The following is a 247,901-nucleotide window of genomic DNA, read 5'->3' on the forward strand; positions in this document are numbered from 1 at the left end:
CCTGCCCTCAAAGAGCTTACATTAATTCTACTTGGAACCTATCTGAGCTCCCATTAAGGGAACAGGAAATAGACTTAGGTAGAAGTCACAAATAAATAAATTTGGATATAAAGTCTAAATTGCTAATAATCAAGGTTGTTTGGCAAGTGGAATGTGTTTCCTGAGGAGTCAGAGGGTTTCCCTTCACTTATGGTTTTCAAGCAAAGGATGGAAAGTCACTTTCCAGGTATCTTGCAGTAGAATTTCTTTGGGTGGGGGGGAAGGAAGGGGATGGGTTGAATTTGCTAATCAATGAGATCTCTCCCAAATCTGAAGTGCTGGATTCTATGATTTCTCTTTCTTTGGGGTGATCCACCCTGTGTACTTACTAGTAAGCTAGTAAGTATCTGAAATAGGATTTGAACTCAGGTCTTGTAGACGGCTCGTCTAGCAATTTGTTCATGCCCTCTGAGGAGCAATAGAAGGAACTCAGAATGTCTGGGGATGTTCCTTTTTCCAGCTATCCACTTTTTCCAGTGATCAGGAGAAATGAGAGTAAAACTGGTAACCTTGACCTTCTTCACTTCATGTTCCTAACAACTCAGGGCTCCCCCTGGAGGGCAGACTTACTTAATATTTATTTATTTTGTGCATGGGTTCATCTCCATTTTGTAGGCAAACCCTTAAGTGTTCAGGGTGACAACAAAAGGATGCTTTAATGCGAGCCCAGTTTGACTCCAACGTCCCCAGAGTGAAAACATAGCAAAACATGTTAAATGCATGTAAAAGCAAACATCGGGTTCTCTTTCTATCAGGGCCCTGTATGCTGGCTCACCTTGGAGATTCTCCTTGTTTTGGTGACTTTCATTGGCTAAATCCTTATGTTCCTCCAAAGCTAGATCATAAAACAACCTTCCAATTCCCACAAATAGGACCTCCTGACCACTGGCCTGACTCTCCCCAATTGTATCCCCATTCTGCAGAATCTCCTGGCTCCTCTACTCTCACCCACACCATTTTACAAGGTTCTAGAAAGAATAGGGGACTAAAAGCCCAAGCCCAAGAGGTAGTTAGGTGGTACAGTGGATAGAGCCTTGGGCCTGGAATCAAGAAGTTCTTAATTCAAATGTGGCCTCATATATTCACTAGATGTGCAACTCTGGATAAGTCATTAAACTTCTGTCTGCCTCAATTTCTTCAACTGTAAAATGGAAATTATAATAGTATCTACTTCCCATGGTTGTAAAGCTCCGATGATAATATGTATAATAATATTTACATAATATATATGTAAATATTGTTAGTAATAATATATACAAAGCACTTCACAGACCTTCAAGTGATACATAAATGCCAGCGGCTATTATTAATAATAATGAGTCTAATTTTCCATGTGACAGCACTTTATGTATTTAAAGACAAGAACCATGTCCTCTCCTCCCACTCTCCTTCTCTTTCTCTGATTAAATACCCCCAGTTCCAATATCTAGAGGAATTCTGGTTGTCTTTCTGAGGGAAAAAGACCCAGCAGAAGAAAACCTAACCCAAACCGGATAAAAGACTTTATGAGATAATGCGTTAGCAAGCCTCTTGAAATCCATGTCAGTTCTCATATAAAGGTAATTTCTTGCTTGGAACAGTGAGAAATTAGACACAATCTGTTTTGATTCCTTTCCCATTTTTAGCCACGCTTTTGTACTTTATCTGTACAAACAAGACAACAGTTCTTCATCTATATGCTGGGTTGGTGTATCTCTCTGAAGGAGATGTGACTAGCTGCCCTAACATGGAAATCTGCTCTAGGAAATGGGGGCAGGTTGGGTGATTATTCCCTTTCAGTTGGGGTACAGAATAGGCTAAAATGGGTCATGGGTGAGTCCACCATTAGTAGGATGGAAGGGTAGACTTTGTGAATTAACTAGTTGGGTTCAATTGTGAACAATAATACTAATATTGTATGATGATCAACATGTAAATAACTTAGCTATTCTCAGCAATGCAGTGATTCAAGATCATTCTAAAGGATTTTAGGACAGAAAAGGCTAGCCATCTTCAGAGAAAGAATTGGAGACTGAATGCAGATCAAAACATACTTTTTCTTTATTTTTCTTGGGGATTTTTTTCTCTGTGTTCTCTTTCACAACATAACTTACATAGAAATATGTTTTGCATGACTGCACATGTACAACCTATGTCAAATTGCCTGCTTTCTCATTGAAGAAGGTAGGGCAGGGAGAAAGGGAAAGAATTTGGAACTTAAAATCTGAAAAGCAAAATTTTATTTATATTCGAGGAGAAATGAAATATTTTTTTTTTAAAAAAGACAATTGGGTTCATCGGTTTTCCATGGTCAAGACAAGCCTGCAGTATTGGGTACTGTTTGGGTGAGAAAGGACATTGAAAATCTAATATTTCTAAAGGAAATCTTCCAGGACATTGAAGAGCATCAAGTCCGGGTCTTAAAAGATCATAATTTTAAATCAATCAAGGCAAGGAACTTTGGAGACTACCAAGTTCAATATTAATATTTTACAGATAGAGAAATTGAGGTTGAAAGAAAACAAGTGACTTGTCCTGCATCACAGAGCTAGTGTCTGAAATAGGATTTGAACTCAGTTGTTCTAGACTTCACATCTAGCACTTTGTTCATGCCCTTTGAAGAGCAATAGAAAAAAAAACTCAAAATAAAGATGAGATCAAATGATTAAATAAGTCAAATAATTCCACCTTATCTAAAGTAATAAAAGCCGTCTCCTATCTTAAGCAGAGATAGGGGGAGGGGGAGAAAGAGAGCAATCTAGATCAAATCAGATGAGGCAAAGACAAGTAAATATGAAAAACTCAACTGATTTTGATATCTCCGATGAGCCATTAAATGAATTCAAGTGAATTGCCCAGGAAAAGTATTCAGCTTGACTAAAAAAATCTGGTTGTACTCCATTGGTTTTCCATAAAATAATGGACCAGTTTAACACTAAGAAAAGAATTTTACTGAGGGGAATGAGGAGAAAAGATTGCTAGCTGAACCTCCTGAAAAGGAGTTACATGACAGGGCGAAATGGGATGGAGGGAGGACACTTTGGGTCTTAGTCTCACACTAGGCTTTCTCTTTTTCAATCTCCCACTTCACCACTGATGAAAGAAATTTCAATCTTTCCATCAGTGTTAGGACACTAGCAGGCTCCCTGAAGAGCTGACAACTGTTCACAGACCCATCTCTCTACTGAGAGCCCACCAGAAATGCTACAAATTACCTAAAGGGAATGGCTTGAAGACTCATGCAAAAGGATTTCCAAAAGTTTTGAATTACTCTTTGGTAGAACACTCCTTAAGCTTGAGCCCACTTTTCCTTCAGGCTTTGTATGTCCTAGAGGGAGAAAAAGTCACAGGCCTTTTTTGGAGGGGGGAAGGGAGGGAGGAAGGTTTTTGTACCAATTCTTCTTGTTATATCACTTTAGTTATATCCATCAGCTAATGAACCTAATTGGTTAATTGATATTCAACTGAGTAGGAAGCATTTCTATAGGGATTTGACTGCTAAAAACACTAGAAAAGACTCCACTTCATGATCACCCCAGAGCTATGAGGGGATTGAGTAGTGATTCTCTGGGAACCTGACTCATCAGAGGGAGGGAAAATTGGGTAGAAGCCCCAAGTATATTCTATATTTAAACAGAAGAGAAAGAGATATGAGGGGTTCAAGGTTGTGAAGGGTTAACATATGGAAAATAGACTAGATTTCTACTGCCTGACAGCAGAGGTCAGAAGAAAAAGGTCAATTGAGGCATAATATTTGGGAAATTGTCCAATAATAAGCTGTCCAAAAGTGGAATGCTCAGGGATCCTTCCTTAAGGTCTCTAAACAGAGGGTAGGTAATTATTTGTTGAGGGTCCTATATATGGAACTCTTCTTTGGAGACAACTAGGTAATTCAATAGAGCATTAGAATTAGGAAAATGAGAGGTCAAGTCTGGCTTCACTTACTGGTGGTGTGACCCTGGGCAAGTGACTTAACTATTTATCTCAGTTTCTTCATCTGTAAAATAAACTCAAAGAAGAATTGGTAAAGCATCCAGTATCTTTGCCAAAGAAACCTCAATGGGGTCAACAAAGAGTTATACCTGACTGAACAACAATGATGGGTGTTTAATAAATGCTTAACCTACTGTTGATCCTGGACAAGTCACTTCACCTACCTCAATTTTCTCAACTATAAAATGTCCTCCAAATCCCTAAATATTTTAAGTAAATACTTGCTTCCTTCCTTTTCTTTGGTTTTTCTTCCTTCTTTCATTTCTTCTGATGTGGGTTGGATTTACAGACATAGATAGGGATGGAGCACATATTTATGCAGACATACAATGCTCAGGTCTATATATCCCATGCACTTTGATGGTTAAATAAAATGATCTCTGAAGTCCCTTAATGCTCTGACTTTCTATTTTGTCTGTTCTAAAGACCCCTCCTAGCTCAAACATTTTATGGCTTCCTGCCTATTTTCTGGGTCCAATAAGGGGCTTAGTTAGCAATAGCCCCTGGGGGTGTTCAACCCAATTCACTAATTACACTAATGAGGTTGGTTTCTTTCCCTTCTTCCACTCTGTCACCACCTGCCTGGGTTTTTATCATCATTTTCCAGGGCAGAGCAAAGTCCCCTGTTTATGCCTCTTTCTTCATATAGCATGTCGCCCACAGCAGAGCCAATTAAGCAAATCATTCATTTCTCTACACCCTACCCCTTTAATTAGAATGGAGCCAAGGGTTTGGATAATAATGGGGTGGAGGGGGAAGGATGGATTTATCTACCCCGGGACATAAACAAGATTTTCAAAAATATCCAACCACCCTCAGCTCTCTGGGGAATTTTAATTTACTGACCTTTGTTGATGAATCTCTGTCCTTTTCCTGTGATTATATAAACATGAACATTCCACTGGTGAAGATTATTTGTTAACAAGCTTTCATCATCTCCCTTGCTTTTCTCTTCTTCACCAGACATAAAACACCACCTCAGAACTCTTGCTCCAAGCACAGGTTAAGACAATTAAGTTGTTGAAAAGCATAATCTTTCATCCTCCTGCTAAAATAAGGCTGGCAAGATTTAAGGGTGGGACCAGGAAGAAGCACACAGAATAGTTGCCCTGTGTTCACCATCAGTTTCTTCATCTGTAAAATGAGCTGAAGAAGAAAATGGCAAACCACTCCAGTATCTTTGCCAAGAAAACCCCAAATGGGGTCACGAAGAGTTGGACAGAATTAAAACAACTGAACAACAACAAACAATGAGTAGGTGTCTGAGGCTGTGAATAAATGTCTGAGGCTGTATAGGAGAGGCTTAACAAATACTTGTTGGTTGATTGATTGACTGATTGAAGTATTAACTCAGTGTCTACTACTGTCAATGGTAAAATGGAAAAGTTATGAATTTGTAATCACAAGACCGATTTCATTGATAAAGAGGTAACCTCAAATAGAAGGCTTAGATTCAAATCCTGCTTCAGATACTAATAAGTGACCCTTGGAAAGTTGCTTACCCTCTGTCTGACTCAGTTTCTTCATCTGTAAAATCGAGATTATAATAGCACATACCTCTCAAAGTTGTTGTAAGAATCAAAGGAGATAATATATGTAAATGCTTTGCAAATTTTAAGGTTCTGTATAAATGCTAACTATCATCATTTATCTTCATCCAATGGCCAAAGCACCATAATTATTCCAAGTTATTTGAAAATTTATTTACACTTTTGATTGACTGATTCAACTGAATTTTCTGGGACTTTGGGTTGTCATCCTTCAATCTGCCAAAAGGAATCTCTTTTCAGCTCTTTTCAAAGTTGGGCTTTCCATTTCTCAAGGTAAAACTCAACATTGTGACCCTATGAAAGTCAATTAAACTCGATCAGGCTCATTTTCTCCAATTTTATAAAATGAGGAGGTCAATTTTGTATTCTTCCCAAAGCCTCTTCCATATATAAAGTTCCAACTCCATTCAAAAATTAATATGAAAAAAATCTTGAAAGGTGAAAAAGAAAAAAAAAAGAGAGAGAACATTAAGAGGGGAAGTAGAAAGGGACAACTGTGCTAATTCCTTGCTTTACTGTTATACATCAGTACATACCTATCCACTCCAACCTTGTGGGTAATGCTAGATAAAAGTGAATATTACACAATGCCCTTTAAATGTACTTTTAAAGGAATTTATTTGAGAGAAAATGGATAATTTATGATAGAGGGAGCATCACTGAGGTGCAAAAAAAATGGGGGAGAGGGATAAAGAAAGACAGTTCCCACCAAACGAACAAAAGTAGAACATATATTGGATCCCTGGTGGTAGAGAAAAGATTGTGCCTCCCTGAAACTGCCCTTGAGAAATCAAAAAATAGACATAAAAGGACAAAACAAAAAGATCCAGGGGAGGGCTATAGTTTTCATGAGTGAAATGATGCCATGAAATTGAAAAATGATGGCAAAGTGGCCACACTTTCTCAATGATGATGCCAGGGGAGAAGATAAGAGCATAATTTGCAAGAGCTCTAAAAATTGCCACCCAAATGGTAAGTTGAATTGTAAGTTCAAAATTGTAAGTTGGGAGAGAAATTATAGGGGGGAAATATGAGAAAGGAAGAAGAAAGAAAAAAAAAAAAAGAACAATAGCAGAGAAATAAATTCCTACCTGTCTTTTTCAGAATGGCCCCAACAGTGTGAGTTGACAATGAATCGATGTGGAAGAAATGCATTTTGGGGCTGGATAAACACGGGCATAGAAATTTCAACCTTGTCTTTGTAACAGATACTGATCTTGTCAAACAACTTTAGCCATAATTCTAGGCTTTCTGGGGAAAGAGGCTGCTGTCCATGGTATGCCCCGACAAGGAAAAAGCCTCCGTTCCATTTTCTCTAAAAAGGACAAGACATTTTCTCTGACTGCTGGGAGGAAATAGTGCATTTGCATGTCCAATAGGTTAACAGAAGCCTTCAAACGAGAGGAGCAGAAAAACTCTCTGACATATTGTAAGAGACTGATGGGATGTGCCATTTGGTTTTGCTCATTCTGGAAAGGAAAAATTAAGGTATGGTGAAGAGCATCCTGGCCTAGAAGGTAAGATATTTCTATTTTAATCCTACCATTACAACCAATTGAATGTTTGGATTGGAGTAGGACAGTTTGCCTTTCTTGGACTTTAAAAAAAAATCTTCTATTACTAAATAGACTGTAAGCTCTTTGAGAGCAGGGAATGTCTTTTCATTTCTTTATCTCCGACATCTAGCATAGTGTCTGAGACATAAAAGATTCTAATTAATTCTCATCAGTTGAGTAAGTGATTAATTGGAGAAAATAACTCTTTTCCTTGACATTTAAAGCCCTATACAACTTGACTGCATCTCTTAGCTTGTGTCATATTCTTCACAAATGACAATTTCAAACCAAACCAGAGTAGTTGTTTATTTCCCCTAACTTAGAATCCTTGTGACACTGTGCCTGAAATCTACTGTCTTCTCTACTGCTTAGAATAATGACCAGTTTCTTTCAGTAGTCAGCTCCTATGGGAAATCTTTCCTGACCCCTCCTAGTTGTTAATGGGAAATATCACAGGATTGCACTTATAGAACTGGAAAAGATTACAGACATCACTGAATCCAGCACTTCCCTTTTACAAATGAGGAAACTGAGTCTTGGTATGATAAAAATAACTGAGATTTTACACAAGTATGGCAGATCCTCTGGCTCCAAATCCAGAATTCTACTTCTTTCTTCTGCCCCTTTTCAATCAAATTACCCATTAGAATCCTTGGATAGAATGTAGTTTATTAAGGGTAATCACTTTTTTCTCAGGATCCTATCACCTACCACAGTGCCTGGCACATAGTAGGTACTTAGCTAATGTATTGCAATGGTCTTTAAGGTATCTCCCACTATACCTCCATCCATCACTAATATACTTGTGACTAGAATGATATGTCTACAAATACAGAGACAACTGGTGGCACTGTGAATAAAGCACTTAGATCCAATCTCACATACTTATTGTTTTACCCAGGGCAATTGAATTAAGTTCTTTTTGCCTCAGTTTACTCAGCTGGGGGGGAGGGAATAATAGCAACTACCTCATGGGATTGGTATGAAACTTAAATGAGATAATTTTTTAAAGCACTGAGCACAGTGCTTGCTACATAGTAGATACTCTACAAATGCTTATTCCCCTCTTTTCCTCTTTATACTAACAAAGCAATCCAGAAAAGTGGACTCGCCATGGATAATTTTAATCAATTGTCATTGTCAGAAAGAGGAATTTAAAACTTTTATTTAAGTCTTTCTCTTTGCATGGCCTAATCCAAGTGTCTGACACGTGGGATGAGATGCATTGTTTGTTGACTTGAATTAGCATAAATGTGAAGTGTGGGGAAAGCATTGGGCACAGAGGATCCTCAAAGGCCTAAGTTGGAACCATAGCTCTGCTGATCACTGGTTGTCTCTTCGGTTCTCTCCACGTTATTTCTGTCCACCAGAAGATGCCTGCGATGGAATAACCAATCTTCAAGTCCCTGCCAGTCTTGACAGGCTCTGAATTAGTAAGGATTTTGTCATAATCTCTCCAGATTTAAAGAAGAGAAAGACAGTTTGTGCTTATGGGGAACTTACCTAGCTCTGATTAACTGATATTGAAACAAAGTATATGGTAAATCTCTGTGTCAGACAGTTTGTGGCAGCAGACACTGGAGAACCCTTTGTCCTGATCTGTATATACCATGAGAAACACGAGGCACACAGAAGCTGCCCATAGCTTCCAGGACTTCCCACTGACCTGTAGGAAGTATATGCTTCTGGAGGGTATAGGATCTGAACCTGATTCATTGTATAGGGGATCCTCTACTCATGCAGACTGGGACCTTCTGTCCAATGTATCAGTAGAAGATTTATAATTGACAGACAGACGAGAGATAGGCAGAAAAATAGAGAGAGATAGGCAGATGAATAGATAGACAAATAGACAAGTACATAGATGGATAGATAGATGGATGGATGGATGGATGGCTGAAGGAATACATGGATAAGTAGATAGGTAGAAAAATAGATGAGTACATGGAAGATAGACAGAGAGGCAGATAAATGAATTCAAAGATATAGAGCCAGACAGGCAGATAGAGAGATATGCAGATAGATAGATGAATAGATAGATAGACAGATGAATTTGTAGATAGACAGATAGATGAATTCATAGATAGCCAAATAGAGAGACAAATAGATGAATTTAAAGATAGACAGACAGACAGATAGATGAGTAGATAGATAAACAGATATATGACAAATACATAGACAGATAAATAGATGAGTACATAGACAGACAGGCAGATTGATATAAAGACAGAATTTTTATTAAGTACTTACCATGTCCCAGGACTGGGCTAAGATATGAGGATACAGATAAATGAGAAAGTACTCAAAGGGTCTTTTATTCAATAGGGAAGATAATATATAATAGGAAGCCAGAACAGGGTTAAGAAGAAAAGTTATTATAAGAAAGTGGAAAAGTTTGGCAATTGAATCAAGAGATGAGTGAAATGAGCATAATTGAGAATTCTCCTAAAATGGTGGTATAGTAAGAGTAGAGTAAAACTAAATTTTAAAGGCAGGTTCAATTTTTATGGAGGAAGACAATGGGACTCCATTCTGTGAATGAATGACAGATACCTCTGTTTAGTGCAAAATGGAGAGAAAGGAGAGTAAAGTGGGGCTAAAAAATGAACTTTCTTTTCTATGATAAAGGTTACACATAGGACTTGACCATTGAAAAAAGACAAGGGTGAATGAGAAGTGCATTCAAATCACACGGGGATAGCCTATACAAAAACTTGGATACAAAGGTCAGGGAAACAATCACTAATTGAGGAACAGGAGCTAATGGCAGGTAGTGTGTCATTGTGGACAAAGATCTGGTCTCAGACCCAACATGACTTGAGTTCAAATCTATCTCTCATACATATAGACTTGGGTGATCCAAAGTAAGTCATTAATTTTCCAATGTTTTAGGCAGCTCTCTAAGACTAGGCTACAGATAACTTGCATTGGCAGAAGGAGTTTCCCCATCTGGGAGTCCCCTCTACCAATCAGTTCAGCAATTCAATCCCTATACATATCCTTATAGATGAGGTATGAAGGGCAATTATTTTTTTAGCTCAAAATGAGACTAATTGAAAACTGCTGAAATGCTCTAAATTTCAGTTCTCTCAGGCAGATCCCCTGTCATGCCTTCGTTACAACTCTGCCCCTCCATATAAAATAGTTATGTGGTACTGTAGGGCAGTCTATGCTAAGAGAGAAAATGATGGATAAATACAATACATACAGAAGAGCAACATGATCCATGAGAAGGTTCTGGACTTTAAATGCTTGAGTTCAAATCTTGGGACTACCAGGCTCCATGAGCCTCTACCTTTCTGACCCTATTTCCTCATCTGCAAAATAGTGATAATAATATCTAGATTACAGGGATCCTCAATCTACAGCCTGTGGGCCAGATATGGCAGCTGAGGACGATTATCCCCCTCACCCAGGGCTATGAAGTTTCTTTATTTAAAGGCCCACAAAACTCAGTTTTTGTTTTTGCTATAGTCCAGCCCTCCAACAGTCTGAGGGACTGTGAACTGGCCCCCTATTTAAAAAGTTTGAGGACCCCTGAGAATATCTAGAGATTGTAGTGAGAATTGATTCAGATTATGCATATGCATATAAATAGTCTGCCCATCTATAAAATAAATCTATAAATAAAATAAATCTATAAAATAAAATAAAATCTATAAAATAAAATCAAATCTATAAATCTATTTTAAAAATCTATAAAATGAGGATAATAAAAGGACCTACTTCCCAGAATTATTATGAGGATTGAATGAAATTGTGTCAACCAGTCAATAAGCATTTATTAGACACCTACTATGGAGCAAGCATTATGCTAAATTCTTAATATACAAAGAAAGGCAAAAGATAGTCCCTCTTCTCATGTACTTCCCATTCTATTGAGGAAGACAACAAGTAAACAAGTTGTAGACAGAATAAATTGGAGATAAACCACAGAAGGAAAGCATTTACATTAAAGGGGCTCAGAAGAGGTTTCCTGTAAGAGATGGGATCTCAGGACTGGAAGGAAGCCAGGAACACTAAGAGATGCAGATGAGGAGAGGTTTAACTCTGAGTATGAGGAAGAAAGAATAAAAATTCCATGAAGCATAAGGCAAAAGCATCTCGTTTGAGGGACATGGAAGCCAGTGCCACTGGATCAAAGAATGTGTTGGAATTAAGGTGTCAAAAAGTGGGCAGATAGGAAAGGGTTAAATTATTAAAGACTTTAAAAAACCAAACAGAGGATTTTTCAATTTGATCCTGAAGGCCATAGGGAACCACTGGAGTTTATTGATTGGGAAAGTGCATGATATATTCAGATTATTTTAGGAAGATTCTTTTGATGGTTTAATGGAGGGTGGATTATAATGGGGAGAGACTTGAGACACGCAGACCCACTAGCAGTTATTGCCATGGTCCAAGTATGATGGGATGAGGATCTGCACCAAGGGGATGACAGTGTCAGAAGAGAATAAAAAGCTTATAGGAGAGATGTTACAAAGGTTAAAAGGATTCAACTTGAGAAGAGTTTAGCTATGGAGTGGGGAATGAAGGGAATGATAAATCAAGGAAGATATTTAGACTGTCAGCCTGGGACAATGAGAAGATGGTGTTCTCTCAACAATAATAGGGAAGTTATGAAGGAGAGAAGATTTGAGGGGAAAGATTATTAGTTCAATTTCATATTTGATGAAAATAAGGTGTCTACTCAAACTGGGACACTTAATTTGAGATGCCCAGTAGGCAATTGGAGATGTGAGAATGGAGGTTAGGAGAGAGGTTAGGAAACTGAAAGTCATCTACATTAAGATGATAATTGAAACCATGGAGGCTGATGAGATTGCCAAATGAAATAGTCTGGAGGGAGAAGAGAGGAGGATTTGGGACAGAGCCTCGGGGGATCCTCAGATTATGGACAGTAATGTGGAAAAAGATAAAGCAAAAGGAACAAGAGGAACAGTCACACTGATAGAAATTGAATGAGGAGAGAGAGTGTCATGAAGAACTAGTGAGGGGATGAGGGTGATCAAGAGTGTCAAAAACTGAAAATTGATCAAGACAGATGAGAACTGAGAGGGGAAAAACTCATTAAACCTGGCAATTAAGAAATCATTAGTGACTCTGGGAAAAATTATTTCAGTTACATGATGAAGTCAGAAGCTGGACTGCAAAGAGTTAAAGAAGAGACAGATGTATTGCAAAGGATGGAAGGTTCAAATGAGGAATTTTTAAACATGGGATAGGTTTGTAGATGCTAGGGAAGTAGCTTGAAAATTAGTTTTTGAAAATTAGTGAGAGTGGGAATGATAGAGGGAGTGATCTGCTGGAAAAGATGGGGTGAAATAGGATTATTTGTGCTTGTGGAGGGGTTAGCCTTGGCAAGTAGAAGGGACAGTTCTTCATGTGAAGCAGGAATGAAGGAGGAGATAATGGCAAAAAAAACCCTGAGTAATTCAAGATGAGGAGGGAGAAGAGAAGGACTTCTCAGTGGATGACCTCAGTTGTTTTCACTGAAATAGAAGTAAAGTTCTCAGCTGAAAAAGTGAGGTAGGAGGAATCATGGGAGGTCTGAGGAGGAATAAAAAGATTTGAAAAGTCAATATGAGTGGGATAATGGAGTCAGGGAAATGTAAAAGGATTGATTTATTCCAATGAGGACTCAGTGAGATTATGCAGCACATTGCTTGTGGATCCAAATGCATGGTTTTCTCTGGCTTCTTCAACAGCAGGTAGTAGGAAAGATCCAAGAATCAAGTGGAATTTGAATTGGAGGCTACTAATGGTAGCAATAATGATGATGGTATTTATATTAAATTTTTTCCCATTTAATATTTAAAAGCACCTGGTCAGGTACATACTGTTATTATCCCCATTTTATAGGCAAAGAAACTCAGATTTGAGTTTAAATGACTTATTCAAAGTCACACAGCTAGTAAATATCCAAAAAGGCATTTGAACTCAAGTCCTAACCCCAAGATCACCGCACTATCCATTATACCATGGGTACTCTGCGATGACCCACTAGCAATAAGATTTTTCCCAGGAGAAAAGGAGTGGAAAGAGGAGCCATACCTAGAATATCTTCTGATCAGCACAACATTTGAAAGTTGGTATTATTATTCCACAGTTGAAGTTATTGAATCTGGCTCCTTACTGCTTCCAGATTTTTTTTTTTACATCACCCTCATTTATTTGTTTATGTCACAGTCAAATTAGATGAGTAGCTGTTTCTTAGACTCAGCCTGGAACATAGTAGGTGTTCTATAAATGCTAATCATCATCATTGTTATTACCAATACAAATTGGCACCTGTTTACAATTCTAATTTTAGAGTTGCCTGAAACAATAAGAATTAAAATGACCTGACCAGAGTCACATAGCAAGTATGTGTCAGAAGCCCCTATGCCAAACTGACAATAATAATAATCATAACAACCAACATTGATATTGCACCTGTTCTAGTTGTTCATTCAGTTGTGTCCAACTCTTTCTGACCCGATGGACTATAGGATGCCAGGCTTTTCTGTCCTCCATGATCTCTCAAAGTCTATCCAAGTTCATGTTCATCGTTTCCATGACATTCTCAACTGAAAGTGATGAAATAGCTCATCCTCTGTCATCCCTTTTCCTTTTGCCTTTAGTCTTTCCTAACATCAGAGTTTTTTTTTTCCAATGAGCCCCATCTTCTTGTTATGTTGCCAAAAGATTTTACTCCAATGCCAAGTGACTCCCTTAGTCAAGAAAATCGGTATTCAAATCACTCACCTCTCCCCAGTGTCCCCAGATAACACTCAAGGACTCTAAGTTACAATGGGAATACTTTGGAAAGAAGCTGTCATACTGTGAGGTCCCACATCAAGGAAACCACAAATCCAAACCGAAAAGAATAAAATATCCCACTTTATAGGATCACATCTAGGCAAGCAAGATGAAGTAAATAACTGAGAAACTAGGTCTTTTCTAACAGCACATGCAGCCCAGTAATTGTAGCAAAAAATAAAATAGATTTGAGCTCAATAGAGGAGAGCTGAATTAATCAATGCTTTCTCTTTATAGACAAATGGAGATGTTTAACATGTGACTCCCTTGGTCAAAGACTGTTGCAAGATTTACAGATCTGAAAGGTGACTTTTAAAGAAAACTGCCTTCAAATCATAAGGTCTGTCTTCTAGACCCAGCTTGGACCCCACTAGCCGAGGGCCTTCAGGCCAGTCATTCTCTCCTCTCTATATCCTATTTTTCAGGTATACAAAATCAAGTTTTAGATTAAATGATCTCAAAAGACCAGTCTAGCTCTGAATGAACCCAGTGACTCCATCTGTACTGTGGCATTGAGAAGCAACCAAAAGGAGCTTCAGGTGCCTCACCTCCAATTTCTTATCTGCTTACAACCCTCACTGACCTCTCTCTGATACACTGTTTCCTTATCTACAAAATGTGGATTAAAAAACTTAATTGGGAAGATATTTTTAACTGCCTATTATTTTCTAGGGACTGTGCTTAGAAAGTGTAAAAATGAAGCTCTCTACCTTCAAGACATTAACTTTCTATTTGGGGATGGGGGAGGAGTACAACATATATGCATATTAGTAACTGCAAAATAACTTGAAGAGAAAACAGTAATACTTGGGAGGGAAGGAGAATCAGAGAAGTTTACCCAGAGATCACAGCACCTGAGCCTAGCACCTTGAAGGATTCTAAGGATTCCAAGGCAAAGATGAAGATGCATTTCAGGCATAGAAAGCAGTCAGAGAAGCAGAGAATGGAAGCCAGTCAGTTTCATTTTCGTAATAATCTCTGCTCCCATAGGATCATTATGAATCTTCTTGAGGACAAAGACTATTTTTCATTTTATCTTTTTAACTCTATTGCCTATCAAGGTGCCTTCAATCAATCAATCAATCAACAATCACTAATGAATCATTTACAATGTGGAGGTTACAAATGCAAATGTTGAAACAATCCCTATTCTCTTTTTTTTTTTCTTTTTTTTTTTTTTATTATAGTAACTTTTTATTGACAGAATCCATGCCAGGGTAATTTTTTACAACATTATCCCTTGCACTCACTTCTGTTCCAATTTTTCCCTCCCACCCTCCACCCCCTCCCCTAGATGGCAAGCAGTCCTATATATGTTGAATATGTCCTGGTATATCCTAGATACAATGTATGCGTGCAGATCCAAACAGTTCTCTTGTTGCACAGGGAGAATTGGATTCTGAAGGTAAAAATAACCCGGTAAGAAAAACAAAAATGCAAACAGTTTACATTCATTTCCCAGTGTTTTTTCTTTGGGTGTAGCTGCTTCTTTCCATCATTGATCAATTGAAACTGAATTAGGTCTCTTTGTCAAAGAAATCCACTTCCATCAGATTACATCTTCATCCAGTATCGTTGTTGACGTATATAATGATCTCTTGGTTCTGCTCATTTCACTTAGCATCAGTTCATGTAATTCTCTCCAAGCCTCTCTGTATTCATCCTGCTGGTCATTTCTTACAGAACAATTATATTCCATAACATTCATATACCACAATTTACCCAACCATTCTCCAACTCAGTTTCTAGCTTCTAGCCACTACAAACAGGGCTGCCACAAACATTTTGGCACATATTGGTCCCTTTCCCTTCTTTAGTATCTCCTTGGGGTATAAGCCCAGTAGAAACACTGCTGGATCAAAGGGTATGCACAGTTTGATAACTTTTTGGGCATAACTCCAGATTGCTCTCCAGAATGGTTGGATTCGTTCACAACTCCACCAACAATGTATCAGTGTCCCAGTTTTCCCGCATCCTCTCCAACAATCATCATTATTTTTTCCTGTCATCTTAGCCAATCTGACAGGTATGTAGTGGTATCTCAGAGTTGTCTTAATTTGCATTTCTCTGATTAATAATGATTTGGAACACTCTTTCATATGAGTGGTAATAATTTCAATTTCATCGTCTGAAAATTGTCTGTTCATATCCTTTGACCATTTATCAATTGGAGAATGGCTTGGTTTCTTATAAATTAGAGTCAATTCTCTATATATTTTGGAAATGAGGCCTTTATCAGAACCTTTAACTGTGAAGATGTTTTCCCAGTTTGTTGCTTCCCTTCTAATCTTGTTTACATTAGTTTTGTTTGTACAGAAGCTTTTTAATTTGATGTAATCAAAATTTTCTATTTTGTGATCAATAATGGTCTCTAGTTCATCTTTAGTCACAAATTTTTCCTCCTCCACAAGTCTGAGAGATAAACTATCCTGTGTTCCTCCAATTTGTTTATAATCTCACTCTTTATGTCTAAATAATGGACCCATTTTGATCTTATCTTGGTATACGGTGTTAAGTGTGGGTCCATGCCTAATTTCTGCCATACTAATTTCCAGTTATCCCAGCAGTTTTTGTCAAATAATGAATTCTTATCCCAAAAGTTAGGATCTTTGTGTTTGTCAAACACTAAATTGCTATAGTTGACTATTCTGTCTTGTGAGCCTAACCTGTTCCACTGATCAACTAATCTATTTCTTAGCCAATACCAAATGGTTTTGGTGACTGCTGCTTTATAATATAGTTTTAGATGAGGTACAGCTAGGCCACCTTCGTTTGATTTTTTTTTCATTAATTCTTTTGAGATTCTTGACCTTTTATTATTCCATATGAATTTTGTTATTTTTTATAGATCATTAAAATATTTTCTTGGAAGTCTGATTGGTAGAGCATTAAATAAATAGATTAGTTTAGGGAGTATTGTCATCTTTATTATATTCGCTCACCCTATCCAGGAGCACTTAATATTTTTCCAATTGTTTAAGTCTGACTTTATTTGTGTGGAAAGTTTTTTGTAATTTTGCTCATATAATTCCTGACTTTCCTTTGGTAGATAGATTCCCAAATATTTTATGCTGTCGACAGTTATTCTGAATGGAATTTCTCTTTGTATCTCTTGCTGTTGGATTTTGTTGGTGATGTATAAAAATGCTGAGGATTTATGGGGAACAATCCCTATTCTCAAGGAACTTACATTCTAACAGAGAGCCAATAAATCATCAGATAGATTGGATGGATGGATGGATGGATGGGCAGACGGATGGATAGCTGAAAGAGAGAGAAGAATGGATAGATGACTAGGTAGAGAGAGAGGCAGATGGATAGATGGAGCCTAGATGAATAGATAGGTAGAAAGGTAAATGGATGATAGATTTAGAAATAAAAATACCTAGATAGATTTACATATATGTATAGGTCTATATACCTATACAGATGTTCATGTGTCTGTTATATGTGACATTAAACATATATAAGCTGTGAAGACCGTGTATTTTAAAATCAGCCGGAGTCAGGAATTCAGGTTAGGGGAAAATCATCAATCTTTATTCTTAGTGAAGAAAGATCGAAGGTGGAAGGGAATGGATAATAGCAATGTGTGCAGCTGAGTCAAGAAGCTAGCTAGACCAGAAGCCACACTACCAGCAGCTACGAGCATGGAACCCTGGCTCAATCTCTCCCAGCCTCTCTTCCTGTCTCTCTCTGCCTCCACCCACCAAAATGGTCATTTCCTATACAACACATCAGGACTTGCACGGAGAGTAGGCGGGGGCCATTCTTTATCCAAGCATGTATATTAATAGAGTATAGTCCAATTACTATTTAGCCTCACGTGCTTGGGACCTCAGTGTATCAGCTCAAGCCTCAGCCCATTACAATAAGCATATTTTAATATATGATATATGTAGATAAAATGTAAATGAATATGAGCCTTCCTGATTCCAAGCCCCATGCTCTATCCACTACTCCAATTAGGATCAAATGAGACAATATTTGTAAAGCACTTTGCAAACGTTAAAGTGGTATATGAATGTTAGCTTTTAACATTATTTATTGTTATTGTTAACTATTCACTTTAGATAATAGATATGAAAGTCTTGGAAGAAACTCTACCAAATAAGTTGTGATCATTATCACCATCACTCAGGCAGACTGAGGGGACTGGGCATCCTCACAGCCTATGGCCTGCAGGACATTTGCACAGCAGAATCCAGCCTTTAATCCTTTTACAACCGGTAATCCTTTTAGGTGGTGAAAATGTCCATTATCCAATGGTATTTCTTACTGGCAGGGATCCATGTAGAGATTGCCAACTGTTTGATATCAAGGGAGTCCCAAGTTTGAGCCTTGCCTTGGGCCCTGTAATTTATAAAGCCCAAACTGGCATTTCCGTAAAATCCACCAGACGGAAATCTCTGGGTTCAAGATGCAACGAGGCAAAGTATATTATGGGACTTCTGAAAATAATGTCTTTCCGATAGGTTTTTAATGCTTAACATATGTACCATTGACTGAATTGGTTGTGTTTACCAGATTTCTAAATCTCACTTCAGCTATCCCAGCTGGTGTCCAATATATTCCAAAAATATTTTTCAACTTGATAGGTTTATTTTTAATTCCTTCTGATGCTTTATTTAAGCAAATGTAAAAGGGGAAGGAGGGGAATAGTTTGTATTTCCACTTCCCAGGCTTCAAACTTTACACAAATAAACTAAGATTTTTGAGTCCTAACATTGAGCCTTAGGCTGGGAATCAAGAGACCAAAATTCTAATTTTAGCTCTGCCACTAAACCAATGGATGCTTTTGGGCAAGTAACATCTCTTCCCTGTACCTCATTTTCCTCCTCTTTTTAATATGAGAGTGATAAATCCACCATCGTCCCCTCCCCCAATAAGTACTACAAGAACTTTGTAATAGATCAAAATATAGATACAAATATACATGTGTATAGTTACATAAAATATTTATATATCACACATAAGGTTTGCAAAGTAACATTCTCATTTTTCAGATAAGGAAACTGAGGCAGAGGATAAGTGACTTGCCAGGGTCACACAACCTATAAGTGTCTGAAGTCAAATTTGAACTCAGATCTATCTATTAAGCAGTTTATCATTGCCCCACCTAGCAGGATAAATAATCAATTAATGTCTTAGAATTGATAATAGACTGTACACTTGCCTAAATGGTTAGAAAGCATTTTATTTAGCTGTTTGTCAGTAGTTATTAAGCACCGAGGATTCAAATAAAAACAAAAATGCCCTTACCCTCAAGAAGTTCCCAGTGTAATGAGAGGAACCAACATGCAAACAGTTCTACACCAACAAAATAGATCGCAAATAATCTTAGAAGGAAAGTCTAACAAAAAGGGAGATGAGGAAAGTGAGCCTTTGGCTGAGATTTGGAGGAAGCCAGAGAAACTAGGTAGCAGAGGAGGAGGGACAGAATTCCAGAGAAAATACTTGGAGTCAAGACTTGTAGTGTCTTATACAAGAATAGCAAGGAGGCTTAAAAATCTAAGTAGTGAGGAGGATTATATGGATGAAGATTCTGGCTTCAGAGAAACAAAGTGACTTGCCCAAGATCATTCAGAGATTTAGATGGTACAGGTTTTCTCACTCCCAATCTAAGATTGTGTGTTGGATATAATTTAATTGTCCACATTGTGGGGAATAGAGATAAGGTGAAGAACTTACAGGAATGTATGAATTCTTTTTCTGTATTTTATTATTTCTGTGTTTCCCCTATGACCTGTATAATATGTGCAGGCTCATATTTACTTGAGCCTTGGCCAGCTAGAAACATATTTACTTACCCTGAGCTGATGACATTTATCGGTATTTGACATTTATCGATATTTAGTCTATTAGCTGGATCACTGTCTGCTTGATTAAGCCTGAAGGCCTGATTTTCTGTTTCCTAGAAATCAGGAGATTTCGGGAAACAGAGACCTTCCCTTCCAAGCTCCCCAAATAGCGACAACCAATTAAATGCCTCCCCCTCCCTTCTCCATGCTCTCTTACTTGTGATGTAATCTCTTATATAAAAGCTATGTATCTTTACTACTTCTTTAGCCCTCCTACAGCGACTTTTCTCTTTCTTATCTCTTGATGGGGCGGCTCATCCTCTGCAGGTTTTCAATAAACAACTTTTCTGCCTTCTACTGAGTGATCTCTGAGTAGCCATTTTGGGTAAGGGTCTTCTTCATCCCTCACCACCTGATGACATGAATTTGATTTTAGGAGGACAAAATGAGTAGATTAAATTTGTTCTGCTTGGTCCTGAAGGACAAAGGCAAATCTTAACATCAGAGCTGTCCAACAAAGGAGACCTTCCTATTCCTATTATATCCGGTGGTGTTTCTAAACCAGAATTCCGAAGTCCTGGTTACAAATCGAGCCTCCAACATTTGCCAAGTGTGTGATCTCGGACAAAGTCCCTCACCTTCATTGAATCTCATTCCTTGTGGGGACAGTCCAGTTAATAATAACATCTATATGTGGGATTGTCCCACACATGGGATTAGCAAAGGAAAGCACTTTGCAAACCTTGAATTGTTACATATGTATGTATTACACACACACACACACACACACACACTTATAGGTGCTAATTTTATTCAAATGGAGAATAGATAATCGGGTGTTTCTAAACCCGAATTCTGAAGTCCTGGTTACAAATCGAGCCTCCAACATTCGCCAGGTGTGCGATTTCAGACACAGTCCCTTATCTTCATTGAATCTCATTCCTTGTGTGGACAATCCGGCTAATAATAGCATCTGTCTCTGTCACAGAGACACACGTGGGATTAACAAGGGAAAGCGCTTTGCAAACCTTGAAGTGTTATGTGTGCTATGGAGGTATTATACACACTCATACATACACACACACATACATAGGTGCTATTTTTATTCAAGCAGAGATTGGACAATTGGGTATTTTAGGTGAGATTTTTTTTTAACCTTGGTCAGATTCCTCCTCTCACTCCTCGAGTGATTTTGCCTCACTTTCCCACTCTGTAAAAGAAGGCTTCGCTGGTCTGTGGGGTCTCCTCTAGCTCTAGGATCTGAGATTCTGCAATTTGCCCTTTCTCCGTAGCCAGCAAGGTCCAGGGAGCAACATCCGCCCTGGCTTCCTCGGGAAAGCCATGGGAGACTCAGGAAAAAAAAAAAAAAAAAAAAAAAAGAGTTCTGTAGCCCCTCCAACATCCTCTCCCCTCCCCTTTCCTTTCCCTTTCTCTCCTCTCCCCTCCCCCCTTTAATAGTGGACCCCTCCACCCTCCCTCCTGCGTGGCCGGCGCTGCTCCCTACCCCCGGCCAATGAGGAAGCCTCACATGGCGTTGCCGTTGCCCGGAGCAACCAAGGTGCACTCCGGCAGAAGCCGCGGCCTCCGCTATCAGGCTGCGTGGTTCCCAGAGGGGAAGACGAAGGTTTGGGGTAGGGGTAAACGTTCCAAATGTCCAATTTCGGGAAGGGCCTTCATCCTTCTGGGTAGTGATCCAAGGGGATCTGACGCAGGAACTCCCTCAGATCAGCGGAGTTTTTAATTAGCTAACAACCCCCCCTTCCCCTTTCTTTGTTTAAGCTCTTATCTCCAACTTTCCCCCTCTTTCTCTTTTATTTTTCTTTTTAAATGAAAGAAAAAACATCCCTTGAGAAGAGAGACCAGGAATTCCTTGTTATATTTCTACTTAATGCCAACTTCAACTGTTTTTATTTTCTAAGAACTTATATGTATAGATATTATATGTATAGAGATATTTCTCATCCTCTCACCTCACTCTTGCTGGTTACCAACTGGTCTGGGATTCAAGAGACTATGAACTGAAAGAGAGAGAGCAAAGAAAGTGGACTATCCCCCCCACCCCAAGATTTCCTCCCAGTCATTGGCTGGCCCCTATCTCCAGAGGACTTAAAGACTTCTGCCTCACTCTGAAGTACCAGGAAGAGGATAGCCTGAAATTGTATTAAGATGCCAGTCAACAAAAGCTTATATTCCCATCTCAGCGAAGGTCTAAAGCCCTATCGGGGGTCTAGGCAGCTGTCTCAGGTAGGTGTCTTTTCTTTTGATCATATCGGGAGGGAGGGGACACCGAGTGTAATACAAATGAACATATGAATAGACTAACCCAGGAGGGTAAGACTGGGAGGGAGGGGAGAAGAAAGCCATGTTGTAATTAAATTGTAGAGACACATCCCTATAGATATAAATGGTTGGTTTCGTCTGAAGAATGAAGGCATCAGCCGGAACGGTGCGCCAGGCCATCATATTAGCCAATAATTCTGAGATGATGGAATGAATCAGCAGTGACACAGTCGAACATCAGAAAAATTAAGATAAATTGTAGTTTTGCCATGGCAGAAATTATTTCCAGAGATCCACTGTATAGACGCGGCCAGGGTACCCGGCTTGGGTCTGTCTTTGGGTTGGAAAGGCAATGGCCATCGTTCCCTTTTTCTTAGTGTCTGGGTGAAGAGGCTTGGATTTTGTGGAGGACCTGGGTTCAGACACTGACTCTGCCACTTCTCCTTTCTGAGATCTGAGACAAGTCACCTTAGTTTTAGAGGCCTCAGTTTCCCCTGTAAAATGAGGAGGTTGGACTAGATAAGTTCTAAGTTCCCTTTTAGTTCCGGGTCTTCACTCCCCTTGAGATCTTTTCAGATTTACTGGGACAGGCAATGGAAAAGAAAAGGGATCTTAGACTGGAAAGGGGCTTTGTGGTTTAGGGTCTGGGTAAGGGGATATTACTCAGGAATAATGACTTTTTTTCCTTGTATTTTTCCAATGGTCAGTGCAGCATCTTAGCATATATTAGGTGCTTAATAAATGAATATCTCACTATTTCACTGACTTGGAACCCCACCTGAAGTTTACCTGACTTTTGACTTGGGGCTGCTCTTTCAGAGTTATAGAGACTGATTTACTTGCTCTCTTCACTCCCATGCACTGTATTATTTCATTTTATTTTAAATAAGGGGCAGAAAATTCAGCCAACTTTCATCTCCTGATAGCATACTCTGCAAACACCTGATTCCAATATGGAGGGGACCATGATTCCCAAGTAAAGATGATGCTCATGACAGATCCAATCAGCAGAGGTTTGGCATTCAGATCCCCCTTCATAGATGAGAGGATAATAGGATCATAATTTTACAGATAAAGAAACTGAGGGCCAAGGAGGTTAAATGACTTGCTTGAAGTCACCCAGGCAGTTAAGGTCAGGAAAGATTAGAACCCACCATCTCTTATTTCAAATCTTATCACTCTTTCCATTGTATCATGAGGTTCAGCAACAGTTTGGCCACACAAGAAAATGATAGTTGGCCACCATAAATCTCAGACATAACATTGAGGAGGACCTGGTTGTGATTATATAGCAAATCTTGTGAAAAAGATCTGGGGATTTTAGTGGACTGCAAGCTCAAATAGGACTCAACAATATGATAGTTCATAGAGTGTTAGGACTCATTAAAAAGAGAATAGCATACAAACTAGCGTAGTGATAGCTTCTCTTTGTCTTCTGCCTTGGTCAGGCCGCATTTAAAGCACCATGTCCAGTTATAGCAGGATTATGTTAAAGAGGACCCAGAGAAAGTCCACTCAAATGGTAAATTTGATAGCTGTCTTCAAGCATCCAAAGGGCCACCTGAGCCTGGACTAGACTTGTTCCATTTGGCAAAGGAGGCCATTGGTAAGAATAGTGGACAGAAGTTACAGAGGCAGGTTGATATGAGGAAAATACCACAATTAGAACTGTCCAAAAGTAGATTGGACTGGAGAGTAAGGGAATTACTGTGGGCCTTCAAGCCAAGGTTAAATGACCTCATATAGGGTATGTCACAAAGAAAATTCTTCCTCAGCAACTGATTGGATGAGTCAGATATTATGAGTCTGTCTCTGTGAGCCAATGAAATTGTAATCAAAAACTTTTTCTAAAGCATGATAGGGGACAGAGGGTGCTAGAACACCATCCATGCTGAGTGAATCCGAGATTCTTGAAAGGTGGAAGCATAAATGATATTGATGATATTTGGATAAGGAAAGAAAAACATATTACTTGAACAGAAAGGGCTTATAGGCTCATAAAATTAGAGCTACAAACGACCTTGGAGGCTGAGGGACTTCTTTCATATTTTTCATAGGTCATTCTGATGATTAACATATGTCATTGGTCTATATCTTTATAAAGATTCATAATGGATCTGATTGATTTGTATTTGAAACTGATGGTATGTCATCATTATCCTGTTGGGATGATAGGAGTAAGAGTGTGTGTGTGTGTGTGTGTGTGTGTGTGTGAGAGAGAGAGAGAGAGAGAGAGAGAGAGAGAGGAGAGAGATGGGAAGATGCACATTTATGCACCTCTATTTTATTCTCCCCCTTCTTGCTGATTCATTTAGGGATCAAGGCAACTCTTTCCCAACTTGCCACTCTGGTAACCAGAGCCCTTTTTCTTGTTACATTATAATGCTGGAAGAAAGCAACCTTAAAAATAGTTGGATACTTCGACTTACAAATTGGAAGTAAGTACACCGGGAAGATTTTAAAACTCATTGGCCCTTTATATTGTAGTCATAAGTGTTCCCTTGTCTATCTCTTCTGAGTATTAATGCATGCTTTTGTCCACCTCATTGCCCAGCCTTGCAAACAAGAGCACTTTGGGGTATTTTGTGTATTCACAGCCACCCATTCTTCCTTAAATACTTAGCAGGAGTTTTAGGCACTGAAAGTCTGGCTCATCTTTGGAGTAAAAAGCAAAGATTCCCAGCCCAATAAATGGGCCATAGGAGAATATTTGGAAGGCCTCAATGATTTATCATGTTTATCAAACTAGAACTAATGACAGAAAGCTTAGCTCCATCAATCAATAAGCATTTATTAGCCACCTACTATATGCCAGGCAATATACTGGAATGGAAATGGTAGATGCTTATTTGTTAGACTGGATTGATGACATAATAAAGACCAGAGAATAGAAAGAGGCAATCTTTACAAGGTACCACATTTGGAGGGTGTCTGGGCATGTCAGATTTCATGCTGTCTAGATCTACAACTAGGATTATGTAAGATATGAAGCATCCTTAGGGCATAATATATTGTCATGGAAGAAATGTTTTCATATTTTTAAATAAATGCATAGAATTTTAAAATTTTATCAGTATCATTTATTATTTTACATGTCATACATTTCCCAATACATCTTCCACTCCCAAAAAGTGATCCCTTATAACAATGGAGTATATGCACAGATGTATACATCTATACATAATAAAACACACACACACACACAAACATACATATACAAAAAAAAAAACCAAGTTCAATAAAACTAACATATCAACCAAATGTGGCCAGGCCTGCCTATAATCCCAGATGCTAAGGAGGCTGAAGCTATTATGTACTGGAGTTTTCAGCTACCTTAAGTCCCTGAGATGGAGGGGGCAGAAGAAGAGAGGAACAAAGTAACCCAGGTTGAAGATGGAAGTAAATCATAAACTCCCATGGCAATTAGTAAAAGGCTATGGGTAAGCTGGGGCATATTCAGCCTGGGTAATACCCAATTAAAAGAATCTTTTTTGATAATATGTATAGAGTTACATTCTCATTCTTCTACCCTTCTTAAAAAATTAGGATGACAGTGCTTACTCATATCTCTTCTTTGGGGCCATGATTGATCATTAATTATAATTCCATAGCATTTGGTTTCTAGTGTTTTTTTACAAATTGTTCTTTCTTTTTACATTGTTATAATCATTGTATCTATTGGCTTCCTGGTTCTATTTATTTTATTCTGCATCAGTTCAGAGAACCTTCTCCATGTTCTGTATTTATCACATTCAATATTTTTTAGTTATGTTTCATTGCATTTTGTGCCCTAGCTTGTTTAACCATTCCCCAATCTATGGACATCTTCTTTACTTCCAGTTCTAAAATAAATATTTTTATGCATTTGGGACTTTTTTTATAACTGACTTCCTGGAGACATATACCTAGAAATGGCTTCCCTGAAGTAAAAAGTCTGGATATTTCAATCACTTTCTTTTCACAATTCCAAATTATTTTTCATAAATGAGTGACTCAATCCATAGCACCACCAATAATGCATATGTGTATCAATCTTTCTACAATCCCTCCTACAATGAATATCCCTCTTTTTTGGTCAGATTTTCCAATTTATAATTTTGATATCATAGATGTCTCTGAATAAGATGGTGTTCCTGGATTTGAAAGATAAGAAAGATGGCTTACTTGTCTGTCTTCACTGCTTTGTCCAAGGTTGACAAATATTTCATATTATAGGCATTTGATTTAGTTAAATTAGTTGATTGATTTTTTGGCTGCATCAAAAGGATGCAGATACTATAATTTGAGGGTTTTGTTTCACTTTTTTAGGCAACTGGGGTTAAGTGATTTTTCTGGGTCACACAACTAGTTAGTGTTAAGCTTCTGAGGCAAGATTTGAACTCAAGTTCTCCTGACTTCAGGGCCAGCGCTCTATCCAGGTCATCTAGCTGCTCCTTGACTTAGATACTTTGAACAAGTTCAATTTACCTCTGATACAAATGGAAAATATATTGAGTTGTTGTTGTTGTTCACTTATTTCTCAGTCAAGTCCAACTCTTTGTACCTCATTTGAGGTTTTCTAGGCAGAGATATTGGAGCGATTTGTCATTTCCTTCTCCAGCTCATTTTACAGAAACAAACAGGTGTGAAAGCTCACCTACACCCAGTGTTATCTGAAAAATCATGGAGAATGAAGGAAGTACCTAGGGATGAAGAATGGCTAACATCAGAGTTTTCAAAAAAAAGAAAAAGATAAAATCTGTGAACCATGGAGTCAATGAGCTTGACTTAGATTCCTGGCAAAATTCTCAAATAGTTGGTTAAAGGCATGGCTAAATTGCTTTTGATTAATTGATTATCAAAGACTTGGAAAAGGAAGAGGTACTCACAAAGAGCCAGCTTGGCTTTAAGCAAGCTTAGATCATGCCAGACTAGCTTGATTTTTTAAGCAAGATTGCTTAACAGGCAGCTATTGGGAGGAAGAGGAAAGGCAGCAGAAGCCTATGGATATTATTTACTTGTATTTTTTTTTGCAAGGCATTTGATGAAATTTCTTGAATTATCTTTGTGGAGTAGATGAAGAAATCTGGGAGAGATCGTTCTGGATTTAGAATTTAGAATTGGCTGAGTAGTCAGTCTCAAATAAGAATCCTTACTAATTAACCCTCAACTGGGAAAGAATAGAGTGCTCCTTGGATTCTAACTTGACCCTGTGCTCTTCAATATTTCTAGTAATAATATGACTAAAAGCTCAGAAAGACATACTTAGCTAATCTAGAGATTAAACCAAGAGGAATAGCTCCCACCCTGAAGGAGAGATTCAGGATTCCAAAAGAAAACTTCAATGAGTTAGGATTCAATGAACTAAAATATTGGGTCAAACTTAATAAGATTAATTTTAACAGATATAAATAAAAAAGTCTTATTCTTGGTCTAAAAAAATCAGTTCTCCTAATACAAGATGACTGAAACATGGTTAGGTAGAAGTTAGGGTTTTTTTTTCCCCTGGGTGGCGGAAACAATTTTGGTGAAAGCTAGACATGAGAAATTGTCAAGAAATCCAGTGTAAACATAGGTTCAATTCATAGAGATATTTTATCATAAATTCATAGATTTAGAGTTAGGCAAGAGCTAAGAAGGCATTGAAACCAACATTTCATTTTACAGATGTCAGTCAAACAATAAGTGTCTACTATGTGCTCAATGCTGTGTTAAATACTCAGAATAGAAAGAAAGGTAAAAGACAGTTTCTGTCCTCAAGGATAATAGAGCAAATCCAAATAATTATCTATGATCAAGCCATATATAGAATAAATTGGAAAGAATCACTAGAGAAGATATGAGCATTGAGGGGCATTGGGGAAAGGCTTCTTGTAGGAGATAGGCTTTTAGCTGGACCCTAAAGGAAGTCAGAAAATTCAGGAGACAGAAAAGAGAATGGGAAATATTATTAGGATGGGGGAAGCCAGAAAAAATGCCTGGAGTAGAGAGTGTCTTTTAGGAATGTTGAGGAGGATATTATCACTGAATCCCCAGAGAACGTGGGGGAGAAGGAGTGTTAGGTGTAAAAATACTGCCTCAAAGAGATCAGATTTGCTCCAAGTCATAGTAAAAATCTGAGGCAGAGTTTGAATTCAGTTCTTTCTGACTGATGGTCCAACACTTTACTGCCCTACCTAGCTGTTTGAGGTGTAGGAACCTGTAAGTACTACTGTCACACATATGGACAATACAGTGTTCAGTTCTGCATATCATATTTTAAGAAAGATGCCAATTATCTGGAGAGCATCCAGAGGGGAGCAACCAGGATGATGGAGAGCCTTCAGTTCATATCTGTGTGGAGGATAAGTTGGAAGAACTCAGTCTGTTTTTTTCTGAAAAAGAAAAAATATAAAATATATGTTTGGGCGTAATGCGATAGCTACATCCAATATTCAGTGAATTCTCTCCTGAATAAGGAATTTGATTTGTTTTGTCTTTCCAGGACAGGGCTAGAAGAAATTAGCAGGAAAAAAACTCTTAATTAGACCTTCCCTTGGGCTGCCATGGAAGTTAGTGGGCTCCCACCCAAGGTCTTCCAGCAGCAGCTAGCATTGGTCATATCTTTCATATATATTATTGACAGGTTGGATCAGTTATTTATGACGTAGGTACATTCTAACCCAAGAGATTGTAGGAATCTGTGAAGGGTTGTGTATGGTAATCTTCTTCTTTAAAATAAAAATATAATGGTTCTCTCTGGGAACAGGTTTCTTGGGGAGGTTTCTGGAGGCAGCCTTAGTTTCAATTAAGAGTAATAATCACCGAAAACGCAGCCAGGTGCTAAAAGGTCAGATCTTTTATTGTCTCCAATACAGCCCGGTTAGTTTTCTTAGAGGCCTCTCTCTCTCCTTGGTTCTAAGAGCTCTTGCAGCTTTGTCCTTTGCTTTTGCCTCTGCTTCCCCAGCCTCTAGCCAGGATCAAGGTGAATCTGTCTTGCCTCGGAGAGAGGGCTTCTGGCTCTCAATCTCCCAGAGTGCTCTGTGTCTGTCCCAGAGTGCTCCTCTCCAGCCTCTAGGAATGTTCTGAAGTAACTCCTTTTAAGCTCTAAGAGCTTCTTCTATATATATGATCTCCCAAAGGTTGACTCCTCCTGAGGGAAGGATTAAGGGAGGTGTGAATTTGGATGTCTCATATTAAACCCTGAAATCTCCCAGATGGGTGAACTCCAATGAGTACTTAAATACTTCTTGCTTATATGAGCTCTCTAAAGGTGTGAACACAAGCATTGCTTCTATCAGTTGTACTTAGTACCTTGTTTCAAGTTCTGGCCCATAACATCTCCTAGGATCAGCTCAATCATACTGAACCATGCTAAATTAGATAATTATTGTCTCTATCAACTCTAATGACTTAACACTTTGTAAAGATTCCAACAGTTGTAGATTCAACAATGATAACAATTTTCAAATCTTCAGTGATAGAGTCCTATAATTCATATCACATGCTCTGTGAAGAAAATTGATGTGAGATCACACATGGAGGAACAGTCCATTGATTACCCCACTCCCACTAAAAGAGAGATGCTACAACTTGACACATGTTTAGTCAGATATGTCAATCAATCAAATGTGAAAGATCCTTGGATTACCTAGAGTGACACCCAAAGGAAGGATGTTAATGGTGTCTGAGGAAATTTGGTCATTTGGTGTGGGTTGTCTCTAAAAGAGAAAACTGGTTCAGAAACTGGGAGACTCACTACCTGATGAATATTGGGAGTTTGATAACAGGAAGGAATAAGTAGAGATATACAGAGTTTAGTCCCAGAAAGAACTGGAAATCCAGACACAACCAACAAAGGAAGAAAGAGAAAGTAGACCTTAGTGGTGTTTAAAAAAAAGGGGGGGGGGATGTTGAGGAAGGCTATACATGCATCTTAGAATATCTTAAAACAGAAGACTCTAGTCTCACTATGACTCAAGGATTGAGGACGTTCTCAGAAATATCTGCTTTTGCCCAGGACTTTTTCCCAATGCCCATTTATCAATAGCCACAACAACATATTCTGATCTTTCTCTACCCAATCTTTTTGGGCAGCCTGAATTTTGCTTCAGTCACAAAGAGTCAGTGGTGAACTAGAGACAGATAGAAATGTAAATTTAGGAAGTGAGCCAACTCTCTGCCTCACTGTTAGGAATTTCTTTAAGTGGGAGTTCTGAGAAATTGTGATTGTGCTACTATGTCTAATATAAACTCCTTAAAATTTCAGTGGAGCTGGAGATTATTGTATTGCCTCAGGCTTAAAATTACTATAACATATTATAAATATAGCGTTTTCCTGTTCCTTCGTGGATCCAGTTTATTGCTTAGCAATAATGAGTGTGTATTAAGTACCTACTATGTGCAAAGCATTGTAGGAAATAGAAAATTAATTTCCTTTGTACCTTGCCATTCTCTCCAGTAGGTATAAGGGGCTGTGGGCTCCAATCCATAACCAAAGCCTATGAAATGGGTGCCCAAAATTGTTTTTCTCTGATTTTATAGAAAGTTATGAATGGTGGATAATGAGGCTATAAACAGACTTGATTCTCAGTACAGAAAATTTCTCATGGTGAATCTTAAATGATTAACCCACTCCTATAAATGGGAAGAATCAAAGCTGGAGCAGCTAAAGGATTGACCACAGATCATGTGATGACTCACAGGTCAGTGTAAGGGATTGAGTCCAGATTAGTTCCTGATTATTCCTGTCTCTAATCACCAAGACCCCTCCCACTTGATTGGACAACTGATTAGAGTGAAAATTGCACTAACTACCACTTGAGAGTCACATCACAAGGACCATCAGGGCAGTATTTTATTTTCATATGGCTCATTATGACAATGTCAATGATGATTCATACAAGGAACAGAGCATTCATGAAACCGACTTCCACCTCAGCTTCAACTTTTGAGTTGTCTTGTTCATATTTGAAACTCTTCTTTTGTTAAATTAAAATTTTATTGATATCTTTTGTTTTAACACCACTATTTATCATTGTGTTCTTTCCTCAACTCTTCTCAGAGAAGAAATAGGGAAAAAAAGAAGGGGGGAAAAAGAGTTCTGCAATATATTTAATTTTCAACTTCTGAGTCTTCTTATTCATATTTGCAAATCGACTTTTGTTAAACTAAAATTTTATTGATATCTTTTATTTTCATGGCCTTATATTTCTCATTGTATTCCTTCCTCACTTCTTAAGAAATGGGGAAAAAGAAAGAAAAAAGAGTTCTGCAGTGTATTTGAGTTTCAACTTCTGAGTCTTATTCATATTTGCTAGTCTTCTTTTCTTAAACTAAAATTTATTAATATCTTTCATTTTTATGTCCCATTGTATTCTTTCTTCATGTTTCCCTAGAGCTCTGTGTTATAATAAAGAAAAAAAAGAGAGAAAAAGAAAAAAAAGTTCTACAAAATTAACCGATATAGTGCAATGGTAAAATGGGCAATCATAATAGCACTATTAGGAGGAAGGACCTCCTATCTAGTCTAATTCTCACATTTTGAAGATGAGGAAACTGAAGCTTAGAGAAAGTTATCACTCAGTAAATTTGAAGAGAAGGCTTGAACCCCGTAAGCAATTTGTTGGCCTTCTCAATTGACCTCCAACTTGTTATTGTATCCAATGGCATTCCATTCCCATGCTTTTTACATGGACTATCCCCCATTTCTGGAAGGATCTTACTCTTCATCTTTCATTCTTGGAACCCCTAACTTTCCTGAAGTCTCATTCCAAGTTTTCTTCTTACAAGTTGCCTTTTATAATTACCCAGTTGTCAACACTCCTCCCCTCTCATTAATATGTATGAATTTTGCATATATTTTGTGTTTACTTATTTGCATAAATGATTCTATGAGGATCAAGTAAGCTCCTTGAGGACAGGAGGGATTTTTTGTGCTTGTATCACCTGCAACTAGCAAAGTGCTTATATGGAATCTGGCTTAATAAATTCTGGTTGAATTGATTTGAAATTGTTTTCCCAAGCCCAGATACAACACTGCATTTATTATACCAACAATTTCTTTAAAATTATATTGTTACGAACCAACTTATCTCAGTTCAATTAGCATTTATTAAAAGACTATCATGTCAGACTCTGTCTGGGGCACTGGAGATACAGAAATGAATTATATTGTCCCTGACTTGATGGAACTTGCACATTCTTCTCATCTATGGCTCTCTCAAGTTTTCAGTAAAATCCCATCTTCTATTTCTTGATACTCCTTAATGCCATTTCCTTCTTCTCTTGATCAGTTCCAGTTTATCCTATATCATTTGCACATGATTGTTTTCACATTATCTTCCCCATTGGAGTATAAGCTCCTTGAGGGCAGGGATTGGCTATTGGCTTTCTTTGTATTCTCAGTGTTTAGCACAGTACCTGGCACGTACAGAATAGATGCTTAATAAATGCTCATTTACTGACTGGAAGAAAATGAAACACGTGTAAATAAATATTTTGTTCAGCCTTCATTTTCAAAAAGGACCAATGACATCAAGGGGTGATATGTTGATTTGCACATGAATTGGATTTAAGTGAGATCATTACACAAAATCATCAGCATTATTCAAAGTCATCCAAGTGGAATGACAACATAGAAAAGTAAAGTATGTATGGAATATATACAGAAGAAACTAAAAATAGTTTTTTGGAGTAGGGAGAACACTAACCTTTGGGGAAGGAGATTTCTAATGGCATCATGGAGAAGTTGATATTTGAGCTATGTAAACCGATAGGAGTTAGGGATTCCATAAAGTAAAGGTGAAAAGGGGGAACTTTCCAAGCATCAGGAACAGCCTAGACAATGGCATGGAGGCAGAAGTTGGACCATCGTGTATGGAAACAGCCAAGAGATGCATTTGTCCTGACCATGAAGTGCATGAGGGCTAGAAATGTTCTATCAGCCTGGAAAGATAAGTGGTCGGAGCATGAGGATGGGATTTGGTCAATGTAAAAAAAGAGAAAAGTGGAAAACAACAACATATATATATATATGATCTCCCAAAGGTTTTATATATATATATATATATATATATATATATATATATATATATATATATATATATATAATATGGTGTTTGAGGGTTCACAAACTGACTTAGGAATAACTGACAGTATGATGTAAATGTGCAAAAAGTGGTCATAGAACTTCTGCCCTAGAAAGGATCTCAAAAACCATCAAGTCAAGGATGGAGGACTAGAGGAAATTGGGCTCTACAAAAGAGAGTAACTTGCCTGAGCTCATACAATTAGGGAGTATTATTAGAACAGAAGCTTTCTGCCTCTTGGGCTTCTTTCATAACACCTGGACCTCTTTTTGTCTTTGCCAGGGAAAGTCATAGGGGTCATAGGATCTAATCTATTTATTTTTAGAGATGATGGAATGGAGACCCAGAGAAGTAGGTCATGCTTGATCAATGTCATATAGTTAATGAGGAGCAGGGCCAGCAATAGAATCCAAATCCTTTGACTCCAAATCCAGAGTCCTCCCAATAAAGCTTACTATTTTGAGAAAGAACATGACTTCATTTTGTTTGCTTTTTTCTGAGTTGGCTGATTTGTTGGTTTAGAATTCCTGGGGGCTCTGGAAGAGTTTATTGGATTAGGAATGAGTACAATGGAAGCTTTTCACTGTCTAGAATCAGGGGTCCTCAAACTTTTTAAATAGGGGGCTAATTCACTGTCCCTCACACTGTTGGCAGGCAGGACTATATTAAAAACAAAAACTTTGTTTTGTGGGCCTTTAAATAAAGAAACTTCATAGCCCCGGGTGAGGGGGATAAATGTCCTCAGCTGCCGCATCTGGCCGAGGGCCATAGTTTGAGGTCCCCTGGTAGATGGTGCAATGGATAGAATGCCAGGCCTGAAGTCAGGAAGATCATCTTAGTGAGTTTGAGTTCAAATCTGACCTCAGACACTCACTCAATGAGCAAATCAGTTCATCTTGCTTGCCTCAGTTTCCTCATCTACAAAATGAGCTGGAGAAGGAAATGGCAAACTAGTCAAGTACCTCTGTCAAGAAAACCCCAAATGAGGTCACAAAGAGTAGGACACATCTGACACAACTGAATGACAGCAACATAGTGGGAATTGTATGCAGCCTGGTTGCTATATTCCCTAAATTCAGACCTTGTCATGTCTGTACTTTATTCATATAAAACTCCCACTTTCAAATTCTCTTAAGGCTTAGGTCCCACTGACAAACCTTGCTTCCTAAATGATGAAAAGGCATTCCACAGAATAGAGAATCAGTTTGATTAGTGTCCAATGGGATCTGCTAATAAGTAACAGTAATGAGCATGGTTGCCGAGAGCTAATTGAACTCAGGAAATGCTTTTCAAGGACTGTTGGGGATGGGGTGGGGGAGAAAAACAGAGCATGATTTTAACCAAAAGAGATGTTTGGCTGTTACCCTTTCAGCTGCCTCTCTCTAGAATCTGTAAGTGAGCAATATTACATTAAAATTATACTCTTGTCAAGTATTAGTATTTAAATGTTGTACCCCTTGAGAATCAGGAAGCCTTTGCTTTCTGAGTTTCCATAATAATTCTAGCAACCAGCTGCCTTGCCACTTTGCCCTACCCTCAACCTTCCCCACCAAATCTCTAAAAACATAATCAATACTGTCATTGATACTGGAAAGGGTGTGGATGACTCTATTCACCATTCCTGGAAATCCTTTTCTTTTTCTATTAAAGGTTACTTTTTATCAGTTATTAATTTTTTCTCTCTCCCAGTCTTCCTCCTCCACACTGAAAAAAGAATAAAAGAAAACCCCTGTAACAAATACGCAAAACAAATTCCCACACTGGCAATGATCACAAATGCATTTCATTCTGCATATTGGGTCCAAACGACACTGTTGATTGAACTTGAAGCCTATTAAACACCTCAGATTGATTTCAAACTATGGTCTAGCCTTAGTTTCCTCCTTTGATCTTTAAATTGAAAAAATATAACATATTCTTTTTTTGCCTTTTGTCCTTACATCACAGTCATGAATCCAGATTTGAACTATTATCTTACTGACCCAGGACCAGAACTCTGGTCAGTGCCCTGCTTAGCTGCCTCTAAGTGACTGGTCCAGGCTCATTCAGCTAATAAGTATCCTTCTGAATCCAAGTCCAGTACTCTATCCACTGAACCTTCTAATGGCCTCCAAGAAGGGAAGTGTCTCTGGTAGAAGGCAATATGAATCTAATTCCCCTTCCAGTTAAGTACTTGATTAATACTTGATTGAAGTCCTCTCCAGGTGAAACATTCCTAGTTCCTTCTTCAGATCCTCACATGTGAGTGTAGGAGCTGCCTCATTTTTTTTTGATCATTGTATCTCCAGTGTTTAACACAGTGTCTGACACATAATATATAACACAGGCTAAATAAAGATTTGATGCTTGCTTGACATGACCAGTGGTATAAGTAGAAGACTTTCATATACACAACTTTCAAAGATGCTTCTCTCCCTTTTTCTGGCTCCTTGCTGTTCAACCTTCTAACGTCTTCCTGTTCTCACCTTATCTCTAGATTATTTGTGTAACTGTTATTGAATATAACTATGTATAAAAATACCATATATAATTATAGACAAATCATTTTAACTATCCACCTGTGAGTGTATGAGGTGTTCATGGAGGAATGGCACCTCTGGTGTGAAGGCTGTTGAGCCCTTTTTAGAACTGCTCCTCCACCTTCATACAGCTCTCAACTGTGTCTCCAAGAAACTGTAGAATGCCCAGTGGCCACACCCCAGTAAAACCATCCTAGCAAATGGGCTAAACCAGATCAAGGGTGTCTTAAACCCATCAATGAGTGAGGGGGGAGTCTGCCCCAAGCATCTGAAAACTTGCCTGGAGGAGTAGACAGATATAAACATTTTATTTCAATGGGCCATGACGCAGACTCTGTGGAGCACTTAGAACTTAGTCAGTCATGGAGGATGCCAAGTTCATCCACTGTATTCCAGGCCATCCCCAGTCATCTTGACTTTTGTGTTGACATTGGATTTCAATGAATCTGGAAGAGACTGGGGGGGGGAGGGCAGCTGATTTTCTACGTCTATGTCTCACTTAAATCCAATTCATGTGAAATGCAAGACATCATCATCCACTATATTACCCCAATGTCATGATGCCATTGGTGGTCATTGAAATGAAGGACAAACAACTATACACACAAATTATTAATACACATACATTATATATGTATATATACATCAAAAAAAGATGTATGAGGAGAAAGGAAGAAGAGACAAAGCAGTGGGGAAAGAGGTAAGGAGAAAAAGGGGAGATAAAAGAGAACACTATTGTGGCTAGAGATTGACCTAAACAACTAGGAAGCTCTGGGTTCAGATCCTGCTGCTTGACATATACTAGCTGTGTGGTGTTGAACAAATCACTGAACCTCTCAGTGTCACGGGCAACTCTCTGGGACTATAGGTTGCAGAGAAAGTGCCAACCTGCATGGTAAACTGTGAGTTCCCTGTAATACTGAAATCATAGATCTAGTCTCATCTCTTATCTATCTATCTATCTATCTATCTATGCACAGTGGCCTCCCCTAATAGAAGGCATGCCTTTTGAGTGGAAGGACTGCTTAATTTTCATCTCTGTCCACAGAAAGACACAGAGTCTGGCACATAATGGGTTAATAAGCATTTTGTTGATTGACTGATTGATGGATTCAGCTGAAGCTAGGGGAAGAGCTCTGGGGGTAAAGGTTAGTCCTGAGAATGGCTCCTCCAAATGCCCTTCCACACACATTGTGATGTTTTAGCATTTTATTCTGCCCGATCTACCTCCTTGGGATTGCCAATGTCTTCACCACATGGCATCTTTCTTCCTTCCTTCGCCCTCCCCAAACCTCACTTCTCATTAGCCGAGCTCGCCCTGCTCCAGCCTGTAGCTGGCAGAGCTTATCCAAGGTTCTGACCTGGCATGAAACCGGCGCATTTCTTAGAAACGTGTGTCTCATTAGCAAATCCTTGGGAAAGCTCATCGACATACATGGGCATTATTTAGCAAGAGGACTCCAAGGACCAGGCGACTCTTTCTCAAAGCCTGTGCTTTAAGTCCACATATTTCTTTCCCAGAAAAGCTCATCGATTTGCATATTTCAGCAGGCACTCCCGAAATGCAAATGCCCTCATCTGTGGACACAGTCACATTTGAATGTGGGTTGCCCGCAGCTAAAAATGGTGCGTTTCTCTTCTTCCTTGAGACTTTTGGATATACATGTATATGTGTGTGTGTATAATATCTGTAATATTTATATATATATATATATATATATATATATTCAGAAAGAAAGACAGGGACAGAGGGTGGGAGGAAAGAAGAGGAGGGAAGGAAGGAAGGAAGGAAGGAAGGAAGGAAGGAAAGGAAGGAAGGAAGGAAGGAAGGAAGGAAGGAAGGAGGGAAAGAGGGAGGGAGGGAGGGAGGAAAGAATGTGGAGGAAGGGAAGGAAGAAGGAAAGGAAGTGGGGGAAAGTGGGGAAGGGAAGAAACAAAAGAAAAAAAGGAAAGGAGGAAGGAAGGAAGAAAGGCCCTTTCTATATGTACCCTTCTGAGAACAAACATTCTACTGGTCTGTCCTCCAGAATCAGAGCACAGGAAGAAAGAAATTTGGAAGATTTGATTCTTATCCTACAAATGAGGAATCCTAGACCCAGAAATGGGAAACAGTTTTTCTAAGGTTTGATATACAGAGTTATACCAGGTTTTCCTGACTGACTCTTAGTGTAGTAAGGAAGCAGAGAGTGTAAAATCATTGGCACATAGGTCTAGAGGCCACCTAGTCAACACCCTCTTTCCCCTCCCCCCCAATCATTTCATAGGTAAGGAAAGTTAAGTGACCAACTCAAAGTTATGCAGCTAGTAAGAAACATGATCAAGATCTGAATTCAGATCCTAAGAGTCCAAGGTCAGCATATAGCCTCCTTACAAATTTTATCTGAACTGTCATAATCTGAATATAATTTCCTTGTGAATTACCATGCTAGATGCTTGAAGGAGTAAAACCTCCCAGACAACCTGTTCCCAACAAGAGGGAGAACCATTTTATTAAGGGTTGGATGGTACCTTAGGTATCATTAAAATAGACTTAGGAGAGATTTAATTCCTGCTTCAGATACTTACTAGCTATGTGCTCCTGGGTGAGTCATTTAACATTTGTCAGCCTCAGTTTTCTTAACTATAAATGGGGATAATAATAGCACTAACCTGTCAGGATTAAAAACAAAGTAGTTTCAATCATGTCCTACTTTTTGTGACCCCATTTGGGTTTTCTTGGTAGAGATATTGAAGAAGTTTTGCTATTTCCTTCCCCAGTTCATTTTACAGATGAGGAAACTGAGGCAAATGGAGTGAAGTGACTTGCCCAGGATCACCCAGATAATTGTTTGGGGATGAATTTGAACTCAGGTCTTCCTGACTCCAGGCCTAGTATTCTATGTACTATGGCCCCACCTAGCTGGTGAATGGATAGCCAGATGGTGCCACACTGCATAGTACCTGGGGCATAGTAAGTACTTTAATAATTAATAACTTGCCAGTTAATTAAATGTGCCCAAAGTTTTGCAGCTAGATGGCTGGCCCGGGAATTGGGAAGTTTGAGTTTGAATCCTGCTTCAGATACTTATACAGGACCCTGGGCAAGTTACTTAATCTCTATCTCAGTTTGTTCAACTGTAAAATAGAGAAAACCTGTCTCATAGGGTTGTTGTGAAAATCTAGTTAATAGTTAATGAAATAGTATTGCTAAAGCTCTTAGAACAGTGCCTGGCATATAGTAGGTGCTTTCTGTAAATACTTCTTTGCTTTCTTCTCCTAAGGTGAGTTTCTCAGACCTACCTATGATCCCTAATCTCCCTTCTGACTCCAGACTTGCTTTTCTAGCTAACTATTGGCTATTTGAAACTGGGTATATTATAGTCTGTGCAAAACTGATTTCATCTTTCCCCTCAAAGCCTGCTTTATCCAAATTTCCCTATTAATGTTGAAAATGTCATCATGCTTCAGGTCATTCAGTCTCACAGCTTAGGAACTCCTCCCTTTTTTTCTCTTTCCCCACCCTTATAAGTCCAATCAGTTTCCAAGTCCCATCAATTTTACCTTTATACTACCTCTCACATATGGTCTCTTCTCTCATCTGATACTGCCCTGATACATCTCAGGTGTAGACCCTCATCACCTAATGTCTTGACTCTTACAGTAGCCTGAGGTCAGTCTTACTGAGTTATCTCACCCCACTATACTACTTACCCCACTCAGCTGTTTATTAATCTTCCTAAAATTCAGTTCTTACTATGTTACCCCATCCCTTAGTGACTGCTAGCACTTCAGGATCATATATATAATTCAATTTGGCATTCAATAATCTGGCTAACTCCCACCATTTTAGCCAGTTTTTTCCCTTCATTCAGTTCTCACACACTGTAATCCAGTGCCACTGGCTTCCTTGCTATTCCTCCAACATGATAGTCTTGACTGTGGCTCCATGTTACAACAACAAAGGTTACCATAATGAACAAGTTACACTGTCTCTTGAATAGCTCATCCTGGTTCTTTGGGGACCCAGGTCATGCTTGTGAATAGCCCTGGCATTTTCGAGAGATAGGAAGGGTGCTGGCCTTGTTTCCACAAAGACCTAAATTAAAATCCTACCAGTCACTTATTTAATAGCTGTGGTCAATCACTAACTCGCAACAGTTGAGAGGGATAATAAAATGTTGAATTTGAGATGTCTATTGACAGTTATTTTAAATGGAATTTCTCTTTGGATCTCTTGCTGCTGGACCTTTTTGGTAATATATACAAATACTGATGATTTGGGGGGAATTTATTTTGTATCCCACAACTTTGCTAAAGTGGTAAATTGTTTCTAGTAGTATTTTAGTTTGTCTTCTAGAGTTCTCTAAGTATACCATCATATCATCAGCAAAGAGTGATAATTTGGTTTCCTCATTATCTACTCTAATTCTTTTAATTTCTTTTTCTTCTCTTATTGCCAAAGGTAACATTTCTAATACTATATTGAATAGTAATGGTGATGGTGGGCAACCTTGTTTCAACCCTGATCTTATTGGGAATAGTTCTAGTTTGTCCCCATTACATATGATGGTTACTGATGGTTTTAAATAGATGCTAGTGAATATTTTAAGGAAAAGTCCATTTATTCCTATACTCTCTAGGGCTTTTTTAAAACAGGAATAGGTGTTGGATTTTGTCAAGTGTTTTTTCTATTGAGATAATCAATAGATTTTTGTTAGTTTGGTTATTGATATAATCAATTATGATAATAGTTTGCCTAATATTGAACCAGGCCTACATTCCTGATATAAATCCTACTTGGTCATGATGTATTATCCTGGGGATGATTTTCTGTAATCTCTTTGCTAATATTTTGTTTTAAGATTTTTGTATCAATATTCATTAGGGAAATTGGTATATAATTTTCTTTCTCTGTTTTCGCCCTACCTGGTTTAGGTATCAGCACTAGATCTGTGTCATAAAAGGAATTTGGTAGGGCTTCTTCTTTCCTTGTTTTTTCAAATAGTTTATATAGTATTGGAATTAATTATTTTTAAATGTTTGGTAGATGAATCTGAGATGTCATAGGATATCAGATGGAAATATCTACCAGGCAATTATTGATATAGCACTGGAGCTCAGGAGAGCTATTATGGATATGTGGATTTGGAAGTCACTCGAATAAAGATGATCATTGGACCTATAGAAGTAGATGAAAAGACCAAGACATGGTGGTGTTAGGAGACAAGATAAGGGCACAAGTGTAAGTTAGTCTAGGTTCAGAATTCACATTTGACAGGCACAGACTTAAAATGGTGTGGTACAAGTCTATTACAACTCATAACCTTGATTCAAACAAGAAATAAGGGAATAAGAAATTTATAGCATAAAAGTAGCACACAATTAACAAATACAGTAGCCACCATAACAATAAAGATACTATAACAAACACATAACATACAACATATATCATCACCACTCCAAGGAAGAAACAACAATTGAATTTCTTAGCTAGGTGAATCCCTATTCACAGTCATTCAGAGTCCTGGAGTGGAAAAAAAGCTCCCAGGCAAAGCGTTCCTTCCAGTATGAGATTTTCAAAGTCCCTTCCCTATTAAGGAGTTTTTATAGGCTGAGAACCAAGGCAGCACTATGCTAAGTATCGGCATTTAATACATAACTCTTGAGACGAAGCAGCCTTCCAGGTGCAGGATGCTTCATCTTGAAGGCCCTACCTAGGAGAATATTTGTTCATCCCTTTAGGATGACTGTGTTTACTTAGGAAACTGGCCAGATTTCCAAAGCCAACACAGCAATAAAGAAAACTTATTAATCAATGTACTTCCTATGTTTCCTGGCATTCCATTAGATAACTGTAAGCACGTTCTCATGTTCTCACGAAAAAGTTACACATGGGACATGACCAAGACTCACTAGATTTCCTACTCACTAGGATTTCTTACACCAAAACAGAGCCTTGGGGCACTGCCTACAGAGTTAGACTTGGGGGCAGGATATGGATGATGATCCAGAAAAAGAGAAAGAAAAGGGGAAAAAAACAGGAGAAAGCAATGTCATGAAGAGAATAATCAGAGAGGAGCAAATAGGGTCAAAAGTACTAAGCCATCAAGGATGGGATAAATGAATAAATTAACAGAAAAAGTACTTATTAGGTATTTACTATTTGTCAGGCACTGTGCTGAGTACTGGGGATAGATATATAAACAAGCAAAATAATTGCTGACCTAAAGGACCTTACATTCAAATGAGGGGGGGAGGATAAAGGATGATAGTTGATGGATGGATAAAATAGATAAGTAGCTAAGATAGATAGATAGAATGGAGGGAGGGAAGGGGGGAGAGAGGGAGAGGGATAGAATAGATAGACAGATAGACAGTCAGTGGATCATTGGAATGGACAATGGAATAAATGGATAGATAGGCAGGTAGGTAGGTAGATAGATAGATAGATGATCAATGGATTGATGGAATAGATGTATGGATGAATGGATGGATGTATGGATGGAATAAGAGAGAGAGAGAGATAATGTTTATTACATTACCACAAGTACAGAGGTAAGCAAAATGTACCCTGCCCTCAATGAGCCTACACTCTAATGGAAGAAAATGGCATAAAGGAAAACTAAAAGTTAGGGGAAGCACAGTTTTCATGGAGTATCATGACTGTAGATGTCTGTGTAGTGCTGCTTAGGCCCAGAATCAAGGAAAATAGGACCAAAGTCAGCCTGCCACAGTGCAAAGTGGTTCCACAAGCAAAATTCAATTTTCCAGTGGAGGGACTGAAGGTGATAACCTGAAAGAAGCCATAATTAGAAGCAGGGGTTATATCAGATAGGAAAAAAAAGAGATGAGAACTGAGAAAAGGTCAATGAATTTAACTGTTAGATGGTCACTAGTAATCTTGGGAGATCAGTTTTTAAGTAGAGTCCTATGGCAGAAGACAGATCTCAAGGGACTGAAGAATGAGTGGGTGATGAGGCAGCTCTTAAGGAACCTTGAACAAGTTAGTCACTTAACCCTTTTTTGTCTTGGTTTCCTCATCTGTAAAATGGGGTTGGCTTGGATCAGTGCTGAAGCCCTTCCAATTCTAAATCCTATGACCTAGAAACTTTTAGCTACAAAAAACCAGTCATTCTCTATGACTTCACTAATTTATGTTGTGACCTTAGGCAGCCACCATGGAGTTTGTTCCTCTGTCAAATGAAGGTATTAAGCTAAATTTTCTCTTGAAGTACCACATAGTTCTTCAAAAAATAAAAATAAACCCCCTAAACTATGATTTAATCATTATCTGTGTCACTGATATTGCCTATTCCTATACTCAAATCAGGGGTCCAGCTCAGATTAACACCAATCTCAGGTTAATTTGAAAGTATCAGCATATGGCAGACTCAGCCATATCTCAGTTCTGCTCCTCTAATTATTGTAAAATTCAGGTCATTTCAAGGTACTTCAAAGAAAAATAACTTGGTCGGTATAGAGGAGAGAATGAAGAGCTTGAAGTACAAAGACCTGGATTCAAATTTCACTTCTGTCACACACACACACACACACACACACACACACATACATATACATATATATATATATAAAATGGGTATATCATGTGTCATTTTTATCTCACACAGTTGTGAGTTTTGCAGAAAGCAGCATATGTAAAGCACTACATCCTGTTATTATCATTCTTATTATTTAAAGTTTGCCTGGGAGATGCAAAACCAAGATCATTTTCAACCCATCAAATCCAACCATAGATCAAATAAATTCTTATTGAGCTAGAAATGTTTTGCAATCAAGATTGAGGCCGAGGAAAAACAATTCTCATCAGTTTGATTTGAAAACAAGAATTTAGAACAAGGAATTCCACCATCTCGTGATGGAAAGTATCCCATTACTAGTACTTACAATTCTGAATTTAGCTGTCAGAAAGCTTTCTAGGAATAAAAAATATATGTGTGCGTTGATTCAACTCAACAAAGGCTTAATTGGTTTCTGTCAGATTTTATATGAATACTTCTTACACCTAAGCTACATGTTAACGTCTAGAAACACTGGGACTTAACAAGGTAGCGAATGTAGCAGCTTTGGGGGAATCCATTGAAAGAAAACTGGAACCCACTTGCTCCTATTCTCTTTCCATCCCCTTATTGGGGTCGTTTGCTGCTGTTCATTTTTTGTTGCTCCATACACCAGGCCCTTCTCTCCTCCACTATCTCTCCCAAGTTGTTTCTGCGTTGCTATTTGTCCATCTTATCCTCTCCTAATCCCTATTCTTTTTGCCTTATAGTCCTAATAAATTGATATACACTCTTTTCATTTGCTTATGTGACTAAAGGACCTTGGGATTTTCTAGCTTTAATTCAGATAGTTGCTTGAAAGTTCTCCATCTTCTCAAAATCTTGAAGTTTCATCATTCTCTCTGGGTGATGACATCCCTTTGAAATATTTCTCTGGCCCATGGAACCCACCTCCTTTTGGTGAGTTCCTCTTAGAGCTTCCATTTTGAGAAAAGATCCAGGTTAGACACTTTTTATCCCCTCTTCCAGGTCTATTCCTGACTCTCTGGATTTAATCCCAATGGCCCCTCAAGGATACCCCCTTTCTTCCCCACTTTCAGCTCTCCTCCCTATTCAACCTCTTGTCAACTATGCTATAGGGAGGGATCCTTTCATGACTGAATTAGGCTGGATGTCTTCTGAAGTCCCTTCCAACTGTCCAAATCTGTGATTTTGTGACACTTAGAACTGATTAAGACTGGCCACTGCAGATGAGCTGGCCCTCAGGCTGAAAGTCAGCCTCTGAGATATTCAAGAAGAATAAAAATGATTCCCTGAAACAATTCCGGGATACAATATTATAGTAAGTAAGACCCAAGTTCAAATCTGGTTTCAGATACTTAGTAGCTATGTGACCCCTGAGGATGTAATTTTTTTGAAGGCCGGAAATACCTGTCTTTTTGAATGTACTGCATTTGTATCCCTAGCATTTAGTACAGTATCTGCTATTAACTGCTTAATAAATGTTTCTTTAATTTGATAGAAATCTAGGATTCAATCCCTGGACATTGGAGTTCAAAGACTGATTAAATGCTTGTAGACTGTACTGAGATCACTGCCTGTTCTGTGTTCCAAAATAATTTGGATTCTATAGGTGTAGCTTTTTTTTTTAAAGAAGAAAGCCTTATACAGCCAAGGTTCTAGGAACAGGAAGACTCTTCTTAGCTTTCTTAACTTAGTTTTCCCTCGTATGGTATTATGTGAAGATGCTACTTTCCTCAGAAAGAGAATTTCTTTGAGATCTAAGTTAGACTTCCAATCCTTAAATGGGCAAGAGTGAGTTGGCTCTCAACTGAGAACCCCAGTTAAACCAGAAGTGTATGGAAACTCCACATGGCCCAGCAGACCATCTAGTGCCATGAAACCTGGTGATTATCTCAACAAGAAGATGATAACAATAAAATAGCTAGCATTTATACAGCATTTTCTATGTGCTAGGTATTGTGCAATGTGCTTTACAATTTTTGTCTCATTTGATCTTCACCACAATCTTAGGGAAGATAGTTGCTGTTATTATCCCCCTTTTAGGGGGATAATAGGCAGAAGTGAAGGAAGCTGCTTAAGCCCTCACAACTAGGATGTATCTAAGGCTGGATTTGAACTCAGGTCTTCCTGACTCCAGACTTAGTGAAGTTTTACAGAACACTGTCTCAGAGACCGTATTCCATGCCCACACACTTGGAAGAGATTACACCATCATCAGAGACCACACAAGACAGCATTGGGGGTACAATTATCTCTCTACTTATACTGAGCATAATAAGGGAGTGTTGGTGTCTGGGGCTAGGAAGGATTGCTGCCCTCTGCCCTAGCCAGGAAACATCTCAAGAATTACATTCATTCAGATGAAGGAAGGCACTGAAAAACTGGAGACTGTCCAGAAATGGGCGATTAGAAAGGTCAAAAATCTACCATTCCAGCTGAGGCTCTATATACGGAAATGAATTGTTTAGTTTGGAGTATAGGGAGAAAGCTGAGGGAGAATATCAAGGAATAAGATTATTGTTTGAGTAAGAGATGATGAGGGCATGAACTGGCAAGGCGGCTATGTAAGTAAAGAGAGACCGAAGCAGGAAGTATTGTGCCTGATGGATAGGGAGGTGATAGTCATCTGGAAAAGAACTGGAAAGCTTAGTGGATAACAAATTCAATATGAGTCAACAGTGTGAGGTACTAGCCATAGAAGCTTATGAGATCATGGGCCACTTTAGGAAAATATTTCCTAGAAATAATGCATTGGATAGAGAGAACATATCACTATATCTAGGAATAAGATGATAGGAGTTCTTCTGGATCTTGCCCTGGTCATGAAACACAAGGGTAAGTTTTGGGTGAAGTTCAAATGTAGTGAAAAAACCAGCCACAGTGGTGAAGGAAGATCAATTAAATGAATTAAATGTATCTATCCTAGAAGAGGAAAAACTGAGAGGAAATGACTGATTTCAAATATTTGAAGGGCCATCATGGAAAAGAAGGATCAGATTTTTCTTTTTGGTTTGGCTTCCCAAAAGTAGACTCAAACACAATTAGATGGAAGTCACCAAGGGGAAAAATCAAGAGGACATCCTGACAAGACAAATCATCTCAAGGTGAAATGAATTACCTAAAAAGAAGAGAATTCTCCTTAGTATGTACTAGTAAAAAAAATTTAATAACTGATTCCCTAGGGAAATTATTTTAAAAGTAAACCCAGAACACTTTTAATTTTAACTTGCATTAATATTTTCTCCATCACTTTCTTAAGCATAGACATCAACCAAACAATGAATCAGTCCCTGAGGCTTAGCATCTCCTGATTTCAGATGTACAATGTTCCTACAAAAAATGTATCTAATACGAACTGGTTCCATCATACATATCGTTTTCCCCTCACTGGAGGTCTTTAAGCAGAGATTCTCCATACTTTCTGGATTTATTCAGTAGGCATTCTTTTCAAAGTCTCAGTTGGATCCCATGGCCTCTGAGTTTCTTCCCATCTCTGAAATTTCTCAATTCTATGATCCTGCGACTTCTTGGGGAATTTAGGGAACCAGTAGAAAAAGAATTAAGCCCAATTCTTCAGTCCCCTAGATTTTGGTCTTGTACTCCCTCCTCCCCCCAATCAAGTTACTTTTATTCTCAGGCCATGCTCCTTTGGGAAACAAACTACAAAGAGAAGCAGCCGCCATTATCTCCTGACTCTTAAGGAACAGATCAGCCTCTCACACATGAAATAGCTTGATTTGATTTAGGGCATCAGGGTGTTTGAAATGAGAAATTCATGGGGAAAGATGGTCAGAGGTCAGTTATTTGTCAAGCAGTTAGCTCAGATTCATAAAAAGTCGGAAAAAAGTCACTTCCCAGACAGTCTTTTTTACTTCAGTTGCCAGCTAGACGAGAAAAGCCTTTGTCTAATTCGTTGGTGGCCCAAAGACATTAGTCAGCATGTTCCCATTGCTTCCTTTTCCTCTTCCTTAATTAGTGTGACAAATTCATTTGTAAAACCTAAAGATTGCCCCGGTGACTTTTCTATGAAAGGAAGATGCCCTTTGTGGACAGATGGTGAAACAATCCAATTCCCCAGAATTTGTGGCATCGTTAATGGGCCTGTCTGCTCAGCTCCTGTAATGAGAGGATGGTCTGTAATCGAGAGCCTCAGGTAAATAAGCTGTTGGAGAAGATTGATCATGGGTAATGAACAGGTAGTATTTTGGACTGAAAAGGGAAAAGAAAACTGAGCATCTTTCTCAGGCAATAAGTAACAACGGTGAAATTCACATGGCTACAGCTAAGGATTTAACAAGACTTTCCACTATAAATCAAAAGCTTGAAGTTTCACTTTCTTGGAACTTCTTGAAACTAAGGAACCATCTCCCTGAACATCCCTGACAATGCAAGCACCTCCACCAGGGCCTTCAGCCAAACTTACTCATTAAACCATGCATGGTGTTGAGGAGGGTGGAGAGACAGACCCCCTTTTGTAGACTAAGATAATTACAAGGAAGAACCACAAGCCCAGAACTACAAAACTATCTCAGCATTGTGGCTGGACAATGACCATCCATCATCTTTAGCTGGAAAATATCCAGAGAGGGGATATTAAGAGAAACCTAGATCTAGACTCAGTCTCTGTTGAAATACACGGGAGCCGCCTGACAGTGGCTGCTGGAGATCCAACCCAGAATGGATCTCCTCTTGTGAAAGGATGATACAAGGACACTGAGAGGCAGTTGCTGTTCTCTGACCTCTCTGACTGAGAGACCGTTGCATTGTCTAACCTCTCTCCTCTTCCCTCTGCCTCCCAATTTATCTCATTCCTAGTCCACAACACCTGTGTCAGTAAAGGTTGCCTTGCAGCCCTTCAGATGTTATGATCCACAGCTGTGGAGGCTCTCGGAGAATTGACCTGTCCCTTAACAAGCCTCTGTCTACCTCCCTGATCTTTCTGTGAAATCTACAGGCACCAAAAAGTCACTTACTAAATTGAGTATTGGATGTTGGTTTAGTACATCTGTGAGCTCATCAGATGTCTTATTTAAATATAAATAACCATATTTGCCTAGTGTATCAGCTGGCCCATTTCTCCTTCAATTGCCCACCCAGACCATTTGACAATTGCTATGAACTCACACCTATTCTTCTCCCTTAGAGAGTCCTTTCTAGATCTTGCTCTAAACACAATAAGCAAACATAATAATCAAAATCATCCCTTTGAAAAGGGGAATCTAATAACTGGTCTCTGGAGCAAACTCACCATCCTTATGACTCCTTAAACCAAAATTCTCTCCCTAAAAGATACTCTCTTAGATGTGGTAATTTCCTCCTTTTAGAATTAAATTTTATTGAGGGAAGAAATTATATATCTTTTGTATTTGTATTGTCCATTGCTTAGAACAGTGCCTAGAACATGATGCTTAATAAATGTAATTTCATTTTTGTTATTGTTGTTGAGTCATTTCAGTCATGCCCAACTCTCCATGACTCCTTTTGGTGGGGGGAGCCTTGGTCTTGGCAAAGATACCAATCTTTGGTTTGCCAAAAAATTGGTTTGCCATTTCCTTCTCTAGCTCATTTTACATATGAGAAAACTGAGGCAAAACAGGATTAAAGTCACTTACTGAGGGTCACAGCTAGTAAGCATTTAGGGCCAGATTTGAACTCAGAAAGATGAGTCTTCCTGATTCCAAATCCAATGTTCTATTCACTATGGCACCAACTACCTGTACCTGCTGTTTTCTCAATTCATATTTTTATTGCAACTGCCAAATGCTTTGATTCTATAATTCTGACTCAGTTTCCTCCTCTGTAAAATGAAGGCATTGGATCAATTAGGATTTAAGGCCATTTCTTGGTTTCCATAGTCTATCATTCTGCTGCATTAGAAAGAGACAGAATAGTGTTGTATTAAATGTCTCCTCCCCAAATCTAACCTCTCATTTGTCAAGTATTCTATAGTGAGGAATCCTTTCATGTCTGAATTAGACTGAGTGTCTTCTGATCTCTTCCAACTATCAAATTCTGTGATTCTGTGACATGAACTGACCCTCAGGACTTGTGAGAGCCAGCTTAGAGATATTCAAAGAGAAGACAAAAATAGTGCCCTGAAAAAATTCTGGGATAAAGGACTGGAGTCAGAAAGATCAGAATTCAGATCTAGCTTCAGATACTATGTGATCTTGGGCAAGTCACTTCACCTCTATCTACCTCAGTTTCCTTAAATATAAAGTGTTATAATAATAATAAGAAGAAGAAGAGCTACCTCTCAGAGTTGTTATGAGGATCAAGCAAGATACTGTTAGTAAAAGCACTTAGCATAGTACGTGGCCTTCAGAACACAATAACACTGTAGGTAGTATATAAAAAAGCTCAGTTCTTTTCCCTTCCCCAATGCCAGCTTGGGAGTCCCCTCCCTCCCTACCCTAGCAAAACATCATCATTTCCCACTCATTCTTTGAATCCGAAGTATTCTATGGCTAGCAGTGGGAACCTGGGGAGAAGATCAGATAAAGACCAAAGGGAATTTACAAAATGAAGGGTAAGAGGATAGATCAGTTAACCAAAGCATGATAAATAGAATTGCCAATTAACTCCATCTTCTCAAAAGCTAGTGAGCCAAAGTGGCTTCCTGAACAAAGGAACAGCCAGCAGAGAGAGCTTGCTTATTTGGTGTCTGCATAGAACCAGCTGCTTTTGTGTAGAAAAATGTGTTATTAATAAGGTGATGTGATTAGAATTTCAGGAAGACTCACTTTGATGAGGGGGGGGAGCAGGAATAGGAAGGAACCCAACTGAAAATAAAATTAAGAGATAAGAATCACCAATCAAGGAACCATAGCTGGCCTTAAAAATTAAAAGTGAATGAGATAAGGATTAAATTTCTAGCTTGTAGGTGTTGGAAAGAACTTTATAGGCCATCTAATGTCATGCCTTAATTGCCCTAATTTTACAGATGAGGACAGTGAGGGCCCAGAGAAATAAACAGACTTGTCTAAAGTCACACAGTAAGGGCCAGTGTTCAAACTGAAGTCTTCTGATTTCAAACCCAGCTCTGTTCATATGAACATACTTTCAGTCTGGTGAAAAGACTTTGTAGCCCCTCTGGGAGAGTACCACTTGTGAGAGAGGGATCTGGGGGATTGAATGTAGAGAGAGGGTCCTAAATCCTGCTGGTCAGGAGCCTGGGACATACTAACCTCATGATATAGACAAATTAATGCATAAAATCCAGAGGAAAACCTTGTTATATACATTGTTATAGGAGAAAAAATCAAGAATGTCAGATTTGGGAGGGTGTTAGAACAGCAAATGTCAGAGCTGGGAGAGATCTTAGAACAAGGGATGTCATGACTGGAAGGGGCTTTAGAACAGGGAATGTCAGAGCTGGGAGGGGCCTTAGAACAGGGGATGTCAGAGCTAGGAGGGGCCTTAGAACAGGGGATGTCAGAGCTGGGAGGGGCCTTAGGACAGGGGATGTCAGAGCTGGGAAGGGCCTTAGAACAGGGGATGTCAGAGCTGGGAGGGGCCTTAGAACAGGGGATCTCAGGGCTGAAAGAAGCTTTAGAACAGAGGTGTCAGAGCTGGGAGAGGTCTTAGAACAGGGGATGTCAGGATTGGGAAGGATCTTAGAACATAATAATGAAAACACCAACACTGACATTTCTATAGTGCCTTAAGATTTGTAGAGGGCTTTATATATGGTTAATTATTTAAGCTTCACAGAGGCTTGGAAGTTAGGTGAACCATTTTATAATTGAGGACTCTGAGAAAGATTAGTCCAGGGTCCTATAGGTAATATGTGTCCGAGACAAGATTTGAACTCTGATCTTCCTGACTCCTGGTCCAGCTGCCTGTGCTGTCTTTGCCATTCACCATCCGTGTGATTTTGAACAAGTCCCTTCCCTACTCTCAACCACAATTACTTCTTCTGTATGTGAGACTGAGCTAGCTGTTCTCAAAGGGCCCTTCAGTTGATCTTATGATCTATCCTATGAAACCTGAATTTTCATCCTGACTATGCCCTTTCTAACTAACCATTTAACCTGTGGTTCAGTCCTTCTGTTCTCTTAATTGAGATTTGTTCAGTCATTTCGGTTGCGTCCAAATCTTCATAACCCCATTTGGGGTTTTCTGGACAGAGATGCTAGCGTACTTTGCCATTTCCTCCTTCAATTTGTTTTTCAGATGAGGAAACTGAGGCAAACTGGATTAGGTGATATGTCCAGAGTCACACAGCTAGTAAGTGTCTGAGGCCAGATTTGAACTCAGGAAGATGAGCCTTCCTGACTTCATGCCCCAAACTCTATGCAATATAGCTCCTAGCTGCCTGTGGCTGAGATTTCATCCTCTCTGATTAGACTTAGATCTATTCAATCCAACTAACATCTTAGAAATACCTTCCATTATATGCTAGCCTGCTGGGCTGAGGGGAGTAGGGGGCTGGAAAGATAAAAATGAAACAGGACCTTACACTGCCATTTTCTTGGGGGATGAAGGGAGACATCTCATTGAAGCAGACAAGTATAATATGTAGAAAATTGAGGAAGGGCAAATCATCAGCCTTGTAGTCAGTACCTGAACTAATCCTTGAAACACATCTGGATGATTCTGATACTGTGAGTGACTGGAGGGGTGATGATGCCATCAAAAGAGAACAGAAAATTTGAAGGGGCAGATTTACAGGGGAAATGAGCAGTTCTGTCATGGATGGGTTCGTTTTGATAGCCAAGAAGAGATATCCCTTTTATATTCTTTACTGTACATCCCCTTTACTCATGTCTCTGAAGAAGAAATGGTCTTTCTCTTCACTAAAGATAACTCCTGTACTTGATACCATTCCCCTTTTTTCTCCATGAGTTTTCCCATTCAAACTCTCTGCCTTTATCTTTGTCTGTCTCTGTCTCTGTCTCTATCTTTGTGTCTTTCTACGTGTCTGTGTCTCTGTCTCTGTCTCTATCTCTGTCTCTGTCTTTGTCTCTGTTTCTATCTTTGTGTCTTTCTGTGTCTGTCTCTCACTGTCTCTGTGTGTGTGTCTGTCTCATACACACACACACACACACACACACACACACACAGACACACACAGAATTTCTGTCTCTACCTGTTCACCGACTCTTTTCCTGGTCCACCCCATCCTTAAAAGACTCATTCATCTGATGATGACAAATCCCCTCAAGCTATTGTCATATATCTCCCCTCCCTCTACAAATTCCCAGAATTTTGTCTGTTCGTGCCATCTCTTCCTGACTTTTCAGTTCCTTGTAATGTGATCCCACTCATTGGAGTAGTGTGGTCTTAGTAAAGACATTGCTTCTCTGGGGGGTGTCCAGAGAAGAGCAGCCAGAATGATCGAGGGCCTTGAGTTCATATTATAAAAGGATCAGCTGAAAGAACTGGGCATGTTTAGCCTGAAGGACACCTCTGATCATCCAATATTCAAAGGGGAAATTACAGCTTTTTCCAAGTATTTGAGAGGACTTTGAGAGTATTTGAGAGGACTCTTCCCCAGAAGAGAAATAGGTCTTTTTCAGCTTGGCCACAGAGGGCAGAACCAGCAAGTTGTGAAAGTTGTGAAGGGGCCATTTTGGATTAAACCAGGTGAAAGTTCCTGCCAATGACAGCATCTTTCAGTGGAATTGTCTGCCTTTAGAGGAAAGGTGGGTTCACCCTCCTTGAAGGTCTTTCAAGAGCAACCAGATGGATCCCTTAATGGCCATGTTTCAGGAGGGATTTCTTTCACCTGTGGCCATACTGGATGCTTCAGATCCCTTCCCACTCTCAAATTCTGATTCTTTAATTCTGTAAAGTCATTTTCCCTCTAGTTTCTACCTATTTGTCTGAGTTCTGCCCTTTGGATCCATAGAAAAAAATAGGCCTAATTATCTTCCAGCTTGACGATTCTTCACGTATTTGAAATCATGCATCATGATGTCCCTTAATTTCTTTTCTTCAGGATAAACAAGCTCCCATTCATAGGATCCTGGATTTAGAGATAAGAGACCTTAGAACTCATCAAAATCAGCTTCTTCATTATACATGATGAGGAAAATAAGATCCAGGAAGGGGAAATATTTTCCCAGAATAGTGTGGCTTCCTCTATTCAGCAGCTCAGGATATGAATGGATAATGTCAATGAAGGGGCTGAACCCGGCTTGAAGCTGGCTGGGCATTAATGGAGGTAGGAAGGGAGGGACAAGTTGGGAAAAGGTAGACGCACTGTATAATTGGTTATATACAGGTTATCTGTAGTGTCGTAACCTGATAAAATATAGCATGAGGGTTAGACTGAAAAACAGAGACCACCTTACTGGTACTGGAGACTGGGATCTCCCATTCATTAGTTCTCACCCGGGTCAATGGCTTCTCCCCTCTCCTGTTAGTCCTGCTTACTCCTGATTTTCTTTGGGATGGGGCAACTGCATTTCTTTCTCAATTCACATGGAATAAAATGGCCCCTGTGCAACACACCAAGAGTTCCGAGTACCACAAGAAACATTCCGAGTGCTGTCTACATAAGAGAGGGTTAACCCAGTGCTTACTACAGAGAAACTTGACTTGATCTATATCAAGAAATGTGCCAAATATTCCTTCTCTCAGCACTGCTTCCACCGCAGATTTCCATATAGTTGAAGTAAGTCCATGAGAAAGCCCGACTTGGGTTTCCATGGAGACCTCCCTCACTTAATTAACAAGAGGCTAGGTTGGTTGGTTGTTGGGTTTGGGATTTTTTTTTTCATTTTCTGCAGTCACTAGCCGGTCTGCCTGGCTAAGCGGGACTTATTCTCCTTTTCATTTTGCCCAAACAAACCTTAAACTGTTGTAATTATTTTTGTTCCTCAGTGTTAAACTGATTACTTTGCAAGTTCCTTTTTTGCTTTTCTAATTTATTCCCCAGGAAAAAAATACTCTTTCTCTTCAGTGACAGATGAAAGCAACAGTAGAAGTTTAAACCTGTGATCATCCAAACATGGTTCAAAGCCTCCACTGATAACTAGATCAAGGATTGAGACAGAGACAGAGATGCTGAAGGAGAAAGGAGAGAGAAAGGAGAAAGAGAAGAGACCAATAGATAGACAGGGACAGAGAGACAAGACAGAAAGAGGGGGAGAGAAGGGAGAAATGAGAGACAGAAAGACAGAGGGAGAGGCAGCAACAGATGGAGACAAAGATAGATAGAGAGGAGAGAAAGAGGAAAAAGAGGAGAGAAACAGAGAGAGAGAAAATAGAGAAACACACAGAGAGAACAGAGAGGAAAAAGAGAGAACAGAGACAGAGAGAGAGAACACAGAGAGAAAAAGAGAAGAGAAGAGAGAGAGAGAGAGAGAGAGAGAGAGAGAGAGAGAGAGAGAGAGAGAGAGAGAGAGAGAGGAGAGAGAGAAACAACCATTGTGCCAGATTTTTATAGGGAGATGAAAACTACACAAGCAGAGCCTTTCATGCATCTAAGGTTAAGGAATCAAAGCTTTTCTAGCAGTCAGCTCACCATGGCAGTGGACCCAAGATAGAGATGGTGCCATATTTAGAGAGGAAGCCTTTCCATGTACATCAGAAAATGATTTACCACACTTAAATCACTAAGGTTCATCTCTGTCCCTCCTTACCTCAGTTAAAAGAAACTACTGAGAAATGGCATCCTCAAGACAGGGTTTTTGGTTCTGTGGGGATAGAAATGTTAGCACTTCTTCATTTCTACATAGATATTATGAAACCTGGAGTCCTTGATCCAAAGCTAAAATTGACCTCAGAGATAGAACTGTAGGTAGAGCAAGGTAGTACGGTAGCTAGAGCAAGAAACCTAGAGGCAGGAAAATTTGAGTTCAAATCTGATCACAAACACTTGATAGCTGTGTGACCTTGTGTCACTTCACTTCTGTTTGCCTCAGTTTCCTCAACTGTAAAATGGGGATAAAAGCACCTACTACCCACCCAGGGTAGTTGGTAGGTTTAAAGAGAATAATATTTGTAAGGCACTTAGTAAAGAATAATAAATAATAATAATATAATAACTATTTGATATATAATAACAACTAATTAATTAATATTTCCTTCTTTCCACTGATTAGCTAACAGGGGGATAGGTTCCTGGAACAAAGGCTTCAAGCCTTGAAAGGCCCTAATGGAATCTTAGATCTGGAGCTGAAAGAAACCTCAAGGACCATCTAGTCCAACTCTTTCATTTTACGGATAAGGAAATTGAGGCATGAGGATGTTTAAGGCCTGTGATCACATACATGGGTAGGTGTCAGAGAGAAAGCATTTTAACAATGGGATGCATGTATTCTGTCCTTCATAGACCATCAGTGGGGATAGGGAGGGATCTTGAGACCCAGAATGTCATAAACAATGGGGACTCTCTCAGAAATGGAAACGATTATACTATAAAGCATCAGAGATAGGAAGGACCTCAGTGAGTGTAATGTCAGAGAAGGCAGAGCTCAGGAAGAACCTTAGAATAGACGAAATGTCAAAACCTAACTTGAGATATCAGAATTGGAAGTGACCTGAAAACAGGAACGTCAGTGAAGGAAGACTCTTTGAAGATAGTTTATTAGAACAAATTAACCAAGTGAAAATGTTGGAAACACACACATAGGCTAAGCAATGTGCCAAGGATTGGAGTTGAGATAACAAAAGGAAGGCAGATCCTGAGCTCATGGAGCTTACTTTCTAATAAGGGGAGACAATATGTATGAGGAGTGTTGGCCAGGAAAGGTCTTTTGAGTCTGACAAATCACATCGTGAATGGTACCATAGGGAAAGTCAAATGTCAAGCCCAAAGCTACAAATGGTTTCAGAATGAGAAAAAAAGAAAATGTTGCAGCTAAAAAGGAAAAAAATCCCAGAACAAGAGAACATAAAGTATAAAAAGCCTTGATATTTTTTCAACACTTTGAGATTTCTAAGTCAGCATCTTCTTCATAACAATTATGTTACAGAGGGATAGCAAATATAATTACTTTCCTTTTACAGATCAGGAAAATGAGCATGAGAGAAGAGAGGCTCCCCATGGTCATATATCTGTTGTCAGTGTCAGGAGCATGATTTGAATCTAGATCTCTGGACTCTACATACAGAACTCTTTTCACTTTTAATGGGGATTGGACCAATAAGATCCCTGATCAATGTAATGAGCTTCGCCAGAGGGGAGCCTTCATTTGGAACTTTTAATTATTCATATCCCACTCCATATAGAATAAAACCCCTACTACCTTGATAAAAGGCCAGAAAGCAATTCCTGATTTTTAAAGACAAAAGCTCCCCAGAGATAAATAGAGCACTTGTTTCTAGATTCCCCTTGTTTCTTCCAAGAAATGGGTTTCAGTGTCAGTTCATGTTCCCAAAATAACTTGCTTAAATGACATTCTTGGGAGAGTGTTCTCTTGTTGAAAAGATTCTTCTCTGAGCTGACCTATGAAAGAGAGCTGACTTCTCATTCTTTCTTTTTTTAACCTTTTCCTTTGGAACTCTTAAGGGAAATAAAGCCAGAGGAAGTGAGGGAGGAGAATAAAGCCCCCAGAGGTACATGGAGGTTACACATTCTTGCCCACATGGTCCAAGCGGGGTGGGCCATACTATTTATTATTCCTGGAAGAACTCCTAGGCAGGATAATCCCAGAGAAAAGGGAAGGTCATTGGGCAATACTAGGTTGGGGGCTTTTCTGAAGAGCAATCCTAAATTCAAGAGGTCACAGCTCTGTCCTTCTAGAGAAATAAGACATCTTGAGCAGGGTGTGTCTTAGAGAAACAATAAAGGAGGTAGGAAAAGAGCAATAAAGGGACTAAACTATGATGCAGTGAACAAGGGATTGAGACCTTGCTATTCCCTTCATTAGAAGTAATTCAAACAGTGTAGGTTCAATGAGAAAGGGATTGCCTCGTAGGGGGAGCCAAAAACCACAGGATGATATTATGATTCTGATAGAGAATTTCTATAGAACCCCATGAGAGATTTTGTCAGAATGACAAGGTATCACCCCACTGACAATTCCTATTTGCTTTGTCTTCTGAAGGAACCTACCATGCTAACTTCATAAATTTTTCACATGTATTTATAAACTTCTGTAAATCCTTTGCACCTTCTAAATTTTCTGAGATTTTTGTAAAATGCTAAGCACAAACTAAGACACAAAGTAGGTGCTTAAAAAATGCTTATTCCCTTTCCTTAATACAAAAGAGAGAATCAAGTACTCAAGACAGTAGATACATAGTAGGCAGTATTTGATTCTCGTTCTCTCTCTCTCTCTTTGCTGAGGCAATTGGGTTTAAATGACTTGCCCAGGGCCACACAACTAGGAAGTGTTAAGTGTCTGAGGTCAAATTTGAACTCAGGTCCTCCTGACTTCAGGGCTGGTGCTCTATCCACTCCGTCGCCCAGCTGTCCCTGGAGTACTTGATTCTTACTATCCACATTTGTGAAAATCTAAAGAATAAACAAATTAAGAGACTTCTCAATATAAAATCTGGGTGTAGCCAAAGAGAGAATATGAACATTTTAGGGTCATCTGTGATATTGACCCCAGTCTATATAAACCCAGTATTGGCAGGGCTGGTGTATAGGTTCCATATTAACCTACATTTCCTTTATTGAAGCAAAAAGTCAGAACTGAAATATAGAACATATGGGACACGGAACATTAGAAAATATATAGAAAAGAGAACAAAGAAGAGAGACCATCAGAGCTGAGAAATACTTTTAGAATAAATGTCTGAATATTAAGAGAGAAGAAACTTACCTTCTGGGTAATAGTCGGGACTAATAGTCCTAAGATCATAGATTCTCAGAGCTGAGAGAGGGACTTCAGAGACCACCTAATACAACCTTTATTTTATGGATGGGGAAACTGAAATCTGAATTACTGAGCTCTAAATTACCCAGGGCTAGAATTTACATCTTCCAACTGTACCAATAATGGCAGTCCAATGAATATCGGTGACGTCTTATACAAATCATTTCCCTGTCTTGTTAATCAATTCCCTCTTCTATCAAGTGAGACAGGCTAGATGAGATTTCTTTTGGCTCTGAATCCTCTGATTCTCTACTTCTTTAGAAGCCCTCTCTACTCAGTATCAGCATCCCAGAATCCATTGCATCTCTTCCAACTTCTCTTCCTCCATCCCCCTCAAACAGCTCATAGTACTTCCCCACACCACTTGGGATGGAAGGCTGCTAAGCATGCCTAATGCCTCTCCAGAGCTGTAGTAGCCAAGGTCAAGTGCATGCTATGTATTCATTGTAAAACAATAGAATCAATTCTTAAAGTCCCAATGGAATCCTAATATGTGGCTTCCATAATGAATCAGGGGAAGTCTATCCAATGTCAGAATACATTGTTATTAGGGTGCGAAGGGAACTTGCCATGGGTTGGGCTGCCAGGAGCAGTGTTGCAGGTTATGCTTGCATGATCATAGCAGGGCTTGTCATTATAATGGATTGCTTTGCTCCCCTAGGGTTGGGAATGGAATATCATGGGAGGTAAGAATGAAGTGCTTTGCAAAGGTGACCCCTGGTAGTAAATTTGTAAAATATCACAAATCTACCATCAGGTTGATAAGAAATTTAATAAGAAGTGCTTTTTTTCCAAAGCTATTCATTAAAAGTTGACATTGTGAGCGACATGGACATGAGAAACTTGCACATCTTCCTCGTGGTCCTTGCCGTCTAAGTCCTAGAAGTGCAGTGACCTTTATAACAATGGCTTTAAAAACTACAACTTAAGCAAGGAAATTATGGAAATGGAACAAAAGTTATATGGTGGTGACAGGTTGGGGACATTTGAGTAATAACAGAATTTCAGAACTAGGTAGGGGTGACTTCAGTGGCCAATTATTCCAATCCATACCTAAACTAGGAATTCTCTCTAAAAACATGCTCAACAACTGGGCTTCCATTCTTTGAAGACTTCTTCCTCAGAGACAGCCCACTCTTCTTCTGATAGACATCATTGTAAAGAAGATTATTCCTAGATAAGGCTTTCCTTTAATTTAATTTAAGATTGGGGGAGTGGGGAAAGACAGACAGACAGAAACAGAGACAGAGACAGGTAGACAAAGACAGAGATGAATGGATAGGGAGGTAGATGAATAGATTGATACATATGACAGGCAGATGGATAAATGGATGGATGAGAGAGAGGAAAGAGAGAAAGAGAGAGAGAAAAGGAGAAGGGAGGAAGGGATAGAGAGAAGGGAGAGTATTTCTTCCTAAAGAACCTCCCAGCTATGACAGTACATTATCTCATTTGTTCCTTAAAACAACCCTAGAAGAAAAATTCTTCACAAACATATATGTGGTTCCCAATAAGTCAATGAAATTCTTTTTTTTAGCTTTACTGATATCTTTACTTTTATGTACCATTCATTTGCAAGTATACTCATCTCCCCTTCCCTATCCAGCAAGTCTTTCCTTCCAAGCTAATATATGTAGAGCTGAAAGAGACTTTAAAGGTCATCTAATTCAATGCTTTCTTCAGACCAAAAGTGGTGCAATGACTTGATTGTTGTTATTAATATGCTTACAATATATTGTTATAGTATTTTAATATAGTCAAAATTTATTAGCTTTATGTAGAAATGTTAGCCATGTTATCATCATTCATAGGGCTAACATTTATATGGCTTTACATATAAATGTTAGATATAAATATTAACATAGTTAACATTTAGGTAACTTTTTCAGGCTTGTGAAGCATTTTACATATACTATCTCCTTTGTTGTTTGTCCTTTGTGTTTTGAAGAGGACCAAGACATCATGGGGTGAGGTCTTGACTTGTGTGTTAATTGAATTTAAATGAGGCAGAGCTGCCCAAAGTCTTCAGCCTCACTCTCTCTTCCCGAGTTATTGAAGTCAGTGGCAAAAGTCATAATGATTGTTAATGGCCAAGATGCGGTGGATGCCCTTGGCATCTTTGTTGGCCGACCAAGCCCCTGATTCAACTTATTCTCATCTACCTATCCCTCCTTGGGGAAAGGAGTTTTCACATGCTTGGGGCAGACATCTCCCTAACTCACTGGTGGGTTTGAGACTTGTCAGTTGCCCTTAGCCTGGTTTATCCCTTCAGCCACTATGTTTTTATTAGGATGTGGACTCAATACATGGCACAGTTTCTTGAAGCCACAGGTGACTGATTATGAACACCAGAGATTGCTGAGCAGTCCTGAAAAGACCTCATCAAGTTTTTGCATTGTTGTTGTGGTGGTTTTCCATTTTTAAATCTTTATAGGTAACTAGTCTAGTATTAGGGAGAACATCAGATTTGGAGTCTGAGTTTGAATTCTGCCTCAGTTACCAAATAACTGTGGGACTCCAAGCAAATCACTTCATCTCTTTTAACTTCAGTATCTTCCTCTGTAAAATGGATATCACATAATCTGTGCGCTATTTTGTTTCACAGAGCTGTGAGGAAATTATGTTGGAAATCTTAAAATGCATCACAAAATCGCAAAACCTCTGAATTGGAAGGGATAGCCTATTTAGTCCAACCCATGCCTTAATAAAAAGTCTCTCCGCAATCTAGCTGGGAAGTTATCTAGCCTTGGCTTACGGACCCTTAACAGTGAAGGAGGAGTCATTACCTCTTTGGAATAGCTTTAATTGTTAATAAGAGTATGCCTTTATATCAGGCCTAAATTGAGTTCCCAAAGCCAGCAATTGTGTCACTTCTTCATCCAAGTCTTCTTGAGTTAAATATTCCCAGATGCTTTAGTCAACTAAGTCTTTTTCCATAGCATGGTTAAGAAGGTCATCACCATGTCCATCACGCTCTTCGCTTCATCTTCATGCAGATGGTTCTAAGATTTATTTGTCTAGGACTAACCTCTCTCCTCCCATTTTTAACTGCCCACTGGACATTTCAGACCTAAAATCCTGTAACCTCTTAAACTCAACATATCTAAAACTGAACTCATTATCTTTTCCCCAAAACACTCCCTTCTCCTAAACTTTTCCATTACTGTGTAGGGTACCATCATCTCTCCAGTCACCCAGATTTGGAACCTAGGTATCATTTTGATGTTTCACTTTCTCAATACCCACATACAATCAGTTATCATGTCCTGATCCCTTCATTTGCACTGCCTTTTTCCCCCTCATACTGCTTCCACCAGATGCAAGCCTTCATTACCTCCTGCCTGGATCATTACAATAATCTGCTGGTTTGTCTCAACACCTCATGTGTCTCCCTATTTATCTTTAAATTCCACTTAGTTATCAAACTGATCTTCTTAAAGTATGGGTCTACCACATCACTACCATTAATCAACAAAGTCCAGTAACTCCCTATTACCCCCAGGACCAAATCCTGTTTTACTTTCAAAGTCTTTCATAATCTAGCCCTTTCCTACCTCTCAATACCTTAATACCTTATCCAGCCTCTTTTTGTTCCTTGAACAAGACACTCCCTCTCCTGACTTCAGGCATTTTCATTAACTGTCCCACGGAACAGAATGCTCTTCCTCTTCATCTCCACCACTTGGCTTCTCTGATTTCCTTCATGTCTCATTTTCTGTAAGAAGTCTTTCCTTTAATCTTAATGCCTTCCCTCTGAAACTAACCCTCATTTACCCTGTATCTATTTTCCTTGTGGGGCAGCTATGTATAGAGCACCAGGCTCAAAGAGTCTGGAAGACTCATCTTCCTGAATTCAAATCTGGTCTGACACTAACTGGTGGGTGACCCTGGACAAGTCACTTCACTCTATTTGCCTTAGCTTCCTCATCTATAAAATAAGCCAGAAAAGGAAATGACAAACCATTCCAGTATCTTTCCCAAGAAAAACCCAAATGGAGTCACAAAGAGTCAGAAGTGACTGAAAACCATCTCAACAACAGTCTTTTTTTTTCTTCATTTTTTGCTGAGGCAATTGGACTTGCCTAGGGTCACACACACTTGCCTAGGAAGTATTAAGTGTCTGAGGTCAAATTTGAACTCAGGTCCTCCTAACTTCAGTGCCGGTGCTCAATTCACTGTGCCATCTAGCACACAACAAAATCTTGTTTGTGCACAGTGGTTTGCATGTTTTTTTTTCTTGTTAGATAGATAATGAGTCCTTGAAGTAAGGACTGCCTTTTGTTTTTCTTTGTATCTCTCATGCTTAGCACAATGCCTGCCAAGTAGCAGGTGCTTAATAAATGCTTCTTGTTTATTATAGCTTTTTATTTACAAAACATATGCATGGGTAACTTTTCAACATTGACCCTTGCAAAACCTTCTGTTCTATTAATAAATGCTTCTTGACTTGATTTGATAAGAAACTTTTCAGATTATCCATATCTTCTCTAAAATGAAAGTAATGATTACACTCTCAGATACTCAATATGGATATTTCCCCCACTGTTGCAGATTGCAGCCCATCCAAGCTTTCTCACCCTCTTAGCTATGTCCTCTTCAAGGAGCCCTCCCAACATGAAGCCTTCCTCATTTTCTCTTGACATTTCAAAAATACCAACAGTATTTGGAGAACACTCCAGCTCCCCATCTGTCCTTCCTTTCCTGCTCCTTTCCACAGTGAAGACCAAAACCTAAAACTGCTTTGAAAAATAGGAAGAAAACATTCTTCTGTGGTCTCAAATTGTCACTGTATCAGAGGGAAATAGTATTTTAAATAGAATGGAAAGCACCAATAAGGCAAAAGAAAATGGGCTGGAGCAGCATTAAAATTTAATGCATTACTTGTATGCATCGATAATGCAAAAAAAAAATCATCATCATCATAAAACACAGAAACAACCCCTTGAGCTGTTTTTTCCAGATGTCTAAAGTCCAAGCCACCATTTGGATGCTGTGCCCTCTTTGGGGGCTTCCAAAGTACGGTGGTACAAAAAGGGCTGCCTCATTAACTTGATTGTGGTTGACTGAAAATACCTTCCACCTTACCTCTCCTCCTGCTCAAGGAGCAGCCCGTTAATCTGATGAAAAGGTCAGATTCCTTGGAGGAATAGAGAACCACTGAATTGGGTTCCTCTCTCCTCCCCCACCTCCTCCTCTACAATTTCATATTTGTGCATTCGACACATTTGCCTTAAGCATTTCATGAATAATGAGAAGAAACCAAAGCAGTCTTAACCAAAATAAATAAATAAGGCAAAGGGAGGGAGGTGGAGAGGAACCATCTTAATGCCGCCTGGATGAAATGGAATGTTCATGATTTTATATTCTTCAGAGAGGTGAAGTCACTCCAAGCTGATCGGATGATTTTCTTTCCCTGTTGTTCTTCAGATTTTACTTTTCCCCTTTCCTTTCCAGTAATTCAATAAGCCTGAATTAAGCAGGATAATAAGCATGTATTCAATAAGCCTGAATTAAGATACTCACTCATTGTGGACAGAAAAAGTCCCCTTGTCTTCCCCTGATGGACGAGCCAGTCAGTAATTGGGTTTGAATGAATAGATTTAAGAAGAGGGGTAAACATCCCCTTGTCTTCACCTGCTGGAGAAGCCAAGCAGCATTTAGGTTAGAGTTAAGAGGACAGAAAGAGGTGAACATAGCCCCTTTGTTCTCACGGTCAAACTGGGTGGTTTCGGGGGTTTAATTCAGAGGCACAGGACACAGCATTAAGAGATGCTGATATCTATATTTTGAAATATATTGGGTCAGATGTAGCATAGGGGATAGAGAGATGGCCTCAGATCCAGATGGTCTGGGTTCAGGTCCAATGAAATAGTCTCTGCCCTCAAAGAAATTGCATTTCATAAGGGGAGATGACTTGCACATGTATAGATATTTCCAAAATACATACAGACTAGATAACAAAATGATTGCCCACAGAGCGGGTAAGAGGTTAGGGAGATTCAGCAAAGGCTTCATGTTGAAGGTAACATTTGAGATCACATTGAAAGGAAAAAGAAATTTTTCTGGGAGATGAGAGATAGGGGAGTACATCCCCGATTTAAGGAACAGCCCATACACAGATGCAAATATATGGGAAATAGTGTCCTGTCTGAAGAGTAGCAAGGAGAGCAACATATGATACGGTCAGGAAGATAAGCTTCAGCTTGGCTGCAAAGGTTTACAAATGTCAAAATGAAATTGCATTTTATCCTAAAGGAAATACAAAGGGACTAGAGTTTATTGAGGCTGAAGATAATATGGTCATGAGACCCTCTGGCTTTAGGAAAATCATTTTGTAGTTTGTGGAGGATGGATCAGAAGACCAATAACCATGAAAGAGATGGCAAGAGTCTGGACCAGGGTGGTGACTCTGTGGATAGAAAAATGGGCAGGGATGACAGAGGTATTGTGGAGAAAGAAACAACCAGATTTGTTGAATGGATAAGTGTAGTGAGTAAGAAAGAATGGGGAGTATAGTTAAAAATGGTTTGAAATAAGTTGAGAACTATTTGTTCACATCCTTGAACCATTTTTGATGAGGGTGGCCACTTAGCATTCAATCAACAAGCATTTATTAAGTACTTATGTGCCAGGCACTATTCCCTGCCTTCAAGAAACTTGCATTCAACTGAGGAAAGAAATGTGCATCATAAAAATAGAAACAAAATAGATAAAAGGTAATAGGGACAAGCATTTATTAAGTACTTATGTGCCAGGCACTATTCCCTGCCTTCAAGAAACTTGCATTCAACTGAGGAAAGAAATGTGCATCATAAAAATAGAAACAAAATAGATAAAAGGTAATAGGGACGGTACTAGTAGCTGGGGAGATTAAGAGTTGTATTTTATTCTAGAGGTGATCAGGGAACCATTGAAGTTTTTTGAATAAGGGTGATATGGCCAGACCTGCTCCTTAGGAAAATTGCTTTCACAGTTGAGTGGATGATGAATTTAAGGGGGAAGGTTTGAAGCGAGGAGACCAAATTGGATGCTATTGCAATAGTTAGGAGAGCTAAAGAGGGTCTGAATGAGGGTGATCGCAGTTAGAGTGGCAAGAAGGGGATAAATCCAAGAGATGAAGTAGGGAGTAGAAAAAGAAAAATCTGATAACCGATTAGACATATGGGATGAGAAAGATTAAAGAGTGAAGACTGAAATCAAGGTGGCAAACCTTAAGTGGTAAGATGGCAACGATGATAATAGGGAAGTTCTGAGTAGAAGTAGTCTTAGTGATTGGGTTTTATATATTTCTGTTAATTCTCTAAGCTATTATAGCCTTTTGAATCCAGCATTATTTTTCCCCTGGCACACTTGGGAGTCTCAGGATGCAGACTGTGAACCTTTCTTCCATAAAACAAGGGAAGAAACAGTGGATCTATTATAGAACATGGGTAAATTTACCTAGAAGACATCTCCCTTTAACACAGGGAGCACAATATTGAAATGGACTCCTTTGGACGAATTCACCAATATGAGAGACGAATTCACCAATATGAGATGGGCGGCATCATGAAAAAACTCGGCTGCACCTGCCAGCCACACTTGGCCAGACCTTAGCCCAGGGGCTCTGCAGAAATTAGGACGGTGATGCAGGGAGACAGGACCTGAAGAAGAGGTTTAGCAAACTCTGTAATTACCTGAATAAGAGTAAATCTAAGTAATCAGTCCCTAGCCATACCATTTGGGACAATAATCCCTGCCAGGCCCAGGAAAACACAGCAAGGTCATTTTTTTTAAAACTGTCTTTGAAAAGTAGTTCTCTCCCCATCCTGGATACACATTTCAAAGGAACAGCCAAATTCCCGCAACATGGAGAACAGTAGGTATGCAGACCAAATCTTTTCAAAGAAACTAAAAATAGTACATCTAGATGAAAGTAGACCCTCAGCTGCATGTACCAATTTCTTAGTGCTGTGTATGATAGAGCAAAATTGCTTTTTTCCTCCAAGTCACTCACAAGAGCTATTCTGTGCTAACATTTTCCATACTATCACTGAGGAAGCTTTAACTGTTTAGGGGCCTTGGAAATGGTCAGGATTGCCCAGATCTATATTCTGAGCCAGCCTCATTTATCATCAACAAAGTACTGTACTTAGTGAGGACAATGGCGCTGTCCTTGGTGCTATGCTGGGTTCTATCACTAGAATTACAAATGGCAGTCATAGAATCAGACAATGTCAATGTCACAATGGTCCCTAGAATTCATCTAGCCTCACTAAAATCACCCTGAGATGTCATTAGTCCTCTCTAAAAAACAAAAGACAAACAAGAAGTCCAACCCATCCCTTACCTGAAGTGATAATCCTTTCTCTGACTTCCTATTAGATAAGTGTCTCTGCTTGAAGACTTCCATTAATAGGGAACCCACTACCTCACAAAACCTATTCATCCCAGTGTTGGCAGTGTCTAATTGCTGAAAATTTAATTTTTTTTATTGAGAAGAAGGTTGGATCCCTGCAGCTAATGACAGGGAGAAAAACAGGGGGGTAAAAAAGAGGGCAAGTTAGCTTCTGAGATGACACTCCTCCTTTTGTCTGCTATTTTTTCCTGTATGACAGACCTTTAAGATATGCAATCAAGTCTTTAAATCACACTCCTTTTGCTCCTCTGGACCAAACACCATCAATCTCAGGATGTTTATAAGAACAACTAGCATTTATATAGTATTTTAAGGCAATATATACTAGGTCACAATAATCCTGTGAAGTAAGTGCTTCATTTTACAGATGAGGAAACTGAGGCTGAGAGGTTAAGAGACTTGCCCATGGTTACACAGTTAAGTGTCTGAGGCAAGATTTGAACTCGTCTTCCAATTCCAAGTCCCATACTTTATCTATAGCACCAGCTGATGATTTCACATGGGAAGCTTTTTGTGACTGTCTGATAGAATCAAACCATCCTTGGGGCCCATATATTAAAACAGAAATTAGACAAGCATCTAGCTTATTATACCAGCTAACTTCCTCTAAAACGGATGAACATAATTCTTAATGCTTTAATTGATCTAAAGATCTCCTAGTGCTAGAGTTGGATTGAGCCTCATGATTCACCTTGTCAAATCATCTTATTTAACGTATGGGGAAATCGAGACCCATAAATGTTAAGGTTACAGAGCAGTAACCACCAAGGTGGGATTTGAATCCAGGTCCTGACTCCAAAACCAGTTGTCTGCTTTGTTGATCACATCTATCCTTTCTTATCTTCCTTTTCATCTATTCCTCACACATAGCACTCCATGTCTAAGCATTTGTCCTCCGTGACTGGAATATATTTTTATCTCAGAGGATCCCTCACTTCCTTCAAAACTGAGCTCAATCATACCTTTTACATGAAGTCTTTCCATCTCCACCCCAATCACCTGTTCTTTCTCTCTTTAATTACCTTCTTTTATTTTGTATTAGTTTATGTTTATTTAATTTATGCATGTGGATGCACATGCTGTCTTCTCTAATAGGCTGGAGAGCAGGGATGATTTTATTTTCTTAATCCTTTTATCTCCAGTACCTAGCATAACACCTGGTGCATAGTTGGCTCTTAACCAATGCTTATGTATTGATTGGTTGACTGACTGACTGATCCTGTGACACCTTAGTCTATACTATCTCATGGATTTTTCCACAGAGGAATACTGATGTGCTAAGGACTTTCTACTAGGACCAGGGTTCTTAATATGAGACCTGTGAACTTGTCTTTTTAATATTTTGATAAGTGCATTTGAATAAAATGACTTCCTTTGTAATTTGATGCATTTTACCTTATATACTTAATTTTTTTTTCAAAAGAGGGGTCCCTGTGCATCACCAGATTGCTCATAATATGGCATGACAAAGTTCAGTTGATCTAAGATTCTATCTCCTACTATCATAGGATATGGTCTAGGTCTTTTTATATTTTGTGGGTAAAAATAAGGTCTATCTTCATCCTTAATTATCCTACCTCACCCCACTTGTATTTTTCTATTTCTATTTTATTTGGAGATAATTGGGGTTAAGTGACTTGCTTACAGTCACACAGCAAGTAAGTATTAAGTAGTCTGAGACCAAATTTGAATGGTCATCCTTAATTATCCTGCCTCACCCCACTTCTATTTTTCTATTTCTATTTTATTTGGAGGTAATTGGGGTTAAGTGACTTGCTTAGGGTCACACAACAAGTAAGTATTAAGTGTCTGAGACCAGATCTGAATGATGTGTTACCCACTGTGCCATCTAGCTGCCCTGCATCCCCTCACTTCTAAACACACAGAGGTGAGACATGCAGGAGGGATAACATAAAAGAATATAAAAAGGGAACATGAATAACCTGTTTTCTAGCAGCAGCTCTGCTGCAAACAAGTGTATGACTTTGTAGAAGTCATTTGCCCCCTTTGAGCGTCAATTATCTCCTGTGTTAAAGATGAGAGGGTTGGATTGGGTGATCTCCAGTATGCTGGGAGTCATAACTCTATAACGTGTCCATCCAAGGAAGCTTGTATATGTCTGGATGAGAACTTTGTGTGTCTGCTGGCAAACCTTGAGATCAACAATATGGCGCACAGGTCGAGCTCAATGGGCCATGGAGGAAGGCATGTCGATGGAACCGCCGAGACGTCTGCCAGCCATTGAAAAATGCTCTGGGTTCCCAGGTTTCTCCAACACCTTGCTGCCAGGTGGTTTTAAGGGGATGAAATCAAGAGAGTGTGAAGGAAGACTGATTGGTGCAACGCCTCAGACACCAGGCTAGAGGAAAGGGGCTGCTTCATTACTTAGGGTTCTGCTTCTCTGGGCCTAAGAAAAACAAGCCCAGCTAAGGTCTCATCATTCAGTGGAGAGATCCCCATCACTTTCAGCCTAATAGAAGCAGCAGGTGGATGACTTTCAGTATCTTGTGCCTCCTGCCTCATTTTTCCCCTTTGTCTGCTGAAATGTGAGACGGCGCAATAAGAAATTAATACTTGGAGTCTGTGTCAGCTAAACTGACATTGGACCGAGGCTGAGAGACAAATTGCTCGTTACAGTCCAGGGAGCTGAATCCTCCGTGAAGACAGCTGTGTCAAAGTCAGGAGGGTTCTCAGCCCTTTGCAGAGGCGGCTTCCACAAGGTCAAGTGCAATCATGGAAGCCTGGGGGCGGTTTTCTGGGGAATTGGTCGCTTTAGAGGTTTTTCTGGCTTCCCCTCTTGGCTGCACATAACGGACATATCACTGGCATGATGCTGGGCAGCACTGAAAACCCCAGTAATCCAGAGAAAATGAGAAATTCAACCTTTGAAGAATCCCCTTCACCCTCAGGCCCATCCTCCAAGAGGTCAGGCTTGGTTTCTGGGTCTTTGCACAAAGCTCAGCGGTATTACAGAGATTCAGCCAGATAGGGGGAAATCAGTCACTGGGACATTTTACTGCTTCATCTTTTCTCATAGTAGGAAGGAAGAAAATGCCCCTTTCTAAGCCACCATTTCAGATAATTGCATCTCCCCAGAGTGATTCTCTTTTTTATAAAGATGATATCCATATTTGAGAGGCAACATTACACGGAGGCTACAGGATTCAGGGTGAGTTGGATTAAGGTCCTGCCTGTGACACATGCTGGCTGGATTTTCCTGGACAAGTGACTGCTCCTCAGTCTCCTGGGAAATTCACTTAACTCTTTCAGTTCCAGAGAACTGCTGCATCGGTGTGGGAATTTCCAAGTGCCCCTTGAGGGGAGGAACTGTTAGACAATGAAGATGGCATTTATATGGGATTTTAAGGTTTATACAGCACTTTACAAATATTATCTTATTTAGTGAACACAACAATCCTGGGAAGTAGGTGATATATTATCCCTGTTTTACAGATGTAGAAACTGAGGCAGACAGAGGGAAGGGACTTGCCCAGGGTCACACAGCTAATAACTGTCTGAAGCTGAATTTGAACTCAAGTCTCTTCCTTGTTCCATCCAGTGTGTCACCTAGCGACATATGATAATATGATATCCAATTTATCCTGTATCTATCTTGTCTGTTCGTGGGTGTATGCTGTCTAGCCCCTTTGAATATAATATGCTCCATGAATGCAGAGACTATTTTACTGTTCATTGTGTCCCCAGCCTTTACACAATGCCTAGCACATAGTAAGTGCTTTAAAGTCCTTATTTGATTTGATTTGTTGACTGATTGACTTCATGCTGATAAAATCACAGATTCCCACAAAAATGAATATAAACAATAAGTACCTGTACATATGCAATGGTTCCTATTTTGAGAACTCTTTCCTGTTACCAAATGCTTCCTCACAACAACCAGTGAGGTTAGGAAGTGCAAACATTTGCACCCCCAACTTACAGATGGAAAGTCTGAGGTTTGAAGAGATTAAGTAACTTGAACCAAATTTCTTGGTCCTCATGGCTGGCAGTGATCCCTCCCTCTGAAATGATTTTGATATTTATTCATCCATGTGGTTTTCCTCTTTGTCCTCCTTGAGTGTTAGCCCCTTGAAAGGGGATAGAGACTGTGCTCTTGTAGCTTATAGCCTCAATGCCTGGCATGCAGAAAGTGCTTAAATATTGACTGAGTGGTTTTTTTATTCTTCCTCTCTCTCATAGTATCTTTCTACCTATACATCTATCTATCAATATCTATCTCTATATAGATATATATAGATATATTTCCATAGATATGAATAGGTGAATGGATAAGATGGATAGACAGATGTAAAATAGATGCATTGGTGAATGGGGTAGATGGATGGATGGATAGATAGATAGATAGATAGATAGATGGAGATAGATAGAACAATATACCTTGAGGATAGGAGGTTTAGTTCATTTTTGCTTTTAGGTGGCTAAGTTCCAAGACCTAGCACAGTTTCTGATGTATAGCAGGTTTTTAATAAAAGGTTGATTGGTTTTATTTCCTTACACTAAGGTAGAAAGACTTTTAAAATTTTAGAATGTTACATTAAGAAAGTTTTAAGTTTTCAGGAATGATAATTATTATTATTGTTGTTATGATGATTAACATCATTCCTAATTCTTAAACTCTCACTTGATCTTCACAGTATCCCAGTAAGTAAATGCTATTTTCCCTTTGCTTCTATCATTCTTTATGCATTTTAGATGCTAAATAAATGCTTTTGAAATTGAGTCACTCAGCCAACAAACATTTATTAAGCACTTACTATGTGCCAGTACCATGCTAAGCACTAGAAAAACAAATAAAAGCTGAAAGACCATCCCTACCCTCAAGCAGCTTACATTTTAATGGGAGGGGAGGAAACAACATATGAAAATGAGTCTGAAAGTGAAGGGAGGCAGGACACAAAAGTATCCTTGTTGGGGCATAGTGTAAAGTCCAGAGAGCCAGAAGCAAAGCTAGAAGAGGAATTAAGTAAGTTTTCATTGGCTTAATCAGGGGTCCTCAAACTTTTTAAATAGGGGGCCAGTTCACTGTCCCTCAGATTCTTGGAGGGTCTGACTATAGTAAAAACAAAAACTTTGTTTTGTGGGCCTTTAAATAAAGAAACTTCCTAGCCCTGGGTGAGGGAGATAAATGTCCTCAGCTGCTGCATCTGCTCCACGGGCCGTAGTTTGAGGGCCCCTGGTAAGTTGTAGAGGAGAAGAGATGGTCTCTGGGGTCCTTTCCAGTCAGTGACATTCTGTGACTCCATGGTCTGTCCTCTGTCACAGGCCCAGAGGCTCAAACCCAAGTTGTCTTGATCCAAACCCAGAATCCTTTTCTTTCATTTGTTCTTGTCCCTGGATAGCAACACACACACACACACACACACACGCGCGCGCGCACACACACACACACACACACACCCCTTGAATATTTTATTTCCTAGAGAATATTTCCCCATCACATTATTCACTGATGTAACTAGCCCATCAGAGGGATGGAGTTTGGGGAGGACACCCTGAGCAGCAGCATCCACAAAGATCCACGTCTTCCAAGGACAGACATCACCAGGCTTAACAGAAAGCAGCAGAAATCCACGCCATGAACATTTTGCACTGTATTGGGTTAGCGAACAATGACGCTGTCAGCAAAAACAACGATTTAATGGCTGTATGACACAAAGCCTTGGGACTAATGGAATACAACCCAGAAGTCCAACCAGAGTCGATGTCAACTAGGCTGCAATTAGGACACACTTGGCCGCTGCCAACAGCTCTGTCATTACTCTCCCAAAGCATGCCCAGGAGCCAGTCTCCTTTAAAAGGTCAAATACCAGTGGGCTCAGTGGAGAGAAAAAGAATAGACCTGAGTGGGGGACAACAGAGAGCTGTTTCTAGCAAAGATTTCCAGTATGGAGTGGACTTTTCCCCTACATGGTGTTCCGGATCTCATCACAAATACCACTGATGTTACCTTAAGAAAGATTTAAGTTTTCAAGAATAATAATAATTATTATAACTAGATTAATATAATTCTTAATTCTTAAAATATCATTTGATTTTCACAACATCTCAGTAGGTACATGCTACCAGTGGAGGAAACTGAGGCTGAGAGGGGGTGATTAATTTGTACAGGGTCACACAGATAGTAGGATAAACTTTGGGGGGTTTTTATTATAGATTTTTATTTATAAGTTATATGCATGGATAATTTTACAGCATTGACAATTGCCAAACCTTTTGTTCCTGGGATAAACTTTGAAGCAATCCTAAATCTTCCTGACCTTGGTCAATCCCATCTGCAATCTTGTGCTCAGTACTGGGCTCTCCCATTTTGGGAAGCCTATTTTGATATTCTGGAGAATGTTCAGAGCAGGGCGGTTATGATAGAAAGGGTCTTGAATCCAAGTTGTGTATGAAGCCATGTATTTAGATTGGAAAAGAAAAGACTTGAGGGGAAGAAAGGAAGGAAGAAAACAGACAAGAATTTATTACATTACCTACTATGTGCCAGGGATTGGGTTAATCACTTTTTACAAATATTATCTCATTTAATCCTTACAATAACCTTGGAGATAGGTGCTATTATTATTCTCATTTTACAGTTGAGGAAACTGAGACAAACGAAGGTTAAGTGAATTGGCCAAAATCACACAGCTAGTACATATCCTAAAACTGATTTTAATCCAGATCTTCCTGATTATCCACTGTATCACCTGGCTATCTCAAGGGGAGGAGAGAAGGAATTATGACAGTCTTCTACAAATAATTATTATGAAATGACTAAAAGAGCCTTCAGGAGTAAAAGGGGGAAGGAAAGAGTAGTAGTTACAAAAAGGTAAATTTAGCCTGGAAGACTTTCCTAACAATTTGTTATTGTTGAGTCATTTCAATTGTGTTAATTCTTTGTGACCCCATTGGGATTTTCTTGGCAGGGATATTGGAGTGATTCACCATTTCCTTCTCCAGCTCATTTTACAGATGAGGAAACTGAGGCACCCAGGGCAACATAACTTGCCCAGGATTCCATTGCTAGTTAATGCCTGAAATTGCCAGATTTGAACTGAGGTTCTCCCGACTCCAGGGCTGGCACTCTATCCCCTGTGCCATTTAGTTGCCCTCTTAACAATTGAGACTATTTAAAAGTGGAATAGAAGACCTTACAAGGGGCCTTCTGTTCAGTGAAAGCCTCCAATAAAAAGCCAGCTGAATCCTCAGCAGAAATGATAGTAATCAGTCAGTCATAAACTTTTATTAAGGGGCTACTACTATGTATCACATACGTAGCCCTAAGGGAACGCAAAAAGAGGCAAAATATAGTCCCTGCCCTCTGGATGCTCAGAGTCTAATGGAAGAGAAAACATTCTCAAGATTTTTCTATTCTAATGAGGAAGATGACCTGTTAATAAATAAGCCCAGAGACATAAGAGAGTAGGTGGATGGCAACCTTACAAGGGGGAGACTTTGTACCAGAAAGGGTTCAGAGTCCTCAATCCCAATCCTGGCTTTTCCACTTACCTGCCCTAGACCAAGCTACTTAAATCCTTCTCTGTAGATGAGGAGAACAAGCCAGTATGACCCTCCCTAGGGTCCCTCCCAGCTCTAAACCTAGGCTCTTCACCCCAAGTTGGCCAGCAGCTGCCATTCTTCAGAGTATAACATGAGAAGAAATAGGTCTGGCCTGCAGGACAGGCCTGTCCAGGTAAAATCAGCCCTCCTTGTTCCCGGCTTCCCGGGTGAAATGAGCCATTCATCTCCCATCCTCCCACTGGGGCTTCCTAAGGAGTCCAAGTTCTTGAACATTTATGCAATCCATTGGTATGGGTCATTAAGACTTTTAATAAAACTTAGGGATGTTGAGGTACTAAATTGGGTCTAATTGGGTCTAATGTATAATTTATATCAAAGGCTCCTTACCCAGATGTCTCCACAGATATTTTTGGCTCCTTGGCAAAGCCTTAAAAGTTGGAATCTAAAACAGGACTTTATCTGTACATGGTGAACATAAGGATCTGGGGTGAAAGGAGCTGAATTCAAATCTTGCCACTGCAACTTGCTGTACCTGAATATGAGTCACTTAACTTTTCAAAGCCTCAGTTTGCTCCTTTGTAAAAATTGGGGGTTAAATAATAGCTCCTACCTCCAGAGTCACTGTGAGGATTCATCAAATAATATATGTAAACCTGTGCAACCTGCTTGCCTTAAAAGTACCATAATAATATGAATTACTTTTTAAATTATCTGTGTGCTCTTGGGTAAGGCCCTTAACTTCTGTAGATAACTTGGGCAACAGATTAAGAGCAGAGTCAAAGCTTGAAGTGGCCAATGAAGCACATCCACAAGATGCCCAATCTGCCAACCTGACCTTGGCCACACAAAGATCTTCCTGTGACCCAGCCTGCCAGCCCCAGGCTCTGCAAGGATAGTTTCCTCATCTGTAAAATGAAAATAATAATAGTTCCTGCCTCGGAGGATTGTTGTTGTGAAGATCAAATGAGATAGCCTTTGTAAAAATTGTGTTTTACAAAGCATGATATAAATGTCAGCTTATTTACTATTACTTATATAGTCAAAGCACAATATGTATGTTAGCTAATTTACTATTGCTACCACTACTACCACCACTACTGCCATTACTACTACCACTATTATAAGTATCAATGCTACAATTCCCACCACCACAATTACTACTATTACTATTACTACTACTACTACCACCACCACCACCACCACTACTATTACTACCATTATTACTATTACTACTACTATTATTACTACTATTGTTATTATTACTACTACTACTACTACCACCACCACCCCATTACTATTATTACTACGATTATTATTATTATTACTACTACCACTATTACTATTACTACTATTATTACTACTAATTATTATTATTATTATTACTATATTACTATTACTACTACTACTTGTTATTAACTTGTTAATAACTATTGTTATTATTATTATTACTACTACTACTTATATGATTTTAGACAAGGCCTTTAATCTCTGAGGTTTCCTTATCAACAAAATGAAATAAGTTTAAGTTGCCACTGTGATCCTTTCTTGCATTAAATCTGTGATCCTATAAATTAAATATTTTTAAATAGCATGTATAGAACTGACTATTACTAGAGAGTTTTAGTAGTTTCCTAGGTAAGGTAGAAGGAGTTCTGAATTGTGTAGCTAAGTCTCTAACTCCCAGCTCTGTCTCTTTCTGCTTTAGGGAAGTTATTGTCCCCATGGCTCTAGGTCCTTCCTTTATAAAATGAAGTTTGGTCTCCATGAAAACTAAGATCTTCTCTGCCTCTGACCTTCTCTGACTAAGCTTCCCTGTAAACCTTTTAATCTCAGGCGTCCAGTTCAGAGACAATGGGGCAATACAAACTTTTGTGCACCCACAGTCCCAATCCCATTGGCCTGCCCACGAGTGTGTAGAAATACTATTTCAGATATTGGCAACCTTGGGAAAGGGGCTGGCCAGATTTCTGCTCCTTGTCAGATGCTGTGATTCAGGGGAGAGGAATAGGGCTGAGAAGGGTAGTGAGGAGAGCCAGCAAGGGTCTGCAGGTTGCTTTTCTCATGGTGAGTGACAGGCAGCAGCTCTCAGTGGGATCAGGCTATGCTGCCATCTGACCCAGGGGCCAGAGCGGGCAGTTCTCTGCTCATCTAAGGAACAAAGGTCAAAGTGCATCATGACTATCCTTGCGGAGCCCCGGGCTGGCGGGCTGGGTCAGAGGAAGGTCTTTGTGTGGCCAAGGCCAGGTTAGCAAATTGGGCATCTTGTGGATGTGCTTCACTGGCCACTCCAAGCTTTGACTCTGCTATTAATCTGTCACTCAAGTTATCAACTCAATTCAATATAGTCATTAGCTGCCCCTGAACACATTTCTTCAACCTACCTCTCCAGCTTTATTATGCACTCCCCTTCATCACTATATATGTTACTCTCCTTCATAGACCCTAAGACACTGAATGTGCTATATTTCCTCACATAATACTACATCTGCCATCTCTTTGTCCTCTTTTGAATGTTCTTGCTCCTCATCTCCATCTCTTAGAAGGCTGACCGTCTTTCAGTTCAGGTGTCAACCTTTCCTGATACCTCCAGCTGCCACTGCTTGAAATAATCATGTATTTAATTTAGATATACTTTAGGTATACATGTATATGTTTGTCTGTGTAGACGTATCCTCCTTTCTTTTCAAGGGAAACACTTATTGATTTTTTCCATAATGAAATATTCTCCTTGATCATGAGGGATGACTTTTGCTTCTGTCTTTGTGTCTCCAGCACAATGCTCAGTATACAGTAGGCACATAATAATTGTTTATTGATTGATTGACTAAATCAGTGAAGACACAAAAATGATCAATGAGAATCCTTACCCTCAAAAGGTTTATAGTCTACAAGAGGGATGAAATGTAAAAAGCAGTACTCCCTATCACAAGTTAGAATGTGATAAGTAAGTTGGGGGAGAGAAAGTACAGGGAATAAGCTTTTATTATTCAGGACCTATGCTAAGCACACCATGTATGTGTGCATTCACACATGTGTACATAGATGTATGTTAGCATGTGCTCATGACATATATGCATCACATAATTGTGTTGTGTTACATGCATGTATTATATATGTTTATATACACCTATTGTATATATACATAATTATATAAACATAATTGTGTTGTGTGTGTATGCATATATATACATAACAGAATTGTGTATATTTGAATACATACAATACATATATATGCAATTATATAACATGTATCTGGTATAGTGTGTGCATGTGTCATGTATTTAAGCATACATCTATATTGTGTACATACACACACATATATGTTCTTGCTGCTTTAGAGAATTTATATCAAAGGATCCTTACCCAGATGTCTCCACAGATATTTTCAACTCCTTAGCAAAGCCAAAAGTTGAGCTTTAAAACAGGACTTTATCTGTGTATGGTGAACATAAGGATCTGGGATGAGAGGATAGATAGATAGATAGATATAGATATAGATATGAATATATATATACCCATGTTCATAAAATCTCATTTGATCCTTACAAAACTTTGAGGTTAGTGTTATTTTTATATCCATTTTACAATTGGGGAAACTAAGGCAGACAGGTGAAATAACCCAGTAACAAAATTACCCAGATTCTAAATGTTTGAAACCAGATTTAAACTCGGGTCTTCCTGACTCCAAATCAGCTCCTTATATATGGCACCACTTAGCTATGGTGGAGAGGCCATGGAGAAGCCAAGGAAGGGAACGAGGAGGAACGTGTTTTGACAGGGTGGCTTAGAGAAGGCATTGTGGTGTATGAAGGCCTTGCAATGGGTCTTCATAAAATGAGGATGAAATAAAAAATAAATAGCATCAATAAAACTAAGAAAACCTTTTTATATTTTGAAAATTAAAAAATGAAACTCCTCCTTTGCACATCAGGACCTGGTGCCTCATTGCAAGGTACAGGTGCCATAACAGCATCCCAGGTTGACAGCTGCACATCGCTCGTTTTACGGATCGTTAAGTCTCTCGTTGTACAAACCCAATCATGTGCATTCGTTAAAATGTGATTTGGAATATTACAAAGATGAGGCTCACACATAGGACACAAAATATGTTTTAGGTTATCATTTGACGGGGAAAACACAAACAAATTTCAGCCATATCTCAAAAGAGGCTGTTAGCACCCCAGGATTGGTGGAATCAGGGATATTTTTCCAGAAATAATTTTTATTAATATCTTTTTTACATCACCTTCATTCTGGAATCCATCACTCCCCCTCAACTGCATAAAGAGCCATCTCTTTTAATAAAGAGTGTCTAAGAGAAAGAGAAAAAATGGCTTAGCAAAACCACCTAAAACATCAGCCAGCTCTGATAGTGTCACAGCAACAGCTTTCCACTTTTATAAATAAGGGAGGGAAGTGCCTCTTTTAATCATTTCTCTGAGGACAGAGACATTTAGTCTAGAGAAAAAGAAACTTGCAGGAAGTGTGCCCATGAAAGGTTTCATTTTATATATACATATGTGTGTGTGTGTGTATGTGTGTGTATGTATATATAATATATATGTGTATGTATATATTATATGTATATATATATAATATATGTATGTATATAATATATAATATATGTATGTATATATAATATATATGTATGTATGTATATATTTTATATTTATATATATAATATTAGAGCTGGGAGGGGCCTTAGAACAAGGAATGTCAGAGCTTGGAAAAGCCTTAGAACAGGGGATGTCAGGGTTGGGAGGGGGCTTAGAACAGGGGGTGTCAGAGCTGGAGGAAGCTTAGAACAGGGGATGTCAAGGCTGGGAGGGGCCTTGGAACAGGGGGTGTCAGGAATGGGAGGAGGTTTAGAACAGGGGATGTCAGACCACAGATAACCTCATTCTCCTTGGCACCAAAGCACTGAACAGTGATGATTGGAGGGAGTTTAGAGAAGCTGATGGGGTTTAGTATTCCTCCCAATGAGTGCCTTCTGGGACAAGTGGGGACAAGCAATTCTGCCTGGTCCTGGGGACCATGAAGCAGGGGGCACAGCAGCCCTGTAAGCATGCAAGGAGCAGCCTGATCTCACCCACTTCTGTGCTGCTGCTCCCACCGAGCTCTCAGATGCTCTTCTAAGAGCTCCCCACTTCATCCTTCATGCTTCACTCTCCCCCTCGAAATAACCCATTGTTCTGCTTTCACTATTCCTAAGTGTTATTTATTTCTCCTGCCCCTATGTTCTAGGCAGAGGGGAAAATGAACGTTTGGACAGCAGTGAAATGCATACACTGCTGCAGATTTGTGTCTGCATTAAGCGGAGAGCATTTTTAAAATGTGGCTGCAGTAATGACTTCTGAAACATCAGTGGTTTAAGAGCAGACAAACAAAATGAACAAACACGTTTAAGGAATAAGACCCTGGTAGAGCGTCACAAGGGAAATGATGGGAGGATAAGGAAGATTCCTTTCAAAGTCGGCTTGCATCCTGGGAAAGGCTGGAAGGAGGTACAGCCCAGTGTCTTCTTCTCCAAACTAAGAAAGGCTACACTAGCCCACCGCTAGGTCTTCTGGGAGGCAGTGAATTATGAGAGGGCTAGCTCTGAGCTAAAGGTCCTGGCTTCCAATGCTTCCTCTGACACTATGTGTGACTTTAGACATAGCACTTAAATTTTCTGAGCCTCAGTTTCCCCCTGTGTAAAATAAGGAGGTTGGACCAGAAAGCTTCAGAAGTCCCTTCCAACTCTACCTTTAGCATGTTGTGGCGCATGAAAGAACCACATGGATGATTTTTTCAATGGTCTAGGTTTTTCAAGGTCAAGGTGGTGACATTGAAGGTGAAAGCCAATGAAGAGTTGAAAATGTCATTAGGTTGATTCAGATCTCCCCAAATGCTAAAAGGGGAGAATCAATTCAAGCCAATTCAAGTTTGATGACTGTTTACTAGGCATAGACTATGTTTTAGAACAGGGAATGTCAGAGCTGGGAGAGGCTTTCAAACAAGGGATGTGTCAGAGGAACTTTAGAACAGGGAATATTCAGGCTGATCGAGACTCCTTCAAACAGGAGATTGTCAGGGCTGGGAGGGGTCTAAGAGAACAAGAACCCAGAATCTTATATCTAAAAGTGAAAAAAATCTTTAAGGTCATTATCAAGCCCCCCTAATCTTAGAGCTGAGAAAAAAATGAGGCTCAAAAGTAGGAATTAACGAACAGGATTTGAACACAGATCTTCTGATTCCCAATTCAGTTACTTCACTAATTATTATAATGATAACTAATATTCATATAGAACTTTAAGGTTTACAAAGCACTTTTCTATAAATGAGTACCTCATTTCATCCTTTGAGGTAAGTGCTATTAATGTCCCCATTTCACAGATAAGGAAAAGAAAATGGAGGCTGGAATAGATTCATGACTTTGCCCCATATCAAACAACTAGTCAATGTGTGAGGCAAGATTTGAATTCAGGTGTTCTGGCCTCCACATCTATCCCTCCGTCTGTGATGTCCACAGCAGCCTCCTTCCACCGCCCCATTCTCCAGAATGTAAACTATCAAAAGATGGAAGGATGCTAGGGATCAGAGAGTCTCACCTTTTTCCTTTACAAAGGAGGGATCCCTTTATAAAGAGAATCCCAGACTGAAGTTCCTCTTCCAGATCAGCTGCAGAGCCTCCCTTACCAGCCCGAAGCATCACCCCAGCCTCCACTGAGCTGTACTTAAAAGGAAATAGCCCATTGGAGCCAGCCAGCCACCCTCCTTCCAACTCAGTCCCAGCTTAATTAATCAAGCCAATATACTGACTTGCCCTTCCTTTTGCTCCAAAGAATCCTCCCTCCCCAGGGAGATCAAGGGACCTTTTAAGATTCAGCTTATGTGGAAGACAGTCCCTCAGAAAGCCCATCCAACCTTTTTCCTTTAAAAGGAACACATTGGGCCAGCTGTTCTGTCAGGGAGCCATGCCAAGAAGCCTGTCAGCTCCCATTTCCCATCATTTGGTTGGTGTCAGCCTTCATTTTTATTTTTAAAAAATTTTCTTTATTCTTTCACCTTTGTTGTCAGCAAGTCAATAAGCATTTATTAAGCACCTACTGTGTTCTAGGGACCATTCCAAGGAGCAGAGTTACAAAGAGAGACCAAAACAAAAAATAAACAATTTTATCCCTTCCTTCAAGGATCCCACAGCCTAATGGGGGAGAAAACATGTCAACCATTATATACAGACAATACATGAATCAGAGAGATGGAAGGCGAAAACTTTAAGGGAGAAATCAGAAAAGTTTTCTATAGATGGTAAAACAAAAAAAAAGGAAGGGCAGGAGGTTGATGGAGGAAAGGAACAGTATTCTAGGCCTGGGGGACAAAGAAAATGTTTGGAATTGGGGGGTTGAGGGTCTCGTTTGAGGAGGACAGGGTCATTTTCACTGGATTATTTAGTAGGTGAAGGTAAATAAGATATAATAAGGCTGGGAAAATAAGAAGGGGCAAGGTTATGGAGGACTTTTCAATGCCAAAAAGAGGCTTTTCTATTTGATTTTGGAAGCTATAGGGTGCCAGTGAAGTTCATTAAGTAGAGGAGGTGATATGGTCTGACCTGTACTCTGATCAATTAATAATCAATAATTAGTCAATATAAATGGAGGATGAACTGAAATTGGAAGAAACTAGAGGCAGAGAGTCTGACTAATATTCTTTCATGTTTGTAACTTTTCATTTCTTTATTTTTCAATCCACAGTTATTAAGTACCTATTGAATGTCAGGCACTGTGTTAATCAATTATAATACTCAATAATTAGCCAATTTAAGTGGAGGATGGACTGACGTGGGAAGAAACTAGAGGCAGAGAATCTGACTTCTATTCTTTCATGTTTGTAATTTTTCATTTATTTTTCAACCCACATTTATTGTCAGGCACTGTGCTAATCAGTGAAGCTACAAAGATGAAAAAATAATATCTGTCCTCAAGGAACTCCCAAGAGCAGTTCTGACCCCAATTCTTGGAATCAGGACCACTCATCTTTCTGAATTCAAATCTAGCCTCAGATACTCACTAGCTGTGTGACCCTGGATAAGCCACTTAGCCATGTTTATCTCAGTTTCCTCATCTGTACAATATACTGGAGAAGGAAATGGCAAACCACTTTAGTGTCTTTACCAAGAAAATCCCCAAATGGGGTCACAGAGAGTCAGACATTACTGAAATGACCAAACAATAACAACCAAAAAGTCTTCAAAAAAGACTTGAAAAGTTGGGGAGGAGCAATCTCAATTACAACAGTTCTCTAGTGGGTCCCAGAGAAAGTACTGAGTTTCTCTCACTGGAGACTTGCAAACAGAAACAGGATGACCACATTGGGAGATTTTGTGAGCAGTACTCTTGTGTAGTAATAAATCGGTTGACTTAGGAAGCTGATGAGGATCCCTCTGTCGTCTGAGATTCTGTGATTAAATAACATCAGTGCTACTATCCCATTTAATAGATGAGCAAAATAAGTCTCAGAAAGATAACTTGTCTGGAATAATGCTGCTAAAAATGTTGGAGATGGGACTTTTTAAAAAATAAAGAAATAGCATCAATGCAAGTTATAATGCCATGGTCCAGCAGCTCACTTTTCTAGAGTGCTTTCTTAACAGCATGGCATTAATCAGTTATAACCACTTATTATGCGACAGCCTCTCCACAGAAATTTGGATGTAAATCCAAGTCTTGAAGGAAGCCAAGAAAGCTGAGAGGCAAAAGTGAGGGACTAGAGCATTTTAGGCGTGGGCACACTAATGCAGAGTCACGTTGACCATGGCAAAGTGGAGAATATACTAGGCTTGGAATCAAGAAAGTCTGGGTTCAAATTTTCCTTCAGATGCTTGTTTTCTGGGTATGGGAAGGAGAGTATCATGCTTGAGGATCTTCAAAGAAGCCAGTGTCATTGGAGCATGGATTTGGAGCAAGGAGTGAGGTGCACAAAAACTAGAAAGGGAAAAGGGGGCCAAATGACAAAGGATTTTGAACACCAAATGGAGCATTTTCTATTTGAGCCTTGAAGTGATAGGGAGCCATGATAGTTTTATGAGCAGAAGAGTGATGCAGTCAGAACTTTATCTGGGAAAAGTCCTCTTGGACAGCTGAATAAATGGTAAGATTTAGGTAAGAAGACCAATTAGAAGTCTGACCGAGGGTCCAAACTAAGGTTGTGGGTTCCACCCGGGAGACATGAGTAGTAGCACATTGCTCATACAAAGGTGATGCAGGACAGTATTAGTAGATAGTGCTATTGGCTGGGATTCAGAAAGACTTGTCTTATTTCTACCATTTGGGGCCAAGCAGATTAAGCTAAATCTCTTACCCATAACCACTTTTGCAGTACTTGAAGACGGCATTTGATTCCCCCACCCTAAATCTTCTCTTCTCCGAGACAAATTCCCCCAGTTCCTTTATTTGCATGGACTCAAAGTCCATCACCATTCCAGTTCTGAATAATTTCCAGTTACTCTCTGCCCTACTAAACTCAGCGCTCTAAATGAAATCTAACCTAGAAAGAATAAAACAGGACTAATGATGTCTGAAATTTCTCCACCTATGACATATTAAATGACTTCCTTTTTCTGATTTCAGTTTCTTCATCTGGGAAGGATATAATTTGAACTTACTTCTTCTTAGGAACTGGAAGTAGCCCTTCTAGATGCCTAATAAATACTTGTTCATTGATTGACTGATTGATTAATCCTCCCCTCACGAGGAAATCACTTTGTAAATACTATTTTCATATGAGCTATATTCTCCATTTGAGAAAAATAACAAAATTTAATTATCACCATCAAGTTATAAACCATTGAGCTGATGAATATTTTTAACAGCTACATTTGCATCTAGGAAGGGAGGTGGCTTGTTTTCCCAGAAGCCAAGGCTTCACTGAGTGCCCATGAACCCTGCAGCTCAGTGGTGGGGACCATGCCATTCCATCTGCAGGTTTTATTGATTTGGTCAGAAGTAATTAAAGAGATTATTCTTACTCAATTACATTTCCTTGAGTATCCTGAGGCTGGAAACTCAGCTCCAAGATTACATTTTTCTTCCAAAAAATTCATTTTGTTTGGACTCTGAAATGAGCCTGCCTGGTCATTGTTGCCTCTGTGTGTTCACAGCTTTTCCCCTGAATTGAGTCTTTTTCTATCAGAAAGGGAGGGAGGGAGGGAGAAAGGGAAGGAAGAAGAGAAAGAAGGGAAGGAGAGAAGGAAAAAAGAAAGAGGAAGAAAAAAAAGGAGAGAAGGAAAGGAGAGAGGGAGAAATGAAAGAAGAGAAGGAGAGAAAGGGAGAAGGAAAGCTAGAGGGAAGGAAGGAATGGAGTCAGGGAGGGAAGGAGAGAATAAGAAAAGGATGAATGGAAGGAGGAATGAAAGAGAGGAAGAGAAGAACAAAGGGAAGGAGGAAAGGATGAAAGGGAAGGAGAAGAATTAGAAAGGAAGGAGGGAAGGGGGGAAAGGGAAGGAAGGAAGAAGGTAAGGAAGAAAGGATGGAAGAGAGAAAGGAGGGAAGGGAGGAAGGAAAAAAGGAAGGAAAGAGAAGAAAGAAAGGGAAGGAGGGAAGGGAGGAAGAAAGAGGGAAGGAAGGAAGGAAAGAAAGGGAAGGAGAAAAGAGGAAGGAAGAAAGGGAACAAAGAAGGAGGGAAGAAGGGAAGGAAGGAAGGAGAGAAAGAAGAAAGGAAGGAAGGAAATAGAGAAGGAAGGAAAGAAGGAAGAAAGAGAGAAAATAGAGGGAGGAAGGAAGGGAGGGAAGAGGAGGAGAAAATCCCCACAGCAGCAACCCTGCTCATCCAGCTTCTGCTTGAAGCCTACCAATGAAGTGGTCTATGACCTCCCTCCAGAGGAAGCCCATATTGTCAGTGAAGTTTCTCTGAATCCAGCCTAAATCTGCTGCTGTGAAAGAAACTTTCATTCTGACCACAAATCATTAATCCTCCCCTGCATCAACTTCCTTCTTTATAAAAATGAGAGGATGCAGCATTTCTCATATATAAAGGAAATCATTCTACCCCATGCAGGTATCAAAGAGAGGATATCCAAGCTGTACAATTAAGGAAATCTAGCCTAAGGAAAAAATCTTAAGAGCTCACCCTCACTTATCTCCACATATCCTGCAGAGCCACATTTTGGCTCTATTTACCCATCCCAAGTAAAAAATAAAACCAAATTGAGGCCTTTCTCACTATCATTTACTTCATTCCTCTTCCTCTAAAAATATACCTTTGTTTCAACAGATGTTTAACAACTAGTTCTTCCTTCAAAAAAAAAATTGTGCATATAACACCTATTTGTTCTGCATTTGCATTTTCTCCATCACTCTCTTAAGTCTAGCAATCAACAAAACCAACAAATTAAGCTCAAATTTGTGTTTGCCGATTTCCAAGGTGTAAATACAGTGAGGACATAACCATCTGCCCTCTGCAGCCAGTTTAAGCCCGCTTCAGCACACCATGGCTTCCGTTCTCGTTAAGCTGGAAGAGTATCGTATGGGTCCTTGAAAATGGCAAAGGACCTTGAGAGCAAGCTCTCGGAGGGGGTTTAAGGAACTGTGTAGGTGGTTCGCCTAGAGAGAAGAAGGTTTAGGGCAGCATGACTCCTAAAGAGTCCATCCTGTTGAAGAGCAATTAGACTAATTCTGATTGACCCTGAAAGGCGGTATTAGGAGCAACAGGTAAAGTCTGATGGGAAAAAAAGTCTGTCATTAGAACTGTTCACAAAGTGGCTTGGATGGCATTGAGTGGTGGTGAGGTCCCTGTCACTAGGGCTTCCATCAAGCAAAGTCTGCATGACCATTTTGTCTGAGAGGTTGTGGTAGGAGTGGAGTGGGGAAGAGAGGAGGATTATTCTTCAGGGAAGATTGGTGTTAAATCAATTTCTGATGTGCTTCTGGTCCTGAAATTCTCTGATTCTGTGACTTGGATATTCAAGGAAATCTCTGGTTAATGTCAAGAGGGCTTTAGGACAGAGGAGATCTTATCTTGGAGAGGCTTTAGTAGGGGTCTTAGAACCAGGGATGTTAGAGGGAGGGGCCTTAGAACAAGGGATTTCAGAGCTGGGAGGGCCTTAGAACAGGGGATGTCAGAGCTGGGAGGGCCTTAGAACAAGGGATGTCAGATCTGGGAGGGGCCTTAGAACAGGGGGTGTCAGAGCTGGAGGGGCCATAGAAAAGGGGATGTCAGAGTTTTAAAAAATGTTGGAGATCATCTAGCCCAACTCTTATTTGAGAAGCATTTTTATAATGGCCATTATGTGCCAGCATTGTGCCAATTTTTTAAAACAAATATCTCCTTTGATCCTCACAACAACCTGGAACTTTGGTTTATTATTATCCCTATTTTATAGATGAGGCAACTGAGGCAAACTGAAATTAGGTGACTTGACCAGTATCACTCAGCTAGCAAATATCTGAGGCTGGATTAAACTCAAATCTTCCTAACTTCACTCCTATAACTCTATCCACTCCACCGCCAGATGGTGAGGCATTTAGGTACCTCCTATGTAAGTAAACTGAGTCCCAAAGAGAGAGCAATGACTTTCCCCATGTCACACAGCTAATAATAGACCAAGACATGAACTGTACAACCTATGGAAACACCAGCACTTCATCTATCATATTTTGATTTGGGGAGAGGTAAAAGATTGCCTGTGGACGGTCCACTCATCACCAAAATGCTTTATGTGCTGTTATACATCTAGGGTGCCTTGTCTGGGAATACTATACTTAAATATGGCTGGGACCCAGCAGATGTGCGGGCTGAGCTTCAGTAGGAAGGAAGGTGCTGAGAACATAAATCAAGACAAAAATATTATCCATGGGCATACACCGCGAAACATGGAGGGGGGAGTATATCCTAAAAGGCCTTGGCAGGTTGCCTAAGCATAGTGTAAATGAAATCAGCAAATAGAAAAGCAAAGCAAAGTCTATGAAGTGTAAATAGAGATATCACACACAGGTGGGAGGCTGGAAGCCTTCCCAGCGCCGATGGCGGCAGAGGCCAGACCCCGCTGGAGTTCTATTCTCTGAAGGCGTGGGGGGCAACAAGCACAGGGGGACCCCACAGAAGTCAGAAGGCTCTTGCGTGTTGGCAGACACGGAACCGAGGATGCCCACAGGCCCCACAAGGGGAAAAATTAGTCCCCATGGTTACTAACCTCGCAAATTGGGAAGGCGTTTTCCTGACAATTATTGTGTAGTAGATAGAATTGTGGGATTGCAGGCAGGAAGATCTGAATTCAAATCCTGCTTCAGATATATAATCATACCACCAGCAGTTTTCTGTACAGCATGAGATCTTTACATAGATCAGGGATTCTTAGTCTTTATTAAATCATGAACCAAAATGGAAAAAAATTAGTCCCTATGGCTACTGGCCTTACACATTTGGAAGGCATTTTCCTGACAATTATTGTGTAGTAGAGTTGTGGGGTTGCAGGCAGGAAGATCTGAATTCAAATCCTGCCTCAGATATAGAATCGTACCACCAGCAGTGTTCTGTACAGCATGAGATAGTTCATCTTGACATAGATCAGGGGTTCTTAGTCTTTATTATTAAGTCCTGAAACTTAAGTCCATGAAACCTATGGATTCCAGCTCTAAATAAAATGCAAGATGTTGGAAAGTCAGTTATATCGAAATAGCTGAAATTCATGTACCTTAAGTTAATAACCACTTAGAGATTATCACTGTGGATCCTCACAACAACCGAGAGATAAACGATATTATGACCCCCCATTTCACCGTGGAGGAAACTTAAGATTAAGGGATTTGTCCAGAGTCACACAAGTAGTAAATATCTTAGGAAGAATTCGAACTCGAATCTTCCTGAATCTTAAATTTATCATTTTACCCACTGGGTGACTAAGCTGACTTTTCTGATATTAAGCCAGAGAGACAGTGGATAGAATGTTGGCCTTGAGTTCAAATCCAGTCAGAGATCATTATAAGCTCTATGACCCAGAGCAACTCACTTACCCTTGCTCAGTCTCAGTTTCTTTATTTGCAAAACAGAGAGAAAAATAACCCTACTTCAGAGAGCTGTTGTAAGGACTAAATGAAATAATACCCATAAAGTGCTTTGCAAACCTGTCAGGTGGTGTTATTATACTATATTATCTCCAAGAGAGGATCCTCCAATGTTCCCTGAAAAAGTGGAGGCCACTGAGAGCTCTCCCTTCTCTCCTCCTCATCTCCCACCTCACATCTACTACATTTCTCTGAGTTGCTAGCATATGAGAGGCATTTTATAAATGTTTAATAAATGCTTATTGACCAAATGAATGGATGGATAACCCAATGAATGAATGAATGAATTTGGAAGCTGCTATTTGTTGCTTTTCCACTAAATAGCTATTACTATTCAGTGCTATTATGCATTCATCTGCTATTGCTTCCTCTTCCTCACTCCTTTGGGAGGCTTCCCATAAGCCTTTGTGACAAATCAAGACTTTTTTTTTGTTCTTTTGTTAGAATGTCCTTAATAAAAAAAAAAAGTAAAATGTTTTCTTCTTTCCCTTCCCCAGAGAGCACCCACCACACCATGTTCCCCAGACCTCACTCCTAGCTGGTTAGGACAGTGAATCCCTCCCCAGTAATACCCCCAACAGCTGATGCTTTGAGCATCTAGTCTTGGAACTTCAAGAGAGAATTTAGCACCATTAGCAGGACAGCTGAAGCTGATAACCATCTGCCTGCTTCCCAAGCAAAAGTTCCCGTCCCCTTTGCATCATGTGCCCCTAAACTATTTCCAGAACCCTATTAGCAGAAAACATTTGCCTGTGGACCTGATCCTGCCCCCGGTCTCTGATTCCAGCAAAGGGCCGGCGATTGCCTGTGCGAGGTTCATCTCCCTGACGATTTCCATAACTGGTCTCGGGGCCTTATCCGATCGGTGCATAAGGCACCAGGCTCCCAGATGAAAGACTCGCCCAGGACTTCATTTCTCTATTTTGTCACATTCCCCGGATTTTCTTGTTCCTCCCAAATTCACGTCTCTGCGGTTGTGACTCAGACACAGTCTGGCTAAGATAAGGGGGAAATGCTCTGCTTTGGATGTCTAGCTTCCTTGACTGCACCTTAGTCGGAATTGAATGTTTCTGAAGGTAATTGCCTCGTGGCCCCGCTGAGCACGTGACGTCTGCCCGTTTGCCCGGTGCCATGAGGATTCAGTGATATGCTAAGTTAGCAGATATGTGTCAAACTACAGTAACTTCATCTGCTCCAAAGCTGCCAAGTCCAAGTAGAGTAATTAATGACCGTCTTCCAGAAGGGACAGGTCAGGCCAATATGTTTCTCTAGCCAAGTGGTAAAATTCTATTAATCCCATAACTAGTCCTTTTATAAAGGGAAAGCCAAATGGATGCTCTCAGCATAAATCAATTGTGTTCTCCCTTCTGGACTGCTTCTTATATAAGACCTGGGTCTGCCTACCTCATCTGTCTTCCCCTATAATCCAGCTTGCATTCAGACACAAAAAATGATTTTGCTCTGAAGTCAGGAGGACCTGAGTTCAAATGTGACCTCAGACACTTAACAGTTCCTAGCTGTGTGACCCTGGGCAAGTCACTTAATCCCAATTGCCTCAGCAAAAAAACAAAACAAAACAAAAAAAAAACTCTCAAAAATGATTTCCTAAAGTATAAGCCATATATATATAAATAGATAAGGAAATGTGTATGTACACATTCATGTATTTCACATACATCCCAGTCCCTCAGACTCCCAAGATATCCTTGATTCCTTATTATCTCCACCCTCCATATGCAATCTGTTGCCAGGACCTGAGTCTATCTGCCTCAGTTCTCCTCCATTCAGCCACAAAAATGATTTTTCTAGAGCATAAGCCAAATCATGATAACTCTCTCCTAAATTCCAGGGGCTCTCTTATAATGCTCTATTCAGCATGCAAAAACCTTCATGACTCGACCTACCTTTCCAGTCTTCTTAACTCTTCATAACCCTTCTACCTTTCCAGTCTTCTTAAACCTTTTCCCCCGCCCTGTTCCACCCAGTGGCCCCGACCTTTTAATTATTCCACAGACAAGGCCGTCCATCTCTTTCTCTGGTCATTTTCTTGATCTGTCCCCCATGTTTGGAACAGTATTCTTTCTCCACTCCAACTACTGAGCCTCCCTTCCTTTAAGTCCCATCTAATAGTTTCCCTTGTTGGTCTCCTTGGATTCTACTGTGCTATACATGTGTGGATAGGGTTTGGGGCTCCTACAAGAAGCCGTTCCCAAACCATCTTAATTCCAGCGCCTTCCCTCTGATGATTATTTCCTATTTATCCTGCACAGATTTGTTTCCATGTTGTCTTCCCCATTAGATTGCAAGCTCCCTGAGAGTAGGAATTGTCTTTGACCTTTTAGGTGTATCTACAGTTCTTGGCACATAGTAGGCACTTAATAAATGTTGATTATTTGACGTATAAAATCATAACATCATAGCTGAACTGTGCTCAGCCCCTATTCTTCTTCCTTTCCACCCTCCCTCTTTCTAGATAACCTTATCAGTTCCCATGGGCCTAGTTATCATCTCTATACTCATGATTTCCAAATCCATATTTCCAGCCCCAGTCAATCCCAAATCACCAATTGCCCATTGAACATTTCAAACCATATGTTCTAGAAACATCTCAAACTCACCATGTCCATTAGAGAACTCAGTAGCTTTCCCCTCAAAACCCTCCCTTCTCTCTATGTAGTCATTATACCCCCTCTGGCCCTCTGTAATTAAGCCAAACTGGCTTTCTCTCTGTTCCTCATCCCCAACATTAAATATTCCCCAAGCTTAAAAAGCCTGCTCTACTCACCCAGCCTTACAGGATCCTTTTCTTCAAGATGTAGCTCAAGCCTGGCCTTCTATACAATGTCTTCAATTACTTGTGTCTTTCCTACCTTACTTTAAGCTAATCTGTTCTTATTTGGATACAAATACAAATATATAGGACATGTGCTCATCATATCTCTCTCCAACCTGTTGCCAAGACCTGGATCTGCCTACTCAACTGTCTTCCTATCTAATCCATCTTGCATTTAGCCACAAAAATGATTTTCCGCTGAAGTCAGGAGGACCTGAGTTCAAATCTGGCCTCAGACATTTAATACTTCCTAGCTGTGTGACCCTGGGCAAGTCACTTCATCCCAATTGCCTCAGCAAAAAAAAAAATACTCTTAAAAATGATTTTCCTAAAGTATATGTGATATATAGATATATATAAATAGATAACAAGGAAATGTATATATACACATGCATGTATTTCACATATATCTGGATATAGTAAATCACATATATCTGTATATGTATATGTGTGTGTTTATTCATATTTATATTTACATTTTTTGGTTGTCTTCCAACTGTAATCCCCTTGAGGACAGACATTATTTCTCTTGGTTTTGTTTTCCCATAATGCTTGACACATAGTAGGCATCTCAGTGTTATAGTTTTGGGCCCAGACACAGGAAGACCTGAATTTGTAGACACTTACCAAATGTGTGACCATCCACAAGTCGTTCCCCTTTCCTAAGTTACCCTGCCTTTCAAAATGAGGATAACAAAAGCATCTGCCTCCCAGGGTTGTCAACATGAGGGTCAAATGAGATAATTACAAAGTTCCTCATAAATCTTAAAGGGCTATACAAATGTTAGTTATTATTGTTATATGGCAGGTGCTCAATAAATGCTTGTCAATTGGTTGACTGATTGATTGTGGAAAGATCCTTAGAGTAGGGGGTCTGTGAACTTTGAAAAATTTATCTTGACAAATGTATTTCGATATAATTGGATTGCTTTTTGTATTTCCCTATAAATTATTTTATGCATTTAAAAACATGACTGGGAAGGCTTTCAAAGGAACTAACGACATACACACAAACACACTCACACACAAACACACACACACACACACACACACACACACACACACACATCCTCTGGTCCAGTTCCATATGGCAGTATATGGATCCATCCAGACGTTATCAGCAAACTGATAAGTTATCAAAGATGGCACCTGCTATCCAAAAAAACCATCTGAGATGTTGATCAGAAAAGGAACAGCTCCTACCAGTAACCTCTATGGCCATTCACTATCGGTTATGAGAAGTTATTTACAGCCAGATTCTGGAAGCTGATAAAACCCAACCTTCTGAATCTGTGTTCCACTATTCCCAACTGATTGGAAGGAGAGCTATAGTAAATGGGTTTGTAATTGCTGCCTGGCAAACCAGAGAAATTCTGGTCATATCATTTCCCTGTTGGTCTTCTTGAATTCTACTGGGCTGTACCATGTGTAGATAGAGTTTGGGGCAGGGAACTATCCCGAAGGGCAGTGCTGATCCCAGGGTGTCCAAGTTGGATCCTTTGAATACCTTCTGAGTCTCCCCCTCATATATTGGAAGTGCCAGAGGTCACGAAACCCTGGAAGTCAGACATTATAGGAGCCTCATAAAATCATCTGTATCTAGGACTAGGGGAGGATAAAATGGAATTATAATGAATACTTGGTCACCTTCAAGTAACTTCATTAGCAAAATGTGAGACTTTAAAAGCTCAATTTGTCAATGTTTTCAGTTGCCACTTCTGTAAAATCTACTCCTAATACTTAGCCATACATCTTCATGGAAAAGATTATTGAAATTTCAAATGTTGCTTTGATTTCAGCATCTCATGTACCATTTGAGACTTTGCCATTTAAAGTGTCGTGGCAGATAATGGCAAAAGATGAGATTTTTTTTTAAAAAAAAGGACTGAGGAGATGTTGACTGTTTATTATATATTCCTGAAATGCAGGAATGGAGAAGAGTTAGGAGTAATTTGAAGAATTTCAATTATCTAAAGATTCTTTACTTGCCAAAAAAGTGTCTTATTGATCTCAACACTGGACACAGATCAATAAACTAACAAATCAATAAGTGTTTATTAGGCATTTACTATGTGCCAGACACTGTGCTAAGCACCTTATAAATATTTGATCCTTACAACAACTGGGAGATAGAGGTTATTATCCCCATTTTACAATTGAGGAAACCGAGGCAGGATTTAAGCTGGTAAATATCTTAGGTTGGATTTGAACTCATCTTCCTGACTCTAGACTAAATGGTCTATACACTATAGCCCTAGAGGCTTAGAGACAGCCAGTCCAACCCTCCCATTTGATAGATGAGACTGAAGTCCAGACAAGCAAAAAAGACTTGCCAAGGTCACAGCTCAGGATCCCATGTAGCCAGACCCTCAGACTCCAAAGTCAAGGTCCTATCAACAGACCACGAATAGGGCGGCCCCTGAATGAGCTTTGAAGAAATTAGAAATCTAAGAGGAGGAGGTGAGAAAGGAACTGAGATCCTGATTCCCCCGTCCCCACACATAATAATGTCAAGGATTCTCTCTCTCCTCCTCCAACCATCTTGTCTTTTCTTATGGGTATAACAACCCATTCAGGCCTTCTTTTTTATAAATCTCACTCAAAAACAAGCCATAGTTGTATTGTGTGTGTGTGTGTGTGTGTGTGTGTGTGTGTGTGTGTGTGTATGTGTTCCCTCCAGTAAAATGTCATAAGTTCTTTAAGGAGAGGGACCATCGTCACCCTAGAACAAGGCCTTACACAGTGTAAGTATTTAATAAATGTTTGTCTTAGTGAGTCAGAGGGTGGGTTTAACCGATCTCTGATCCCCCAGTGGAAAGTTTATGAAATACTGATATCCCAAGCATTTTCCGCAGCCCATAAATATATGCTGAATTCTTGACACGGAAAGAGGGAAAGCAAAATGCAGAATCTTGGAATTTTTGGGTCCCTCGGCTAAACGCAATATATTCTTCTAGAAATACTGACTTTATAAATTGAACGGTTTTCCTTCCTTATAAACTGAATGGTTTCCCTTCCTTCTCTGGCCATCTAGCCAGGGATCTTCCCCAAAGAGTTTATTTTCTAATAAGAGGGACAATCTGCATATAAAGAGAAATATATATGCAATATGCACAGGAGATGACATTAAAGGAGAAGTGTTAGGAGAGAAAGGTTCTAGTGGGTAGGGGAGTAGAAAAGACCTTCTGAATGTGATATGGAGCCTGAAGCTCAGGGTCCTAAGATTTGGAGGTGGGGAGCAGGGGAACATACTAGGCTTGGATTGATGTGCTAGGAGCAGTAAGCAGCCCAGTGTGCTGCATCCTAGAATGTGAGCAAAATATTAGGAGACAACCCAGGCCCAGATTGTTGTTGCTTTAGGAGCCAAAGGGAGCCTTTGATATTTGATTCTGGGAGTAATAGAGAGCCACTGGAGTTACTGGGGACAGGGGAGGGACAAAGGGAAAATGAGATGGCAAAACCAGTGCTTTAATAAAATTGCTTTTACCATTCCAGTATCGTTGCCAGGAAAAGCTATATGGACAGCATTGATGTGCTATGATCGATGGGGTCATTGAGATTTGAGCATGACTGAAGAAAAAAACACAGATTAGGGGCAGCTAGGTGGAGCAGTGGATAGAGCACCAGCCCTGAAATCAGAAGGACCTGAGTTTAAATCTGACCTTAGACACTTGACACTTCCTAGCTATGTGACCCTGGGCAAGTTACTTAACCCCAGTTGCTTCAACAAAAAAACAAACAAACAAAAACATAGATTAATACTGTACTATTATAAAAATTATTCCATATGATGCTATTCTAAATACTATATTATATTGTTCTAGCTATTATAATATATTATGCTGTTTTTACAAACTCTTCTATAGTCTATTCTTCTGGAAACTATGCTATACTGTACAGTTTTAGACACTATGCTATACTATATTAAAGTATTCCAGATATTATTTTGTATTATACTATTCTGTTCTAGATATTATGATATAACTGAAATAATACTACATATCTGTATTATAATATATGTATTATACTATGCTTTATTATATGTATATGCATTATACTATGCTTTTCTATATTGTCTCCATATTGTATACTATATTATTTTATGCTATAATTTATTCTGTTCTAGGCACTATACCATAGCCATACTATCACTATACTTTTCTATGTTACCTATAGAATACTATATACCATTTACTATATTTATGCTATAATTTATGCTGTTCTATATACATATACATTTAAATGCAGGTTATTTTAACCAAATTCATTAAAAAACCATCCATTGAAACTCATCAGACATGATTTACCAATAAAGGTTTTGAAAGAAGAAAAGCCCAGTCCTCAAAGGACTGCAATCTTGGCCCCATATTCATATAGCTCCACCCTTATAGCTCTTTCCCAAAGGTGAGATCGGGATTCGGACTGGGATCTCCTCCCAGCATTCTGGTTTTGAACCAGGAATCAGCCACCAGCAGCCAAAAGTTGTAGCCTGGGCCCCTCAGCCCAAGTATTTTGAGAAAGCTGGCGAGGTTCATTTATTGGATTTATTGGATTTGTATGTGTTGCTTTGTTTTTTTGTTGTTCTTTTTTTTTAACTGAGCCTACGGTTCATTTGCTCTGGCTCAATCATGTCTGATGGACACTTTGGAGATTCAGTCAACCATCCCACCTTCATTCTAGTCAAATCCATCAGTCTCCCACAATGCTTCCCCCTATTGAGCTCCCAGCCCTGGGCCAGATGAGGAGAGGGCATCCAGCTCCACCTGCTGGGATTTCCAAGAACCACATCCCTCTCAGCAGCTACTGGTCATCATGGGCTGGGGATGAGTGGCTTCATTCTAAGAATATTTGTCAATATTTCCCAGTTGAGGCCTAGGATCAGTCTAGTAAAACGAATACTTGCCTAATGGGTCAAGGAACCAAGATTTTAGTCACTTCCCTTTTCTGGGGTTCAGTTTTCTTCTCTATAAGGTGATGGGGTTCTCCTCCATTAATGAACACAGTCTTATCTTGAATCAATCTTATTTTTGTCAATTTATAATGTATAATTAGAATGTATAATTCGATGATTCAGTTATAACATGACTCTAGAGTTTCTATTAGTAGATGATGATCAATTATTATTAGATTATAAGCTCATTTAGGACAGAAATTGTCTTTGGACTTCTTGTGTATCCCCAGCACTTCACACAATGTCTGGCATATAGTAAGTGTTTAATAAATGTTTATTGAATTAATGAATGATGAGAAAATAAACAATCCTATTTTTGAGTTAAGAAAAAATTCAACAAGCAGCATATATTAAGTGCCTGCTGTGTGCAGGCCTCTCTATTGTTTGCTGGCAATACATTGAAAGAAAAAAGTAGGGCCAAAATGGTAACATTCAGCTGGAAGAAACAAATTGATACAGAGATAAATGGATATAAAGTCATCAGAAACCGTAGGTCATTTTTCCTTTCAAGACTTCTATTATATATTGGATTACTTGCTGTCTAGAGGAGGGGATGGGGGGAAAGGAGGAGAAAAATTTGGAACGCAAGGTTTTGTAAGAAGGAATGCTGAAAACCATCTTTGTTTATATTTTGAAAATAAAAAGCTATTATTAAAAAAAGAGTTCTGTTAAAAAGCTATATCTCTCAGTTTGATAGAATGTTAGCTCCTTGAGGGCAGGGGGATTTTTTTATCCTTGTATCCCCAGTGTCAAGAACAATACCTGGCATAGAGTAGGTGTTTAATACATGTTGGCTGGTTGGGTGCTTGATATTACCCTAGTGCCTTCCCTCTGTTGATAACAGCAACAACATTTCTACCATTTCCTTCTCCAGCTCATTTCACAGGTAAACCATCTTCAATAACTTGTCCAGAATCACACAGTAGGCACTTAATAAATGCTTGTGGATTAACTGATTGACTGACAGACCGATTCTCGTTACATGAGTGACCACCCAGGAAAATGAGGAGTCTGGCCCAGATTCTAGATAGAATCTGAAATGTGGCCTTCTGGGCCATCCAAGTCCCTGATCCTCTAAACATCACGTAGGACAGTTCACCAAGCAGTTTGAGCATTATTCCCCTTAATTGGTTTTTTTTGATAATTAATACTTTAAAGTAAATAATTCCAGCTTCTGGCCATCATAGATTCTTTTTGCTTCCTCTGTCTACCACCAAGTGAGCTGCTTAAGCCCAGCCTTTGACCTTAGAATCTCAGACACCATCCTGTTCAATCCAGACCTGAACAAGAACCCCCCCTCCCCATAGCGTCCCTGACAATTGGCTACCCAGGCTCTAGAGATGACAGGCAACTCACTACCCCTGGAAGCAGCCCATTCCTACTACTGGAGGGTTCTAATGGGCCAGAAGTGTTCCTGACATCAAACTTAAATCTGTTTCTCTTTAACTTTTCCCCATTTTGTTTCTTCTGCTCTTCGGGACCAAACAGACCAAGGACCTCTGTCCTTATGACACTATCCTTGATATACTTGAAAAAAATATTGAGAGCCTTCCCCATTTTCCTTCCTTATTGGAAATAATGCTCCATGGCAGGTATCTGGGCCCGGCACCCCAGGACATGGTCATGGTCAGTTCAGAACAAATATCTCTGTCCCAAAAAGCTAAATGATAAAATAATAATGATTCATTTATAAAGTGTTTTGAGCACATTTTGATCAGAAAGGGGAGGAAAGTGAATACTCATTTATATAGCAACTACTATTTGCCAGGCAAAATGTGCTTTATAAATATTATCTCACTCAAACCTCAAAACAATCCTGGAGTTTTTTGGTTGTTTGGTCATTTTTTTTAGTCATATATGACTCTGTGACCCCATTTGGGGTTTTCTTGGCAGAGATACTGGAGTAGTTTTCCATTTTCTTCTCCAGATCATTTTGCAGACGAAGAAACAGCAGGGTTAAGGGATCTGCCCAAGATCACCCAGCTAGGCTGGATTTGAATTCATGAAGAAGACTTTTCCTGACTCCAGCCCTCTGTCCACTACACCATTCAACCATTCCACTACTGAGTGGCCACCTTAAGCCCCCCGGAGCCGTGATATTTATGGACACACATCTGGGAGGATGGCATACTGGCACCAGAAATGGAGTGCAGCAGGAGCCTTGCTCCCACCTTGCCAGGTCCCAGAGATCTCCAGAACCGAGTATCTTGGGTCCCTTCATGCAGCAGCTCACTTAGCCCTCCATCACTCTGTCTACTACCTGCGAGGTTCTTTTGCCTGCAGACCCCTGTACAGAAATGTCTCTGCAGAAGCTCAGCTCTGACCCCAGAGCTGAGAATTTTGTGTTGGAGAAACCCTGGAGCGGCTGCCTGAAAATAAACGACTAACGTCTGCAGACTTATTCTGCACCATGCTGTTTATCTGACATCAATCTTGCTTCACGCTGGAGCCCTCTAAGTATCATGGAGCTGTTTTGAAGCAAAAATCTATTTAGTTTTGCGAGGGAAGTTGTAATCAGCAGGTTTTTCCAAAGACACAGATTTTCACCAACAAGTTTTATTTGTTTCCTCGCTGAGGACAGTGGTAATGAGATAGCGAGCTTTCCATCTCCAAATTGCTAGCTCGAACGCGGTCCAAACCAGCTGAAGTGGAAATTGTTTCTGCCTAGTGAGATGTTGTGAGCTACACCTTCCCTCTGGTTCATTTGGCCAGAGAAAAGGGTTGATCGGTCCGGGCCGGGCTGGCCATATGCCAGCCGTGGTCAGTAGGCACCCACTGGAGAGCCTGGCAGTGCTCTCTGATGCCCGCTTAGATGTTTGCCCATGTTCTGACCAGAAAAGTCCGCACCTGAGCTTAGAGAGGTACCCCTGCCAGGAGAGATGCTGCCTTCTAAGTCCCTCATCTGCTCCTCACCTGTGTGAGGATGCCTCGGCCAGCATCCTGAGGTTATGAACATGGAAACACATGTCAGCGTTTCTCACCGGCGTCGGGAAGGGGCTTAGCCTTCCTCCCAGTGCATTATATCAGGTGAATTGCAGAGGATATTTTCTTTCTCTAAGCTGAAATCTGAGGCAGCTCTTTACAGTAAGTCATGACCGGTACCCAGGCCCCGAGGAGCAGTAAGCTTGGTTTTTTTATGAGCAAAGATAAGGCGCAGCTAGTTCATGACCTTTGGCCATTAAGAAAAAGCCGCAGAGGACTGAGCGTCAGGTATACCTGACTCACCCCAAGACTCCATCTTGCACAAGAGGCTAATTTACCCATATCCACCCCACTTGCAAGCACACTTGGGTGCATTTTCCTAGCCCCTAATTTTTATTCTCATCCAAACATTGCCATTTCTATTGAGTGAATGAACCCATCAGTCTCCAAGGTTCACACTCTCGGGGTCATCCCTGACTCCTAACTCTCCATCAAACTCCATATCCTGTCAGCTGCCAGATTGTAAGGTTTCTACCTGCACATCTTGCCCATATTTACCTGTCTTTGAAATGCCAATATTTTTCTCCTGGGCCTTCCAAAACTCCCTGGTCACAGCCTCCTCATCCTTGACTCCTAACTCTTTGTCATCTCCACGTGTTCCATTAGTTGCCTAAACCTGCTAGTTCTACTTCCATGTCTCTTGCCATTGTCCTCTTGTCTCCATTCAAATGGCCACCATTTTGATGCAAGTTTTGAATCACTTCTTGACCGGATGACTACAATAATCATGTCTTTGACCTTGATTCCTCAGAGCTGATGGGTGTTCTATGAACCACAGCCATGGGATAACCTTAAAAGGATATTGGTATTAGAGGGATTTTAGTATCAGGGACATAGCTGACAAAAGTGATTTTCATAAGTTTCTACCTGACCAGGTTACTTTTCTCTCCTCCCTCCCCTACTCAAAAAGTTCCATGGAGGCAGCTGGATGGCACAGTGAATAAAGCACCACCTCTGAAGTCAGGAGGACCTGAGTTCAAATCCGACCTCAGACACTTAATACTTACTAGCTGTGTGACCCTGGGCAAGTCACTTAACCCCAACTGCCTCAGTAAAAAAATGCTCCAGTGGTTCCCATTAATACTGGTATCACAAATAGACTGCTCTGTTTGTTTAAGAGCCTCCCAACCTAGTTCTGATCTACCTTTCCAACCTTCCTGCACATACTGGAGTAGTTTTCCATTTTCTTCTCCAGATCATTTTGCGGACGAAGAAACAGCAGGGTTAAGGGATCCAACATTCCTGCACATCACTCCTCTCACATGCCCATGATCCAAAGCAGCCTTCTCATTGCTCCTCACTGTGGCTCTGAAATGGTTATCTTACATCCCTGGAAGACACAGTCTTATTATCCCTATGCCTAAGATTCTGCAGCTTCCTTCAAAACCAATTCAAGTGTTATACTCTTGGACAGTAAGAACTGTCTCATCCCTTGGTTTTGCATCACTAACACCTAGTACAATTCTGGCACATTATTATAGATGCTTAATAAATGCATATTGATTTATTGATTCTGAGACCTTCCCTTATCTTTCCTCTACCACCTCTCACTTCTAGTGTTTTCCCACCAAAATTACCTTAATTTATATATTGATTCTCTATTCTGTTATATATATATATATATATATATATATATATATATATATATATATACATACACTTATCAGAGTTCTGGCACATACATAATAGTGACTTGATAAATGTTTGTTGGTTGAGGGATATCTGTGACACAGAGAAGTGAACTCTACCTTCTTCTTTATTTCATCCTTGAGATTATGATGTTCCATGATTCACGGCCATACGTCAATATTAAAAGAATATTGTCATTTAAGAACCATTGCTTATGGTCCATCAAAAGCTCTTCACAGTTTCTTAAATATGAGCCATCCCACTCTCTTCCAATAATCCTTTTCTCAACCCAGCTATTGTCCACTTGCTGCATGCTTCTGAAATACTGACAAACTCATTGGTTTGTCTATATATCAACTGTGCATGATAAACTAAGCGATGGACATTCTTCATCCACTTGGTTTTTCTTGTGTGGATTATCAGGCCAATATCTTTTCATTCATTATGGATCTTTTGAGAAAGCAATTTTAGCATTCTTTGGGCTCATTGCACTCAGTATGTCATCTGCACTTGAAGAACTTCACCATTTATATTTCAGCTTTTCCCATTTGTTTATAGCTGGAATTTTAAAATTTCTAAGAAAAGTTTTGTTTCTATATACATATTTCATTCACTAATAATGCTGGTCTCTTATTACTCATGTAGCAAATGGAGTCTTTAAACTTGGAGGTGTCAGATATATTATAACTCGTCCTTGCCCAGTATTGGGAAATGATGTGGAAGGAACACTACATTGGAACTTTAAAAAGCTGGGTGAAAACCCAGCTTCCCTCAGGTTTGTATGTCAGGCAACATTCTGAGGATTATCCATAAAACAAAGATAACAGTGCATGATGGGAAAGGGAGTAGAAACCATGTGGCATGTTCCATGTACCATGTGCCACATGATAACCCTTGAAACATTGGTCTGCGTTGGTTACTTCCCTGCTCACAAAGCTATAGTGACTCTCTTATTACCTCCAGGACAAAACACACCCTTTCATTTGACCTTGAAAGCCCTTGTCAGTCTGTGTACAGTCTCCCCTTCCATATTTATCTCATATGACCCAGCTTCATGTATTCTACATTTCTGACAAACCGAGCTACTTAACTCTCTTATGAACTGGGCATTTTATTTTCCCATCACCATACATTTGTACAAACTTCCCTCATGCTTAGAATCTTTAGGCTCCTCTTCAAGTAAAATGTAAATCTTCAAGGCTTATCTCAAATATCATAGTTTAAAGCAATCCTTTCCTAATCCTCCTGTTTGCTGATGCTCTCTTTCACTTCAAATAATCTTGTATTTAATTTGGCTCTTAGAACCTTAAAAATACTTTTTCATTTATTCATTCGTTAATTCATTAAAATGAGAAGAGAGGATGGCAGAGGATGATTGGATAGTGTTGTGAAAGCAATGAACATGAGCTTGGACAGACTTTGGGAGATATGGAGGACAGAAGTGTTTTGCGTATTACGGTTCATGTGATCACAAAAACTTGAACACAACAATGAATGAACAACAAATCTATCCTATATCCCAGTACAATCCATGAGTACAAGGGCTTGTTTTTCATTTGGTCTTTGTATAGTAAAATAGCTCAGTACATTGTCCATATCAAGAACCTAAGAAATACTTGTTAAAAAAAAGAATTAGTGAATGAATCATTTGGAATAACTCCAGGCCATTGATCGTGGAATAGAAAGAGAAAGGTCTCAGTAAGATGCACACATGATAGCAATCATACTTTATTTGAAGGGCTGTCATGTGAACAAGATTTGTTCCATTGATCCCAGAAGACATAAGTAGGGTAGAATGGGTGGATTTTACAGGAAGAAATATTTCAGTGTTAAGTAGACCCCCAGCCTCCAGACCCTACACACAGGCGCATCAAACTGCAACTACAACTGGTGCTATATCTAAGAGTGCCACCAGGTGGTGATCTAAACTTGAGCTAAGAGCTTCAAAAACCACACATGTACCCCATTTTCTATACATCCTTCCTAGTCCCTTAACTGGTTTCCTTCTAAATCTAGGGGTAAAGAGAGATCGACAATAACTCATGATTCCTTTGGATTATATCCATTCCTAGTTAATTCCCAGATAGTTCTTTTTTCTAACCTGAAGGAGTCCCTTAATCAGTTAAATTACATTCACTAAAGTGAAACTGAACAAACAAGAGTGTACATTTATAAGTATGGAGTCATCGCAATCCAACTTCCCATAACCCCCCACTCCACACACTTTTCTGTGACTCTCCCTATTGCTCTCACAAGGAAGGAAGATATGTCATGTCTGTAGACCTTGACATAATAGCTTTTTTAGGAATCGCTGGGTAGCTGTGCCCTGAAAAGGGAATGGAAATTAACTGATCCCACATACTTAGCTTTTACTCTTTTCTTAATCTTGTTGCATCTGAAGCAACTTCCACTTGAAGTTCCGAGCTTTCCATTAGACAAATCCCCCGTCTGTTCCTTTGGGGGAGGGGAAGTTGACTTCCTTCTCCTTCTCTTAATAATATAATACTCCCCTGGGAGGCTGGGTCAGAAAGTGGGAGTTCTAAAGGGCTCCTTCTGCCAGCTTGACTCCCAGAAGTTAAAGAGGAATATGCAAAGTGATGGAAGGGACCTTAGAGGTCATTGAGTCCAACCCATCTTCATTGAGTCCAACCCATCTTTAAAAAAAAAAAAAAAGTACCACCAACAGGGACAAAGCAATCTCCAACAGTTTCAAGAGCTCTATTATGAAGATTGATGATGGAGGGGCTTTCAGCCCTCCAGCATCCAAGGACTAAGAAAACACATTGGGAATTCACCATCTCAAGCTAGAGCAGAAATTGGCCCAAACAAGGATTGACTCCAACTCAACATAAAGAATCTCATCACTGAGGGGATGAAGGAAAATGAGACACTAATACATTGTTGGTGGAACTGTGAATGGATCCAACCATTCTGGAGAGCAATTTGGAACTATGCTCAAAAAGTGGTCAAACTGTGCATACCTTTTGATCCTGCAGGGTTTCTACTGGGCTTATATCCTAAAGAGATAAAAAAGGAAAAGGAATTCACATGTGCACAAACATTTGTGGCAGCCCTCTTTGTAGTGGCAAAAAACTGGAAACTCAATGGATGCCCATCAGTTGGGGAATGGCTGAATAAATTATGGTCTGTCAATGCTATGGAATACTATTGTTCTGTAAGAAACAATTGGCTGGATGATTTCAGAGAGACCTGGAGAGACTTACATGAACTGATGCTGAGTGAAATGAGCAGAACCAGGAGATCATTATATACAGCAACAACAAGACTATACAACGATCAGTTCTGATGAATATGGCTCTCCTCAACAATGAGATGATTCAAACCAGTTCTACTTGTGCAGTGATGAAGAGAGTCATCTATAACCAGAGAGAGAACCACGGGAACAAAGTGTGGATCACAACACAGCAATGTCATTCTCTCTGTTATTTGCTTATATTTTGTTTTCTTTCTCAGTTTTTCTTTTCCTTCCTTCTCAATCTGATTTTTCTTATGCAATAAGATAACTGTATAAATATGTATACATATATTGGATCTAACATGTATTGCAACATATTTAACATGTATGGGACTACCTGACAGCTAGGGGAGAGAGGGTGGGGGGAAGGAGGGAAAAATTTGGAACAAAAGGTTATGCAAGGGTCAAAGTTGGAAAAATTACCCATGCATATGCTTTGTAAATAAAAAGTTTTAGTAAAAAAGAATGTAAAAAAATAAATAAAATAAAATACCTATTACTGATTCATAAAATCATGGATTCAGAGCTGGAAGGGATCTGTGAAACCACTGAGCCCATTTATAATTTTGTGGCAAAGGGAGGAACAATTGGGTTAAATGACTTAGTCAAAGTCATACAACTAATAAGAGACATGATTAAAAAAATAAGTCATACAACTAATAAGAGACATGATTCAAAAAAAAAATCTCATCACTTTCAGTCAAGCAATCCATCAATCCATAAGCACCAATTAAGAGTGGACTCTGTACATGAGGGATGCGAAATCAAAAATGAAGCAGGCTTTGCTCTCAAAATGCTTTCATTTTGCTGGGGCAGAGAATATGCCTAGGAACACAAGTATATCCAGAGTTAATACAAGGTCATTTGGAGCTGGGGATGAGGAGAGGCAGGGAAAGAGGTGTTCAATAGAGCTTAAGCTCCTCAAAAGCATTAACAGTTTTTGTTTGTTTCTATGTATTCCCAGAACTTAGAATGGTATCTGTCATACAGTAGCTCCCAGAATTTAGAATGCTGTCTGTAATACAGTGGTGCTTAATAAATGCTTGTTGACATGACACAGAGGACAAGGGACTATTTTCCTTTTTGTCCTTAGATCTACTGTGTCTTAGGATAGATCAGACAGCTAGATGGATAGCCCTCTGAGTCTGGAGTCAGGAAGACGCGTATAATCCAGCCTTACTTACTGGCTAGTTGATCCTGGACAAGTCACTTTAACTTCCATCTGCCTTATTTCCTCATCTGTAGGAATGACTCCTCATCCCAGGATCATTGTGAGGTTCACTATGCTTTAGAAAGCATACAAAGCTCTTTGCATAACTTAAAGCACTATATAAATGCTAGTTATTATTCAAAGTTATGGGATTTGTAATCAGAGGAGTGGGCTGAGATCACAGTTCTGTCCTTGTCTCCTTATGTGACCTTGGGTATGTTATTTAACATGTCTGAACGTCAGTTGCCTCACCTGTAAAATGATTGAGTTAGACTAAATAATATCCCTTCCAATTCTAAATCTATGAGTCTGAGAATGACTACCTTAACTGGTAGTGAGTTCCCTATCTTTGGAAGTCTTGATGGTGATCCTGAATGATCTCTAGATTGGGGAATAATGTAAATGGATTTTCATAATTTGAGCATATGTAGGACTAGATGGCATCTGAGGTCCCCCTTAACCCAAGATCAGCTACAATTCTACCTTGAAAGATGATGATGAGAATGAACAAGACAATATACCCAAAGTACTTTGGAATCATAGAGCCTCAGAAAAACAGCAGCTTTTAGTCCTGTTTTTTCTGCAATTATTCCCACCTTGCTTCATTCTCATAATTTACCCATACACTCTTTTCATGCACTCTCCTTTTCTCCCTTCCTTTTTCCCTTCCTCTCCAGCAAAGCTGAATAGTTAAAATCCTTTCCATCTCCACACAATACATCTGAAATTGTCTAATCATTTTTGTTGGTCTTCTATGAACTCCTTCCAAGTGCTCTGCATTCTCAGACTGAGCAACAGAGCACTCAGTGAAGGGTCCCAGCTGTTCCCCTGATGTTTGTAATAGTCTGAATACATCCAGTGGGAATTAATTTCCATATTAATTTTATTCGAGAAAGTGCCCTCAATTTTTTTAAGTATCAAAGGATGAGGTGGAGGGTTTTTATATAAAATGCTAGGGAAAAAAATTATGGAAAGCTACAATGCCACTGACAAATTCTCATCTGCTGGTCAGGCCATTGTTTTTTCAGTTGCAAAATGGAATTTAATAAAGATTTAGTTTCTTGGCCTTGGGAACATCACAAATAGGGAATTGTGCTTTAGAATAATGCAAAGGATACGAGTGAAGAAATGTATGATTGGGGGGTGGGGGGAATCGGCCAGTATCATAATGAGAGGTGGAGGGAGGGGGAAAAGAGGAAGAAGATGGAAGTAGTAGGATAGAGGAAAAGAAAAGATGAAGAGGGAGGGGAAGGAAGGAAAGAAGGAAGAAAGAGAGGAAGAAGGGAGGCAGGGTGGGACTAAGCAAGGGAAGGAGAGAGGGACGAAGGGAAGGAAAGGAGGAAGGGAAGAAAGGGAGGGAAGAAAGGAAGAGTGCGAGGGGAAAAAGAGGGAAGCAAAATAGAAAGGAAAGGACAAAGGAAACGAGAAAGGAAAAAAGAAAAAGGGGGAAAGGAGGGAGGGAGAAAGAAAGAGAGAGAGGAAGGAAGGATAGAATAGACAGCTCCTATACTTTATTGTATCCATGCAAGGTCCAAAGAGCTAAAGGAAGGCCCTTAATGCACCAGTCCACTTAGTGACAACTGCCATGGTGAATATCAGGGGGAAATGGACAAGGGTCATATAGGAGAGGAAGAAATGGAAAGAATTGGATCAATAGAGGATGCACATGGGTCCTAGCCTAAGTCCTGGGCCTACCTCCTAAGGACTCTGGGATCTCACAAACCAGATCCAATTCTGACAGCTTGATCTCAAAGGAGATAGTTTTGTCTATAGAGCTTTATTCTCCATTCCAAGTAAAAATATTTCTAGGGAAATATTAATAAACCTTAGGTATAGCTCAAGTCTAGGGTTCCCCAAAAGTAGGTAACATTACCCCAATTTCTGTGTGAGCACACAATGGATTTTAGGTTTGGAATATGAATCTTATTTCACCCACCGCAGAAAATGGATAACATCAGATGGATTTACAGGTGTTTTTTAAAAATATATCAGAAACACAAAACATTTAAATTTCCCATTAGACTTGATTGATGAATGAATGAATGAATGAAATGAAATGAATGAATGAAAATGCATTTACTGTGTCAGGAACTATACCAAGTTACAAATATAAAAAGCAAGAGAGTTCCACAATATGTTAACATTCTGATACCATTCATATAAGGTTCTAATGACCAGAGGGATATTTTAAGAAGTGTGCTGGAGCCAGATCTATCTTTTTTTTGGACAGGGTCAGGAATTTAGGGTTAGTAAGTCACTTTACCTTGTTTACCTCCATTTCCTCATTTGTCAAATGAGAAAGGAAAGGGCAAATCACTGGAGTATCTGCCAAGAAAACTCCAAAAAGAGGTCACAAGGTGTTGGACGTAACTAAACAATAGCAATTAGCTCTAAATACATAAATTTACATAAAATATAAAATCCTAAGCCTGATATACAAAGCCCTCGTCAATCTTACTCTCTTCTATCTTTTCAGTCTTACTTCATATTGTAAGCTATTCTCTGTATATAGCTCCCATCTTCCACCTCTGTGCACTTTCATAAGCCTTCTCCTGTACCTGGAATATTCTTTCTCTTCACATCCACCTTCTAAAATTTTTTACTCCCTTCAATGCTCAGCTCAGGAACTATTATCTACATCAGGACTTTTTTGATCCCTAACTCCTCAGTGCTTTAAACCTCCTAAAGATTACTTTGTATTTGTATTTATTTGTTTATGTGCATATTGTATCTCCTGGGTGTCATGAGGGCAGAAACACTTTCCTTTTCACCTTTGATTCCCCAGCACCAAAAGCATCTACACTGATATAGGGAGTACTCAGCAAGTGCTTACTGAGTTGAGTTAGGTTGTCATAGTGAATTGATTTAATCAATTTTAATACCCCTTCTCTGACTCACTCATTATTCATGGCCGAGATTGTTGTTTATGCATCTTATTTTCTTTCCAGATTACCAAGAATGAAAGCTTCGCTATAAGTCCAAAGGATGTGGAAAAGGCAAAGACTAAAATCACAGACGTAAGCCAAAGAAACATTTCTTTTGTGTCTTATATTAAAATCTGCAGGCTTATCCATGGGGCTGTGTTGGGTGGGGATTCGTTGAAACCTGCCTTCCCTGATACCCCAGCAGCAGGTCCATTTTTCAGAATGTTATGGGGCAAAGTTTCTAAAGGCTTCTTTTGGGCCCCATTTAGGGAGAATCGCCCCCCGCCCCGTTGTTTCAAGAAGAGTTATGAATAGAATCATAAGATTTGATCCTTAGAGAACATTGAATCCATCTCCTTTGTTTCAAATATGAAGAATTTTAAGTCACAAATGTTAAGTGATTTTTCCAAGATCACACAGATAGTACATGACAGATCTAATATTGTATTGAGTTGCATTCATTGAATTGAATTGAACTGAAGAGGGGAGAGGAATAGGTGTGATACCTGGGAGGGCCAACTTTATTTTCTCATTATAAGCCAAAAAATTAGTCTCTGTCCTCTGTCCTCAAGGAGAAGGCAACGAGGTTACCTTCTAATAGGAGCAGACAACACAGAGAAGAGAACTGGAGTCAGGAGCAGAGTAAGAGGAAAAAGCAAAGGAGCTTTGAGTTTTCCTGGACTCCCTCTATAAGAATAAAGTGAGGCAGTATGTCCTGTTTTAAAGTTAATTTTATGGTAACTTAAATGGTCTTTTAAAACGGCAGTGCCTTGAGTTTTACATCCATGTCTATGTAAATTGGAAAAACGAACAATATTCACACCTTCATAAGGTGTGTGCTGACTCCAGACAGGCTGGTAGCATAAGGAATAGCATACTGGACTCTGAATCAGAGAAATCTGATTTCCAATCCTCCTTTTGACACTTATTGGTTGTGTGACCCGACAGCTAATCCATTTAACCTCAGTTGGTCTCATATACCATTCTAAAACCAGACTATTATTTAAGTTAAATCTTTAAGAACGTGTGTAACCCATTTGGGCTACCATTTTTAAAAGCAAATCACTATCAAATGCTGTTCTTAAAATGCTCAGATGAGAAGTAACGCATTTGTGCTCATCAGTAGTGTTAAGACTGGTCATTTTCATTGTGTTTATTTGAGCTCTTAAAACAATGCCTGGCAGAGAATTGTGGTCATCATAATAAAGTAATTAGGGAGGCTAGGTGACACCAAAGTGTGCAGAGTGCTGGGCTTAGAGTCAGGAAGACTTATCTTCTTGAGTTCAAATCCAGCCTCAAACACTTAGTGGCATGACTCTGGGCAAGTCACTTAATCTTATTTATCTCAGTTTCCTCATCTGTAAAATGAGATGGAGAAGGAAATGGCAAATCACAACAATATCTCTGCTGAGAAAATCTCAAATGGGGTCACAAAGAGTCAGAAACTACTAAACAACAATCTAGCATTTATGCCTCCTGTACTATGGGCCAAGCATTGTGCTAAGTGCTTAACAAATATTATCTTATTTAATCCTCATAACAACCCTGTGAGAGAAATGCTGTTATTATCCCCACTTTATTATTGAGGAAACAGAGGCAAACTGGCTTACCCAGTCACACAGCTAGTCTGAGGCTAATTTGAATTCAGGTCTTTCTGACTCCAAGTACAGCACTCTAATCACTGAACCACCTAGCATAAAACCTAACCCATCTCTTCCTGTCTTTCTCTTTCTATCTCTCCCAGATCCATCCATCTTTCTATTTATCTACCCATCCATCCTATTAGCTAGTTATCTTTTTATCCACTGTAGGTAAAGAAATAACTAGTTATCTATAATCCATACATTCAGCTGACCATCTGTTCATCTATCTACCCATCCATCTATCTATCAGTTAACTAGCTAACTAGGAGTTAATAGAAAAAGCTTTGAATTTTAAGTTCTAACTCTAATGTTTACTAGAAATATGATCCTCTTGGAAAATGATTTCACCCCTCTATTTCCTCATCCAAGAGATGGGTAGAATAATGTTTGTACAAGCTAGGTTACAGAGTTGTTATGAAGAAAAAGTTTTCTCATGCCATAAAGTGCCATAGAAAAGGGTGTTATAATTGCAGTCATAGAAACAATGAACATGGCAAGGGATCTGCAATATATATATATATATATATATATATATATATAGCATATATATATATAGCATACCACTATCGAATGCCATTCTTAATGTGCTCAGATCTATATCTTAGTCAATAAGCTTCACAGAGCTTCTTAAAACTCACAGAGCTCATGAGTTACATAGCTAGTGAACTTAAAAAATAAGATTTGCATCTAGGTTTTCTAGCTTTCTAAGCCCAGAATTCCAGTTTGCTGTGCCTGGAAGAATTTAAGATCCTGATCCTATGAATTGTAGATATACTCCAAAGGAACTTATCCAGTTATCTCATCATGCATGTCCCACACAAAACCATGGATATATTGATTCCCAGCTTCCTGGATTTTTGGTCTAAGGCCAAAGATGGTCAGTAGACATCATTTATAATACCTAACTCCCACATACATTCATCTATCCTTAAACCATTTGTCAGAATTAACCAAAACTTGAAAATTTGTCACAATTCTGTGAGTTTCTGGAAAAGCTCAGAAGATTTGGAGCTGTAAAGGTACCTTATCTAGAAATCATCTAGGCTAACCTTTGAAGATGATGAAACTGAGAACAGGGAAGTCAAATGTCTTCATAGACTCACAACAAGCTCCAAGTTATTTAAGTGCAACCAAGACATGAACAAATATTCTCCGTATAGCTTGCCTGATGTGGGGTCACCCAGATTCTGAAGATTTCCAGGGACAGGGGGGGCGCTGCATCTCCTCCAGAGACAGCCAGGGCCACCTTAGCAAAGCACTCATTTGCTAAGATATTTCTTGCCCCAAACAAATCTTCCTCTTTGTACTTTCTACAATGACAGTAAAGGATCATAGATTTAGAAGCAGAAGGCAGGAAAAAAGCATTTATTAAGCACTTATCATGTGCCAAGCCTTGTGCCAGGCACTTTACAAATATCTCATATGATCGCCATAATAAATCTGAAAAGTAGGTGCTATTATTATCTCCTTTTTTCTTGAAGAAAATGGGACAGAATCGAAGTGACTTGCCCAGAATCACACAGGTCTTGGTTGGACTTAAATGACTTTCTGATTTGGTGGCATTTGACTTCCCTGTCCTCAGTTTCATCATCTTCAAAGGTTAGCCTAGATGATGTTTTAAGGTATCTTCCAGCAAAGCAGACTGCTTGCACTTGAGGTCTTCCAGTAAGGGGGGCCAGGCTAAGTCTCAAGACAGCCTATTTCAGTACTGGACAGCTCCTCTTGTTCTGTCAGTTTTCCTGACAATAAGCCTAAAACTTTCCTGTTTTCTGATAGCTTCTTGCTCTGCTCTCTAAGGCCAGCAGAACACAGCTAATTCCTCTTCCTTGAGCTAGGAAGACGGCCAACAGGAGACCATGATCCTGATCCCCCCTGAGTCTTCTCTTTTCAGAGTTAAACATGCACTTCCTCCCCCTTACAACGGCTATGAAGCTCCACTGAAAGTTCTCTGCCAGCCTTAAAGTGGTTCTAATTGGCATCTATTTTCCTAGTAACACAGCTTGGAAAAGGGTAGGATGCAGCCACCCTTTAGCTCTTGAGACCTCACTTCCATTTTCCACTTAGAAGACCCAGAGCAGCAGTACTTTAAAAACAAGAAATTTGCCTCTTTTATTTTTAACTATTTCAACTTTATTACAATTTTTTGGTTTTGTTTCACTTTCATCTCCACCTATATCCCAACCCCTCCTTCACCCATTCACCTCCACTATAATCTTCGGTAAAGGATAAAAAATAAAGGGGGGAGTTAGGAAGGCAATTTGGTATAATTAACCAACACGTTAGATCTTAGATTAAAAGCTAAAAGGGATCTTAGAGGTCATTTATCCCAATCCCTTCATTTTACAAAGGAGGGGAATGAGGCACAGAGAGGTAGGCATTTAGATAATAAGGGTCTGGAGCTGGATTTGAACTTGACTTCCTAGAATACTCTTCCACCATGCCATCTATCTGCCATCGATTAAGTCTCACAATATAGATAGTGTTCCACAGATATAGTACATTTTACAGATCAATGTGGCCACAGGAGATCCAAGTATGGATCTCCCCAGACTTATAGATCATAGTTCTCAGTTGTATCTCATCAACCCTCCACATTTAAACAGTTTTTGAATAGTAGCTTTCTCTACTTTCTATTAATGAACATTCCCAACACTTAATTCTTGGCATTTCTCTTTATTAAAAAAAAATCCAGTTAAGTCTCATTATAGAGGAATTAGTTTAGAAGAAAGAAAATCTAGAGAATAGTTCCTGAAAATATGGGACTAAAAAAACTGCTTTTATTATCAAAAGATAGCAGCCAATTAGGTCTCATTGATATCTGTGGGTCCAATAAGTGAGCATCGCCATCAGGAAATCTGTCCTGGTATAGATAAGGAAAAGCATTGACAGCAAAGCCCCTAAGTAGGGCAGAAGTGGGTGCCTGGCCATTTCCCAGTGGAAATACCTTGGGATGAATCAAGAGACAGCATCAGAATAACAACAAACATTTACATGGCACCTTTTCTGGGAGAAGGGAAAGGGTAACTGGGGTCAAGCCTTTATTGTAGGGAATTCTCAATGGAGAAACCAATACAACTGCTCTCCTGAAACTTACATTCTTTTTCTTTTTATGTTCCAACCATTCTATATTCTTTATTTCTTAGGATTTCCTTTCTTATTTGTTTTAGTTTTTTCACTTAGTCATATTTTTCCAATTACATGTAAAGATCATTTCAATATTCATTTTAATAAGATTTTGAGTTCCTAATTTTTTTGTCCCTTCCTCCCCAAGTCAGCAAGCAATCTGATATAGGTTATACATATTTTGAATATACTTCTACATTAGTCATGTTGTGAAAGAACAATCAGAACAAAAAGAAAAAAACAAAAAAAGAAAAAAAGTGAAAATATTACACTTTGATTGCTATTCAGACTCCATAGTTCTTTCTTTGAATGTGAATGGTATTTTCCTTCATGTATCTTTTGTAATAATTTTGGATCATTGTATTGTGGAGAAGAGCTAAGTCTATCATAGTTGATCATCACACAATATTATGTGTTCAATGTTGTTCTGACAATTTACATTCTTAAAGTGCTGCCTAGAGCACTGAGAAGTTAAGTGATTTGTCTATGGTCACACAGCAGTTGGTGTCTCAAACTTAGATCTTCCTGACTCCAAAGCCCACTCTCTGTGTGTGCTTATTATGTCGTTCATTCATTTTTAGTCATCTAAAATTACTCTGTATGATGTAATTGAGAGGGGGGGAGGGAGAGGGAGAAGAGGAAGAGAGAGAAGGGAGAGAGAGAGAGAAGAGGAGAAGGGGGAAAGGAAAAGGGACAGAAACAGGGACAGGGAGAAGAGGAAGAAGGAGAGAGAGCCCTAACCTGGAGGCCTAGAAGACCTAGGTTCAAGTCCCACCACTGATACAAAATGACTGTGAGACCTAGGAACCTCAACATCCCAATGCTCTAGATCTGGCTTCTTAAACTTTTTCCACTTGAGACCTTTTCACCCAGGGAATTTTTATGTGACCCTGTGTACATAGGTATATAAAACAGATATACAAATAAACATTTACTGATAATAAATTCTTATTCTGGTATCCACACATTCAGTTTTGAGATCCAGATGGGGTCATACTAACAAGTTTAAGAAGCTGAGTTCTAGGAAACTCTAAAACTCTTAATTGAAACTATATTGCTGAGAGGGTAGACCATCTGCTTTGGTAAAGGTAGTTTGCTCATCTGGAGGATATACCTGTACCAGTGAATCACAGGTCATAACCCTATGCCAATTTATTAAGTGTGTCAGTCAGCCAACACCATCATTCAATTGAAACAGCACTCTCCAAACTTAGCAATTACTTTAATGGCCAAGTCCAATGGCCTTCTCTCAACACTATTTTAAAGTACCTCTCAGAAGCTTTTAACACCATCAACCACATTCTTATCGATTCTTTCTTCTCGGGGTCTCCATGACATTGCTCTCTCCTAGTTCTCATCCTACTTTTCTAACTATTTTTTTGATCTTCTTTTCTGAACTTCAGATAGGTCATGCCACTAACTGGGGGTGTCTCCCAAAGCTCAGTCCTGGAGTTCTTTATCTTCTCCCTCCTTCTTTATCTTCTCCCTCAATATTCTGACCTTGGTGATCTTACCAGCTCCCATCTCCATAGAGATACCAATTAGAGCCTCAGTCTCTCTCCTAAACCCTAGTCCTATATCATTAACAGCCTTTTGACATCCCAAATTTGGTATTTCAAATTCAGCATTTTCAAAACAGAATTCATTCCTTCTATCTTCCCCGCAAAATTCTCCCCTCCTCAAAACTTTATCTTTACAGTTGAAGATACCATCATCCTCCCATCACCTAGGAAACCTCAGTTTATCTTCCTTGACCCCTCACCTGCACTCATACAACAAGTCTAGTCTGTTGTCAAATCTTGTGATTTTTAAATAAATGGATTTTTAAATAAATTAAATAAATATATTCAATAGAGACCCTTGGTGCAGAGACTATTTACCATTTGGATAGACATGGGGAAGGGTGGAGACTCTGTGAAGGTTATAACAAAGGATTGGGGTCATTTATACTGTTTTAAATACAGAATTTAAGCCTGAGACAGTGATAATCGAGGTTCAGCTGATATATTTACTCAGATGTCTCTTTTTTTTCCTTATTCATTCTGATGGTTTCACATTAGGGTAGTTCAGCACCTGGACAGAGCTTTAGGTACATGGAGAAGGAAATCACAAACCTCAAGAAAGACCTCCTGCATAGCCGGTAAGAGAACTCATTGTGATGGTATGGATGTGCCTTGAGGCCGGTCCAGTGCCTGACATAAGGCAAACACTGGATAGATGTTTTTAAATTGACCGATTCATCAAAACAACATTTATTTCTAATTTTTCAAAAATTCATGTTTTGTTAATGCCTTTCATTTTTATATCAGTAAAGTCCAGATTTACCCTCTCCACCAAGAATCTCTGTAGCTTCCCTTTGTAGTAAATTGACATAGTTAAGCAAAAGTAATCAATGTGATGACCGTATTTGACAGTATATGCAATATCCTGTGCCCCCAATCCCCCACTTCTTTACTGAAAGGAAGGAGGTGGGTATATTGTCTACTGGTATCTACTACTTGACCTTAACAGGTCCTTCAAGCTCCTTGGACCTCAATTTTCTTCATCTGTAACATCAGTGAGTTTAATCAGATGGCTTCTGAGATCCTTTCCAGATCTATAGTTTTGATAAGATTTTTATTTGAATTTTTAAAATTATTTTTGCATTTATTTAAACCTGAATTGAATGTATTTTGAATTATTTTATTATAATAGCAATAATTTGCTGTTGTTCATTTTCAGTCATGTTTAACTCTTTTTTTAAAAAATTAAAGTTTTTTAATTTTCAAAACATATGCATGGACAATTCTTCAACATCAGCCCTCAAAATCTTATATTCTAGGGGCAGCTAGTTGGTGTAGTGGACAGAGCACCAGCCCTGAAGTTAGGAGGAACTGAGTTCAAATTTGGCCTCAGACACTTAATACTTCCTGGCTGTGTGACCCTGAGTAACCCCAATTGCCTCAGAAAAAAAATCTTGTATTCCAATTTGCCCCTCTTTCTCATGCCCTCCTTCAGATGGCAAGTAGTCCAAGATATGTTAAACATGGTAGAAATATATATTAAATTCAACATATGGATCCATATTTATACAATTATCATGCCGCACAAGAAAAATTAAATCAAACCAGGAGAGAGAGAGAGAGAGAGAGAGAGAGAGAGAGAGAGAGAGAGAGAAGCAAAATAAGATGCAAGCAAACAACACCAAAAAGAGTGAAAATGCTATATCGTGGTCGACACTCAGTTCCCACGATCCTCTCTCTGGACATAGATGGCTCTCTTCATCACTGAACAATTGGAATGGGTTTGAATCATCCCATTATTGAAGAGAGCCCATATTTAACTCTTTAAGCCTCTTCTGCTTGTCCTTAGAGGGCAAAACTAAGGTTCATGTAGGAAAATTTTCCAAAAATCATAATGAATATGGAATGGACCCATGGCAGGTAAGTGATGAGTTCCTTGTCACCGGAAGTGTTAACACAGAGGTTAAATGATGCCTTGGCATATATGTTGCAGAGCAGACTTTTATTCAGTAGAGAGAGTATGGTTCGAGAGGATGGTTCTTGGAAAGAACCCTGTCTTTGGACTCAGAGGTCCTGGGTTCAAATTTCAATTCTGTCAATTTCTACCGATGTGACTTGGAGCAAATCATCTTATACTTCTCTGATCTCTTAAAGAGGAGAAGGGGAGGTGTCCACTAGATAACTTGTAAAGTCCCTCACAACCCTAAATCTACCACCCTCTACCAAGATGATCTCTTGGTACTTCCACCTCCGAGATTCTATGATCACCATCACACCACCGCTCCATTGCCCTGCAAAGAAGTCATCTTTAGCAAAAAGTTGGGATCAGAATTATTTAAAATTAGAGGAGAAATTCTCCAAATATGGTCCAGGATCATAGGGATCTTTTCATGCAATCTACAAGGTCATATTTTTACAATAATACAATAATTTCTAATATAATAAACATGGATAGATATAACCCACATAAACAAAAGCTCTTTGAATGGGAACCCTCAATAATTTTAAGAGTATAAAGAGAAACTGAAATCAAAACAGCTGTTATAGAGAAGTGTTGAGTGGCCAGAATTCACATAAAGTGCATAAGAACAGAGATAAAATTCATACCTGGAGTCAGGAAGGTCTGAGTTCAAATCTGTCCTCAAACACCTATTAGCTATAGGGCTTGGACAAGTAACTTCTGTTTGCTTCAGTTTCCTCATCTGGAAATGGGGATAATAATAGCACTTATATCTCAAGGTTGTTGTGAGCATCAAATGAGATGATTTTAAAATGCTTTACATCATGCCTGGTATATAGGCATATTTTTAATGGTAATAGCTTCTTGTTTTTCAAACTACATGCAAACTACATGCAAAAATAGTTTTCAACATTTACCCTTGCAAAACTTTGTATTCCAAATTTTTCTTCCTCCCCATCTCCCCCTCCCCTAGACAACAAGTAATCCAATACAGGTTAACCATGTGCAATTCTTCTAAACATATCTCTATATTTATCATGCTGCACAAGAAAAATCAGATCAAAAGGAGAGGATGAGAAAGAAACAAAACAGATGACATCAATAAAAACGATGAAAATTATATGTTGTGATTCACATTCAGTCCTCATAGAGGACTCCGGAGGCAAATGGCTCGCTCCATCATGAGTCTATTGGAATTAGCCCAAATCACTTCATTGCTGAAGAGTCACGTCCATCAGAATTGCTCATCACATAATCCTCTTGTTGCTGTGTACAATGTTCTCTTAGTCCTACTCACTTCACTTAACATCAGTTCCTGTAAGTCTCTCCAGGATTTTCTGAAACCATCCTGCTGATCATTTCTTATGGAACAATAATATTCCATAACATTCATGTACCATAACTTATTCAGCCATTCCCCATCTGATGGGCAATCACTCAGTTTCCAGTTCCTTGCCACTACAAAAAGTGCTGCTACAAACATTTTTGCACACATAGGTTTTTTTCCCTTTTTTATAATGCCTCAGTAGAGAACACTGCTGGATCAAAGGGTATGCACAGCTTTGATACCTGGCATATAGTAAGTGATATTATTATTATTATCTTGAGCTAAAAGGAACCTCAGAGACCATCTGGTCCAGATGAGGCAACTGAGGCCCAGGGCTATTAAGTGATCTATCCAATTTCACACCAGTAATAAGAATCAGAGATGAGAATTTGAATCCAGGTGCTCTCCCTGTCTTTAGAATTTGCTGGTCATTTGGGTAGATGGGTAACACCTCCGGGGTGATGCTTTTACAAAGACTACCTGTTCAAAAATCAGAGATGACAAATTCAGATGAAGAAGCCCATTCTTTCCTTGCTCATGTCAATGGGTGTCTCTGTATCTCAGGAGCCAGGGGGTCATTTTCCTTTGGCTAAAAAGAACAAGCCTTTCTTCTTAGCACTTAAGCAACATCTTTATTGGTGTAAATTTAATTGGGTGGAAATGTTTAGAGATAGTGCCCTAGGACTTAATGTCATGATGTATCACAAAGATGGCAATCCCTGCAGAGTCTTCCCTAGAGACGGTGTGAAGGAAACATCATTAGCTCAGCAGTTAGAGAATTGGGGCTGAAATCACACCTTTGATGCTGGCTACTTACATGGGTATGATCTTTAAACTTAGTTCTCTGGATTCCAGGGCAGCTAGAGGGCACCGTAGTGCACAGAGCACAAAGTGCAGAGTCGGGAAGATTACCATCAATTGAGTTCAATTCTGACCTCAGATACTTACTACTATATAATCCTGTTTGCCTCAGTTTCCTGAGCTAGCATCCTTTCCACAGGGTGATTCCAGCGCCGGATCTAAGATTCTAAGAACCTCCAATCCCATGCTCAAACCTTATGACTTTGAAGCCGGTTCTGGGGGATCCTCAGGGATCAGATGGTCCCTGGGACACTATACAAACTCCTGCTTCCCTGCCCTCTTCCAGACTCAGATATTAAAATGCTAGGAGCTAGAAACAGACCATTACATCAAAGCTGCTACTGGTCTCTTTGCCCTTCATCCTTTTTATTCGATCAACAAGCAAATATTTATTAAGCACCTACTATGTTCTAGGAACTGTAATAGCCATTGAAGATAACAGACAAAAGTGAAATAAGTCCCTACACCTAAGGAATGTACATTTTCACATTATTTTTATACTGTTGCCTTTGGGGAGTGGGAGGGAACATGTAGCAACTGATCAATCTTTGATAAGATTTGAAAGAGATGTTGCAGTTGAGTGATTAAGAACAGATGCTAAACCCTCAAGGGGTTGAGAAGTGTGTGAGTAGAGAGACTGGAGGCAACTGCAGTATACAGTTGTTTTTTTCCCTAGAAGTTTGTCTATAATTGGAAGAGAGATTTAAAATGGTAGGTAGCTCAGCAGGAAGATAGAATCAGATGCAGTGTTTTTAGGAATGGGGTGAGGGCTATAAGCTGTGCTCCTGGGTAGATTAAAGTTGGGGTATCCCTTGAGTTCAAGAGTTTGGAGAGTCCCTGGACAGTGTGCAAGTTAAGTCCGGTGCCAATGGGATGAGGTCCCCAGGAAGGAGAGAGCTGCCCAGATAGAAAGAAAACCAAGTCAGAAAAACAGCAGGAAATTTTAAAGCTTCTCAGGGGCTGCAGCATTTCCAAGTGAGGAGGATACAGGCTTTGGAAAATACCAGGAGACAGGGAGAGATTGACAATTACAAAGGGATCCTTCTTTGGAGAGGTGGGGGACAATGGTATTCCAGATCTAAACAGCCACTTACAAGATAGCAAAGGGTCAATACCAGTCTTTTGGCATAGGAAGCCTGCTTGAAAGGAATCTTAAATAGTCACAGAATTGAACGTCCTCTACTAGGATCCAACCTCAGATACTTATGAGCCCTGTGACCCTGGGCAAGTCATTTTACCCTGCTTGCCTCAGTTTCCTCATCTGTAAAATGAACTGGAGAAGGAAATGGCAAAGCATTCTAGCATCTCTGCTAAGCAAACCCTAAACAGGGTCATGGGGAATTAGCCATAAGTGAAAAATGACTGAACAGTAGCACCAATGATCCTTTATTAAACATGAGTTGGATGCTCAATTGCAGACATTTTCCAGATGACAGGAACGGTTTGATATACTTGTAACTAAAACTGTCTGGCCTCCTGGCTGTATGAGAAGCAGTGGAGTCCAGTATTTGGAATTTGTAGGCTCTGTCCAAATCCAAACTCTCCTCCTTATTACCCATGTGACATTGCTTGTCAAGACCTCAGTTTCCAGACATCTTACAGATTAGAGAAATGATTCAATGAGAAAATTGTAAAAGAGGAAACAAATGTGACCAGCAATCAGATCACCTGTGGGAGAACTGAATACCTTTGATATCTAAGAGATCAGTGACTTGGCTTTCAAAGGAAGCGGCCCATTTCTGAGCAAAAAAAAAGTGTTCAATAGTAACGACCCTTTTGAAAAACTTATAAATTAAGAGAAGGACCTTCACGTGTGTTTCTTGGCCTGAAAGAAGCTACTTTAATTAATTTGGATGCAATATCCCTTTAAAAATATATCTACAATCTCCTCCCTAACTAAACCCCTCAAATATTGATTGAGTGATTGAATGTTTCAGCTGTCCTTCCAACTCAATAATATCCCTCTGTGTTTTCATGGCCAATTTCACACAATGCTGAAAAGAATCAACTCTAATGGCTTCCCTCCTCACCTGTTTCCCTAGGTGTCCTATTATGCTGAGCCACCTAGATAAGGCTGGCAGTATCCATCCCACCTGTGTTGACATGGACATTGGTAGGGTGTCACCTGTGATCAGGAAGGAGTGGGGGGTGATGAGATGGGAGCTAACCATAAGTGGCTGACTCTTTGGCCCGTGACACATTTCCCACAAAGCTTTTCCATTCTTTCATGGGAATATGTATGTACTGGGTGGTGGTGGTTGTTTTTAATAAACATTCTTACAAGGAAAACAGCAAGACTTTGGACCTAAAGACATGATTTAGCTATGGCAGGGTTTAGTTACAGGCTGCTGCAAATAAACAGAAACAAATTACCCCTGTCAGACCCAGCAGGGTGCAGATTAAGAGGATGTTTACAAGTTGTGTAGACCTCACTTCTAAGCAACATTTGGTCGACAGCAAGAAATTTAAAAAAAAAAGACTTCTATAGATCACTCTAAGGCATTGCTCAGCCCAATATTTAATGCCTACTATGTGCTAGCTTATGTGCCATGGGATTATAAAGAAATGATGTTATTTAGACACGTCCAACTTTGTGTGACATCATTTAGGGTCTACTTGGCAAAGATACTGGAGGAGTTTGCCATTTTCTGCTCTAGCTCATTTTACAGATGAGGAAACTGAGGCAAACAGCGAAAAATAACTTGCCTAGGATCACACAGCCAATTAAGTGTCTGAAGCAGAATGAACTCAGATATTCCTGGCTCCAGACCAGGTGCTCTAGCTCCCTACTGGTTCCTCAAATAGCTAAGGAAATTGTGAGGTCCTAGATGCAAGGATTTGTGTTGATTGGGTTTTTTGTATCCTTGATATAATGAACAATATCTGATATATAATAGTGATTTCCCTTAATGTTACTCAATAAACCACAGAGGCTCTGTATTCCCTCTATTAAATTCAAATATTATTTAACAATAAATTTAAATATTATTAAATACAGACACCTCTGATTGGTTTTGGAAGCTCTCTAGAACCTTCCCTCAATTCTTTCCATCCTTTGGGATCTAGGAGACTTATGTCTCCTCTTCACACAAAACACTCCACCTCTATCTCTGCATTGATCCTGGATGCCCCCATGTCTAGATTTTGCTCCACATTTTCAGCTCTACCTCTTAGGATCTCATTTTCTTCAAAGTTCTGCCCAAGTGACAACCTGCTACTAGGTCCTTCCAGCTACAAGAGTCGCCCTCCCAAATCACCTTGATTTGTAATCTTTGTACAGCGTATATCCTCATGTATGGACGACGTCTTATCTCTCCTGGTTAGACACTAAACTTCTTGAAGGCAGAAACTATTTCACCTTTGTTTTTACATGCTCAGCACAACAAAACAGTTGTTTATCGATTGATTGGTTAATAAATACTGGTTGGTTGATGCATGAGACAAGACTCAAAAGATTTACATAACAATACAAGAGATGCCATGATGTGTTACTGTCAGAGCTAGAAAATGGCCTTAGATCATATGCGCTTTCTGTGTGTGTCTCATTATCTCTCTTTCTCATTCTATCTCTCTGTCTCTGTTTCTATCTCTGTGTCTCTCTGTTTCTGTCTTTCTCTGTGTGTCTCTTTTTCTCTCTGTCTCTCTGTGTATCTGTGTCTCTGTCTCTGTCTCATTCTGTCCCTTTGTCTCAGTCTCTCTGTCTCTCTCTCTCGCTCGCTCGCTCGCTCTCTCTCTCTCTCACACACACACACACACACACAATCCCACATTTCACACAGAAGGCCACCAGGGCTTTGCTCAATAGGATTGCACAAGTAGTCAGCAGAAGGGACTAAAATCCACATCTCCCAATTTCCACCCTAGGAAATTGTCCCCCCAGCCCATGCTATGCTTGGTGAGGGTGCCTCCATTCCATTCCAGGGTGGGCCTAAATCTTTGCTCAGTGATCCTGTGACTCAAGATCAATCTTTTCCCCTCAGTTGTGCCCCCATGATCATGGCCCATCCCTACAGCACAGAACCTCTCCTTTTCCACACCGAATTCTCATTCTTATCCCCATATCCAAAACTCCACTTCAGGATTTGTTTAGAATCGTTCATCACCATTGCCCAGAAGGTCTTGGGGCAGCAGACGGGCCAAGAGCCGACCCAGTCAGTGAGATGTAAGCCTCTACAGAAAACCTTGGGCTCTCCTATCCAGAGCAATATTAATGATTCCCCAGCACGTGCCATCAAGGCAAGAGCATAGCTTTTTGTCCTTAGCTGGAATTTATGGAGCGTGGCTGCAGACCCAAAGGCTGAGTCACGGCTGCAGGGCAGCAGCAACATTGCCAAAGTTCATTTCATTTTTATTATCTCTGAGGCTGAGAGTATTTTCCCTGTTTCTCGGGATTTCCTGTGGGGATCTGACACTACAGTTAGCTACAGTTCTAGGAGCAGGTTTTCTTCTCTCACTCCCATGGATCACTGTCTGCTTCATGTAATGTTCTCTTAGAGGCGGGAGAGGCCTGAGAACAGGGAAGGTCAGGGCTGAGAGAGGGCTTAGAATAGGGGATGTCAGAACTGGGTGGGGCTCTAGAAAAGGGGATGTCAGAACTGGGGGGTCTTAGAAGAGGGGATGTCAGGGCTGGGGGGTCTTAGAACAGGGGATGTCAGGGCTGGGAAGGTTCTCTATAAAATGAGGAGCTTGTTATCAAGTAATTTCTGCAGCTCCTATCAGTCCTAAATCTGTGAACCCAAAAGGTTTTTCGGTGCTTGCAAATAAGACCCCAAATTCTGGAAGAGCAGACTGGCTCCTTTCCTGGGGCAAAGATCCTTTCTCTAAACAGGCTGGTTTGGTGAAGGACTGATATGATACCAGTAGTCAGACTGATACTTCTGGGGAGCTAATCTGGTTACATGGAAGGATGGATGAATCTGGGATCCTGGGTTCAAGTCCCAGCTTTGCCACCAGTATCATCTTGGGCAAGTTATTTCACTTTTCTGGACCTCAGTTCCCCCATCTGTAAAATGAGTGACAATGGACTAGATCTCCAGATTTATGATGAATAAATATTTATTGAGCTCTTACTGTGCGTTGAGCATTGAGATACAAAGAGAAAGAATGGGACAGTCCCTGTGATCAAGGAAATAAATTGGGAAAGAGAGAGATTTTAGCTCACAGTGGATAGATGGACAGGTCCAAACTTGAGGAGTCAGCCATAGGCCTGGTGGCTTGCTCTAGGGCATGGAGCTGACATGAGTGACAAATGACAGTGACTAAGGGCTACAGCTAGGAGGAGCCATAGTGCATAGCTATCTGTGCTCAGAGTCTAGGAGACTCATCTTCTTGAGTTCAAATCCAGCCTCAGATACTTACTAGTTGTATGACATTGGGCAGGTCCTGTTGGCCTCAGTTTTCTCATCAGTAAGATAAGCTAAAGTAGGAAATGCTAAGCTCCAGTATGTTTGCCAAGAAAACCCCAAATGGGGTCACAAGGAGTCGAATATAACTGAACAAGAAAAAGACTCATTCATTGATTGTTGGTGGATTGATGCTTCTGAGATCTCTTCTAGCATTGTCTATGATTCACCAAATAATCTATATCTATATATCTATATCTATAATCTCATTTATAAGGGCGTACCTTACAAAGATGGAAATCAACACCCCTACCCCCTGCCCCTAGCCCACCATCCTCTAATCTCTGACCATCACTGGGGCCATCACCCTTCATGACTGACCCATCTTCTTCTGCCCTGGTTTATCTGGTAATATCATTCCTTGTAATGAATTTTTTTAAGTTATTCTTTTGAATTGTGATAGTGAAATGTGATCATGATAATGAATGAAATGAAATGAAAAGCTCATAATTACTTTTTCAAGTTCAATTATTCAGAGATGTTAAGCATTCCCTGACTCAACATATCAGGAGTCACTTCCCAAGTGAAAGCCATATAGAAGTAGCATCATGCTCAATGCCAATTAATTCTAAATTTGTTCAAGGAACAATACAGTAATGGATGGAACCATATGTTTTACATGAAAACTTTAATTCTCTTAATGAACATTTTACCCATTTTAAGGACATATAATTTTTTTCTCTTGTACATTTTTTATTTATAGCTTTTTATTTACAAGATATATGCATGGGTAATTTTTCAGCATTGACATTTGTAAAACCTTTTGTTCCAGTTTTTCCCCTCCTTCCCCCCGCCTCCCAGATGGCAAGTAGACCAATACATGTTAAATATGTTAAAGCATATGTTAAATACAATATATGCATATATAGGACATATAATTTCTAACCTCCACCTAATACACACACACAAATGCACACAAACTTAGCTAATTTTCTATCTAACCCTCATTAGATAGAATACTTATTTGCCCCCGACAATAGAGAAAGATGTCCATCACTAAATCCACTTTGACAGTGTAGAAACTTTCTCCTTCCCCAAAGAACAGTTTTCTTTCAGAGGTCTAGTTTGAACCAGAATCTTCAAATCCCAAACTAAAATCTTCTCTTCCTAGAGTCAAAACTTTCTAAGCTGGAAAACTGTTAAAATGTCATCCACAAAAGTGTGGATGACTTTGTACCAGTTAAAATTATGATAAAGTTCCAAGCATCATCAATTTCCTAGGAATGTACAAATTTACCCATAAATAAAATCTCAGCTTCCTCTGCAAAGCTAAGACCCCCCAGTAGGGGAAACAACTCTTTTTTTATAGTTTGGAGGAATACAGAATAAGGTGAGGAACAAGATATGATTGGTAAAAAGAGCTTCATATCATAATGGCAAAATCAATATGATTGCTTACAGATCTGAGGTGATAGGGGATATGGTTGGTTGGAAACTAGGAATGAAGGGCTAGCAACAATCCCCTCCTTTCTACTTGTGACTAAAAATGTTTATTGTCTGTCTTTACCTGCAAGGTTAGAGATAGGAGATCAGATTTCTTCATATAACAAACCAAGACATCCTTGAAACATAGCTTGCTGGTGTAAATTTATTAGCCAGACTCGCATCCCTCAAGGATAATAGACTTCCTTGAGGGGAAAACAAAACAATGATTAGCAGAAGAACTGAATTTCTAAACTTACCTCATTACAGGACAGCTAAGTGTCTAAATTAAGTAAACAAAGATTCATGACTTAGTTAGTTACATAACGAAAATCAACTATAAATAGGATCAATTAACAGAAAACAAAATCAGTCTGATCATTTCAATTGTAGGGTTAGCCAGTCAGTTGATAAACATTTATCATGCACCTATTATGTTCCAGGCATTGTGCTAACTTCCACAAAGAGTCAAAGACAGTCCCTGTGTCGTCAACAAGCCCACAATCTAACCATAAACAAGATATATACAAGATAAATAATAAATAGTTCATAGAAAGAAGATAATAGAATTAAGAGGGGTTGGAGAAGTTCAGAATCAAACACTTTTTTTCCCTAACATAGTTACCTCAACATGTAAACAAATTCCATTTACACATTATTTCTGCTGGTTGACTGATTCTGGGAGTTTTTCTTATCTATAAAGATATGATTGCCTAGAACATCATCTTAATTGAGGTGGGAAAAGGGGTTCGGTTCCATCTTTTATCCTAAGATGGTAAGGGGCTAAGACATCATGCTTTTTGAAGAGCAAAGAGGTAACAGAAATGAGGAAAGAAAGCAATGATAGGTGTCTTCAAATATTTGAAGCACTTGAAAGGGGATTGGCTTTTGTCTACTTGAGCCCATAGGGAAGAAAAAAAAGCAATGAGCAGAATTTTCAGAGAGGCAAATATTTCACCTCAGTGTGTAGAGAAAAAGTACAGATTAAAAGGAATCTTGATGGCCATTTGATCCAAACAATATCTGAACAAATCATTCACAAAATCACAGAACTGGATTTGGAAAGCCACCAAAACTAACGCTACTCATTTGAAAGATCAAGGAAACTTGAGTTCTTGAAAATAAAGTGATTTTCTCAAGGTGACAGAGGGAATAGATAATGTTGGATTCCAACCCAAGTCCCTTAATTTCATATCTCCTGGAGGCTGAGAGTAAGAAGGAAAGATATGTTTTTAAAAAAACATCATTTAACATCCTTATCAAATATCAAAAAGACATTCCCTACTCTCAAGGAGCTCACAGTGTAATGAGGCAGACAACATATATACCAGATATAAGATATATTGGAGATAATTAACAAAGGCAAAAGACTAGCTTATCAATATTCAGGCAAGACACTACAGCCTTCTGATTTATAAACCAGTTGTCGGTAAAAACCAACCTCCACTCGTGAATCCATGTCTTCATCAGAGTTTATATGGATCCTTAGTAGCACCTTTCCTAGACCTGATTTTAAGAACTTTTCACAATTCGCTTTTCCCATAAACTTCTTTGTGATGATATTGGATAATAGATCAGAGTCTAGAATTGAAAAGGAACTTAGAGGCCACTGAGTTCCACCTTCACATTTTACTGATGAGGAAACAGAGTCTGAGAAGAATTCAATGACTTGCGCAGGGTCGTTGTTGTCAGAGTGTCAGAAATGGGACTCCTTGTCCAGTATTTGATCCCCAGTGGGGTCCCATGTTGGAGATAGAAAATTTAGATAAGACTATGCTCAAAGGACTATAAAACTGTGCATACCCTTTGACCCAGGAGTGTCATTGCTGTCTCCATATCCCAAGGAAATCATAAAAGAAGGGAAATGATCCACATGTGCAAAAATGTTTGTAGCACCTCTTTTTGTGGTAGCAAAAAATTGGAAAATATATAGATGTCCATCAATTGGAGAATAGCTGAAAAAGTTGAAATATATGAAGATAATAGAGTATTATTGTTCTATAAAAAATGATGAACATTGATTTTAGAAAGTCCTGGAAAGATTTACATGAACTGATGTGAGAAAAACAAGCAGAACCAGGAATACATTGTACACAATAACAGCAAAAATGTGTGATGATCAACTATGAAAGATTTGGTTCTTCTCAGTGATTCAGTGAGCTAAAGCAATCCCAATAGACTGGACAGAAAATGCCATCTGCATCCAGACAAAGAATTAAGGAGACTGAATGTAAATCAACACATGCTATGTTTCACTTCTTTTTCTGTTATTTCTCCCATGGTTTTTCCCTTTTGCTCTGATTTTTCTCTCCCGACATGATTCATAAGGCAATGTCTGTTAAAAAAAACATTTTAAAGAAAATCTAGATAAGATATTCTATGCTCTCAAGAAGATTGAATTAAAGGAAAGGAAGCATCTCCATAAAAATTACAACAGATCTGCCTATTATGCTGTGATGAAAGGTTTCACCTCATCCAATCAATACTTAAAGGATCCATGATCTCATCTGTGTAATTAACCCTCCAGGAACAGATATTTCATATCTCCTTTTTGACATGACCTGTCTTGTCCAAAAATATTTGTCACCTAGAGACCAACATACAGGCATGGCAAGCCAACCCCTTTTATAACTCAGCTACTGCCCAGACACACCAGTCATCACCAGGACATTCTTTATCTTCTTTTATTCAAATTGTAATTTTTCTCTTCTCTTCCTTTTCTTTCTCTCTTCTGCTATGAACCAGAGACTGTTGATGTCAGTGGTTAAAATGTTTGACATTCAATCTGTAGGAATACTTTTTCCTCTCCAATTCAGTAAACATTTATTAATGTCGTCCTATGTGCCAGACACTATACTAAGCACCAGGGATACAAATAAAAAGAAAAATACCCTTTGTCCTCAAGAGTCTTACAATCTAATTGGGGAACAACACACAAAAGAAAGAAAAAGTATGTGTGGAAGGGGGTGCACCACCTGGAATATTCAAATCTAGCCTTCCAAGAGAAAGTTGAGAAGATATTGACTATCAAAAACTGAGTCAATCAGACTGATAATTGTGGAGGCCGCAGATAGTGGGGGAACTCTGGGTAAGGTATAAAACTCTTCAGCCAGGAGTAAACCTGCTATCTGCAGCCCTCTACAGCTTTTAATTAATTAGGTAGTTGTTTTTTTTAAACACAGTATTGGTACCTTACTTTGTCTTCTGGGCTAAAGGGTCTTATACCTTACCCAGAGTGCCTCCACTATCTGCATCCCTCTACTGATAATGATATTTTAATTTCCAATTTCAAATTTTAGAAATAAGCATCTGAATACTAGATTGGGAAGGCATTTAATTGGAAAATCAGAGAAACACAATCCCTTCTGCCTAAATACACACAATGTTGACTTTAACTTTCATGTCTACCCATAGGATCATATGTTTAGAGCTGGGAACAATATTAGCCATTGTCTAACTTAACTCCATTATTTCACAAATGAAGAAACTGAGGTAGAAGAGGGAATTGTTTTTTGGGTTTTTTTATCAATTAGATCTGACTGGAAAATGACTGAACAACAACAAAATATTTTACTCTATCTGTGTTAGCTCCTTCATTCCTCACATCAACCCTAGGAGGCAGGTGCTTTTATTATCCCCACTTCACAAAGGGGGCACAGAGAAGTTAATTGACTTAATTGAGGGCTGGATTTGAACTCAGAATCTTCCTGACACCGACAGGCCCAGCACTCTCTCCACTAGGTCAGCTAGCTGCCTCAATAAGTCAATCAGGCATTTATAAAGTGCCCTGCTACATGTCAAGTACCAAATTGGGTACTGGCGATACGAGCCAAGAATGAAAATCCCTTTCCTCAAGGAGTTCACATCTTTTTACCAATCAATCAACAGACATTTCTGAAGCACCTACTATGTGCTAAGTGGCAGAGGAGTAACAGCAAACCTAGGAAAAGTGTCCAGCTGGATCCTGCATTAAGCTTGGGATGCTAAGATGTGGAATTATAAGGGAGAATATTCCAGCCCTGGGGGAGGGTCTGGGCCAAGGCTTTCTGGCTTTCCAGGGAGGATGGAAGAGGTGTATTGTTGTTGTGTTTTATGGATTAGTCATGTAAGACTTCCTAACCTAATCTGGAATTTTCTCGGCAAAGATACTTTTTTTTCCAGTTTATTTTACAGAGAAGGAAACTGAGGCAAATCACATTAAGTGACTTGCCCAGAGTCATCTAGCTAGGAAGCTTATTTGAATTCAGGTCCTTTTGACTCCAGGCCAGTATTCTATCCACTGTGCCATCTAGCTGCTCTGCAGGGGAAATATGTCGAAGAGATAGAGCCTTTATTTCTAATGCATGTAACTGGCCCCATCTGAATTACAGCCAATCTTCCTAAAGGCAGAGATCTGGCATTTTCTGGGGGACGGGGCTTCCCAAAGGGACTCAGGGTATGTCTAGACAAGACAGGAGACAGTAAGCCAATGGTAGTAGAAGAGGACAAGTAACAAGAAAAAGACAGAACGATGTGGAGAGGCTTGTCACAATTATCCCTGCCAGAGCCACCAAGAACATGGCAGATATCTCTGTCTCCCAGGGACAGCCAAAAATGACAGCTTTTGAGTTGCAGACTCAGAAGGGAAGGGAAGACATTTCTCCGTCCTTGCCTAGCTCATATTTTCCTTTGCATAAATTGTTCTGTTTGGAAAAATAAAAATAAAAAGTCACCTGAGAGCACTTACAAATCCCAGGCTGCCAGGAAGTGGGGCCCATATGTCTCCCCGCATCATATCCATCCAGTAGAACAGTACAGCAAAACACATCAAACAGCTGCCAAGTTGGGCTTTCACCTGTCTCCAGGCTCTATTTTTGTGTCTAAAATGAGAAGCTTGGTCTTTTTTTTCCTGCCCCCTCCCACAGTCCCACCCTACTTCCTTAAAAACCTCTTGAAGGGAAAGACATTCTGAAAAGGCTCTCATAGTGCTAATGTATTTGTCATGTCTGGACTGACAGATGCATGAAGAGCAAACTACTCCCTTTCCCTACTCCCTTTCCATTTAGTCATTAAGAGGGAGAAGGGAAGGGGGGATGGGCCATGTGATATTTCTGTATTTTAAAAATATACCAAACTAGTTAATCTTGGGAGTGAAATGTGCCAGAGGCAGCTTCTATAATGTCTCAAACTATTGTGTAATAGAGAAAGAGAGAGATGATAGCCAAGTAGGTATATAGGAAAGATGCACAGAGGCAGAGAGAGGGATGGGGAGAGAAAGAGAGAGAGGAGGAAGAGGGGGAAAGAAAAGAAATAGAATGATGATTAAAGATAGATAGGAAGAGTGAGAGAAAGAGAAAATAGAATGATATATGGATGGATGAATAGAAAGTTAAATGGATGGATGGATGGATGGATGAAGAGAGGGAAAGAAAGAGATGAGAGAGTGATAGATGAATGGATGAATAGATAGCTGGATGGACAGATAGATGGATAGATGAAGAGAGAGAGAGATGAAATAGAATGTTAAATGAATTAACTGATACTAGATATAGATGTAAATAAATAAGAGAGAGAGAGAGAGAGACAGAGAGAGAGAGAGAGAGAATACAGAGCTTCCGGGGGCTCCTATGGGATTCTTCTCTCCTGCTTTTTCCTCTTAGGACTTTAAAGGCAACTGCGTATCACTCAAATCAACCCTAAAAGAATTTATCAAGCACCTATTATATACCAGGCTCTGTGCTAGACTATTCTGTGAATGCAATGACAAAAACAAGAGCTAGTCCTGCCTTCAAGGAGTTTCCCTTCTACTGAATGGACCCTAGATTTTGGATGGGTTCTGATATCAGAAATGTGTGTGTGTATGTGTGAGAGAGAGAGACAGAGACAGAGACAGAAACAGAGAGACAGAGACAGCAACATCAAGAGACAGAGAGAGAGAGAGAGAGAGAGAGAGAGAGAAAGTTGTCTATCAATCACTATTTCATCCCAGCCTCCATCACCTGCCACTCCTTCCCTTCACACCCATCAATCAAAATCCCATGCACCTAAGCGTTTTTATCTTAGCAGTTTAACCAGATCAAAGACAATAAAATGCAAAAGTACTGATGGTATATCCCATAGGCTTGGTATTTCATTCTGATTCTAGATCTTATTTCTTCTAGAGGCACAACCTCTTTCTTGGCTGGACTAGCTCCCTCCCCCTGCCTCTGACTCTGCCTCTGACTCTGTGTCTCTGTTTCTCTGTGTGTGTTTTTTGTGTTGGTCTCTCTCCAAATCTCTATCTGAATCCCTATGTCTCTGAATCTGTCTCTCTTCCTCTGTGTGTCTGTCTCTATCTCTGACTATCTCTGTCTCTCTGTCTCTGTCTTCTCTCCCTTCAAAACTCAAGCATTCCCTCTGTTCTTGACCCACTCTTCCACTCACCTGCTAGTACTCCCTCCCAAATGACTTTGGATCTGCTTACAGAAGAAACACGTTGCTTCCTCTAATAAAAATGGAAACCTCTTAAGGGCACGGCCCGTTTTAGGTCTTGTCTCTATGTTCCGAACCTGGCAAATAATAGGACCTTAATAAATGCGTTTTGCTTCGTTGGCTCAGTCTGACTAGACTCAACATTTACAGAACCGGTGCTTTCCCATTGGTTTGCAATTCAGTTGGCCTCCGGGTCCGATGATGGTGAGAAGCTAAAGTGGGAGGATGTCAGGAAAAGGAGAAAGGCCAGGAGAGCCATATTGGGCTCACTAATGAGGAAGGTGGGATGTTGATCTGCCTATATTAGTTTTTCAATGAAGTTAAGACTTTCTAATAACTGTTGCCTAGGAACCCAGATCACTGTGACTTTTTGCTGCCTGACAGAAATCTCTCTAATTGGCACACACTCTGCTCTGTGCATGTGTGTGTGTGTGTGTGTGGTGTACTGTACCACAAATATATGTTCTGTGTTTTTCCCCCCAGAAAAATGTATCTCTTATATGAATGATGATTCATATTAATTAGGGAAGTAGCCTTGGGCAAAAGTACCAGCAAACATCAGTAGGCCTGAGTCATTACCTTTGTGATCATCTGCAAAAGCAAAATGGCCCTTTTGAGTTTCTGTCCTCAATTCTGATGTTCAGCTTGAGGCATTTTAAACAGCAAAATATGCGTGTGCAAATAGCGGAGTCTAGTTTGCACATTGACCATCGGCTAATCTGTTCATTAGTAATGGCTAATGTGTGTGGATAGATTTTTAAGTTTGCAGAGATGAGATTCAGAGTAACCCGGGAAAGTAAGTGCTATTGTCCCCATTTTACAGTGAGGAAACTGAGGCAGACAGAGGGAAAGTGGACTTGCCTAAGATCACACAGCTGGGAAGATTAGAAGTCAGGTCTTCCTGACTGTGCATGCAGGCAAGCATCATTGTTTGTCAAATATAACTCCATAACCCCTCTCAGCTTCATTCCTTCTCTCCAGCCTCCCTTTGCTCAGCTCATTCTCACTTCTAACCTGGGCTATTGCAATGCACAGAAATAGGGTGGTATGAATGACACAGAAGAACTTGAAATCTTGGAAATAATTGACCAAGAGGGAAGTCTCTGGATGGCCACTTGCAAACCTAATTGGTTTCTCTCCCTCAACTCTCTATCATTTCATCTTCTATGTGACTGCCACAGAATTATTTCTAAAAACAAAGAGCTAAACGTGTCAGTCCCTTGCTCAAGAGCTTCTTTGGCTCCCCTTTACTTAAAGGATAGAGTTTTAGAGCCTCTGTTTGTCCTTTGAAACTCACCCATATCTACCTCTTTGACTTTGGGCAAATCATTGGACCCTGTGGAGAGCCAATTTCCTCAACTATAAAAAGGAAAAGGTTAGACAAGATGATCTCTGAGGCTCCTCACAACTCTACATTTATGATCCCAAGATCTATTCTTTCTAAATTGATTTTTCCACTACATCCTATCGATTATTTGCATTTCTGGCCCGAATGCCCTCTTGCAGCTTCCCTTACAAGGTCCCCTATCTCTTCCCTCTTTTTTCATGGGATAAAGCTTCTTCGCTTTTCCGCCTCTTGGGATCCCCAACTCCCCTTTAAGGCAAAGTTCTTGGGCCACCTTCTATATGACAATTTTCCTTGTCTACCTAATTCTTAGCGCCTCCTCCCCTATCATTTCCTGAAATCGCTTGTATTTTTTTGTATTTACTTTTCTACATACCTGTAGTTCCCTCCCATCTTCCTAGAACATAAATTTCTTCTTGAGGTCAGAAAAGGCTTTCTTTTGACTTTGAATCCCCAGCAACTAGCAGAGCACACGGCACACAGTAGGCACTTCATAAATGCATCCTGAAGGAAAGAAAGGAATGGGTACATTATAATAGAGAGAGAAGGGGGGCTTTCTTCACAAAGCTTCCCATCAACTGGAACATGACACGTTGCAACACTGAGTAGCTGGATAATGAATGAGAAGCCCGAGTTCTCTTTGGAGACTTAAACAATGCTAACAGTCATCTTGGTGCTGTCAGCTGGGAGCACGTGCTAGCTTAATGGGGGAGAAATGACTTCCCAGAGCAATGCACGGAGCTTGTTTCATTTGATTATTTTCCCCACAATGCTGACATTTTCTAGCTCCCTGATGAGAGGGTGGTGGAGAAGGAGCGGGGAGGAGGAGAAAGGGATTCAATCATTTCAAAGTTATCAGTTGATCTCTGTGCTATCCATATCTTTCCATTTCTAAGCGTAGCAAAGCGCTGGGAACGAGACTTGCTACCCAATTGACAGAACGTTAGAGCCTTAGGGGCGATTTTTATGGAAGTTTTAGATGTGTGGATGTTACAGACACAGAAGAAGGCTTGATATTTAAGGAAGGAATCAGCCTTCCTGATAATTAATGATCCCACAGTGAAGTGGGCTGCTGGCGGAGGCCCGAGTCTCTTTGTTGCAGGTCAGCAAGCAGAGAGGCTGGATAGCCTCTTCAGGGGGTGGGAGCTATTATAGAGAGAATTGTAATTCAGGAATCGGTTGGACAAGGTGGTTTCAGAGTTTTAATCCCACAGTGAGTATCTGTCATTCTATCTCTCTGGACTGGTACTCTAGCTGTGACAATGATATGCAGATGATGGTCTGGCTGGCAGCCCTGTCTTGGCAATAGAATTATCAAGGCATCATTGGGAGCACTAAGCTCAGAGTGAAGAAGTCTTGAGTTCAAATCCAACTTAAGACACTTGGCTAATTTCTTGATGAATTACTTAACATCCCTGGGCCTCAGTTTTCTCCTGTATAAAATGGAGGTTGATAATAGCATATACCTTACAGGGTAGATGTGAGGATCAAATGATAGATAAAACACTTTGCATTTAAAAGTGTCATCTAAATGCCAGTTTTTATTGTCATTATCCATGGGAAGGTTTGTGGAGTCTCTGATTTAAGAACTATTCACTTACTAACTGTGTGACACTAGGTAAGTCACTTAACCCCAATTGCCTCAGGAAAAAAACTATTTAGAACCTCTAAACTGATACCTGTCATTAAGGGATGCTGATTGATAATAGCCACTGATCCTAAAATCAGACCTTACTGGGCATTTATTATGCACCTACTATATACCAAGCATAGTGAAGCTAGGTACACAGAGCACTGGGTTTGGAATCAGGAAGACTTATTTTCCTGGTTTAAATCATCCTCAGATACTTCCTAGCTATGTGTGACCCTGTTTGCCTCAGTTTCCTCATCTGATAAAATGAATTGGAAAAGAAAATGGCAAATTTCTCCAGTATCTTAACCAAGAAAAAAACAACTGAACCACAAACATTTCAAGCAGCATGCTAGATCCCTTCTCTTAAGGAGCTACTATTTTATCAAGCAGGAAGTAAATTCCTTTCCCCAACTCTTTGCAATGCACAGAAATGGTCACATAGAAATAATAGACCCAGACTTCCCACCAAGATGGCCACCTGAAGAGTGACAGACTTCCCAGCTCCCCCTATAACTGATCCAGAAAACCCTGAAGTTTCCAAAAGACCAAATGACAATCAAGTTATCAAGTGAGAAACTAGGATAAGTGACTTCTTCCACCCCAAAACTGCATGCACACACAAAAATGCTCAAGCTGAAGACCAAGAACAATAGCAGAACCCAACCCTCAGATAAAGAAAGCAACAACTCTACCAGCAATAACACTCAGAAGCAGCAAGAGCCAAAGATCTCCCCCTGAAAAATCCCTGGTCCCAGAGAGCCACATCTGGCTACAACTCATCCTGCTGTCCTGCCTTCCCCCAACTGGTCCGTCCCCAGTACATGGACCAGGATACTCAAAACCCAAGGACACTGAGGCACACTAATCCTCTGTCCTGGGATACCGGAGAAGGCTGAAGATCCAATACTGTGAATATCAATGATCAAAGATCAAAGACAGGGAGAAAACCGAGGCAGGATATTGAACCAAATAGGACTGGCCTCCCTGCCCCAAAATGCAATATGGAATAAAGCCGGCCCTCCTGACACAAAGCCCCAATTCAGGAATTAAGCCTGGAGAGGTGAACAAATTAAAGAAAACAACCATTCAGTATAAAAATCATTGCAAATCTAACTAGAACAACAGTTTGCAGGTAGGGAGGGGGAAATGCGCCATGCACATGTACGTGAAGGAATGAGTGATTGATTTCATGGTGCGAATTTTAAAAACTGAAATTTCTTCATTGTTCTTTCTGAAAAAAAAATCGATTGCTAATCAGCACAAGTATTTTTTTAATGGCAGAAAAGATTCCTGGCTACTTCAAAGATCTCAGGCATTGGATGAGCACCTCTTCTATTGTTGCAGCTCATGGCCCTTGACCACTTAGTAGGTACATTTTGTTTGAGAATTGCTATGGCCAAAAAACTCATCCCTTATGGCCAAACGGTAATCATTCTCTGGAACTAGTGAGACAGGGCCTTAGATGACAAGCAGACAATCCATCACTGATGTACATTCAAAGCCTTTCTGATTTGTTGGAACCTCTCAGGGTCTGTTGATAGAATTTGTAATCAGAGGAGCTGAAATCAAATCCCAAATCTACAATTTACTGCCTGTGTAACACGGGACAAGTCACCTTTCTGCTTCAGTTTTCTCATGTGCAAAATGAGGTGGTCAGATTTGAAAGCCTCTGATGTCTCTCCTAGCTGTAAATGCACTTAAATTCATTCTGAATTAAATTCTAGCTCTAATTTCACATCTGCTTCTTTGTTTTGTCCTCACAGTAAAGCTGAGAAGTATTTTTAATACCATAGACAGATGAAGAAATGGAAGAACAGGAAGTCTCGTAGGATTTAGAGCTAGAAGGAACCTTGGAAATCATTATTTCCAGCTCCCTCATTGAAAGAGACAGAAAATGACACCCAGTCCCAGGAGCAGTCCCTTTTCACTATCTCTCATGACTGGCTTGCTCTTTCTTCTTATCTCTCCCTCCTGGCTTCCCTAACAAGTCTGAGCTAAAAGTCTCACCTTCTGCAATTCCCAGTTCTCCTTAATGTTAGTGTCTTCCTGCTGTTGGTTAGGGGCAGCTCGGTGGTGCAGTGGATAGAGCACCAGCCCTGAAGTCATGAGGACCTCAGTTCAAATCTTGTCTCAGACACTTAACACCTCCTGGCTGTGTGACCCTGAGCAAATCACTTAACCCCAATTATTTCAGCAAAAAAAAAAAATCAGCTTTCCATTGGTTAGTTCCAATTTCTCCTAACGATAACTTGTTTCAACACACCCATTTGAAAATTGTCTCTTCCCTTGCTCTTCGAGATCTGAGACTCATGTAAACATCAGTAAATGCCAGTTGACTGACTTGACTTGAATCAGCACCTCTTAATTCTAAGCCTAATGTTTCACTGAAACCACACCTTCTAATGTGTTACCCCGAAATTGTTCTTGGAAGTGAGCCAGTATTATTTAAAATGAACAAAAAGCCAGGCAGCAAAACAATTCCATTGAGTGCAGAAGGGATGATTACTCCTTACAACATTGAATTTAAAACTGGAAGGGACTGTAGAACATGGAATGTTTGGGCTAGAAGAGCCCTTAGAACATAGAACTACAAAGGTAAAGAAGAGGTCTTAGAACACCAGATATTACCCCTGGAAGAAACTGTAGCGCAAAAAAGAAACTGTAGTGCAAAAAATGAATCATAAAGGACTACAAATTATAGAACATGAAATACACAACTAAAAAGGACCTTCAGACACGCAATGTCAGTGCTTAGCTTATTTTAGGGGTTCATAGTGATGTGATCTCTGGTGTGGGATTTGTCACCAGATGATGGCAGGCACCAAAAGCTGGGGTCCGGTCATGTGAACAATTCCCAGTGGCCATTCTCTTTGGCAAAGGGCAAATTTATTTATTTAACCCCTAAATTTATTTAGGGGAAATGTGTTACAGACAAAATGAAGGGATACAATAGACACCGGGAATGGTAAATATGAAATAGAGTGGGAGAGCATATGAAAGACCAGTTCCTCAGTGGAACTCACAATTATCCAGGAGAAAGGGAACATCCCAGGAGATTGGGGTGTGCCCTTAGTTGGCAGGCTAAATCCTGAAAGGGACTTAGCACCCTAAAAGTTTGTTAGCTGTAAAGAGAAGTGGTATTAAGAAGCATAGTGGAGTTAGGGAAGATACCATGTGACATGGGAGAGGGAGGTTAAGAGAAAGACACAAGGCAGATTGCCATGACAGGCTGATCCAAAGGAACATAGCAACCATGGGATGGTCCACAAGTAGCATTTATAGGGAAAATTTAGCCTCAGGGATATGACTGGGATTTCTACAAAAGGTAGGTCTCAGGAGTTCAACATAACTTGGATTCCAGACAGACAATCCCCCCAAAGGGTAGGACCGTGGAGCTAAACTGACCTCTATCAGAGCCTTCTGTCTGCTCGCCCCAGGGATCAGTTTTTCTACTAACTACACCTAATATTGAAGTCCTCATCAATAGGGCCCATGCTGAAAAGCAGGAGAATTATTGGAATCTCTTTTCTGCTTACCCAATCATTTAATCCTAAAATGCTTTCTAAACAGGTTTACTTGGGGGATGGGAGGGTAAGAGATGGGGGACAGAGAATCAATAGTTACATCAGAGAAATGATAGACAACTCAGGATTAAAACATATATGTCCTAGTCAAGTTTATTTTTTTTAAAAATTATTGTTATTTCTGCTTGTCTGGAGCTTCCTTGTATAGAGGACTTCCTTAAGTCGCTCTCCATAGTAGTGAAGAAATCTTTCTCCAAAGATTTATCCAATTTATCCAATATACAGATTGTAGGTATATAGCTGGGTTTTGTTGTTTTTGCTGAGGCAATTGGGGTTAAGTGACTTGCCCAGAGTCACATAGCCAGGAAGTGTTCAGATTTGAACTCAGGTCCTCCTGACTTCAGGGCTGATGCTCTATGCCCTGCACCACCTAGCTGGCCCAGTGTATAGTTGTTTAGAAGTTATCTCCCATTCCATGACAAAGTCCTTGAGGACAGGGACCATACTTTTGGATTGATTTGTAGGGGGAAATGGTATTTGTTTTCTTTTTATGCCCAATACTTAGCACATTGCCTGGCCCATGGTAAGCACTTAATAAATTCTTTTAACTTAACTTGACCTGTCTAGCCTCTGAGGGTTCCCAAAATCTATGTCAGCTGGTGATCGGTTCCTTTGAAGTACAATGTAAAAGGTCCAACTTCACAGGATGGCAGCAACAAAATGGTTTTCCATCTTTCCCTTAATATGCAAAAGAAAGCCTGACTCTGGTGTTCTCTAATGATGTGTCATCACTTTGCCGGCTTCTTAACTCAGGCTTGGACTTGGTAACATTTTAATTAGTGAAAATACAAGATGTTATCTCTTGCTTTGATTTCAAATCTTCACTTGGGGATCTTTTAGCATTAAAATTGGTTAGGAAAAAAGACCCAGGGATATTGGATGTTGGAAAAAAGGCTGTCTTAATCCAAGACCAACCTTTCTAATTTATTATTTACTGCACAGAGAGAGCAACCTGTTCTCAAAGCCTTTAACTAGGATGGGAGACATTATTTTTTAATCTGTACATTACCAGAAGCAAGGATGTAGCCAATAACAACCAATATACCAGCACGTTTGTCCACAGCCTGAATATCTGAACTAACTCTTAACTTTTTGCTTGATCTCCAGACTTTGAAGTGAATTCTATAGGCATAGGAGACAGCTTACCATTTATTCAGGGATTTTGTTCAGTATTTCATAAGCTTCTACAAGATGGATAAGCAGTCATGTCATGAGGCTAAGAAAACATGAGAAAATTTGGAAGGTAACTTAGAACTGGAAGGGAACCTGAGAAGACAGAATTTGAGGTCTAGAAGAGGTCCCAGGAGACTAGTTCAACTTCATTATGTGTAGAAGAGGCTGACCTAAACAAGTCTCTGATCATTGGAGAATTTAACTAAGCAACCCAACAATGAGATACAAAAGGATTACCTAATTGTAATCATTTTCTATAGTCAAATCTGTAACATTAGTTGAAGGCAACTGGATAGGGCACAAATAACTCCTAATGATTAACTGAAAAGATCATCCCTGCCTCTAATGATGACCTACCGCCAACTGGTCCCAATCAGAGAGGTCAAGATATGACAAAATGATAATTGAGATAATGAACTCAAGAGCACTTCTTGTAGGGTTGGGCTGGGTTGGGCAAGGAGGAGACTTCCTCCTTCTAACCATCGGCACATAGCCATAGAAAATGTGTCCTTGCCCTCAGCCTGAGAAGGAAAATCAACATTGCTCCCTACATTTCAATCTTCCATGTTAACAAAGAATGGAAGAAAGAACATGGTGCTGGAACATTGATGGTGCTGATCCTCCAAGGTTCTTTATATGTGCAAATTTTTCAGTCATGTCCAACTCTTCATGACTTGATTTGGGATTTTCTTAGCAAAGACACTGGAGCGGTTTGTCACTTCCTTCCCAGCTCATTTTACAGATGAGGAAACTGAGGCAAGCAGGGTGAAAGTGAGTTGCCCTGGGTCATCTAGTTAGTACAGACCTGAACCTGGATTTGAACTCAGGAAGATAAATCTACATGCATTCTATGCATTATGGCACCCCCTCGTTGCCCCATGTGCAAATACTGTGTGATCTATAAGTGTTCCCCCTTCCTGCTGGTGCTGGTTGTATTTGTGGGGCAGTGAGTCCCTGGTCGAGTTTTTTTTTTATTATTTTTTTGCAGTTACTTTTCTCACTGTGCTTTTCAGTAATGTTTTTGTTTTGAATTCATTTATGTCCTTGCATGATAAACATATCAGTGGAGCCTCATAAGTTATATACATTTGAGACTCTGAACCTGGGGCAGTCATTCTTCAGGGAACGTGAATTGGTAAATTAGCTGACGTCCAAAGAGCAGGAAGAGGCTTCCCCAGTATTACACAGTGGGCTAACAGTACACTAGAGGATGCCATAATGCACAGAGTGCCAGCCTGAGTCAGAAAGACTCATCTTCCTCAGTTCAAATCTGGCCTCAGACACTTACTAGCTGTGTGATCCTGGGTAAGTCACTTTACCCTGCTTGCCTCAGTTCCCTCATCTGTAACATAAACTAGGGAAGGAAATGGCAAACGGCTCCATTGTACCTGCCAAGAACACCTCAAATAGGGTCATAAGGAATCGACCATGACGAAAAAACAACTGACCAACAATAAAGCCATGACTCAAACAAACCCAGTCTCCTGACTCCCTCACCAAGACAACTTCCCTTCCATCCACCCTAGGGGTTTGTCAGACAGTAAAGTGAATTCTTTTGAAATTTCATAAAATTGGGATTTAGAATAAAGATTAAGTAAAGGGAACAAGGAAAGGGAAAACCACTTAAAATAATTAGAACACTTCTGACAGCAATTTCTTCTTCAGTGGAGCAAAGGTTAATTTGTTAGCCCTTTAAGTTAACAAATTTCATTTCTTCCAAGATAACTTAGCATTTATCATACTCCTGCTATGCAGGGAGGATTTACAGACTCTTGTGAATTGCTCTATCACACAATTTGCTGGATCCCAAAATGATTGTGCTATAATGAGTTCCGTGCACTGCCCTCCAGGAGGGGTGCAAGTAACAGGCAGGTATTCTAAGGTGAGGGAGAAAGAACTCTTCCTTCCTGTCTAGACATTACTCCGGCACTCACGCTTCTGGAACAGCTTTTCTCTCCCTGTTCGATCAGAGACAACATGCCAGTGCCAAGAGGATCGGGAAATATCAAATCATGGATTAGATAAATTTTGAGAAAAATGATTTTTCTTAGCTGCTGGCTCACATTAGATCAGGAAGACCTGAGTTCAAATTTGGACTCAGACAGTTACTGTTTCTGTGACTTAAGGTCAATTTTTTTCAATCCCTGTCTGCCTCAGTTTCCTCCTATATAAAATGGGAATTAAAATAGTACCTAACTTGAAATTGTGAAGATCAAACAAGATATTTGTAAAGTGCTTAATGCAATGTCCAGTACCCAGTAGATATTTAATAAATGCTTATTCTCTCCCCTTCCCCATACCCCTCATCATTCCCTACCATGCAGTTAATTTCTGTTATTCTACTCTATCATATCATACCATATCATGTTATAATAATCCTCCCAGTTCTGCCATTCCTTGTTCTAAGGCCCTTCCCAGCTCTGATATCCCCTGTTCTAAGCTCTCCCAGATCTTCCAGGTATCCCCTGTACTAAGGCCCTCCCACCTCTGACATTCCTTGTTCTGAGGCTCTTTCCAATTCTGATTTTGTATTCTAACTTCCAACTTTGCCATTCTGCGTTAAAGACTCTCTTCCAGCATGATGATATGTGCTCCAAAGACCCTCCCAGCTTTGAGATTCTAAGTCCTAAGATCCCTTGCAATTCTAATTTCCAGTTGACACTTTGTTCTAAGGCCCTCCCAGCCATGACATTCTAGGTCTTAAACCTACATTCTTTGTTCCATGACCTCTTAAAGATCCCTTTCGGTGGGACTTCCAGAGCAAGGACAAAAGGTAGCATTCTCCTAAATGTGCCTCTCTGTCTCTTCCCCAATCCCACCCTCACCCACATCTTGGCAGAAACTAACTAAATTACCTGTCACCAGCTACGTCTTGTTCACTTAAATAGCAATTTGCCATGTACGCGTACAGTGTTTGCCCAGATCCCAGACATGTCAAGTGAACTTTGCGAAACCGTCAGAACCAAATAGAACCCAGTCCCACTGGTGATTTGTTCTCCATTGATAGTCAGACATGTCACATCATCAGGACAGCTCCAAGATACCTTTCTGACATCTGCTTTATGATCAAAAGAAGAAAATTAATTTCTTCTTTCCATTGGAGGCCCGAGTCATTGGGCAGAGAGAGGCCACGGTAACAGCGCTCTCCCGAGGCAAAAAGCCTGACTCGGCAATCGCCGCTCTCCACCATGCATTATTATGAACAGATGACCCGGGTATAGCCACCGATTTAGAGAAGAGACTTAATAACTATGTAGTTCCACAAAGCAGTCAGAATCTGTTTGCAATTAATTTGCCATACCCACAATATGCTACTGACACAATCTTTTGTGTAGTAACTCTGGTGACCTTCCCTCTGCTAATCTGGTCCCACAAAGGAAAGTGAAGTGCTCTACCATGAATTACGGGACTGCTCTGGGAAACTGTTTTAATTTGCATGCCGACAAAGGTATTAACTTAACCCCCCAAAATAAGATGCGTCCTTTTGTCTGACTGGCAATTCAAAATCTGTGTTGTGACTATAGTTGACTGAAGCTCAATTACTGTAATAAATGTATTCCAAATTTCATCTCGATTGCATTTGCATTTTAATGAATGATGCCTACCTCCTTATCAATTTGGCAACGGGGCGAGGGTTATTAAGTTATTGTATAAACAGGATGGTCTGACGGGGAAATCGTCAATACGAAATCCCATTTAGCCGGTGCCTTCCCAGCCAAAGGCTGGCTGATTAAGGGCTTCTGTGGGTGGACTAAAAGTGCCAGAATTGGAGGATGGCTCTAGGGTTGCCCCACCCCTAATTTGTTATGTGACCTTGAAGAAATCTGACTCTCAGATTCCTCTTCTGTAAAAATGGAGGGGCTGGACCGCTTTATTTAAGTTCCCCAATACCCTTCAGTTCACAGACATTCTGTGGGAGACAGTTCATCGGAGAGTAGGCTCAGGATTTTGGTGAACAGCACTGTATTGTTCATTTTTCAAAGATCAGTGACATCACAGGGTACTCTTGACTTGCAGACTGGGTTTAAATGAGGGATAGCTACACAAAGTTAACGGTCTCACTCTTCCCCAAGTCATCAATGTCCAATGGCAAGACTGGTGATGGCCAGGATGCAGCAATGACCTTGGAGTCTTCAATGTCTGACTAAGCTCTGAGCCAGCAACTGCTTCAGCCACCTTTGTAGCCATTGGAACAAATTATTCTCAGCTGCTCACTCCACCAGGGGCAGTCTTTACAAAATGCATGGGGTAGGAAACCCCTCTTTAAAAAAACTCAATAATAAAGGAAAGCCATTATGCTAAGCACTTTACAAATGCTATCCCATTTGATCCTTACAAAAACCTATAAAGTAGATGCTATTACTTTCCCCATTTTCCAGTTGGGGAAATTAAGGCGCATATAAGATTAAATGACCTATCCAGGGCAAAAAGCCAGTATGTCTCAGAAATGGGACTTGAACCCAGATCTTCTAGACTCCAAAGCCAGCTTTCTATTTACTGTGTTAGGATGCTAATACACACCTGAACACCATCTGCAGAAGTGTCTAGAGTTGTTCTTTATCATTTTGTGGTCTTGCTCCTCTTTGACAGTGTTGGGCAAAGCCCATGGATGCCTTCTCAGAAAATATTTTTAAGAACATAAAATCAAATATATAAGATTACAAAGAGATCCAATTATACTGAAATAGTTAAAGATGGATTCATAGATACAGATAGATGACTAATTGTTTGATCTAGATATAGAGATGATAGATAATAAAGGTAATAGGTGTGGACTGATAATAGAGAAATAAAAATGATAGATGATAGATTGATATAAATAGATGAATTAATGGTTGGATGAATGGATGGTAGAAATAGAGAAAGACAGAGATGGATCGATAGACAAAGATCTGGACAGATAGATAAATAGAAAAATAGATGGATAGATGGATGGATAGATAGATGGACTGATGAGTGGGGAAAAGAGAGATTTTTGGCATGATCAGATCATATAGAGTTTAGAATTCCATTGGGACATCACATTTTAATAAGTATATTAACAAGTTGAAGTGCATCCTGCTCAGGGTGACAAGGGAGCAGAGGGATCTGGAGACCACATCATACAAGGTTAGGTTAAGGAAACTTGATGGATTTAATCCAGAAAAGAGTTGGTTGGGTCATGTCTTCAGATTTATATCTTCAGCTATCTGAAGGTTGCCATGGAGAAGAGGGGTCAGATTAGTTTCTTCTTGACCTTAGAGGTCTAAAAGGAAGATCTGGGCTTTTTCTGAAGGAAAACATCCTAACAATGAAAATTGTCTCAAAGTAGAATGGTCTGCCTTGGGAAATAGTGAGTTCCCTGTCATGGAAGTCTTTGAGTAGAGGCTGGATGACCACTTGTCAGAGATTGTGATTCTTGCTCATATGAGTAGGACTGGCTGACTTTAAGTCCTTTTCAAGCTCTGAGATTCTGTGACTATCCATCCACCTACTTCTCTCCCCTCATTCCCTGAAATCAAATCCTATATAGCTCTGACAAAATGGGTCGTGAACCAGACAGATGAAGCAGTCTCCATATGATTCTACATCCCCACAATTTAGGAACAAACTGATTTATTCTCCATTATTTGAAGAGAGTAATATTTGTTAAGTGAAAAATTTCCATGTAGCCAATTCCCTCTTGCAAGAGTGGGGCTGCCCTGAAATCACATTGCAAGGAGTGTTTGTTCATTGTAATGTTGTTCTGCCATCCCAGCTGAGGCAAAGTCTGCCTTATGGCCCCATATTTCTCCCAGGCAGAGACAGGAACTGTAAGTGAAAAGCTGGGAGGGGCAGAGCTAATGGATCTAAAAGATGCAAGATGACATCTGGGATGGGGGATCTTGATTTGAGACATTGAACCCTATAGCTCTATCATCGCTCTCTGGACCCATAGGTGGGAAGCATGGAATGAGGGACAGGCTATTGAGCCAGGAATCCGGAGTCCTAGGTGTGAGCTGTGACTGGTCCAGTTAATAGCTGTGTGAGTGAGCTTCAACTTCTTGGAGAATTGATTTAGATCAGTTGATTTAGATTTATGACCCACCGGCCTCAATCAGTCACCAGCTCTCCAACTGTGCCAAATTAAAATGTAACTAGGAAATACTTAACAAAATAAATAAAAATACAAAAATTCAAATCATAGATAATGTTAATATGTGGTTTTTTCTAAGTCAATATCCAACCTGCAGAGATATAGACTGTTCCCATTTGATTCTGACAACGCTGATTTAGATGACAAAAATAAAAGTCTCTAAAAAAGCTTCCACTCCATTCCTCTCTTCCAGTAGTATGAAAGTTGCTTGAGGACAGGGACTGGGTTTTGTTTTGCCTTTGTATCTCCACCTTTGGAGTGGCCTAATGGAGGAAGAGCTGGTTTCCAAACCAAGTCACACATTATCTAGATCTTGGTCATCTGCATAAAGATTATATAGTTTGATCCATGGTTTTAAGTTTATTCATTTTTCATTATTCTTTCTCTTGTAAGTGAACCCCTGAGCCCTACTGAATCTGAATCTAGGACCCTATTAGATGCCATATTGCTAATATTAAAACATTAGGCCTTTAAAATATGCCCTGGCAGTGCCAGGAAAGCTTTCTAGTACCTTCTGGAAGAGTAGCCAAGCAATTAGACTAATAGCCTGGTGTGCTCAGAAAGCTCCCCTTGTGAACTCCTGTCCTTGTGAACAGTCTAACCTCAAGAGTTCTGAAGGAGAGGGCCACCAGGTCACGGGAGTCCACTATCATGGCCCCAGATCTGCCAAACTCTCAGATTCCCCACTCTCCCAAATCACTGGTGCAACAGCAAATCACCAGAAAACTGGGTTATTTCAGTTAAATGCTTGGAAAGCACTGTTTGCCATCCCTGAGATGATCAAAGGACCATTCATCTGCCCTCTTACTGAAATGGATGTTGGGTATCCCTGCCCACACAGCTGACTCAGGCTTCCTCAAACTAGGGACGTCTCTCTCTGTTCTCCCATAAATGCATCTCAGGAAGTGCACTCCATATGCTGGAAGCCCTCCTCAATTTCTCTCACCATCACAAAAATTATCTGACAGTTCACCTGTCATCCCTCACCCTTGCTAAGGGTCCTAACCGTATTTTCTTCTTGTCTGTCTTACATTTTTTCAGGAAATGAGGGGGATTTCTTTTGCTCCTCTTGTTTGCCTCTTCATGGCATATCACCATATGTCCATATCTCCCATGCAACTCTCCATTGCCCTCCATCAATGCTCATTTTTAATCCTTCAGTCCATCTCTGTTTAAAATGTGGGGAAGACAGAGAAGGGGGAAGGATGCTATTTCCCTGAGATTGCATATATCAGGAACCAAACCAGCTGCTTCATCTCGGTGAATTCTGGATGGCTTAATCCTCACCCCACCAAGGACAAGAATATGCCATCCTCTGGAGGATAGAGGCTTCTCTCTGATTGCAATCCCCTTCACTTCCCTGTTGCTCTGCGGCCAAGTGGCTGCTTGGCAGTGAACGGGAGCTGTACCCAGCCTCCCTCCCACCCCATACTTTTCTCCCCCTGTCATTTCTGTCATCACCGATGGACAGGTGTGAACATTCCCTCCTCTTCCCCCCAGGGCTGGAGTGCCCTTCCCCTCGTCTCCCAAATCCTGACAGCCTCTTGACAGCCTTCCTCTGATTGAAACTATATTGAAGTGACAGCAAATAGAATCTAACAGTTAACAGGTAGCTCCGGGCGATTACTTGCCAGCCTGTGCCAATCAACCCAAGGCAGCAGGTGACCCCCTGACCCGTAAGAGAGCTGAAGATGTGACAAAAACTCTTATTAAGCAGAAGGGTGAGCTTCGGGAGGGGAGGAGGAGGAAGACAATGAGAAGGGATCCAAAGGCCTCGCTCACCATGTGCTGGCTGAGCTGGAAAAACTGGGCTGAACACAGGTTGGAGGACATTTGCTGCCACCAAGGGGCTTTTTCTGCTAGAGCAGGATTCCCTAGTGCATTGGGGGACCCTCAAGTCACAGAATCCCAGCAGTGAGGCAGAGCCCACTGCTTCTTGAGACCGCTTGTCATTCTTTGAGACAGCTCCTCTTGTTAGGAAGTGTCCCCTGACATCCAGCCAGAGTGGTCTCTTAGCAATTTGAGATCTATGGCATGAAATAGAGAGGCTTTGCAGGGACAGTGTGACGGCTGCCTTTGTGTATTTGAAGGGTTATTACACGGAGACAGGAGTGAGACATTCAGCTTGGCCCTAGAGGGCAAAACGGGGAAGGGGAAGGGGAGTGTGTCCATGATTGAGTGTGTGGCTATGACTATAGGTGTGTGTGACTGAGTGTGAGTGTGATGTGTACAAGCGAATGAGAGTGTGTATGTGCAAGTGAATGAGTATGAATATGAATGTGTGGGTATGTGAGTGTGAGAACCCACACAGGAGGATTTGGCCATAGGGTGGATGGAAAGGGCCACAAGTTCTAATTGCGCTAAGTCCGAAGATTAAGCCTGGACTTCTCTCATATGTACACGTTAAAGAGAGCTTTCAGCAGAGAGCACAGGGATGGTTATCTCCATTTTACAGATAGAGAAACAAAGCCTCAGCGTCTGAGCCAGGTTTTAAATCCCAGGCTTCCTGACATCAAGTCTGCTACATCTTCTATTTTCTTCTTTTTTCTTCTATTTTCTTCTTTTTTTCTTCCATTTTCTTCTTTTTTATCCTATTCTCTTCTATTTTCATCTTCTATTTTCAAATTCACTTTCTTCTTCTCCCCATGCAGCTACCTGATCCGATCAGTGAAAATGGGCCAAAGTTATTTCGACATTTTGAAGGCAGAGAGCGCAATAAGAAAGAAAATCTTGATGGACAAAAAGAGAGAAGAAGAGGAGAGAAACAGATTTCAGCCTCCAAAACTGCCTGCTGCTGAAACCAGTGATGTTAGCCTGAAGTAGGTAGACCCAAAAGCATTAGTATTTCTATTTTGATTGTTTTTCTTGTTGGGGTATTCAGTCCCGTCTGACTCTTCGTCTCCCCACAAATTATGTCGGTAGAGCATAAAATGATGCAGAGATAATGGAGTATTTTGCTATTTCTTTCTCCAGTGTGTCCCCATTTTACAGATGAGGGACTACAACAAATTGCTATTAAGTAGCTTGCCTAGGCTCACATAGCTAGTAAGTATTTGAGGCTGAATTTGAATTTTATTGACTCCAGGTCCAGTGCTCTATCCATTGAACCATCTATCTGCCCCTGATATTTCAATACCTCTTGGGAAAATAATCAATCACCCCACTGAGAATTAAAATCATTTGGCAGATACTACTTAACTAGCATCAGAGTTAGAAGAGAATGGTTCTCTACCACAAATTTCATATGCAGGTAGAAAATAATTGAGTTTAGCCTCTAGTTAGCAAAATTAATTAGATAGGAAGCAATAAGAAGGTGCTTCCTTCCCCTCCCCCATTGTGTCACCCCTAAGAGGTCCTGTTTAACTCCCTCCCCCTGTACTAGCCTTCTCTAGGGTCCTGTGATTTTCACTGGGACTGTTGTCCCAGAGTCTTTTCCTGATCTAGGCCTTCTTGCCCTAAGTCTGAGACCGCCTCCCCCTACCCCAGTTGAATTTATCTTTAAAAAGTGATTTGAAAAGGCACATTTTGGGGGTGTTTTCCCCAAATGTCTCTTCTGATCCCAACACCAAATCTAGAGGAAGGATCTGTTGTATTATTCTATATTCTATCTGTCCTGTAATATTCCCATGGTAACCTTACCCTATCATTGAAGATGTTAAAGCTCATTGAATTCTATACCTAGATATAGATAGGACCTTAGAGGACCCAAAGTCTTTTTTTACAAATAAGGAAACTGAGGCAGAGAGAAATTGAGTTTCAGAAGGTGACTTAATTGAGTGCAAGAATGGGGATCAAACCCAAGATCCACTGACTCTTAAATCTACTGCCTTTCCATTATACCACATTACTTCTAGCTCGAAAATCCAGAGTATTAGAGGTCATCTAATCCAATCCCCTCATTTTAGAAACAGACACTGGGACCCAGTATCTTGCCCAAAATCACAACTGGAAGATCAGCTGAAACCTCCTGTGATCTCATCATCCGATGTGGTATCCTAATAATTTCTACCTCCTACTCAATAACATAAAATGGGTACTTTTAATACCTATAGTTTCCACTTTGTGATGTGATGTTTCTAAAAAAAGCACCTGATCTAGAATCTGGGTTCAGATCTTACACCTAACACTATCTGTGTAATCTTGGACAAGTTACTTATTTCACCCTAAAATGATGTGGGTTCTGTGAGCGTCTTCCAGCTCCGAGCTTTGCGCTTTGCAAACTTTAAAATGATATAGGACAATTCTATAATGATTCTAAATTATTATTTAGATTCTATAATAATTTATTATTTTATTTATATTTATTATTTTATTTATATTATTTAGATTCTGTAATTTATTTATTTATATTTATATTTATTATTTTATTTATATTATTTATTATTTAGATTCTGTAATTTATTTATTTATATTTATTATTTTATTTATATTATTTATTATCTAGATTCTGTAATTTATTTATTTATATTTATATTTATTATTTTATTTATATTATTTATTATTTAGATTCTGTAATTTATTTATATTTATATTTATTATTTTATTTATTATTTATCATTTAGATTCTATAACAATTCTAAAATGATATAGAATTGTCCGTTGTTATTTTATCAAATTTCTGCCTTTTCTACCATCTTGCACACACCTTGGAACCTTCTAGGTCTGGCGCTGCCAGAGAGCAAGGGTAATGTACAGGACAGACGCATCTGAAGCTTTCCCAAAACCAAAGGGAGCAACATAGCACAGGCAGAAGTTGCCGGAATCATCTAGAACGGGGGCCAGATACAAGTTGACAAAACAGATTTTGTTCTGAGGGAAGCTGTAGAGATGGAGCTTCTTTCAGGAGCAGAGCCCAGAGTGATCATTGAGAGAGAGCGAGACAGGTAACCGTCATCAGGGCAGAGCCCACTGCGACCTCTGCAGCTCTGCCCAAAGCCACGTGCCCCTCCAGCAGATCTCCCCTTTGATGATGGAGGGCCGGGGGATGCTCCTCTGCCCAGGGAGGGACTCACCCTCACCTCCCGGGGCTGAAAATGAAGCCAGCAGCCTGCTGGGAAGCCCCAGAGTGGCTGCAGTTTATGGAGCCAAAGCTGCATCAATTTCCCCTTTTCTGAAGAAAGGGAGAAAGGACCCAAGCCCTGTATTTCCTCGCTGAAATAAACGTACGAGGAAGCACGTGCCCGATTTCCGATCCTCTCCGGTTCCCCCCGAGATCTGAGAGCCGGACTCTGTGTTTGAATGGGTATTTTAATCCCAGCCTGGAGAACACGCGTCTTCTTTCCAGCCAGCTCCCGATTGCGGCCCGTGGCTCACTTTAAAGCTTCGTCAGTTTCAGCATTGGTGAATTACACGGAGGGGATATTGACCTGGCTGTGGTACTGTGGTCTCAGGGAGTGGGGAGAAGCCGGGTCCCATAGCCCTCCTCTTCCCACCGTTAACCCACTGCTCTGTCCTGAGCAAGTCATCTGGGTTTTTTCTGCAGTTCCGTTTCCTCACCTGTAAAATAGGACTAAAAATGCCTGTGGCTGTACTTTACCAGCTTATATTGAGGCTCAAGCCTGATCCAAGATTAAGACAGAATCTCTGAGGTTTTCTGCTCGGACCAGAGTCTCATTTTAGCGAGGAAACCATGGCCAATTTGCCAGGGTCAGACAGGTAATAAGAATGGGGTCATCTGGCTCCAGAGACAGCCCTTTCTCTGCATTCCACACAGCATCCTTTATATGTTATAGGTAAAACACTTCCATTTTTCCTGTGATTGTTCAGTCATTTTTCAGCCATGTTTGACTTTTAGTGACCCCATTTGAGGTTTTCTTGGCGGAGATACTGGAGTGGTTTGTCATTTCCTTCTCCAGATTCAAACTTTCTATAGTTATACAAATGCCCAAATGTCCAAAGTTATCAGCATTTTTGTTATAACAATTTTTCAGGTGGACGGTACAGTGGACAGAACACTAGGCATAAGGTCAGAAAGATATGAGTTCAAATCCAGCTGCAGACATTTACTGGTAGTGTGACCCTGGATGAATTATTACTCTCTACTTCAGTTTCCTCATCTGTAAAATGGGGGTGCCAATAATAGTAGCACCTTTTCTCCAGATTTGTTGTGAGGATCAATTAAGATAATAAGATATATACTATATATTATAATAATCACTGTTATTCTTATTAGATGGAGGGCTGACTCAAAATTGGGCTGATTCTAGGTTCAGATATCACTTCTGACACTATAACAGCAGGAAAATCTCTTCATCTTTCTGGGTCTCAGTTTTCATATCCATAGAATGGACCAATAACAGCCATCGTGACTCTCTTACCCGGTTGCTGAGAGGCTCCAGTGAAATCACATAGGCAAAACTCTTTGCAAAACATAAAATGTTATGGAAATATTGAATATCACCAGAATGCTTCAGATGTTGACCATTCCTAGAATCAGAAGATGCTAAGGTAGAAAGGGCCCTCAGATACCAGCTAGTTCAATGCCTTCATTTGACCAATGAGCAAACTAAAAACAAGTGCCAACTCAAGGATGCACAGAAGGAATACAAGAGTGGAGGAAGTGTGGGGGACAGGGCCACTAAAGCCAGAGCTCTTGGACCACATCTTTGTAGATGAAATGTATATTCATGCTTAATAGGAGATGAAGGCCAAGAGGAACTGAAAAATCAAATGCCCCTCTTGAGAAAATAATCACACCATCAGCAAGCCTTTCTTGGATATCTGCTACAGATCAGGTTTTATTCTAGACATTGAGAATCTGATAATCATTGATAATGATAACAATTATGATGATGATAATAATAATAATGCCTGATTCTGTAACTCATTATAGTCCACAAAAGCAATCTCCTCACCTCTAATACTAGACTGTGTAATGCTGGGCAACTCCCTTAACTTTTAGATATCTCAGGCAGTTCTTTTAAGACCTGTTATGAGATACTAAAGTGGTATTAAACTATGATGATTGATACTGTCCATGAAATCATGGAAAAGGAAGGGGAGGAAGAAGAAAGAAAAGAAGAAAAGAAATAAGGAAGGAAGGAAGGAAAAGAGGAAGAGAGGAAGGAAGGAAGGAAGGAAGGGAAGGAAGGAAGGAAAGAAGGAAGGAAGGAGGGAGGGAGGGAGGGAGGGAGGGAAGGAAGGAAGGAAAGAAGGAAGGAGGGAAGGAAGGAAGGAAGGAAGGAGGGAGGGAGGGAGGGAAGGAAGGAAGGAAAGAATGAGGGAGGGAGGGAAGGAAGGAAGGAAGGAAGGAAGGAAGGAAGGAAGGAAAGAGGGAAGGAAGGAAGGAAGGAAGGAAGGAAGGAAGGAAGGAAAGAAGGAAAGAGGGAAGGAAGGAAGGAAGGAAGGAAGGAAGGAAGGAAGGGAAGGAAGGAAGGAAAGAAGGAAGGAAGGAGGGAAGGAAGGAGAAGGAAGGAGGGATGGAGGGAGGGAAGGAAGGGAAAAGGAAGGGAAGGGAATAAGGGAGGGGGGAGGAAGGGAAGGGAGGAAGAGAGGGAAGAAAGAAGGAGCCTAGGAGAAATGAAGGAAGGGAAAGAAAAAAAAGAGAAAACGGAAGGGAGAAGGGAGAAGGAATCAATAAAGACCTTTTGCTAAATTGAAAAAAACCACAGCTCTTTCTAGGAGCCTAAATCAATATGAGGCATTTAAGAAAGTTATTAGAAATGACAGAAGTCAATATTGAAGGAGTTGTGGGAAGAGAGGCACATTAATGTGTTGTTGGGAAAGTTGTGGATCAGTACAAACACTCTGGGAAACAATTCAAAATTATGCAAATATAGTGACTAAAATGTCCAGATACCTTGCATCCGAGATCTCACTACTAGAATTATACCCCAAGGAGGTCATTGATAAGAAGAAAATATCTATACTCCAAAATATTTATAGCAGTACTTTATATGGAAGCAAAGAATGGGAAACAAAATGGTTGCCCATAATTTGGAAAATGGCTAAACAAACTGCTTTTTATTACTATAATGGAATGTTCTCTGCTCCAAGAGATGATCAACATAATGACTACAGGGAAGTATGGAAAAATTTAGCTGAACTGAGGTGCAGAAAAGTAAACAGAGCTATTTTTTAAATGTACCTTATGACAATAATATAAATGGGGAAAAGAGTCATAAAATAATCTAAAGTGAATATTACAGAATCACACATAATACCCCTGGCCCCAAAGAGGAGATGTAAGAAGACACATCCCTCCACACATTTGCATAGGTTCACCTGTTCACAGGTGTAGAAGAAGGCATGTGTTTTCAAACTTTTTCAAAGTATTAGCTAATTTTTCTGATTTTTTCTTTTCTCTTCTTCCTCTTTTTACTTTATTAAATTTTTTTCATGGTTAACCATTGGGATGACTGGCTGGGAAGATGAGAGAGAGAAATTCTTGGAGAAATTTAGATAATATAAAAACCAAAGATATTATTAAAAATTTTACTCTTAAATGGGAAAGTTGTTAAACCAGACAGAGTGGCAAAAGAGCACTAGGATACAGGGAAAGAATTCAAAACAGATTAAGGTTTAAATCTGTTTCTGACATTAACTGTGGGGAGATGAGAGGGGGAACAAGGAAGAGAGAAGAATGAGGAGAGGAAGGGAGAGGAGAATAAAGGTATGGAAATAATGAAGGGAAATGGAAGAAAAAAGAAGATGGAAGAAAATGGAAATAAGGAGGAGGCCTCATTTCTCAACAGAGAACAGAATCATATTTATAAGATTATGAGTTATTTCCCAATTGATAAACGGTCAGAGGATATGAATAGACAGTTTTCAGAAGAAGAAATCACATGAAAAAAAGGCTTTACCTCTCATTATTGGTTAAAGAAAAGCAAATTAAAACAACTCTGAGGTTCCACTTCACATCCATCAGATTGACTAATAGGGCATGTTTTTGTGAAAAATGACAAATATTTGAGAGGATGTGGAAAAATTGGAAAACTGATGCACTGTTGGTGAAGTTGTAAACTGATCCAACCAATCTGGAGAGCAATTTGAAACTATACCCAAAGGCCTATAAAACTGTGCATGCCCTTTGATGAAACAATTCATCTACTAGGTCTGTATCACAAAGAAATCATAAAATAGTGGAAAGGACCTATTTATACAAAAATATAACGGCTTTTTGTAGAGGCACAGAATTGGACATTAAAGAGAATGGCCATTCTGTTCTGAATGGCTAAACAAGTTATAGTATATTAATGTGATTGAATACTGTTGTGCTATAAGAAATGACAAAATAGTTTCAGAAAAACCTGGAAAGACTTTAATGAATTGATATGAAGTGAGCAGAACCAGAAATTGTACAGATTAATAGTAATATTATTCTGTGATTAACTATGAATAATTTAGCTATTCTCAGCAATACAGTTGTGTTGAAAGATACTGTCCATCTTCTGAGGAAATATTAATGGAGTCTGAATGCTGATTAAAATATAATTTTCTCACTTTATTTTTCTTGCTTTTTGGCAACATGGCTAATATGGCCATGTGTTTTACATGATTTCACATGTATAATTGATAATGAATCTTTTACTTTCATGGAGAATGGGGGAAGGGATGGGAGGAAGAGAGAAAACTCAAAAATTTAAACAAATGTTAAAAATAATAAATTTAAATTTAAAAAACTTAAATGTAAACAGATTTTTAAAAAGAGGAATGAAGAAAGAGAAGGAGAAAAGGGACAAGGTGAATAATGACAAAAATCAAGAAGAGGAAAGAAAAGAGTTACTGAAGAGGAAATGCTAAGGAAGATGAGAGCTGAGATGAGAAGAGAGAAGAGACAAAGAGTGTCTTCCAATGCACTTGTGTAATTTTTCATGAGTTTGCAATGTTCTAAAGGGCACTGTACATGGAAAAAATAGTTGGAGTTGGAAAATTTTGCATTGCATCATAGCCCCATCACTTTCAACTGATAGAATGATCTTGGTCAAGCCACTAAACTGCTCTGGCCCTCAGTTTCCTCATGTATAAGATGAAGAGGTAGGTTGCTTCTAAGATCCCTTAACAACCCTATGACCTACGAGCCAACGACCTTAGAAAGGCTTTAGTCTGAGACTGCACTTATGCCCTAGGAAAATCCCCAAATAACTAAGGAAAGGCATCAAAGGACCTTCCAGAGTCCATTAGAAGGGAAATCAAGGAAAAAATACCCCTGGACTCTTTATTCAAAATAGTTTCAAATGAGATAATATTTATAGGGTATTTATCATAGTACCTGGCACAAAGTAGAATTGTATTAATGCTAATTGTTTGTTATTATTATTTCTAACTGAACTGTAAAACAGCTACTCAGAAGTTGGAAGAAAGACAAATTTATATATGTAAAGTCTCAAGAAATGGATTCAAATCCTAACACATTTCTTTCTATCTGAGGATTCTTTGACCAGTTACTCACTTCACAATTTCATCATCTGTAAAGTGAAGGGGCATTATAATTCTTACAAGGTGCTAAGTCACTGGAATTGATAGGCACTCTGGGAGATTCATAAGTCAGGATTCAGTCCAGGAGATTCACAAGTCAGAAGGACAAGCCCACAAGAGGAGAAGCCCACAATCCCCCTCTTGGAGGAGGAATCAGATTCATTCCAACTTCCACCTTTGTGCTGGCTGGAGGCTTTGGATTCAGAGGGAGCTGGAGGCTGAAGTTGGAAGAGACAAAGGACTAGAGGCAAGAGTCCTCGGAACCAAGGAGAGAGATAGCCCTCTAAGAAAGCCAACCGGGCTATTTTGAAGGAGACAATAAAGGATCTGGACTTTAACTCCTGGCTGCATTTGAGGTGATTATTACACTGAACTGAAACTAAGGCTGCCTCCAGAAGCCCCCCAAGAAACCTGCTCCCAGAGAACGATTATATTTTAGAGAAGAGAATATTACAAAGGGGGTGAGAAGTGCTGAAATAGATGGATTCTTTCTTCTTTCTCTAAATTGATGATTAACACGTGAACCCTGATTCTGTTATCTCTATGACTTAGGAAAAGTCATTTTATCTCTCCAGGTTCGGTTCAACTCAATTCAATAGCCACTGATTAAGCACCTACTGTGTGCCAGTAGGGTGCAAAACACTGGGGATACAAAAAGACAATCCTTGTTCTGAAAGGAATTTGACATTTAATGATCTAATGGAGAGACAACTTATAAATAAATAAGGCAAAATATAAGACAAATAAGAAATAATAAAGGGAAGGCACTGGAATTTGGCCTCAGTAGAATTTGTGGGGAGGAGAGGGTTAGATTAGCAAGCCTCTGAGGTCCCTTCTAAGAGTCATAGTTGTAAATAATCTCCACCTATAAGAGATGTGCCTTTTACACTATTTCTAGGAAAACCTGTGACTTTTCTGCCTTTATTTTAAACTTTTTTGGTCTCCCTCAGATGAACAGAAGTGCTTTATGAGGAACACTAGACAAGGTGATGTTGAAAAATTCAGTTCAATGCCCATGTATTAAGCTTCTGCCTTTCCCCCCCACAGCTTGTATGATGGAGGAAAAAGAGAGGGAACTCCAGATGTTATCCTACGACCTTTCAACCCAGTACACAACTGTCTGATCTCACCCTCGCTATCCCATGCCCAAATGTGAGTCTGCCAGATTCTTTTCTCCTATTTTATCTTGCTTCCACCAAAGAAAAGGGAATCCAAGTGACGATGTGTGAGCTGCCCTCCCAAACTGCTTAGCTATATGCAAATGGTAACAGAAAGCAGAAACTGAATTTTAAAGCAAGATGGGAGGGAGCTAGGATTATTTATAAAGCCAGGAATCAATATGGGGAATATTTTCCCAGCATCAATTAAAAAAAAAAAACTAAGGTCCAAATCTCAATGTGAGAGACAATGTGGAAGAGTAGATAGAGAGCTGGCCTTAAAATTAGGAAGAGCCAAGTTCACATCCTGCCTTTTGATATATGCTGACTGTGTGACTCTAAGCAAGTTACTCAACTCTTTCAAAACATGTATTCCTGACCATTTTTACCTTCTTGACCCCTTTGGCAGTTGGGTAAAGCCTAGCTAGAGGAATCCCCTTCTCAGATCATGTTTTCAGAAAATTCAAAGAAATGCTAAATTTCAGTTAGAAGTTAGTGGGAGTGGGTAGAAAATGTTTATGTTCATCGATTCCCTGAAATTTATGCAGGGACTCCTTGGATCAAAACGTGGAGATATCCCAGATTAAGAGCTTCTGCTCTGAGAGTGTAAATTGAAGAAAAATTATAAATCTAAATCACCAGTGGGAGTTTCCTCATCTGGACTTCTTTATATCAAGGAAAATGCAGGTCTCAATGAGTAGTGTCATTTTTCTGGGCCTCAGTTTCCTCATCTGTAATATGAAGGTATTAGACTCAGTAGCCTCTTCTTTGAGGATTCAATTGGCGATCAGGGTAAGTTATTGAGAAGGATATCTAAGTTATACACCGGGAAGAATTTCTTAACAAGTAGTGCTGTCCAAAAGCAGAATGGGCTAACCTGAGAAATAGTGGGCACTCCATCCCTGGAGGCCTTTACAAAGAAGCTGGATGACCCCTGTGTTAAAGTTTTAGATCAAGCTTAGACAAGATGGCCACTGAGGTCCTCTCTCCACAGCTGGTCTGTAGACAATTTTTTGTTTCTTGTCTCTACCTTCCAGGCAGATACTTTTGCCTTTTTCTGTGTCCCCAATACTGTGCCTGGCTTATAGTAGGCACTTTTAAAATGTCTACTGATGAACTGATTGACTGACTCCACCTCTGGGATTCTGGGATTCTTAACATCAGGATGAATTCTGCTCTCACCCATTCTGGTTTTCTTGGCTAGTCAGTTATTCATAGGCTCTTAGTAGTGTTGGAAAAGACCTTAGGGGCCAACTGAGTCCAACTCTCTCAATATATGGATGAGCACACTGAAATCAGAGAGAGCATGTTCTTAAGGATCATAATCTAGTATTTCAAGGGACATCAGGTGCCATTGAGATCAAGCCCTTCATTTTAAAGTCGAGGAAACTGAGGCCCAGAGAGATTAAAGTTATTTAAGGTCATTGATCGAGATTCAGAGGTGAAAGGAATTTTAGAGACCTCCTTGCTCAATCTGCTCATTTTACAAAAGGAGAAATTGGGAACCAAGGAGATCAAATGATTTGCCTTAAGTCACATAAGTTATTAAGCATCACAGTATTTGAACTCAAGGCCTCTGACTCCAGAGTTGGTCTTTTCGTCTGATGAATTTTTATAGATGAAGATAATAGACTTCATACTTTGGACAGTGTCCCTTGTATGTGAATGATCCCAAGCTCACTAAAACCTCCAGCTCCTAATGACTCCTAATTAGAGTCATTCCCTGTGCTTGCATCAGGCAGGTAGATGGCACAGGGGATAGAGTATCTGAGCCTAGAGTCAGGGAGACCTGACCTCAAATCCAACTTCAGACACAGTGTGTACAAAATCACTTACCTGTTTGCCTCAGTTTCTTCATTTATAGAGTGATCTGGAGAAGAAAATGGCAAATCACTCCAGCATCTTGGCCAGGAAAACCCCAAGTCAAACACGACTGAAATAACTGAACAAGTGTATGGATGTCTTCCCAGTCCTATTGAGTTAGGTGTATCCTATCTATAACGTTGGGATGATATTAGACATCTGTCATCGGTATGAGGGCTTTCCCTGGTACCTTCCCTACTGACTTTCCTGGCAATGAGGAGGGTTTAGGGTGTGAAAAGTCCATGAACCTGGGAATATTGATCTCTCTGGGAGAGGCTGCTTTCAGAGAATAACAATTTCCGAGTCATCATAATGGGCAGACCATTCCCGGAGTTATCCCGGGGGATGGAGGAGAGCTAGTTGGGAAGATGCTCAAGTTGCTTCCAGTAAGGAGCATCCAGACATTAACCCTATCCTGTGTTCATCAGTGGAGCTGCTCTCAAGGCAGCCTCTGGCTTACAGATGCCCAGTTTATATAATATCATGGCCCTAAATCTGGAGGGGGGAGGACTTCAAAGGTAATTTAATCCATTGGATTATTTATGGAGGAAGCACTTAATAGATGATTTTCATTATCATTGTTCTCAGCAGAAGTATTATTACTATTAATATTACTACTACTATTATTATTATTATTAACCTCCTCTCTTTTTGGATAGCTCTGGTTGTTGGGAAATTTCTTCTTATATCAAACCCAAATTGGCATTCCCTCCCCCATGTGACTCTCTCTTAAATAAAGAAGCACATTCAGAAAGAGGAGCTCTCTTTCCCAAGGGCCTTAAACCTGGTCTCTTCAAAGTCTTGGTTTCCCGCTCTGGCCCCTAGCAGAGATTTTGACCTTATAGGTCCTTCCCTATAATCCCTATAATCTTCCATTTTACAGATGACTTAAGTGAAAACTGGAGAATTGTCAAGGTTGAAATAGGATTCAAACTCAGATCTTCCTGACTCCAAGAACAACATACAATCCTGTCCCACTTTCTTCTCAAGAATTTACTTGTTTCTAATTTATGGCTCTAATTTATCAATGAATGTTACTGAGGCAGCATAGAACAGTGGACAGAGAATTGAATTTGGAGTCAGAGGTCCCAGATTCAAATTCTGCTTCAGACACTTAATAGCTCAGAGTAAATAAGTGACTTCCCCTTTCTGGACCTCAGTTTGTTGGACTAACAACCTCTGGGGCCTCTTCCAGCTCCTCATCTATAGTCCCCTGGTATCAGTATGCTTTAGTGGAAGGATCACTGGACTTGGAATCAAAGGACCTGCCTATATGATATCACTTCCTGGCCTCAGTTTCCTCAAGGAAGATGGTTGCTCCCTTCAAGCTCTAAGTCTAAGATCCTATATCCTAGGGGAATTATTTCCTCCCAATCAAATAGAAGCCCCATGAGGGCATGGACTAATTTCATTTTTGTCTGTGCCCTCAATACCTAGCACAGTAACTGGCATATAGCAGGGATTTAATAAATGTTTTGAATTGAATTGGAGATCATCTGAGAAGGGAGATGCATCACAGAGGGCTTCTCATGGGAGGTGGCACATGGACCTTGAAGCAGCCTCTGGGGGAGATGTGTTCCTGAGAGCCTTTGGTGGATCTCTGAATGCACCTTCCCCAAAGAGGCATCATCTACACCCACGTGGTTTACATTAATGCGAGTGTGTCAGCCCCTCGAATACTCTAGGGTGTGATGGTACAGTGGGAAGAAGGACTGGATTTTGAAGTTGAAGCTTCTGTGTGCCCTGGGTGACTGTGAATGAGTCATCTAACACTCTCAGAGCCTCAGTGCCTTATAATGTCTGGGCTGGCTTTCTGGAGGTCCTTCTGACGGGCCTTGATCTCAGCAGCATAAACACCAGGAGAAGGGTCAGGAATAGAATTTAGAATCTTTATTCTGGCCCAGGCTTGATCTTAGTAGAGGAGCAGGAGGCGGGAGAGCCACCAGGAGGATGGTCAAAAATGGAATGTCTCTTTTCAAGTCCTTTTCAGCCCTTAAATACCCTATTACACTTACATCATTACAGCACACTGAGTATGTGTGAACTAGAGAACCATGATATCACCATGCTAAGTACTAAGTATATGTGAACTAGAGAACATCATCTCATCAATCCCACTGAGTTAACATCTTGTTGTAAGTATCCTTGTTTCAAGTAGACTTCTCCAAAGTTCTGGCCCTCTACAATTCCACATCTATAAAATGAGAGATTTGAGTCTCATGATCATTAAGGTCCCTTCCAGTTCTAAATCTATGATCCTGATGATTATACTAGTGTTCTTCCTCAGTTTCCTCCACTGTAAAATGAGGGGTTTGGACTAGAAAATCTCTAAAGCTTCCTCCTATCCTTCATTCATTGTGACCAAATTTTTCTTTTGTCTTGGTAGAGAACCCCTCTTCCGGCAACTCTGTGCCCTCCACTGGCTCCTGGAGGCACTGACCATCGACCACAACCACCATGGCATGAAACCATTGATAACCTGCTGGAACGAAAAGTAGGTCACATATTTTCCAAAGAGATTTATTTTCCCCTCTTCTATATGCCTTGTTTTCCCTGATCATCCTCCTCATCCTGTATCTTCTATATATCTTCTTCTCCATCTACTATTCCTCCTCTTTCTTTTCCTTTTCTTCCTTCTCCTGTTCTTCCCTCTCCTCCTCCTTCTTTTCTTCTCCTCCCATCCTCCTTTTTCTTCTTCCTCCTCCTTTTATTCCACACCTCTCTTTTCTTCTTCTTTTTTGCTTTTCTATGTAATGGTGTTATCCTGCCCATGATTGCTTGGTTTATTTTTTGCAAGAAGTAAGAGGCAAAAGAGATGATTCTTAGCAAATCCTAAGGGACTAACAAATCAGCTAGGTAGCACATCAGACAGAATGGTGGGCAGAGATGAAGAGATTTTCCCAGAGTCCCAGAGCTTATAAGTGTCTGAGGCTATATTTAAATTCAGATCTTCTTGATTCCAGTTTCAAAACTCTTTCCATTGAGCAACTTCTGTGCTATTATTTATATTATTAAAATAATGACAATTATTCAAAATTTTCAGAATCGATGATTTGGAGAGTTGTTGGACACCCACTTCCATGGTACAAGCTGGTACCTTCTATACTTTAGTCCATTGTCCTCTAGGAGTAGTTGAGGCCAGAAAGCTCATCTCCCTCTGAACTAAAGAGAGGCTGGTGCTTGGAAGGCAAACATGTCATCCAATCCATCTTAGAATGGCAGGAAATTCCAGAATTTGTGCTCCATTGGTCCAGATTTTGAGAACATTCTAATTGTGAAACAATAGAGGGACATTTTGGCAAGAGGCTTAGGAAACTACCTTGGCGTCAGCAGAGAGCTGAGTTCAAATCCCACCTCCATCACCTGATAGCTGTGACCTTGCACAGATCATAATTCTTTCAGGCCATCTAGACAGCATCAAAGACCTAAAATTGTGGTGGCAGAAAGCATTTTCCATTTCCAAAATTTAGCTTTCTGTGCTAATGAAATCAGAGATTGAGTCCAAAAATAATAATGAATGAATAATACTGGCCTCCTAGCTGGTCAAGTAATAAAACACTCTTGGTACCATGGCTCCAAGCATTCTCTCTAGCTGCTCCTAACTCTCTTTCCTTACCTCTACCTTGTGGCTTCCTTCAAATCCTTTTTTTACAGGAAGTCTTCCTCAGCCCCCCTGATTTAGTGTCTTTTTTGTATTATTATTCCTCATTTATTCTATATAAATTTTGCTTTTTAATAATATATATGACCATCGATATATATATATATATTATATATATATAAATTTATATAAATTATATATATTATATATTTTTTGCAAATATATATATAATATATATATTTGTTTAATTGTTAACATACCCCTTTAAATTGTAATCTCCTTGAGGACAGGGATTATCTTTTTTTTCTTGTATTTCTAGAACTTAGCACATGCTTGGCACAAAATCATACTTAATAAATATTGATTGATTGAATGAATGAAAAAACATTGTCCTCCCTGCCTTTGTTGCATGGAGAGGAAAAGGGAAGAGATGATTGTTAAATGAATTCTATAGAACTGATAATTCCATGTTTTTCTAATTATTTTCTTAGTGAATTGAATCAACTTGACTGCTTCTCAAACTTGATTTCAATTCATATGCTTTCAGTTATTTCTAGTTTTTTAACTCATATAATAATCATAATCATAACAATAACTCACATTGCCTTCCCCAATTAAATTTTAAGTTCCCTGAGATCATGGAATGTCTGTATTTATTGAACATCTGAATCCTCAATACTTAACAAAGTGTCTGCCACATAGGGTCGATTAATGAATGTTTATTGCTTATTGGTTTTTAATACTATAGATCACTTTAAAAGGCTATATATCCTCTGGGTGTGGTGGGAAGAATAAACTTCCATAGACTTCCAAAGGCTTAGATGGACTCCCTCATCAGAAAGAGAAAGAGAATGGGGATGTGGAGTGCAAGAGGCTTGGAGGAACAAGAAAAACCTCCTTTCCCTCCCCAACAGTCAGTTTGAGAAATGTGCATGGTGCATGACAGAAACTCATTAACAGCTGTAGGGCACACACCCGAGAATACTGATGGTCTGCCACAATGTGTGAGAAGAGATTTCCATCAAGGGCTTGGTCACATACAGATCTTTACAGAGCAGAAGCCCAGAAACAAAAGGAACTCTGGGAGACTCTCCCTTGATTCCTACCAGGAGTTAGGGATCCCCTCCCCATTTTTTGTTTTTAAATTGAAGTGCAATTAACAAAAGCTGCATTTAGAACCACAAAGACCAGAAATGGAACTCTAGTGCAGGTACCAACTAGCCGACTGACCCTGGGCAAGGCTTGTTCTCCCTCAGCCTCAGTTTCCTCATGTGTAAAATGGGGACATTAATAACACCTAAGTCCTCTGGTTGGTGTGAGGATCAAATGAGAAAACCCTTGGAAAATACTTTGTAGACCTGAGAGCCCAAACCGATGCAAAGTGTCCCAAAAGTCTTAGTACAGTATCTTAAGCCATTAAAACTTATGATTCTATGATTCTCCAGGCTCTCTTCATTTCAAAATGAGAAGGTCTAGAATTTTAGGACACCTCGAATAATGCTAAGTCTAATTATTAATGATAGTAAAATTTTGGTTGGTAGTATATAAAGTCTGGCCTAGCTCCCTGTAGGCCTCAAGAACAGCTGGAGTCAGGATAATTGGTCTTTAGAGGGAGAAGTAAAGGAGATGGACAAAAGTGCCAGGAGTTTTGCCAAGGATCCCTCCTTGATTCTAGAGTCCAGAATCTCCACACTTTTCTCCTCCTCCTCCTGCCACCAGGTGAAGTTCTCTTGCCTCTCCCACTCCACCCCTTAATCCTTATCTACAATTCTCTTAACTCCAACCATTGAGCTAGCATTAAAAGAGAGAAGAGAAATTCCAAACATGCTAATAGAGTTACAGTAGTAGTTATGTTTGATGCATGTTTGATGCATATGTGAAGGCTCAAAAATGCCTCTTAAGAGGTGGGGATCTAGACTCAGAATCTGGTATTTGGTGTGTTTTGTCAAACTGCTTTTTTATTCTCTCTTTTGTGATCTTTGGTATAAGAAATGACTTAATAGGTAGAGGTGGAATAAATTTGGAAAGAAAAGTGATGCAACAAAAAAACAATGAAATTTTAATTCTAATGCCCTCTCACCAGGCAAAGAGGGCAGAAGGAATTCAGGATCACAGAGCTGGAGGGTCCTCTGAAGCCTCTGACTCATCATCCTAAATCAGAGGCAGTTGGGTGAATGGGAACCCACATCTTTCTTACTTTTCAGACTAGAGCATTCTGCCTTAGTCAACATCTCTCAGTGTGTATGGTCTCTGCCGCTAGAACATAAGCTCCTTGAGGGCAGAGAATATGTTTGCTTTGGTGTTTGTAACTAGCATTTCTCATTCTCTTTGGCACATGGTTGGTTGGTTGGTTGGTTGGTGGTTGTCCTTCATTAATGAAGAAGACCAAAATGTGAGAGTTGAATTACAATTGTGTCCAGCTGTGGATGATCAGACCAATCTGAGCTCAGAATGCTCTGCCACAAATGGGACACAAATCTGAACGTTTGAGGTAGCTTCCCTAATTTTGTGCATTTCTTTTGGGTAATTCAATTCTGCTTTACTCATAGAGCATAGCACCTTCTCTGATACATACTAAGTAATTAGCACAGGGCAGCTAGGTGGCTCCATGATGCATGGAGCACTAGCCTCAGTGTCCAGACGACTGATTTTCAGAAGTTCAAATCTAGCCTCGGATAATTACTAGTTTGGTGACCCTATGCAAGTCACTTAATTTCAATTGTTTCAGTTTCCTCACCTTATACAATGAGCTGGAAAAGGAAATGGCAAATTACTCCAGTGTCTCTGCCAAGAAAATTTCAAATGAAATCATAAAGAGTCAAGTCATGACTGAATAACAAATATGTGTTGATCACTGAGCTAAATGCTTTACAAATATTATTTCATTCACTCTAGAGATCATCTCTCATTAAGTACAGGAAATTGAGACCCAAAACTAACTGATCCATTAAAAATCTTAGATACTAGACATCGAGATTAAGTGATCAAAAATTAGAATTTGAACACAGATCCAAATCTAGTATTTATTCCACCATAGGCTTGTGATCAAGGCTTTTCCAACTTGATCTTTGGGGGAGAAAACCATGCTCTGCAAGCATAGCCTCGAGTAACCAAAATCACATCCATACCACCAGAAGGGAGAGGACGAAGAATGTAAAAGACAATGAGTATTTTTCAAGGACACTTAGCAATATAATTGCCCCTCACCATGACAAGAGTTAGTATTTCTCCAACAAATCCATTCAATGTTTGCCAGTCTAGAGAAATGAAGCCCAAGGCAGCCATCAGGATCACTCCAGACCAAAAAAAGACATTGCAGAAAAGGTCACTGGTGGTAGAAAAAAATAGAGCAACCTTCAAAAATATCCCATGCTCCTTCCCTTGATCCAGAAATCCCTCTAGGAGGCAGAAAGAGTGGTTCGAGAGAAGAAATATTTATAGCAGTACTTTTTGTGGTAGCAAAGAAAATGGATGCCCGTCGATCAGGGCCCAGCTAAATAAATGGTGGTATATGAATGGGAAGGCAGATTGGCAAGAAAGGATAAATAGGAAGGGTCCAGCAAAGCCTGGATGCACAGGTGCAGAGCAAAGCAAGAAGAATTAAGGAGAGGATATTCAGGGTCTCCAACAATGTAAAGGGAAAGAACAATAATAACAGCTAGCATTTATAGAGCTGGTGAAAGTCTGCAAAAAGTTTTACAAATACTGTTTCATTTGCTCCTCACAATAATCTTGCAAGATAGTTATCATCATCATCATCAAAAATAATGATGCGGCTAGATGGCATAATCTGGACCTGAAGTCAGAAAGACTTTGAGTTCCAGATTTGGTCTCAGACACTTACCAGCCGTGTGACCCTAAGCAACATAAAGTTATTTAAAACTCTTTTTGCCTCGATTTCCTCACCTGTTAAATGAGCTAGAGAAGGAAATGGCAAACCGCGGCAGTATATTTGCCAAGAAAGCCCCAAATGGGATCCCAAAGAATAGAACATGACTGAACAAGAGCAAAAGTGTTTAAAGATTTCTTGGTCGTTGACTACAACCAGTCACAAAATATATTTCCCTCCCCCTAGTAGAAAGAAGTGGGGGATTATAGGTAAGTAATGCCACATACACTGTCAGTCCCAGTTAAGTATATATTGATTTGTTTTCTTAATTGCTTTTCTTTGTGGCAAAGGACAATTCTGTGAGGTAGAAGAGTGGTTATTGGGAAATGACAGTGATCTAGAATGTATCAGTAAAGTATTTCTAAACCCCAGTAACTAAAAGCTCCTACTCTTTACCAGCTGTGTGATTTCACCAAATCACACTTATGTCTCTGGCCCTCAGTTTCTTCATCTGTAAAATGAGATGTTTCACACACCAAACACCCCTTCTAGGATCCTAAGATCTAATTCTGGGAGTGTTCCTAGCGGGAAATAGGATGCAGGTCAAATTCACTGAGCAAAAAGCAGTTCTCTACCCCCTCTCCTTGCCACCTCCCAGGTGCTGTGGAGACATGATTTTTCACGGTCAAACGGGAACATATGTTATTAAATCCTTGATGAGAAATAAGCACTGCACTAACAGTCACAGCATTCATCGCTGAGTGGGACAATAATGAATTCCCAGGTAATAACAGAAACTGGTGACTTCGTTTCTATCAGGCAAAATGATAGATGTAAACCTAATCATTTTCCCTCCTGGGTTTGGTGGGCAGAGAGCTCATGCATCACTCTGCTATTGACTTTGGGGATTCCAGGCTCTCTCCCCACCACTGAACAGGTAGTTGTGGATTCATAAGAGCAGGTCCTTGTCAGGGAACTTCAGGTGGTAATGACCAGATAGGGACTAATGTTCTTGAAGAGTCAGAGACAGTTAACAAAATTGTTAATTAGGGTCTTGTTGATAGTTCCCATTTTGAAGAGTAAAAATAGGACTGATTTCAGATGATCTTGGAGGAGCCAAAATTTTAGTGGGATGGGTTCTTCCTCCCCTGAAATAGATAATGACACTTCTACTTATCTTATCCCTTCCACTGACTTTCACAGGGGAACCTCTTTGAACTTGTTTAGACTTTGACATTCTATATTCCAAGATCCTTTACACCTATGGCATCCCTAGTTCCAAGACCCTCCCCAACCCTGACATCTCCTGTTCTAAGATCCCTCCCATTTTGATATTCTCTGTTCTAAGACCCCTCCCAGCCCTGAAATTCCTTGTTCTAGGTTCTGAGGCAAAAGGAAGTAGGGAGAGCCTTCCAGCTGGAAGCCAGGGAGCTGGGAGCCAAATCCAGGTTCTGTGATTGCTCTCCTTCCCCCTCAAAGCCTCTTCTAGCAGATCCAGCTCTGCTGCTTACAGGCCAGCCCAGCAGTGTGACCTTGGACAGCTCTCAAGACCCTATTGCCTTCTTCTCTTAACACTTGGAGGCTGTGTCAGATCATAACTAACCTTTATCTAGTGTTTTGAGGGAAAGACCTTACAGACTCCTGAGCTCCCCAACACAGCATTTGACCTAATTGAGCACCGGTTTCCTCCCCCTGTAAAATGGGGATAATAACTCATTCACCACTGACCTTCTAGGTCTATGGTGAAGGAAATGCCTAGAACACAATAGGTGCTTAATAAATGCATTTATAAGACTTTGGCTTTTTTAACCTTTCATCTCCCAAAATGGGAAGACCAGGTTCTGTCTCCTGCTTCCTTTTCCCCAACATGGCTTTGCCAGGTCTTGGCTGGGGCCAGATGACCAGCAGGAAATGATCCATCCCTGGAGCCATAAATTCTCAGGCCACCACCAGAAGAAACTTTCTTCTTAAGTTTGGAATATTTAAGGTTTAAAAGCCTGTCTAGCCACAGATTTCATTTTTAAAGGGGGAAAGGGGCTTTTGAACTTCAAGGAGTCTTCGGGCAGAAGCAGCTGGGGCTGCATCTGGGAGAAAGAACTTGGAAAGCCTTGTAGGATCAGAAGGAAGGCGGGCAGGGATGGGGGAGATAGCGAAGGATCTCCTTGTTAATCAGAGAGTCAGACATCAAAAAAGCTGCCGGCTTAAATACTGTTTGCATAACCCAAATATTGATGGTGATGCTTTTTCTACAGTATTTTTAATATTTCCTTAATTTGTTTACTCAAGGGAGCAGTGAAGCATAACAAAAATTAAATGAATTACACCATTAATTATGCAAAAAAGCTTTTTATTGTGTAATCAGAAAATAAAATATTACAAAGAGCATTTTGGTAACTTCTTCACTCAAAGATGAATTGACTCTATTACCTGTTCTGAGCTTGTTTCCCTCTTCAATAAAATGGAGTAGAGTGAATCATTTGTAAGGTCCCTTTCTGCTCGGTCATTCCCTGTTCTAAGGCCCCTCCCAGCCCTGCCATTCTCTGTTTTAAGATCTCTCTCAGCTCTAACATCCCCCAGGTCCCTCCCAGCTCTGACATTCTAGGTATTATATTCCTCCCAGCTTATCTACCATTTCTACCAATTTACTATTTTCATCATAAATCATTTCATTTCATACTAGAATGAGTAGAGGATTTAGACTTCAAAACTGCTATTGTTTAGTCAAATGATTTCTGTCATATCTAACTCCGTGATCCCATTTGGGGTTTTCTTGGCATAGATACTGGAGTGGTATTTGCTGTTTCCTTCAACTCATTTTACAGAAGAGGAAACTGAGATGAAGATGGTATATTTGCCCAGGATTACAAAACTATTAAAGTGTCTGAGTCCAGATTTGAACTCAGAAAGATGAGCCTTCCTGACTTAACCTTTCATCTCCCAAAATGGGAGAACCAGATTTTGTATCCTGCTTCCTTTTCTCCATCATGGCTTTTCCAGGCCTTGACTCGGGATAGATGACCAGCAGGAAATGATCCCAGCACTCTATTCACTGATCAACCTAGAATTAATCACTCTCTATGGTATTAAGGTCCACCAGGGAGCAGGTCTGGCCCTGCAGACAAAAACCAGACAGACTGGGCTCTATATTGATATCAGAGTGTTTGGTATTACACCTCCCACCCTAACTCCAGGACAGCTCCTTGCAATTTCTGTAGGACCCCAACTATCTTCAGGACCTCCAACTTCCCTCTCTGAGAGGTTCTCTTAATTTCCAGCCTTGCCCCAGGACCCTCATGCCAGCCAGGAACTTCAAACAATCCCCTCCCCCAGGAAAAGTACCCAGTCCCCAAACGTGCATGTTACCCATCCAACAAACCTAGTCCTACAGATCTCCTTACATTACCCTTTATAGCACCTATAATCAAGAAATCCAGGCCAGTGTTCATGGTTGATAATAGGCTATGTCTCTTTTTTTCAACGGATGAATTAGATTTCTTGTTAAGAGTTCACTAATGTCTTTTGTTTTTACACCACTATCATTTGTCCTTGAGTGTACCCCTAACTATTGACCCCACCCCTTTTATTTAAAAAAAAAAAGGCAGCCACATTAAGCAAATCAACCAACACGATAAACAAATAGTTCTCATTCCACATCCAAATTCCCCAACAGTCATACTGAGTGCAAATGAAATGTTTGTAAAGTACTTAGCACAGTGCCTGGAACATAGTAGGTGTTTTGTTTATTCTCTCCCTTACAAGAGGAAGAAAGTAGATTTCATTGTCAGCTCTTAGAATCAGGCCTGTTTCTTACTATGAGTTATTACTATTACTACTGTTACTATTATTACTATTACTACTGTTATTACTATTACTACAATAACTACTGTTGTTATTACTGCTACTACTACTACTATAACTAGTACTACTACTACAATTATTGCTGGTACTACTACTACTACTACCACCACCACTATCACACTACTACTACTATAACTACTACTACAATTACTGTTACTACTACTACTACTACTACTACAACAATTATTGCTGGTACTATTACTACTACTACAACAATTACTACTACTACCACCACCATCACCACATGACAACTAAGATAATGTTATTTTATGTATACTGCAATAATAATAATAAAATAAAATAGTAGTATATAACAAATAGTAGTATAATACACCAGCATTTGTGCTTTAAAGTTGGCAAGGAACTTTTATACAAATTATCTCATTTGATCCTCACAAAGGGAGGAGAGGAGAGAACCGGCATTTGTTGATTATTTATTTAATAAATTTATTATAAATATATAATTATATATATAAATTATTATAATCTATTATTTACTATTTATTACTCAGAAATATTTTCTCACTTCTCTTTACAACAATGCAAAAACAAGGGCCATTCCCCATTTTACCCAAAGAGTGGTGCCAGCTGCAGTCTGCCTTGTGGGTCAAGTTTGTTCCTGTCCCTTAGCCAAGAGATGAGTGTACCTAAGATCATGCCAAGCCAGGACCCCACCTAATAGCTGTTGTCACAGATAACTTCCATCCAGGTGCCATCACTCGGCCTTTCCAAACTTGACCCAAACCCTTTCTTCATGAGCCAAGATCCATGTTAGCCCAGAAATCGCCATCTTTTATTCCCTATTTATTGCATTTTAGAAAAGAACTTGTTGTAATAAAAACAGGACTCTGGAAACTAAAATTCATTAAGTTGTTTTTCACTTTAGGGACCCTGGAGGCAGCAAAAGTACATTAAAAAAAATCAATAAGGAAAAGGTGATGTTGCACAAATGGGAGCACTTCGTCATGCCGCCCAAGGTAAATCCACTGCAAATTTTACATTAAGGCTTGGACTCCTCTCTTTCCCACCCCCAGTGTCACCCCTCCCCATCCCATTGGCCGATGCCAATTGGAACTGTCCAATGGGCTCCTCCATTCCTCTCAGCATCTGCATCTTGAGTGTTGAGTAAAATGAAATTAAAGTCAGAGGGCCCACATTCGAATTCTGACTCAAAGACCCTCTCCCATATATCTTTGTATTAGTCTCTGCAAAATGAGAGAGTTGAACTTTGGGAGTTTTTCAACTGGGACCCATGTACTTGTTTTTGAAAAATACTCTAATAAATGCATTTTAGTAGAATTGGCTTCCTTTGTAAGCTATATATTTTGTGCATTAGAGACATTGTTCTGAAGGCCTCACCAGACTGCGCCAAAGAAGTTAATGACATAAAAGCAGGTTAACCCACAGACTAAATGACAGCCAAAACCCCTCCCATCCTGGATCAGTACTGCAGTGCCTCCTTGTCAGAATATTACAAAGAACATGTTTCATATATTTTTAAGTGCTCTGTCAATAGAAACTATTATTATTCCCTCCTAAAATCCCATTTGGTCAAAACATTATTTGATTCCAAAATCCCTCCCAGTTCTAAAATTTTATTTTCCAAGGCCCCTTCTAGCCCTTGAATTCTGTGTTTCTAATATTCTGTTTTAAAGTTCTTTCCAGTCCTGACAGTCCCTATTCAAAGGCCTTTCCCAGCCCTGACATCCCCTGTTCTAAGGCCCCTCCAGCTGTGGCACCCCTTGTTCTAAAATCTTTCCCAGCCTTAACATTTTCTGTTCCAAAGTCCTTTTCAGCTCTGATGGTCCATGATCTAAGATCCCTCCCAATTCTGACATCCCCTATTCTAAGGTCCCTCTCAACAATGTTATTCCATGTTCTAAAGTCTCTTTTACCTCTGACGTTCTCTGTTCTACAAACCTTTCCACAAAATAGACATTTTATGTTCTAATTCTCTCCTCAATCTAACATGCCCTGTTTTTAAGGCTTCTTATTTTCACTGTTCTTTTTATTTTTAAAGGCAGCCCCCCCCCCATATTGACTAAACCAGAAGTACAGGGAGCCATTCAAAGACTGATGCCAGTACTTCTCAGCATGGGAATTTTGACTTTCTCCATTTCCACCCTGGGCTGGTCCTCCTTTCCTTGGACAACCTGAGGGGTTTACCATTTAATGCTAGATTTAATTTAGTCATGGCCCTCCACAACTCAGAACACCCGAGTCCCAGATATTTGCCAGCCTCAGCCTCACAGGCAGCCAGTCAGTACAACCTGCTGGTATTCTGTATTCTAAGACCTGTTCCCCATCCAACATTCAAAAGCCCAGGTTGCCTAGCACTCTTATAATTCTCATGGTCCCCAAAGCCTCTGACACAGCTGTAAAAACCTATACCGAGCAATCAGGTCTCCAGCCACCTCTGGGGTAGAATAGAACAGCTGCTTAACACCACCCACGAGTTAAATACAAGGGAGTAGGAAGCAGGGAGTTTATCCTGGGAAGATGTCAGGGGAGATTTGAATCAGCTCAAAACCAGTAGCTTCAGCACTTCTTTAGAGGCAACTCTCAATTCCCCCGCTCCCCAACAAAGAAAGTTGACGGAAGGGCTGGCCCACCCTTCTGCTCCATTTTTTCCCCTGACACCATAAAGGAAGCAGGAACGTTCATGTTTCTGTTGAGGGTGGCTGAACAAGCATTCATTAGTCACCCTTGCTAGAAATAGCAGCTTTGGGGATGCAGTCAGAAATCCTAGCTCAAGGGAGGACCTATCTCCTCGAAACCCTGTTGGCCATTAATATTTCTAGATCTGGAACAGATCATCTGGTTGTTCACAGGCTGAATGAGCTACCCAAAGTCTTGAAGCCAAGTAAAGAAAGGGAAAAGCTAAACTCAGGGCTCCAAATTCTCAGGCTTGGATACTTTTCACAGGCTGATTTAATGCCCTAGTTTTTCAAGACCAAGTTGATTTAATCTTTTATTTTTTTCCCCAATAGAATCAGAAGTTAATTTCCTGCAGTATAAGGAAGGCAGAAGCAATACGGGTGTTTATCACCCAATGCTCTGTCCTCCTGGAACCTGGCAGCTTAGCCAATAATCTGTTTATCTGAGTAGGGGGCTGGCCAATGGGAACATCCCTAAGCAAAGACAAATGACAGAGGCACCCAGCTCCCACACGAGTCAGGTGGGGCTTATATATCCCTATATTCAGGGTCCTCTCTTTCTTCATCACAATTATGCCTTTTCGAAATTTTAGGGTTACACAAGGAGGTGCAGAATCAAAAGGGGTTTGGTGGAATGACTTTTAGATATATAAAAAATCATTGTCATTAGTGTCATTCTTATTATTTTAAAAGGCAGCCTCCCTATATTGACTAAACCAGAGGTTGGAAATTCCAACTCCACCACTCACTGCCTGTGTGACCTTGGGCAAAATCACCTGCTCTTTCAGGATCCCAGTTTATTCAGCTGTAAAATCAGTTGGACTAGATTCTCATCAGTGAACATGTATTTAAAATTCCCTATTATGTTACAGAATCCCTGCCAAGTGCTGGGAACATAAAGACAAAAAGTACTTGGACCTGGCCCTCAAAAAACATCTTCTCTTGGGTAGGGAGGATGATAGATATTGCTAGATCGGTAAGTACAAAGCAGTGTCAGGTGAGAGGGAGTGAGATAAATCCTACAGAACCTCCCATAGCAGGTGGCATCCAAGTTTTCCTTTGAAGGAAGCCTAAGGACCTCAAGGACCACAAGATCACAGATTTACAGCTGAAAGGAATCTGGGACATTGGCCAGTCCAGCCTCTGCAGATCTAGAATTTAGTAAGTTATTTACTCAAGGTCAAAGAGCTATTAATTTGATCAACATAAATTGTCCAGATTAATAGAAAAGGACATAGAATAGTTATATATACCTATTTTAGAAAAAAAAGAAATAAATGGGCTTTCTAAGAAAAAAGTATCAGGATCAGATGGATTTACAAATAAATTCAACTAATTTCAGTATTAAATAAGCTATTTGGAATAATAGGCAAAGAAAAACTTCTACCAGACTCCTTAAATGAAATAAATATGTTACCTAAACTGAGAAGAGCAAAAACAGAGAAAGAAAATTATAGACCAATTTAATTTAAATGCAAAAGTCCTAAACAAAATGCTAGCTCAGAAACTACAGCAATGTATCACAAAAATTATACAATGTGACCAGATTGGATTTATACCAGGAATGCATGGCAGGTTCAACATTAGAAAAACTGGTGATATCAATAGCAGAAGCAACTAAAATCATATAGTTTAGTCAATAGGTGCAGAAAAAGCTTTCGACAAAATACAACATAAAAATATTTGAAACATAAGTATGAATGGAATTTTCCCTAAAATGATCAGAAGTATCCACCTAAAACCATTAACAAAGTATTATCCATAATGAGGATAAGCTAGACACTTCCCAGTAAGATCAGAAGTGAAAGAGGGATGCCTGTTATCACTATTGTTACTCAGTTGATTGGTTGATTATTGTCCCTATTTCTCAAAGAGTTCCAAAACGACATCACTATGTTAGAGTCGAATTACAATGTGTCTGATTGTGGCAAATTAAATCAATATGAGTTTGGAATGATCTGCCACAGATCAGACACGAATAGTCCCTATGAACATTTGGAGTGGCTTTTCTAACTGCACATCTCAGGTTTCTTCTGAGTTAATTCAATTCTGCTTGGCTCACAGAGCACGGCACCTTCTCTGATGAGGGCACACCATGCTGAGCAGAACCGTGCCAGTGTCTCCCATGTCGTAAAAGTTCTTAAGAGAGACCTTGAGAGTGTCCTTATATCACATTTTCTGAGCACTTTGGGAACACTTGTCCTATGTGAGTTCTTCATAAAATAATCTTTCTGGCAAGCACACATTTGGCATTCACATAATGTGGCCAATAACAAGAGTGGTGCTCTCTGTAATAAAGTTGGAATGCTTGGCTGTTTAGTTCAAGAAAGGACCTCAGGACTAGAAATGCTACCAATGAGACAAGAGAAGAAAAAGAAATTAAAGGAATCAGAATGACCATTGAGGTGACACCATGAATTGCAAGTGAATTAGATTTAAGGAAGGATTGTGCAACAATGCTAGCAAGATAGCAGGATATAAAATTAGCCTATATAAATCATCAACCTTTCTATATATCATCTACAAAGCCCTGAAAAAAAGATATTGGTCAATATATTTTATTTAAAATGACCATAGACAATATAAAATACCTGGGAACATATCCTTCTAAGATAAATGTAAGAATTACATGAACATAATTATATATAATAATGTATATTCCTTATACATAATTACATATACATGATACACATTATCTATAAAATGCATGTTTATACAAATAAAATCAGATTAAAATAATTGAAGAAATATTCATTATTCATTGGTAGATCAAGCCAATATAATAAAAATGATAATTTTACCTAACCTGGTCTACCTATTCAGTGCCATCCCAATTAAATTACTAAAAATTACTTCATTGAATCAGAAAAAAAAATTAATAATAAAATTCATTTGGAAGAGCAAAAGGTCAAGAACATAAAAGAAATTAGTGGAAGGGGAGGAATTTTAAAGGAAAGAGCTTAGTAACAGATCTTAAACAGTATTATAAATGGGTAATTATCAAAACTATATGGTAAAGAAATGAAACAGTGGATCATGGAATAGAATAGATATATAATGCACAATATTAAATAATTATAAAAGAAGGTTGTATCTCCAAGTAGAATATCAGTTTCTCGAAGGCAGGGGTAGTTTCTTTGTATTCCTGGTTGTGAGTAAAGTGCCTAGCATATAATAGATTCTTAAAATGTTTGTGAAATTCATTTGGAAATCTTAAAGCTCAAATGTATTAGACATTTCTTGTGGCATTTCTTAAGCACCTACTCTGTGTTTTAGGCACTGTGCCATCATCAGCAAATCCTATTAGGATAGGCAGACTCATAGGATCACAAATTGAGAACTGAAGGGGCTGCCTCAAAAGATAATGAGTTCCCCATCAGTGGAGATATTCAAGGGATGTAAGATATCCATTTACCAAAGATTCATTTCAACAAACAAAAAATGTTGATTAAATACTACTATGTGCTAGATCCTGAACTGAGCACTGAGAAATCTAAAATCAGAATGAAAGAATCCTTGACCTTAAGGAATTTGCCATTCCCATATAAACTCATCTAGATGGCCTCAAAGGCCCCTTCACACATGAAAAACTTTCAATTGCTACTGTCTTCCACTCCACCCATTACTTTTATTTATTTTATATATGTGTACAGGTTGTCACCTTTTATAGATGACATAACCACCTTGAGAGCAGACGCTATTTCATTTAGGTACTTAATAAGTTCTTGTTGATCAATTGATTGATTCCAACCCTTATTTCCTTCCCCTATCTGATTCTGTCATGGGAATTGTTTTGCCCTACTACCTTTTCCTTCCTCCTCCTAGTCCAAGAAATATAAAATGCCAGGTCCTCGAATCATGACCGGCCGGAAGGCAAGCCGGAAGGCATCGACCATCAGTCTTACCCGTACAAGTGGAGGGTCATCTCCCCAGAGCAGCATGCTGTCGGTGAACCCTCCTGGCTCGGATGAGCCCCAGAGCACTGTAACCCTGGGCACCAGCAGTAAAGAACTGGATGACAATGAGTCTTCATCCACGAAGGCAGATGATGATAACATCCCCATCAGTGAGTGCCATATCTTATCCCCTGATTTTTGGTTCCTTCTTTATCCAGCTGCCCATCCTGTGAGGCAATCCTAAGGGGACAAAAAAGTATGTGTTTATTATCCGGGAGACACCAAGAATGGTAGTATAAGGGAAATTAAACTTGGATTGAGTCACAAGGACTGAGTTCAAGATCAACAGATATATGTGAATGTAGGTATGTTTCCCCCTATCCTCCCAGGGATACCCTTTCTAGACAGCTCTAAAAGGTAACAGTGGATATAGTTCTGTGCCTGAAATCAGGAAGATGCATGTTTAAATCCAGTTGGGGCGAATTACTTAAATGCTGTCTGCCTCAGTTTCCCCAGTTGTAAAATTTGGATCACAATAGCACCAAGCACCTAGCTTTGTCCAGATCAAATAAGGTAATATTTGTTAAGCCCTGAGGGCACACAGTAGGTGTTTATTAAGTGCTTGTTTCTTTCCTTCCATGTTTCATATGCACAAATATTTTTAAATGGGCATCCTTTATTAATAGCATGGTATATAAAGCAAAGAAATCCAGGTTCAGCTCCAACCTGACACTCATGCCTTTGTTTGATATTGACAGTCATGTCCTCCTCCATAAAATGTGAGTTGCTGAGACTCTCATGGATGCTGAGACCTGGCTCTGCCCCAAAGTTTGCCTCCTTAACCATAATAGTATGTAGAATAACCATCCTCTGTTAGCAACAAGTTGGGGCCCTGTCCCTATCAGATACTACATCTGTAAATAGGGAAGAATAACATCCTACCTTTCTCCTAGGGATGTTAGGAAGAATTTGCTTTATAAAACTGGGAAATGCCCCAGAAATAGGAGTTGTTATTATTTCTGCCAAAGGTCTGGCCTTAAAAGGAAGGTCAGGCCTTCTGAGACAATTTCCATTAAGCACAATACCATATTATATTTCTCTGTTCCCCTCCATTCTACGACTGAATCGTTTAGCCATGATTCCATTAGGTATAAATCTCAAAAAAAATCACATATGAGAATGAAGGAACTGGGAATTTCAGCCTGAAGAGAGAAGAATATGATTCATATTGGACTTCAGTGACCTGAAGATCTGTCACATGGAAGAGATAAAAAAAAGCCTCACTCTGATTGATCCCAAAGGGAAGAACCAGGAGCAATGGATGCGAATTAATAAGAAAGAGATTTTGGGTCAACATAAGGAAATTTGGTGGGATAGTGACTAGAGTCTTGAAATCAGAAATCAGAATGACGTGAGTTCAAATTCTGGCTAAGACACTTATTGGAGGCCTGACATGGTCAACACTTCTATTTGATCTCATCTGTAAAATGGACATGATTACACTTAAACTCCCTACTCATGGAGCTATTGTAAATTATCAATTAGCAATAGCTAGCAGGTTAACACAAAGGTAAAAATGACTGAAGAAATGGGCTTGAACAAGTTAATATTGCATGTACCTGATGACAGGGTTGAAGATGATATACTTACATGGTAAGCTTAGATGACTGGGAGAATGATGATGCTCTCAACAGTAATAAGGAAGTTAAAAAGAGAGGAAGATTGGGGGAGAAGGGGAGCCAGTAATAGGCTCTATGAGAAAATCTATAACAAAAGGATGTATTGAGTTTAAGATGTCTACACAATATCCAATTCAAAACATCTCAAAGGCAGTTGAAGATGATAGACCAAAGGTTGGGAATTGGGGGAAGTTAGAGCTGGACAAATACAATCTGCTATAATATGACATACATACACTTTCTAAAATGGCACTGTGCAAAATTCTGCAGTAAAAACCATAGGGAGTTAAGTGCACAACAGTCAAAAACTTCATTCTTGCTGAATTATTTTTCAGTCATGCTCAAGTCTTTGTGATCCTATTTGGGGTTTTCTTGGTAGAGATTTTGAAGTGGTTTGCATTTCCAACCCAGCTCATTTTACTGATGAGAAAACTGAGGCAAACAGGGTGAAATCATTTGCTCAGGGTCACACACATAGTAAGTGTCTGAAATCACGTTTGAACACACAAAGATAACTTCAGACCTGGAGCTTCATTTGCTGTGCCACCTAACTAGCTTCATCAGTGATACATAAAAAAAAATAAATGAAGAACTTAATAAAAATGATAGCACAGCTTTTTATACAAATTTAATGGCTAAAAATACATAGAGGCAGCCTCTTTAGGTCTAGGAGTTGCTAGACCTCAACTCTGAAAGGGGCATTAGGTTTAATGGGGTAAAATTTGTGGTCAAGTTTGTCCATGAAGTAGTCATAAAAAGGATTGTAGTATTTGAGTTATTATGAAACTGCCCCTTTTTTCTGTATTCTCGCCATTTCTCACAGCCAGAATCTCAAATTGTTCCATAATATATCAAAGCCTTGGAACAAATTCACATTTTCAAAACAAGTCTTATAACAAGGCTGACTGTAGATCTGAAAATAATCTGCATCAAGATTATAGTTAAATCCGTGGGAATTGTTTAGTCATTTTTTTTTCAGTCATGTTCAGTTATATCCAACTCTGTGATTCCATTTGGAAACAGTTTTCCCGGTTTTTTTTTTTTTCCCTCGGGCTCATTTTACAAAAAAAGGAAATTGAGGCAAATAGGGTTAAGTGATTTGCCCAGGATCACACAGCTAGTAAATGCCTGAGGCCAGACTTGAACTTGGGTCTAGTACTCTATTCACTACCCTTAGAGAGAGAAGATCAGAACAGAGACTTTTCTTGAGATTTCCCCTATTAGTGGACATGACATAGGTAAAGATCAATGAAGAAAGAGAAGTTGTTAGGAAATTCATCAGTCCTGAAAAACCTAAAGAAAAGAGTATGTATCAAAGAAGAGAAAATGGTTAACAACGGAGATATCAAGGGGATTGAAAGAAGGCCAAAATCCAAAATCACTGGCAAAGATGGAGAGAGCAGTTGGGTGGAGTGATGAGATCAGAAGCTGGCTTGTAAGGCATTGTAAAAAGGAATGAGAGGAAGGGAAATGGAGGAATCTCAAGATGTTTAGACACAAAAGATTGGAAAGATATAGAATGAAAAGAATGAAAGCTATTGGGGACAAATATTAATGAAGGTTGTTAAAGGATAGGGGAGCCACAGGCATGTTTGAAGGCAACCCAACAGTAATGAAGATTGGTGAAAAAGTAGGCGATCTGTTGGAGAAAAAAGGTTGGAATGGGCTTACTTGTCTGTGTCCAGTGGTCTGGCTGAAAGTAAGACATTTGGATTTCAGTTGTTTTTCTACAAAGAAGCCATTGCTATCATTTGGGGGCTCTCAAGACCTTTTTACATGCTTAGAAATTATTGAATAGAGGTCCAGGGACAGAGTCAAAATAGCTGAGTGAAACCAGGATCAAGCTTTCCCAGTTACCCTCAAAAAAATCACATAAAACCAAGCTTCTCAACAGAGTCTGAAGGAATGAAACTACTTTCCAGCTCAAGATAGATTAGAAGGACTACAGGAAAGATCAGTTTCACTAAGGTTAAAGGGGTATTCAGTCCAGCTCAGATGTTGTCCAGGAAATCCAATGAGAGAGTCTTAATCACAGCAGATCAGCAACTGAGACACTCAGTCCTGGCTCAGGGGTAGAACATACCAGTGGGGCATAGTCTAGTCCCAACAAGAAGGCAAATTGCCAATCGAGGAAAGCAGACTGTTATTTAGAGAAAATGGGTAGGGCTATCTCCTGTGAGCAAGACACCCTACTGTGAGCAAGACACCCTATACAAGGGGCCCCTATGCTCAAAGACTAGGCTCAATGCTACACAAGAAGCTTGAGACTGTGCTGCCTGTATCCCTAGGAGCCAAGCTCAACCCCAAATGTCACAAAATATAAAGAAGAAAGAAAGGAAATGAACAAGAAACAGAGAAGAACCTTAACCACAGAAAGCTACTATGGTGACAAGAAAGACCAAAACACCAACTCAGAAGAGGACAAAATGCTCACATGAGAAATCTTAAAGAGCAATATGAATTGGTCTCAAGTCCAAAGAGACTTCTTAGAAGAGCTCATAAAGGACTTTAAAAGGCAAATAAAAGAGGTAGAAGAAAAATGGAGGGAAGTAATGAGAGGTATGCAAGAGAGTCAACAGCTTGGAAAAGGAAGAACAAAAATTGATTGAAGAAAACAATTCCTTAAAAAAATTGTCCAAATGCAAAAAAATCCACTGAAGAAAACCACACCTTGAAAAGCAGAATTAACCAAATGGAAAAGGAGATACAAAACTGAAAAAGTATACATTCAAAACCATAACGAGGCAAATAGAAGCTAATGAGACTGAGACATCAAGAATCAAACAAATTTTAAAAAATGGAAAATGGAAGAAAATGTAAAACAGCTTATGGGGGCATAAAAACTTCACAGTCAAATGCAGAAAGGCAGAAATAGTAAATGCTTACTTTTCAGGTCACAATGCAATAAAAACTGCATTCAATAAAGAACCAAGGAAGGATAGACTAAAAGCCAATTGAAAATTAAATAATCTTAATTCTAAAGATTGAGTAAATTGGACAACAAATCATAGAAACAATAATTTTATCCAAGAGAATAATAATAATGAGATAATATACCAAAACCTATGGGATGTAGGCAAAGCAATTCTTAGGGGAAATTTAATATCTCTAAATAATTACATGAATAAAATAAAGAGATCAATGAATTGGCATACAACTGAAAAGGTTAGAAAAAGAACAAATTAAAAATCTCCAATTTAAATACCAAATTAGAAATTCTGAAAACAGAGGAGAAATTAATAAAATTGAAAGTAAGAAAACTATTGAACTAATTAATAAAACTAAAAGTTGGTTTCATGAAAAAACTAACAAAATAGATAAACCTTTGGTTAATTTGATTAGAAAAAGGGAAGAAAAAACTCAAATAACTAGTATCAAAAATGAAAAAAATGAATTTGCCAGCAACGAAGAAGAAATTAAAACAATAATTAGGAGCTATTTTGCCCAACAGTATGCCTACAAATCTGACAATCTAATTGAAATGGATGAATATTTACAAAAATATAAATTGCCTAGATCAACAGAAGAGGAAATAAATTGCTTAAATAATCCCATTTTACAAAAAGAAATTGAACAAGCCATTAGTGAACTCTCTAAGAAAAAATTTCCAAGGTCAGATGGATTTGCAAGTGAATTCCACCAAACATTTAAAGAACAATTAATTCCATGTAAACAATTAAAGAACAATTAATTCTATGTAAACTATTTGGGAAAAGAGGCAAAGAGAGAGTCCTGTCAAATTCCTTCTATGACACAAATATAGCACTGATACTTAAACCAGAAAGAGTCAAAACAGAGAAAGAAAATTACAGACCAATTTCCCTAAAGCATATTAATGCAAACATTTTAAATAAAATGTTAGCAAAGACATTACAACAACTGATCAGCAAGATAATACACTATGATCAAATGGGATTTATACCATGAACGTAGGGCTGATTTAATATAAGGAAAATTATTGTCACAATCGTATCAGTAACAAAACTACCCAATCATTTGATAATCTCAATACATGCAGAAAAAGACTAGAGAGCACAGAAATAAATGGAGTTTCCTCTAAAATGAAAAGCAGAATCTATCTAAAATCATCAGCAAGCATTATTTGTAATGTGGAGATGCTAGATGCATTTCCAATAAGATCAGGGATAAAACAAGGATGCCTATTATCATCACTATTGTTCAATATTGTTCTAGAATATGGTGGCTCTAGTAAAAAAAAGAAATTAAAGGAATTAGAGTAGGCAATGAGAAGATAAAACTATCACTCTTGTAGATATGATGGTATACCTACAGAATTCTAGACAATCATCCCAAAACCTACTTGAAACAATTAATAGCTTTTTGTAGAGCTGCTGGATATGAAATAAACCCACGCAAATCAGCATTTCTATATGTTAATAACAAAGACCAGCAGCAAGAGTTAAAAAGAGAAATTTCAGTTAAAATAACTGTAGGCACAAAATAAAATATTTGGGTGTCTACCTGCCCAGACAAACCCAAGAACTGTATGAACACAATTGCAAAACACTTTTCACACAAATAAAGCTAGATCTAAAGAATTGGGCTCATGGGTAGGCCAAGCTAACATAATAAAAAAGACAATTCTACCTAAATTACTCTACTTGTTCAGTGCCATATCAATCAAACTCCCCCCAAAAATGTTTATACAGCCAGAAAAATAATAGCAAAATTCATCTGGGAGAACAAAAGATCAAGAATATTAAGGGAATTAATGAAAAAAATACAAAGGATTGTGATCTAGCAGTAAAAGACCTAAAACTCTAATACAAAGCAATAATCATCAAAACCATATGGTAGTGGCTAAGAAATAAAATGGTAAATCAATGGAATAGGGTATATTGATACACATGACACAATAGCTAATGACTATTGTAATCTAGTGTTTGATAAACCCTCAAATCCCAGATTCTAGCATAAGAACTTATTATTTCACACACAAAAAAAATTCTGGGAAAATTGAAAAATAACGTCAGAAACTCGGCATAGATCTAATCTCACACCCAATACCAAAATAAGGTTAAACTGGGTACATGATTTAGGCATAAAGAGTGATACTGTAAACAAATTAGGAGAACAAGGGATACTTTATCTACAGATCTTTGTAGAAAGGAGAAATTTATGGCTAAAGAAGAACTAGAGAACATTGTGAAATGCAAAATGGACAACTTTGATTACATTAAACTAAGAAGGTTTTGCACAATTAAAACCAAAGCAGCCAAGATTAGAAGGGAAGCAGAAAGCTGGGGAAAATTTTTACAGCCAGTGTTTCTGATAAAGCTTCATTTCTAAAATATATAAAATACTGAGTCAAATTTATAAGATTACAAATCATTCCCCAACTGAGAAATGGTCAAAGGATATGAACAGACAATTTTCAGAAAAAGAAATTAAAGTCATTTATGGTCATATGAAAATATGTTCTAAATCACTATGGATTAGAGAAATGCAAATTAAAACAGATTGACCAAGATGACAGGAAAATGATAAATATTAGAGGAGATGTGGGAAAACTGGGACACTAATTCATTGTTGGTTGAGTTGTGAAATGATCCAACCATTTTGGAGAACAATTAGGAACTATGCCCAAAGGTCTATAAAACTGCATGTTTTGATCCAGCAGTGCCATTACAAGGTCTATATCCCAAGGAAATCATAAAGGAGGGAAATGGACCTGTGCAAAAATATTTGTAACAGCTTTTTGTGGTGGCAAAGTATTGGAAAATGAGTAGATGCCCATTAATTGGAGAATGATTGAATAAATTATAGTATATGGAAGTAATCAAATATCATTGTTCTATAAAAAATGATGAACAGGCTGGTGTTAGAAAGGACTGGAAACATTTACATGAACTAATGCTGAGCAAAACAACAGAAGTAGAAAAACATAGTACACAGCAACAGCAAAATTGTGTGATCATCAAGTCATGACAGACTTGCTTCTTCTCAGTGGCTCAGTGATTCAAGGCAATTCCAATAAACTTTGGGTGGAAAAACTCATTCAAATCCAGAGACAATTATGGAAACTGAATGTAAATCAGCACGTTATATTCACTTTTTTCTGTTTCTTTTGTTTTTTTTTCTCTTGTGCTGCTTTTTTTCCTTTTGTTCTGATTTTTCTCTCTCAACATGATTAGTAAAGATATAGATATACATACAAACATAACTATACATCTATGTATATATATATATATGTACAAGTATTTTTTAAAATGTTGTTTCTATGTGTAACTGGGGAAAATAATTTTAAAAAATTATTGGGGATGCCAAAGAACATTTGTTTATATGAGTCTATACCCATCTGTACTAGAAATTAAAATAGAAATTTTCAAATAGATATTAATTTAACATAGCAATAATCTAGTATATATTAATAAATATTTTTTGTAAAAAGCAACTATTTTCCAAGAAAAACATTAATGAGGAAAGTGAGTATTATTTTACATTGCACCGGTATTATTTCTATTAAGCCTGGCTTAATAGAAAACAACTGGATTCTCATATCTTCCACATTTTATTGTATATAATTCTACATTTATTCTGCATATTTTTTGGTTGAAGAATATGAAGAAAAATCTGGCCTCACCCAGACTGATAGTTGGAAAAGGAAAGAGTTTTTTAATAGGTGAAGGACATTATGAAAAAGATTCACAGATTCCTTAAAAAAGTTCTGGGACATCCAGATTCCACAAACACTATGAGAACTACTACTGTCACATGTTAATGTTATCAGCTTTCCCCTCCACCAGTGATCATTTTTCCCCCTGCACAGGAAAGAAGTAAGTGAGCACCTGTTTCTCAGATCTAGACAGCCAGGACCAATATTGTGGTGTTTACACCTCAGGAGAGGGGTCTCCAGGGTCCCTTCATCATCATGAATGCCCCTACTTTGCCAACCACCTTTGAAACCCCCTCCTTTGATTTTTTTCCAAGCAAGACTCAGGAAACAGGGTGGCCACTGCCCTTATTTTGTACACATCAAAACTCAGCTACATGATAGATGAAGCCCCATACTAGCAGGCACAGTCCCTGCCCAAAGGCATTCTTTTCAAGTAAAAATTGGTGGCAGGCAAGGGGAAATGTGGAACCACCTTATAAATGATCCTCTCAGAGAATGTTTCCTGACTTTCCAGGGAATCAGGCTGGCTCTCACCAATTGGCATTCCAACCACTCCTGCATGAGGTGCTAGACAGAGGTGTGATTGCACCTAAAGTCCTGGGGGATGGGGAATAGTGAAGAAGGGAAGGGGAGGTAGAAATTAGAAATCCTCACTTCCTTTGCAGCTGAGACTTTCAAAGGGGGAGAAAGACAAAGGAAGTAGTCAGAGAACACTAGGTTTCACCGTGGATAGAGAAAATCAGGGACCCCTGAATTTATATGTGATCTCAGACACTTCCAGTGTAACCCTGAGGGAGTATTTACTGGCAGCTCAGGCCATAGTGCACAAAGCCCTGGGCTTAGAATTAAAAAGACTCATCTTCCCGATTTCAAATCCAGCCTCTGACACTTCCTAGCTGTGTGAGCCTGGATTATAAATCACTTCATCCTATTTGCTTCAGTTTCCTCATCTGTAAAATGAGTTGGAGAAAGAAAGAAATGGCAACCCCCTCCTGCACCTTTGCCATGAAAAGCACAAATAGGTTCACTAAGTATTGGGCATGAGTGAAATTAATGGGGATGTCCCACCTTGTGGGAAAAAGTGCCTAAAATAATTTGTTGTTGTTGTTTAAATACAAATCAGTAATTTCCCTTATCTAGGGAACTCTAAGACTGAGAATAAATTCCCTCTTACCAATGCAGCTTGGGACTTCCTCTAAAATTGGTTTTAGAGAACAGTTTCTGATCCTGAGAGGTTAAATTAGATTAATTTAACTGAGGTTAACCTACCCAGAGTCACAAAGCTAGTATGTGTCAGCAGCAGGACTTGAATTGATCATTTTGAATTGAGGCCAGTTTCCTAAGCATTCTGGTCTCTTCACTGGCTCACAGTGCAAATTTAGTCATTTTTTCTTGAAGGGAATTCAGTGAAATCTCTACCTGCTTTCCTGAAAATAATTTCAAGAGAGCAGTTGCTCGATGGTGTGAGGGAGGCAGGGGGTTTTCCCTTACTATGGGAGGAGGGGAAGGGGATCAATAACTCGATAACTTCCTGCCATTTCCTCCTCTTCATCACACGGAATGGTCTCTCCCACTTTCTTCAGGTCTTCAGAAACTCATGGAGATGGTGCGTGAAGATGCCAGAAGAACAGTCTCTGCAGATGAGGATAATTACAAAAAGTATGCCAGGTATGGCATCCTGCTAACTTGAGAAAAGGCCGGGGAGTGAGTCTCCAGGCAGAGGTGGGAGGTTGCCCCAAATTCTGAGACTGAGCATTCAGCCACCAGCCACCACAATCCCCTGGCTCTCTGGCAAAGCAACAGTGGACAATCAGTGCCCTGGGAGGGCACCAAGCATAGACTCAGAGCAGATAATCCAATTGTTTTCCAAACTGCTTCCCTATGAACCAACAGACCAGAGAAACAAATGAAAAAGGACATTTCTGGGAGACACGTAAAATGCTAGAAACCTTATCAGGGTATATTCCTCATTCTAAGATGTTCTTCCGCAGAAGAATGGGCAGATTGAGATATTCTATAGATTCACACAGCCTCAAACCAATGACCACAAGCCCCCACCAATGAATTTACTTTTACTAATCGGGCAGAGGATCCAAGTAAGGCAAAACAAAGAGCCCTAATAAAATAGCATAGTAAGAAAAGTAGCAATAGAAAATTTTCCCCATGGACCTAGGGAGGGACTCCCATGAATATACACATCATCAAGCAGACACACCTAGGAAGGTGCACACATTTTGGGAACATTTTTAAATTGTCTGGCCAATGGAGATGCTTCAGGCTCAGATGCATTGTTGCTGTTCAATCATTAGTCATGTCCAATTCTTTGTGACCTTATTTGGGGTCTTCTCGGCAGAAACACTAGAGCGGTCCCATTCTTCATGACCTTATTTGGAATTTTCTCGGCAGAAACCCTGAAGTGGTTTTGCCATTCTCCACCTCATTTTACAGATGAGGAAACCAAGGCAAATAGAATTAAGTGACTTGCCCAATAACATATTCATAAGTGTCTGAGATTGAATTTGAACTCGCATCTTCCTATCTCCAGGCAGGATGCCTTCTATACTGTGCCACCTAGCTGCCCCAATGTCTAAATATTTAGGATTTTATGTGCCTAGGGAGGAAGGGGAAAGGAAAGAATAAGAAATAAACATGTAACCTCCTACTATGTACCCGGCACTGTGCTAAGCGCTTTACAAATGTTTCATCTGAAGAGAGAAGAGGTAGAATGGTAGTCCCGTTTTTCCTGTGTAAGCTTGGCTTCCAGGTCCTAAAATATTCTACCCTCTAAATATTATCTCTGTTCTTGTCAAGAAATGATATAGGATCCTACTCCTTGAAGGGACATCAAGAAGGAATCTCAGGAAATCCATTAAGTCTCAAATTAAGTCAGAATTTAAGCAGTTTGGATTTGGTGTGAGGAAAGGGATGGATTTAACCATGTGATTTTAATGGTATAAGATACTCCCTCCCCCCATGCATTTCATCCATATTCCATAATTTATATTCCATGAGAGTTAGCTGGTGAGCTAAGAGGTTTATGTGACTTGTTCAGAGTCACACAAGCATTATATATACAAGGCAATTCTGAAATCTAGACAGCATGACACAAGTTACCAGAAAGATCCTACTTCATTGACAGTCTTCACACAAAGTCTGGATGACTCCTTTTGTGGTCATCCAGCATGACCCTGGCCCTTTCAGATATATTAGATAGATAGATAGAAAGAATAGGTGGATAGATAGGCAGGATAGATAGATAGACAGACAGGATAGATAGATAGATGGATGGATAGATAATATAGATGAATAGATAGGTAGATAGATAGAACGGATAGATAGAGAGACAGACAGTCTAGGTGGATAGACAGATAGACAGTATAGATGGATAGATCGAGAGACAGTATAGATGGATGGATGGATAGATAGATAGATAGACAGACAGACAAACAGAATAGATGGATAGATAGGTAGGTAGGTAGGTAGATACCTAGTCAGCTAGAGGAGGGTCAACTACATGATAGCTGGGACTTTAAATTCTGGGAAGCCACAATTAACAAAAAAAGGAAATTCTATAATTCTCTCATTGAACAATGAGATCTATTACTTAAGCACTGGTGTGAAACTCAAATAGAAAGGGATTTCTGAAAACCACAAATTGACATTGTCTATATTGATTGTATTTTTATTTATCGTCTTAATGTTTTCATCTGGTTCTGCCAACTTGACTGGAATTTGGCACCTCTGGAATGGATTCTAGTGGAGGAAACATTGGCTTCAAATCCTACCTTGAACACTTTACTATGTGATCCTAGCCAAGAAACTTAACTTCTGTTTGCCTCGGTTCCCTCATCTGTAAAAATAAGAACAATAATAGCACCTACCTCACAGGGCCATTGTGAGGATCCTTCTGCAGACTACAAAATCTATAAAAAGAAAAGAGTAGATCTGATGTCTTTTAAGAACCAAGTCTCATCAATATTCCTATGACCATGCTAAAAAAACATTTCTTGTCTTACAGCACTGTGTCCATCCTCAAGCCCTCCCTGAAGAGTGATATGGCCTTAAAGGAGACTGCCCAAAAGACGAGGTAGGTAAATGTGATGTGCACTACAGTCAGCCAGCAGATGTTTGTTAAGAGCTGGGCTCTTAACAATGGGCTACACACTGTATTAAATGCTAGAAATACAAATACAAATAGAAAATTCCTGCCTTCAAGGAGCTTACATTCTAATGGGGAAGACAAATCATAAAAGGAAGCTAAAAAGGGGAAAGGGAGAGAGGAAAGTGGAGCATGATGGAGAACTCCAAAGGAGCAAAACCTGCTAAGAAATGAAGAGATGACTGGCCTGGGTGCCCTATTTAAATATAGATTCTCAGAAAAGTCCTCTCCACTCCAATCAGAAGGAAAGGCCCAAGGGCAGAGAAGAAGAGTCATCCCAAACCAAGCAATCAAATAACAAGCATTTATTAACCACCTACTATGTACCAAGCACTATACTAAGTGCTGGAGACACAGAAAAAGAGTCAAAAGACATCCCTTCCCTCAAAGAGCTTACAATCTAATGGAGAAAAAAACAAAAAATATGTACAAACAAGCTATTTACAGGATGAATGGGAAGTAAATGAGAGGTAAAGAATTGGGGAGGACACTCAGACTAAACCTGAGTGATTGGATGGTGGTGATGATGCCCTCCTAAGAGAATGATGAAGAGAGAGGTATCCTCCCTAAGAGGATCCACCCTAAGAGATCCAAAATCTGGGGCCAATCTCTGTCCTTGTTTCTCTCTGTTCCTTCCCAATGATAGCCAGAACCTGATGCTCCAAGACAAGAAAATTGAGATCCTTTTGATCCCAGCTGTAGTGTAGGAAGACCACAGTGTGTCAGGAAGGTGCAAGGAAAGAGGGAAAGAGGGAAAGAGGAAGAGAGAGAGAGAGAAAGGAAGGGAAAGGGGGGATGGAACAAAGGAAAGAGGGAAAGAAAGTGGGAAGAAAAGGAGGAAGGGGGAGGAAGGAGAAAAGGAGAGAGGCAGAGAGAGAAAGGGGAGGAAGGGAGAGAGAGAGAAAGAGAAAGAGAGAGAGGAGAGAAGCACTAAAAGGATCAGGTGCATCAATTGGTGCAAAATTTTTATTATAATCACTATAATTTATCTCTATTGTCTTTGTCTTATAGATTAAAAAATCATGCTCTGGGTCAATTGGCACAGCTTGCCGTTTCCATGTGTTCTTAAATTCAGGTTCTTTTTAAAAGTAAATAGGGCCTCACTGCCCTCTAGGGGTATTTTTAAAACTGTCTAGTTTTAAGGGGAAAAATTTTAATTGTCATTAAAATACAAGCATATTTTAATTATATTTTATATTTTCCATGAACAGTGAACAGGAGTCAACTCAACTTTGTCCTGGTGACTCAGGTCTAGTCAAAAGGGACCCATCCTCTTAATTCTCTCTACTCTTCCTTGCCCATTTCAGCCTCTGCCATGGCTTCCACTACACCTGCTCCTACATTGCTGTTCCTAGACCTGGCCTCTTTCTTGACCTTTGGATCCTCACTTCCTATTAGACCACTCCCTGGGTCTCCTGCTAGCACCTCAAACTCAAAATGTCCCAAACTGAACCATTCAGCATGGCTAAAGACTTTTTTGTCTTACAGACTCCTCTCGTTCAGTCAGTGACATCATTTTCCCAGGCTGAAAGAGTCAAACCTTGAGGTTCTTTTCAACTCCTCTCTCTTTCCCTTACCCCTTCCCTTTGGATCCGTTTCCAGATACTACCAAATCTACTTCCACAACACCTCTTTTCACTGATTCTGCCAAATCTCGATTTCAGTGCTCCCTGTGTGACCTTGAATAATCTATGGAAAATTCCCAAGTCTCAGTTTCTTATTCTGTCAAATGAAGAGTTGGAACTAGATGGTTTCTAAGGTCCCTTCTAATTCTCAATCTATGACCCTCTACTCTTCTTTACTTCCACTGCCTTTGTTCTTGTTCTGTCACTCATTATCTCTTATCTGAACCATTGCAAAAGCTTCCTGAGTAGCCTCCCTACCTCCCATTTGGAAGGTTCTAATGGACTCTAAGACCAACAGCTCAACATGACTGCCAAAAAAATCAAAGGTGATCTATATCTGTGGAGGGTCAGCAATTTGGATTTTGGAGGCCTTGTAATCCAACCCCTTCATTGACAAGGCCAGAGAAGCCAAATCACTCCCCTGGGGTCACATAGCTTGTCCCAGTAGAAATCAGGATTTGAACCCAGGTAGATCTTCCTGACTCCCAAGTGTAGCATCGTAGCCATTATACCATGAGTTAAATTCCAGGTACCATATTTTAGGAAGGACTTTGATAAATGAAGAAAGACTTAAGGATGCTCAAAGACCTCAAAATCATGATGTAGAAAAGATCATGATGTAGAAAAGTGTATTTAAGGGACTGTTTGTTGTTTAGCCTAGGTGAGAGAATCCTCAGCAGAAAGACAAGCAAGTTCTCCTTTTCATTATCTGAAGGGATAGCAAGTGAAAGATGGCAGACCAAGCAGCCATGAATGGGAGTCAGAGAGAGGCTGATTTCAACTCAATACAAGAAAAACTTCCCAAAAGTGAAAATCCTTCCAGAAGTGCAGGCTATCTCAGAGGCAGTGAGTTCTCCCTTTGTGGAGGGCTTCAAGGAGAGATAAAATGCCCACTGGGAGCACTTTTCTTTGGAGTAGGGGGTGGATTTCCTACTGCTGGGGACTTTTGCAATTTTAAGTATCTATGTTTCTGTCTTCTGCACATAGAATATCAGAGATGGAAGGGACCTTAGAAATTGTCTATGCCAAAAGAAAACCCCCATTTTGTAGATGGGGGACTGAGCACTGGAGGGGGGTAACTTTCATTTTATGTTTTTATGTTTTATGTTAGTGGCAGATCTGGGAAGTCATTCAATCCTGTGTCAGTGGGACTGACCCTCTCTAATCAGGCCTCCTCAGTGTGAGTTAAAAGGGTCACCAAGGCCCCAAATGCTTCTCCCATATACCAGCTTTTACCTTCTCCACTCTTGCTACCTCCCTCATGAATGATGAACAATAGAGTTATTAATGAGTAAACCAAAAGAAAAAAAATGACTGGGGACATTCCCTCACAGGGATTGGCGACTGAAGCCTTAGCTTCAGCTAAGCAAATGAGCTGGGAGAATGGAGAACTTTGAATATAGAGGTTCTGTAATTTCAGGCCCTGGGAGCATGAACTCTGTGAATGAGGTCAAGGGGCAGTGGTTCTGGAGGAGATGTTAGTCACGGGAGCCCGAATCTAACTATTTAACATATTTACAAATTTATTAAACCCAAAGACAGACAGATCCTCCACTTCTACTCTGTATTAGCCCTGAAGACTCCAGAGAAACCTAAAATGGGATCCTTATTCTCTAGGAACTTCTTATCCATTTGAGGAGACAAACCACAGTCACAGCAACAAAGAAAAATATAAGATGCTAAAAGGAAAGCTGACGCTCAACAAAGAATTAAAAGATGGCCAAGATGTAGACAGATTAAAAAAAAAGACTGTCCAGAAGGGAGGGGGACCACACAGGCAAAGGTTCAGAAGTGGGAATAAGATTAGACTGTTTCTGCAAAGCACAGGGCCTGACTTTGTATATTGTGACTAGTGGTTTCCCTCACAAAAAAATCATAATGTTTCTGAATCAAAATTCACACAGAATTAAGCAAGAGGCAAATTCTGCAAGGTTTAAAAGGATTATACTTCCTTTGTCTTACAGCATAACCGAGAAGTCAAGTAGTAGCAGTACAGACAGTCTCCGACGGCCTAAAAGGTAAGCAGAGTGTCCATGTTCATGTGTGTCTGGAAGAATTCATGTGTCAGTTTGCTTGCTGAAATGTTAGTTCCTGAGACTTAACTGCATTTCATCAGGAAAGGGGAAGAAGATAGAGGAAAGGAAAAATAGATCTGAAGGCTATAGGGAATCACAAGCTCAAAGGAAGTCTTAAAAAAAAATGACATCTCAGTCTTAAGAAAGCATGCCCACAATAGGGCAGATAACTGTTGTAGTCTGTACTATATCAACCACATTTTAAATCATCTTAGTTCTGGACTGCGTGCTTTATCAAGGATATGGATAATGTGGACAACTTCACATCAAGTCAACATTTATTAAGTGCCTACTGTATGCCAAGCACCATGGTAAGCACTAGAGATACAAAAATGGGAAAAGAAATCAAATCTGCTCTCAAGGAATTGACAGACAAATGGAGGAGCTAGTCTGCAAAAAGCTATGGACAAATCAGATTACTATAGGATAAATTGTGGGGCAGTTCAGCAAAGAGGCACTTGCATTAAGGGGGACCAAGACATGGTTCTTGCAGAAGTGGGAATCAAATACAAAATCCTCTGGCCTTTAAAGCCCTTCATAACCCAATATCCTTCTAACTTTCCACTCTTCTTACACCCTAGGGAGCCATCAGAGGTTATTGAGTAGAGTAGTGATATGATCAGACCCAGATTTTAGGAAGATCTCTTTGGTAGCTAAGTGAGGAATGGATAGGAGTGGGGAGACTTAAAGCAGGTTGGCCACCAGCAGTTGTCACAATAGTCCCATTATGCAGTGAAAAAAGCCTGTCCCAAGATGGTGGCAGAGAAGGGAATAGTATAGAAAAGACAGACAATGAGGATGATAACAGATCTCAACTTTGAGACATAAAAATGAGTGAAGGAAGGAACAAATGCATGAATGAATGAAAAAAGCCTTTACTGTTCCATTACTATATAAGAAGCACTATACTAAGCTCTGAAGACACAAATAGAAAAGGCAAAACAGTTCCTACTCTCAAGTTTATTCTCTACTTGAGGGAGACACAACATAAAACACAATTCAGCCTTAAGGTGTGTGGAAAGTACCCAAAGTCCTAATGATGCAGCAATTGGTCAAATGCCAAGACCCAAAGTCCTTAGCTTAGATTGTTTGGTCAGATGATGGTATCAGGGATGCCAATATTGAAGAGGCTAGGACAAGTAGGAGAAATGATGCCAGAAAAATATTAACAAAATCAAAACCATCTCCAAAGGTTAGGGTACCTTATTGCAGGGGAGAGTCATTGTTTATGCTTTGCCCAAACTCGATTATCAATTCATCAGAATTTAATAGGAGTAGTTGAGTTGTTGTTGGGACTGCTGCTGTTGAATTAATTCTAGAGGCTTTCATCTTCCCTCTCATATGGCTCTGGGAGCCAATTCTGCCTGGGACCTACACTTACTCAACCACATATACCACCACAGTGATCTGATTTTAGAGCCATGTTGGTGATGGGGATTTAAGAGGCTTTCCTTAGTATTAAATTTCAGCTATGCAAAGGGAAATGGCAAAAAAAGAAAAGTGTAGTCTACTCCACCATACTCCATTTCTTCAGTCCACATGTCGAAAATCTCTCTGTTTCCCCCTTTTCCACTTTGACTCATACGCCTGCCCTCTAGAGCAAGGGTGATGGGATATGCTACTTCTGTGCTGGGCTAAGTGTCAGGTCACTGTTGGGACACTAGCTGTGTGCCAACAGCTATCTAGATTGTCCCATAATATCTCCATTTCCTTTTTCCAATGGAGGCATCACGGGCTACTCAGATGTCCTCCTATTCATCACCACCCACAAGAAGACTGAGAAAGTAGGATTTCTATCGCCCAAAACAAACTTTTCTATCGAGGGGTTCTTCCTGAAACCCACTTTCTAGCTTCCTTCTGAATCTTGAGCAAAGGCTATACCTGTACTATATGGACCAACATGAAAGGGCTTCACCTCCTAAGGCACCTCTTGTTCCTCCTAACATAGATTTAGTCTTTTTTCCAACAATATTTTCTATTTATTTAATTCAGAATAGAAGAACTGAAAAGAAAAAACGAAACAAGTCAGGTGCTCAACAGAACATCAGAGAGGATTCAAAATGTATAACAATAAATTAGAAGTTCAAGAAATAATATATAATAGTAGAAAAAGTATATTCATGAGTGATCATCTTTGCTTCCTTATAGGTATTTTTTGTTCTCTGCTGTATATTTTTTAAATTTTATTCTTTTTTCCCCTTTCATCCCCCACCACCACCTAGAAGCAGGCTATAGTTAAGCACAAATATATGTTATATACATACACATACATCCTCACCCATACACATATACATTCACATCCACCCACAGAAGCACACATATGTACATATATACATATACATATATACACATACATAGAGCAAACTGCATACATATCTACATTTGCTCAGATACACACACACATATATGTATATATAAAAGCATTTACCCATTTGTAAACATACATCTAAAACAATATTAGCATGGTTGACATATAATGTAACTTTCTCTCTTTATTGAATCTTTAAGTTAATGTAGATTTCTCTCTTGGTTGAATCTTTAAGTTTGACTTTATATAAGATCAATGATTACTAACAGTACTTTTTTTTCTAATAAATTCTACTCCTGATCCTTAATATATATATATATATATATCGTCTTTTCTATTCCTGCTAACTTTTCTGCTTTAATTCTGCTCCTTGACTTACCTTACTATTACTTAACTTCTCCCTACTCATGGATCCCTCCCTTATCTTTTTCCCCAACCCTTTGCTTCCCCCTTCTCCTCCCTTATTTAGAAATTTTTGAGGGTGCTTTACCCTTTGTGGTATATATGTAATATATATATTTAACCCATTCCTGATGTGAGTAGGTTTTCAAAACAATGAGTCCTCCTCCACCCATTAATGCCTCTGTATTTATTCTTCCTCTGTACTTCATTTGTATAACATTTAACTTTTTTCTAGGTAGCTTTGCTTTTCGCAGTCAGATCATACTCAACTTTGCCCCAATTTTTCTTTTGAGCTGTCCAATTGCTGATTTCAATATTAAACATATGGTATATACATTCTCATGTAAAAAAGATAAATGATTTGTCCATGCTAAGTTCCTTGAAAATCATCTTTGATTGGCTCTTATATGTTAAATTTTCTATTGAGTTCAGGTTTGGTTGAAAGTCCTGAAAATCTGCAAGTTCATTGAATGTCTATTTCGCTGGCTATGATATTTCTGACCACAGGCCATGTTCTTTTAAGACTGCTGTTACATATGTTTCCAGGACCTGAGATCCTTTTATTGTGGCTGCTGATATGTCTTGTACAATTCTAATTGTAGTTCTGGCATATCTGAATTCTTTTTTTCTTGTTTCTTGTAAAATTTTCTCTTTGATCTGAAGGTTTTGAAATTTGGCAATAATATTCCTATGTGTTTTCCACAAAGGATCTCATTGAAGTGCTGATCAGTGGATTTTTTTCTATTTCTACTAACCCCTCATGTTCTATCATTACAGGACAATTTTGTTTAATTATTTCTTGCATTATTGTGTCACGATTATTTTTTTGGTCACAGTGTTAAGGTAGTCCAATTATTTCTTGTATGTTCTCTTCTTGATCTGTTCTCCAGATCTGTCATTTTTTTTAAGATGTTTCACATTCTGTTCTAGTTTTTCATTCTTTATATTCTGTTTTTCTTGGTCCCTTATACCTTCACTGGCTTTTCTTTGCCCAATTCTAATTTTCAAAAAGTTATTTTTATCTTTAAAAATATATCTCCTTTTCCAGTTGATTAACTTTTTTCCATAATCTTGTTTTTCTTGGATTGTTTTTAGTTTTTCCCCAATGTGTCTCATTTGATTTTTGAATTCTTTTTTGAGTTCTTTGAATTCTCTCTGGGCAGGGAGCCATTTAACATTACTCTTTGGGGTAAAAGAAGCTTTTTTTACTTCACTGTCCTCCTCTGAAGTTGAACCCCCAGGCTTCCCTGTTCCCATAGCAAGTTTCTATGGTTGGGTTCTTTCTTCTTTGCCAATTCATTTTGGGGAAGGGGGGCGGTAAATGAGAAGTGTTAGGATAAACACCTCTAATCATGGAATGGAGGAATGGTACCTCTAGTTTCACTTTGGCTCTCCTTCTGACCTGGAACTCCAAACCAAAACTGCCCCCCTCCTGCAAGTGCCCACTCCGTTGCTTCTGCACTCCCGGTGTACTCGTTCCTTCTTGCCCAAGGTCTCATCTTTGCACCACAGCTGGGCCTGATGGGAATTCCCCAGGAGCAAAGGTTTCCTCCATCTTCCTGTACTCAGAAGCCCAACTCCATACACAGTTTGGAAGGTGAAAGTTTCTGTGGTTCCTGATTAGGTGGCAGCCAGACTGGGATTTTCCATTTGTTGTTTCTGTGGAATACCTCTGGCCTGGAGGTATTTGTATTTCACATGAGTTTATCACCTGGTCAACTCTTTCTGTACCAGGAGGGCCCTGTTTTGCCCCAAGTCTTCTTGATTTTTCACCAGTCTGTGTTTGGCCTGAGATGCAAATTTGTTCTATTTGTGGGGGGAATCTGAAGAACTTGAAATTTACAGACCCAGAATCCTCCTGCCACAAATTTAGTTTTAAACTTTTGTCCCACAGTGTTTGACTATGAATTAAGCATAAAACAGACTTCCTTGTTGAGAACAGAGTGGCTTATTAAAAAACCTTCACAGCATGTTCAGTACTATTCAATACTCCCCAGTCACACTTCAGGTGCTATGGACCTATCAGTACCCTCCAGTGATGTCAGTGCCCTTCTCTGAACTACTCTATACTGAGGAAACTCTACTGGTTACCAAATAAATCTCCTTTGTCTTCTTTTAGACTTCAGCTACTTAGGCTCGTCAGGGCAATTTGGTGCCATAGCACACAGAACATCAGGCCTGAAGTCAGGAAGACCTGGTTCAAAGATGGCCATAGATCCTTACTAGATGTATCATCTTCACCCCGTTTTCCTCCATTTCCTCCTCTGCAAAATGAGCTGGAGAAGGAAATAGCCAACCACCCCAGTATCTTTGCCAAGAAAACCCCATCTGAGTCACAGAGTCAGACATGACTGAAATGACTGAACAAAAACATTTAGCATCTTCAGTTATTTAGCCTTCATCCCATCTGCAGATGTGCAGAGGCTAGAAAGCCTCACCTTAACAGGGATAAATTGATTCTATATTCATCCTGCTGTAAGCTGGGCTTTAAGCCAAACAAGAAAAGCCAGAAAAGGATGGCAGAAAGCTGTGTGTAAGCCCGTTCTTTGTATTCTCTTTTCCCTGGTGCCCATGTAAGGGCCTTTGGTCCCAGACAGCTATCTCGCTTGGGGTTAGAAAATTCTTTTTAATTTCTATAATAAAGTCCTGATTTTGAGATGACATCCCCAAGCTGTATCTCAGTGGTTCCACCTTAAGAAGCTCCATAAGAGCTCTGTGGGGCCTGAGGTTAAAAGACTCCCCTCACTCCCTAAATCTGCTTTGGTTCTCATGCAAATAAAGCTCCAGGCAAGAATAAAAGGCTATGTGAAGCAGGCAGAACTACATTGCTACTATTATTATTAACATCTGCCAGCAATAAAAGGACTAGTCTTTTGTGGTGCATTCTGACTAGGTCAACCCTAAATTGTCTCCCTGCATTTACATGAGGCAAGTCTCTGTCGGTAAAGCAAAATTGTTTGTCACTGAACAATGCATTGTTCTGGATGCCACAGGAGAAAGAGTTATAAGAACTGGGAACGCTAAACCCAAAGAAGAAAAGACAAAGGAAGTCACAGCAGCTGCCCTCCAATATCTGAAGGACTCTTGGGTGATAGGACTAGAAAGCAATGGGTACAAGTGACAAAGATTTCATCTTGATGTAAGAAAGAACTTCTTGGAATAGCTCAGAGCTATTTTAAAGTAATCTGTTGGGTGGTTCAGTAGATGAGAGTGCCTGGAATCAGGAAGACTCATCTTTCTGAATTCAAATCTAGCCTAAGAAATCTGACCAGCTGTGTTACCTTAATTAAGTCACTTAACCCTGTAGCCACTCCGGGGGAAGGAGAACAACAGGGTGTTGTGAGTACCTTGAGGCACCCCATCCTAGTTTTATTTTACAGCTGAGGGATAGCAAGAGAAGAATCAAAGCAACATTCTGTTTCAGCTCTGGTTAGACATGGGATTATGATAGACTAAACCAATGGGCACATCCTGATTCTTGGGGTGATGGGGGAGCAGGGCATGAGTTCACAGTACCATCAGAGCTCTTGAATGGCAATGTGACAGAGATGACAAGTTACTTAATCTCTAAATGTCCCATGCTGCTTCTAAATGTTGAGGTTCAAAGGCAACCCTAAAAGTTGGGGTTGCAGAGTGTCACAAGGTGTCTCAAAAAGAAATTTGCAGGCTTGAGCCCATCTCCAAGTCAAGGGGCAAAGTTTATTATAATTGTAATGCCAATTGAAGTGGGCTTAGTTCCTTAAAAATTTAGCAAAGAACTAGGAGCAAGAAGATAAATGTATAGGAAAAAGTTAGACCAGTAACTTCATGTTGCTTATTTGCTAATTCTATGACTTCCGGGTAAGTTGAGGAGTCGTCTATTCACTATTATCTCAGGAACTTGGTTATCACTGACTAACAGATTGTTTATCTGACAGTCAGCAATGTTTGTGGGATTATAATATTCCTAAAGCCAGTCCAAGGCCAGGAGACATTAGAATTATTGACAAACAAGATTGTTTATCTGACAGTCAGCAACGTTTGTCCTAAAGTCAAAGGGCCTGGGGTTTATTGCAACATTTCCCTAGAAACTAGGGGAGGAAAAAATTTTACTATAACATTTCTAAGGTCAAAGGACCCCACAGTTATTGCAACATTTCCCTAGAAGTTGCATCCCATTACAAGTTACTCATCTAAATCAGTGAAGAGGAGTTCCACACTGGAAAGTCCCCCAGACAATGATGAAAAATCAAAGGTGCAGACCAAAGTCAAGCTGACCAAAAAACCTTCATCCCTCACCTCACCTGAGCCTACTCCAATTTCATAGTTTTGGTTTATTGCTTTTTTCCACTTTTCTCTATCTGCAGCTATCCCGGTGGTGTTTCAGAAGCCAAGAGCAACGTATGTGCCAACATGAGAGCCAAGTTTTTCAGCATCGCACAGGAGGCTGGTTTCTGTCTGCAAGACAGACTAGAAATCCTCACCAAGTAAGAATCTCTATAGATGGGGTAAATGGCATTATGACAAGGCTTAGAAAACAGGAGTCATATCCTACCTCTGGTTCTTACTATCTGGGGGACTCTTCAGTCCCTCTGATCTCTCTAGTGAAAGGCAACCCATCACCTCCAGAAAGATATCCCAAAATGAGAACTTCCAGAAATATTATAGCCAAATTACAGGTCAAAAGAGAAAATACTTCAAGCAGCAAAAAAAAAAAAAAATTTCAAATATTTTAGAGCCAAAATCAGGATCACATAAGATTTAGCAGCTTCTACATTAAAGGAACAGAGATCTTGGGAAATAATATTCCAGAAAGCAAAGGAGTTAGTATTATAACCAGGAATCACCCCCCTAGCAAAACTGAGTATAATCTTTCAGGGAGAAAAAAAATGGATATTTAATGAAACAGAGGTCTTTCAAGCATTCCCATTTTTTAAAAAAAAGGCCAGAGCCAAATAGAAAATTTGTCATTCAAACACAAAACTCCAGAGAAACATAAAAGGGTATATTATGAGTATTCATAAGGGTTTCAATAAAGTTCAACTGTTTATATTTGAATATGGGAAGATAATACACGCGACTCCTAAGGACTTAATCATTATTAGGGTAGTTAGAAAGAGTCTACATAGAGGGCATAAATGTGAGTCAATTATGTTGAGATGATCTCCAAAAATGTAGGGGTAAGGAGGAAAATAGAATGGGAAATGTTTTTCTTACATAAAAGAGGTATACAAAGAGAACTTTTATAAGGAAAAGAGAAATTGGGGGGGGTGCAATGTTCAAATCTCACTCTTGTTGGAATTGATTCACAGAGGGAAGAATATATATATACACATTTCAGTTATAGAAAAGTAATTTACCCAATAGGAAAATAGGAGGAAAAGGGGATGAGAAAATGAGAAGAATCCCAAAAGGAAAGACACATTAGGAAGACAGTGATTAAAAGCAAAACAGATATTTGAGAAGGAACAGGATAAAAAAAGAAGAAAATGGAGAGAAACACACAGTAATCATAACTGTGAATGGCAATGGGTTAAGCTCACCCATAAAATGGAAGCAGATGGCTGAATGAATTAGAAACCAGAATCCAACATTATCTTGTTTGCAAAAGAGACATTAAAACAGAAAGACACAGAGTTAAAATAAAAGACTGAAGCAGAATCTAATATGCTTCAGGGGTAGTGATCATGATCTCAAACAAATGAAAGCAAAAATAGAACTAATTAAAATGATTAGGGAAACTATTTTGTTAAAAAGGCACTATAGACAATGAAATCATATCAAAATTTTCACAGCAAGTTTCTCTGATAAAAGTATTTCTCAAATATATATAAATATATATTTACATATATATACATAAAACTGAATTGAATTTATAAAAATGAAGAGTCATTACTCAATTGATATTGGTCAAATGATATAGATAATTTTCTGAAGAAATCGAAGCCAGCAATAGGCATATGAAAATAAATGTTCTAAAAAATACTCTACATGTATGATTTTCCCATACAGAAATGTAAACAGCTAAACTTGATTGAGACCTTTATGATTAATTTCATGTTTACTCTTTATATGTTTCTCTTGAGTCTTGGTTTGATGAGAAATCTATTCAGGTTTGGGTTTTTTCATTAGAAATGATTGCAAGTCCTCTATTTTATTAAATATCCATTTTTTTCCCTGATGAATCATACTCATGATTCTTGCTGGGTAGGTTATTGATTAGAGAAAGGCAAATTAAAACAGTTCTGAGATACCACTTCATTGCTATCAGAAATGACCAGTGCCTATAGAGATGAGTGAAAAATAGATACACTACTGAATTGTTGTTGGAATAGTAAACCAGTCCAACCATTCTTGGAGAACAATTTAGAACAATGACCAAATGTCTATATAACCATGCATATCCTTTGGCCCACTAGGTCTGAAACCCAAAGAAATAAAAAAAAAAAAGGAAAATGACCTATATATACAATAATATTTATACCACCTTTTTTGTGGTGGCGAAGAATTAGAAACTAACAGAAACAGGGTTAAGTTACTTACTCAAGGTCACACAGCTAGTAAATGAACTTGGATTCAGACTCAAGTGCTAGAGAGCCACACTCTATCCATTGTGCCACTTAAGTGCCCCAATAAGTTGTAGCATATGATTTTTATAAGAGTTACTATTGTGCTAGAGAATAGGACAAGGAGAATTTTTTAGTGAGATGTTTATGAACTGATGTAGAGTGAAATGAGAAAAACCAAAGATCATTGTGCACAGTAATGACAATGTTGCAATGATTATCAACTGTGAAAGACTTATGAATACAGTGATCCAAGATAATTCCAAAGAGCTCCTGATGAAAAAAAAAAAAAAGCTACTTCCAGAGAGAGAACTGATGAATTCTGAATATAAAACGAAGTATAATTTTCTGACTTTATTTTTCTTCAAATATGGCTAATATGTAATTCATTTTAAATTATTTCAAAGGTATAATTGATAATTTGAATTTTTTTAAGAAGAAAAGAGAGAATCAGCATTATCCAATCAGCATGGACTGTGTTAGGAATACCTGGGTTCAAAGTCCAGCTCCTCTGGGCTGTATGATGAGCTGCGGTCAAATCATTCCTCCCTCTCAGTATTCCTACTCATGAGTACTGCCACACACTTCTGATGTTAGTGGGATATGGCACTCAGGAAAGGGAAGGGTGATGATCAATTGGACCATGTCTGAAAAGAGGGGTCATATTCTTTCAGGGCAGCAGTGGGGGAGAAAGGAGGCAGAATGAAACAATGAATCCAAGGGGCAGAGTTTGTCCTCCTGAGTCATATGTGGGAGTTCCAAGAAATGGGAATATTAGAGGAAGGGCTCATGCCCTAGAGTCAAGCAGCTTCCTTTTTTTAAGATTCCAGAAGGGAACAAAGTAGTCCAACAAATACTGTGCCAAAAATCCATAAATACATTCAGATAGTAAAGCACACAAATTCTATTGACCATCCTACCTGGCAAAAAGAAGGGGATAGTGGTATGCATATTAAATACACCCATCTTGGGACTTATCCAGTGACTATCTAGGAATCAACCTGGGGTCCATCTCCTTTCCACCCCCCAAGAATCCCCAAAACAGGAATCTTCACCCAATGAAGATTCTGTCACTGATGTTGATGGACTGGCCTCCTCAAGGAGAAGCTAAGAGAGAAATCAATATTCTGGCTTCATCCTCAGTCACAAACAGTCACCCCTTGTTGCTTCATAATCTCTTGCAAATGCCAGCTGCCCATCTGGACTACATCTGGCTTGTGGGAAAGACTCTCAGCTGCGTTTGGGGCCAATGTATTCTCACTACTAATAACAATAATTCCATTACCCCCATGGGCATAAGCCCATTGGAGCAATCCCACAAAGAAATAAATGGCACTATAAAGAATTCATTTATTTCATAAGCATTTACTAAGTATCTGAGTGCTCACCTTGGAAGAGGTAAAGGACTCAATACAATTGAGTAAATTCCAATTCCTTGAGAACAAGGATTATTTCACTTTTGGTAACTGCATTCCCAATGCCTAGCACAGAATAGGTGCTTAATATTAAATTCTTATTGATTGATTTACCTGATAAAGAAGGTAAACTCCTCAAACATCCCTCCCTCTTTTTCCACCAGTCAGATATCAGGACCCACCAATCCTACCCTGACCAACAGACAGAACTAAAGACTTAACATCTGCTCAGATGCTGAGCATATTCCCTTTTCCAGACTTTTTCCAGATCTTGCACAGACACCAATAATCAGATCAATATTAGCAATATTACTGGGAATGATCTGATAGCTACTTTCCTATGACACCACCCAGAATCCCTCTGGTTTTAAGTTATAGATGGTATAGGCTGGAGCTCCCATCCTTAAGACTTTCCCTTTCTTCCCAATTAAATTCCTTCATTCCTTCATTTCTTTGTTCCTTCCTTCCTTTCTATCCTTCTATGTCCATCCTAGCCCACTCTACACTCCTGGAATAGCTCCTGGAATATATTACTCTCTTACCTCTACTTAGAATCTCAACCTTCCTTCAAGACTCAGTTCAAGTCAACTGGTATCTGCCACCTTTCCTGGTCCTATGGAAGCCCCTCCCAAATCTTCCTTGTATTCATTTGGTATAGTATTTTACTACATACACATATATTTATACTTCTATATGTGTATAGATACATATACGAATATATATTTTGTTTCCCCCAATAAGTCAAGAAAAGCATTTAAGTGCCTACTGTGTGCCAGGCACTTTGCTAAATGCTAGGGATACAAAGAAAAGAAAGAAAAAACAATTCCATCAAGGAGTTCATAATTTATTCTTTTGTCTTTGTAACCTTAATATCTAGCAGAGAGCCTGGCACATAGTAAATGCTTAATAAATGTTGATTTGACTTAGCCTCTTCATATCATTCTCTCCTCTGCCCTATTAACATCATATATTTAATTTAATTTTCTATATACCCATTGTTTCTTCCCCAAAAGGAATATAAGTTCCCAATGGGCAGGAATTGTTTCTATTTTTCTTTGTATTCCCAGTTCCTGGCCCGGAGTAGATGCTCAATAGAATTGAACTTCAGAACATTCTACTACTCACATTGTGGGGAGAATCACATCTTCCAATAGAGCAATGATCCTTCTCATGTTTGGATGTTCCCTCCAACTAGTAAATCTATTCAAGGCCCCCTTTATGGGGAAACTCTTGTCCATGTCCCCCTGTAAGTTGGGGATAGTAATGGGGACTGAACTTGGTATTTCATTAGTTGAGAAGAAGACTGTCCCTCTACTAACTTAGAGCAGTATTTTTCTTTGCAACTTGGACTCTTGAAGAAATGTTAGGGGCACTGAGAGATTCAGTAACTCAACGAGAATTAGTTTGGGTTAGAGGCAAGATTTGAACCTATTTTTTCTGGGTTCCAAGACTGGCTCTCTTCACCATGCTACATATTGGGATTGTTGTCATTGTTCAGTTGTGTCCAAATCTAAGTGATCCCATGGAGTTTTCTTGGTAATGATGCTGGAATGGCTTCTTTCCTTCTTTAGTGTGTCCCCATTTTACAAATGAGGAACTGAGGCAAATATGGGTTAAAGGATTTGCCCAGGGTCACAGAGCTAGTAAATGAATCTAGATTTGAACTCAGATCTTCCTGACTGCAGTCCCAGTGCTCTAATCACTGCTACCCCTACACTTTGGGAACACAGTGATAAATAATCAAGATCCTTGGATTCAAATTTTTTGCATGTTTGCTGAGGGCTCAAATTTAGTGATTTAAGGTTTACCAAGCACTGTACATACCTTATCTTATTTGATAATCAGTCCAACCCTGGGAAGTAGATGCTATTATCATTGCTACTTTACAGATGAGGAAACTGAGGCTCTAGAGAAGTTAATAAGGAGAATACAGAAAACTAAGCACAGCAAAAACCAGCAGCCCTGTCTTTCCAGAGGAGATAATGTTTCTTGTTTGAGAGAAGGGACATTTGCACTAGACCTCAAAAGATGGGTTGGCTGTCAATTGGCCAAGGTGGAATACTGATTCTCTCCTGTTCTCCAAATCTGTTTTATAGGAGACAGGAAGAAAGAGGCATCCAGAAGTTTTTTGCTTTCACCGTTGTCTCCAATTTTCATGACGACATAGAAAAAATGAGACATCCAATTACTATAACAAGAGGAGATGCTGAGGAACTGGCTAACCACTGGTGAGGAAGGGAAACGATCCAATCAGGGAGGGTCTTCCCTAGCATATCCATAATCCCATATATTCTTAGGGATGTAGAAAAGTGCCTAAAGTGCCATTGACTACAGATAGGACCCACAAAAGAGTCCAAATTCTGAGCTCAATGAAACCTATGTTCTTGGTCTTAAAACCAACGCCTGCACCCCCACACACACACCCACAAACACACACACATACACACACATACACACCCCTTTAAAAATAAAGATTAGAAAAAACTACTTAAGACTCTCATTTTACAGAGGAAGAAACTGAGGCACAGAGAGGAGAAAGGTCTTCCCCAAAATCATACAAGTTTTAGGGAGCAAACCCAGATTTTTTTGTGTCCCAGTCCAGGCTTTTCTCCATTACACAACTCTGCTTCTCATCCCTCATCATAGAATCATAAATCTAAAACTGAAAGGGATCTCTGGGACCATGAATGAATGAATGAATAAAAAAATAAGTCATCTACTATGTGCCAGACACTTGCTAAGCATTGGAGATATAAATAAAAGAAAGAAAAATTTTCCCTGACCTCAAGGAGGTTACATGATAACAAGGAAAAACCGCACATACAAAGAATAGAAAAAGTAATATACATGTAGCATTATCACTATTGATAAAGATTCATGAGAGCCAAAAAAAAAATACCCTGATCCAGAAAATAGAGAATTGTGGGATGAGAGAAAATAAACCATAAGAGTAAGTAGAAAACTTCCAAAGAAACACTAATGACCCTACCAGAAACTAAGGAATTGTTTGGGGTCTCTACAAGTGGTTGCTTGTAATATCTTATTGGGATGGTAAACCATTAAGCACCTACTATGTGACAAGTAGGGATGAAGGTACAAAGACAATCCGCAAGCATTTGTTAGAGAAATCCCTGGAGCAATTTGGAATCTTAAGATACAGAATCAATATGTCTTCCAGTTACCTTAGATATTCCCAGAAAATACCAGAATTAGGAAAACACTTAGAACAAGGAATGTCAAAGGTAGGAGGGATCTCAGAACATGAGATGTCAGGGCTAGGAGGGGCTTTAGAGCATGGTATGTCAGATTGGGAAGGGTCTTAGAACATGGGATGTCAGGACTGGGAGGGGACTTAGAACAAAGATTATCAGAACTGAGAAAAGCCCTTAGAGAATCTATAGCCCACCAATTTTGCTGTACAAATTTGTTGAGGCTCAAACCTTTTGACTCTTTCCACTTTCCTGGGAAGCAGCTCATAGGCCTAAGGGACCCCCAAAGAAAATTTCTTTAGCAACTCCTCTAACTGGATATCTTCTGTTGGAAATGAAGGTATTTTGATTTATTATCTAAACTCCCGGAAGACTTAAAGAAATATCGTCCTGCCAAGAAAATCCTACAGAAATTGCAAAAGCATGGAGAGAATTTGGATCTCAGAATCCGTCCGCACGTGCTCCTGAAAGTGCTACAGGACCTCCGTACATGGGAAATATGCTCCCCTGACATCGCCGTGGCCATCGAGGTAAGCATCATGAAGGTCTGCTCCCTGGACTCTCTGTCCACTTCTGACAATCACCCCTGGATGCTTCACCCTTCCCCTGATCCAGTCTCTGTATGTGACCCCTTGGCTGACTGGGGTCTCTCTGACGTCTAATTCCATTACCCTTTTTGAAACTCCCTTGTTCAATCTCCCTATTGGCGCAGAATCTTCCTAGGTAAAAGGAACTAAACTAACAAATTAATTCAGACTGAAGTATTACTGCTCTAAGGGGTAATATCTGCCTTTTAACAAATGTCTTCAAAGACTTATTTCGTGTTCTGACCCATGATCCCCCACTTGTTTACCAATTTGCATTGAGAGGCTCCTTCTCCAAGGAAAAAGTGTGAGTCAGCTGGACCTGGATATAGGAAGGATCATTGAGCAGGCTGGGAGATTCCCAGGATGGTTTCATTGCAGAAGCTTAACTGGAAATGTAAAAATCCCTGAGAGAAATTTCAGAAAGGAACCTCATCTCCTGTGTGAGCACAGATCTTGAGGATCACTGCTTTTCAGGGATTATTCGAGTCATTTGCATTCATGGAGAAAGATAAAACTCCTGTGACTCTAGTCTGCTCTTTGCTATAATCATCGCTGTTGAGTCATTTCAGTCATGTCCAACTCTTGACTCCATTTGGGGTTTTCTTAGAAAAGATACTGGAGGACTTTTGAATTTCCTTCTCCAGCACATTTTACAAATTAGGAACCTGAGGCAAACACAGTTAAATGATTTGTTCAAGGTGATACAGCAAGTACATCTCTGAGGTCACATTTGAACTCAGATCATTCTGCATCCGGGCCCAATGCTCTATCTACTGTGCCTCTAATTAGGTTATTGAGGTGGGATCTCAGAACAATTCTAGTATCAGAAAAAAATAGTGGGCAGAGTTGTATATGAATGACCTGATCATCATAGTCTGTCCTGGAAAAGTTACCCTTCACCCCTTGGAAGAGGTTCTCATCCTGGCCACAATCCCTAAGATTCTGGAGGAAAGAAATATTCCCCTGAATATTTTCCTGCTGATTAGCAAGGAAGCAACAGTGAAAAGAGAGGGTTGGGATCATGAATCACTGGAACCTGGAGGAACAAATCCCTTCTCTTCTCTGGTCACCCCTCATCCATTCAAATGAGTTGATTGGATTCGAATACTCCTGAAATCCCTTCCAATTTTAGACCTATGATACTCACTCTGAAGCATATTACTGTGTGACCTGGAAGAAATCCCTCCCTTTTCTGTGCCTCAGTTTCTTTATCTGTAAAAAAAATAAAGGGGGTTGGACTAGAGGGTCTTTGGGGGTTCCTTGCAGTGTTAGATTTAGGATCCTTTGAACACATAATTATTGAATGTCCAGGGCACTGTCCTGCATACTTCCTTATATCAAATAAAAAAAAATAGCCCCTTACCTTAAGGAGTGTATAAAAGAGAGCTGCCCATATCGAGTAAATGTCCTAGGAAGTCTAGACAATAGACCTCTGCCCTTTCCTAAATCGAATCAAAGTAGATGATATTTGTGATGTACTTAGTTTTGCCTGGTACACAGTCCCTAGCAATAATGTGACCATAAAATCCAGCCTCATTGCTAGAGATTTGTCCTGCCCAGTGGGATTCTGGTAAAAAAAATGCATGTAAAATATACTTTTAAATTTAATCTGTATTAATATTTTCTCCATTGCTTTCTTAAGTCCTGACAATTAACAAATTAAGAAATCAAGCTCTGATTTGTAGCATTTGCTCATTTCAGGAGTAGAAATACTCACACTGAAAATTTAACAATTGGCTCTCTGAATCAGGCCCAAGCTTGCTATCACATACCGGGTCTTGTCTTAATACATAAAGCAGGGGAGGATTTGGATTTCCTGTCTTCCCCCATCTTGTCTGAGATGTCCCTTTAGGAACTGTGGGGGAGGAGAAGAGAGAAGATGAAAAAATGCTGAGAGACTTTCACGACATCAAAATGAACATGGGATTTGTTGAAAATGAAAAGTATCAGAAGAAATATTGGATAAAAAAGGAAAAATGTGGAGAAAGAGAAGTGATTTTCTCCAAAATGCTCCTACATTATTAATAATAGCCTAGATTTATAGAGAGCTCCAAAATTTGTAAAGTGTTTTTTATCCATTTTCATATTTGCACCTCATCAGGTTGTTTCCACATTTAACTCATTTGCACCTCATGCATTATTGTCCCCATTTTATAGATGAGGATGTTGAGGTTAAATGAGTTGGAGGAGGAGGAAATGGTCAATCACTCCTGTTACCTTTGCTAATAAAACCCCAAATGGAGTCACAAAGAGTTAGACATGAGTTAGACAAGAGTTAATAACAACAATAGGATTGGGGCAGAATTTGAACTCTAGAACTAATGTTCTCTCCATTGCACTCTTCTGCCTCCCCATAGAGGAGATGGGCCATCTGTGGAAGTCATGGGCTCATCTTCCATCAAGAGTCATGGAACTCCTTGTCAACAATGCCGTAGAGGGGATTTTCATCCACTAGCAAACATTGGACATTGCAGACCTTGAGGTCCCTTCCAACTCTGAGATTCCATGAGCCTTGGTTCCCATAGGGTTCCCAGACCCTGCTCCCCACCAAGGGAGGGACCCACTTCTCTGCTAACATACACTCACTGCGTTTCTTTCTTTCTTCCCACAGTTTGTACGAGAACATATTGTCCAAATGCCTCAAGGAGACTACATCAAGTGGCTTCGGGCTCGGGTCAACCTTCCCATGAGAAGCTTCAGCGCCCCACCCCCATAGGGCATCCAAAGCCAGAGACCAAGAAATGGCCCAGCCTGATAATGGGAACACTATTGAGGAAGATGGGGAATGTAGGTGGAAGCATGGGAATCTCTGGGCAGCTGGTACCCAGAGAGAAGATGCTGAGACGAAGAATGCCAATTCCACCTGCTTCCCAGACCTGGTCAGAGCTCCCAAGCTTCTCATTCCCTGCAAGGCCCGACCAGCTGGACTTCAGCTTCCATCCCACTTTGGAGCCCTTTCCATACCCGAAGCCATACTCCAGAGGTGGTCTGCCACTGGGGCTGTTTTCCAACAAGCCGGCCTTCTGCAATCCACCGGGCTCCTCCAAACCACTTACCTCCCTCCTCTCAGGTCCATCACTCTAGTGTTCTATAAGGTTCGGCCCAGTTCCACCAATTCCCATCGAATGCAATTTATCGTTGGTAATAAAGTGAAAATGAATATCGGACATGGAGAAACATTCTTGGTGTGAGCTGGGACAGCACCTGGGGGAAACGGTATAAAACACACCCTCAAAACCACTTAGGAAGGCTGCCATCGGCCGTGGGAAGCGGAAGGGGGGGCGGGAGAGCAGAGAAAATGAAGAGGAAACACCTGGAAGTTTCCTATTAATGATTCTTACTAGGCTGTTAGGTTATAGCTAAACTGCTAAAAGATGAGAAAGGCTTTTAACACGTTCTAAACTTCAGCACCTTGGACAAAGTTACATTAGTTGGAATTGTACAGAGTTAATATTTATGAAGCACTTACTATGTGCCAGACACTGGGCTAAGTCCTGAGGATACAAAAAGAGGCAAAAGATCCCTCGAGGAGCTTACAATCTAAAAAACTCCCTCTAGGAACTTACAATTGAAAAAGCTGCCTCAAGGAGTTTACATTCTAACAGAAGAGTTAACATGCAGACAAATATATACAAAGCAAACTATATGCAGGATAAATCGGAAATAATTAGCAGAGGGAAGACACCAGAATTAAGATGGGTTGGGGAAGGTCACCCAGCCCTAGTTAGAGCTCTGTTTTATGACAGAGGAAACCTGGACTTTCTTCCTACCTTCCAAAATATAGGGGTAATATTTGTGTTTTGTTTCAAGGTATTTCTAAAGTATCCAGCATGTATTCTGCCATAGCTAGGTGGGATCTAGTCTCAAGAAGAATTTAGCTGAAAATGAATGAGAACAGGGGCACGCTGGTAAATATTTAACAACCATCTTTGCCCCAGTGACTCAGGCTGGAAATCTAGGGGTCATCCTTAACCCCTTACCCACTTCCCTCTATCCAATCTGTTGTCAAGGGCTGTCAATTGGACCTTTGTAATGTGTCTTGACCATGTCTTCTCTCCTTTCATGCTGCCATGAGACTGATACAAGCTCTGATTTCACGCTTAAATCATTGCGAGACCCAGCTTGTGGGGGAGAGTAATTCTAATTTACACCACAAGAGGTCATCCCCAGACTGAAAATTCAACATGGTGGTCAAGGATAAGGAAGAGGTGGGGGGAGTGGGGTCAGCCAACCTTTATAGTCTCTCCCCATTTCATGCTCTACTCAGCTGCTAAATTGATTTTCCTAAAACAGATGTTACAGCATAGTGCATAAGGTGCCAGACCTGGGATCAGAAAGAATCACCTTCACGAGTTCAAATCCAGCCTCAAACACTTACTAGAAGTCACTTAACCATTTCTGCTTCAGTTTTCTCATATGTAAAATGAGCTGAAAAAGCAAATGACAAAACAGTGAATTCTCTTTGCCAAGAAAACCACAAATGGGATCACAATGAATCCAACATAACTGAGCATGTCACTCGTATTCAATAAATTATACCGACTCCCTTTTGCCTTTGAGATCAAATATAAAATCTATTGGGCCTATAAATCTCTTACTCCCCTACCTTTTCATTTTTCTGATTTTATTTCCCTCCATGGATTCCAGTCTAGTGACCTTGGCCTTCTGGCCATTCCTCCATCTCCAGACTCTGATTTGTCAACAGTTGTCCCCCAGACCTGGAATGCTCACCTCAACCACCTGGCTTCCCTGGCTTCTCTCAAGTCTCAGCTAAAAGTCCATCTTTGGCAAGGAGCCTTTCTCATCTCCCCTAATTCTAGTGCCTCCCTTCTGTTGATTATCTCCACTTTATCCCATCTATAACTTGCTTATACATAGATGTTTTCTAAGGCATCTCTCCCAATAGATTGTCTGCTCCTTAAGGACGGATTTTTTCCCTTTTCTTTCATCCCCAGTACTTAATAGAGTACCCGTCTCACAGTAAGTACTTAATAAATGCTTGTTGTCTTGAGTTGACTGTGACTTAATTTTGTGGCCTTGGGGGAAAATATTTTACCTCCAGATTTCATGTCTTTATCTGTAAAATGAGGAATTTAAAGACTACTATTTCAGCCATTTTAGTCATGTCTGACTCTGTGATCCTATTTGGGATTTTCTTAGCAGAGATACTAGAATAATAAGTCATTTCCTTCTCCAGCTCATTTACAGATGAGGAAACTGAAGCAAACAATGAAGTGACTTGCCTAGGGTCACACAGCTAATGTCTGAGGCTGAATTTGAATTCAGTAAGTCTTCCTGACTCCATTCTATATACTATGGCATCACCGAGCTATCCCAATTGCCCCAATTTGGAGACCATAGGGCCTATAATTCTAAGGTTCTTCTAGTGCTGCACTGGTGATTCTTGTCTTCAACCTGTCATTAAAAGACCTAGTCCAAGCTCATATTGTAAAGTGGGAACAGCTGAAGTTCAAGAGATGAAGTTATTTGCCCAGATATGAAGCCAGCTTCTCTTACTCCACAGCCAGTACTCTCCCCTTCACTCCATGGCCTCCAAATGAGCAGAGCAGACCACTGCAGTTTAGGTAACTTCCTCAAGGTTGTCCTCCCCCAAGCAGTAGCCATGCCTTTGGACCTTTTCTCTTCCTCAGCCCAACAGCCCATGGAGAGGAGGGAGGGGAGAGACAGAGAAAAGAGACGCAGGGAGAGGGAGATATAGAGACAGAGGCAAAGAAAAGAGAGAGACAGACACAGAGAAAAAAGAGACACAAACAGAAATAGATACAGAGACAGAGACACAGAGGGGAAGAGGGAGGGAGGAAGGAAGGGAGAGAGAGCACATTTATTAAATGCTTATGTTCTATGCACCACACTAAGTACTGGAGATACAAATACAAACAAAAAAATAAGATGATACCCTCCAAGAGTTTACATTCTACTGTGGGAGATACATAAAAGGAAGGTATAGAAGTACCAGAGAGTGGAGCCAGAGTGATGTGAGCATGGTATGAACCGCTTGTGAAATGGCAGCTCAGACTAGGGACTCACCAATGAGGAGAGGGGACCTCAAAGTGGAGACATCTCCAGGTTGCTAAAATATGGATTGAAAAGAATAATGGTACCTCCCAAGTAACCTAATTGTCAATTAACAGGGATCTTCAACGCTTTATATTTAAGGACTATGGCTATTCAGACACCAGGTCAGTGGGGAAAGAATAAGATCTCTGTTCTTCCATACTGCCCTGCTCAGTCATCAGCCTCTTCCTTTTTATTAAAAAACAAAACAAAACCAAAAAACAAAACAAAACAAAACAGCTTCTCCCTCCCCTGAGTCTTTTTTCTCTTTCCTAGATCTCTCTCCCTCATCTAGGACCACCATGTTGAATTTTCAGTCCTGCCCTGACCTCTTGTGGTATGAATCAACATTACACTGAACCAAAAGAGATCTTAAAGATCATCTATTCCAATTCCTTCACTTTACAAATGAGAAAACTGAAGTCCAGAGAGGAGAAGCATTTTGCCCAAGGATATTCACATAGAACGCCAAGATTCAAGCATGTCTTCTAACTATAAAGTCAGACTCAACAGTAGCAAAGGACTTCAAGCTACCTCTACTCCTTTCCCTTTTCAGCTACAAAGATGCAGACTATAAGGTCAATGAATAGTTGTGCTCTAACACTGGCTCACCTTGGGGAGAATTACCTGGCAGGGCTGAGAAAGAAGATACAGATGAATAAAAGAGGGAGAAAAAGGATGACTTAGTTCTAGAGACATAGGCTACCATCTTTAGTAAGAAAAGAAGTCTGAGAGAGCTAAGCAAAATTGGTCATGCCTTCTTTGTTACCTAACTCTGTCCTTTCACGATAGATAGATGATAGATAGATAGATAGAGATAGAGATATATAGTTATAATGATGCTCTCTTCTCAATTCCTTGTAGCCTGACTTCTGCCCTCACTCTTTGACTGAACTGATTGTCTTTGTGCTTACAAATAATGTCTATTACTAACTTCTAATGGCCTTTTCTCAGAGCTTATCCTTTTCTCTGAAAGTTTTGACCTTATATACTGCTTCCTTCTCTTAGAAGCTCTCTCCTCCCTTGGCTTCCATAGCATTACTCTCCTTTCCTATCTTTTTTTTCCCTTTCCTTATCTTACTACTTTCTGACTATTCTTTCTCATCCTCCTTTGCTATGTCATTATATTCCTCCTTTCTCCTAACTGTGAATATCCCCAAGACTTTGTCCTCAATTCTCTTCGACTTCTTGGTGACACGAGCTGCTGTGGGTTCAAAAATGCCGCTATGCAGATGGCTATTAAATGTATATATTCAAGCCTAATCTTTCTTCTGAACCCCCATCTGTATTACAAACAACTTGCTGGATAGATATCCCTCAGGCATTTCAAATTTAATATGTTGAAAATGGGATTCACCAATATCTCTCCACCTATATCCCTGACCTATCTTTCCTCCAATATTCTCCATTTCGGTGAATAACACAATCATCCAAGTCATACTGCCATTCTCCTTTTGCCAGAAATGAAACACAGCTGGATTCTCTCTTACATGAGTGGCTATAGATATCTAAAAGCTTTCAGTATAGACTCACAAAATAAAAAAATTTCAGAGTTCTCAGTGGCCAACCAAATTACACCTGAAAAGAAATTTCCTCTACAGCATACTTGACAAGTTATCATCTAGTATCTGCTTGAAGACTTCCAATAAATGGAAACTTTCTATCTCTGGAGATGGTCGATTCCAGTTTAGTTCTAGAAACATTTTTCCCCAATGTAGCATTACCTCTGGGCTGTTTTCCCACTCTTTCACATAAGTTGACTTTCAAGGAAGTTGATGATTCCCACAGGTTCTATTTAAGGACTATGGCTATTCAGACACCAGGTCAGTGGGGAAAGAATAAGATCTCTGTTCTTCCATACTGCACTGAGGACAGTGGTCCTCAAACTTTTGTTCTCAATATCTTTATCCTATTAAAAATGATTGAGGATCTGTCCAAAGAGTTCTTGTTTATGTGGTTTATAGTTATAGATATTGATCACATTAAAAATAAAAACTAATTGTGAATTTGTAGACTCTCTGAAAGAATTTCAGAGATTCCCAGGATGCTCTGGACCAGACTTTGAGAAACACTGATTCTAGGATATACTATGGGTCTGAGTCCTACTACTATGGTTTATGAGTCCCACCAGTATTCTTTCAATTAGTGATTAGTCGATGAACAACAATCAATTGGTTATATCTTTCCTTTTCTCTTTTATATTTTGCTTCCCTTTTCTTTGGAATGTTTCTTGTTGCTTCCTCCTGTACACACCTTTATCCATAATTCTTCAGGCACTCTATCTACCAGACCTAATCCCTTAAATTCATTCATCACCTCTACTTCATATTCAATTATAAGAAAGTTTTTTTTAAATGAAGAATTCAAAGAAATAGAAGAAAACAGATGGGAAAGACAAGAGATCTGTTTAAGAAAATTAGAGATATCAAGGGAAAGTTTCATGCAAAAACAGATGTTAAAAGACAAAAAATGGCAGAGATTAAACAGAAGCAGAAAAGAGGAGAAAGATCTGAACATCACCAATAATCACAATTCTCCCATTACCAATCTAGAGTTACACATCTCAGAGAATAAAGTCAAGTGAACTTTAGGAAGCATTGCTAACAATAAAGCTAGTGGTAGAATTCCACTAAGATATTCAAGACCTTAAATCATAACACTGTTAAAGTGGTACCCTCAATATGCCAGCAAATTTAGAAAACACAACAGTGGCCACTGAATTGGAAACATCCCAGCACTTTAGTAATACCACAATATGTTCAAATTACCAAATAAGTGCACTCATTTCTCACACCAGCAAGGTTATGCTTAAGATTCTGCAAACTAGGCTTCAGTGGTATATGAACCAAAAATTACCAGAACGACAGTCTCGCTTTTAAAAAGGCAGAAGAACTAGAGACCAAATTGTTAACATTCACTGGATTATAGAGAAAGCAAAGGAGTGCCAAAAAAATAAATCGACTTCTGCATCACTGACTATACTAAAGATTGACTTTGTGGATCAAACAAAATGTCATCAAAGAGATGGGAACCTAGAATCATCTCATTTACACACTAAATAACCTGTAAGCAGGCCAAGGAGCAATAGTTAGAATCAAACATAGAATAACTGATTGGCTTAAGATTGGAAAGGGCTGCAACAAGGCTGTATATTGTCACCTTAATTTTTTTAACTCATATATGGACTATATCATGTGAACTGGCAGGTCGAATGAATCAAAAGCTGGAATTAAGGTTGCCAGGGAAAAGATCAACGCTCTTAGCTAGGCAGATAATACCATTCTGATGGCAGAGTGAAGAGAAAGTGAAGAGGAATTAAGAAACCTCTTTATGAGGGTGAAAGAGGAGAGTATAAAAGCTGACCTGAACCTTAACATTATAAAACTAAGATCTTGACAACTGGTCTCATCACTTCTGGCAAATGAAGAAAAACATGAAAGCAGAGTTTTAACATTTTATATTCTTGGGTTCAAAGATCATTGTAGATAGCAACTGCAACCATTAAAAGATGTTTACTCCCTAGAAGGAAATTTGTGGCAAATCTAGACAGGATATTAAAAAACAGAGACATCAGCTTGCCCGAAAAAGTCCATATGGTCAAAACTATGATTTTTCTAGTAGCAATATATGGCTATGAGAGTTAGATTATCAGGAAAGTTGAGTGCTGCAAAATTAACACATTTGATTTGTGATTCTAAAGAAGACTTTTGAGAGTCCCTTGGACAGCAAGAAGGTCAAATCAGTCAATACTTAAAGAAATTAATTCAGGCTATTTGCTGGAAGGTCAGTTAAAGCTGAAGCTTAAATACTTTGGCCACATCATGAGAAGACAGAACTCATTGGAAAAGATCCTGATGAATAAGCAATTCTCCGCTCAAAAAATCCTGCTTTGATGGGTGGCCATGGAGGTTACCCTGAGTTCTCAAAAGAGAAACTCACTAGACTGCTAGTTCTAGGGAGTCTTACCAATATAGACAACAAACAGTTGGTTTGATTTGTATTTTCCCCAATTTTCAACATTTATTTTTTTAAAGAATTTTACTTCCAAATTTTTCTCTCTTATTCCCTCCCTTGTCTTCTTCCTTTCCAAGAGGGCAAGCAATCTGATATATGTCATATATGTGCAATCATGGAAAGCAATTTCCCACATTAATCATGTTGTGAAAGAAGAAATAAAAGGAAAAGACCAAAAAAAAGGGAAAAGACCCTGATATTGGGAAAGATTGAAGACAAAAGGAAAAGGGAATAGCAGAGGATGAGATATATAGATAGTGTCATAGAAGCAATGAACATGAACTTGGACAAACTTCAAGAACTAGTGGAGGAAGGACTTTCCATGTTATAATCCATAGGGAAATGAGGAGTTCAGTAAACAGCCCTCAGTATAGGTGTTTACAAGATGACATAATAAGAACAGTAACTACAAAACATTTCCCCCTAAAAATCTGGGATATGCTCTCTCATAATTGAACTTGGGAAGAATGGACATAAATTTATATCACCAAGGTAGTCAATCAAACTGTAGAGAACACATGTGACCTAGGTAATTCACAATTTCACCTATTTGGGGCATCAAAAATTCTGCTCTTCAGTGGAGTTCTCTTTTAAGCTCAATTTTCAAATCTAGGACTAGCTCTCTCAATTTCTCTCTTGTATCCTGTTCTCTTCTTTGCTTCCAGGTAATGACAATTGTAAAGCTGCTTCCAGCCTCAAGTGACAGCTCCTGTATCCTTTTTCTAACTTTCCTTTGTATCTCTACTCCTTTATATGTGCCTCAAATTTACTCTCCAACTGATGAATTTCTAGGTAAGTAACTCCACTGACAGAAGTCGTACACAATGGAAGAGGGAGTAGGAAAAGAGACTTTATCTTCTTTTGCTAAAAGTCCCTTCCACCAGAAGCAACTAATATGCATTTCCTCCAATTTTCTTTTTTTGTGGATGGGGGAGGTAATTAGGGTTAAGTGACCTGCCCAGAGTCAGACAACTAGCAAGTATCTGAGGCCAGATTTGAACTCATGTTCTCTTGATTTGATATTCTATCTACTGCACCACCTAGCTGCCCCTCCTCCTACTTGATTCAAACTCTCTATTATTGTCTCCAAAACTTAACCATCTAAAACTCCAATGGAGTATGACAAATCTCAGTCAAACCAATTGGTATTGTTCATTCTGATTCAGTAATATAGCAAGGTAGCGGTCCTTATTTCCAGAAGAGATCATAGAGTGTCATCACTTTGTTCCCACATATCACCTCATGATCTAGAGCTATATTCCTGTTAGTATATCACCTGAGGAATTATGCTATTCCCTCCTTACAAGGATATAAGACCAAAATCTGTCTCTCTGGAACTTTGATCTGTTATTCCTGCTTCAGTCCAGCATGAATCAAAAATCCTAGTCTCAGAGGAAGTAATGGGTAGTGACTTGCCCAAGATCATACAAGGTATGACTAGAATGTAAGTTTCTTCATTGGAAGTCCATAGTTCTTTCCATTGCACCATTCTAATATTTAATACTTTAACTAGTATGAAAGAAGAGACATCCATTTCAGCTATTATTTGAAGGACCTGATTATGTTGAGTGCACCTAGGCCATCTCATTGGCTAATTTTCATTATCATACTGAATTATTCTCCTTTCCTTCCACTTGCCAGAGGTACTGATAACTACTAACATAGCCACTTAATGGTAGAGATTGAATCATAGAACAGAAAAAAGTAGCAGCTTTTGCTAATAGCTACACACTTTATCCCTCTAAACTAGCCTATAAACAGTGATATAACCCAGGCTGTTATCCAACTCATCCTGAAGGTCTAGAGCTGACTGTTTCATCCAGTCCAAGCATTTATTTATTGAATTTATTCTGTGCAAAGTACCTGGCTAAGTGACCCAGAGAAAGTGGAATCTCTTAAGTTGCTTACATTTATTGAGAAATACACCATGTACAGAGATTATTGGAGGAGGAGAAAGAGATCGGGAAGAAAAAGGACAAAAGCAAGAGGAGAATCAAAATAAGGAATTTGAGGATACTAAGGATACTACTAACAATGAGAAGATTCAGAAAAGCCTGCCTGTAAAAGACAACACATGAGCTAAGTCTTAGAGGAAGTCAGGGATTATAAAAGAATCAGTGCAGCTATGAATAATAACATTGCAAAAACATGGAAGTAGGAGTTAGGCTACGAATTTCAGGAAACGTCACTTGAACAGTTCAGATGGCATATAGAGGCAATACTAGACAATACTAAGTGGTACACTGAATAAGGAAGACCTGAGTTCAAATCCAGCCTCAAACACTAGCTATGTGACCCTAGGCAAGTCATCTGCCTCTCTCAGCCTCAGTTTCCTCATCTGTAATAAAGATAATAATAGTATTTCTCCCCAATGGTTGCTGTGAAAATCAAATGAAATTATTTTTAAATCCCTTTGCAAATCTAAAATGCTATTTAATATTACTTATTTTTATTTTTGTTGTTATTATATAAAGTATATGAAGAAGAAGAATGTGAAAATTGTAAAGAGACCTAGGTGTCAAGATAAAAACATTTATAGTTTATTCTAGAGGCAAAGATTCTTTAGCAGGAACGAACCATGGTCATATTTGACCTTTAAGATGATTTCTGCAGCTGTGCTACAGAAGGTTTAGAGAGTAGAGACTAAAAGACAGTTTGATGTGCCTAATAAACATTGTTTGAAATGCCCAAAAAAGATCTAACGATAGAGAAATGGAGTTTAGGAGCTAGAATAAGGATAAACATATAAGTAGATCTAGAATTCGTTTGCATAGAAATTATCTTTGAATGTGAGAGCTTATTAAATCACTGAATGAAAAAACATAGAGGGAGAGAAAAGATGAGGAGAGGTGAAGAGAGAAGAAAAGAGGGGAGGAAAAGAAAGGGAGTGAAAAGGAGAAGAGGAAGAAAAAGGAAGGGAGATGATGGAAGGAGGAGAGAAGAGGAGAGAGGGGATGGGAGAAGAGAGGAAAGTGGAAAGGGACGAGAAAGAAAAAATTAAAAAAAGGAAAGGAGGGAACAGGAAGGGAAGGGAGAGAGTCTCAGACAGAAGCTTGGGGAACACATACTAAAAAGGTGGGACATCAAAAGAAAATAAGAACAAATCAGGAATGGAGGAAGAGAACCAGAAAGAAGATGTGATAAAAACAGAGAAAAGAAAATAGACATTTAGAAGGAGTCAACATTGTCATGTGTTTCAGTAGAGAAAAAGAATGAAGACTGAAGAAAGATCATCTGATTTAGCAAGTAAGAAGTCATTGCTAACCTTGAGGACAGGGATTCCAATTGAATGGTATGTCTAGAAGACATATTGAAATAGGTGAAAAAATAGAGAAATTCCATTTAAAATAGATAGATAATATAAAATAATAATAAAAATTACTACCAAGACAAACCTAGAAACCATATGAATACAATTACAAAATACTTTTTACACAAATAAAAGTCAGCTTATAAACAACTGGAAAAAATAATAATTTCTCATGGGTAGGCTGAGCCAATATAATTTTAAAATAACAATTCTATCTAAATTAATCTATTTATGTGAAGGAACATGGCCTAGTTGTCCCAGATTTCAAATGTATTGTAAAGTGGTGAGAAAAAAAGTCTAGTACTGGCTAAGAAATAGTAATGGATTAGTGGAATGACTTAAGTACATAATACATTGTAGTAAATCACCAGAGTAATTTAGTGCTTAATAAACCTGAAAATATAAGCTTTGAGGACAAAACATTACTATTTAACAAAAACCTCTAGAAGAACTAGAAAACAAGAAAGCAGAAACTAAATATAGGCTAACATCTCACACCATATACCAAAATATGATCAAAATGAGCACATTATTTAGACATAAAGGGTAATATCTTAAGCAAATTCAGGGATAATGAAATAGTTTGCTTCTGAGATCTATGAATAGGGGAAGAATTTTGGACTAAATAAGAGATGGAGCATGTTACAAAATATAAAACGGATAATTGATTATATTAAATTTAAAAGATTTTGCCTAAACCAAAACAATGTGATTAAAATTCGAAGGAAAAACAGGAAGCAGGGAATTTTAGAGCAATTTCTCTGATAAATGCCTCATTTCTCAAGCATATAGAGAATAGAGTTAAATTTATAAAAATTTGTCATTCCTCCATTGATAAATGCTCAGAAGATATGAATAGGCCGTCTTCAGAAGAAGAAATCAGAGCAATCTGTAATTATATTAAGATGCTCTATTTCCATATTGATTAGAGACATGCAAATTAAAACAGCTCTGAGTTATCACCTCACACCTATCACATTGGCTAATGGGACAGAACAGGAAAATGATAAATGCTGAAAGGAAAACTGGAACAGTAATGCATTATGGGTGGAGTTGTAAACTGATCCAACCATTCTAAAGAACAATTTGGAATTATGCCCAAAGAACTATAAAACTGCATACTCTTTGATCCAGTACTACTACTGCAAGGTCTACATCCCAAGAGATCAAAAAAAGGTGAGGAAAAGATTTATTTGTACCTGGATATTTATACCAACTCTTTTTTTAGTGGGTAGGAACTGGAAATTGATGGAAACCCATCAATTGAGGAGTGGCTGAACAAGTCGTAATATACAATTTAATGGAATTTTACTGTGCTATAAGAAATGATGAGCAAAATTATTTCAGAAAAACCTTGAAAGATTTGCATGGCCTAATACAAGTGAGCAGAACCAGTAGAACATTGCACACAGTAACAGCAACATTGTGTAATGAACAACTGTGTATGACTTGGCTATTTTCAGCAATACAAAATCCAAGACAACTCCAAAAGATTGATGATAAAAAATGCTATCCACCTCCAGAGAAAGAGCTGATTAAAACATACTTTCTTTCATTTCTTTCCTTCTTTTCTCTTTCCTTTCTTCTTTACATTTGCTGTTTCGGTTTTCTTACACAAAGTGATTGATAAAGGAATGTTTTATATAATTGCACAAGTAAAGCTTATATCAGATTGCTTACTCTCTCAGGGAGGGAGCAGGGAAGAAAGAAAGAAATAGAATTTTAAACACAAAAGAAAATTTTAATGAATTAAATAAATGGAAAAGGGAATGACAGGAGATCAAGGCAATAAGAGTAAATACCTTTTTTTCTAGGACTTTGGCTGTGAAAAGGAGGGGAGATCAAGAGCTTGAGGAGAGGGAATAGTTACATGAAGCTTTGCAAAATAGCTTTATATATGCTATCTGATCTGATCTTAAGAACAACCCTGCGCTATTATTCTCCACTTTTTATAAATGAGAAAATTGAGGCTGAGTGGTTAAGTGACTTTCAAAGCCTTCATCACCCAGCCCATTGCACTAGCATGTCAATTGGTTTTCCTTCTCCAGTGTCTCCCCACTCTGATCCACTCTCCGCTCCATAGCCAAAATGAATTTCCTCATGTGCAGATTTGACTGTGGCACTCTCCTACCCTATAAGCCTAAGCAGCTCCATATTACCTCTAAGATAAAAAAAACAACAAACTCCTGTTGAGTAGTCTTTACAGCTTAGCCTTATTACGTACTACTCCCTTTTGTGTACATTAAAGACTAGGCAAAACTGGTCTTCTCACTGTTCTTCATACACAATATTCCATCTCTTAGCTGCATGCCTTTGCATCGACAGTCTCCCACATCGTAATGTATTCTCTCACCTATTTTTCTTGGAATCTCCAGTTTCTTTCAAGACTCAAATCCAATATCACTTTCTATATGAAGCTTTCTTAATATCCCCAAATGATTATAATACCTTTTTCCCGACCAATTTAGCAATTTATTTGTTCTGGAGATACTTTTATAAACCTACAAAGAGAAGTAACATAGTGTAGAAAGCAGGTCTCAGAGTCAGGAAGACATGAGTCCCATCTCTGTGAGACTATGCATAAATCACTACCTGTACAAGTGATTCTATTCCTTCTGTTTCCTCCAGCAGGTTTCCTCCTCTCTCATGTTCACCGGTTTATTTATCTTCAATCCCTCCTTGTCTGCTAGCTGCTTCCCTACTCCATTTAAATATACCCATGCCCCTTCATCCTCAAAAAACCCACTTGATCAAGGCATCCCCACTAGCTATTGCCCCCTAGCTCTCCTTTCTTTCACGGCTAAGCTTATTGAAAAGACCATCTACAATGGGTCTTCCATTTCCTCTTCTCTCAGTCTCTCCTTAACTCTCTACATTTTGGCTTCTAATGTCATCATTCAACTGAAGCCTTTCTCTCCAAAGTAACCAGTGAAGTCTTAGTTGCCAATTCTAATGGTCTTTTCTCAATATTTATACTTCTTCATTTTTCTGCAGCCTTTGACATTATCAACCAGCCTCTTCCCCTTGACATTCTTTTCTCACCAGATTTCCATGATAATGCTCTCTTTTTTTTATTTCTTTTCTTACTTATTTGATATAAGTTCCCGTTGCTGGATCTTTGTCCAAGTTATTCCACTTACCACGTGTATCCCAGACTATCTGTCCTGGGTCTTCTTTTCTCTTTATTACTTCACTTGGTGACCTCATCAGCTTCAATGGATTTAATTACCATCTCTTTGCTAATGATTCTCAGATGCACTTGTCTAGCCCTAAACTTTCTTATTCACATGTCCATCTACTCCTTAAACATCCCAAATCAGAAACCTCACACTCAGCTTAAACCCAATATATCTAAAACTGAAAACATATTTTGCTACCTGCTTTTCTCCCCAGATAAAATGTAATCTTCTTGAAGACAAAGACTGTTTGGCTTTTTGACCTTTTTTGGTTTATTCTGCATCTCTAGTGCACATTGTAAGTGCTTAATAAATGCTTGTTGATTGATTGACTAATTGATTGGTTACTCTAGGTATGTCTTTAGACAGCAGAGCAAGAATCAGTGATGGGGACAGATTGAACTTTTAAGAGATCCAGGGTTGATTGTTGAGGTGGTCAGCTGAAGAAAATCAAGGTTACAAGAAGCAGAGTTGGAAGGGTTTTTTTAAATTCTACTGTGTTGTAGAAATGCTTGTTTTATTTCATAAGTTAAAAATAAAATAAATAAAAATTTAAAGAAGAAGCAAAATTGGTTTTAGTACAGAGAAGTATTACTGCTTCATTCTAGACTAGAGTAAAGGAGGTGAGAGGGGAAGATGCTATCAAGAGACATGGGATAGAGAAGATGGAGGTGACCAATAGTGACCTCCATGGTCTTGGTTAAGTTTTGTCTGTTGAGACAGAAGAGGCCATAGGAAGCTCAAAAGAAAGTTTGGAAAAGCTTCTGTGAAAAATAGAATGAGAATCAATCTTAAAAGAATAAATATGGGGCTATGGAGAGGTAAGGATCTAGAAAGTTCAGAAAAGCTGCTGTGAAAAATGGAATGAGAATCAATCTTAGAAAAATAAATATGGGGCTATGGAGAGGTAAGACTCTAGGTGCAATTGAATAACACATTTATAATGATGACTTCTCTAGTGCCTTTAAGTAATAAATAAGTCAGCCTTCCAGAAAAGGGGAATGGCAAGGGTCCCCCATAACTGGTATCTGATAATGTATGAGGACTAACAGAACAAGTTTCCAAAGTTGGGGGCTATGACTAGTTGAACTGGTTGATGATGGGGCAGCTTTGTGAAAGGAGTAAAGGGAAGCCATAATAGCAGAAGTGATGGATTGGGACAACACTGAAAAACAGCTGCCAAAGGTCACCAGAATAGCTTTAGAATGAAGACAACAACCTGGGATATACCTATAAGCTCTTATATGTTCCTGGGCTTCTTCCGACTGAAGAGCTAACTAATTGGGCTGCCAGGAGAAAGAGGCAGAAAAGCAGTGAGCAACTCACTTGTGGGACCCAGTAATGGAGCTCCCAGACTTTTAGTTCTCCAGTAACTTGTTGTGTGTGTGTGAGCCTAGGTCTGTGTTCTCATGTGTTTGTTATATGTGGTCCTGGGAGACACATGTATATCAGACTGAGGTTTTAAGATTCGACGACAACCAAAGGATTGGGCATGGCAAATGATGCCCATGGGCATGGCAAAGGGCATGGCAATGATGATGCCCAAATATTCATACTCCCCTTTGATGTTCTTTTGTAAGTGGCTGGGCCAAGGTAAATCAGGCATCCTGGTGCTTGCTATCCCACTTGAGGAACTAATCTTTTTCCCACTGGGATTATCAGCCTTCTGAGGTCACTTCCTATAGCTGCCCAATTCCTGATTCATGAAACCCAAGCATTAGTGTCTAATCAGTATGTACACACACACACACACACACACACACACACAAATGATAGGATTACTTAAAAGGTGCCTCTTTTGAAATTATCTGCAGAGCATCCCCACCCCTATCAGGTGACCCCATCTTACTCTGGGCCACACAGATCCGTCACAAAGCAGTAGAGAAAGATGGACCTGGCATTAGAATCATTATTTCCAACTCCCCAAAACCCAAATCACCAAGAAAAGATTCAACATATTTCTCAATGCATTTAACTCAAGTTACAACATTTTAGTGTTTAGCAAAATGTGAGCCGGATACAATTAAGCTTCCAGTGCAGTGCTCCAAATGTCTTAGCGGCTAATAACCAAGCTAAATGTGCCTTTAATAAGGAAAGGCTTCTATTCGGTGTGCTGGTGCAAAACATACCTGTGTCTTTGGGGTTCTTACCACTGGGAAAAACTCTTCAGTGGAATTAACTCAATATCAATGAGCCACTGCTGGGGAAACACCTGTAGATGCCCACCTACAGGGGGACAGTATGTCAAGACATCCTCTTCATGGGGCTCCAGGAAAGCACCCACAAATCCTTCCTTTCCTAGTTGAGGCAAAGAAATGGAAGTATCCATTTCCACTCTTTTCAATGAATATTCAATTCAATTCAATGAGTAATTTAATGGAGTGAACAATGAATCATCGTCCAAGTTGAAAAGACCTGGTTTCAAGTCTCAACTCTGACATATATAGTGGCAGTGTCCCAGGAAACTGCCAACTAAAGACAATGAGCTGCAGAACATTTCCTGACAAGCTTTGAGCCAATTTCCTGTCCAAAAGTTCCCTATATCACTGAAATCACAAGTCTGGGAAAACAACAAAATTTTTGGTAAATGTTTTTTCTTTGCCAAACACTGTACTGAGCAGCAGGGATATAGAAACAAAAAGGAAGCAGTTTCTGCCCTCAAGGAGCTTATATTCCATTAGGGCGAGGGATACATCATGTACCCAGATCAACAAAAAGGGCCTTCCTTAGAAGTCAGGGGGCAATGACAACCTGTGTAGGGATTTAAGCAGAGTGATACCAGGTGGCAAACTACATACAATAACAAGTTGTTCATGTGGTCCCACATGAGCAGTTATGTACTGGGCACATGGCCAGTGTTGTTTTTGTTACATAAGGGTATAAAAAGGGGAAAGTCCTTGAAATAAATGGAGTCCATTTTTTCACCATCCTCAGAAGTCCCATCACTTATCCACTAGGATGGTATATTTTAATCATCCCAGTGTAGGGGCTCTAGAAAGCAATGGTACATTTTGTCACCCCAACTTGGGGGCTCTAGAAAGCAGGATATTTTAATTATCCCAACATGAGGGCTCTAGAAAGCATGATATATTTTGTCACCCCAACTTGGGGACTTTAGAAAGCAGGGCACAACATTAAGTGAAAAAAGTAAACTGAGAAAGTAATCTGTAGAGACAGATCAGAGTTAGACAGTGAAGGGCAGAGAAGTTTATATCATCTCCTGGAAACAATAAGAAGCCATTGTAGTTTTTTGAGGGGGTGGTTGGGCAAGTAGGTAGTGCAGTGGTCTTGGAGTCAGAAATATTCATCTTCTTGAGTTCAAATACAGTCTTAGATACTTTGTAATCGTGGGCAAATTACTTCACCCTGTTTGCCTCAGTTTCCTCATCTGTAAAATGAGCTACAGAAGGAAATGGAAAACCAATTCTATATCTTTGCCAGTATAGTTCTAAATGGGATGTAGGAGAAAGACTTGGATACAACTGAAAACAACTCAACAAAAATACAGCTATCCCATCAGTCCCACAAAACGTAGGACATGACTGAAAATGATTCAACAACAGAAATACTAAGCACTGGAATGTAGTGGGTGCCTAATAAATGCTTATTGAGTTGAGGAGATATGGTCAGAGTGCTTTATAAAGAATTGTACTTGTTTAACATATATTGGATTAGTTGCCATGTAGGACAGGGGGTGGGAGAAAGGGAAGGAAAAAAATTTGGAACACAAGGTTTTGCAAGGGTGAATGTTGAAAATTATCTATGCATATCTTTGAAAATAAAAGGCTTTAATAACAATAATAACAAAATATCACTATAGCAAGATTGACCGAGGAAGGGAGAAATTTGAGGGAAGAAGGTTACTATAATAGTCCGGGTAAGAGAAGACAAGAGCCTGAACTGAATGAAGGGAGTGAAGAGAATAGATGCAAGAAATGTTATAGGCTTTTTGATCTTTTTGTTTGTAGAATGAGATCACAGCCCATTGGCAGCATTATACCTAACAAGAAAAGCACTCTAGTCCTACCAGAGACACTGCTGTGAACTCACCCATACATACCAGGAGTCTCAACCTCCCTGCCTTCATGGGAACTTTTATCCAAACACATTCTGCACCTTCCGTTTCATTCTATAAGATGCTCTGACACCATCCCTTAAACACAAAGTTATTTTTACTGAATCACCACCAGGACTAGATCTGAATAACTTTTCTAATAATAGGTGATAATTATGTTTTAAAAACCTTGATTCTGGAATCAGAGACCCTTGTTCAAATACCAACTCTGTTACTTATTAATCTATGTGACCTGATTCAACAAGTCACTCACTTTCTCTGAGCCTCAGCTTCCTCATCTCTAAAATAAGAGAGAAATGAACTAGATGGTCTCAGGAGTCCCATATCTAAGTGTTACATTTCCATAGGATTTTATTAAATCCAAAACATGGAGTGATTCAGCAAAGAGAGCTAATTCTATCTTAAGATGCATTTCAAGTATACTTGTCCAGAGTTCTGACCCTCTACACATTACCATTGGGAAAAAATGTTCTCACGCACCCATTCTCATCCCCCTAATTCACCAACAGGTTTGAGGCCTGTGATTACTTTCCACTTACTTTAGCCCATCTGCCATTACTGGGATGTATGAGTCAGTGATCTATCCTGTCCCCAGCCTTCCTTGTTGCTCTTGCCTTACACTTACACTATAACTTCTTGGAGCCACAGGCAAGATCTGAGTAACAAATGGATCCCAAAAATAGGTAAATAGCCTTGAAATGTGAGCAAGCTCTCACACTAGAAGTGCTAGCATCCCTTGAATATTTGATACACACCATGCAAGGAACTAATGGAAGCAGTCCATCCCCTAGAGGAACTTGCATTCCATTGGTTCAGTCATAGAAAACAACCTCTCAATCCAGTCATATTCCCCCTTCATTCTATTGATCAATCAACAAACATCTATTAAGTATCTGCCATTTGTGCTCTGTGTTGAGATACTGTGAATACAAAGGCAGAAATTAAACCACCCCTTCCTTTAAGTGGCTTAACATTCTCCCCACCACCATGACCACCACCTTTCCCCTCCATCTTTCTAATCCTTTGTAGTGCAAACCAGACAAAAAAGGAATAAGAAAAGTGAGAGCCTACAACATCCTATACATCCCATTTTGATATGCTTGGACACATTGGTGTGGAACTGTAGTTCTGCCAAAAGCATATCTGTTGGTATCAAAGAGACAACTTCATCAGGCATCTAGCCTTTAAGAACTCTCCTGCTTATTTAAGGAAGCCCATTTGCCAGAGTGAGAGCTCACTTGGGAGTCTCAATAAAATTTGGCAAGACCCATCCAAAGCCCTGGCTCACCAAATTCCAGCCTCCTGTGGGGATGTGTAAGAATGAATGGAAGTTCACTCACTGGTTATTTCCCAGAAGCCCATTAAGAGAGTGAGGTGAAAGGCACACCATCCAAGCTGATTAAGTTTTCTTTTGGCTGCTCCATTGTGTCTCTTGCCATAGCATCTACTAACCATAGAATTGAGAGATAATAACAACTGACATTTACATAATACTTATATCTCCTTTCAAGTTAGGTTGATGTATTACTAATAGCTGCCATTTCTATAGTTCTTAAAAGTTGAGAAAGTACTTTATATACATCATCTCATCAGATTGTTAAAACAAGCCTCAGGTATTATTAGTCTCATTTTGTAGAAAAGGAAACTGAGGACCATAAAAATCAGACAATTTGCTCATGGTCAAATAAGTGATTAAGCTCAGCATCTAAATGTGAACCATATTGTCTTTCTAAAGAATCAGAGTTAGAAGGACCAATAGAAGAAGCTGATGTCCAAAGGGGAGACCTTGTTCAAGTTCACACAGATAGAAAGCAGCAGATCCTACATTTGAACCCAAGTCCTCTGACTGCAAAGGGTTTTAAATTTCAAACAGAGGAGTTCAAATTCAACCTTGGAGGTAATATGGAACCACTGAGGTTTGCTGATGAGTGAGGAGCATAGTCAAACCTGTGCTTTTGGAATCTTACTTTGGCAGCTGTTTGGAAAAATGGATTAGAGAAAGGAGGAAATGGAGGGAAGGAGACCAATAAGCACACCCACTGAGATGGTTTAGGTCCTACTTTGCCAATTCCCAACAAAGCACTGCCTGTGGCATGAGACAGGAAATCAACCTGTAGCCCTGTCCCTGGTCCTGATATGAGTCAGTGATCTGTCCAGTCCCCAGTCTTCCTTCTTGTTCTTACCTTACCTCCAGATTTCTCCTTAAAAAACAAACAAACAAACAAACAAACAATAAGACTATTGTTATGAATATTCAGTATCCTGCCTAATTTTTCTGTGAGTTCTGTGAGTCATCATGGAAGATGATGACATAGGACCACCCTGAATTAAAGAATGTATTATGCTTTTATAAGCAAAGCAGAATTGCAGTAGCTCAAAAGAAATGTGAGATGCATAAATTTAGAGAAATCTCTTCTCCAAATATTCACGTGGATTATTTGTGCTTGATCTGTGGTAGAACTTTCTGAGCTTGTATTGGTCTGATCAGCCAGAGTTGGCTGTATCTTGATCCCAACATAGTGATGCTATTTGTGGTCTTCTTTGAACATAAAGGACAACAATAGGGTCACTATTGTAAGTCTTTTCTTCCCTTGAGGCCTCAGGTTGACCATGAGTCCTATTTAGTTTTTCTAGAATACTCCTGGGGAACTTTTCTTCTAAAAGTTCTAATTCCCATCAAAACTTTCTCACTATCATTTGGTTGGTTTCTTTGGCAGGTTGGGCACAAGGAGACTCTTATGAACAAACACTTTTTTGTGTGGTTTTTTCAGATTTGCAGGAGGGGTGATTTGAAAACTTAATTTTGTTAAAATCAAAATTCCATATGAGAGAGAGAGAGAGAGAGAGAGAGAGAGAGAGAGAGAGAGAGAGAGAGAGTGTTTAAGAAGAAACTTTGGAGAAACCCTTTGTTTGTAGAATGTAAACTTTTAATCTTTTTAAGATTGTTGACTAGTAGATTTAACTCCAAATCTGTCTCTGACTTTCTTTCTCCTACTCTCCAAATCTAAACTTGAAAATACTATAGAAAATAAAAGAATACAAAAGAATTGCCTATGTCTTACCTTTGGAGAAAATATGGAAATGAGTGCTAAGCCCCAATTCATTGGAAAATGCATGTATTGGGAACTGACAGCATAGAAAGTGATGTGATGTTTAACATATATTGGACTGCTTATCATCTAGGGGAGGGCATGAGGGGAAGGAGGGAAACTTGGAACACAAGGTTTTTCAAGGGTTTATGTTAATGAATTGTCCTGCGTGTTTTGAAAAATAAAAAGTTTTAATTTAAAAAAAAAGAAAGTGATGTGAAAGGAGTCTCCATAAATAATATGGGTACTGGGTATGGGGCAGCTCTTCATTTCCTACTATACTGAGGATTCAGAACATTAATAGGTATTCCTGAACAAATTAAGGGAATATAAATAACTCTACTAGCTTACCAACATTCATTATATTTCTGCTGGAAGATGAAGATCTTCTGTGAAACTGCTAGAGATTTCCCAGCTGCTTCATATCTGCCCTACACAATTCACAGATATTAGCATGGAAGGATGGTGAGATCCACACCTCTTGCCCAGTGATGGTATGACTATAGACCTCCAGCTATAGCACATTATTCCTATTGGTAGCCCTCTCCCATCATGCAAAGCATATTATTAAGAAAATTGTCTCCTATGAAAGGAGAAGGGGATATCTCAAGGATAGGTTATCCCTTGTTCAGATAAATTCAGTAAGGATGACACAAGAGTCCATCTTCTTGAACCTTTTTCAACTAGTCATGAGGAACAGCCTCAGAAACTGGGATCAATCAGAAGAGTTCCTTTATACTCTTTGTAAGGAAATTTGGTATGTGTCTAGCTCCATAGGCAGAGCCCCCTATTAATAAAGCCCCATGCCCAACAATTACAAATTGATTGGGAAACTAGTCAAATTGTTTAGGAATCTCCTGAACTCTTTCCTGTTAAATTCCTTCTTTCAATTAAATACTTGCTTTCTCAGCAAATCAATTTATAGTGCTTTGGACAAGTGTGTACATGTCCCCAATTCTGAATAAACCTCTGGGAACAGGAAGATACTCAAGCATCATTCCTACTTTGTGTTGACTGAAGGATCCCAACACAATTCACATAGAATAGTCCTCAGATGCATCCTGAGTGCCATGTGCTAAGTCCCAGAAAAGTATATTGTCACACCGATCTTAGAAAATTAAGTCTTTGATGGGGTCCCAGAGTTATCACAGCTACTTGGCCTGGTGATTACTCACTCCAAAATGCACAGGTTATACAAGAACATTTGATAAAATTCCCATAGGTCACCACCTGTCTGTTTTGTAGATTTTACAAGTGTTAGTAGTACTGATGATGATTGTAAGAGCCTTGTCCAACAAAGCATTTTGTTATGGTTGTCTATTTAAAAAGCATACATAGAGGGCAGCTGGGGCAATGGATAGAGCACCAGCCCTGAAGTCAGGACCTGAGTTCAAATCTGATCTCAGACACTTAACACTTTCTAGGTGTGACTCTAGGTAAGTCACTTTATCCTATTGCCTCAGCAAAAAATAATAATAATAATAGTAATAATAATAATAATTTTTAAAAATTTTAAACCACATAGTAGCTCGAAGGCAATCCCAATAAACTTTGAATGGAAAATGCCATCTACATCTAGAGAAAGAGTTATGGAGACTGAATGTGGATCAACATATATTCTTTTCATCTTTTTTTTCTTGTGATTTTCCCTTTTTATTTTGATTTTTCTCTCCCAGTATGACTCATAGGGAAATATGTAAAAAATGAATGTACATGTATTCTCTTAAAAATTTTTAATTAAAAAAGGAAAACCAAGAAAAAACATAAATAATAATTGATATATTATAAATATAATATATAACTCAAAATGATGTTATGGTTTTTTGCATTTATTTCTGTCATTTGGAACTTTTCCAAAACTCTTCCTGACTTATTTCAGGGGTGGGAGTGGATTGAAGTGTTAGTAGAACTTGTATTGCATATTATATCACCGGAAATAGCCCCAAATTACTCATTTTAACAACCCCATGTAGCCTATGAAGGTCGATGTTCGCTGGCATAGCTTAGAGTAGGTCATCAGGGATGGAACAAAATTTTCACACTGATAGCAGCAGCTGTTATTGACTTCATCAACAGGATGGACTCAGATGCCAGGTGAATGAACCTGAGTGTTCTTCATCTTCCTAATGATACATTCTCCACTCCCGTGGAGGGACTAATCAGACTTTTACTTATTATACTAATCATTATTCTTTCTTTGAGGTTGCTTGAATTCTCCTTCATTTTGCCCCCACTTCTCGAGAGTAGAGATGTTCACGTAATATTCGTAATGAGAATCTGGCATATGCATAGGGTGAGTCCAATGGTGTCCCTGCCGTGTGGAAACACTGGGAAGCATAATTTTTGCTCCTGTGAAAGTGATGATGCAGAATGTAAGTGCCTTGGAAAGAAAGTGGGTCATTTGAGGGCATTCTGTAATTGGTTCAGTAATTTGATTGGCTTGCAAAGGCACTCAAAATTGTCTGTCATCTTGAGCCATTTATTCTTTGCTTCGGTGCTTTGGGGAGAATATTATGGGAGTGGACCTTTGAGTTTTTGAGTTACGGAGGTCTGGAGGATGCCCCAGAATCCTCATATTCCACAGCCTGGGTTTAAAGTTAGGGAAGCATCAATGCCTCGGGAAGTAAGGAGTGAATAGCTAAGATAAAAATTTCTCATATAACATTGATATTCCTTTAGGAAATGAACTTGGGGGCACTAATGCTATGTAGGAACTGAGGTAAATTGAGTTTATTCTTCTTTGAGACTGAAGGAGTCCAGGGGACTCCCAAGCTATTGGGAGAAGTGTTTGTGATTTGTTCTTGCTATATCTTCAAAGTAAATGTCCTGTAAAAAGTCATCCAATGTTGGATGATTACATGGAATTGAGATTTTAGTCACTGCTTCTTAAAAGTGGCAAAAACAGTCAGTGGAGACTCAAACTGGTGATGGCAGAGAAGAGACATCCCATGTCTCAGACTATATACTAGAACCTTGAGGGGAGAAATATAGCTATTCTAGCAGAGAGAGAGCTAGAGCACATTTGATAAATATCGATGATACAATGCTGACTGCCTTGGTGATGGAGGCCCAAGATAAATGGCCGTTCATATGAAAAATGAGATATTGGAGATCAACCCCAACCAGACTCATAGTATTTACCACACAGTATAATTTGGGGAAATGCACTGAATGGAAAGAGCCTAGCTATAGCTTGTGATTAGTTACTGAGACTTTTGTCTTCCTCACGTTCTCAAAAAGCATTCTCTGAGGCTTATTGGATTCTTTAAATTCTGGAGATCTCATAATCCCCCTCTGAATATTTTGGTGAAATTTATGAAGTTACTCACAAATCTACTGAATTCAAATGTAACCAAGAACAGGTACAGTCCTGCTGGGCCCCCCAGAAATCTCTTCCCTTGGTCTTCTCGCTCCTATAGCCTATGTTTGGGGGAGATTTTTTTTTCTGGTAGGAGGAAATCTCTATCCATAAGGCCTGGGCTGAATATAGCTTTTGGCAGGAACCAAAGAACGGGCAGAATAAATTACTGTTGGGTTTCAAAAGCCATAACCAATGTGAGTCAATCCCTACTCTGCTACTTTGGAAAAACAGGTGCTTGATGGGTCCAAGTTGCCACTGAATATATGATACATAACCTTTGTTTCAAGTTGCTCGTGTAAACTGAGTGATGTAAGAAGATTCTTCTAGTATATAAGCTAGGATATAAGGACCTTCCAGTGTTAAATGGAAATGTGTATCTGAGAGAGGACCTCCTTAAAACCCTTAGGTGCTAGTGCCCTTCATGATTTTACCAGTACCTGAGAGTTGCAATCACAACCCCAAGTCCTTGCCTTCCTCTATTAACCCAATGTTGATGACCATCAGAAGTATCATACCCTCTCCATGGAAATGAATAATTAGGCAGATGCTCTCATGAAAAGAGCAAAGAGTAGAGGATAGAATCCATCATGGAACTATATTTATCACAGCATCAACCTCTGTTTAGTGAAACCCTTTATTCCAATTGGCACATCCAACTTGGAAAGATCAATATGGCATCTACATGATTTTTGGCCCGCTTCTACCTGACAAATTGATTATATTGTCCCTTTTCTCCCATCCCAGTTCCAGAGATTTCCCCTTTGATGGCAAAGTTTTTGCTGGACTTGGGGCCAATAACATTGACCACTCAAATCCTGCCTCAGACAATTACTAACTGTGTGACCTGGTGTCATTTAACTTCTCAGCCTCAGTTGCTCCATCTGTAAAATGAAGATGGTAGCCGCACTTATTTCACAGTGTTATTATGAACACCAAATGAGATTATATATGTGAATAACTTTGTAAATATTAAAAAAGCAGTGTAAATAACAGCCATTATTGCTAATAATGATGATTATAATTATCTCTGATAATTATAGTGCTCTGGCACTGCAGGTCAGTTAAGTCCATCATTGCCAAAGACCGATTGATATCCTTCTCCCTTATGAACACTCTTACACCATTACCCCGATCAAGACATTCATTTACTGCAAACCATGTTTGAGATTGGGTCTACTGCCATCAGGTTCCCTGCGTTTTTTCTCTCTTGCACCTGCTTCAGACAGCTGGCACAGTTGAAAGCTGAAATGATCTTTTAAACAACAGTTTTGTCATCATCTCTGATTATTGGGGTTGGGTAGCCCACTTGCCAGAAGCTATGTCTTCTCAGGCTCTAGTAATAATGGTAGCTGTAATCACAGCTAACATTCATATGGCACTTATTATATGCCAAGCACTGTGCTAAGCACTTTACAATTATTTACAAGCATTATCTTATTTAAACCTCATAACAATCCTGGGAGACAGACACTGTTATTATACATATTTTATGGATAAGGAAATTGAGGCAAACATAAGTTAAGTAGCTTGACCAAGGTCACACTGCTAGTACTAGTTGAAGTCATGTCTTCCCAACTCTGAGCCAGGCACTTGGCTCACATGGCTAGCAATATTTGAACTCAGGTCTTTCTGACTCCAGACAAAGCACACTATCCACTGAACCACCAAAGAAAGGTTGCACACAAGAATTTTATGCTTTCTTTGCTTGTGTCAAATGAGCTAAACCTTGGAGAGGTGCTGGTGAGAGCCTCAGAGGAGGATCCCCATCTGTACTGTGGAGCTAATGTTCCTGATCATCATAGTGATTCCAAGAAAGCTACTCTCATCTTCTCCTCAAATAACCCCCACTGTGGAGAGAAAGAAAGAAAGAAAGAAAGAAAGAAAGAAAGAAAGAAAGAAAGAAAGAAAGAAAGAAAGAAAGAAAGAAAGAAAGAAAGAAAGAAAGAAAGAAAGAAAGAAAGAAAGAAAGAAAGAAAGAAAGAAAGAGAAGAAGAAGAAAGTAGTAGGGAGGAGGAGAAAGAGAGGGAGGAAGAAAGGAAGAAAAAGAGAAGAGAGAGAGAAAAAAGAGAGAAAGAAAGAAAGGAAGGAAGGAAGGAAGGAAGGAAGGAAGGAAGGAAGGAAGGAAGGAAGGAAGGAAGGAAGGAAGGAAGGAGGGAGGGAGGAGGGAGGGAAGAAAAGAAAGGAAAGGAAAAGGGAAGGGAAGGAAAGGAAAATGGGAGGAAGGAAAGAGAGAAGGAGAGTGAAATGGAGGGAGGGAGGGAGGGAGGGAAAAGAAATACTATCTGTATCGGTTTGTGTTTTTATTATTTACACTGTTTGGGCGATCTTGCCATCAAGGGTTGGAAGATGGTAGGAGTGTCTGGTTTTATGTGGGTTGAACTGGTTTTCCATTAAATGTGGCAGGAGGAACATTCTGAGGATTTAGCTGGACTTGCAATTAGATCTTGAGTTACTGACTTGCCTTCCTTGCCCTGTGAGGCATAAAAAGCGCAGCCCAGGGAATCTGGTGGGAATTGGTGTTGAAGTGGCTTTGGCAGAACCACGGTCCCGCAGGAATGCCTTCTGGACAGCGCTGCTGATTGCTTTAGGGAATGTAAAGGTAGAAGAAAGCAGATTTGGTTTTAATGTTATACTTTTTAACCTTAGGGTTGTAATTTTCTGTTATTTATCCTTACCCCTATAATAATTAATCATTGTACTTTGTAACTTTAGGAATCTTTTCATTAGAAAAGTCACTGGATTGCACTCCACAGTTGAAAAGTATCTCGAAGCATTCTGAGCCTAATCATTGACCTGAATTGGAACAGTGACTGGGGCCTCGAAGCCCATCAAGTCTGATGAGAAAAGGTTAAGTAACTGACTAAGGATGACTGATGTATCTTCTCTCCACTGTCACTGCCCTGATCCACCTTCACATCTGCTGATGATGTGGCTGATGCAGATTCCAGATGATGGGAGACACCAAAAGTTGAAGTTTGGTTACATAAAGAATTCCCAATGGCCATTCTCCGTCAAGTGAATTCCCAATGGCCATTCTCAGTCAAGTGAATTCCCAATGGCCATTCTCTTTGGCAAAAGGTAGATTTATTTAGGGAAATGGTTACAGAAAAAAATGAAAGGATGTTATTGACACCAAGAATGGTAAATATGAAATAGAATTGGAAGAATTAAAAGGGGGGTAATAGTTAATGATGGAAAGGGTGAGCTCCCTAGTAAAACTTGTCATTTGCCAGGAGAAAGAAAACACTCCATGAGGTTGGGGCATGTTCTTAGTTGGCAGACTAAATCCTGAAAGGGACGTAGCACCCTAAAAGAGTTAGTTAGCTATAAGGAGGAGAAGTGGGGTCAGGAGACACATCACAAGGAATGATAGGATTAGGAAGGGTATGGCATGGGGAGGGGTAAGGAAAAAGACATCTTGAGGCAGAGTGCTGTGGCAGACAGACCTAGTGGAGGGCAGTAAATATGACATTGCCATGAGTAGGTTTTATAGGGAATATTTAACCTCAGGAACAGGACTGGAATTTCTGACAGACACGGCAACATGAGGCTTCCCAAGACCTACCCAGAGGATTCAATTTCTGACTGGATGAACTCCCCAGAGAGTGGGACCACAGAGCCATACTGATCTCTGTCAGGGCCTTCTCTCTGCCTGCCCCACAGATCAATGCTTCTACCCAACACACCCACCATTCAGGACCTCATCACTGGCACCTAAAGTGTTCCAATACCCTCCCAGCTAATCCTCCCACTTCCAGTCTTTTCCCAGATAAGGTCTGCTCCAACCAGCGCTCACATAAATAGTCTTAAGGTCCTCAAACTTTTAAAATAGGAGTCAGTTCACTGTCCCTCAGACTGTTGGAGGGCCGGACTATGGTAAAAACAAAAACTTTGTTTTGTGGGCCTTTAAATAAAGAAACTTCATAGCCCTGAGTGAGAGGGATAATCGTCCTCAGCTGCTGCATCTGGCCCGCGGGCCATAGTTTGAGGACCCTTGTAAGGCATAGGTGTTATGACCGCAAACTCTTCCTCTAAAATATTCAGCAGCTCCCTCTTGCCTCTGGTTTAAAACACACCCCATACAGGCTAATATTCAAAGTCTTTCTTAATGTAGAGAAGAATAAAAAGATGTATGTGAACTGATATGAAATGAAGTAAGCAGAGGCAAGTGTGTATTTGGATATGTATGTGTATATGTATTAATGTGTGTGTATATTTAAAATTTCCCCCAAAGAAGATATAGAGAAAATAAGTCCCCTGATTCTTTTCAGAGGATGAAGTTCATAGTTTGGGGACTTTGTGTATCACAATGGGTGTGTGTGTGTGTGTGTGTGTGTGTGTGTATGTGTGTGTATATGTGTGTGTCAAATAAAGTACCAAGTATCTAGGTGGGAGAGTAGTTCAAGATATAACATTTATCATAATTACAAAGGGATGCACTTATTATGTGAAATGGCTCATCAACTAAACCAAATATGACTAAACAAGACTGAACCATGTAATTAAGCAATGTGTTCTGAGTGAAGTCCACCTTTAAAATTAGAAGGAAAAGGAAAGGGAAGCGAGGGCAGGATCTAGGGAGTAAGGAAGTAAGTGGGGAGAAGTTGTCTGGCAGAGTCACTGTGACCAGGTATCAATCTTAAGATATTCTAATCAAGATGGTCTCAAGAGTTGGTCTATCTCTATGTGACAATGGAAACCTCAAAACAAGTGGATTAGAGTTCCTGCTCCACAATATGTATGTTTGTGTGTTGATTGATTTTTCTCATTTTGTTTCTTCTTTTTTTAAAGAAAAATCTTTCTGACTGGCTGCCCATCAGTTGGAGAATGGCTGAATAAATTATGGCATATGAATGTTATGGAATATTATTGTTCTGTAAGAAACGACCAGCAGGATGATTTCAGGGAGGAAGGAGGGACTTACATGAATTGATGTTGAGTGAAATGAGCAGAACCAGGAGATCATTGTACACGGCAACAAGATTATATGATGATCAATTCTAATGACCCTGGCTCTTTTCAACAATAAGATGATCCAAGCCAGTTCCAATGCTCTTGTGATGATGAGGACTATCTACACCTAGAAAAAGGACTGTGGGAATTGAGTGTGGATCCCAACATAACATTTTCACTCTTTTTGTTGTTTTTGCTTGAATTTTATATTCTTTCTCATTTTTTTCCTTTTTGATCTGATTCTTCTTATGCAACATAATAATTGCATAAATACCTGTGCCTATATTGGATTTACATATATTTTACCATGTTTAACATATATTAGATTATTTGCCATCTAAGAGAGAGGGTGGAAGGAAGGAGGGAAAATTGGAATACAAGGTTTTGCAAAGGTCAAGGGTGAAAAATTATCCTTGTATATGTTTTGAAAATAAAAATAAAAAAACAAGCAAACAGACAGAATGAATAAATAAACAAATAAGTAAATAAGTAAATGAAGAAAGAGAGAAGAGAAGAGAAGAGAAGAGAAGAGAAGAGAAGAGAAGAGAAGAGAAGAGAAGAGAAGAGAAGAGAAGAGAAGAGAAAATTCTTTATTGTAAAGGACAGCGCTCATAGAAAGGGAAGAAATACAAGTAAAACTCCGAGTGGTATGAGAAACGGGGTGAAAATGGTAGGAAAAAGGGACCTTCAAAAAAATCATTTTCTAAGTCATGCTGAGAGGACATTATGAGATAAACAGAAGGTCGCTTTTTATAAGTATTTTTTCTGAATTTATTTAAAGATATCTCCACTAAAATGGAATTCATTAAGATCATTGATTTAGCAGTGGAAGGGATCTTAGAAGTCATTTAATCAAATCCACTTATTTTCCAGTTGAAGAAAACAAGACACAGGGAGTTTGTGACTTGCCCAAGATTACACAGCTAGTATCAGAGATGAATTTGAACTCATTTCTTCCCTACTCCAAATCAAGCACAGTCTCTGTGACTGTGAACAATGTTGCCCAACTCTAATAATTAGCTCATCCTTGGGCTGAACCCAGGAGATGGTTCACAGTACTGGAGCCAGCGAATCCACCGGGGCTTACTGAAAGTCTGCTTTTCATACTTGTAAATGACAAACACCAGCACTTGGCTGAATTTCTCTTTTTTGTGGGAACCAACAAGATATATTTTTATTCAGATTTGAATGGTAAGCTGTTCGTAAAAGCAGTTTTTGAGCTTTTGAGCTTTTGCTCTAAAGTATTTTTTCATTTAAAAAATCTATTTTCTCTTTCTCTCACCCCCTCCCATTCAAAAAACAAAAAGAAATCCCCTTTAACCAATATGCATAATCAAGAAAAAGAAATTCCCATATTCTCCAAAAGCATAAATCTTAGTCATAACATAAAAAAAAGCATTAAATGTAAATCTTTATCCATCCATCTCTCTATCAGGAAATGAGTATCTTGCTTCATTAGAGTGCTCTGACATTACAATTGGTTGTTATGTTGACCAGAACTTTTAAGTCTTTTAAAGCTATTTGTCTTTTTTTGGGGGGGAGGGGAAGAGAAAGAGGGATGAGAAGGGATTTTATTGATTTATTTATTTTATTTTTTACATCATCAAAACCCACAGATGAAAAAAAAATGAATCCCAGAGAGATTGAATAATTTATCTAAAAATCATACAACCAGTATTTTGCCAGAAAGAGAAAGATATTTTCTAATCTAAGAGAGATTTAGTAATTTACCTAAAAATCACATAACCAGTATTTTGTCAGAAAGGGAAAGATATTCTCTGAATCCCTATTAAAGTTGTTTGTTTTATACACATTTTCCTTCAGGGTCTGTTCTCTTCACTCTACATAGTGGTTCTCAAATTTTTGTTCTCAGTATCTCTTTATACTCATTTTTTTTCCTTTTTTAAATTAATTTATTTTATTTAAAAAACGGAATAGAAAAAAGAAAAACAAAAACAAAACAAAGCAAGAGAGAACATTGTCAAGTACCCAGCAGAGCATCAGGAAGATTTCAAAATATATAACCATAAATTACCAGTTCAAGAAAGGATATATAATAGTAGAAGAATTATGTTCATGAATGTCCATCTTTTCTTTGCTTTCTTTGCTTCTGCTGTGCATTTTTTTTATTTTATTATTTTTTCCTTTTCATCTTCTCTACCTCCCTTAAACAGGCTTTAGTTAAGCACAGATATGTTATATACATATATGTGTGTGTGTACATACACAAACATACAATCACCCACCCACAAAGCCATTCACATACATATATATATATATATATATATATATAGACATACATAGAGCAATCTGCATATATATCTACATATACTCAGATACATACATCTACAGATGCATTTGCCCATATGTAAACATGCATCTAAAACAATATTAGTATGGCTGACATATAATACAGATTTCTCTGTTGATTGAATCTTTAAGTTTGACTTTGTCTAAGACCAATGGTTACTAGTCTTACTTTTTTTCCTAATAAATTCCATTTCTGATCCTTGTTGTAGTGTTAGTGAATGTCTCTTCTTTCCTATCCCTCCTAAACCTTCTGCTTTAATTCTCCTTCTCAATTTGCTTTGCTGTTACTTAACCTTCCGCCATCCATGGATTTCTCCCTTACCTTCTTCACTCTTTGCTTCCCCCTCCAACCATCCCCACTCATTTATTTCTTTACTCTTCATGGCATATATAGAAGGTTGCCTATTTAACCCATTCCTGATATGAATACATTTTCAGGACTACAAGCCCTCCCCCCTCTTCTAATGCCTCTGTATTTATTCTTCCTCTGCACTTCATTTAAATAACATAATTACTATTTTTACCTTTTTCTAGGTGGTTTTGCTTTTTAGATTCAGATCATACTCAACTCTGCTCAATCTTTCTTTCAAGCTACCCGATTGTTAATGTCAATCTTAAACATATGATATACATTTCCATAAAAACATAAATGACTTGTCCATGGTAAATTCCTTCAAATTGATCCTTAATATTGGCTCTTATATGTTAAATTTTCTATTAACATTCAGTTTGGTTGGAAGAAAGGTCTGAAAATCTGCAAATTCATTAAATGTCCATTTTTCTCATTCAATATTATGAATAATTTTGCTGGATGGGATACTTTTGGCTATAGGCCTAGTTCTTTTGATTACTAGTATATATAATTCCAAAACCTGTAGTCTTTTATTGTGGCTGCTGATAAGTCCTGTACAATTCTAATTGTAGCTCCAGCATATTTGAATTGGTTTTTTTCCTTGTCCATTGCAGAATTTTTTCTTCCATCTGAGGGTTTCCAAATTTAGCAATAATATTCCTGTGTGTTTTCCACAAAGGATCTCTTTGAGGTGATGATCAGTGGGTTTTTTCTATTTCTACTTTCTCTTCATGTACTATCACTCCAGGATAATTTTGTTGCATTATTTCTTGCATTATTGTGTCAAGATTCTTTTTGGTAACAACTTTCAGATAGTTCAATTATCTTCATAGTGTCTCTTCTTGAGCTGTTGTTTTTCTTATAAAGTGTTTCACATTCTGTTCCATTTTTTCATTCTTTATATTCTGTTTTGTTATTTCTTGATCTCTTACAGCTTCATTGGTTTCCCCTTGCCTAATTCTAATTTACAAAGAGTTATTTTCATCTTTTAAGACTCTGTATCTCCTTTTCTAGTTGGTTAACTTTTTTTCATAATCTTCTTGTTTTTCTGGGATTTTTTTTTAGTTTTTCCTCAATGTGTTTCATATTTCAATTTCTTTTTTGAGGTCTTCTGTGAATTATCTTTAGGCAGGGGGCCATTTACCATTATTCTTTGGAGAAGAAGCAGCTTTTTTTTACTGGCCTCCTGGCTGGCTCCTTCTTGACCACAGAAGCATCTCTGCAGCACAGCTGGGCCTGGGCCTGGAATTCCTAATCAGGTGAGGTTCATTCAGTCTTCCAAGACTCAGACCCCTGATTTTGCATGCAGTCCAGAAAGTAAAAGTTTCTGTGGTTCCTGCTCCAATCAAACCCAGCTAACCCCAGAGCTCCTGTGGTTAGGGTCTTTTCTCAGTTCTTCTCAAATTGTACCAGGAGGACTCCTGCCCCAAATCTTCTGATTTTTCACCAGTCTATGTTTGTTTTGGGGTGCAAATTTGTTCTGTTTGTGGGGGAAATCTGGAAAGCTTGAAATTTACTGACCTACTCTGTCATCTCCAGAATCCTCCCCCCCTTTTATACTATTAAAAATTATTGAGGATCTGTCCAAAGAATTTTGGTTTATGGGGGTTCCATTTATATATACTTAACCATATTAGAACTAAAAACAAATTTTGAATTTCTAGATCTTCTGAAAGGGTTTCAGAGACCTCCAGGATTTTCTGGACCGTACTTTGAGAACCACTATTCTACATCAATTCACACAAGTCTTCCCAAGTTTTTCTGGGAACATCCCTTTAATCATTTCTTACAGCAAAAGAGAATTCTGTTTCATTCAAATTCTACTCATAAATGGAGAATGTTCAACTATTCTTCACCTGAAAAGTACTCCCCTGATTTCCAGTTCTTTGCCACTACAAAAACAACTGCTATAAATATTTTTGTCCATTTTAAATCTTTGCCCCTTTCTTTTGATCTCCAGATTTCTGCTGATATATCACTGTATGATCTGATTCTCAATATCATCACCAGAGTAAAAGATGATCATCCTAATGAGGATGAGTCAGTATATGAAGGACACAATCCAAAAAGGAGATGTGATAAGAGGCTCAAGATTCAATACTAAGGGAGTTCTATCAATATTAGAAGGCAAATTGTGACCCAAATGAGTCACTGTTGTCAGTCACAAGTTCTGATCACCTATGTGGGTTGCAACCTCAAGAGCACGTCCTTGGTCCAGGAAGTTCCAAGGGAAGATGGAGTTTAGGTTGTTAAGATCTTTTCTGGACAGCTCCTTTAATAAACTAAGCTTAGAACACAATTACATCTTCATCAACCTGGAAAACATCTCTAGAAAAAGAGAGTTCAGAATTGTTCATTGCGGGGGCAAGATTTCCAGGAGAAGAAAATCACTTGGGATCTCTTGAAGCAACCCAAAATATTTTTGCATATTTTTCATCTAAAATGTTTCCTAACATGAAGCCTACATTTTAACTTCCAATATTACTTGTTCTGCCCCCTGGGACCAAGCAGAATGAGCCTGATCACTTAATAACTCTTTAAATACATGAAATAATTCTTAAAAGACTTACAGTCTTCTCTTCTCCAGGCTGAACAACCTTTTGGGCAATACCTTTAGGGCATGATCATCAGACTCTTGGATAATTTGACTGCTTTTTTCTGCCCCTCTCCCCTTTATCAATGTCCTTCCTAAAGTTTGGCAGCCAGAGCTGAGTAGATGTAATATCAGATGATTTTTCCCCATCTAAAAGAGTATCTGGTGTATCTGGCAAGATGTTCTCTCACCCTTTGTTCTACCCACAAAACAGGGATGACAAATGTGGACATGAGCTCTTCCAATGCTTGTACTAACTGATTAAGCATGCTAAAGCTTTTTTTCAAAGGGGAACCAGAAAATGGAGTAGCACAACAACAAGTCAATCAGGAGAACTTCAGATGTTTAAGGCTGCTTGCCACAACAATGATCCTTTGCAAAGTAAACTTTAGCTGCACTCAGGAGATGCCTTCAACTGCTGAAGCCAGTCTTGATCAGCTCAGACAGAATAGCAAACATCTTGCTTTCTGACTAATCAATCTAAAGAACAGCAATCCTCCTGCTTTCTGATTTGGGGGCTTATAGATATCTCCCTACATGTCCACTTCCCACCTGACTTTCAATTTCCTATGTTTTTTCCATTAACCACCACTTAGTATATATAAATACCTCACCCTTTTCCTTTGAGCAGATGAGAACATTGTCTCACTACTCCAGATTGAAGACTTTTCTTCTCAGGTAATAAGTGCAATTATAATCTTTGTAAATTGTAAACAGATATTCCAGGTTCCCTTTTTGGATCTGAGATTTCTTCCACTTTACCAATTCATAGGGGTTTTTATTTTATCACAGGCCTGAGAACATTACTAAATTTATTCCTTGAGTATAACTGTGGGACAGAAAACACCAGGTTCCATGAAGTCTCTCTCAAAATCCAAACCAACTAGATGCCAGGATAAGAACAGAGAACTTCCTTATAGCCTCTGTATTCAGAAAAGTTTCCATTATTGCCTTGTAAACCTTTCAAAGAAACACACGATCTAAGAACTAAGAGGAACTTTTAAGGACAGCATTTAGTCTAATCTCTAACCCATTCAAATACCCTCAATTGTAAAAACTCTGACAGATGGGTCAAAAAATCACTCAGACTATCCCTGAATTACCCCCAGTGATAGGAAACTCATCACCTCCCAGGGCATTCCATTATTGGATAGTTCCAATTGTTAGAAAGCCCTTCTATAGGGTGAGCCAAAAAGCTATCCTTCCTGGCCTTTGATTGCCTAACAAAAAGAAAGGACTATATCTTGGGGCCAAGTAAGACAAGGAAATTAAAAACTCATGTCCAATAAATAGCTGCAGCAGCATGTCTGTTCCCTGGAGCTGAATTAGCTTTTTTTCCTCTTTGGAGGAAGATTTGACAAAGATTTTCTTTTTTTGTAATTTATTTATTTTTTATCAAAGCTTTTTATTTACAAAACATATACATGGGTAATTTTTCAACGTTGAGCCTTGAAAAACCTTCTGTTCCAAATTTTCTGTTCCTTCTTCCCACCCCTTCCCCCAGATGGCAGGTAATCCAATACATTAAATATTTGACAAAAACTTTCAAAGCACCCACTGGAGAGTAGAAGAGGGTTAAAAGAAAATAGGCAAGCTTCATTATATCAACTTTGGGAAAGGAACCAACCCAACAGGCATGTATTAAGCAGCAATCCTGTGCAAGACTATTCTAGGCAGTGGAGATACAAAGACAAAAAGGAAACAGTACCAGCCCACAAGTAAATTACTTTCTACTTGGTGGGGATTTCCACAAGAGATAAACAAATAAGTAAATAAATAATCCAGGATAATTTGAGGAGGAAGGAAAGAACATTAAAAACTAAGAAAGTTCGGGAAGTCTTCCTATCAGATATCACCATTCACTGACCCCTGAATGAAGCCTTTGAGATGGAACTGAGCTATAGGGGACAGTGTAAACAAAAGCATATATTGGGGCAGGGGGAGAGATAGGATGCCAAATCCAAATAATATTATTCTAAACTTCAAGGTAGAGAGAGGCACACTTAAAAATCGCTCAATTAAAAAAATGGAAAAATGGAAAACTCCAACTAAACACAACTCCAGGAGAACCCCAAACTGAATCAATCATGTGGGATGTCATTTCTTTCATGCCCATTAGTATCTTTGAAAGTTCTTTGAAAGCAGACATGGTTTCATAATTGTCATTGCATCCCCAGTGATTGTCAAAGTGCTTTAAACATAGTAGGCAATTAATTGATGCTCACAGGAAGAAGAGAGAAAAAGGGAGAAAGAGGAAAGGATGGAAGAGAGAAAGGACAAGTGGAGTAGATGTGGGAAGAGGAGGGAATAAAAAAAAGAGAAAGAGGGAAGGAAGAAGAAGGAATGAGTCATTTAGGTGTTCTTCACTGAGGTACCTGCTTTAAAAGTACAGCTACTCATATTCAGACTTCATTGTTCTTTGTATATGGAAGTATTTCTGTTTCTTAATGCTTGTCAGATTCAGAATAACTTTTCATTTTTAAAGATAAAAATAGCTTTAACATGGCAAAGGGATTTAGGAGTACTGTTTACACCATTAAAAAGACCTAGAAATGTTTTTGCCTAACCCTAACCTTGCCCCCTTTTTTTTAACTGAACCTGGATCTCATTGGTGTAGGGATCTCCCAGGGGGGATCTCTCTTTACCAAAGCGGATCTGCAACTTAAAGATTTAGAGAGTTACCTGAACCACCTAGCAGTTAAGGGACTTGTTCAGGGTCATCCAGCCCACTTGTGTCACAGATGAGTTCTGAACCCAGCCAGTTCTCCCTGATGCTCAGGCTAGTTTTTTATCCATTATGCCATACTGCCTTATCCCTGGTTTCTTAAAATGCCTCTTTTCTGGCAACCAACCAATTACTTCATATATAATTAAAGGCAGAGAGGGGAGCATTAGAGCTTTCTTGCTTGAACTGAGAACTGATTCCTAACTGGCACATTAGCCTCCCAGACCATCACTCTCCCAGGAAGCTTTCACAAACTATTTATTAGAAGTGAATACTTCTGCTGAGCTAAGATTCTGAGATCATTCAAGTAACTGAGAGCATACAGAGTATCTCAGAGTTGGAAGGGCATGCAGAGGCTGGATCCTAGGCCTAGACTTGGCCAAGACATCCCCAATAAAAGATCATTCAACCCCTGTTTGAAGATCCCCAACAAGGATAAAGTCACTACCTTCAAGACAGCCTATAATTATTGGACAGCTCCAATTGGAAGAAAGTTTTTCTATGTAACCTGACTCTGCCCTGTCTACTACTATTATCCATTATTCCTAATTCTGTCCTCTGAGTTTAAATCCTATACTTTCCATGCTGTGGCAGGATAGGAGCTTGTTTAGAGGTTTAGTACCCCCAGGAGCTAGAAAATCTACATAAAACTTTTTGACCTTCCCTTTGTATCAGAGAAATCAGAATTTTTTCCTCTTGATTTTATAGGATGTTTACAGTACCTTATTATAATTGATCATAAATGCTGTGTTGTCTGCTGGCCTTCCATTGTTATCTGCAGCTTCCACAAAATTCTCT

General features: G+C 39.4%; 1 protein-coding gene across 5 annotated transcripts; it reads left to right on the forward strand.

Moving 5' to 3' along the window:
* The first annotated feature begins 21,258 nt into the window (after nt 1-21,258).
* On the forward strand, nt 21,259-210,237 carry CCDC60 (coiled-coil domain containing 60). 5 transcript variants are annotated; one of them, XM_003761181.3, is made up of 16 exons: nt 21,263-21,963; nt 107,634-107,702; nt 114,436-114,515; nt 147,801-147,968; nt 156,616-156,720; nt 160,975-161,082; nt 170,763-170,853; nt 176,359-176,599; nt 186,329-186,413; nt 188,764-188,832; nt 191,641-191,709; nt 192,494-192,547; nt 199,661-199,780; nt 205,371-205,502; nt 206,824-207,013; nt 209,682-210,237. In XM_003761181.3, exons 1-16 carry the CDS (start codon nt 21,886-21,888, stop codon nt 209,784-209,786), a joined length of 1,764 nt encoding a protein of 587 aa, XP_003761229.1. In that variant the 5' UTR covers nt 21,263-21,885; the 3' UTR covers nt 209,787-210,237. The 5 variants fall into 5 exon arrangements, with proteins under 5 accessions (XP_031804559.1, XP_031804557.1, XP_003761229.1 ...); XM_031948699.1 differs by lacking the exon at nt 114,436-114,515 and having other exon boundaries at nt 21,259-21,350; XM_031948697.1 differs by lacking the exon at nt 156,616-156,720 and having other exon boundaries at nt 21,262-21,963.
* Nucleotides 210,238-247,901: the final 37,664 nt, after the last annotated feature.

Source organism: Sarcophilus harrisii, chromosome 1 (genome assembly GCF_902635505.1).
Source record: "Sarcophilus harrisii chromosome 1, mSarHar1.11, whole genome shotgun sequence".
In the NCBI taxonomy this organism is placed as follows: Eukaryota; Metazoa; Chordata; class Mammalia; order Dasyuromorphia; family Dasyuridae; genus Sarcophilus; species Sarcophilus harrisii.

What these genes read in the sequence shown, in the direction of transcription:
- CCDC60 (XM_003761181.3), top strand. Translation starts at nt 21,886, where the DNA reads ATGCCAGTCAACAAAAGCTTATATTCCCATCTCAGCGAAGGTCTAAAG. An exon ending in CAAAGACTAAAATCACAGAC is followed by an intron (nt 107,703 to 114,435) that starts GTAAGCCAAAGA and finishes GTTTCACATTAG; the next exon opens with GGTAGTTCAGCACCTGGACA. An exon ending in TCTAATCAGGCCTCCTCAGT is followed by an intron (nt 191,710 to 192,493) that starts GTGAGTTAAAAG and finishes TTTGTCTTACAG; the next exon opens with CATAACCGAGAAGTCAAGTA.